Genomic DNA, 261,798 nt, shown 5'->3' with positions numbered 1-261,798 from the left:
ATTTTGGATATCCTTAAAATAACTAAAGTGACGTAATTATATTTTAGAGAATAAATTATAGTCATCAACACATCGTTATTGTTTTAAATAAAGGTTTTTAAGAATTTTATAATTTATAAGCGTTAATTTTTAACAACTTTGTACGTGTAGTAAATTATGAATTTATTGAAATTTTATATTTAACTCTTCTTTAGTTTTTTATTTATCAATAGATATAGTTATAATTTACTTTTTGTATTTTAATTATCTCATTTTATTTTATATAATAGAATAAAGAATAATAATGGATAGATAATGCATAATAGATTAATTACAGAGAGTATAAACTTGAACTCGTTGTTTAATAGCTGTAAAAAAAAAAAAAAAAACTTGAACCCGTATATTTTGTTTTCATGATTCCCATGATTCGTGGACACGTGATCTTGTGCCTGGTTTTCTTACTGGCATTTACTTCCATGGTTGTTTTAATAATGATAATTGCATGATGGGAATTATACTCTGGATAGTGATAGGAGTGATTGCATTAACTTTCTTCGTTGAGCCTCATTATACACCGAGTTCTCTCCCAACGTCTCAGAATACGAAGTTCACTCCCAGTGACAAGAACTCACATCGTGACTGCTAGAGGAAGGACTCAACTTTGTTTTGCCGCTGAAGCACATTTTTCTATTGCTAGAGGATCACATAACTGGATCCAACATGACTATGTTATATAGAAGAGTTTAAGAATGGGAAGTTAATTCAACCATTTGGACTGTGTTTATCAAAATTTCATTCGTCTTGCATTATCTCATGGTTACTCATGAAAGAATTACTTGTCCAATTTATCGTAGCCATTTCTCCTCAATTCCCTATCAATTAGATGTATGTTGAAAATAGATATAAATACCTAAATATCTGTAATTTGAATTTTGAATAATTTAGATTTGAGGTGTTTTTCTTATGTTTTAAAATTTAGGATATTGTTTAAATAAATAAAAAATATCATGCTTATTATTTAGATTTAGATGTACGAAGTTTGTAGTTTGATTTTAAGATTAAGATAATGTTACTGTTTGAATTTTCTGTTACACTTTTATTTTATCTATGAATAATATTTCTTTTATCTCTATTTATAAGATAGAGTTAACAAGTTTTTTTTCTATCATAAGATTTTATTTCATTTTTTTTGCATTAATTACTTTTTGAATAAAATATCTTAAATTATTATTTTTCTTTCCTAAAGAGATTAAAGAATATGAATAAATTTTTAATAAATCTAAAGATAAATTTGAAAAAATATTATAATTATAGATAAATTTAATGTTAATAACTAAACTAATTAATTAAATTTTTTTAATAAGTGTAAATTAGTTAACTATATTTTATAATTAGGAACCAAAAAATATATATTTATGAAGCTGCTTCACGTAATACATCACTTCGTTTAAAAAATATATTCTTTCATGTTTTTGTCATTCTTTAATGAATGAAAATGTCGATTGTGTGTAAAACATTTTATGCATTTATGTTATATATATATATATATATATTATGTTATATATATATATATATATATATATATAGGCTGGTTTATGCAAGATTGATTGAGAAGGAAAATCTAGGAATGTTACTATCCGGTTGTTACTTTGTAGTTGTCGTTAATTTGTAAAGGATTTAGGACTATTATTAGTAAATATGCAGAGTCAAAGATAATGATTGATGAATTCACTTTAGCAAAATCACAAGTTGTTCTAATTGCTTCCTTGTTGCTGCATGATCAGTGGATTGTTTGGAGAATTGAAGCAAATAAGTTCAGTCCTCGAAATGGTAGGAAGATCAGGAAAGAAGTCACTTTGAGTCGCACATGTCATGTATTCCATGTTTTTATACTTCCTGACCAATTATGACACTCGAATCTATGTAGGCCAGCCTTAGAAGAATTTGCCATGATTAAAAACACTTTCTGTTTGGTGAAATGATGCATGCATGCATTCAGTCTAAGAGGACATTTCAACAAGTTGCTCATTATAGAATAAGCAAGATTGAAGACTTATATAATTCAAATGCAATCAAACAATTATTAGAACAAATCTAGTTGTTTGTTTACTGTTTTGACAATTTGTTTTCTGTTTTCTAAAATTTATTCGTCCTTTGAGAACATTCAAAAGTGTTTGTTGTGTTGTTGGATCCTATTTATATTTTTTTTAAAAGTTTAATCCGTGAGCAGCACTTGTAGAAAACAAAAGAAAAAGATGAGAAAATATTTTTGAATTGTTTTTGTTTTTTTAAAACATTAGATTTGGAAACAATTTTCAAAACTCAGTATATTTTTATTGAAAGACGATTAATTGTTGAGTAGAGTGGAATTGTTTTAAAAAATAAATTTTAACACAAAAATAAATTTGAAAAACGCAATATATGACGGAATACCTAGACGTGTGATATCACACTATGCACCATCTGAAACAAAAACCTCGGAAGGTTTTATCCTTAGATCTTTATAGAATGCAACAGAAATTGCCTTCCTCAAGGCCTGCAATGTTTTTTTGTCAGGATATATATATATATATATATATATATATATATATATATATATATATATATATATATATATATATATATATGACATATATTATAGTCATCTACCATAACATAGGTAAAAGTAGATAAATTGCTAGACTCAATTTGAATAGCATATTGTACTTCCAGTGTTATTAATTTATTTTCTGTCCCAACTCACAGAATTCACCCCTCATTGCTTATTTTGGACATCAGATTTCATTTCATCATTGAAAAACAGAGACATGAATAAGGATTGGGGAGTTTGGAAACCTGCTGATGGAGATTCTTTAGTCTTCATCACTCTTCAGGTTCAAGATTCAGGTAGTGATTTATTTTTGCAAACATTAGGAATATGTGATGAGCATGCAATCTTTTTTTTAGGAGGATGTCTATGCAATCAATTAAGTTTTCTAAAATTTGAATATTTTTATTTTTTCGACATTCTAAATACTTCCATGTTGAAAAAATAGTACGTACGATGATGAAAAGAATCATGCAGTGATTTTTCTTCTTTGATTGTGGAGAGTAAATAAAGAGAAGAAAAAAATGGCAGCACTCAAGTAAAACCTTTTGTTTTCTTAGAGGAGAAGAAAGCCCAATAAACATAAAGTATTTCTTTTTCTCTATTTATTCTCATTCAAATAATAAGATATTAATATGTAAATATAAGTGATAAAGGGAGTTATGAGTAAAATTGTCTGTATGTTCATGGATATATATATATATATATATATATATATATATATATATATATATATATATATATATATATATATATATGTGCGTGTGTTTTGTTACACTTTATTAGTTTGGTTTGACCCGATTTAATAAAAAATATTTTATAATTTTTATAAATTTCAAACTATCTAATATTTAATTCAATTTTTTCTAAATGCTCTAGACTCACCCTTTCTCATGATGGGTCAAACGGATTCACGACAACGTACCCAAAAAAGATGTGGTCAAGACTAAAAAAAATCATATAGTAGGAAATCGTTTATAGATGAAAATAGAAAAGCAGTTCTTTTTTCTATTACTGGTTGAAAGCATACTGAGTCCTATTCTTAACCTCCAATTTGCTCTTCTTTCTGAGGAAGGATCAGAATAAATCAAAATCCTTATCAATGAAGGACTAGTTAAGTAACTTGCAGAAGCATATTTACAACCCAACACGTAAACGTGTTATAAATATAGAAAGCATGATGATGAATTGGTGATATTGGCTAAAAAAAAAAGCATGATGGTGACATGAACAATAACAATAACAATTACAATAAAGCAATATTTTCAGAAAAGGAAAAAAGTAAAGAAAAGATTAAAGAGAAAAGGGAAGACGTATAGTATATATAGTAAGCTGTTAACAACAATTTTAAATAAACCCTACAAAATGTTGGGCTCCGTTTTGGTTCACCATTATTTTTCTTTCTCACAATGGCATGCGAAAACAAGAAGAAGTGGAAGAGGAAGGGTTCTTCTATGTTCACCCAAACGGAGATTGAGGCGGCGAGGCAGCTCGTAGAACTTAGCAATAGCACCACATGCACACACTTGCACCAAGTAGAGGATGTATTGGCAGAAGTAGAAGAAGATGAACGCTTAAGGAGAAGAAACAACAGGTACCGCTACATTCAAGATTTATATAACGTTACACAGCCTTTAAGGAGCCACATTAAATATTGAAGGGTCAAGTTTATGGACCAACATTAACATACATCTTTACTTGTCTTAGAAGCTGACTTCAATCAGAATTCAGAAGTAGAGTATGTAATCTTCGATACTTTTACCATGCTCCCGAGTTTTCTTGGACAATAAGAAAGTTCCACAAATTTGTATGGGTTATCAGAAGTACTATTGTATTTGAACCTTATGTTTTATAAAAGCCAATTTTCGATATCGGTTTAGGTAATTCTTCTTGTAAGCATTAATCAGTGGGTGAATCAATTTTTTTAAAAAAACAAAAAATCAGCAGTAGGTGAATTAGTTTATATCACCGTAACAAATCATGTGCGGTAAATAATTTTAATGTTTCCACAGTCCCGGTGAGTGACAAATTGAGAATGGAAGAGGAAATTAATTTAGAACATTTAATTTTTTACTCGATTTCTTGTTATTTTTTTAATTGTGATTTTCCAGAATACAATTTTATAATACTGAAAATATAAGATTAATTGGGTGATTAAAAAAAGAAGAAAAAAAGAAAAATGTCAAAAGTTTAACCTTCTTACTAACAAATTAATGTTAGCGTTACATTTGTCAAATTAAAAAAAAACGATTTTATGAGCTCTACGTTAGAAACCCAACTCATGAAGGTACATGCGCTTCAAGTGGGTCAAAATACATTTTATTGGTCTGACACTACACGCTTGTCGACGACCATTAACGTACAAGTAATCCCCACCATCGCCATCGCCATGGATTCCCACGGTAACCGCAAGTTTGCAGTTTATTGCTAGGCATGGCAACAAAAACATTGATTGGTTCATTAGCGACTTTACCGAATCATTTTTTCTGTTCTAACAAACATGGGCATTAAAAGCAACACATTTAATTCAAGAAAGTCAGAGTCCATAACATTTTAAGACAGCTTCCATTTCCATATTGTTACACTAGGAAGTAGGAATCCAAAATTATAATCTAGTTAATTAAAAAATTATTAGTGTTAAAACTCAAATGTGTTTTGTAAATTAAATTATAATCCAAACAAGGAAAATAATTTCTTACGATAAACAATTCTGAAGATTATGATAATTGATAAATAGTAAACAGATTCATTTTCAGTTAACTTTCGTATGTCGATTTTATCTTTAACAATTAATTTCAATAAAAAAAATTAATGATTCTATACAATTTTTCTTGAAAACTAATTAATTTAGACAATCTAAACAAAATAGATCATCTTAAAACAACTTTTCACTTAACGTGTCTAAACATAAAATTTATTTCACACAATCTATTATAACAATAATCAATTGTATCTTGTGGTTTCTCCCCAAAAGAAGTGTAATACGCAAATTTGTAACTGTTTCGATGTCATATAAGAGACACAGAGAGAGGTACGTTGAATAACTACCAAGTGAGATGCAAATTTCACCAATCAGTGCTAAAGTTCAAAAACATACAGGTCAGCAACAAAATTATCAACAGGATATATGTACTTTCACGCATCTTCAAGAACATAGAACATATGATTGATCAATTTGAGAAGATTTTAGAAAATAAAACTTCTAATTCCTTCATAATTAAGAGGTTCAATGCTCAAGATGGAAGACATATTCTGTCAATCGCTGCAATTTACTAGGATCAAGTTTCTGCTCTGTCACAACAGGTTGCTTCTTCACAATAAGCATCCGAGAGGCAGGGTCCACAGTCCAGCCTTGCTGCAGTAAATCTAAATTGTACAACCAAAAATGTCAATAATAATAACAGAGGGGGAGGAGACAAACTATTCATAGAATTTAATCCTTAGCCGGACAGAACAAAGACTACGCCAATGGAAGATACAATTTTATAGATAGGTCATTGTTTGTTGTTAAATATACTGATTTATTATTTACGATATGCAATTTGTCGTGATCAAGCTTAGGACCCAAATTCACCATCAAGAATCATGATCATCTTTGGGCTTCAAGTATAAAATAGATTAGTTTCCATATCTCCCAATCCAACAACAAAATGTAATCAATATCCAATTTCTAAGGCTTCTAGGATAGGAAAAAATTACTTACAATTTGTAGCATCATCCTCATTCATTCCCAGAAATAAAGCAGTGTCTTTAATGCTTATCGTAGAATATGCAGAGAGAAGCAGCTGAAACATCTCCTTTGTGTAAAGTTCTGGAAACAGTTTATTGGTATTAACATTTTTGCTGAACTAAACATCTTTGAATAAAATAAAGGTGCACAAGAAAGCTAATTGGAAAAGCAATCAAAAACCAAGAATCATATTTAATGAAACAATTGCATAAGTTACCATGGAAATAGTACGTTACTAGTAAACTACTTTTAGTTTTATGCAATATCTATGGAACCTTTATCTTCAGTACATGTTGATCCAAGAAATTACAGCATTCATCTATATCTTTTCATGTTTATATAATAGGGAAAGGGAAGTCCAATAGAAAACAGATTTTTAATCACCAGTCTTTCAAGTTTAAACTATAATACATTTTTCTCAACAAACTAATTCTAAGGTGCAATTGCTTTCAAGCATAGCGAAAATAACATTATATATATAGCACTATATAAAACCAATAAAACTTGATACAGATTCATTGATCCTTTCGTCCAAGCTTTACCAATTAACCCACACAGAAATTACTGAGTTAGTTTCGGTATAGCATATAGTCTATGATCAACATTCAACAAAGGTAACATGTAACGGGTTATGATAAAAGTAAGGGAAAAATTTTAATAGAGCAAGAGTCAACGATAGCAACTTCGATATCAGAAATTCAACAGAATTAAAGTTAGACGGTTAAGATATTCAAATTCAAAGTGAATAGAATCATGCCTTAATTATAGTGAAAATACAAGAGAACTAACTTATGTCAGCAAAAAAAAAAAAAACAGAAGAAAAATGATGAAGTCTTGCCTGCAAATGAAGCAACTAGGGCTTGGAGTTCCTGAGTCCAATCAAAGGCACGGATTGCCTCATGCACTCCAGCATAGTCACGTAACCAGAGCTTCTGACCAATTTTCCAAACCGCGGTGACTTCAGGCTGGCTCTCTTTGATTGAGGAAGGTATTGACTTCCAAAGAAAGCGCGCACTATTGCTGCAAAATCACAGCAGCACTTCCAAATTAAAATATATATATATATATATATATATATATATATATATATATATATATATATATATATATATATAGATAGATAAATGATCAATCAATTGCAAAACAGGAATTATTTATTTCAATGCAGAAATGTGAGTAAAGTAATATTATTCATTTGATTGACAAATGTAAAGCGGGAAAAGTGAAGAGAGATACATGTCGTGAACATAAATGTGAGAGAGGAGGTGAACTGCGTAGGGCCAATCGTCCTGATAAGCAATGCCGTCAGCTGCAACCTGAGCGATGAATCAGAAACCCTAAGGAAAAAGGGAAAATGAATCAAATAGATTGTAGATAGATAGGTAGGTACCTACCTGAAGCATCAAGTTGTCGCACACATCTGCAACCTTGTCGTACGACTTCGAATCCAACGCAGCTCTCACCGAAGAGAAATCCATCACTCTCCTCTTCGATCAAATCCCTATCCCCTATAGCAGAAAAACCATCGAAATTCAAATAAAAAAAAAAGCCACTCAACAGTTGTTTTACGCAACCAAACACGGCACTAGCGTAGCCATACCTCAATTCGATGCGAAGAGTAAAAAACCAGCTTCTGCTCCTCCAGCCAAGAAGCAAGATATAGTATATGTCAACGACGTCGTTCTTACTTGTGTCTATGACAGTGAGAAAAAACAGTGCGCTCTTTTTCATGGGTCCAGCCCAATGAGGCCAAGTGCTGGGTTACCGTTATGATCAGTTATTTTTTGTTTTTGTTTTTGTGTGAAGTATGATCAGTGTGACGACAATAACTGACTAAATGGCCCTTCAGTACAAATAAATAAATAAATTAGAAATGGACGGGTAGTAAAGGTTACCGTATAGTTGCTGAAAAATTGTAAAAAATAAAAATTTATTTATTAATTATTTATAGAAATCTTATTTTTGTTCCATATTTTAATTTGAAAACTATTGTCGTGCTTAATTATGTTTTCACTTATATTCCTATTTAATAATTGTAATTTATTACAAGAATGGGATTAAGTAAAAGCATTTTAACTCCAAGATAATAATTACTTACAAGGATGTTCAAATTTAAACCGATCTAAAACAAAAATCATTAAAAAAAATCAAAAATCAAATTAAACTGAAGCATAATACTTATACTAATTCGATTGATTGAGTTTGTGTATTTTAAACCAAATTAAACCGTAATACTTATACTAACATTTATATTACTTTAGTGTCATGCATTTTATATATGTATCATTTGAGTTTTAAAATTTGTTGTAATGTTATATATATATATATATATATATATATATATATATATATATATATATATAATATATCACTTTTTTTTTTCAGATGACTTTTTAAATATAAGTTTGGTTTGATTCAAATTTTATTTTATATGAAAATTCAGTCATATATGTTATTAAATACTTTTTATCCAAACACTCCTAAGATAAAAGATTAATAGAACGACAAACATTCCTAATGGGAAATACCCAAGTCCCACATTGACTGTCCTTGGAGTACATTATATATCTGTTGTTGGGCAACTTCACTTAAAAGTCAATTGATTTTAAGATGAAATCTAACATAGTATCACAGCAGGTTCTAATCATGCTTCCACTAGCCCTCACTTGTTTTGCATCAATTATATTTATTCATCACAATAACCGTACTTGCAATTTAAAATCCTGTTTATACCAAACAGAAATTCCCTGACTACAATGAAAATTTTGATGAAAGGACTTATCTCGATCAGAATTTTGTTCAATGATTAATCAAAATTTAATCAAATACTTTATTTTGCATAGAGTAATATATGTATATTTTGTATGGAACTCAGTAGTTTGTACTTTCTGCCTTAGCTTCAATATAAGAATTGTTATAGTGGTAAACACATCTGTTTATAACTATATTATATCGATTATCTCATAAATTTAACCAAAATCGAAAGTAGCGTTTATACTTTATAGGCTGATGCATTCTCTTATAATACCCCCAACTACCCAAGAATAGATCCGCGAATGGAAAACATCAAAAATTATTTTCTTTCCTCAAAAGGGCTCTTCGTGTTTACTTTAAATTTTAGAGCCTCAAAACAATTAGAAATAATTCCAAGATAACAGATCTTCTTACATGAAAATGAAATGAAATTTCAATAATGAAATGAGCTAAACGTCTGATGCACTTTTCAAAAGCAAAAAAAGCTGACGGAGAAAAAGGTTGAAAAGGGAGAGAACGAGCAAAATTAAGAAAAGCTCATCAGGATACCTAACCCACTCATTGGATGTATTTTACAGTTTACACGTTGTTCCGCAGATTTTTTGTCTTCCAAGTGAAGTAACCTATTCAAAAAATTTCTGCAAAATTCTTTGAGAAAAATGTTGAATGTCCCTAATTTGATATCTATTCCAAAACCTTTTTCCTCAACTTTGCAGTTTAACAATTTGTCGTGACTCCTCCAATAACCATTCTAAATTCCCTCTAACACCCCAAATTTTCTCTCACTCCTTTCCCTCCTCATTTCTTCCTTAAATTAGTCGAAGAAACAAGGGTCAAGTGAGAAATCGAGTGGAAGATAAGGACATTGATACTGCCAACAAGAATGATATCATCAAACAGTCAATCCATCGAACCCACACTGCTTGTAAGTCAGAGATTGCTTTCTTGGACTGATCACAATAGCACAATCCACCGAGACCTGTGTAATTGAGTTCTTGTCGTTAATCTATTGGTAAAAAGTAAAACAAGTAAATGTATTACTATATATATAATACTATAACGAAGAGCCACAAACAAAATAACTATATATAACTATAACTAGTTTTAATTATGTACAAAATAAGAAGTTGGAGTAATTATATGAGCACCACAACACAACACAAAAGATGGGGAGGGAGTTAAAGTGTGAACACCCAGTAGCTAGTAGAATGATCTCACTCCCACCCCATGTGCCGCACAAAAGGATAGTCACATGGTAGAAAGAAAAATAATATGGCAGTGGCGTTTGACAATTCTATGCTTCGATTTTGGTCTATTGCAACTTTGAATTGTAAAGTTAGATGAGAGCATAACAAAACTTGCACAGTTAGTTAATCTGACATGTAATGGCATCACCCTAGATGGACATGAACCCCCTAAAAAAAAAGTGGAAAAAAAAGGGGGCATTAAGGACAAACACTATAATGATCATTATTGAGCTTTAGCTGGTGTTGACACCGTCGTGTAGTAGTTGGTACCCTGGATTGGACTACGAATCCAGTGACCTGATTCAACTCTGGTGGGACCTAGCAATTTTATCATTTTCTTTGCACTTTCTAATCATTCGTTAGTAGCTAAAGTCGAGTTCTAACCCCCCAAATTTACAGTTTTTATATTCCTAATCCCCGTCACACCCCTATTTAATGAAAGTAGTAGTACAATTTTTTAAAACAAAATAAGAGCCCTCGAAATTAAGGATTTCTCTACTGTTATGCCCCATAAAATAAAACAGATAAAGTGCACTAATCAAGGTGAGTAAAATTCTACAGTACTAGCACACAACAAAGAGTCACTGAGGCTACTGGAATGTTTAGCCATGCTCTTCAGACAAATGCATAAAAGAGCGTGAAAATAAATAAAGCACTTAACAGAAACCTACAATTAAGGGCAAGATAAAAAAATAAAAATAAAAAGCGATGCCCCGAATTCGATTTCACGGACTACTAGTTCTTAGTTATTGACTTATAGTAGTAACACGGATTTTAACACATTAGAGTATAATTTTTTAATTATAAAATTATAATAAATATTTTCTTTTTCTAATATAAAGCTATCGCTTTTAAACATTTAAAATCAATCTAAAGAGTCAAATGTTAGTAAAACCGTAATTATAATATTCAACATAGAAAAGCAATAAATATATATGTAACATGACTGGTATAAATGAAAGGCTATAAAAAGAAAAAACGAGGCACACATAGAAAAGAAGTGGTTTGACAAAGAGAGGAGGAAGGAAGCGAAACACAAATGTGGAAAGGAACAGGGCGAAACTGTGAATGTCAAGGGCGGAAGAAATACGAGTTGATGTCTTAGAGTATTAATATTAGTATATCCTTCTTTAAAAACAAAATAGCTTTCGGCGCAGACAATGGGGGGAAAGAAGAGAAGTGAAGAAAAAGCAGAGTGAGACAGAGGATAGTGGAATTCGCAGGAGCCAAGCCACACTCACAATTCCATAGCAAAAACAAAAAACCAAGTTTAAGAAGATGTATGTTTAACTAATTTGTAAGCTAGCTTAAATTGGGAAAGTTCTTCTGGTACAACAATGCGGAAATTGACATGAAAATGTGAATCTCGTTTCATTTTTTACGCAAGAGGAAGGGAATTGAAGAAAGAGTGTTAATTATACCTGAACACCTGGAGAATCGAAGTTGATGACGCGGATCTTGGCAGCAACGTCGCCCAAGACTCTGAGGTCGACTCGGTCGCTGAGGGAGGCGTCTCGGATCAAATCGGCGGCGTCGGCCTGAAGCAAATTGACGCGATCGACGGCGATGGTGGCGATGACCTGTCGGGTGCTGTGAGGCTGTTGGAAGAAGCCGGGGACGGTGGCTTTTCCCAATGGGATGCCGCGGTACATGACGGTGAAGCTGGACTGGCCGTACCTGATCCCGACCTTGTTGGGGTTGGTGGCGGCGAAGAGGAGGCGAATGGTGAGGGAGAGGGAAGCGGTGGAGGGGGGATTGGGTGTGATGCCCATGTACTGCACCCCCACTTGCTCCAGATCGAACTGTGGCTTCTTCGGCTTCACCGCTAGGATTATTACCAGCACCACCGCTAGCACCAGCAGCGCCAGGAACGAGAATAGAAGGAAGAGGCAGCAACAGCACCCTTTGAACGATGCCGACGACGACGACGAACGACCCGGCGTTCTTGGGTGGTACTGTCGGTACCCATTGTAAGAATGTCCGCCTGCTGCTGTTGCTGTTGCTGTCGCTGTCTCTGCCGCTTCCGGAGCCGCTGGCGCTGCCGCTGCTGGATGTGCCGGTGGCCATTGTCTTCTTCGCTCACCGTTAGGCTGCGGGTGGTGGTTTCCTCTTGGGGTGGTCATTCTCTCTTCTCTGAGTGCGTTTGCTTGGGTTGGGTTTCTTCTTCTATTGTGTCTGTCACTGTATTTCTATCTATAGCTATTACAAGTTCAGAACCCAAAGAGAGAGAATGAGGATGGCTTTTGACGACGAGGGTGACCTCTTCTTGTTGCTTTCCTAAGTAAGTAAATCAAAAGGATTAATAAAATATTACTATTAAATAAATTGTAACACAACATCAAAGTGTTCCTATATTTGTTTTATTTTTATGTTCTGTATTACTATTATTAATAAGAATCAAATTACTGTTTGTGGCAAAACAAAAAATCAATTATTCTCGCACTGTGAAATGTAGTTTGACACCAATAATAGGAAATTACCATTATAACCTGATTTTTCATTTGGAAAATTACGTTCTCGCACAAAGTATATTCTCGAGATTAGAACTAATCCTCTCCTCTGCTTTATAGTCAATTATTATTAGTATATTATCTGAAGCATAACTTATGTTCATATCTACTAAAAAAAAAAACTCATGTTCATATTATTATTTCAAGTATATGTAAAATCTTGCAAACAAATTTTAAAGTGCGTGCCTACATAATAAATTGTGAAAATATTAGATGTGTAAAGCAACAATTGACGTTAGATTGCGAAGTGAAATGCTGATGAAAGACAAGTTGAGACGACCTGCAAACAAAAGGGGGCTCTTCAAGTTCTTTCCCTTTGACTCCTCAACCACTAACCTCCATGTTTGTGCGGAACATGTTCTTTCCTTCTTAGTTTTCTTCTTCTTTTTTTTGGTCTGTGCGGGGAGGATTTTCAAGCCCGCTTCACAGCACAAGAACAAGTTGGGCTACAATGTTACAGTGGGGTTTATCTCATATTCGACCTGCTATGCTTTCTTAACAAAAACGAAGTTTGATGAAGAAATTAAGAATTTTTTGTATTTTGACCATTCCATTCAATTTTAGTAGTTCTTAATATGATCTCTCAAACTTCAAATTTCTAACTTTAACATTGCTCCATTCTTTTGAGCGTAACAGTGCTAACCTTAATATCGCTAGAAAAAAAGACATTCATTCATCGTTGGCGTGCAAACTCCATCTTTGTCCCCCAGCTTTTGCAATACCTTACATGGTTACATTAGTTATTGCGATAATATTAAGGCTTTTCGATTTCTTAATTTCTGCAATAAATATCTAGATTAATGCTACTAGAAGAGAATTAATTTCTTTTCACCCTAAAGGGTTACTATTCTTTGACTGTATGATTACTCTCTAACTTGCAGAGATGATAGGATTGAAAAATGACACGCTGTGTTGTGCTAGTTTTTAAAGAAATATAAATAAGTAGGACTTCAAAAAATACACTCATGACTATTGTATATATTCAATAAAAAAAGTCAGGTTTTTTAATTATATTGAGATTAATAAAATTCTTATTCTAGTAAGAATCTAAATTCAGTAGTTGATTTTTAAAAAAAATTATAGTCATACTATTTGTTTACAATTTATGCGTTACTGTATGATTTAATATTAATTTTGTGTTTTATATAATTTATGTATATAAATAATTGTTTTTTTAAAATATTATTAGAAAATTTTGACACTAAAATTTATTTCACTAAATTAGTTTATGTAATATTGACTTTTGTTGGCTTTGTTATATCCATGGACCAAACTTAAGATGCCACCTCTCGTTTATCACTAAAATATTAGGGAGAATACATCAAGTGAGATTCCATCCCAATAGTTGGTATTATATTGAAACATAAAAAAATTTAGATACCTAATTGATAAAAAGTGAATTTTAGGTAATAACTTGAAAATGATAAATTTTTCAGGTATCAAAAACATATGTAAGTCTTTAAAATATGATTGCTTTTAAAATAAACTCATTTTAAAAGTCTCATATATTAAAATTAATTTAAGAATATTTTTATATAGAGTGATGATAATGGCGATGATGGTGGTATCAACATAAATAATAATAGAAATATCAATGGTGGTTGCGATGACGACAGTGACACTAGAAATAATAGCAATGTCAATAGTATTGTTCACAATGGTGATGATGTTGGCCATAAGTTTTTGAAGCAACAAATAATTATTTTTGTGGTAAATTCATTACGATTTTATCTGTTTGTTGTTTTAGAAAGTTATGATAAGTTTAACTTACCAGCAATTCAAAACGTTAAAGCATGCTCACATCCATTTATAAATGGGTCATTTTGGCCTTTGCCATAACAGCATTCATTTATTTATGGAATAGCGATAAATTATCAAACAATAATTTGTAGAGCATAGAATTGATGTTGCAAGAGGGCTTTCTGAGAAAGTCTGTTTTGTTTCCCCCCCCATTATTTTGAAGAGATCATGTGTGGATTGTGGTACAAATTATTTCCAGTCTGAACTGTACTATTTCGACGGTAATTATTTGGTGTGCTGCCTGAAATGAGAAAAAAACAATTCTCTTCAATTCAAGAGATCTAATAGGTGCCTTCTTCGTATGAAATGGCTTCTTTATCTGTGTGCGCGCCTAAGATTTATCGGTTTGTGTGAGGGGATTGATTTATGGAAAATGAATTATTTAATTCTTTATCTTATTTGATTTAGTTTAATGTTTTATTTTTTAAAAAGTTTAATTTGATTTTTTTCAATTTAGTTAGTTTTTTTTATTTTAGTTCTTTAATTTATTTAAGATTGACGATTTTTTTTGTTAAAAATAAAGTGGAGGAAAAAAGAAGAAAAATGAAAAAGAAAAACATATTTTTTAATCATTAATGATGTCAATCTTAAATAAATTGAAAAATTAAATTAAAAAAAATCAAATTAAATAAGAAAATAAAATAAAAGAGTAAAATGAATAAAAAGAATATGATAAAAAAATTAAATTGAAATTTTTAAAACATAAAAATCCAAAATAAACTAAAAAAAAGATAAATAGATCATTTAACCTAAATATTTTTAATAAGAATGTCATTTAGAAAAATCACATAAACGATCAAATTAATACAGTAATTCTTTTATAATCTCGAGGGACTATTTGGATTGAGGCATAACATGATTAAAGTACTTGGTTAGCTTGGTTATTTCAACATCAAATTGATAATTATGTTTCTCAAACATCTTCCTATCTCAAAGTTATTCCAAATCGATCACATGACACCTTCCTATCTCACTAAGAAAAACCTAGAACTTGAAGAGATTCATTCTTTACCAATTTTCCTACCTCGTCTGGTGTTCAAAGAAATTAGCACTCTTGTTAATGATTGGAAGAGGAATGTTTATACTTTATATTATGATGATGACCCACAGAGTGTTGAAGTTAGATCATTCATATGATAATTAATTCTGTTAATTAAGTAGTTAGTTGGTTAAAGTTTGTTATAACCAACAAACCTTATAAATAAGAGGCATGTGCATTGTTAAGTGTAAGCTTTTGATACCTTGTGTCTGAAAAATTAATACAAACTATTATTCTCTCTCTCTCATCACCCCATCATCATTAGTTCATAGCTTTTGTTACACTGAGTGAGTGTATGCGTGAGGTTTGTCTTGCTGCTCTAACACAGAGTGAGGATAGACAAGTGAATAAAAATATGATTTGGTATTCGAATTTGTTTAAAGATGATTAAAACTAAGAAGAGGCAAGCAAAAAGAACTCAATTTATAGCTAGAAATGGAAACAATAAGTGTGCTTTTAATTTCCTCTTTAACTAATGTTCGGCTAATGCATTTTTTTTTTCTTTCAAACTTTGTCTCTCACAAATTCACAATGCGTACGTGTAACGGAGTTTTAACAGGTATTCAAACATATCCTAAAATGTTAAAAGTCAAACAAAAAATGTGGCAACTTTTAAGCAAAAGCTTTTATGCTGTTCTTTCTCATCTCACAAAAATAAAAGAAGGATGGATCCATATCGATCCTACTAGCTAGGTTGGTTCATGCATTTGCACTAACCAGAAGCTAAAGGCTGGTTTCCCACGAGGGTGAAAATAATAAGTCTATTAAGTGCAACCCAAAAGGGTATGATTAAAGATTGGTTCCAGCAGTGTATGATGAAGAGTTTAGAAGCAAATAAAAAAGGCTGATAACTAATGGAACTAATTCCCGAAAGGTAGACATTCTAAACTCCAAAAGGAAGGAGCCAATTGGTATATTGACATGATAAACACAATGATAGGACATAATATAGCAGAAAACAACACCAATTAAACGACAAGTTACAAGCTTATTTGAAACCAGATGGTTGGAAAAGAACTCAGTCGGAATCTTTTTTCTCCATGTTTGTTCGTTGGAAAGTTTTCTTTTTCTCTCTCTGTTTTGAAAAGCAATGCTGCTCGACGCTTTCTCGGAAACTAAACAAATAATGTTTCTGCATTTCTACTTGATTTTGTATCATTGACTTCGAAACGGAAAGATACTGTATGCTAACCTAATAATGAATGCCTTCTTTCTTAAGGCAATGCTTTACATCATCAAAAATTGTATAAAAAAGTTATACAGATTTTTTCATAGTAAGACAGAAATGGAAAAAGAGGATACGTGAATTATCTTCTTCGCTCATAGTTAAGCAGAAAATGAAAGATAAATTAATTAATAAAATATAGAGAGATATAAAAATTGTTATAATATATATATTATTATAAAAATGTTATAAAATCCTTGCTTTCGATAGAGTTACTTCATAGTAAAAAAAATAAAATACAAAAGTGACAAAAAATATTAATTAAAATTAGAACATCTTAATTTAAAAAAATCTAAAGATCCATTAAATTATAGTTATAAACTATAAAAATAATAGTTATTAAATTCAGTATATACATATAGAGAGAGGAAGATTAAATTAAAGTAACATACTTTTTCTATTACCGTGTATATTGATTTTTATTAATTCCATCTATAGAATACGTTAAGTATATAATTTTTAATAAACTTTAGAGCTAGTTGATTGTCAGGTATCGTAAATTGTGAAATATACAAATTTTAACTGCTGGTATGAAACTAATTAAAGTAATATAGCATTATGAAACTTGCACAGGTATTGTAGTGATCATGCCTACATCTTGCTGGTATGAAACTAATTAACGTATCATAGCACTATGATGAAACTATTCAGTTATTATATTATTCTTCATGTCTATATCCATACCAGCAAATGTGCAGATACTTATAGAGGGGAATACCCAAATTCATTTTATGGAAAAAAATAATCTATTAAAAATGATTTTTCTCATCGCAAACTTTATTTTGTGGCTCCCAGGAAAATTGAATGCCAGATGAAAACTCGTGCAAATTGAAATGAAATAAATGCATGCTAAGTTTGCTCGTTGGGGGCACAAACCCAACAAACATACTGTGCATTAATCTGATTCTCTAAAGTCAGCAATACAAAGAAAATAAGTGAAGAAAATTCATTTGCATACAGAAAATACAAAGGCTATAAATCCAAATACGTAAAAGTTAGAATACCAAGGAATAAACTACAAAAACATAAATAACTCAAAACTATTGAAAATTGTGTCCTTGCGGGTGATCACTTCCCTCCCGCATTATCAGCATCAGCTGCAGGATCTGAACTGGCACTACCTGCTTCCGTCTTGGTTGTTTCATCAATCCTCCTACTAGAATCATCGTCTAATTCATCATCCATCATGTCATCCTCTCCCACATTTATATCTTCCACATCATCATCGTCGTCATTATTGTTTTCGTCAGGGATCTTTCTTTTCTTGGGACCATGCTCCAGCCTATGAGTATCCAACTCTTTGTCCATTGTCTCCTGTAAATTCTGGTCATTGTTAACTTTCCTTGCGTTCCTTGCATTCTGCCATCTCTCCAATTCCTTCTCAACATTGGCAAGATACTGCTCCCCAATCTGTTTCTGATACTCGGACACTTCCTCTCTTCTTGCATTCTTCCATTCTAGAAAAGCCTGCAAAATGAAAAGATATGGATATTAAACAAAAAATAAGATACATTTTAAATGGCCATAATCCTGAATCTGGTGTGATGGTGAGTTTGCACCCATAAACATCCATGTAACAACAAAAAAAAGCATCAATATTTGCGGAGATTTAACGGGTCAATCCTGGATGGCTGTCCATTGTGATCAAAATGATGCTCTATAAGATGAAGACCAAAAGAAATCAAAAGTCTAAGTTTGACAACCTCTTCTTTGCTCTTCTCAAGTAATGTAGGATCTTCATCCAAGGGCTTGTTAGGCAAATAGTAGATTGGAGGTTCTGCTTTAGTCCTGCAAAATTACATGCCACATTCAATCAAAGAAGGTACCAAAAAGTTTAAAGAAAAACTTTCATATGTCTACCTAAAATCCTGCAATTAGCAGGAAACATCCAGTCATCAAGTTGCTTCGACACTACAATTCACATGAACAGAAACTTATCTTCGTCTGAATAAAATGTGAATATGGACACTTTTGGACCAAAATTAAAAATAACCTGCAGAGCAGAGCATTATTTGATATCAGATATAATAGATTTCCAGTTCTTGAAGGGACTAGCTATAGACTCATGCCCATTATTAGTTTACAGTTGAAAAGGGCAAACCTTGTAAAATTGCTTAGTCTTTTATGATGCTCAGTCCACTGAAGAAACAGCAGCTCCAATTTCTTTTCTTCTGTCTTAGCAGCCACACGAGCCCTAAGAGTCTGATAGGAATAGGGGGGGAAAAGAATATAATTGTTAATGAGAATCAAAATGGAACGTTGTGTCATTGTCTATTATGAATAGCAAAGAATAGTTATCATTGAAAACAAACCAAGTCTCTCCTTCGTTTTTCAGCAATCTGTTCACGCTCTTCTTTCCTGAGCCTTTCACTTTCTTCACGTGCCCTTTGCTCAGCCTAGGAAATAATTTCAAAGTGTTTGAGATGGCAAGAAAAATTCATATAGCACTGAAAAACCCAAGTCCAAATTTAAAATGGCACATTGCACCCTAATCTAGTAACTGACTCACTAGTGTTAACTTCCACCTTGTCCAACCAAATTGGCAATGAAGTTATTCTATAACAACCTTGGCTACCTTTCAGGGGTATAGATATCACAGTCACACAAATGTACATCAGTACATGTTTGCCACTAAAAGAACAAGTAACAGCATTTTTGGGACTTTGGACCATATAAAGCTTGTACATTCATTTGATTATCATTTACAATCCCAACCATCAGTCATCTAAATATCATAGATATAGTAATTAATTGCTAACTTTGATAGCCAATTTGGATAGGCTGGGTGAAATTTGATATAATGTCAATAGTAGAGTGGAAACTGCAATTGGGCCAATAATCTTGGGGTGGCCAAGGAAAGTATCCGTAGACATTAATTTCATGCATATGACATGACAGAAATAAAGAGAATGATGAATAGAATGCATTGTTTAAAATTGATTTACATATGATCACACTTATATATGCTGTTGCTATCAATGCAAGGGGCTGATTAATAAAAGATTGAAATGTATTATATGGCTTATAATAACAAGTCCCAGTAGATGTTGCATAATAAACTCTACATATTAGGAACAAGTCAAATTAGTATTTCTGTAAAACCAAAAGATATAAAAAAATAATGCATTCATCAAAATGTTTCAGTAAGCCTTTATAAAAGATATCTTATCAGATTCATATTAATAAAGATAATGCCAAAGTATAGTTCACAATCTACATAACCTTATAAATATGGTGGATTGACGGAAAATTTTTAAGGACACATATTATAATTAAAGTCACAAGTGGCAATAGTAATAGACAAGAACTTACTCTTTGCAAGGAACTAGATCTTCGCATATATGCCTCTGTTCCTGAGAGTTGCTTGTCTTCCTTTCTGAATTTCTGGAACAGTTCAGAATAAGACATAAAAATATAGAAATAATGATAGAAACAAATAGCACTGATGATTAAATCAGAGACATCTGCTTACATAGAGGATAAGCACTTATAAGAACATTGAAAGTGAAACTGAAAACGGTCTCAGGAAGAAGATTCAACATGGAAAGCAATTATCTAGAGAAAGAGATAGATAGAGATATGTCTAAAACCAAGTAAGTAATCAAAGATATACCTCGAGAGTTCCCAAAAGCTGGCCCAACATTCTTTTGTTCCTATTAACCAAACTTGGATCCTCGTTCTTTGGCAATACCCTTGGAACATGTTCCGTAGTAGGAATGTCAGAAGCCTGACATGGACAACAGGCTAAACTGTTAGATATACAACTTTAAACCAGCAATCAACAAGGTAATACAATTTTTGTTTAGCACCTTTGAAGTTCTTTGATTGTTATCTCTCTTAGACCATACAGTTTGGTGAGAATTGAAAGGGTTGCTATCATTTTGGACCACTGCAGCAGTCCCATTGTCAGCTTCGTTAGCTGAATCCTTTGTCTTCCCATCCTGTCCTGCACCAGCATCTTCAGGCAACTCCCCATCATCCACCTTCATTCCCAAACACAGATTAAGATAAAAACACACTCCTACATTTCCCTTTGTCGGATAGGGTAAACAGATATTGTAAATACACTACATTCGTTCGAATTTTGAAGCACCACCCCCACTTATCATCAATTATGAACAATGAGGAGTCAGATGACAAATCAAAGTGAGCAACCAAGACATTAAATAATTAAGATACCTTAACGACAGCAGATGAAAGTCGACGTTTAGCAGGAGGTTGATCTTCAGAATCATTCCTGTCTCCCTGAATAATAAATATATGAATACATTGAATTGGGAGTGAACCCTAAAGAGAGAGAGAGAGAGGGAATACTAACAGTAACAGGACGAATAAAGGGTCGTTGGCGAGCACCGTTAGAGGGGAGAGCAGGACCCGCCAAGGAACCTCTGCGAAGACCTCGAGGATCTCGAAGCCTCTCCGTAATCTACAAAAACTAACAAACATAAGAAACAATTCCAACACACACAGATATGAATATGCAGAGAGAGAGAGAGAGGACCTCGCGCTGTTGGCGAAGAAGCTCATCGATCTCGTTGCGGAGTTCTTCCTCCGTCTTCTCCACCGCCGTGCTCCCCATTGGTATCACTGCTTTTGCCTTGCAAAAACCAAAACCCTCGCTCGCTCCCACGGCTCAAATACCTAAAAACCCTTTTTCCTAATCCAACAACCTTATTCACACTTCACAGGGAGGAGAACTACTTTATTGTTCGTATTTATTTACTATTTGTTACTCCCTCATTTGTTCACATTATTTTTTAGTTTTCTAATGATAATGATAAACCAGGGGTCTAGCTATCAGAGTCAGTAATTATTATAAATTCATTCATTTTTTATTCTTAAATACTATCTTTAATTCATGCAGATAAAAAAATTAATGTTTTAATATATTATAATACATAATATAAATATTTTTATATGATTAAATTTATAAGAAAATAAAGTTAAATATTCATAATGTAAAATAATTTTATCTAATTATTTAATCATAAATAATTATATATGGTAAATTTATTAATTTTTATAATAATTATTTTAAAAATTATACCATCAATAACTTTTGAGTTTTAATTGATTGATGATGTAAAAGAATTTCACTTGCAATGCATAAGTATTAACTCAATTTATTCCTTAAAAAAACACAATTTATAATACGGGAATTCATATTCTGACAAAGTCTTTAGTCTTATTTACTCAATTGGTCGTTAAGTGTGTAGTTTGGATCACGTTTGGGCTTTGGGGTATTCGAAAATCCAAACCAAATAAATAACACTGGGTTTAGTGGATTGTGGCGCTTAATTTTTTAAGGCAATTGCTGTTTATGCCTCAGTTTTATTAATACACCTTCCTTTCAAGGCTTTTATATATGTTTTTTCCAAAAATGTCCCTCTTCCAAAAACTAAATTCTAAAAGTATTACTAATAGACTTAAATACAACTTTGGTCTTCTTATTCTATTCATTCTATGATTTTGGTCTCCCTTGTTTTAAATTAAAGATATTTAGTTTTCCAATTTTTAAAAATCAATCATTTTGAACCAATTTTCAATTTTGCATATTTTTATTTCTTATTTTTTATCCAATTTAATCATAGCCCTAACATATTTATTTAGGTGTTATCAATAAATTATTTAATTAAATAAAATATAGGAGAAAGAATGCACCTAAAACTAAAGACTATATCAAAATTGTAGATTTGCATAACCCGAAAGACTGAATTTTTCTATTTTAAAATAAACAAAAAAAACTAAAATTGCAAATTGAAAAAATTAACCACACGAAATTAAAAAACTAAAAATACAAACTAAATTAGTAACCACATCACTTAACCATTGCGTCGTCAGTGTCCAGTCCTTAACCGCTATACTATTGCGTCATCTCAATCCTTCACTGTTGTATGTTAATTTGACACATTTTAGCTCCCAGGTTTCATTAAACTTACAAATTTCACCTTTCATTGTTGAGCTAACATAGCATGCTGAAATACTTGTCCTTTTTGTCTTCATTTTTTTTTTGGGGGCAAATTTTGCTTTTAACTTTTTGTTACTTTCTCATAAATTTTATCTCCAACTTTTTATTTTTTAACAAATTTGTACTCTGAACGTTTATTTAAAAAACTTACATCGCTAGGCCTCCTCATACCCAAAGGAAAAGAAAAAACTTAAACTAGTAGTTAGGTTTTAAGGTAGGTTTTGTATATATAGTCTTCTAAAGGCAACCTAATACTTGAAGATGATTTTGTTCTATCTTATTAGTCTTATTTCTGTAAATGCTATAAAATTTCTCGAATTAAGGGTTTGAAAGTTTGATTTTAAATAATAAAAAAAAACATATGTGTTCACTTTTAATGTTGCAAGCATCTTAGTGTTTAAAATAACAAGTTGGTATAACATTCAGAATTATGGGTATGATATCATGCATACGAACCATTCAATTCAAAGGCAGCGCGGGCTTCGCATTCAAGCTTAATATATCTTTTTACAAGAGAGAGCTATTCAAACTTGTGTTTTGATCACCGTCAAACAAACAAAAAAAACTTGTGTTCTGATCGCCATAAAAAAACTGTGTTTTGATGATCACGGTCTGATTATTTTAGCATTTAGCTTTGTTTCAATGGATTGTGTGATGGACAAAATGAAATTTTTTTTCTTTCTGCTGAACATATTTTTGGTGAATTGCGGTCGAGAAGATATAAAATAATAGGTTATTAAAAAAGGCATTGAATATTATTATTTAATTAATCATCTATCTGAACAGAGTAATATGTATTTTTCATGTTCTCTACGTGCAATAAAATTTGACAAAGTGTGCCGAACAAATTGATTACTGTTTTGTCGAAATCATCCGAGTGATTTTATGAGTTCGCCGCCACAAAAACAATAGTCAAATATTTTGTTATAGAAGATATTTAGGTGGGTGTTAGTGTGTAACAGCCACCAGACTCATAATAATAGTTGAAGTTGCAAGTTTGACAAGTAATACTATTTAATTTAATTATACTATAAAAAGTAAGAAGAGTTCACATTAATTGTTCAACAATTAAATATTAAATTTAGATGGCATTCGGAGAATACATTCATTAATTCAATCAAATATATTATTGTTGACATTTAAAGTAAAAGAAGGGTTAACCAACCAACAAAAAAAGAGCTAACTGCATTTTCTTATAATTTTGTCATATTTAATGTGTGATTATAATATTTTTTTTATCATTGCTGTAATCTTTTATGCATTTTTTCTTAAATTTAATCTCTCAAAATTTTAATTATAGCAATCAAATTTTTGGATGAATATATTTAGACACTCACAGATTTTAAATATTCCAATAACAGTTTCCATTTTTTTTTCTCTTTTTATTACATTCCATCGTCAATTACTTTCATAAGATTTTTTATCTCACTCAAGATGTCCGATAGGGTGTCCAACAAATATTTTCTTTTAAAATTTTTTATTCACCAGATAAAGTTTTTTTAGTCTATCTAAAAATTTTGATGCTAAGTTTTCTCTCTCTCTCTCTCTCGTGAATTGAATTAATTAAACTATTTCAGATCATCTTCCACATAAAAACTCAATAATTAAATTTTTATATTTTTTCTAAAATTGAAATATTATTTTTTCCATTTTGAAACCTTAATCTCGTAATTATAATTTTTTCTATCGTTTATTTAATTTTTTAGTGTTACATCTTTTAAATCTAATTTTATCTCTAATTTTTTTAAGAGTTTAATTATTTTATAAAAAATGAAAAAATTAATGTAATAAAAATTAAAAAACAATTGTAATAATTAAAAATTAAGAAATTAAATTTGGAAAAGTATTGAAGTATTAAACTTATACATTTATCCCAACGAAGGGAGAAAAATCAACAAAGAATTTATTTATAAAAACATTTGATATTTTATTATATATATATATATATATATATACATATTAAAAATATATCTACACGTATATTATAAATTATAAATTATGATATAAAACTTCGAAAAAGAAATATATTTTCAACATTATGCCTTTTTTTTATATTTAGATGTGTATTTCATACGTCACTCTCATAATCATCCAAATAATTTATTTTTCAATCATCTCAAATTATAATTCTTCTATTTTTATATCTATACTTGATTTTCTTAATTGTCTATTCCCATCATTTTATATATATTTTTAAATTTAATCTTTTAAATTAATTTCAATGATTTAAAAAATTTACTAATAGTTAAAAATAATCTTATGTTATAACTTAAATTTTACATACAAAAATTTATTATATACTCAAAAGTATTTATTTATTATAAAATTTAATTATAATATAAATTATATATTTAAAAATTATTATAAACTTTAACGATATAAATATGAAGATGTTAAAATAATTATATACTTAAAACCAATTTTAAAAAAGTATAGCAAGAATATAAAAAGGAATGTTACCGGAAACATTATTAAAAATGAAAAAAAAATAATTTGTTTGTTAAATTGTATAATCAAATACATTACGAATTACAACAAAAATATATCAATAATATTTATTTATTTCTTAAAAAGGATAGATTGACATAAAAAAATTCAAAGACATTCTCACTCGAATGACAAGAAGAAAGTGCTAGGTTTCAGTTTGACGCACACGCGCAGAGAAAAAGAAGAAAGTACAGTAGTGGATGTCTTGAATTGCGCGCCTAGTGCCACGTGGCATTAAGAGGTAGTGTTTCCTGTTATCTTTGGTAACATAAGTAGAATGATTGGGGTATTTAAAATAAGAAATAGAAATGAATGTGATGTTGTTGTGTGCAGTGCCGTCTCTGCCTAATATGTTTTGGAAGAAAGAAGAAAGAGTCAGTGCGTTGCGCGTGTAATGGAAGCTGAGCGGAAGCGCTTGAAGCCACGCCTTGAGCGTCGGAACGCTATGAAGAACATCGACTACCAATTGAAGGACGAGGACGCAGACGCAGACGCAGACGCAGCTTATTTGAATCAACGGAGTTTCCGAGTCAAAGGAATCGACGGCGAATTCGACCGCATCCTTCGCAGCCTGGGCCTCTCTGGGCCCGAGGACTTTGCCATCCCTGCTGCAGCCTGGGAAGAAGCCCGGGCCCATAAAGCCCGCAGCAGCGTCCAACCGAGAGAGGGGGGAATAAAGGGTGTTCGGCCTCCCGTTTTGGAACCGCCGTTGGTCACCTCTGCTTGGACCTCCCAACAACAAACGGAGAGGGTTCCACCTTCTGATTCTGTGTCACGTGATGACGATGTTGCTGTCGAAGCTCAAACTGAAGAGGTTTCTGGTTTTGCTGATGACCACGGGTCGTTTGATATTCATAATCTGTCCCCAAATGGAAGTGGGTATTTCCGGTCGTGGCAAAAGGGCGATATCCTAGGAAAAGGCTCCTTTGGAACCGTCTATGAAGGTTTCACCGAGTCAGTATTCCTTCTCTTTCGCCACATACTGTGTTAGATGCAAATAGACCATTTAGTTAGTCATCCATTTCCATGTGCTTTTGTTTTCACAGTACATTCCCTTTTCCTGCAGTGATGGGAATTTTTTTGCTGTAAAGGAGGTGTCTTTGCTGGATGATGGAAGCCAGGGCAAACAGAGCCTTTTCCAACTTCAGCAGGTGAGAGGATTTAGTCTTCCCATCAAACTTCATGCCATCATTTTTTTTTCTCTTGTCGAACCTTACTATACAACATATTCTTTATCTATCTGTTCCATCTTATGCATAAGCATTTGATAATATGAATATTTTTTGTCTTCCATTCAGGAAATATCTCTTTTGAGTCAGTTCCGACACGACAACATAGTCCGATATCTTGGCACTGACAAGGTATGCTGCTTTCTAGTTGGCAAGTTTATTAGAATTTGTGTGACTCATGTTCAAGAGTGTGCACTTTCAACTTAAGTGGCTTGTTTATCCAAAAATACCAGAACACTTTAGATTCAACAAAGTCTTTTTATTTTCCCCACAATATGACTGTGTTGTTTGGAGAAAAATAATTTCACTTTCAGGAATGAGGCAATAATAAGCATTTTGTAAATTACCAAGCATTTATTTGGCTGAAATTTCTTAGTTCATTGAGCATCTTGAACATTGTGGCAACTGGCAAGTCTACTGAAGTATAAAGTAATTTTTAATTACTGTGATGGATATGGCATGGTGTGGAACAATATAGCTTTATTTTATTAGTGGAAGGGAATGAGATACCATGGGGCTGAGTTGAAATATTTATTTGTGTACTGTGTAAGTCCATAAAGTGTTTTTGTTTTGAGACCCTTGAAGTTTTATGAGCTATCTGTTTTGAGTTAAGAAATGCAAATGCACATTAAAGTTGCTCCCAACTTTTTCCTTCTTACTCAGTCCTATATGCTTAACAACAACTAGCAAATATGAAAGACATTCTCTGCAGTTTTATAGAGCCAATACTGTTCCTGTAAGACTTCATATGTTTAAATGATGTAACAGAATGTTCATTGGACAATATATATGAATTCCTTCTGAAATTTGATGATGATTTACTGGCTATCCCGTGCATCATTACATCCCTGATCCCTGGATCCCATGTCCTTTGTTCTGGACATGGCTTGTTAGAAATGTTTCATTGTTTAGCAACTGCTCCTTGAATTATTTTTCGTTTGATTATGTTACTTAGTAGTAATTGCATTTCAAGTGTTTTCTCCTCTCCTTTTCTTTGTTATTTGTATTTACATTTTATTATTTCTCAGGATGATGATAAGCTGTATATCTTCCTCGAGCTTGTAACAAAAGGATCATTGGCAAGTCTCTATCAAAAGTACCGTTTAAGGGACTCTCAAGTTTCTGCATACACACGACAGATTTTAAGTGGCTTGAAGTATCTTCATGATCGTAATGTGGTTCACAGGTAACACGAGTAGACTTTCTTTTTTTGATGCAATGCAATAATTATATACCTATAATAACTGCAGTCTTATTTAGGCATATTGGATTTTGATTTCTTCTTTTGTATCCCGAAGATTCTATTTTAAGCTGATATCCACTTTCTATGATTATGAAAATCACTTAATAGTCAAAGTTGGACGCAGTGGTTGGAAATTGATGACTGAAATATCTCGAATTTACATGGACTTGCTACATTCTAATTTTTAATTCATCGAAAATTTTTAATTTCAAGGGACATCAAGTGTGCCAATATATTGGTTGATGCCAATGGGTCCGTCAAGCTTGCAGATTTTGGATTGGCAAAGGTACATTTCTTTAGCAAAACCAACTTTCTCTAGTCAGCATCTTATCATAGCAAATTCCAAATGCTAACCGCTTGCAATTATATTGTTGGTTCTTTTTCCTTTGCAGGCAACCAAGTTGAATGATGTTAAATCAAGTAAAGGCTCCCCGTACTGGATGGCCCCTGAGGTTTGTGTCTCTGCCTGTAGCATATGTTTTACATAATTCCTTTAATTGGATGGATGAATCATATGGCTATCTAATTCAGTTTAGCACACATAGCAAATGTTCTCACTTGCTTCAACATTAACAAATTATTCTATAGATGGATATGCTTCTACTGAATTTCTTATATCGGACTGCCCAATCACTGTTTTCAATCATTTGTAATTTCATAATGTGCCAAGTTTAACTTTGAATTGTTGGATCCTAGGTTGTTAACTTGAGGAACCGTGGATATGGACTAGCAGCTGATATATGGAGCTTGGGATGTACAGTTTTAGAGATGTTGACACGGCAACCTCCTTACTCTCACTTGGAAGGAGTATGTAAACATCTCTGACTATCATATTTTCTTTACCTTCATTTTTATATTTTCCTAGTTTTCCTAGATTCTGTTATTACTGAGACTGAATTTTTCCATTAGTATTGCTTGTCCAATCCTTTAAATTATCTCATACATTTTAATTCAGGATTTTTGGTTTACTTGGCTTCTCACCTCACAAACAATCAAGTAAACACAGACTGCTTTTACCTTTGAAATTTGATAACTGCTCTTACCATTTGTTTCATTAATTTGTAACAACAGATGCAAGCGTTATTTCGGATTGGCAGGGGTCAACCTCCACCTGTTCCAGAATCTTTGTCCACTGATGCCCGAGATTTCATTCTTAAATGCTTACAAGTTAACCCAAACAAACGGCCAACTGCTGCCCGGCTATTGGACCATCCATTTGTAAAGAGACCACTTCTATCTCCCATAAGTCCTGTTTCTCCAAGTATTAATCTTTTAATGTCGTAAGAGCTCTCAGTCACCTCTAACATTGGCACGGGGAAAGGTCGGATCCATCAACTATTTTTGATTGTTTATTCTAACAGATCGAGTGATAAAGACCTCAGGTTTAGACTGGTGAAATATACAGGAAAAGGTCAGTAGTTTTGCAGATATATCTGGAGTTGGACCATACAATCTAAAGCTGATTTGGTTATAATCACTTACATTAGATTAGACCACCATGCCGGTCCCTGATGACGGGTCTTGTGACTAGATATGTGAAATGGAGAATAAGAAGACGGGCTTCTGCATTTCCACCAGGAGAGAGCTAAGGTCATATACTTAGAGCTGAGCTGTTCGTTCTTTTTGTCAAGCAATAGTTATTAGAGCAACGGTTTCGAGTATTTATAGTCACAGGCACTCTCCCTTGACATGTGTAAATAGAGCTAGCCAAGAAAGGGAAGTGTGCACCTAACAAAGGAAGCAGCCTTTATTGTATTAATTGCTTGCACTTTCTCTTCAATTAGAGCAACAATGAACATTCACGTTTGATCAATTGGAGCATTTTCGTAGTTTATAATTATGCTGATTCAGGAAAGAAAAAGTATATACTTTACGTTGGATTATTTCCTATTACTAAGCTTGGTGGTAGTTAGTTTGGCTTGATGGCCCTAGAAATAGAATCAGCTCGAACAGCTACACATACGCCATTTGCATTTATTTGATACTTCTACCACTTCTACATATGCTTAGCTGTTGCCTATTTACATAATCAAATTGTATTATAAAAAGTTAAAAACGGTTCAGCTATTGTCACATATCGGCTAGACAATTTTTTCGAGTTATTTTGTTTTATTCTCTATTCCTCTTTTTCTTTTTTTTAAAAAAAAAACGCGCAAAGCATGAGTTCCACTGCTAGTTAAAATGAAATTTATATATATTTAATAAGGTTTGAGTGTGTGTGTGTGTTTTCCTTCCAGTTTACCTAATTGAATGCCAAATATGCCTAAGCTTAATCTCAAAAAGTCAAAAGGGACATACTGATCTAGTGTAGTGATCTTCATAACCACACGCACTTCCACAAAGACCTCAAACACAAACTAAGCAAAACACAACACAGAAGTAGCTAGTAAAGGAGTATAGCAACTATTATACAGTCAAAATACGCGCAAACATGCACTGATTTGTGCACTGTATAAATAAGAACAAAAGGAGAAAAGAAGATAAAAATCCTTAGTTTCCTCGAATTGTTGCAGCAATTGATTAGTAAACACATGCTTTGTTATCCATAGAAATCCCTTTGTAATTTCCATCAGCATCACTTTTTAATAATACTTGGACGTTATTAAATTCCGTCTAAATAACTCTAAAAAAAAGTTTCTGTCTAAATAACTAGTTTTTTTTTCTTTTGAAAAGAAAAATTATTGAAAAATTAAATAAAAGTTTTTAAACATTTCATATTTTATAATTAATATTTTTTTTTCAATTTGTATTGTATATAATAAACTATTTACAAATCATAATTAAAATAAATTTTCAATTTTTCTTGTTAATCATGATATTGATACAAAATGATTTTTGTTAGAAGCAGAATTCAAATCTTAGATCATTTAGTTAAAGAACACAAGTTGCTATCACTTGTATCGAACATTCTTATTATAAATTTTGAAATTTCTAAAAAACAAAAGTTTTAAACATATTTAAATTTATATTTTTATGTCTTTTTTATCATTAAAATGATTTTATGTCAATTAAATTAATTTTTTACAATACATTTTGTATAAATATTAAGCGAGATGATTAATTTTAAATAAAATTATTTTTTTAAGAAAATTGATCAAATTTTTATTAGTATTAATTTAAAAGAAACTTTTAAGCTAAAATAATAAAAAGATGATCAAATAACTTTTATTCTATTTTTAAAATTTGAACTTAAAAAAAGAAGAAGTGAAGGAGAGGAATGGTTGACTAGACTTGACAGGCACGTTGGGTCCAACCGGCCGGTAAGCTAAGGTGAACCTTCTGTTTCCTTTTCTGGAACCTTCTCAATTGACTTATATATCGTTATGTGTCCTAAGTCCTCTGTGAGGGAGCAAATGAAATGGGTAATAAAATTGGTAGGGCGATAAAGAGTAGGAGAGGGTCAAATTTGGGAGAATCCGATGTCCATGTCCATGGTTTTGGTTCGGTGGTGGACAGTGCCATAAGGACAGCGTCAAATGCAGGAACAGATGTCTATAGTTTTTCTGAGACAGTGGACAATCCGATGAGGAGTAGCGGTGCGCCAAATAACCTTCATGTCCATGTCCATGGTTTTGGTTCGGTGGTGGACAGTGCCATAAGGACAGCGTCAAATGCAGGAACAGCTGTCTATAGTTTTGCTGAGGCAGTGGACAATGCAATGAGGAGTAGTGGAATTGATGAGTCTGTCCATGGTTTTGCTTCGGCAGTGGACAATGGCATCATGAGTAGTAACTTAGAGGTTTCTGCTTCTGCTTTAGTTGATGTTCACAATCTGTCGCCAAATGGAAGTGGGTGGCAAAAGGGCGATTTCTTAGGAAATGGCTCCTTTGGGACCGTCTATGAAGGCTTCACCGAGTCAGTATACTATTACCATACCATCCCTTCTTATACTTTCAAACTTAATTCTGCTTCTGTATTTTCATATTTACCAATTTAGTCTTCTTTTCACTTTCTGACCGTCAAAACCCACCACTAAATATTAAGTTTAAACCTATTCTTTTCACAAGTTGAATGATTAAATTCATCCATTTGTAATAATAGAAATCAAAATTAAGTTTGATTGAAAGTATAAAGATTTTAAAAAATATATATTTTCTTCTTTTTATTCTATAATTAGATAGATGATTGAGATGGCTTTTGAAAAATTTTGTCCCTCTAGAGGACCAAACAAGTGGCAAATCTGAATAGGAAAATAATTTTTCAACATCCAATATGCTATATAACATATAGTGGTCAAACATAAAATAGAAGAAAATGTAAATATTGCATATGACATGAAAAAAGAGATAAAAAAATGATAAGTGTTAGTTAGGTGTTTTAAAAAATTAAATGTTTAAAAATTATTGCTCTTGTAAATATATTCTAATTTTAATGTGGAAACTAATATGAAAAATAAGATAAAATATAAACTTAAATATGTTTTAAGTTGATGTAAGTATTTTTTTATGACAACTATTAATTATTAGTTTTATTAGGAGAAGAGATTGAATCTACCATTTTTTTAAGCATTCAATTCATCTTATATTTCCTTAATTTCATAAAAGTATATGAACTTTGACTGATTTTCATTTTTGTAAAACTTTATTTTTTACCCATCCTTTTTCATTTTCATGTATGCTATTTGTTTCCTCTCTATCAAAAAGTGCCTTAGATTCTCACATTTTCTTAATGTTCTTGTTTGTCTGTCATTAACTCTGTTAGTTTAGTATTGACATGACTAACAAAATAAAGAATATCAACTAAAATGAATAATATTTGAAATAAAAAAATTAAATTATTTTTAAGTACAAAACTCAATTAAGTAATATATTTATTATATTTTATATAAATAAAGTAATTACATATAATTTACTTTTATAATATGTTTTTTAATTTTTAAAATATTATGAACAGTGATTTGTATTGTTAATTTGTTCTTATTTTTCAATTTAATAATTTAATTTTAACATTGTACTGTTAAAAAAATATATAATTTACGTAAAAAGCTTATAGTTTACTTTTAATATATTACTTTTGATATTATTTTTATATTTCAATTCACTAATTTTGACTGATTGTAATATGATTTATTTTTTAATATATCACAAGACCAAATAATTTTGTTTCCAATAACAAATTTAATATATTAAAAGTAACTTATAAGCATGTAAGTAATTTTTTTAAAGTACAATACTAAAGGTAAATTAGTGAAATGAAAAGTAAAAAAAAAATATTAAAAGCAATAAAGATCATTGTTCATAATTTATTAAAACCTAAAAAAAATTATAATTTCCATATTTGTATAAAATAAGAAATACATTACTTAATTGAATTACGTACCTAAAAATAATCCAATTATCTTAATTTAAAATATTCAGCATTAAGTTAATTATCTTAATTAATACTTTTCATTTTGTTAGCCATATCAGTATTAACTTAACTAGATTTAATAGTAAAGACTAAAAAAGGACACTCAAAAAAAATTATTTATCAAAAAAGTTTTATAAAAATTAAAATCAGACAAAGTCATATTTGGTGGGACTTAAAACATATTTATGCCTAAAAAATAATGTAATTAATCTGTTATTAAGTTGCTATAGAAGTTTTTTGTACTAAAGGTATCGAAATTCTTTCACTTCTAAGTAGCCTTAGAAATACCGATTTGTGCTATTTAACATGTTTGCAAAGCCATTAGACCAAAACATGGTAGGTTAAAAAATAAATTAAAAGCTAAAGTCATGTGACTTTTTAAAGTGATCATGATTAAATTGTTTTTAATTTTAATCATTCATATATATATATATATATATATATATATATATATATAATTGTATGGTCCAAATGTACTACTACTCTCTTCACCTTTCCTATAAACACTCTTCTCGCTTAATCTCCTATATACATGTATATGTCCAGAATTTAGAATACTAGAATCATAATATCCAAAGAATGTGTGTACTCGTTTGATAATAATATGAATATCCTATCATTTATAGAATGTTTCTCATACACACAATTGAAAGTTAGTTTATTGGGTTAGTGGAATCTTGCTGCTAATATAGAAGCACTATTAGTTAGCTGTGATTCTGGGGATTTCATCTGTGGCAGATTTAGTTATGAAATTCTTCTTCACCCACACCACAACTGATAAAACAGAGGAGCCCAATTAATTTTATATCACACCACTGCGTAAGTTGCACATAGACGATTTAGTTAGTCATCCATTTTCATATTTTTTTTTTCCCATAGAGATAATACATACATTTTCTTTTTCCACAGTGATGGAAGCTTCTTTGCTGTAAAGGAGGTGTCTTTGCTGGATGACAGAAGCCAGGGCAAACAGAGCATTTTCCAACTTCAGCAGGTGAGAGGACTTAGTCTTCCCATCAAAATTCATTATATAGTTTATTTTATACCTGTTTGTTCCATCTTATACAGAAGCATTTTTTTGGTCTTCCATTCAGGAAATATCTCTTTTGAGTCAGCTCCGACATGACAACATAGTTCGATATCTAGGCACAGAACAGGTATGTTTCTAGCTGGCAAGTCTATTAGATTTATGCGAGGGTCATGTTCCAAAGTGTGGACTTTCAGCTTGTTTAGTCTGTTTATCCAAACAGTCTTTTTTTGTTTCCCTAGAATATGATCACCATATCTGGGGAAGAACAATTACACTTTTAAGAATGAGGCAAATTAAATAATCATTTTGTAAATTACCAAGCATTTATTTGGCTAAATTTTTTTGGTTCATTAAGCATCTTGAACATTTTGGCAAGTCTACAGAAGTATATGCTAATTTTAATTTACAATGATTGATATTTCTCGACTGTGGAACAATATAACTTTATTTTATAAATAAACATTAGGGAATGAGATACCATGGGGATGGACTGAAGTATTTTCTGTTTATTCATGTACTGAGTAAGTTCATAAAATGTGTTTTTGTTTTGAGAACCTTGAAGTTGTATGAGCTATCTGTTTGAGTTTAGAACTGCAAAATGCACATTAAAATTGTGCATAATTTTTTTTTCCTTTTGGAGTGCAAAGCTTTTTCCTTCTAGAAAGTATGAAAGACAATCGCTGCAGTTTTACAGAGCCAATACTATTCCTGCAGTATTTTCATATGTTTAAATGATTTAACTGATTGTTCATTGGACTACATAAATGAATTCCTTCTGAAATATGATGCATGATTACTTGTCCTTTCTTCTAGACATGACTTGTTTCTGTCTCGTTGTTTAGGTGGTGCTCTTCTGAACTGTTATTTGTCTGATTATGTTACTTAGGAGTAATTGCATTTCAACAGTTTTCTCTTCTCTTCGTTATTGTTATTTGTATTTACTATTTACATGATTACATCTCATTATTTCTCAGGATAATTATAAGCTGTATATCTTCCTTGAGCTTGTAACAAAAGGATCATTAAGAAGTCTCTATCATAAGTATCGTTTAACGGACTCTCAAGCTTCTGCATACACAAGGCAGATTTTGAGTGGCTTGAAGTATCTTCACGATCGTAATGTGATTCACAGGTAACAGGAGTGAACTTTCTATCCTGATGCAACGCAACAATTATACCTATAATAATTATTTAGGCAAGGAAGTTTGATGGCTCGGTTAATGATGTTACATTGTTTTATGGAAAAGGTTCAAGAAAATGAAATCATGAGTAAAAATGCATGGCTTCAAATCATTGCTAATTATAGAGTCCATTTGGAATTTAGGTAAGGAAGTTTGTAGGCTCGGTTAATGATGATGTTACATTGTTTTATGGAAAATGGTTAAGGAAAATGAAACCCTAATACCTTTGAGGAGTTAGGCCCGTAAGCTCATTAGTATAGGTTGTCTATATATAATTATTCTTGTACTCTTTTTTCATTTTAGAAAATACATTCTTAGTTATCTACAGTTCTCTAGCGTAAAAAATGCTTGCTTCGAATATTGCTAAACACAAAGTCCATTTTAGATTTTGATTTCTTCTTTTGTATCATGAAGATTCTATTTTAAGCTGGTATCCACTTTCTAAGCTTACGGAAGTCAGTTCATAGTCAAAGTTGGATGCAATGGTTGGAAATTGCTGGCTGAAATATTTTGAACTTACATGGACTTGCTACATTCTAATTTTTAATGCATCTAAAATTTTAAATTTTAAGGGACATCAAGTGTGCCAATATATTGGTTGATGCAAATGGTTCCGTCAAGCTTGCAGATTTTGGTTTGGCAAAGGTACCTTTAGCAAAACCCACTTTCGCACGTCAACATCTATCTTATCATAACAAATTCTAAGTGCATTCTTTTTCCTTTCTAGGCAACCAAGTCGAATGATGTTAAATCAATTGGAGGCTCCCCGTACTGGATGGCCCCTGAGGTTTGTCTCTTCCTGTCGCATATATGTTTGACATAATTGGATGAACTAGAATGAGATGCATCTTATGGTTGTCTAATTCAGTTTAGCACATATACCAAATGTTCTCACTAAAATCAATGACATATAGGCATTTCAAACTCAAAAAGAGAATTCACAGTTGAACAAAAGATGATGCTGTGCAATAATGACGCATTTTGTCGTTTCTTTAGGGTGTGTTTGGTTGTGAGGAGAAAAGAGAAAATAAGAGAAATATGTAAAAAAAATATGATAGAAATTACAAAGAGAAATAGATGAAAATATTTTGAATTAAAGGAGATTGGTAGGTAATAAAAAAATTTTAAAAAATCCAAATGACCATTTTAACCTTATTATTAATTTTTATTTTGCACAAATCCTGTTGAAAAATGCACGCGCATAAGTACATTGCAATTTTCTCAAGCAAAAGAAGACGCACTTACAAGTATTTGCTTTGTAAAAGTATATTATATTAAAATCATACATACGATGTATTCCAGCCAAAAACGAAACATCATCAAGCCTTGACCAATAGCTTTCATTCAATGCATGTTCCACCATGTACAAGTAGAGGACATGATAGTAAAAACAATTGTTGGATAGATAGTAGATTATTGATAACTTTGAATTGTTGGATCCTAGGTTGTCAAGTTAAGGAAACATGGATATGGACTAGCAGCTGATATATGGAGCTTAGGATGTACAGTTTTAGAGATGTTGACGTGCCAACCTCCTTACTCTCATTTGGGCAAAGTATGTCTATGTTCATTTTTATATTTTCCTAGTTACCATCTCTTGTCCACTCCTTTAAATTATCTCATTCTGATTTTAGTTTACTTGCCTTCTCACCTCGCATACAAACTCTCTTTACTTGTTTCTTATTTGTTACAACAGATGGAAGCGCTATCTCTGATTGGCAAGGGTCATCCTCCACCTCTTCCGGAATCTTTGTCAACAGATGCCCGAGATTTCATTCTTAAATGCTTACAAGTTAACCCAAACAAACGCCCAACTGCTGCTCAACTATTGGACCATCCATTTCTAAAGAGAATTTCGTAACCAGTACCAAAAACTCAAAACAAAAACAAGTTTTGAAAATAAAAAGGTAGACACCATTAATATTTATTTCTTTATTGGAACATATTAGAAAACCCATTAAATTTAAACCCAAAATTTGGGATTGAGAAAGTATTTAGCAATTTATAACATCCGTCCTAATTACCTCCCATTACTCAAACAAATTATTAGTAATTTTTAAAATATATATTTCCCCCTAAAACATAATTGAGAATTAATTACAACAAAAATGAGAATTTTTATTTATTTTCATTTCATTTTAATTTAATTATATTTTTAGTTTTTATTTGGTGTATGATTCCTCTAAAGTCTAATCTAAAATACACTAGTTTTTTTTGTGCATTGCCAGCATACAGGCCATAAAGAGAGCGGGCTTTTGGTTTCATTTAACACACGTAAGAAAGGCAGAGAAATTTTGGTATATAACTCGTCAACATATCAATATGTTAATAGTTCCATCATCTCAACATAAAAATAATGGATTATGAACATGTATTTTGAATTTTGCAAAATCCTGCGTTCAATTTACTTCCATTTCCAATTGAAGGTAAAATCCCGATGTTAACAACTTTGGTATTATTCAGTATGAGTCTCAGACTAATTCCATTTCAAACTATACATCCAAAATTCCCTACAGTAAGACAGTAACTTTAATCAACAGAAAATTTATATTCGAAACCATTTGCAAGCAAAGCATGCACGCTACATATATAATGAGAGCAAAACTATATCAAGTATCAACGAAAATGGAACCAGAATTTTGGTGCCGGTGGGGCTTGTTAACTTTCTCACTTTTCAACTTTCAAAATAAATGCAAGAGTAAACCAAAAGAAAAAAGTATAAATTCATGGAAAATGTGGCAGAGCACATAACATGTACTCTGCATGATCTGTATGCCTGTGGATGCTTTTGGCTTTTTCCATTTCTGTGTATGTTTTCCTTAATGATCCACATAACAGTTTTCTTCTTGAGTCTGGTTGCAAGTGTACTTGTCCATGAGCTGCGTCCGTTCATTCTCTAACTCCTTCTCAAGTTCAACCTGCTCTTGCCAATGCTTCTTCTTCAGAGCCAACCTTTTCTCTTCATGAATTTTTATGATTTTCTCTCTCTCTGCCTCAAACTGCTTCATCTCCTTGTCTTGGGGCTTCAGGAAACAAGAGATATTTTCTACCCTGTTGATAGAGGATGGATTAGAAAATGCCAAACGCCACTGAGAATTTCGCTTCAGAAGGAAGATAGATTAGAATATTGCTTGCTAATCACTTAGTTGAGTATTATCTAAATGGCAAAAGAAAGTTAAGATATATGTAGTAAAAGAATGATAATATGAAACACGCTCGGAAATTGGAATAATGCACAATTAGGGAATATTAGATGTACTTGTCCTCTTTCTCAGAAGATTCTCCGCAGGACTCTTTCACTTTTTCTTGCATTGCCTGCTGTAATTTCACAAACTTATCTTCCTTTGCAGCTATGGCTTGTTGAATGTCTAGGATTTGGCTCTGGAAATTTTTTTCTAGTGCATCCATCTAGAAAAAACAAAAACAGTATATCAAAATGATCAGTTGTAGAAAGACTTTTTACATAATTCAGAAAGCTACTACCAGAATCAAGAAAGACAAATTTGCAAATTTGTAAAAATCCTTCCCAGAAAAGATCACACTAAAAAAATTATACGTCAATATATGCTTGAGCAGACACCAAAAAAATGGAAGTGAGAAATACAGAACAAATAAATCAAGTTGTAAGAATAAGTAAAATAGCTTTAACTTATCGGTTTGGTTTCTCATAGATATCATATTGTTTCATAAAGACAGCCACCATTCACCAGCATATATGATTACCCTCAAAATATAAAGCATTGTAACCAATTTTATGCATAAAAGTTTTCAATTATATGATAACAATCAGAGCTTCTTGCAAAACCCAATGAGCACAACAACAATAATATTAATTGAATTTCAGCCACATAACCTTACCTCCTTATTTTGTTGATCAACACGGTTTTCTTCGGTTGTCAAGCTTAACTTCTCACTTAATCTCAATAAAGAGTCTGCACCTACTTGTGATTTGATTTGTTCTTTGGCTACCATGCTCTTATAATAGTCAAGCTTCCGACTATCATCATTAATATGTTTTATCTTGCTCTCAACCATCTCTTGATATGATCTCATTTCAAACTTCAATTTTGTCTTTCCTAGAGAATATAGATGTATCAGAACTTTCATTTAAAATAGTAAATGATTGCCAAAGAGAAGAAACGCAAAAATAACACCAGTTTCCCTCTCTTTTCCTAAAGAGAATAGACGATTGCCAACTAAGAATTACTAAACTACCAAACTCTAAGGAAAGTAGAGCTGCCATATTCAAGTTGATCACCAATTATCTCAATAAGAAAAAAACTGTATAGGAAAACTGATTAAGAGAAGAAAAAAAAATTACCTCTAGAGTGCTTGTTGAAAATATCTAAATCTTCTTTAGAAGCCAAGTAACCATAAAGTTGGCGCTTCCCACCTGGGAGAAATGGATTCCGATAGCAATCCCAAGCCTCCCTATCTCTTCCTTGCTCTTTAAAATGCTTGTGGAGCCGCACGGCTTCTAGATAACCTGCCGTGGATTCCTCAAAAATTAAGGCACTCATCCCTCGGTGCCCTTGTGGACCATACGAGTGTCGAGCCTTCAACGCTGCATAGTCACAGAAGCAATCAAGGAGTTCTTGGTTCCCCATTCCATTCCACTACAATTGAATTCAATGAGGTGAAATTACACATGCGTGTAAAGAAATAAAAGAAATTCAGCAAGTAGCTTCATACTTGATTTAACACATGCACACACCCACAAAGAGAACTTCAGCGAGTAGCTGATTATTTGATTAAGTGCATACATCCAAACAAGAAATTAAGACAACATCATTTACCTTGTTACTTTCGTCCTGCTCGTATCTTGTATTCATGATGATAACCATTGGGGGCCAAACTATTTCATGATCCTTGACTTTCTTACCAAGACCCTCCCATATATCATGGACGTCACTGACTGTTGTTAATGGAGCTCTTCTCCTGAAACACTCTTCCTCCAAAGTTTCAGCAAACATCCGGTGCAGTCTTGCCCTCTTTGTTTGTATTGTTCTGGAATGATCCAAAAGGGGATGCAGCCCTTTGTACCAATCAATAGCACCAGAACCCCCTTGGCATGCTGGGCAATGCCACTGCCTGTCTAATGAACTTATCTCCTCATTGGTGAGTGCATTTAATTTATCAAAGAAATTCCTGAGCCACTTGCTCTTTTTGCACTGTTCATGGCTTCTCTCTCCAGTATCTGAGTCAATGTCATCTAAAAAACAATCATCATCACTATCAAAAACAATATCAGATCCATTGTCAACAATCTGATCATTGTTGTTTTCACATTGGGGTTCTGGGATTCTCTTATCCTTGTCCTTGCATTCAACATTTTCACAATCCTTGGATGTAGTTGTAACGACTCCAACAGATGAATTTAACCCTGTCCCTCTCTCTGTCTCTGATGTTGGAGATATTACTGACTCAGGAGGCAACTTGTCGTTCAAAATTCCACTTCCCGTCAAAGCCAATCCGTCATTACCCCGCTTTGCCGGCCTCAGCTTCTGAATCACACTTGGAACTTCCCATGCATTTGGTCTAAAATTTTGAGAAAACCAGGGTCTTGGAGCACTGCCATCAGAAATGCTCTGTAACTGCCTTGAGTTGTTTACACTGGAGTCAACAGTTTGCTGAGAATTGGCTACATTCCAGCCCAGCTGACTGTTTTTGGAACCAGATACTCTATACACACTTGTCAACACTGGAAATGGATCAGCACCATCATCAGCCATAATTCAATTTTCACCACCTATCACAGGGAGTTGATATTGTTATTTCGAAGAATATACAAAGGCAACAAAACAGCTTCCAGTGATCAAAATAATGAAGCCTCAGGAGTCATGCAAACAATAAACAAGGAGATGGATGGCTTAACTAAAAAAATAAAATCAAATGCATCTAGCATCAGAAGTTCCCGAGCAAATGGTTTCCCAAGCTAATTTAAATTCAAAGTGTGAAAATTGTCATAAGAAAAAGTTCAAAAGTTCAAATTCATGTCAATGAAACCAATTTAATGAATTCTTAAACCGAGAGGCAAAACATTGGATCAATTCAATGATAAAGTGAAAACCTTTCCAGCAACTAACATTGGATGTAATTCCAGATGGAAATAGCACACAGAGTCAAGAACAAGTTTGATTGATTACCTATCCCTTAATTCTCAAACACCCCACAAACAATTCTATAAAAAAAAATGGATCCTTTTTTACATGAGGGACAAAGAATTCATTTTTTTTTCTCATCTGCTTGATTAACTACACACACAATCTCTTTTTTCACCCCCAACAAAGGACCAATCCAGGAACAGAGTTATCAGAGAAATAGCAAATCCCAGGTACATGCATTGAGAATTCATGAAAACAATCTACCTACCCTGTCAACAAAAGAACACGACAGATGGAGCAACAAGAACAAAGCATCTATTTATAACATAGCAGTAACGCATTCATAAGGAGGAATAAAAGTAACGGCAATTGTACTCGAAGAGTTTGGCATGTGAAAGAAGCAATAAGAATTTAAAAAAGCAAAAATGCATGGAATTGGAGAGAGAATGCAGTAGCAGCAATACAGTCTAGTGTATCACACAGTCACAGGCGTGACTGCGTCCTCTCTAACAATTTACTTTTAAACGATCAGAGTGTTATTATTCTTTAACAGATAGTAACGTTTTAAAGATTTTTATTTATTATGTAAAGATGATGATTTTTTAAAAATAAATCATTATTAATTATATTTATTTATCTTCCTAATTTTTGCAATTAGAATAAATTCGTGTTTTTTTACTGAAAAAGAAATTTAAAGATTTAATACGACATTTATTTCAAATTAAATAAATTTTAAATAAAATATTATTATTTTTCATTTTTATTAATATATAAATTACATTTTTAATCTTTTAAACAATATCTTTAGAAACAATTAAATTAGATAATAAAATAACATAAATTATATTCAAAAACATAAATATTTTTAAAAATATAATAGCATTATTAAAATATTTGATAGAAACATCTAAGTAATATTTCATTCATTTTTACTTTATATGTTTAATTAATTTTATATTTTTACTTTACGTGTAATTTTTTTATTATATTTAAATAATTTAGTATTTTTATGACATATTTTTTATTTATTTATATTTTCTATTAAAAAAATAATTATAAATAAACTCTTGTCTTACACCGAATCTATTAAAAAAAATTATATTTACTAAAGTATTAGTTGGGTCACTGCAGCAATACAACAACAAGTATTTGTTTTATCAGTTTAATGTAAAATAATTTTATATTATCATCTAATTATTAATCATCGTTTAAATTAATTTAAAATAATTATTTTAAAAATAAAAAAAATTATCATACATAATAAATTGTTATTAGAGAATCGTGTAAAACTTTTTATAAATACATAATCAATTTTCTTTTATTATTGAGTTTAATGTCTATGTCAATGTAAAACAATTTTCTCTTATTTATTGTCATCAATGCTAATTTTAAGTTTAAGAAACTAGAGTTAAACTGAATTATGCTATACCCTAGTGCATACATTATAATTAACTTGGTGACACTTTTTATTTGGATTGAAATAAAAGAATACAAAAAGAAAAATATATTAATTTTTAATTGTAACTATACTTAGAATATCGACAAGACATATAGTAGTGAAATTAGACAAGAGTCCCATAAAACTGAAAGAGAGACAATTTATTTTTTTAGAAAATGAAAATAAATATTGTTATGAGCTAAAAACATTGTTTGGACTATTATTTTATTTAATATATTGGTTTTGTGAACAATGAATTATTCTTTTGTTAATGATGAATTGATAAACTACTTTGAAATGCTAGTGATGTAGTTATATTTTTTATTGTCAAGATTTTATTGGAAATATTTTAGAAAATGTTTCTATTTCTATGTCTTTCTTATTTTTTATATTATTTTTTTATTATCACCATTTTTTATCACGTAACATGTCAACTCACTTTCTTTGGTGTTTAGCGGGCAAAGCCGTCACTAAACAAAATGGGTTAGGAATGTCAATCCTTCTTATTGATGTGGATCAACTCATACACTTTTGGTAGTCCAATGATGGATAATTGCTAAACAAATGCCCTTTATTTCTAAGTATAACTCCTCTTTCCAGCAGCGAATCCATAATTTTTTCCAGTCGAGCAACAAAAATAGTCTATAATATTTTTTACAAAAAAATAATAATGATTTTACAAAATACAAAATTGCATAATAAGAAATCCAATTTATTTTATCTTTTACGTCTTGTAACTTTCTACATTCATTTAAAAAAATGTCTTATGGGGACAATAGTTATTTTTCTATGGTGGCAAGCAAATTATTTAACATGTTTTAAATGAATAAAAAAATTTCTCTTCTCTCTATTATTTAAACTTTTACTTTATCTTATATTACTAAACATTTAATTCCTTTAGGATTATATGGTTGTGTGAAAGAGAAAAGAATAAAAAAAAAATATTTGAACTAAAATAGAAAGAAAAAAGTGTGACATACACTACTTTTTGAAAATTTCTTATTGAATAATAGTTTTCTCTCTTGAAGCAAACAGTGTCTTAGATATTGGCTATGGGTAAAGGGTGATGACGTGGATGCTCCGCGCGTGAAGCTAACGCCGAGTCCCGTTCCTCCTTGGGAGAGTGACGTTGCAACGATTTCACACACACCGACTCACATGTCTCCTTCTCTTCTCTCTCTCTTTCACTCTGCGCATTCTTTTCGCCGATCCAATCTGAGTGAGAGTGTTTATTGGCATGGATTCAGCATTTGCGAGAACGAGATCCATGTTCTTCGCAGCTTCACTCCTCCTCTACATATTCGCAGTCACCACCACCACCTTCGCATCCATCCACATCTACGATCATGAACCTTTCAGAGAACTCGGCAATTCCTACCTCCTCGCTGGCGGCAGCGAAGGCATCGTCACTTCCCAACCCTATTCCGTCCACGATGATGGCCGTTCCTACATCCGGTAACCTCTCTCTCTCTCTCTCTCTCTTGATTCCAGCTGCGAGAGTGTTCGACTCGTCGTCAAACTCTTTACATTGCTCCATTTTTACTGAATGTTGGACCTAAAATGCAAAATCCGTGGATTACTCATGCCTGATTTAGGTGGATTCGTGAACTCCTATGAATTAGGAGGGAAAATATGGACTCAGTGGTTTAAAAAATGAGACGGCGAGAAACTACACCAATTGATCGCCTTTTTTTCTGTAGGAAACTACTCTAATTGATGGACCAGAGCTAAATAGAGAGCTTGGCGAAATTAGTTTTACTCATCGTTTTATATAGCTTGGACTAATTAATTAATCTGTTTATGGATGACTCTGCCAAGATAAGATATGAACTCTTGGTTAAGTTAAATTTCCTCATTAGTTTCCTCAAACAATGATTCTAAGTCCTCCTACAAAACCTTCCTCCTAATAGATTAAGAAAGTAGAGAAATGTTAGCAATTCACTATCTAACACAATCTTTATTATTAGTTGAAATTTATTGGAAATAAAAAAAAATTGTGAGTTCCACTTCTTATTTATTGGGCTTTACTTATATTTTGTAGTTTTCAATAAATTTTAACAATGATAGAGTGTGTTGTTAGTACTAGTCATGAAAGTATTGAATGTATTTTAAGTTTCCAAGACATGAAATGTATTTATTTTTTCATTAACATTTTCTTCATAAAGTATTAGGAGGATTTATAGGAGGATATAGCATTATTCTTTCTCAAAATTCTGTTGTGATCTATATAAATTAATAGGCCGGGTAGATATGCATCTATGAGGAAACCCCAATATTGAAGCATGGAAAATATGTGTCTTGAGTATTGTTCTTTGAAATTTTAGAATTTGCATATGAATTTAATAATTTATATCTCTTGCATCATCTTTGAGTTATGTGTCAAATATACCGCACAACTCTTAACTATTTTTTTGGGGGGGATAGATTTGAGAATATAACCTTCCGGAGAACCAAAGCTTCAGCCAAGGCACACGGTTCTGTGCCAGTACACATCATAATTTTTGAGGCTGCTGATCGTAATGATATAGGTGGTTCTGCTTATGGTGGACAACGGGCAATCTGTTGCACTCCTGATTTAGCTAAGATGGGAGTTTGTAAGCAAGGAGAGATTATTAGGAGACCTTCTGCAACAGACATTAATTGGCCAGTCATTTTAGATGTACAATTCAAAGGCAGATCCAAAACTGCAAGTCTAGATTCTCAGAAAGTTTTTATCACAAAGACTGGAATGTATAATTTGTTTTTTGTAGCTTGTGAACCCAAGCTCAAGGACATGGTAATGAGTGGAAAGACAGTATGGAAAAACCCTGATGGGTATTTACCTGGTAGGATGGCCCCATTAAAGAAGTTCTATGTATTTATGACACTGGCTTATGTTTGCCTTAGCATCATTTGGTTTTTTCAGTATGTGAGATTTTGGGATGATGTACTGCAACTTCAGCACTGTATCACAGCTGTCATTGCTCTTGGATTGTTTGAGATGATTCTCTGGTATTTTGAGTATGTCAATTTCAACAATACTGGAATGAGACCTATTGTGCTCACAATATGGGTCGTCACTGTTGGGGCTATAAGAAAATCAATATCACGACTTCTCATTCTCTCTGTCTCAATGGGTTATGGTGTTGTGCGACCCACTCTGGGTGGTCTTACATCAAAGGTTCTTTTACTTGGAATAACTTACTTTCTAGCATCGGAGTTACTGAATATTACTGAATATGTGGGGACCATCAATGATGTGTCAGGAAGGGCAAGGCTTCTTCTAGTTCTTCCTGATGCTTTCTTAGATGCATTTTTGATATTATGGATTTTTACATCTCTTTCAAGAACACTGGAGCAGTTACAGGTATCTTTTCCTCAAATCCCTATTACTTTGCAGCATACCTATAAATTCTCTGTTTTGAATCTCTTACTATCTTGTTTTTTCAATATTTTTTATTTTGTGTGTGTGGTTCTCAGGCAAAACGAAGTTCTGTCAAGTTGGATATATATAGGAAGTTCTCAAATGCATTAGCAGTAACTGTGATCTCCTCAGTTGCTTGGATTGGATATGAGGTAAGGCTTATATTTAGTTTATTTTATCTTGCACAAAAAGTAGCATGTACTTCTTGTAATGAATAACTGAAATTGATGTTTTATCCACCAAAAAAAACTGATTCATATTTCACTGTTTGGACACTGCACTGTTGCAAAACCAGTGAAGAAAAAGAAAAATTCCTGGTTTTAATTGTGTTTGGCACTTTGGCTTCCATTTAGTTGTTGTAGAAATTTTTTAACACTATTTAACTATAAATTGTTACGAAATGTTGTTTTCTCATGGAAATTTACTGTCATATTGCTTTCATCTTTCAATTTGTTATCTGGGTTGCAATCACTGCTAATTTTTATTTTACAGGTATACTTCAAGGCTACAGATCCTTTCAATGAGCGCTGGCAAAGTGCTTGGATCATCACTGCATTCTGGGACATTCTAGCATTTGCATTACTCTGTGTTATATGCTATCTCTGGGCCCCATCCCAAAGCTCTCAAAGGTGAATTGTATTACCTAGTGAGATAAGGCTTTTGTTGTTGTTGTAACATGACATTTCATTCCCAACATTTATCATTGGTTATATTTCTATTTTAAAGTGATTCATTAAATGAATCTCAAAAACAATTAGGCTACAAGCTTTTGAAATTTATGGCTCCTCTGATGAGATTGCCTTGTCATGAGAGAAAACCTTTATTTCTGGCTACCAGTTGAACTTTGTGCTAGCTTCATTTATTTATATTTATGTCATGCTAATGTTGCTGTTATGTTGTTTGGCTACTGGCTAGTTGTAGTGGTGAGAAAACAGAATTATCACATCATTTCATGTTTCAAATGGTTTAGGGATGAGTCTCACTTCTTATGTTTGATTTGCCTCTGCAATCGATGTATAGGTATGCATATTCGGAGGAAGTGGGAGAAGATTCTGATGACGAAGAAGCTCAATCTCTCACTAAGGGAAAGCAGGAAGGTCAGGGTGAACTAAGTTTAGTTCGGCAAGAGAAGAATGGTGGAACTGATGGATCCTTTGATCAAGAAGACGAGTCAGAAGAGGAAGATAAAAGAGAATGAGCGCTTAACAGCTTTAATTAACCGCACTTGCTCTGTTTTTATAGCTGTGTTTCTAAGTCTTGTATCACAACCCTTCACGAGAAGTGTTGTAAAATTTTGTTCATTTGTAGCAGAGTAGTTAGAATACGTTTTATTGTGTATGGAATTAATGTATAACAAGTATTGCACATGCCGATGATCAATTTGCTATCCAATTTTTTCCCTCACGCTTGTGGACTTCGAAATCTCTTCGATTGTCGGATTAGTATGTGTGTATAATTAAAAGAACAGACAAGTCTCTAATGTGTCATGAGTTACGAACTTAATTACTTCCATTTTTACCAATGATTTTATGTTTTTGGTATTAAGTTTATCTACTATTTACTATTTATAATTCCATTGCTTACTGTTTAGATTTTTGCCAATTTCCACTTCTACCTATGTTTTGATACTAATAAATACTACATTATTATTGACATTAAAATATTACTATTGATGTACCTTCCTGGTATTTTATTATACTACTAGTAAACCATTTGATTTCTGCTTTTGTGTGTTTATGCATGTTTTAGTAGAAGTACTGAAACTAAGAACTTCCTTCAGAAAAAAAAAAAAACTGAGAACTTGTATGATATATAAATGTGTGGCAGTACAATATATTATGTGATTTGGGTAAACTCGAGTTTTCTCTTGTGCGCAGTGTGCTAACAATTATATGTGAGAACTAATATAAATTTAAGCACAATAAAGTTTTTATGTAATCATTAGGAGTTTCACATGATTAATCCAAGTAAATATATTTAAAGGAATATTCATGTTTCTTTTATTCATGTGCATATTAAAGAATTCGGTCCAAAGATTCCAAACCAGTTAATCTACCAAAGATTTTCTCTCCACCCTATTTTTTCCATGCATTTCATATCTTTTTTACAATGAAGAAAAATTAAAATTTTCAATTACTGATGTAGCAGATAGTAAGCTTAAAAGGGATCGAATTCCCTTTTAAGGGATACTTAGTCTTAGACTCTACTCTTCCGAATTGATAGAAATTATATATCAGCAGCAAAAAAATCTAAGCCAATCAAAATTGTATCTCAGTAATTTGAATTTTTCATTAAGTTACAGCTCGGCCTAGTTGACAGAAATCTCTCGCATTCCCACAAATTAACTCTTCTAAGAATTCATAATCCAAAAAACGCTACAGTATATATCACTGTAGATGTAAATTACATATGCGATATCTTGTAATATTTTTTCTTTTTGGAGGAGGGCGCTCCATAATCTTCTACATTTTAAAAGAGGTCCTACGAGCATTCAATATCTGATTCATCAGGCCCATCAATGTAAAGTTCAAACTCATCGGGACTCCATCTGCAAATTAAGTTAAGTCGAAATGTAGCCATCTTGATTCCCATTAAACGCTGTAATTAAGAACAGTCACTTTGTTAGCCTTGAAGCTTCACTATCTTATAGAACACTAATGTAGATGCCATCACTATATTCTCAGTTAACAACAATTTACACTTATAGCGGTTGTTAAATTGACACAAGGAGGTACGATATAACTAACCCAAGCTACTGATTACTGCGGCCAAAAAATTGCTAAGGAATATTGGGAATTTAAAGAGGAAACTAAACCACAAACAACAATTTCTTCAACGCAACATTTCGTTGAAAAAAAAAAAACAAAATCATATGCATCCTTACTCACCACACAAAAATGACATGAGGTGGGAATATAGTTGTTGGCACTTGGCAATTAAAAAAAAAGTCATCCCCTCCAATTGTAATAATGCTACAACAATTCAGGTAACAATAAAAAATAACTAACCAGTATACGAGCAGCCTCTGGTGACAAAGGCTTTCCTTCGTCGCAAACAACAAAATCCGAAACAAGCTCCACAACTCCTGTAAATATTGGAAGCACCAATGATGCTTGTCCGCTTTTGGCAGGTGAGTTTAAACTAGTGTTATAAAACAATGCAATAGAGTACCTTTATTTAACCGAACAGGCATGCCTTGCTTCCTGAGAAAGGGTTCCATCTCATGAGTGAATTGCTCTAAAGGACCCTCTTTGAGATCCACCTATAACACTCATATCATGAAAGTGTGAGTTTCATTTATAGATTAAAATAGAATTGAGGATCTAATGGATATGACAGGCAAATGATTCCTATTGATGTGGAAGAGAAATATGGTTTTATAAACAAACCAGGCATCAATATAAATGAAAAAAATCAAAATTAGAGATCAGAAGTTTCTATGGCTGTTTTGCAGCTCCCCCCAGAGGCCCAAACCATCCCATGTTGTATGAAAAAATCATAATCATAAGAACTAACTCCAATTACCTTTTCAGTGGCAATGCTTCCTGTTCTTGCAAAGTCATATTCCTCAAATTCTTTAAACAGCCTGCAAATGGCATCAACAAAAAAATCAAGTCAGAGTGAGACAGAAACCCGAACACCTAAGAATGAACGACAGAGTAGGAAAATGCTAACAGTAACAATCAACGGCTCATTTCAAAGGGGGGAGTTAAACATACCAAGTGAACGAATTTACATGGAACAGTGATATATACACAGAACACAACAACATGACGAACACACCACTAATAAATTTGCCGATCACTATGCATAACTAGACTTTTACTCCATTGCACAACCAAAAATGAACAGATATATATATATATATATATATATATATAATAAATTAAAAAATATAATAGTATAGCTTGTTTATTTAAAGTTTTGCCAAGGTTACCTTTCAACTTCTTCCTTAGACAAATTGGTGAAAAACATCCCAGAATCTCCACGCAATAGCTACAAAAAAAAGGAGAATATAATAAGAAAATAAAATAGAAAATGTTGAATGGTAGTTGGTAAAAGGGAGGGAGGGATTGATATGCAACCTTTGAAACCTTGTGAAGGCCAGGTCTGATCTCATCTGAAGCGGAGCGACCTAAAGCAACTTGCATTACTTTGTTAGAACCCAGAAAGAACCTGCTACTCGATTTCAACTGTTCCCTGAACTCCTTGAATTTCTGATTCCTCATATTCTCGAAGGAGAACACGTACACGCACCCGTACTTTTCTACCGCATCTTTTATTCCGTTCACTATCGTCTCTTTGTGGTCTCTTCCCTTTTTCTTCGTCTTTGACAGCGTAACTGCGTTTTTTTCAGATATGTCAACAAAATCGTCGCCTTCGCTTCAAATTTTGATTACACGCAACAACAGCAACAAAGGAATAACTAGAGAAACGAAACGCAAACCTTGTCTATTTCTCTTTGACTTTGGCATTGTGAACTTGTTCTGTTCGCAGTTGCAACTTCTCTGGCTCCCTGCCTGTAGGGTTTTAGGTTTCTGATTAGAGACTCCGTTTATTTACCTCCTCTATTCGGGTTGGGCTCTGCGTATTTAAGATGGGTTTTTTGCCAATTTTCTTGGCTCTTGCTATTTACACTCCCTTTTTCTAAGTATACACCCATTATACCTTCTTTCCAGATGTGTATTTCTGGAATTACATATGCTTATTCCAGACATGTATCTCTGTAACTCTGGTTCATAGTTCTATAGATATACTTCCAAAATAGGTATATATTTATCAATAAAATATCACTTAAGAAAAAAAAGATGATAAATGATTATCTTATACACATGTTTGTTAATTTTATGTTCATCCTATCATTAATATTCTTTAAATATTATCTAAAATCTTATTTTTAAACCCCAATTTTAATTTATCTTTATCATATATTCATTATATAATACTGCATTTTTATCATTATTATGCATTTTCCTTCATGTGGCAATGCATTTCAATATAGGTTTACCACTAACTTCACGTGATACTGAACCACGGATGTAGACACGAATTAGAAAATGATTGAACACACTTAAAAGGAAAAAAACTATCATAAAAAATTTTGCTTTGTAATTATGGTGTATAATATATGAAGTCAGTAATAAACATACCTTAAAACACAATGTCATACAAGAAAACACAAAATATTATGTAATAATGATGAAAATGCAGTAGTATATAATGACTATATATGGTGAAAATAGTTTAAAATTAGGATTTGAAGAATGATAAAGATAAGATAAAAAAATTAAATAGGATTTAAAAAATACTAATGATGAGATAAAAATAAGACTAATTAACATGGATATAAGATAAATATTTATCATTTTTTCTTAATCTTTCGTCAAACATCTTAATTCTTATTATTATGTTTGTTCTAACTTAAGCTTGTTTTCCTTTTTTTAGTGGTTATTGTAATGTTTATGCTTACAATGATTAAAAAATATAAGAAGATGAAGATTAAATTACATTTTGGGTAAATAATCATTTTTGTCTCTGAATGTGTAAAGTGCTGACAAATTCGTCCCTGAATGTGTCACATAAACTATTTCATTAGTGGTAGCGAATGAAAGTTAACATATGGATGAATTTGTGTCACTTTATTTTTTATTTTTAGGAACTAAAATTTGAATTTTCATCTTTGGGGAATAAATTTATCAGTGTTTTACATATTTTAAAGAGAAAAATAATTATTTATCATAAAATGAATGCTGCTTCCTTACACCTATTGCCCGTTAGCCACTCTCTTAAGTCTCATGCTACTATTTGTACGTGTAGTAGCTAGCATGTACCTGCAACTACTTTTTCTTTAACTATAATTCACTTGCAATAACTTGGGGAACAATGGTGGCATGTGCATATTATATGGGCATGTGTTCTAAGGATGACAAAGTGCTACGGAATTCTATGGATATTTGCGAAAATGTTTACATGTGAAAAGGGTAATTATTCATATATTGGGGTTAGGTATAGAGAGGAGTATTTACCTGCAAAAATATGCGGTGCGGATACATGTACTAAATGATTTTATGTGAAAAAATAATTATGCATTTTTCTTTTGATTTTGTGACTAATACTCTAATAGTTATAGAGACATGGAGTGTTGGAGTGGAATCCTAAATCTAATTCCTTGGTTTGTGATTAATCTTCTATTTGTGGTTTTAATTATTGTTTTTGATAGTCCAATCCTTAGCCTTATTATTATGTTATAGTTTCTATTGGTATTAGTTCACAAAAACAATATATAGACTTAAGAGATAAGCGTCTACAAAAATATGAAAAAATTGATTATGATGATTAGGTCAAATATTTTATCTATTTGTGTTTTTTATACTTTATAATATATAATTATAATCTCATTAGTTTTAATTTTTTTTACAAGTCTTAAAGATATTGTCACAGTAAGATGTTAAAGTTTAATGAGAAATTTTGTTAAATGATTAAACATTATAAACTCTAAGAATGATAATTTATAAGTTTGATGATTATCTTTGTAATATTGTTTATTTACATATTGAGCTTGGACGAATCAATGCTATATTTGTTTGATTTTAATATTATGCGTGAATGTTTTTAAAGTTATATTTTCTAAATTTAAAAATGCATTTCTAATTTAATTGTAGTAATTTTTTTAATTAAATTATTTTTATTGATTTATTAACTTTATATAAAAGTAAAGCGTGGATCATGGATACAAATATAGACATATAGCTATCTCAAATATAGGAATGAGAAAGTTGTTACATACACATACATAAATTTAAATATAAATATTTTTAAAAAAATGTGAACATGTGAATGAATATTATACAACATACTCATTTTCATCTCTAATATGTTCATGACAATTAGTGATTGCCTCACTTAATATAATTTTCAATTAAGTATAGAAAAAGATACTTTTTAATTAGATGAAAATATAACGATCTTTATAAATTTTATCACGCTGAAAAAAAACATTATACTTAAATATGCATGAATAATGAAATATATATTTTTTTTCTGCCAATAATGAACAATGAATATATTATATTTTTTTCCTCTCAGAGAAAAATTCTCATATAATTTTTATTTGAAAAAAAAGAAAATAAACGACCGTTATAATGCTCGGCTCGGCTCCGTTCGATTGGAAAAGTTTGAAATGAAAGTGGATTGTTGGCGCCCTTGAAATTAACATTAAGGCCTCACTGCTTCTTCGATCCATTGAACTTGGAAAGATGGCTTCTCCCTCGGAATCCTCCCTCATCTCCAAGCTTCAGTCCTCCGATTCCCCCGGCATCCACGCCCTGGTCTTCGATTACCTCCGTCCCCTGTCAGATCTCAAGCCAACCAAAAAATCCAACCCTGACCAAACCCTAATTCGCTCACTCGCCAAGCGTTTTCTCTCTTTCCTCAACGCCTCCTTATCCATCCTCCCAAAACGGCTCCCCGAGGTCTCCAAGTCTAACAATGCCGTCTCCCTCCTCGAGTTGCTCCGCGTTTACAGGCTCTGCCTCGATTGCTTGGATGCCGTCGCTTCTCAGTTGGCTTCCAAGCCCTTCTCCGTCGAGTTCCAGCGACTTCGCCTGATTCACTGCCTCGAGTCATGTGGCCTGTTTGACGAAGCCCAACTTGAGGGTTTAGGGGTTTTGGAGAAGCTTCCACCCGCCAAGAGGAAGGGTAAGCTTCTCCCTGAAATAGACAAGGGCAGTGGAGAGGGTAAAGAATTCTGCTCTTTGGTCGTTGATATTGTTGTGAGCCTCCTGAGGTGTGCAGCCGCGGGTTTGGCTAAAGAGGATGCCCATTTCAGGAAGGTGCTTCAGTTGGTGGAGGAAGTAAACCCTTGGCTTAGGTCAGTCTATGCTTGCTTATTGTTGCTGCCTCTAATTTATGTGTTTTGCTTCTCTTTGTTTGTGTGTGTGTGTGTCCCTGGTACTGCAGCTTAGCCTGTGAGAACACTGTATTGCACCTGTACCCCTTTCCAGTTAGCTAGGAGTTAGGCAGTGTCCAATTTAGTAATTAGTTTTGCTAGCTGTCCAGTGAAAATGGTCTGGCATATCTCTAAACTCTATGAATATAGAGGTCCTAAATCCTACATGTTTAACATTTTGGAAATTAAAAAGAATGGTTCTGTCAGATTCTCTCATTGTACTTTCTCATTTTATTTCATGCTATGTTTCTCTCTCTTGTGATTTTCAATAGTGTGCCCAAAGATGATCTCAATTATGCACAGGAGGATGATCCCTTACATGAAGAAGCTACTGCCTGTCTCTAGCTTTGTTTTGTCCCTCAGTTGTCTTAAATTCTCACTTGTATTTTATTTTCAATTTTCAAATGCTCTCTAAGAGAGTTTTTGTTTGGGTTTTAGTCTTGTTTTTGTCTCAATTAACTTTTTATATCATCTGGACTGAAGTGAGCTATTAAATTGCATTTTTATACAACTTATTGTTTCAGGAGATTGGATTCCAATTCATATGAGAAGTTGCACAAGATGTTAGTAACTCATTTGGGCAAGTGCACTTTAAATTTATTGGGGAGGACGCCATTTCCGGATAGAGACTTGGTGACCTTGTTTTGGTGTACAACGTTGACTGAATATGTGAAATCTCCCATCAAAGATCAAGTCTACAAGGTAATAATGCAGGACTCTAAACTAATCTTTTGGATATATTCATCAATAAAATTTTCACTAGCGATCTTGATAAAATGTTAAATGCAGATTGCCCTCAGGGTATGCTCATCATTGTTTGCACTGAGGGATAATAACTCCTTGTATATCATGGATATACTGGACTCCATAGTTCGCGAGTGCAAGGTGTTAATTATTCTATCATTTGTATTTACTAGCTTTTTTATTGGTAGGACCATATTTTTTAGTTACTAGTTTGTTTTCCATCTAAATAATAAGTTTGGTTTTTTCTTTTTGGAGCACTTGATTCCTATTTTCATCAATCTTTCAGGTTGAGGAGGGAAACACAGGAACTGACTTTGTTGAACTTGTATATTACTGTGCAAATAAATGTCAAACTGCAAATGCAAGTTTTTGTAGTACATTTGCAGCATATTTGAACAAAATAGCAGAACATTTCAAACAGGTATTTTTCTATTAAAGTTTTCTAGTGTATGCTTTTCATTTATGCTGCTATTCTCCACATTTTGTATTCCACTTTGATTGAAGTAACTGGGCAGGTTATGACACCCATAAATTCAATACTGAGGCTTTATGCTGCTGGATTGCTCCTTGTTAGTTGTAATTTGAGGTCCAGAACTGGAGATCTAGCATCCTCTGGCAGTGCAAAATTTGAGTGTTTGCTTGGAACTTTACTAGAAAACGAGAAAATACTACAGAATTCACCACCATTGCTTGGTTCCTTGCATATTTGCAGCAAAAGTAATTGTATGTCGTCCAGCGTAGAAGACCAATGTTTTGCTGGTCACCCATGTGCATTATCAGGTTTCGATGGCGAGGCTTCTATGACTTACCTGTCAGGTTACTTAGAGGCATTGAAATATCTATGCCAACCACTTGCTAAATCAATTAATTCAGAAAGGAAAGAGTTAGTTACCAAAGTGGACGATGCTTCTGCTATGACTATGATGTCCACTGTCCAAGATGCATTCCATATCCTTTGTCATCTTATTCTTTCTAGTACAAGGTATATCCAGTGAATCTGTTTTCTTCTAAATTAATATTGAAGAGTAGTTTCTAAGAGCTTATTTTTGTTATTTGGTTTATATATAAGATGGGATATCTCAACAAGTTTGAAAGATGAATCCTTCTATTTATTTCATATTGTGTTGTTTTCTATGATAATATCTGAATTTCACTTCTTCCTGGCTGCAGCTCTATGCCTAAAAACAATGGAGGTGGATTTGATGAAAAGAGTAAAACAGTGCTTAATTTAGTTGTAGCAGCCTTCACCCTTTCCATCAGAACCAATCTTAAAGTCCAGGTTTTATTGGTTACCATGAAATGCTCATATTTCTACTATAATGGTTTTCCCACTAAGCAATAAATTATTGAATTTCCGAACTCTTAGCAGAATACAATTGCAGAATGTTATTAGGTATTGTTTTTTTAAATGCTAATAATTAGGTTTTTGTCCCTGTTTCAGGAGAGCAAACAATTAATTAATCAGATCATTGCTAGCAAATGGATTGAAGCAGAAGGATTAAAATACATAATTGCTTGTCTCTACAATATTGCTGTAGTTTTATACAGAAACAGGCTACTGAAAAAGGTATTCCATTCCTTTTTTTATGGTTGAAACTTGAAATGTTCCATTTAATGATAATATCTCACAGAAACATATATTTGCTTCTTGAGATGTTTCCACATGCACTTCATGTGCTCTTGGTCATGGATTTGGAAAACCAATATTGTAAAAGAGATATTGTCCCAAAAGCTTTATCACTTGATGGAAGCTTTTACCTGTCAGTTAGTGGATTGGAATATAGATATAACCATTCCTTGAATCTTAGTTGATACTTGATACATACTGTTAAACGATTATTTTAGCCTAAAAGCTTCAGATATTTAGTACGGGTCCATGGGTTGGATTTTTTCAACTCTACCTTGCCTGCTGTAAAAGGCCACTTGGGTTGTCTGAGGGTCCACGGATTGGATTTTTTCAACTCTACCTTGCCTGCGGTAAAAGGCCACTTGGGTTGAAATGAGGCAGACAACTTACTTGTACTAAAGGTGCACTTTACTTCGAGCTGAATCATAGAACTACTTGCTAGGACACAATCGTTTTCAATCTTTCATAGGTTCCAAAGAATAAAAAAGCAGCAATTAGTAATGAATGAATGGTTGAGAAGTGTTACATCTATAAGGAAACACACATAAACCAAGTAAAAGAACTTGTAGTCTTGTAGGATTTATATTTTCTTACCAAGTTACCATTGATTTTGACTGCAAAATTAAGGAAATGCAAACATTTAGGTTGTGAATGAAGAATGATAATCTGAGTTGTACCTGAAAGTAAATAATATGAAGTCATATTTTTTGTTTCAGTGATTTACTTTTATTTCTGTCTGACATATCACTGCAGGCTTCAAAGGTGCTAAACTTGTGTTGTAAAGCTTCATGGCTCTGTATTAAATATCATTCTGCTAATCTGTCAGAAGGTGCTTTGAAAGAGTTTGTAATGGAGGCTTGCACCAGAAGTGCTCTCCTTTTAGATATTATCCATGATGTCAACAATCTAAAGATAAACAAAAAAATGATTGACATCCTGAAAAACTGGTTCACTGCTAATGATTTGTTTGAGGGGCTTCCAGCACCTATACCTGTAGTAAAGCAGTGGGTAAAGGTAACATTTTGAAGCATTTACTTTTAAGTATTCGGCACTTTTCTCGTTTCTGTTTAAGTTTGCTTCTTCACTTGCATTGATTGTTGTATGTTATGGTAACGGTATGCAGATAGAATGTAAACGTGCTACGCAGGTGGATGAGAGAATTGATTCTCTTACCTTGTATAGCCTGCTGTCATCTTCTTTGGAATTGTCAAAGAGGAACATTGCCATGATCTTGGAGCAGGTTCAGCCTCTTTTGTGGATATTTCCTTTGCATAGAAATTTCATGATATTTTTGCTGCCATTTGTTTAAATTTATGTGTATTGGTTCTGTTAGTCAATTGTGTTTTTTTTTCTTCTTTTTCTTAATGTCTGTTTAGGAGCTTACTGCATATGAGGAAATGGGTTTTAAATACCCAGAATTTTGCCAGAAAATGCAAATGAAAATAACAGACATTCTCCTGCAAGATATATATATCACTCTAGATAGTCGTTTTCAGAAGGCACAAACTCTAGTGAGAAAGGGAAAAGCAATTAGGGTTAGGGGCATAGGTGGTCTCAGGGACTGCATTCAGTGTCTGTCAGAAGCAATAACTATTATGGTAAGCTGTTTGGTCTTCTTGGTTTTCCCTCAAATATCTAACCTCTATTATCTGTATATGTTGGGATGTATATGCCATTAATATGATGTAATTCCTCTACTACAGAATGAAATTTTTGGTGAGATATGTACTGATAATAATCCCATTCATCATCAATTGTGTGTGACATATTGCTTGCGTGCAATATGTACACAGGAAGCAGAAGCTAATTCGAAGGTACCAAAAATATGTTAATAATTTTCACTGTCATTAAATTATTTCTATTTCTTTGTGATGGATAGTTGTCATTGATGATGTCATCATCATTTTATGATGTTAAATTCAACAGTTTACTTGTGAAGGCCTAGCTTAGTTTCCCTTATGGGTATGCTGAGGGATTGGACAGCTTTGCTCCATAAAATTCTTTACCCTCTTTTGTTTATATTTTCTTCTTATTGTAAAGGGGATTTCTTAACCTCCTAACTCTTGGTAATCGTATTTTCCTTTTTTCTTAATAAATTTCTTCTTTAATTGAAAAATGCTTATATTGGTTTGTACACTAAGCAGCAAATCTTTGAAGATGTCAAGGCTGCTTTGGATCTATGGTTGAGCATTTCTCATCTTAATCGCTTTGAAGAGGGAGATTCTTCTGCATTATCTGACAATATAATGATTCTACTCTATAATGTAGTTGATTTATTACAATTGAAGGTCCGTTTTCCTTTAATCATTTTTGTTTCTGTAGTTTTTGTGTAAGATTTATAGTAACGGTTTCTTAGTTTCAATGGCATATCTTCAGGGTTTCATGGAACTGTTCAATGATGCATATCAATTGTTGATTAAAATGTTTAAACGGAAGAATGTCCCAATTGAGAAGTGGTTGCCCCTAATGTGGGAAAGTAGAAGTCTAAGTCACGCCCTTTGTGTTTCACCTGTTAACGAGGAATTCATCATGAATTCACTGGATGAGTTTAGTGAACTTTCAAATATTGATTTCTGGATACGTTATCTTCAGGGAAATCAATCATCATTGATAGGGTTTCAGCAGAATTTTTCTTTCTTGTTTGCTAGCTCTCATAGGAATTCTTGCAGTCATGGGAGCTCTTTTCAAACGGACATCACAATTGATGAAGTTCAAAAAGCAGCACTTGATCTGATTTCAAATGTAAGGCTATTTTGAGACAGAAATTCTCATAATCTCTTTTTATCCAAAATCATCACTTTGATCTCTATTAATCTTCCCCTAGGTTCCTGTCCCAAGTCATTCTACATTTCTTGCTGGGTGTCTTTTTTATGATTTGTGCCCAAGACTTGTTGCAAATGGACAGTTAATAGAGGTAAGTAGCATTGGTTCTGATTTAAATTCTTATATTACCGATTGTCAGTTTCTTAATTTCTAAACTAAAGACAAGTCTTATTTGAAGCAAATTTCATGTTTTTGTCTCAAGTGCTAGTGCTACTGTTTGTTAAATGTTAATAGATTGCAATACTGGTGAATTGATAATTTTCAACTCATGTGGTTTTCATATTTCTAAATAAAAATGGCTTGGACTTTTAGATGTGTAGGTAAATAATGAAGAGGTATTTAGACAAGGTAAAGTAGAGATGAAAATAAGAATGTAAAAAATATGATGTCCATGAATTTGATTATGTTCAAATGCTTTTTTAATTTCCTCCTCCCCGTTTTATATCTATGCAACCAAGCAGACCTTAATTCTTTAAAAGCAAAGCATAACAATTTTGGTTCAAACCCTACCAATGAAACACATATTTTGGTATTGTTTTTTTAACTATACCTTTTTGATCTTACATTGTTTCCCATATTATAAGTATCTTCTTTTCTTTTCAAACCTATTAGGCTCTTTCATCTGCAAAAGAAGCTCATAGATTACATGCCAAACTCTTCCAAAGGAAGTTTACACATAATGTTCAGCAGCAGAATGAAGAGAAAAATGTAATGGTTGATTCCTCAAAGAATCTTATGGATGGTGTTGAAAATATTGGACTGAACTTATCAGTTGCCAGGGAAGTTTTGCTATTTGATTCTATATCATGGGACTTGAAAGACAGTTATCTTAGTGCATGGAAAGTTATGCAATGCTATCTTGAGAGCACTCTTCAGGTTTGATTTCTATCTCATAATCCCTCTCATATAAAAAAAATAAATATGTTCAGATGAAGCCTATTATGCACCATATTTCACTTTCATTTACACTTGCAGCTAGGAATCATCCATGAAATGATTGGAGATGGAGCTGAGGCTGAAACCTATCTCAAGTGGGGCAAAGCCATATCCTGTTCACTAAAGCTCCCCTTCTTTATAATTATTTTTTCTTCCTCTTTAGGTATAAAATTTAGTTTTAGCCTTTTCTCCCTGTTTGATTGATAATTTTTCATTCTCTGATTGGTATGATATTGACTTGCCAATTTTATGGTGTGTTTTACTAGGAAAACTTTATCTTAAGAAAAGACTTTGGGATTTAGCAGAAAAGGAACTACTGAGTGCTGAACAGATTTTAAAGGAAAGCAACACACCCTTTTGTTGCTCAAAGTGTAAATTGAAGCTCGAAGTTACTCTGTATGAGTATCTTGGAGATTTGTGTCAGAGTAAATTTGACACTTGTGATGGGGTTATGTCTGAAGAAACTGCAAAAAATTGGTATACATCAGCTCTGGATAAACTAAATCTTTCTGAGTGGAAAAATCCTCTTAGCTGTCCAGAAGATGGCAGTGATGGAACTGCAACAGACATAAAATGTCCTGCTGGTAAGACTTGTACTTGCTTTATAATGAATGAAGTAGGTGAAAGTGTAAAGAAATCCATGAAAGCGGGGCGAGAAACTGAGATTGGGGCAAAACAAAATAGAAAGACCAAAAATGCAGCAAAGGTTTTACCAAAGGAACCAAACTTAGTGGTTGAGAATAAATCAAGGTTAACTCGTTCTAGATATCGATCTTCACAGAACCAATACACAAGCATTCACGGGAAGTTAGAAGTCCATGAAAGTCTGGAGGGGAATCATGTTTCTGATTCATCTGATATGCTTAGTCAGAATGGGTCAGTTTTGAGCAACATAGGTTGCACTTTTGCTTCAAGGTGTGCAATAACCTGTGTTTTCTCGAAAATGAAGTGTTGGTACTGTCTTCCATCTGAAGTTGTAAAATCTGGATTACTAAATGATTTTATTAATCTTAAATGGGAGTTTGTCCGGAGGCAACATTCGATGAAGCTACTCAGTCGAGTAGGTATGAGCACCCTTTCATATTTTCTGCTCTTTATTCTGTTGTTGAGTAAATGCAAGTGTTATTCAGTAGACATCTACAGCTGTTTTTTCAAGCTATTTTGCATTTACACAGCATTATTTTTTGAGTAAGGTAAACTTCTTGAGAGTTGCCTTTCCCAAATTTTGACAATCCATTTTTATTTTTATTTTTTTAATTTTTTTCAACTTACCAGTTCAAAAAGTATATGTTTGCATCCTTTGGAAATGAAATGAAATTAATTGTTTGTTGTGTTTATGGTTGCTTTTGTGGACTTTCTTAAATAATTGTTGGGTTAGGCTGCTCACAGTCAAGCATGTAAGACCATATATTTATTTATTGATGGACAATTTTTTTGAGATAAAGTTTAATTCAAAGGCACTTACATTGCTTCCTTTGTGTTTGACACATAGCTTGCAGCAGTGCATTGGGTTAACCACTAAGTCTATCAGTGTTTATAGGGTTTAGAATTCTTTGTAAAGAAGGTACAGATGATTGAGTATGAATTATCATGTGCTGAACGATAACAGGCAGGAGTAATTTTTTTAGCATAGACCTTAACTTTACTTGATTAGAGATTGATTCAATAACTAGCTTGCTACTAAATTTGTGGGTATTGTGGCATGGACTTTGCAGTCAAAAGTTGGCTAGTAACTTGCTTTATATTATATGACTCTTTCTTTCTTGCTTGCATGTTCTGGCTAGGTCTTGTATTTATTTATGAGATAAAGTTGCTTGTTTTAATTTTCAAATATGTTTCTTTACAGTGAAATGCTTTGCATATCCTGGTCAAATTGATGAAGCACGTAAAATTCTTCTAAGAAGTATATCAGTTCTGGTCAGCAGAAACCCATTCTACCCCATGCCTTCATCTATTCCTCTAGATTATTTTCATCATTTGGTTGCGAGGGAGATCCCGGGAGATGTATTTACTATTGAACGTGCAGAAATAGTTCATGACATATGCTGGTATTCTTTGAAGAGCTATCATTCCAAGTTTGCGAGGTATTTGTACCAACTAGTTTGTTTCATACATTTCTTATTTTTTCAGGAAAAAACTAATTTATATGTATAGATTCATCTCCAAAATGTGCTTTATCATTAACTTCCGGGATAAGTAATGTAGTCGTGACTGACTAATTGACAGTTATCACATATTTTATGATGCACTTTCTTAAAATGTCTGGGTTGTTCACATGACATTTTGGTTGTATATTTGTAATCAGATATTTTATGATGCGCTTTCTTAAAATGTCTGGGTTGTTCACATCACATTTTGGTTGTATATTTGTAATCAGAATCAACATGCCTGCTTAAAAGAGTACCCTCTAGATTAATTAGGAAATTTTAATTATAAGCTTCCTTTTGTTGACCACTAATGGTCTCTGACATTTTACTTGTGCATATTGTGCTGTGAAAAAGATCCTGTATGTAAAATGCGGAGTTGATGATTGTTAATGGAAGATACATGAATCACATTTTGATTAATAACAAGCACCTGAATATTGTGTTAAAAAATGTTGATTCTTGAGAATCCACTTCCTTAGTTTTCCGATCAGCCAGGTCCTTCTGCTCTTAAGGAAATATTTATTGAATTGTCATTGTTTGGTATTTTGCTATATTGAGGTGGGCACCTAAAGTGTCTTGCGAAGGGCTATATTTATAACTTTTGACATTTTGTTTTTGGCTTACAGGAACATTTTCTGTAATCTGTCCTCCATCAAGTTTGAAGACCTGGCTTCTTGGCTGATGGTAGCTTTTGTACTCTCTCGTGAGGTTCCTGTAATTTTTCAAAAGGTAACATCTTTATTTTCATGTTATTATTATGTGACAATTTTCACTTAATTATTTAATAATTTGATTGGGTACAGTTTCATGATTGCGAAAACTTGATCATAAATTTGAAATAGCATATCATGATAAACTTTATCTGTAAAACACTTGCAGTGTTTTATGGAGTGCAATTGCCTGTAGAGTTGCTTAATCCTGACTCTTAGCCTTTTTATTTCTTCCTTTGTTACTTTCCTACCACCAATTGAGCAGGTTATGACCTTAGTGTGCTGATGATACTGCAACAGGTGTCGAAATTACTTGCTGTGATGTGTGTAGTTTCTTCCTTGAGCGAGCAATTTTCTCTGTCATCTTTTAGCAAAGCTTTGGGCGAAAATTATTGGTCTTCATATTTCCACCAAGCTTCAATTGGAACTCATCTTACTTATCAATTTCTTTCACATCTAACTGGGAGATGCAAGGTACAACCCCTTATTGATGTTGTAGATATATCTTCATCTTTATCAATGTATGGAATTTTATCTACGGCTTCTATTATAAACATTGAGGGCGAGCCCTGGTGCAGCGGTAAAGTTGTGCCTTGGTGACTTGTTGGTCATGGGTTCGAATCTGGAAACAGCCTCTTTGCATATGCAAGGGTAAGGCTGTGTACAACATCCCTCCCCCATACCTTCGAATAGCGAAGAGCCTCCGGGCAATGGGGTACGAAAGTTTTTTTTCTATTATAAACATTGACTTCTGAATAGAAGCACTGATTGTTGGTTTGGCAATTGGGAAATCCTGAATTTTGAACTCATTATTAGGCATATTTTTCTGTTCAGTAGTAGCTATTTAATTTTCTTTTTTATTTCATTGTCTAATAGCCTGCTTGGTTACTTGTTGCATGACTTGCATAAAAAAACACTCATGATGTCTATTACCCATGTCAATGGAGAATCTATATGAACAAGCTTTGATTTTTACTTTTTTGATCCACGTTTTGGGGTATTGAAGCAGAACCAAACAAATTAATTAGCCTATGACTTTGATATTATAGGATGAATTAGATGGTTAATTAATGGTCTAGCCTAGATGGCAAAAGAATTCTCTTTCATGTTTGGGAAATTTGAGCTGTTAGTGATCCTAAGGAGTGATTTCTATTGGTCAACATTGCTTATGCTTTTTGTAGGAGCTACTGCAATCCTTTTTGACACCCTTCAATTTGTGCTTAGCAGAAACTGAAGTAGTATTTAGGTTTAGGATTGTTTGACAACATTGTAATTCCAAATCAGTCTTTCACAAGTAAATATCATTTTAAAGTTCTTTCAAGGTGGATGCTGCTAAGCTCATGTCTGGCCAAAATTTAAAATGAACAGCTGGACTCCAGCAACAAGTCAAAGTACAACAGGTCTGAAGAGTGAAGACAACTGGGCTGATGCAAGAACCCACTAAGATTGTTTGAAAAACATTACACTGACACTTCTTATACATTACATTAATCACCTTTAATTGTTTGAAAACCATTACATCGTGTACCCATATAAGGGAGGTTGTTGTAAACGTTAAAAAAGCAGGAGTATCATGTGGAATCTAAAAAAACCTTGGGGTGTCAATGTATTTATTCTTTTATGTCTGAAAACATGCACTTGACCCTACAATCATGTATTTCAGATCCATGCACACTTCACACATGAATACTGATTGTCAATAAGATTTGTGTATAAGATTTCTTGTTTCTTGTTCAATGTTGTATTCTGCTTCTTCAGTATGTGGCAAGTAGTCAAGCACGGTCCATTAAATGTTATTAAAATGAGTTCAATTGCAGGGTTCATATGTTACTGGATCTTCTAGCATCAAAGAGTGCACATCTGACTTACTCAGGTAGCTGTTGTTCTTTTTGCATTATAAAGCAAGCAAAGAATTGATTGACATACAACCTGAAGCAATGCTCTCAATGTCTTGTTCCTTCCTCTTGCAGGCTTGTGCCTGATACCACTGTAGATCTTGCAGAGTATGTGAAGAAGTTTTTGGCTGGTCTTCCATCAACGACTATAATCAGTATAAGTTTGCTTGGACGTGATTATACTAGTTTACTACAGGAATTGTTGTCTTATCCTACATGTGTTCAAGCATGGATGCTGGTGTCAAGACTGAGCTTTAAGAACGAACCTGTTGTAATGTTACTGCCACTTGATTCTATTTTACAAGGTATTTAGCTCCTGTAAGCAAATATGTACAACATCTGATATTAGTGTTAAGCTTAAACTTATGAATTTAACAAGGTAATTTATAACTTTTCATTACCAGCTTCATGTGAGGGTGATCTGAGTACTGGTTCGGGAACTTCTCCCAAGTGTGAGGAGCATAGTGAAAAATGGCATTGCCCATGGGGTTTTACAGTTGTTGATGATGTGGCTCCGACATTCAAAACAATTTTAGAAGAAAACTACTTGTCAACAAAATCTCCTCTTGAAGATACAACACAAAATAGGATGTTATGGTGGAAGCGGAGAAAGAACCTTGATCACTGTCTTGATAAATTACTGAGGTTTGCTACCTCTTTGTGATTTCATAAGTCGATTTGCATTAATTTTGATTTCAGAATGTACCTGATATGCATCACCAAACCACAACTGAATCAATCTCTATAGTTGCCGAGTCACCATATGGCACATGACATTCTAGAATATTTCTATTTTGTTAGGATACAGCCAATTTCCATTTTGTTGTTACATTCCCTTTTCATTCTGTTATGCACCAAACAATGTGATTTAGCCAGTTGGCTCATGACCAACATGTTCCCTGTTGTTATAAATAGTACTGTTAGTAGTGAAAGATGGAAGAGAAGAATTAATTCAGTTTTATTTTTCTTTCATTCCTTCCTCATTTTCTTTGGTGCTTTTCCTTGCTTGAAAACGGTTTGTAAAAGTACTCCGCATATTCTGCAACCTTTTCCATAGTTGAACAGCATCTACTTAAGGCAACACTTTGTCCATTCTTTATTTAGGAACTCTAAAACTTTAGAATAGCACTACACACAATGACATCATTGACTTGGGTAGTTTTAAATTTTTAAGAAACTAATTGTGATCTCCTTGTACTATTGTCATATCTTACCAGGAACCTTGAAGAGTCGTGGTTTGGTTCATGGAAATGCTTGCTTCTTGGAGAATGGTTGAACTGCAAAAATTTTGACTTGGTGCTTAAGAATCTTGTGAATGATTTAAGATCTAAATGCAAATTGGATGTAAATGAGGGTCTTCTTAAAATTATTCTCGGAGGCTCCAAATATGTTTGTGATGGGAAAACATTGGTTTCACAACTATGCTCAAAGAAAGACTGCTACATTGCTAAAGTAGGCTATTGTGATGAAGCGAGGAGGGGGATATTAAATTCCGCCAATGGAATTGGAGTATCATCTGAGGTTGCTTTTGAACTGTTAAGTGAGGCATTAAATGTGCTGGAAGTGGATGACTCTGTGAATAGAGAACCTATAATTCTTGTGTTGGATTATGAGGTGCAGGTTAGTGAATTGTTTCCGACTCTGTTACTATGTAGTTATGAAATAAGTTTAAGCATTGAGTTCTGTTGTTTGGATGCTATATGGTACAGTAAATTAATAAAATACTTCTATGTTTTTAAATTCAACCTTATATGAAAAAATGAGTATTGGTTTTATTTCTTCCAGATTTTTTAACTGACATGTATGTGCTCTGTAACTGACATTCGAAGCAGCAATATTTTCAACATATATAATCAAATTGTTTATTTCCAATTCTGCAATTTCTTGATTGATAGTCCTTTTAACAAATTTGCTAAGCTAAATTTGTGTCTCTCGCCTTTAAGGAAATTGATAGCCTGAAGGAAATTTTGTTTTAGCTAATGTTTTCAAAACTGAGCTATGAATGTATTCTTGCTTTAATCCATCACCTATGAGTTTTTTAATGTTGACTTCTATAACAAGCTCTATTACTGCAACAGATGCTTCCTTGGGAAAACTTGCCCATTCTAAGGAACCAGGAGGTTTATCGCATGCCTTCCGTGAGCTGCATTTCTGCTGTTCTTCATAAAGGCAGCAACCATAAGGAGCAAGTGGGAAGGAATTTAGGGCCTTTTCCTTTGATAGATCCACTGGATGCTTTTTATTTATTAAATCCAGATGGAGATCTTGGTGGCACTCAGATTGAATTTGAGAATTATTTTAGAGATCAAAACCTGGAGGTATTTAAACAGTTTGAATTTGTTAAGAATACAAGGAAATATTACAGATTTTTGTATCCCTGCTAATTGTTTTTCTAAAAGTCTGTAGAATAATCATGCTTTCTTTTCTCCTCTTGTTACTTCACAGGGAAAGGCTGGTTTGAGACCCACCATCAAAGAATTGGCTTCAGCATTGGAAAGTCACGACCTTTTCATATATTTTGGACATGGAAGTGGTAAAATGTTTTAAATAGTACATATTACATATTTGTCATCCCCTGTGGCTGCTATATTTATATGGGTGACTAAATGTGTTTTTACAGGAGGACAGTACATTCCCAGGCATGAGATTCAGAAACTAGACAAATGTGCTGCTACGCTTCTAATGGGTTGCAGTAGTGGTTCATTGACCTTACCTGGTCAATATGCGCCACAAGGTATTCCCCTGTCATATCTGCTGGCTGGTTCTCCAGCCATTGTCGGCAATCTGTGGGAAGTGACAGACAAGGATATAGATCGATTTGGCAAGGCAATGCTTGATGCATGGTTGAAAGAAAGATCAGATATGCCAACAGAATGCTTGCAATGCAATTTATTGTCTGAAGAATTTGAGGCCATGAACTTGAAGGGCTGCAAGGGTAGAGCAAAGAGGAAGGCTCCACGAAAGAAATTACTAGAGTTGGCTGAGAGTGAGTCACCTAAGAACTGTGGTCACAGACGCAAAATTGGAGCTTTCATGGGTCAGGCACGGGAGGTTTGCACTCTTCCTTTCTTGACAGGTGCATCACCAGTATGTTATGGTGTTCCTACTGGAATTTGGAGGAAAAGGAATGTGTAGCCTAACCAACCCAACCCAACCCAACCCAAGAGTCGCTTCCACAACCACTGTTGGTAGAGTCAGGACAAGAGCCTTACAATAGTAACTTCAATTTTCTAACCTTTCATTTAATTTATTTTTTCTTGCCCCTGCATAGGGGGCATGTAAACTGTGACTTCATTCAACCCCAAGGGAGTTTGAATCTTGCAGCACACCATGATTACTAATTGACCCTATCATGCGCTGTCCATTATTTGATGAAATAGTAAGCTTTCTTGTACGGATCATGGCAGTTGGAATCACGACAGTTCCACGCAAGGGAAAGACAACCCTTGTCATGAAAACGGTATAGGAGAAAAACAGCTCAGTGGGTGTTCAATTTGTATATATGTACGAGGTGCGTGATAAATTGATATTGTATACTTAATATACTCATGATATCTCATTCAAAATTTTACTTGTTACCATTCAATTTGTATTTTTACTCTGAATTTAATATATATATATATATATATATATATATATATATATATTTTTTTTTTTTTTTTGGTCGACGAATTCAAAATATATTTAAATTATAGTACCTATAAAATATTGCCATACTGGCACAATTGCATTGCAATGCAATCCATGAAATTTGAATAGTAACTAGTAATGGTTTAATATTTCACTAGTTCAACTTTTCTGTTTATAACCTCGTAATATCAGTTTATATATATATATATATATATATATATATATATATGTATTATAACCCCTTCATCTTTTATATTTGTTAATTTTATTTATTTATTGGATATTATTGAAAAAATAATCAAATTATGTCGACAACATTATAGCTATGTTTTGTTCCACATGAATATATATAAAAATAATATTAATTTTTAGTTTATTTTAACTTTTACGATCTTATCAAATTCATATATGATCCATGAAGGAAGTTAACTTAAATAATTTCTAACTTTTATTTGAAAAAATTAAATAAAAAAGAAGTCTAAAATAATAACTTAAAATGATTTGTAACTTTTAATTTAAAAAGTAAATAAAAAAGTTGAAAAATAAAATTGTAGCAGCACCACACCAATAGAAATAAAATTATAATTTGTAAATAATTTGATCCTTATAATTATGCAAGTTTAGAAATTTTGGCCGATGGAGAGCGGGAAACCCCCAGATATCCATAGCATAATATAATACTCACTTAACAGTCGGCACTACTCACACAAATTCAAAATTGGAATCGAATCATCCATTGTGCGAAGATGAGACCCACCGCGCGTCGGCAAGCGAAGGACTCCTTCATTCCCCCGGCGCCGCCCACTCCGCTGGACTTCCACCACCGCCAGTACTCCTCCCGCGACTCCGACGTCAGCAGCCGCCCCTCCTCCGTCGGCATCGGCAGACGCCCCACCCTAGACCTCTACAATGAGCCTTCCTACAAGCAAACGGTGGTTTCCACCATCAACTCCTTCCTCTCCTCCCACAACTTCCCAATCACCTTCAAAACGACGCTCCCCTCTGCCAAAGACATCCACGAAACCCTAAAATTTCTCCTCTCTCTCCTCGACTTCCCTTTCTCCAAACTCGAAGAGGATCTCCCTCCCCTCCTCAAACGCCTCAATTATCCTTTTAAACTCAACAAATCCATTCTCCGTTCCCCAGCCGCGCCTCACCAATGGCCTACCTTCCTCGCTCTCATCCACTGGCTCGTCCAGATCGCCAAATTCCACCTCCACCTCTCTTCTTCCCCCAAACAGCACAACTCCCTCTACCAATACACCGTCAACAGCTACATGCACTTCATCCACAACGAGGACGACGCCGTTGAGGACCTCGACCGCAGCATCAAGGATAAGCTCCACCACGAGAAGGCCGCCGCCGAGGAACGCCTCCAGGCCACGCGCCGCAGCGCCGCCGAGCTCGAGGCGGAGCTCGAGCGGCTCCGGTCCGCGCCCTCACTGAAGGAGGCGCTGGAGAAGGAGAAAGCAATGCTGGAGGACGACGTGAAGAAGTTCCACAAGATGATCGAGGAGTTATCCCTGCGGATCGAGCAGGCGGAGAGGGTTCTGGCGGAGAAAGAGAAGCAGGTGGAGGCGAAGCAAGCGGAGAACGAGAAGATCTGCGAGGAGAATGAGGAGCTGAAGCGTCGCGTGGAGGCGCAGAGCTTCAACGCGAGGGACGTGGAGAGGATGAAGAGGGAGTTGCAGGCGGTGGAGAGGGACACTGCGGAGGCTGAACTTGCAAGGAATGCGTTGGAGGAGCAGGCGTGGGATCTCGACACCACTCTCTCACACAAAATCAAAGACCTCGAGGCTCTCGGCATGGAGTGCAACCAAGCCCTTAAGAGGTCACTCTCTTATCACCAATTCATTGTTGACTGTCACGTTATAATTGTGATTGATTGATGCTATCAGATAATGTGGTGTCTTTTGAGTTCATTCTGATTCTGATGCCAATGGTACTGATTGAGTGATTGTAGGTTGAAGATTGGTAATGGAATTCAATATCTGCTGAATGCCAAGGGTACTACTCCTGCTGAGATAATGGGAATCGATCACAAACTTGTGCTGAAGCCTGCACTTAGATCCTTTTCTGATGAAATCAAGAAAAGTTCTATGGAAAAACTGGAGGAGTCCATTTCTTATCAGCAGAAGTCTGGTGAAAATGCTGTTAGGCTTGAGGGGAAAAGAAATCAGCTTGCGGCAGTGCAATCACGTATTGATGAAGTAAGTGCATCGCCGTGTTTGGCTATTTATACACTGGTGTTAATAATGTTTCTTTGTCTGTACTCTGTATCAATGCCTACTATACAGATAGCTAGTCTTGATTTCAATTTTTTTTTGTATGAATGCATAGTGGATGATGGATTTGATTTGGGTAGATGATTGGCTGGGCGAAGATAATAATAATAATAATAATAATAATAATAATAATAATAATAATAACAACAAACATAATGTTTGGAGAGTAACACTTGTAGAAAGTTAAAATATTAACTATTGTCGATGCCTGTGAGTGGAGCCAGAGGTGATGCTGGCATGTTGAAGCTGGTGCAGAGGCAGTGATGTTGCATTGATGCCTTCATTTTGTAAGTTGTAATTTGTACTGGCCAATATACGTTTTATCCTGTTTTGGGCAGTAATCAGTTACAATGCTTTTTTTTATTGTTCTTATTTTTTATTTTTAAATTCAAAGCTCTTATCATACTTGCGTTGCAGTATGACCTATGACTTAATTATGACTGGTCAGTGTAAAATTTTTGGTTTAGATAACAAAAGTCTTTCTGTTGAGAAAATTATAGTACATGACAACAAAATACAGATCAAATTCTACTCAGTTTCTGTTATAAAATTTTGTTACACTATGTTGGAATTAGATGGGTATTGGAAAGAGGAATAATGTTGCCTGTGAGGACTTCTGTTTCACATTCCTTTCTGCTGCTTATCGATTTATCTACCAGATGGAAGCTCAACTGAACAGGATAAAGAAGGAAACACATGAATACACAAGTAGAGCTTCTGCTGAAGCTAAGAAAATGTTGGAGGATGTCCAGCTGGCAGATCATGAAATTGACATTATGGAAAGAGAGGCAGCTGAGGTTCTCAAGGTAATTCCTTTGTTGTGATTCATTTGCTTAATAGTCTATTGAATTTGAAATGCTTAGTATTCTTCAAGATATGGAGAATGTGTTTACTGGCTGCTGTTCTCTTTTATGTCTCAATGAATTTGGAGAGGCAAGCAAATTTCACTATCCACATTGATAATCCTATTTCAGTGTTTTCCTATAGGTTAAATTTTGAATTAATTCTTATCTAACATGCCATCTAATTCTCATGTTGTATTGTTGTGTTTCATTCTTCTTCTCTTTGGATTCTTATTCATACGGTGCAAAAATCAGTGCTTGTGTGCTAGTATTTTGATTGCATAATAGTTGCTATATTCTTTTTCTGGCTACTTCTGTGTTGTGCTTTGCTTAGTTCGTGTTCATGGTCTTTTCTAAAATGCTTATGGTTAGAGGGCAAGTATGTTCTTAGCTTGCAGACGACAGTATTGAATCTAATAATCTATTCCTTTTGAGACTGAGCTCTGGCATTAGTGTGTAGTTGTTCTAGATGATTCTAGGGGCATTAAGCCAAACTAACTTCTGCCATGCTTAGTAACTAATAGAATACAATACAACGTAAAATATGTACTTTTGTTTGCTGAATCAGCATGATTATAAAGTAAACACATTTTGAATGAAGACATATTTTTGTTTTTCCTTTCCTTAGTGACCGTGTTTGGATAAAATGCCTCTTGGTTAAAATTAAACTGATTTATGTGATAATATTGTATCTAATGAACTTCATTTTTGTCAAGACATCCGAATTGAAGTTGCAGGAAGTGATTAAACAAAGTGAAGAAGAAATTCAAATGCATGCCAGGGAACTCTTTCAGCTGGTTGATTCCGTCTCAAAATTCAAAGAACATGTGGGTTCCAAAATTTCAGAGATTGGGAGGGATCTATCTGAAACTGCCGCTGCTGTCTCAGATACATATAGGGGAGCTTGTGTAGATATAGATATTGAGAGGAAAAAAATGAGAGAGAGAAAATAATTTAATATATTTACTTCGCTTTAGAGTTATGTAGTTTAGGTTGGTGAATTTATTAAAGGAGAACCTTACAATTGTAACTTCCATTTTCTAACCTTTAATCTATAGTGTTGTTACTCTATGTTAATTCGTTACACATATGGAACTATTATTAATATAGAAAGTATTCAATCGCCGTCACATGTCACTATTTGGTGCATTGTAGGCCCATCAACCTCTGGAGAGAAGAAATTGAGCAAGGTTGATAGTTGCTGTCAAAGAGTGATGACGAGAGCCCGAACTGTCGCAAATCGTTGTTTGCCGTTCAAATTGTGCACAATCTATCTTTCAGGAACCGTTGTTGAAGGATACAGTGGTTGAGGAGGGTGCTGGGGGCTCTGACGAGACGCTGACGTCGATAAGGATCAACGTTACTATAGTATCCCTAAAAAAAGTTTATTAGAATAGAAGAGTAATGATATTCATTCATGGACTTTTCTATTCTAATTTTCATACTTTTATTTATTTATTCATTTATCGAACAAAATAAATGAATAAATAAATAAAAATATGAAAAATAATTATTTTAAAATCAATTTGAACTGATTTTGGATTTGAATCAAGTCGAATTTGAATAAGAAAATAAGAGTTTACATCTAATCCAAATTAAATTATGAGTCAATAAGTTTCTTATCAAATCAAATGAAACTAAATTAAATCGATTGAATTCGATTCATTATGTCCTAGGTCTACCCTTCAACTACATCATCCACGAAAATCCACACACGACACACTTGGAGAAGAAGACCCTCCCTCTCACAACATCTTCTCTTTGGGAGGTCCAATACCGTAAAAAATAGATTTAATATTATTTTTGATTTATTAAATTTTAAACGTTTAGTTTTAATTATTTATATTTTCAAAAATTTTATTTTAATCCTATTTCTAGATTTCCGCTAACAATATTAGTATTCACTCCATATTTCAAAATTTAATATAATTAATTTAATACAGTGACTACTAAGAACACTCAGATCTGAAAAAAAGGAAAGCATGCTATACGAGTTATATAGGAACAAGGGTCAAGGTTTCTATTTTGCTTAATAAATTTTTGTAGTTGTTTCTTATCTTTTGTTATCCATGTTATTCTCGTTGCAGTCGCACAATTACTTCCCTGCTTATTGCTTTAGGAATATAATTTTGTACATCCTTCATCTTCCGCATTGCCTCCACCTTCTTCCCACCCTCCTCCTTCAGTGCCACCACCGTAACCGCCCCTAACACCCTTTTAAAGGAAATTTGGCGCCATTTGCACCTTCGTGCTGTCAGATCTACCTTTGTGCTCGTCCCGCGGAATCGGTCTTGAAATCTCGCTCCACGTCGCAGATCTACACCTCCAACTCCCGCTCCACTCAGTCGTGGCGCAAATCTACCTTTGCAGTGAACGCGCGCGGCGTCTTTGCGTGCGCCACGGAGGCCGCGAATCGCCTCAAGCGCAGCGGCGGAGGGCGGATCATTCTGCTCACGACGTTGTAGGTGGTGGTTCTGAGGCCGGGCTTCAGTGCGTACACGACGTCGAAGGCCGCGGTGAGAGAGGGGGAGGCTCCTCCGAAAGTTCATTTGGGTTTGAACCTGAAAGCATATCTGGAATGTTTGTTGTGCATTATTTTGGTTTGGGTTTGAATCTGAAGAAGGAGGTGAACAAGATCGAAATAAGGATAGTGGCAGTTTTTAACCACCACTATCTTACATTAAGTTTTTAACGGAATGTTATCATAAATTCAAGAAAACGATAAAAATAAACTTTTAAAAATATAAAGTGAAAAAATAATCAAATTTAATGTATCAAAATAAAAAGTGAAAAATTTAATAGATCAAAAATAAAATTAAGTCTAAAAATAAATAAGTTATGTTTGACTTGTAAATTGTAAATTGTAATAGCCAAATTAAAGCAATTTCTACTTTATAAATTTTTAATTAAAAGTTATTTATAATTTCAATTTTTAACATGTTCATGGTTTTCGATTATTAATATTTATATTTGCTCTTGACAACGTGTTCTTAAAACCAAAGACCATAGCTAATAATGATAAAATGTAATAATAAATTAATAATCAACCGCATTCGTTTTAAGTTTCTTTTAAAGTAAATTGTTGGATGGTTAGCACTACCAGAAAAACTTAGTTTAGAAAAAAAAATGAAAGCTTAATGCTATAAAGCAATGCTCCTCTTTTCTCCCGTCGGATCTGATTAAGTCATGCATTATGAAAACTAATCAAACGTGTCTTTCTAAATTATTGAATTTTACATTCCTTCAATTTTTTTTTATTGAACTTTGTGTGTGTATATATATATATATATATTTAAAAAAAACTACTTGAAAAACGAAATTATCAAAATTAATAATGTTTTTGAAATACTTAAACCGAATCTTACTTTAATACTTAAGAGTTGATTTTGACGATTTCGGTCTTTCTGATTTTCATCGTTTCTTTTACACTAGAATAACAGTGTTGGCAAGGTGAGGTTTGTTTCGAAGTATAATTTTGTACTTCTAAGAATGATATTTTAAAGAATACTACAGTCAGAAATGCTATTTCTGAGTAAATTTAAAAATATATTTAGTTAGATTTTAATATTTCTAAAATATTTATTTTAAATTCAAAACTTACTGAAATTATCAACACTCCAATGAAATAATTTTTTCCAAGCAACTCTTTTCTTCAAAAAGTAACTTAAAAAATTGAGAAATTTCAGCTGTCCTATACAAAAACAAAATTATTTTTGTAGAATAAAATAATTGAAAATTTCAATAGAAGGAACCTAGGAAGTGGGAAGTGCGGTATCATTTGGAACAGAGGAAAATGGAGAGAAGGAATCTGGAATCCGAAAGCTGTGTTCGTGGCCTTCGGCACTAAAGGCGATGTCTACCCTCTCTTGCAGTCAGTTTTTCTCCTTTTTTCTTAGGATAACGAGCACAAATGTTGAGATTATTATTATTTTTTTTATCGACAATTGTTAATTGTTAGTTTTTTTTTAGCGGGGAATTGAACCCACGATCTTTTGCTTGTGAGTTGAGATTGCTAGTTGCCCTTACTTTTCTTTATAGTTAGGCTTTAAAAGTTTTGTTTTCTAAAGTTTGCATTGCACTGTTGTTGATTGCAGGCTATTGCTGCAGCTTTTGCTTGTGACCAGAAACAGTGTGATGTGATGCTAATAACTCACTCAGCACACGTGGTTTGCATTTTAAACATTTACCCTATTAAGTCTAAAAGAGCATTACATTAGTTTTTGGATCATTCTGGATACCTTTCGTTGCAATCCTCTTACATTGGCAGTCATGATGGTTTGCTTAACTGTTTGCCAGTAAGTCACCCATAAAAATTTCAATAGAAAGAAATGGCTTTTTATTGCTGCTACAATGATGTTAAAAATTAAAATTATGTATTTCTTAAAACATGAAATGTGCTTTCCTTACTGTTAATATCTGACTTAAACAAAATATTTCCTTTTAGAGCTTGAGTACTCACTTGGCTGAAAAACATGTTCAATATTACCCAGTTTCATCGCCCCCAGTTCTTTGAGCTGATCAGTGTAATGATACTGAAGGTTTGAACTATTAATTTGGTTCTAATTATGAAAAGTGGAATGCTATTGTGAGGGAGAAGATTTATTTCTAATGGGTATTCTAATATCAGGGAAAGCAGAGTCATCTTTTTTCTTGCAGAAAAAGAAAGTTGCAATAGCTCATAGGCAAGAATGCTATGCTTTAATTGAAAGGATATTTGGAGATGGCCCAAGCTTGGACGGTGATCTTATCGTGATAAACTTTTTTGCTTTGGTATTCTAAGTTGAAAACTGTATCAAGATAAACCTTTTTGAATTTTGCCAAGTTTCTGACATAATTGGGGGACAGGTTTAATTGAGCTAGGACTTGTTAATGGCAATTGATTTATAAAAAATGTTCTTATTTCTCATTGCTTGGGAATGAGAAATAATGTATATAAAACTGTTAGTGTTCAAGGAGACAATGAGACATTTAATGCTACTAGAATAGAAAGTAGAATCAACTGACATTTTCTAAAGGTGATCTGGTAATTGAGGAGATTTTCATGATGGTTCAGGAAGGATGGAGCCTTGCAGAAAGTTTTTGTGTCCGATGCATTGTAGCTGCTCCTTATGTTGTTCCATACAGGTACTTAAGAAGTTCATCCCCATCATGTATGATATCCCCATTATTTAGTTTTTTATTTTAAATTTTTTCAAATGATTATTTATAAAATATATTTTTCCATTTTTAGTTTCCTTTTTTCTCTCATTTGTTTATTTTAAATATTATTATGACTTTTCATTTGGTCCTTCCAAATGAGACATTTATGATATTTAAAAGAACCAACATCTGAAATTCAAGATATTTACAGAGATTAAAATAAAAGCTTATAATATTTAAAAAGATTAAATGAGAAACGAAAATTATAAAAGAACATGCATGGTGATCATAATTTTCCAATGAACGGATCAATTCATTGAGATGCAGGAACAAGAACATCAATCATATATATATAAGGATGGAACAAAAACAACCTTCTCTTCTAATATTTTTCGGCCATTTTCATTCATTTTATTACTATATCATTGTTTAAGCATGCCAATTTGTTCTGCTCATGGAGAATAGACAAAATATTTATTTCAATATATAATAAATAATTTTTAAAAATAAGTATTTTTTTAAAATAAAATAAGTAATTTTATGTTTTTTTAAGAATCTCTTGCTATTGAAGAGGTGTCAGGTGTGAGAAAATAAAAGCTTTGGATGTGTCATTGCCTTATGCCTAGGAGGAGGGTCGTTGCACAGATAAACCAAATGTGGATGTAGAGACATGTACAAATTCAGGAGGCAGGAAGAAGAGCAAAGCTCAAGTAATTAACCACGCACTTAAATCAAATTTTAATTTGATATAATACTTTTTATATGTAAAACACAATGCATGCAAGGACTGAAAAATAATTATAAACTTTCACAACGTATAATAACAGGTAAATTAATATGCAGTATACTGTACAATTACAATCCATTACTGTTGTGTAATATTCATACTAAGGATGCACCTGTCATTTCAACACACTTAATCTAGATCTGTTTAAATGCTGTTAAAATGAATATTGTCCGTGTGTTCACCTAAAAATTTCTGTAGTTCTAAATTATAATGCTTGTAGTTGTAGGAGTTAGGAATCCAATGCTTCAACCGCTGCCCTCAAAGCCAACGGACGTTAAACAAGTGGAGGCACAGACATATGCAATCATCCATATTCCCTTAAAGTTTGAAAATGTATATAAAAGGTACAACTTCGCCATCATAACAAGCCAAGATAAAAGTTTATGCCCTGTAACAAAAAAGAGAAAAGTAAGAGATAACTAGTACATATTCCACTTTTCATGTTCGAGTTTGGTGGTTGACTTGCACCAACCAAAAACAATACAATACAATAAAAACCTAGTAATCTAAAGAGAACTGGAGCATGATGAAAATAAGTTGCGTGTACAAGTTTCTCAAACATCTTGACTTCCACCCCGGCCAGATCGCTAGCTCCGTTTGAATGAAAAACGAAAACCAATTAATTAAGTACCTTCAAATCATGATATGTCTAATCAGCCAAAAGAGAAAATTGTTGCTTCTCCAATATAGTGTTTTCATCAAAGAAAGGAGCGATAAGCATGGTGTTTCAGATTAATATGAAGCTGTAAAAAGATATAAAAAAAAAAAAGAAAAAGAAGACGCATTAGATATCCAAATGTCTAAGCAATTGTTTTGGAACCAGAAAGTGGCATTCTGATGCTTAATTTGATATATAACTCAAGTGCAAGATCTGGAAGAAGATGCTACAATGTATAATTTAAATTACAAGGTTGAGCCCTCAAAGAAGGTTTCTCAGAGGCAGATACACAGAGCCCGTTTGGCATACTGGCCACCTCCAAATGGCCATCATCACCAATGGAGGTGGACAGAATGCCAAAATGTCTATGGAACAAGGCCTCTGGGAAACCCTAGAGAGCAAAAGAAAATTAAGCAGAAGGAAGTTGTAGCTTATGTTTACTGAAGAAGGGGTAGCTAGCTAGGTTGTAATATAAGAAAAATGAGGAAGATACAACAAAGTTTTCTATAATTGCATTTTGAATTTAAGAACGGCTTTTTGTAGAAAGAAGGTGCATCAGCGTGCATGGAGTTGTACGATCTGTGGGGATATTATGTTGCAATAAAGATAAAAGACTTTCAATGAGACCTTGGTTTTGTCTGCACAAGTTTACATGTAATGTATATTTGTGTAAGACTTATGCTTAATTTGCATTGAAAATTCAGGCGAAACTATATGGAAACTTAGCTTTGTAGTGTATTATTATTATATTTATGTAGCACCTGGCAATTGCAGAAATGTGGTTTTCTTTTCCCTTGACTATATGATTAGCATGCGCTTTCACTATGCTTTTTTTGACTTGCTGCAAAAGGAGGATGCAAAATGGGCTGTCCTTGTCTCCCACTCAGTTTATAGTTACTTTGTCAACTAACTGTTTATCAATTCAAACTTTTTGTTTCAATACATATAGTACTAAAAGTCCTTTTTCTGTACCAGTGCAATAGAAGAGACTATATATATATATATATGCAGCATCATTTATAATAATTAAAGAGCGTGGTATAATGTGTGGGAACTGGCCGGAAACTTGAATAATTCCTGTCTAGGCATAGCAAACAAATTTAATCTGCCAATGTTGGTATATAAAGTAACCAATTAGCCATGAGATGATTTTCTTAAACATGGTTATTTACGGCATGCGCTTGCTGTACCATGTTTTGCCAATGTTATTGACGTTTTTGTACAAATTCAGTCAATGTTAACGGGCGAGCTTACGTCTAGTCGATTGAACGTATAGAAAATTAAATGGAGCATTTTGAACTATTACAAAGTACAGTAAGACCTAATTAAAACTTGGTGTTAACGTACGTGGACTTCGATAAGATCTAATTAGACTTGTAATAGTTTAGAAATTTTTTGTTAATTTATTAGGAATTTTGGGTTTGTAATATTTAGGATTGTTTTATTATTTGATTTGGATTTTTTAGGATAGTTTCAATATCTTGAGTAATAGAAATTACATCCAATTGTATTGAGTGACTTTCTCTCCTCGGTTGGTGTCCTCGGTTTCTTTTCTTTTCAAAAGGGGGACAACTCTCTCCTCTAATGAGTTGAAAAATGTACCTATAAGGTATCAAGAGTTATAAACATTCTTACAAAATTTCTTTAGTAAAATTCTCATTCAGTATAAGTTTATAGGTTTTGGCTTATAAATGAGCACACACTCCCAGTACAAATCAAGTTTTAATCCCACATTTGTTTTCACATGTGTATATCTCTATCTCTGGCTGTGTTTATCTTGTTTTTTCCATACCATTTTTCCTTAAAAAGAAAAATACATCAATATAAATTATTTTTAAAACTATAAATGGAGAAACAAAAAAAGAACTTTTAAATAGGTTAGGTAAGAAGATTTTAATTTTCTATTCTCTATTCCAAATCCACATATGCAAGTAACAATATCAAATTCTAAACTAATTTTTAATTTAAACTTCAAAATAACTTTTAAGATTTAAAAAAACCAGGTGAAACTCTCTACCTTTAATAACACAAAAACATCACATTCGAGAAACTAAATTACCATAACTTTGTCATGCACAGGGAAACTAGCAATAAATTCTATTTATGATTCACTATAAATTTCCAACAACATGAACCTTCTGGCTAGTAAATTTTAAATATATTACCTCTCAACTATTTTCTTTCTTTCCTTTCCTCTAATTCTATTGCAATGTACAATAAATATGAATAAACGAGATTAATTATGGACTTCTCCCCGTGAATTTTTCCTAATTTGATGCTCCATTTCAAGGAAACATCGTTGATTCAATGGTCTGTAGTTTCCTCATGCATCTTCAATCTGCATAATGAACTATCTTTACGTAGTTCATTATATCATCAATCTATGTCGCACTGCTACTTCCAAACGCAGGACTATCATCTTGAACTATTACTTCAACTGGGTTTTCCTTTGCCCAGACAGAAGCATCTAGATATCCAAGCTCAAAGAATCGGTCAAGAATTGCATCTTCGGCTGGTTCAAGTGCCCAGTTGAAAAGCTGCAATGATTTCATGCAGAATATTCATCTACTTACCCTTAAGAAAATTATTATGTTTTAACAGAATGCAGGGTTACCTGTCGTGGGCTACACACGTTTTCAGGATTGCAGTCTGGACTAATTCCTATCCCTTGCAATCCCAATCGACTTGCTGGAAAAGCACAAACACGAACCTGTGAAAGAGGTAAATACTCACCGAGGTTGAAACGCGACAATATATAAACATGATAAATCAAATCTGTTTAGTCACATCTGAATTGAAACATAATAGAGTGCATAATTATTTTTTATCATGTCATCCACTCAAACTGGCCTAGGTTCACTAAGTTCACCTATTCAGAATGCTCTTTTAACTTTTTGTATCTTCTCAGATGATCAGAGAAAGTCAGAATCATTTTCTTAGCCAACATGTTATCTTAAATCCTAAAATTAGTTACTATATTGAGTAGAGATCATGGGGTTTCAAGTATTTGCAGCTCATTCAAACAGATAATAGACAGAGGAAAATGCCTAAGGTTCATTCTGAAACTGGAAAGTACCGTAAAAAATGAATAGCCTAAAATGACATTGCCCACCCTGAAGTTTACCCTTAATCACTTATTGGCAGATTATGTTATTAAGTCATCATTTGGAACGATAAAAGTGTTGAACATAGAAAAACTGAAGACTTAAAATGCCCTCCTCAGTGCAACTTCGCTCTTTTGGAATGGGAAAAAAATATGTGGAACTCACATTAAAATATTTTCTACCCTGGACAAGTGAGAAAATTGGTTGTGAAGAGAAAAGTTGATGAAATGACAAATATACCGCTTTCTCAATTATATTGTTACATTGTAAAGATTTAAATGTCATTTAACATGATCATTTTTCTCTCACTTTTTTCTTCTTTCTCTCCATCGAAAATTAACCTTTTTTTTTTCATTTTCTCTTCTCTTCATTTTCTTTCCTCTTATTTTCTCTTTGCATCCAAACAAAAATGTTTTATGGGAATATTACTCAATAACCATCCCAATCTTTGTATGACACCTCACAAGAAGTGACCATGCGAGTATCATCTTTTCCTTGCAAACCAGAATGATTTCTGAGTTTGACCTGGATAAATGTTTTCACTGGAAAATAAAAATGTCTTCCCAGGAAAAAAATTCCCTCAGAGAATGCTAATGCACTCACACTCATTTTTTAGTATGAGTGCATTAACAACCAACACCACAATATTTTGACAAAAAAACCAATCAAGTCTTTTGGTTTACTAAATTTATTTTAAGGGTATTATAGTAAATCACTTCTTTATTTAAAAATAAATAAAAGTTAATTTCTCTCTCGAACAGTTTTTCTCTCCCCTCTCATCTGTAAAAAATTCTCTCATTTTTTTCTGATTTTCTTGTAATCATGTGATGCGAGGAGGAGGAGGGCACTAGTGGTGGTCTCACATGTCGGAACACGGCAGAGAGAAATCTTGTACCGATGGAGGGTGGCTTGACAGTGACGCACACAGCTAGAGCTTTGTTCGCTGCTTTTTTTTTTTCTCTCCTTCCTCCCCTTCCTGTTGTAATTGGTGTTGTTCGTCGCTCAAAACAGAAAGAAAATTATCATTTTCTATTATTGTGTTTTTTCGATGTCCATCCCTTAGTAAAAGAGGGGAAATCAGCCACATTAAAATTACCTTCTGAGGAAGTCCGTTTGATATCCAAAAATTGCTCGGCAATAGTCGGACAAGGAAGGGGTTTAATCCTTTAATTCGCTGGTACATGAGCTTGTGATATGAAGTGTTTTGATGGGAGAAAGAAAGATGCACACCATTTATAATTCACTGGTGGGTTTAATTGGTTTGATTGCAAATGGTTTGAAAGTTGAAATTTTGGAATCGGAATGCCTTGGACTCTAAACACCAAAGATGGACCTGGGTTTGAGAAAGAAGTTACGATGACATAAATCTGGAGAAGATGAGTGCACGAGATAGGAAAGAGAAATTTTAAGCAGAGAAAAATTATTTTTTATTTTTTTAAAAAAATGAAGAAGTAATTTACTGTAATATCCTTAAAGTAAATTTACTAAACCAAAAGAGTTGATTGGGTTTTTTGTCCAGAGATTCCCCATATATATATATATATATAAACTTCCCAGTGCACTTAAATGGAGGTTTCAACAAATAGTCAATAGTCAAATTAATAAATAACAAAAATACCGTTTGTGCAGCAGATGTCGGTGGCATAAACAATGTCAAACCCCCATCAATGCATAGTCGATTCCGAAACATCGTTGCTGGCCTTGGTGCAAGATATCTGGAGTATAAGTTAGTTTTAAATTTATTTAAAAATTTATAACAAGTAAAAAATCGCATGCAACCAATGAAATATATTATACTAACAAATCACCCTGGAATAAAGGAAGAGGTAAAAACTGCATTGATGAGATCTTCCTTGGAATCAAACTGATCTACCAACAAACCTCGGGGTCTCCAAAGAAGCTGTGTCACAGCAACTGCGACAGAAGGTACATAGTTGAGGCACAGCAAGACTGAAAATTTTCACTACTAATAAAGGGAACTCTTAGGTCATTTTCCAACTTTACTTTTTGGCCCAAAAGTTTTAAAAAAATTATCCTTACTTTCTTCCTTTTTTCCAATCATATAATAAACTAGAGTTATAAATGTAATTTAATGATTTAATTGATAATTATAAATTGTTGTAGACAACTGCACACTATATTTTTTCTAGTTTAGCATGTGTTATTTCTACTAGTCCTAGAGAAATAAGAGAAGAATTTCCAGTTTTGTTCTTTGCACAAAACAGTTCTATGACAAAAATAACTGAGGCGCTGAACATCCAGTATTACCTCGAACTCTCCCATTAGATCTTATATGAACATCATCTGGCAAAAACTTGTCAAGAATATCACGTAGAACAGCCTGTGCAGAGCAAAAAATTGAACCAAAAAAAGGTTAGATTTGAACTTTATAAAAGGTCTTGTAAGCATAATATAACTAAAAGAAAATCACAGCTTTCCATCAAAGATAATTATTTTGTTACATCTTCATAGGTCATTGGCGGCACATCTCGCAATCTCTAATTTCTATTTTAAAAAATCTTATGTCAATTTAAAAAAAGTCTCATTAACAGATATATCCCAAAAAAAAATATATCTGGTAAAAATGCTGAAGGCAAAATGTATCCAAAATGAATCGGGGTCATCATTCATTGTAACCTAGTACCAGCCAAATCCTGACTATCAGATTTTCTTTTGGTCTCCAAATTCACAGCAGTATTATTTCATTTGTCACTTATTTTCCTCCATGGTTCTTGTTAGAGATATAGCATTCTCGTGTTTTATCTAATAGCTTAAGCTTTTGGGTTAGTTGACTTGGAATCAGAGAACTTGTGCATGGTCCATGCTTCTAGCCTGAGCCCAAAGGACTCCTGCCGGGGGATTATGTTAGAAATGTAATATAAAACCATTCTATGCCTTCCACCAATAACTCAAACTTTGCAATAGTTGGTTCATGAAAGCTCTAATTGTTATCATATTACAGGGTAAAATTCACACCTTATCCAAAATGAGACTACATATGTCTATAACAGACCAAGCCAACAACTAATTAAAAAGTTTTTATCTAGCACACTTGTAGTTATAGACAGCACTGTCTTAGATTAAAAGGCATGAGTACCAAGGTTCTGTGTTTGCAACCTATAACTGGAACATTATCAGCTAAGCATGATCTGAATTCTGGACTACTTTGATGGATGATGCTAAGAGAATTAATATTTAACCTTATGCAACAATAAACACTATTAGAAGGAGAGCAGGGAAAATACAAAGCATAGGAAAAAAGGAAACCCTCTTAAACAGTTATTAAATGCTGAACACATTTGAGAGACCATATACAGTTATACACAATGCTATTCAATAATAATTAGATGTGAACCAAATGCACCAACGATATGCAAAGATTGTACATTCTCACATGAGCTTTTCTTTCTTTTTGGCAAACCTTCAAACCTAGACAGCAGAAATTGTTCCCAAGTGAACGGGAACAGCTACTGCTGCTCACCAAGCATCTCAAACAAACTATTTCATATAGAGGAGGATACCTTACAGTGCAAGACAAGTGTTGAGTTGTTCTCAAACTAGAGAAGCACATAATACACGTATCAAGAGAAAGATCGGTGTAAGGCTTATAAGCTTGCAACAATTATTGGTAACTGAGACAGAGAATCAGAGACTAGTTTGAGAAAAGAGGCATACCCCAAGCCGGAATGCAGTCCCCCGATTGCGGCAATCTTCAGCCAATATTTTAGTAGCATTCAAGGCTTCTTCCATACTAGCTCCGGAAGCAATCACAGCACAAACTATAGCTCCAGCTGAGGAACCGGCTAACGGTGTTGTTTCCTGCACACGCACGTCACTCTCATTAGTATATAAAGCCAGTAATAATAAGTGATTAAAAAGAAAATAGAAAAAGACCTTAATGTAACCATTTTGAATGAGAAATTGAGCGACACCAAGATGGTAAGGGAAGAGAAGTCCAGCGGCAGAGAAACTAAAGCCAGGGCTGGTGACGAGGCGGCTATACCTATTGCGCTCCGCCTCCACGTCTTTCACTCTTTGCTCCCAAACCACGTCGGGATCAATCTCGTCCTCCACCACCGCTCCGATTCTCTCCTCAGAATTATTCTCAAACATGCCCACCGAACCCGAATCTTCTGCGAGGCTGCTGCTTCCCTTGTTTCGGCTCTTAATCAGGCGCGTCGCCAGCCCTAGAAACAGCTCGCCGGTCGCCACGGCAAACGATTTCTTGGCAGTGGCCTCCTCGTCTTGAGGTGGAGAAGAATTCGAGGCGAAGCTGATGAATTGTGCGCGTCGACGGAGAATAGAAGAATTAGGGTTTAGATTTGCTGCATAGGGGAGACGCTGAGCATGGGAGGAGCAGATACAGGGACCCATCCCTGACCTGACCACGCAACTCACACTCCTCTTTCTTCTGAATCTGTTTATCGGTAATTTTGTTTAAATTTTTTTAAAATAACTTTTAAAGAAGTAAACGTAATTTACTAGTAGAAAATTATTTTTCTTAAACAAATTTATTAAAAAACAAATAACAATTTATTTTAATAAAATAAATAGTGGCACCATGACCTTGTTATGTTATGTTTAACGTTTTTGTCATTTCATTATTATTTCGATTTCATAGTATAGTATTAGTAGGTTGCTTTGGAAACATACGACAAGGATTTGGGCACTGTATGAAAACATTAAAAGGATAATTGTGCCCTGCAAGCATTCCTTCTAGAAAACATGCCTCTCGTTAATTGCAATAATCATGTATCCTCTGCTGACTCCAAAGCGTATATTTTTTATCTTTTACAAAATACAAACCAATACATCAACATATGCATACTCTGTCCAAGCATACGGAACCTAACTCAAAATAAAATAATATGTATGAATTCTTTTTTCTAATTCTTAATTCTTTGTCATACATACCTAGTTTTTCATACCAAATCCCTAGTAGCTCTATGCACATGTGTAAATTGTATTCTTGTCGTCTCTCTTTTTTTCTTTGATTTTAGTTAGTGACAATTATTTCATCGCATATTATCATGGACAGTAAACTTACTGATTTTAATAATAAAATGCTGTGAAAATTATACTTAAAATTGACAGTTTTTACATTGACGTGAAAATTAAATTGTTTTTTCAGGTAGGAAATTATACATTGTTTACTGTGATATGGAAATCTCACCCAGTTAGATATTCTACGAGTACTTCAAAAGTTTTTATTTTAATTTAGAAAATTACTATTTTATAAATTTTCTTAGAAAAAATACACGTCAAAGAAGTTGTGTTAATTAAATTTATGTAAATGGTTGTAACTGAAAAAAAATATACAATGATACAACAGAAAGAAAGCATAAACTGGCGGAAATTTTAGACAGACAAACTGGAGCATTTATGCCAAAAAGTGAAAATTGAAGCCACCGGCCACTACTGATTCTTGGAGAATCCACGTCAAAGAGGGACTCTATAGGATGGATCCACCATTTTCAAGATGAACAAATTACCTCTATTTCCTCTTGATATTCTGTCAGGTTCAGTTCAGGCATAAGAAAGAAATTCAGTTAACATGGAATTATTAACCCCTGCCTTGTATATGCATGAAGAATTATTATTTTGATTTAGATGTAGTGGTTGGCGAACCAATTATTTGACCATATCCCATTAATTTAAAAGTACAATTAATGTTGAATTCCACAATGAAATGGAACGCGAGCATGTGAAACAGGGACAGTAAAATCTGTAATCACTGACTTACCGTAGATCTTCATCCAAATAAGTAATTTCCAATTGACCACGACCACTCCCAGGTGATTTAATAGGTATCTGTACTTGCCATAATAGACTCATTTGTCAGGAAAAAAAGTTAAAAGAGTATCTTGCTACTGTACTAGTGCAACAATAAACATTTACTTGCTTCTTTTAACAGGAACATAGAAGTCGTTAACTTGGCCATCAATTAGCTAGAGCTTCATGACATGCAAAGAAGCACATGAAGAAATTTTGTTGAAACGTTATTCTATGGTTTTTTTTTGTCTAATTAGATTATAGAATAACTATGCTGGAGTTTTCGGCCTGAATGATCACCCACCGTTACTCTAACTGGTGGGGAACTGGCACAAACTCTTAATAATACATATTTTCAGGTATAACAAGAAATATAAGACTCCACCTATGCTTGTGTCTGAGACTTTTGAGTTTTAAATTTACAAATGCGCTTCAGCATGAATAAGAAATTGGAGCTGACTGCAGAGTTTCCACAATTTATTAGTCCGTAAGATACTTTCTTAATAATGACAGATACACAAAATATGAAAAGTAATAACAAGCAGTGCATCACTTACCAGACTAGCAATCTTGAAGAAGTCAAACTTGACAGCCACCCTTTTTGAGTTAAGAGGCACTAAATTGGCAGTGGCCTGCAGTAATAGTGGCAACATGTAGGCTCCAAACCAAATCATTGTGAATTTAATAGCGTTAAACAGACAAAATTTAATAGTTTATTTTTTTGGAAGGCTAGCTTCTATAACTCGTACTTTTGGCACCAAGGATTTGTTTATCAAAGGCTTTGTAAATGGTTGCTAAAATAACATATTACAACAAGGCATAACACAACCCATGCAACAGATATGACACATTCATACTTGAAAGAGTTCAGATAAAATGTTAAGCTCTGAACTGAATGGACCAAACTAGTATTTAAAACCATTTTATTGAAACTCCCACTTAAATGTAGGCTCAAGTGTCCAACTGAAAAAGTAGTATTTATATCCATTGGCTGGCATGTAGTGTCAAAGGACAAAGCAAAACTGGAACTGCTACTTGTAACAGTCCTAGAGTGGTAAAAAAATGGATCAAGTATGCTTACCTATTTATCTCAAATGCTCATATTCATCTCCAACAGAATCATATTAGAATAAGTTTCTCCGTGAAACCCACCAAGGTTTCTCAAATTCTTCTAGTGAAATGAGAAGTGTCAACAACTCAGGTGTTGGCCATATTTTGATTCCATTTTAACTAGATTGATTTGCACAAAGTTCACAATAACCACTGAACTGAGGTTAAGTCTTGTTCCATATTAAGTTTCTCTTCAACTTGTATGAGTAGTTGATTTACTTTACGAACTTGGTTACATAAATAATAGCGGAATATAGCACAGAATTAGCATTGTCTATGCTTTCAAACCATATAAATAAATACTAATAAAAGTAGTTAGAAGTTAGAACTGTAGTACCTGGTTGTAGAACGGCCAAGTTTCTATATTTTGAGCTCTCAAGGTATCCACATTAATTGCCTGATAGATCTTTCCATTTGGTCGCAAGAGTTTCGGTCTCTGGGATAGTTAATACAACAATTTCACTTTACTAAGGTAAATGAATAAACTCGAATACAAATCAAAACCCTAGAGACAGACCAAACCTGTGTTTGCAGAATTGATTGAGATGTTGTATAGAAAAGCTCCCATTTCCCATTGAGCAAACCAGACTTGAGAGGCTCCTTAACAGGATTCACAGCCTCAAGTTTACGAGCAATCTGGATAGATATGGCCCACTACTTATAATCACAATTCACAAACAAGGAAACCAAGAAAAGAAAGACAGTGAAACAAATTAAGTCAATTAAATTATGCACGGAATATTTGACATGTTAATTGTTACTGTAGTTTTCACTTTAACCTGGTCCACACGTTGTTGGTCCTCAGGAGTAGCCTCGGCACCTCGGTCAAGGGGTGCAATTGCTTCATAGAGCTCCACCTTGAGCTTCTGAACATCGCTACCTTTAGTTAGAAAACCTGGGAAAAATGAAACCATGTTCCTCCACTTGCCAGAATCAGCTACTGGTACTTGTAATATGAGGTTGAGGTGGGGGGTGGTGTTCAATTTTTTTGGTGAGAATGAGAATAGAGAATTTGGCTTTGAAGAGTGGGAATCAATTATACATTTGAATGGCAGAGTAGCAGTGGCAGTGGGAACGCAAAGAGCCATCAGAGATGGGTTATGTTATGCTAATGCACTGCCAACCATTATATAATAGGTTCTAAAGTGAGAACATGTCTTGGAACACAAATGTAACTATAATAACAATAATCATTGTTACTGTTACCCAACGAATATTATGCCCAAAACATAAAAGATGATTTCAACTTCAGTGTGCTCAAATCTTCATTTTACCAAAAAAAATAAAATAATATATATATTTCACCATAGAACATTCGTGAATTCAGTTAATTAAACTTTATGACTTAAAGAAACTTTAAGATATACAAGAATTAATAAATATTACACATGTGGAACTGTAATGGCCCAAATCATTGACATCTCTAGGAATCTAATCCACCGAAACTGATAGCCCAAATCATTCGCATGTAGGCCATTGTTAAAGGCACCCTCTTTTCTGGTAACTACACCATTTTGCTTTAGTTTTTATTACGAAATTACCCTTCACAAAATCGTGTTTCTATTATTTTACAACAAAACGGAAACATATTTCTGATTTCTGAGGGTGTTTGTCCCAATATAAAAACAAAAACATATTTCTTTTATTTTCATGATACAAAACAAAAACATGTTTCACTTTGTATAAGTTAATTTTTTTAAACTAATCATATTAACGGTGATATAAATTATTATTATTTTAATTAAAATTAAATTAATTATGATAAAATTTTCTCTTTTTTAATATTTTTTGAATTAAGTATTATATAAATTATGTTTTTTAATTTATTTTTATAAATTACGAGAAAATTTATCATTTATAATAAAAAAATCAAATTAATTTTTATAGAATAATTTTTTTAACAGTAATTAAATTAATGACAACACAAGTTACACTTTTCTAATAGTAATTAAATTAATTATAATATAATTTTTATCATAATTATAAATTGAGAGTGTAAAGAATTTTTATACTCTCATTTAATTATAAATTGACACACACATATATAATAAATTTATTAACTTTTATTGTAATTACATTAAAAAAAACATACTTATTATGATTTCTTATTAGTTTGCAATGTAAAAAATTGCATAAAAATTAAATTCAAGATTTATATATGAGTTCTTCTATCTTCATCTTTTTATTCTACTCTTAAAATTAATTCTGAATTAATTTGAAACTAAATTGCCAATAAAACATTGTAAATCTAATAGATTTAGATCCATGGGAGACTTTGACGGGAGCCCCGGTTAGCAAGTGTATGAGCTATGGCATTAGCTTCCCTAATTACATAAAGAATAGTAACAGACCAATCAACTCCAAAACAAGTTCTAGACTGTTCTTTGAATCAAGTACTTTTCATTTTTCTCTTGGATGAAATAAATAACAACGCACCAATATAACTGTTTCTTCCTTGTGTCACTTGTAGAAATTTTTTTAATTGACAAATACTACTATATACTGATTCCATGTAACTATTGTATTAATTGTAAGACAATTATTTGTGTAAATGACTAAATGTATATGAATATGAACGCCTTCATTTGGAAATTCACCGTGACTATTATTAAAAAAACCACACACACAAAAGAGAATACTGTTCTTCAGAACATAGAGGTTCATTTAATAAATGTTTAGGAAATGTGTGTGTTATCTCAGCTGGAGTTACTAGCTTGTTAGGAGAAATGACAAGCATATGTCAACAATCCAACCACCAAGAAAGTTGCTATGTATTATCAAATTCTTGGTGGGGTTGGATTGGATGCTTCTTAAATTTTGTTTTTCTCACACCAAACGCTGGTTTCACAGAAACCACACGCTTCCAAGTTCAAACGCTCTTTTCCCGTTTCCCCCAACTTTTTATTATCCTTAACTAGTTATATTAATAGCAATATAAATAAGAAAATACCAATGTCTAAACAATAGTAATTTGAGATTATTTTATCCCTATATGTTAAATAAATAAAAAATTAAGTGGACGAGGGGTTGATTAATCTATTGATATACTCTCTCCTTTAGAAAGAAAAAAAAAGAAGATACTATAATTCTATTTTTTTTATAATAGGTATTTGTATTTTATTTTATTTTATACATGAAATAAGAATTAGAATGTTAAAAAATTGTTGTCTCCATACTCTTCTTTGTAATCTATAATTTTCATAATTTAATATTTGATCAAAATGCAAGAATATTTAAATCAAGAGTCCATAAAAATTTGATTGATTTTTTCCTCAATTTAAACACTTTTTTCATCAGTTTAAACACATAGAATATTTATGAAAAATATTGTTGAAAAAATTTAATCTCTTGAATAAATTTATGTACTTGGAGTCAGTAGTTCCTAACTTTCTGTCAAATATATCCTAATTTTTTTTTTTTTAAAAAAAGCATTGAACCAAGTCCTCAAAATAAAAACACTTTTTTATTAGCGAGACTTTCTTCGGATTTTATGATAAATCTAGCTATGCCTCTTTTTCTTTCTTATTTTTCTGATCGACATATGGCGCTGTGGCCCTCAATTCTCTGTAGTTCTTATCAAAATAAATATTATATTATTCATGGTTTATTCAATACAACTGACCAATCGGTATATCCGTTGTTCTGTACCTAATATTTGTTACGTTGTTGCCTCTTTTTCATCTTAAAATCCTTTATTTTTTACTTACTTTGTCTAACTAATTGCTTTTTTAAAATGAGGTTTCGCTGAAAATGGTTCGTTTTTGTGCGTGTAAAGAAATTTAAAATACTACCTCTTGAGTCTTGATTAAATTCAAAAATTTCAGACGAAAAAAAAAATAAAAAAATCAACAGTTTCTTTTAAATGTAGTATCGAATCGGTTTCTTTTCAATCATCAAGGCCATTTAAACATGCAACTCTCTTGACCAACTCGCTTGACCAACGAAAGATATTTAAGTAGCAAATGGTAAAATACATGTGTGGATAACATGATTCTAGAATGATATTATTGACATCTAATATGTCTATTTATATTTTCTATTTTTCTAACTTATTTTATTTTCCAAACTTCTTTTTTAAGTTGTGTCCTAAAAATTTTAACATATATGGGCATTTGAGAAAATCTCATATTATTAGGCAGGTTTTTTAAAATTTGCCTCTTCCTAATAGGATTAAGTACAATATGAATGTGACGACTAAAGACAGTCACAGTTTAACTAATTGTGGAAGTTTATTCATGAGTAGTAACAAAGTTTGTTTGGGTTGTTTTGCTTATAATATTGGCATTAAATTCACCCTCTATGTTGAGCTGTTAGCAGTGATTATATCCATTGAAAAATCTTTTCAAAAAATCTAGTTAAACCTTTGGATTGAATGTGATTCAGTTCTCGCGGTTCAAGCAACATCAAATGGTTACATGGAAAATTAGAAACAAATAAATATACAATACAAAGTTAGCTTCCTTGATGACTTTTAAAATTAATATAATACATGTACAAATATATTAGTTTTTCATGATGTATAGGTGTTACTTGGTGGGATTCCAACTCTTATTATGATGCATTAGTATGTCTTTCTTTTTACTTAAAAAAAAAATAGATTGAGTAACAAACTATCAAGAAATTTTAGGTCAACAGACTAAGTAATACGTTTAAATTATTATGCACATTTTTTTTTAATGGGTTGGGTAAAAGCCCAAAACCTAAAAATTGTTATAAACTCTAGTACTAGATCAAGTAACAACTACATTGTTCATTTTAAAATAAAAATAAAAAAACACACTTGTTATATTTAACCACTTAACATTTTTGTCATTTGTTTTATTGACGTGTGTTTCTTCGTATGCATAAAGTAAATGAGTTTCTTGTTCTAAAACTGGATTGGTTTACTCTGTTGGCAAGAAAAAGTTTATTATTGGACGAAAAAGTTTGTTCGCTAAATTTTTTTATTTCTCAATTAATGTAGTCGTCGTTACTTTAATTTAAGAAAGAAAAGGTACCAACCATATCCTTATGGAATGTGAGTTATGCTACACTTTTTTGCTTATCTTTCTACTTGCTAATTGTAAGATTCCAGATTACCACGATATCTCATTCATTGGGTTTGTTCTTATCTCTAAATTAGTAGACAGAAGATTTTTATTAGTTTTTAAGTTGGTAATTATCTTGTTGATTTACCAAAAGCCATGGTAATTGTAAAACTAAATGAGAGGAGCAAGTTTATATCGGTGAAGACAGCAGTAATCACCATGGTATAGTTGAACCTTTTCACGGGGTGGAAGAATTATCTCCAATAATGTATAATTTTAACGATAGGATGGTTTTAGATTGTTTGAGAGTATTCGATACCTCTTCGAGGGATAGAAGAATTATCTCTCAAACAATTTTAAATTATCATATCATTAAAATTATTTATTAGTGTAATTATTATTATAAAAATATATTTAAAATACTATTTAACTAGTTGATAGTTGAATTTTTTACTGTTAGTATACTGAATTTAAACCTAAAAGCATAAAAAAAACATTTTTAAACAATAATACTGAAAATTGTCAATAATATTTTTTTTACTGCAGTTGTCAATAATATTTATACTAAATATTTCTAATTATTTCAAAAGGAAAATATTAAATCATGAAATAATTTTTATTAGTAAATTAAGAAATATATGTCTTAATAAATATAAGGAAACCTATTAATTGGAAAATAAATTAACAAAACACTAGTGAATAGGACTGCTTGGTAAAAATAGAAAAAATAAACTATATAAACAATTTAAATTTATATATAATTGTACCTCCTATCTCCATTAGATTGAAGCCAATGGTTTATGAACTTTATACTTTAAATTGTTGAACATGAATAATTATTTTTTTCTGTCTCTTCTGGGTGAAGTCTCATGGACTAGGTTATTGGTTAAGTCCAAGAAACTTATGGCATATGGTCTAATAAGTTTTGGACTACTTTTTAAGATGTGACATGTAAAAATAAGTTATGATCATATATAATGTAATTAGAAAATTTTATATAAATTATATCTAATCCAAGGTAAAATACACTTTTATGCTCTAGAGTATAAGATCTTTAATCTTTGGATAAACCCTATTGGAACAAAAATATTTCATTGATTTATATAAATATTAACATAATATATTTTAATATAAATATTTTTTTATGATTTAATACAAATAATTAAGACAATATATAATTATAATTTAAAATTTTAATTGATAAAAATCATATTTATATGAAAATTAGTATATAATATAAATTTACATCATAAATTAATCATTTATCCTTAAGAATATAGATATCTTTAGTAATTGATACCTAACATTTAACCATGTGTTCCTCTCTAAAAAAAACCCGTGTGTTCTGGTTTTAATATTTTAAGTAAGTGCGGTCTGCAAGCAAGTATTAGTCACCAATCACTAAAGGCATCCTAATAAAAAGAAATCATACCAAAACAGCTTTAATAAAATAAAACTATGCACTATTGCACTAAATGATAAATTTAGTGAAACATATGGTGGTGAATCACCCCACGGTTAATTAGTGAAATTAAATAAATTTATTAAAATACTGTATGGATAGGTTGTTTTTAAACACTCCTAATTTTGTACATAACGCGTTTTCCCATCCATCCGTCCATGAATTTTGAAGCTCCAATCCAAAAAATATGCATCATGGCATCCAAGTGGAAGACGCTGGCCAATCCTGCTGCTGTGCAATCTTTGCCTCTGACAATTACAACCTGCACATATCATTAGTCTCATTGGTTTACAGACCAATAAAATTATTCTCCACTTCTAAATGCCCCACGTGCCTCCTCTTCATTAGTCTATTTCTTAGCTTCTTCTACACAAAAGCACCCCCGAGACAAAGGATCCATTTTGTAGTAAAATATTATTCTTAATTACACACGTCTGTAAAAGATGAAACCACTAATTGATTTTATGAAAACTTTGTACTATATGTCATTTGTCAATGTTAATGCAAATTTGCAAATCATAAGCAAATAGTAGAAGTGTAACATAATTAGTAAATATTAACTTTGTCTCTTATACATGTGATTAAAGAATTGATTATAATTTTGTGTATAATTTTTTTTAATTAAAAGAGGTTAATTTTTTAAATAATTTTTCATTATTTCAAGAGATTAATATTTTTTTTGCATCAAGAGATTAATCTTGACTCTTGATCAAGAGATATTCTAAATTTAAATAAAAAAACAGTGGATATTAAAATAAGTTAATACTATTACTAACAACTAACTAGCATGTTAAAGGAGGCCAATCACATGCCGATTTGCATTCTCTGTTTGACTCGTATAATAATACAGCTGTTTTTTTATTATAAATAATTGCCTAATGGATTTGAAGTTTATTTAACAAAAACCATAGTTTAATCAATTATATTTTTGTCACATATATTAAAGTATTCTAAAAACGTAAGTTAGTTCCTTATTTTTTTTATAAATATTATGTAGGATGATAATGGTAAGGATAATAATATGCTGATAACATAATATTCCCTTGGCTTTATGCTCATATACTCTTTTTTTTTATTTCTCTTTCACCTTTGCTTCTCCTCAACGTTCGGTAGCCTAAAAGTTAGCCCTAACAAAATAAAAATTAAAAAAAGAAAAAGAAAATAAAAGAGAGAGAGAGAGTTTACATTTACAAGTATAGGTAGATTACAGTTAAAGAGCGGAAAGTGGGTTTAATGGTTTTTTTCTAGAGAGAGAGAGAGGCATGATGGCCACCAATCCCATGAACATAGCTTTGGCCTCTTATTCTTATTCTCAGTGTTGAGAGAGAGAGGGTGTGGTAGTGATTCCAGATGCTTTGGAAATGGGGAAAAATGAACAACAACAACAACATGTGCAGGAAGAAGGGCAGGTTGAGGCTCCACCCTGTTGTTGGGTCCTTCTTCGACCATTCAGTTTCAAGTGTCTGTTCCTTCTCCTACTCAGTTTGTCGGCTCTGCTTTCTGCACTCTTTTGGGTTCTTCCTAGACACACCATCACATATAGTTTTGATGCAAAAGATGTAATTAAGCAAAGTGGTCAGTCTCACTCACCTTCTCAACTCAACTCAACTCATCAATTCCCTTCCGATGCCATATGGGAAATTTTCTAAATTTTACATTTTGCTTCTCTGATTGTCATATTTTAAATATTATAGTAATTCAGTGATTGAAGATTTTATCTTTTTGATCGTGTATTTGTATCAGTCCTCTGTTTAGGTGGGGGGGCGGGATACTGATTGGTTATCTCGAATTTGGGTTTTGGTTATGATGTTTCTCAAAATTTGATTTTGTGATTTTTGAGTGAATAGTCTGACTCTGATTCTCGTGTTTTTGATCAGTTTTCTCTGATGTTTTGGAGATGCAATTTTTGCGTTTTTTTTTGGATAAATTTTGAGGAAAAGTTCTGTGAACAAAAAATTAATTGATGATACTACATGCCAAGAGTAGCCGCGTGGATACCTGTCAAACTATCATTAATGTTCTGTCTAATTAAAGCATTGAATTTTTTAGAGGTGCAATGATTTGATGGCATCTGGCATGCATATCCGGTTTTGTCTGTTTGATTGTGTGTGTCAATACTGTCTGGATTTCATTTCCTAGTGTGTTAATGTGATATGCTTAACCCATGAATTGTGGTGAAAGTTTGCATATGTATCACTTGTATTGGCTCCGGAATTTAAAATGCTGATTGCTATGAGTAACTGTATTATATGTAAAAATCTAAAAATATGGATGCAATACTACTTTATATGGAAATATACATTAATGTTATGTACAATTGGAAATGTAGTATTTTAATGAAGTTTTAAATTATAGATAATTATTTGTGTTACTTGAATAAGTTGTAGTCAGCTGCTCACTGCTATAAAATAGCGTAACAAGGCTTCATCACCGAGTATTAACTTTTAGTTACCTGAAACTTCTATAACATAGGTTGGAGAATATTAGGATATTCAGTAGGAATCCTGGAATACTGTGTGTTCCAAAGATTTGAACAACAACAAAAGCCTTATCTCACTAAGACTTGAACATGGATGAAAATATATTCCATTCAAGTGCAAGAACAATGCATTGATGGCTTAGCATTGTGAGACTACCTTTAACATGAGTGAATTATTTTTAGGTTGCAATCCTGTACTGGTGTAACCAAAGTCATTTTGTTGTTCACATCCTTTGTTTTGTGCAATATGTGTGATCTGTGAAACTGTCTGTCATAAGTTTGTATATTGCTTTCTTTTTCTATTATTTTTCTATGATTAATCTTCTGCATTATAAACTGTATCACCATTTAAATTTGTATCCAAGTGACATTACTTAATTTATTGATGATTTATTTCCCTTGAATATATTTCCAGCTTCTGTTCAGACATCCTTCAGACTGGAAAAACCGGTTTCACAGCTTATTCCATATATTGAAACATTACAACATGATATACGTGACGAAATAGCTCTACCAAATACAGAGGTTTCGTTTTGCCCTTGCTTCTGTTTTATATTTTTCATTTTTCCTTAGACTGTTTAGGCATAGAAAGTGGCTTATAAGCTACTTAACCTTAACAGGTGGCTCTCCTGTCCATGCACCAAAGTATTACACCTAACTGTACTGACGTGGTGTTTGGTGTTCTCTCTGATCCAATGAATGCTTCAATAAATCCAGTGTCCTTGAGTGTGCTGAAGTCATCTTTAATTGAACTGTTTCTCAAGCAAATCAATCTGACTTTGACATCATCAATATTTGGGAATGCATCAATATTTGAGATCTTGAAGTTTCCTGGAGGGTTAACTGTAATACCAGTGCAGTCTGCTTATATTTGGCAGATGCCTGAGATTTTGTTTAATTTTACTCTTAACAATTCGATATCTGAAGTATTGGAAAGTTTTGATGACTTCAAGGATGAATTAAAGTTTGGATTGCATCTAAACTCTGACGAGGTACAGTCCCATAACCTGATTCACTTGTTATTTTGAGGGTTTCAGTTTTGATTTTATAAATGCCACTTAAAACACTGAAGCACTAATCTGTCTCTGATTTCTCAGACTCAGCTTGCATTTAATCACCCCCCAAAAAAAATAATCTTGTTATCACTTTTTTCTTTTCTTTTTTACTTATTTGCAAGTTTGGTCCCTCTATTATGGCTGATGTGTAATTTTCGTCCATCAATAATTTTTTGCTTGAATTTAGTCTCCCTATTACTTTAATTGTTAAAAATTCACAATCAAGTCCTTTTGTCAATTTTTCTCTTCCATAAGCTCCCATATTCTCATTTTCTTCTCAAAGTTTCTGTGAATTGAACTATTTAAAATATTTAAACTTCTTCCACTTCAAAGCACCATATTTTACCCAAAATTAGAAAATCCCACATTTGCCTTCTCTTCAAAAACCGTAGTCTTACATCATACAAAATCCTTCAAATTTCATCAAATTTTTTACTTGTGAAGTATGAACCTTTCAAATCATTTCATATAATAAATTATCCTACATCCTCAATTATTTGAGTAGAAAATAAGAGTTCTAAGGTTTTATTTAGAGAGAAATTGACGAGAGGACTTAATTTAACTTATTGGGAGACCAAAATCACACATCTGCCATTGTAGAGGGACCAAAAATGTAATTAAGCCTTTTTTCTTGTGCACATTTTACTCAAATATTCATGGAAGGAAGGAGAAAGCAAACATCTAATTTTTAATGTAGAGAACAAAGGCAGAAGAAATTTAGTCCATAAGAAATATTCAAAATTATTCTCTTTTTCTTTTTTGCAATTTTTGGTCAAAGATAATAAATTCTCTATAAGCTACTGGGAGGGGAACATTGTGGCAGGTCTCTATGACCCCGTTGGTGATAAATGAAATTTTAAAACTACCGGTTTTAGTGGGTGGAAAACAATGTATTTTTGGATTCAGAAACGTCCAGATACATTGTCATTTTTAACATTTTTTTCATCTAGATTTTATTGATGTCAAATTTATACTTTTTAATTCTTTGCCTAATCAAACAAGCATAGCCTAAATCTTGAATCAAATAAGAATGATAGTTTGTATTGTTTAGTATCTTGAGGTATTGAAATTTCACTGATGATGTACAAGAGTCAATTCATCAAATCTCCCTTATCCTAAAACCTATTTGCTTCAGGAAATTATTAGAAGTTGGGTTTGAGTCCATTCAGATTGCTAAAATAAGCTTCTACTCAAATTGTTAGTATTGCACTGATATCTAATACGTCTTGACTTTTTGAGCAGAATGTGTATGTGCAAATAACAAATGCAAATGGCTCAACGATAACTCCTCCAGTAGTAGTGCAGGCTTCAGTCATGGCAGGCTTTGGGAGCCTCTTGCCTCAAAGATTAAAGCAATTAGCTCAAACAATAACAGGTTCCGCTGGCAAAAATCTTGGCCTTGATAACTCAGTTTTTGGCAGAGTTAAAGAAGTCAGATTATCTTCTTTCTTGAAGAATACACTACATGCTTCCTCACCTTCTCCTTCTCCTGCTCCCGCTCCATCTCCACAGTTAATTGATCACTCTGAGCCATCAACTTCACCACATCATGCTAATCCTTACTCTCCAATATCACCAGCAGCTTCCGAGCAACCTCCTTGTTTTGAATGTGAAGTATCCTCACCTGCACCTTCTATGGTGCCTGCGCATCCTCCAGATCCCTGTCCATATAGTGACTTCCTTCATCATCCAATCCCATCGCCAAAATCTTATTCTAAACCATCCTTTCCCCCTGATTATTCCCCTGCTGCTGCCCCTACCTCAAATTCTGCCAGCCACACTAGTGAGGAAGCTTCTGATCTGTCACGTGTAGCCGAGGTGTCCCATGGATCCAAGCTTCCGCAGGGTGAAGAGACATCTAATAAATTGGTGTCTCAGCTACTTGCTCCATCCTCTTTATGTAAGTTTATCTGGTCAAATAGACTCTTTCATTTCTCATGTTTGGCTATAGTTGGAACTGATGATTAGATTTATATAATGCTGACAACATATTATTTAAGCATCCTCTTAAAAATATTTTTATACACTTCAGTAAGATTTCTTATTTGCAGAATGTTAATGTTTTGGGAGTTTTTTTTTTTTGTTAGAATTTTGGGAGATATCTTGTGTATGACGGAATGGTTCTTAAACCCAGGCCTGGGTTCTTTTGATTCTGATACACTTGATGGATTTAGAGTAGGGTATCATGATCCAGATTAGCTTCCTCATATGAAAATGAGTATGACAGATGAAAATCTAATAAGAATATCTAGATACTAGATTGATTTTGCACGATATTGACAAGGGAAGTGAGGTTTAATTGGTGGGATTTTAAACATAATTTGATAAGATCCAAGGCTAAATATTTATGCATCAAACATTGTATTTCAGTGAAGCACAATTGTTGCAAAGTTGTGACACCATACATGTATGTCAATTACTTTTAAAGAAGTTAAAGGCAGGAGTAGTTGCTATTTACTTTTAGGAGCATCATTTGCTGTATCAGACGACTCATTCTTTTCTAAACATAAATTCATTGCATTCTTGTTTCCTGACTTGTGTTTTCTTAAATTTTTCTTTTTCCCGTTCCTTTATTCTGTGCAGCTTCAGCGGGTGGTCATTTCTGTGGGGAAATCTTGCTAATGGGATTTTGTATGCTATTAATTTCATTTGTTTTTCTCAATCATACCATGTTTTGATGATATGGAGATGTTGCCTGATGAAGGATCCTGGAGACATGCAAGGACTACTACAGCCTAATGATGCTATGCAAGTTTTGTTCAGACAATAGAAGGAAGAAGCTTCCGTCCAATTTTAATTTGCCTTAATTTTACTTCAAGTATGCAACCACCATGTAAAGTTCCGGAGGGTAAAGGGTCAAAGCCAGAAAGTTGGCAGGCCTCTCATCTAGTACTACATATTTCTATGAAGCATGAAATTGATCCCAAAGGGGTCAACTAACAAACATCATGATCAAGAGCAAAATTGGCTTTCAGATGTCAGAAGAACCATCCCTTGTATTCGATCAAGTGTATGATATGATATGCAAAGAAATGTGGGTTCTTTGAGCATCTGAATCTATAAAACAACTACACTAATATCTAGCAAAGAGATAAATTAGGCACACTTGTATAGCTCTATGCTTCCCCTTTCTCCCTACTTTTTAAAGAAAATAAGAATTCAAATTCGTCCGTGAAGAAACACCCGTGCTTTGTAGTCTAGACAGATCCTTTACTCTGGAAAAAAGTGGTCAAAGGAAAATATAGAGAAAAGTGAAAGTTGAAGTGAATGTTAACGTGTTCTTCTGAAAGGGTTATTGGGACTAGGAAGTGTCAAGATAAAGAAAAAGAGTTTAGAAAAATTAATTTTATTCGAATGATACAATTCAATTACTTTTGAAACGCAAAACAAATGATAATTTTATAAGTTTCATATCTAGTCATTTCTTATAAAGTGAACAAGTGAAAACTTCAACTTCTCTCAAGATCAATTTTATCATTATCAAAAGAATAAGAAATCTATCCATTATAGAATTAATTTTGGTAATTTAAAAAGCTACCAAATAATTTAAGTTTTCGCAAGAGTTGATTGTTTTTTCGGCCTCATTTCATGTTAACCAAATAGGCTATAATTAAGAGGCAGGCTATGGTTTTACTGGTTAACTCAATCATCAGGGCTGATATAATAGTAAGCATACCGGTAGCAAAGAATGATAGTACTTTTCTATATAGTTAAGTAATATTAAAATAACTTCTCCATTCTACTAAATTTTCAAAAAACGAAGGGCATGAAACGTGATGTGGAATGAAAGGCTGACCACATTCCCCTCACACTCGAAAGCATTTAGCAAAATATACGTGAAGTTAGCCGATTGTGACTTGTAATGGGACTAGGTGAAGAACAATGCCTTAATGATGTCCTAAATAATATGCAGATAACACTATTTTCAATGCAAATTAAATGTAATTTAAAAATAAAGACAAAAACATATATCTATTTGTATGATGTAATCAAAACATGTTCTGTATTTTTTTCTCATTAGTTGTGTGTAAATGTGAAAGAATTGGACGGCATAGAAGTTCATTAAATTTAATCGATATTTTTCCCATCTACTTTTTACTGTGCTACTTTTCCACCAAGAGAGAGAGTCAGATTAATAAGATGATATTCAGCAATTCCAATCCCACTCCCCAGTTACACATTCATCCCTTTAATTAAAGAAAATCAATGCTTCCCTGCATACACATGCGAACTCTCTAGTTTACTAAACTAACTGGATCATTCTATTTCCTTAATAATTACATGAACACAATTAGGAGTTCATTATCAATTTAGACGACAGAAGTAGTATCTAAGTAATCTGGCTTCTCACAAAAGAAAAAATATCTTGGTTCTCACTCTTTTGGGAAATCTAGAATTACTTACAAAAGCTAGATACCCAACTCTTGCCCGTTAACTACTGCTTGATTATAACTCCTTCAAAAATGCCATCAGGCCTGAAGTTAGGTGCGAAGAGTCTAGGATCAACAGGTCCCGGAAGACTGAATGAAAGTGTAAATGGTCCAGGAGAGCATAACTGCCTAATTTTCATCTTAAAAACACGTGATTGTTTAGTTATAGTACTTCCACCAGTTAGCACCCCTCTGATCTGAACCCTCCCATCAGATTCAATATCACAACTGAACTGACCTGCTACAAAGTATGATGATAACTCATTAAAAAACAACTAAGAAAGAATCTTTATGAAAAGCATGTGTACAGATTAGGGGAGTTATGAATTTATCCTTAGATAAAGATTGATGGATTTTCTAAAACAAGAACCAGACAAAGAGGATGAGTTGAGGCAGATACTAGTTTAAGGACCTCGAAGACACATGCATTTGAAAATGGTCACAGTTAGACCACACCACTATCTATAGTATAATGCATAAAGGGGCCATTTCCATTTCTGATAAATTGAATAAGAACCCTTCCAACTGATAATCGAAGACAATAAAAAGACTAGAATAAGAAACCTGAGCAAATAAAAAGAGGAGAAACATACTGCAATCTTTCTTGACCCCTGGTAAGGAAATTCGAAATAGATATGCCACTTTACTAATACCAATGTCTACAACGCCAACAGATGGACCAAATGGCCCTCTTCTGGCTGCCCCTGTTAAAATAAGAGAAGAATCTCGATTGCAGTCATCAACATCAGGAATAGGGAGAAGAGGCATGAATGTTGGCCCATCAGATTTGCACTTTTTCCTGGAAGGTTCTACCTTGGCATTATGTTCTGTAGGGAGGACATCTGGAAATTCCAGCATTAGCGATGTGTCATCAGTATACTTCCTCTTGCGCTCTTGTTGGAATTTCTCTGATTGGCATCCCCCGTTTGGAAAAGTCTCTGGCATTTTGTTCATGCAACTACCATCAGCTTCCTTGCTTGACCGACGATCAAGTTGAAAACATTGACATTCACTTATATTTAACTTGAAAGTTCTGACACCAGTTAAAGACCTGAATCTATTTAAATCCTTCTCTTTGATGCATGACGTAGAAGGATCATCAATTAAAACAGCCCCTTTAACAACTCTGAAGCTATCAGGGTACCGTATCTGTTGATGCAGATCCAAAGGGAAAAAGCTGGTGAACTGCTGACTATCCCGGGTAAAGTCAGAAGTGGGCAAAACTAATTTTCCCTTTAGATACATATGGAACATATTGATATCCAAGACAAGGTCAGGAGAAGCATCTCTGAGGAGATAATAGTACAATCTCTCCAAGAAAGAAACGCTAACATATGAAGGTCCCAAATCACTCAAGATATAGAGTGGGGATCCGGCAATTAGTCTTTGAATAACAGAACATCTTGGATTATGAGACTTGACATCAGGTCCCAAATAAGTAGTGACGATGAAGTCAATGAGAAACTTCCTATCACTATCACTACTCACCGGTTTCACAGTGAGAGCCCTTCTCTTGCAATTAAGATTTCCTCTAAAATCCATGAGTGGTGTGGATTCACATCCACCTGAAACAGCACAACAGAGCATTTACTAACATGCAATTTAGGAATATATTTATAATTTGTAATTTCCAAATAAAAAGTCTTGAGAAGGAGAAACAAGTTAAGCCATCATTTTTTTAGCTTTTTTCCTTCCCAACCGTAAGATATTTTCTAAACATGGAAGTTGGAAGGGTTTTAAATGTATGATCACAATGGGCGTTGGGGATGGGAACAAGTGTGCATTCATCTATCGCCGTGGAAAGTAGAACTAGGTAGATGCAATATGAAATCAAAACTGATAGATACCTTGAAGAGGGTTGCAACAAATACAGGAAGGAAAGAGAGAAATTGCAAAGGGTGAGTGAGAAGAGAAGAGAAGAATAACTCAAAGTGACGGCGGTGGGCGGTGAGAAGAGGAGGAACTGGAACCATGCGCCGTCGCTGAAGAGTTATAATTATCCTCCACAACCTCCTTGCTAGTTACTGAGCACTTTCTACGCATAAATAAGAATAAACTATCAATTTTATTTTTAAATTCCTAAATAATTTCTGAAGTAAAAAAATTTTCATAGAAGAAATCATTCAAATATTAAAAATCATATTTAATAGACTCAAATATTGAAAAACGCCTTCAAATTAGTAAAATATATTAATGTAAAAACTAAATAAATATTTAATACTTTAAGAAATACTTATTCTAAGAACTATTTAAAAGAGTGAAAGTAATACTTGAATAACCAAACTAACAGTTTACTCAATAAAAAAAAACTGGTTGTAACTTCGAGTTGTCATATAAGCCATCATTTAAATTGATAAAAACTCTTTAGATTTATAATAGTAAACTAGCGACATGAAAAAATAAAATTAAGAATTTTCACTTGGCACACTATTATGAAATGGGGTAATATGGGGGTTTAATTTTGTTCGAAAAAAAAACGTACATCAAGATAAGACATTAACAATAAGGTATTAAAAATGTTATAGCTGTAAAAAAATGTTATAATTAACCAATAACCGGAAGAAGAAAAAAAACAACGACTTTGTCAGCATGACAACATCATGATCGATGTGCCATTTCTTAGGCCAGTAACGAGGAAGAGCCTCCCAAGTTCCAATTAAGGGTGAAGCAGTTGAAATGGATACAACGTAAACCACAATTTAAGAGGGAAAGTGAAGGATACCAAACACAATTACAATTTACAAATACAATGTCCCAGTGTGAAGGTTATTGAAGTATACAAAATAATTCAGACGTGTCAGGTACTAGTAATACTACAACCCCACAATCTAAGTATTTTAAGAGAAGCTCACAGCAGTGAATCATTTTACCTATAAACAACGTGCAATGATTTGTTATATTTAATTATGAGTTTCATTCCATAAATAATGAAATGTTTCTATTTCCATTGCTTAGGTACTCTTTTAATCTTGAAGAGTTTATACATTGGTGCAGTGTCAATGAAAAGTCTTCTTCCATCCCTTGATGTGGATTCATGTTTCCATGCCGGTCCAATAAACCATGATGCAGCAACGCCACCAACCAACCCTCCTAACTGAAATATAATATGTTAAAGGAAGCGCTAGCAATAGAAAAGAAAGTAGACACAGGTTAAGATGATTTAGTTATTGAAATTCAACTACTTGCGAAAATAAGATAGTTATACACGCAATATAATAATAAAACAGATGAACATATTCAGTTATGAACCGAAATTTAGAACCATCAGTGGTCATGCCAGGTTTTCGAAAGTGAATGGAGTATATTCCTACGTTTGTATGTCCAATAACTGTTGCCAAACAAAGCAACTAAGCACATGAAATCTGAGGGCATTAAGAAAATTAACTACCGATACACTCGTTAACTTGCAAAAGATTGTTTCTTACGTCTTAATTGAAGAAAGAATTACAAAATGTGGGATATAAAGCAATATTATACTTACATGTCCCCAGTTGTCAATCCCAGTGGATAATAGCCCAATAACCTGCACGAGAAATGCTTGTCATCATTAGAACACAGAAAAGAGAAAAGTAGGCCACAGCAACACTATTCCCCAACAGACATTGCCTACTTTAGCATATAACACATCAATATACAAGCAGATTAGTACAAAAAATTCTCGCAAAAACTCTTCCTTCCTGGCTAATTAAGAAGAAATGTAAAAGCAACAATTTAGCAGAATCAGAAGTGATCAGAGAACCTTAACTAAGGGAACCCTAGTGATAACTCAATCCAAAGGGCATTAGAAGAAATGACATCATTCACCTAAGAACTGTCTAAACCTCCTATTGTTTGGACTCTAAAAAGCTTTCAGTTCTGCTAACACAAGGAATGAAGACACTTACCATATTGAGGGCAATTACTTGTGCTATGTGCTGTAAATCTTTTTTACCACCTCCCACAAGGTCTTTGTGCCTCAATACAAATACGGCAACTGATCCAACCTGAATCATTGTAGCTCATCCGAAATAAAAGACAATAAAGAAAAAAGTGACATGCCAGTTTTCTACCTTCCCTATATGGCCATTTTCAAACCAAGATAAGCATTTGGAGAGATGGGTATTGTGAAAAAAAAAGAAAAAAGAAAAAAGGGTTCTGGGGAAGGAGAATAAAGGGCTAGAAGGCCAGAAGGGTGCTCCCTTCAGCTTCTTCAACAATCATCCCATTGTGTCAAGTTGTCAACTATATTATTTTACCCTAACCTTTTAAGGTGGAGATAGAGTGAAGGTTCTTGGAAATAAAGAGGGAGATACCATGAAAGCGATATCAAGTTTTGGAACTAAGCATGTAAATTCAGTCAAAGCTACAAATTGGACTGCCTACCTTTTAGTTTCAATTTAGGTCATATATGTATACATAAGTATAGCAATAAGCATACCCATAAGGCAGATGGTAGGGCAAATCTGTGACGACTAAAAAAATGAAATAACTTACTAGTCCAAAAATTGCTCCTGATGCACCTTCTGAAGGCATTCTGCAGAACCAATAACTCATAGCAGAACCTGATTTTCTAAAAATTATGGAATTACAATACTTGGAGGTAAGCAATATCGTTGGCTATGGTAGAGAGAATATGAGCAGTTACTTGTAAATTGCAGAGATAAAGTAAACTGCAAGAAATCTTCGAGGACCACTGAAGCTCTCCACAGTGGGACCAACTGAATTTAAGGAATAACAATTTACCTGCAGAGAATTTGTAGTAATTTAAGATCTAAGCAAACCAGGAATAATAAAACAAACTTCAAACAATTAACTAGAATCCAACCAAAAGGTGCCCGGTGTTGGCATGCAAAAAGGAAGACATGGCAAGTCTCCAAAGTTGTCCTTTTTCAATTAGACTATTTATCTGTTAACATACAGAGCACACAAGTAAAGACTCCACAACGTTTCGGACATGTATTCAGATTGTTAATTGCAAAGTTACCTTTGCTCCCCACAATAATAGCTTGCCTTGGGTTGCAAGTTGTGCAATATAAAATTTGTGCAAATAATCAGTAAACAATAAGCAATCTTACCAAGTTGTATGTAAATTTGCAACAACAATAAGATCAGCTAGTAAAACAGAAACAGCAACATACAGAACCAAAAACGATCGTACAAACTGCTTGAATTTACAGGCTTACAGAAAAATGCACACATTGAAGTCATAAACTTGATTGACTATTCAAGGGAATATGCTAATACTTACAAAACATTGGCAGCAAGGAGAATTTCTGTCCATTTCCTTCCATTAAATGGATCTTTACCAGACATCTTGGAGTTGGAAATCCCAGCCTTTCCAAAGCGGCCTCCATCTCCTCCCCCATTAAAGAAGGAGAAACTAGTTGAACATGAGGAAGTCAAATCGCCAGTTGATAGTTGAAGATAGTTCAACCCATTGAGTTGAAGGCATCTCTGACACCACTAATCCTTCAATCTAAACACATGAGTTAAAGGAGCGAGTTTCTGATCAGCAAAGGGGACAACAGAGTCAGGGAACACTACCACAACATCAAAAGAACACCAATGCTCAAATTCATACAACACAACAACCTTATTCTACTAGGTGAAGTTGACTACATGAATTACACGATGTCATTAGGCTCGGTTAAAAACCAAATTCTGATGGACATCCAAATTCATATAAACCAAAATATACAAAAAGAAGATTGAGAAGCCACAAGAGAAAGCCTCATCAACCAGAATGGAGAAAGTTCAAACAAGTGATAACAAATCGAGTACACATCTCAAACACCATAGCCTATTTCATATTCCCATCATCAATCAGCATTCAAAGCAGCAATGAATCCAGTAACAGGAAGATCAACTACGCCACATGATCATAATAAGCGAAATTCTACAAAATAATAAACCTTCTTAAACGACATGATACTTGTGACCTCCATTTCAATCGGTTCCCATAAGATAACTGAGGAAAAGAAAAATAATTTGAAAATTTGAATCAAACCCAAGTCCCAAAATTTGCAATTAAATGGAATGGATAAATGAAAAGGGACCTTGAAACAGGAGTGAAGAAGAACCCCAAGGCGGGGATGGTGGGTGGCGCGGCGGCGGAGAAGGTGGCCGAAGTGGAGGCACGCGGCGGTGGCTATGAGATCAAGTGGGTAAGGTGCCGTCTTGCAAATCGGTGACAAAAATGGCTGAGACACATTCAATCCTACCATTCGCTTCTCTTCACACAACAACTTTTCCACAGAGAACAGACTAGTCACCACTACTCAATTATGTTGCTTCCTCTCTCTCTTTTCTGTCTTAAGAATTTAATAAAGGTTTACTTACAATAAACTGAATAAAGATTGCTTACATTTTTTGTGAGAATTTTCAAATAAAATAAATAAACTTTACTAGCTAATAATATCCGTAAGAAAAAAAAAAAGAGAACCTAAAAAATGTGTAGATATATGCACTATATGCATGAATGATCTCATCATATCATTTCACACAACATAGAAAGCAGTCTAATAATTATTATTTTTATCATATGTGCAGTGTAGTTTTTTTATACGTATACAGACAAATTATATAATCGATTTTTTCTCAATTAATTTATATCAAATGGCTTTTTCTTGCTAGGCTACATTCTTTTTGCCTTCTTATTTTAGCTTCATAATTTTAATGAAATCATAATAATTTGCATATATAAAATGCCCCAAAGAAATATGTGGCATCCTCACATTAGCAAAGGAATTACCGCAAACATTCACATTCAAGAGATTTATGGGCAAAGAAAGTAAAAGCTATGTATTTATATAGACAAGAGAGGGACAGTAAAGAATAAATAAAATTAGGACACAAGTGAAGATCTCATTTTGAAATGTAGTTCTTCACCAATAAATAATGTTTTTTTCAGTCATAACTTGTGGGCACATGCACCAGAAGTAGCCTATGAGAACTTCTGTATCAATTCCATCCGTGTTCTTGAAATGAGTTGCTGTCCACCTTTTACCTGCTTAATATTAATCAAGTGGAATAATTCTAATATGATAAGCCAGGTTTCATGAGTACGAGAGATCTCACAGATGAAGCTATATAACAAACAATGCTCGCCACCAAGAGCTACCTGCTGGTTCATGACACCTTTGTCAGCCTTTAAACTTGCAACTAAGGTACGTAACAACAAATTATTATATGGTCTGAGATTTTGTAGCCCCTGACCAATCATCTATATAATATATATTAATCCTTTTACTTAAATTAAAACATATGATTACGCGCCACCTGTTGAAATTTACTGGAATCACCTGATCTCGGAAATGTAATAAATTTTCGTACCGTTCGTTAACTCTCATTTTGCTCAATGATGATTAAATTATTTTACATAATCATGTGGTAAAAAATACAAAGACACCGAAAATTAAGATTATAAGTGAAACATTGACATTGTTTTAGCCTTTAGATTTTGACATTACCTCTACGACCACGAACATGATCTTCTTGGAAATTAAAGTAGGACCGTGTCCAATCTAGAACAGAACGGATAGGCCTAAACGAAGTCAATTGGTTCCAAACCCAGACCAAGCTGCTTGCAGCATCCTCAAACCCAAACCTCATGTCATTCTCATCATTTTGTAAACGGTAGTAATTAGCATTACCACTAGTACTAACACCTTGTAGCTCATAGCGGCACACAGGGCAAGTGTTGTGCATGCGCAGCCAAGGGATGATGCAGTCAGAATGGTAGAAATGCTTGCATGGCAACTCTCTGGCTTCCATATCAAGCTCGAACTCATCTTTGCAAATTGGGCAATTGGGGTCACTTGCCAAATGGGTTTGTGTCAATTTCACCATCGGCAATGCTGCAATGGCTGAAGATGTTGCTGGAGGTGGCCCCGGTCTATTATTGTTCTGAATCACCCCATCAATGAAGTCATCTAATATTGTGTTCTCAAAAAGGGTGTCATGATCAGTGTCATTGGTCTGGGGAACCAAATTTTGTGGTGGGGAAATAGGCCTAGGAGGACGAGTTGGCCTTGGAAATCGGAGTGTAATCCAAGCCTGAGGATTTAAACCATCTTCATTTTCAGTTTCCCAATGTGGGGTTGTGTTCAAATGGTTGTTGTTTTGCCTCCTAAGAGGTGGATCAAGAATGAGAGCCAAGTTATGCATTAGTTGAGTGGCTTGTGAAGGCTCCAAGTTATTTGGCACGTTCATGAGAAGCCTTGGCCTTGAGATATCAAGCTCATAACGCAGTTGGTGGAAGCAATAGGGGCACGTAGAACCATCATTGTTTGTAAAGGGTAACCTCACGGTTCTCTGGCAATATAGGCACCAGAAATAGTGAAAAGTTCTCGTTCTTCGAACCCCGTTAACAACAATACGAGGACGGCCTGTCAGAGACATATGGATTGAGATACGTCTGTGTTGGGATGAAAAGGTTGTTGTGTTTTGAGAAAGAAGGAATTAAGATAGAACGTGGAACTATTTATATGTGGTTGTTTTCATGAAGGAGGAAAAAAAAAGGGGTGCGTTAGAGGGATATGATGGCCTTGGATTGGAGCCACAAGAAAGGGATTCCTTTGCCTCTGTTGCTATATATTGATCTCTGCTTTTGGTTAATCATCTAATGGCATGCTTTCTTGCTTTTCTTCGTAAACTGTTTCTCCTCTTCACAAGGCAAAAAGGATGCTTGAATGATAATGGCAAGTTACACAGCACTTTTGGTTTCCTTGAGGGTTTTGTATGTGATACAATACCATATTCATGGTTAACACCCAGCTTTTCTTGATGGATGTAATTATAGCAGGCCTAGATGCAAAGTAAGGAAGTATTTGATTCAACTTGTTTTAGTTTTTTTAATATTTTTTATAGAAAGATTTTTTAGAAGGAGTTTTTAATGTTTTTTCTTCACTCTAAAGATGTAAGACTATATACTCGCAATAATTATTTTTTACATATACAACTATAAATTAAATCTTAATTGATATTTTTAAGAGACTTACGTATTTGATAATTATATGCCCTATGGAGTGTAGTCATGGAGAATGAGAAAGGAAGAAAGAGGATAGGGGATGAAAGAAGGGAATAAAAAAAGAAAATGTTTTTAATTATATGTCCTACGTCTTTTTGGAATAAAAATAACTATTTTATCCTTCTTAATAATTAAAGTCTTTTAGTTTATAAAATAATTTTGATTGAAAATATAAAATAATATCACAAAAAGACATAATATAATTAACTCATGATAATTAAAATAGTTTTGAATTGATTTGGGAAAAAGGGAAAGTATTCAGTTTTTTCAATAATAAGTACTCATGGTTTTGTTTTCTGAAAATAAATCAATTCAAAATATATTTAAAAAGAATTATATTTTCATCGTCACAAATAAGAATATGTTTTATCAATTAAAATGAAGCTAACTATTCTAAACTCGCATTAAAATATGAACTAGTTTTTTTTTTTTTTTTTACAACTAAAACACTTGTGTAAAATGAAGTTATTTGAAAAATTGCATGTGTAAGAAATTTGTGGACAATGATTAATTAAGGGAGGGTGAAGGCGGCCGAGTGAACTCAGTGGGTTTTGGATTGGGTTGTGGTTCGTTTATCTACTCTCCTCTTGTTCGTTTCATCTCTCTCGCACTACAATCAAAGAAAGCCATGAGAGCATTTTGTTGATAGAATAATTTGGTCTTTCTATTGGATTAGGGTTTGTTTTTCCATCGCTCTCCATTCAAAGATGATTCCCGCACTGTCTCAATTCAAGGTTAACCATGTGGGTGTGGGGTTCAATTCGCCGTCCCCTAACCCCATTCCCATGCTTCCCACGCTCAGTCACAGACGCTGTGTTCTCCGTGTCAGCGTGCGATCGTATTCCTCCGACGACTTCAACACTCTCAAAATCACCGCCCACGTCGAAACTGACTCCACCGTTCACTTGGAGCGTTGCTTTAACGCGCCCGTCTCTTCCCATCTTCCCTCCATCTCTATGAAGGGCGGCCAGTACGGTGCCTTCGGTGCCGTTACCTTGGAGAAATCCAAACTCGATTTATCCCAAAAGCAAACAAGCTTTAGCCCCGAGGTAACATTAACATTTCCTCTCTCCTTCTTTTCTTAGGGTTTGCTTCACAACTTATGAATGCATATAATTATGATATTTAGTTTAATCTTAATGTTTGGTTTGAATTCTGTATCTAAATTTCAGTATTCTTTGCATGAGACCTATGTATTTACTGGGTGGGTGGTGGCGGCTTTGATTAGCAAATTAGTATCTGGAAATTCGATAATGTTCCTGAAAATTTCAATGACATCGTGTAGTCCTTGTAGCTGACTTCACTTAGTGAAATAAAGATTCATTTGTTGTTAGTATTTGGAAATCCATTTTCATGCTTTTAATTTGCAGCTAGACATTGGGGGAGGTGGAGGAGACATTGGAAAGAAAATCAATCATGGTGGTGGTGATGGAGGTGATGATGATGGGGATGATGACGATTACTTTGATGACTTCGATGATGGTGATGAGGGAGATGAGGGTGGCTTGTTTAGGAGACGGATACTTTTTGAAGAGGTTAGAATTACTATTATTTTTTTTATATATAAGAATAGGTTTTTTTACCCCTTTATGAAACGTACAACTTTTAATTGCTTTAATTTGATGTTTCCTAAAGAAATGAAATTCATTATGTCTTTGTTGAAGCTATTTGACCGAAAATTTGTGGATGCTGTGTTAAATGAGTGGCAAAAGACTATGATGGATTTGCCTGCTGGGCTTCGGCAAGCTTATGAAATGGTACCATATTTTTCAGGTTATTTTACTTGTTTAGGCTGTTAAGCATAGGGTACTGACTGATTTTTGCTTTTAGGGCTTGGTTAGCTCAGCTCAAATGGTAAAATTTCTTGCAATCAATGCCAGGCCAACCACCAGTAGGTTTATTTCCCGAACTCTGCCTCAAGCACTATCAAGGTCTTTCATTGGCAGGTAATTTCAATTATGGCCCGGTTGTCTTAAATTATTTTATTCTAATATAAGAAAATTTGGAATCTAATGCCGCCTCACATTTAACCTCATATTTTTTCTTCTGAATCATTAGGATTTTAATTTTGTTTGTGTCTTTTAGGGATTTTATTTTATTAATTCAGGTAATTAGGTAGATTTCAATTTGGGTTGGGGTTTGTTGGTCTATACATAGACAGTCATTTTGAACCTTATGCAGTTTTGCCCCTGATTAATAATAATTTTATTTTAGAGAGACTTTGAGTTGAGTTGGACGAGTACTTTTGCACCTAGAAGAGTGCTCTATTGTTTTTTTATTTCCTTCCCCCCTCATGCCCCATCAAATCTACTGAACTTTTTAACTTTCTTTTTGGAGTGTATTTGTATATACTATTATCTCATATATACTTCTTTTATTGTGCAGGTTGCTTGCAGATCCTGCATTCTTGTATAGGTTTCTATTGGAGGAGGCTGCAACAGTAGGTTGCTCTTTGTGGTGGGAGATAAAAAATCGGAAAGATAGGTGTGTTGTGTATTTAAAATGATTTGGAAGTTTGTCTTGTGTTATTATTGATGAATTACAGTAATAATTGTTAACTTCAATTTGACTCTAGGATAAAGCAGGAGTGGGATCTTGCATTAATGAACGTGATGACAGCAGCAGCATGCAATGCACTAGTTGTTTGGTCCCTTGCTCCTTGTCGATCATATGGGAACACTTTTCGGTTTGATTTACAAAATACATTGCAGAAGCTTCCAAACAACATATTTGAAAAGAGCTATCCACTTAGGGAATTTGACATGCAAAAGAGAATTCAATGCTTTCTGTTCAAGGCTGCTGAGTTGTGCATGGTTGGTTTGAGTGCTGGTGCAGTACAGGGTGCGTTGTCAAACTCTCTGGCTAGTAAAAAGGAGGGAAGGTAAGCAGGGTTGAAACCCAACCTTACGTTCAATGACATTCAATTCATTTAATTGTTTAATCCTAGAGTTTTACCCATGGTTGGTCAAATGATGAGTGCTATATTAATTTTATCTTTGCATATGTTGTGCCTGAATTGTCTGCAGATTATCTGTGACAGTCCCAAGTGTGAGCAGTAATGCGCTTGGTTATGGTGCCTTTCTCGGAATTTATGCCAACCTGAGATATCAACTGTTATGTGGGTTTGATAGAGCAATGATGACCCATTTTGATGTTATTGGAGTTGCCTTGTTCTTCAGCACAACATTCAGGTAATAATTTATATGGTTGAGGAAGAAAGCATTTTGGAAGCTGTTTTATGAGTGCGTTTATTCTGAATTTGAATTTTGTGCAGGATCTTGAACGTTCAATTGGGAGAGACTTCTAAGCGTGCCTGGCTTGGAGTTGAGGCAGATCCCCTGGCTCAGTCGGATGACCTCTTGAAAGTGTATAACAGGACTTCTGAGAATGTAGAAAAGTCATCCTCAAAATGGTTTATATCAAAAAATGCAGTTGTTTCTGGGCTTGGGCTCTTGGGCATCAAACAAAGGAATACAGACGGGTCTGGTGCAGAATCTTCAGCTCCTAAAACTCGCCGAAAAAGGATTGTTCGGAAGAAGGTTGCGGCGGGTTCTGCTTAGTATCTTCTGATGTAAAACGTGGTCATAGTCCAATTTTGCTGTTTTCTTCTTCTGGAGGGTCATTTGTGGTTTACTGGCTGCTTCACCAAGTCCGGGGGGCAATTAGTGGACCAAGATTTTTCATCACATTTAACTCAAATTTGAGGAGGGTTTTGCTTTTAAATTTTGTTAGGAACTCTTGTATTGATCCTTTCTGTTTTCTATCTGATTCTGTACTAGTATATATTTTGAATCTTTTAAATAAAAGTAGAGCAAGTTATTTTTTTTTCTTTTACCTCTTGGTCGAAAATCCTACGTCCATGTAAACCTTAATTGAGACTCAAAAATATAGTTCTTATACACTTTTATCTTGTCCATTACACCGGTGTTTATGGTTCAACTCTATTCATGATCCAACAAGTCTATTCACGATCCAACGCGATTCAATTAGGTTGGTTTTTTAAATATTTGGGTTAAATTTGATTTAATCTAATTAAGATTTAATCACAAATAGATTGGTTAACGAGATTTAATCTGATCCATTCATATCATACGATTAAATTTTTTATTATATATAAATTAATTATTAAATATAAAACACATTAACTATCAAGTTTTAAATCATAATTTATTAAATTATTAAATTAAGTCACTCATAATTTTTTCTTTTTTAAGTTATTATTTTTTATCTCAATCTTAATTTATTTATATTTTTTTTGTTAATATAATGTTTTATTTTTATCTAAAATAAAACATCATATTAACATCAAAATTATTAATTTTATTAGTCAAATATTATCACAATTTAATCTTTTTTAAATGCATTTAATCATTACATACTTACAAAATTTTAGATAAAAATAAATTATTATTCTAATTATTTATTTTTTACAAAATAAAGAATTTTTTTAATATTTAGATTCGATTAATCCAACTTGTTTATAATTAGGTTAGATTGGGTCAAATTTGTAAAAAATTACACAAATTTAATCCAACTTGTAAATTTTTTATCAGGTTGAGTGATGAATTTAGTCAAATCCAACTCAACCCATTAACAATTCATACTCAAGAAACAAGTAAAAAATATAATGATAAATACATTAAAAAAAGTTTGATATCTATATATTTATTAACGGTGTAAGTTTTATACTGTCATCTAGCTTATGTGAGTTATAACTTTTGGTAAAACTTTTGCATGTAAAGACAAGTCAAACGAGAAATGAAATGAGGGAAAACATTTGGAAAGATAGAATCAGACACCTTTTTAAGTTTTAACATATATTCCGACGATTTTAATTTATTTAATATTTTTAACGATTCCTTATCCTAATATTGAAAAGCAGTTAAAAGTGAAAGTGAAAAAGGGGTAAGGTGAGAGGAAGTGACGGAGGCGGTTGAGTTAAATATCCATCCTGAACTTGTCGTACTTCAATTAATGCTCTTTTTAATGTCTCTCTTTCTTGATTTTCATCTCAAGAGTTATCCTAATAGGAAGAAACGCATTATCTTCTGTAAGACACAATAAAATTATTCATTGGAATTCAATGACCTTGTTAAACGATTATCATTACAAGATACTAGTAAGGCCTGTTCATGCCATGTTTCATTTTCTTTCCCTTTTCCTTACAATTCAAGGGATGCAACTTTTAATCACTTTAATAAGGAAAGCGTGTGTTTTTGGATCGATTTTAAAATCACAGTTTAGTGTGGTGGGTATGTTTGTTTATGGTAGTTGGATTTCTCGCCGCAAAGAGACTTTTTTATCCAAATCCTATTAGAACTTTCTCCTTAATCATTATTGGGTGTGCACTGGAGTGATTATTTGTTTATGCTTAGTACAGAATGTTTATTTGTTTAAGCAAAGAATGTGGCTGTCTTAGAAGGGAACCTTTTTTGTAATGCTTAGTAATTTGATGTGTTGGGTGGCAGCACCTGAAGCTGTGGAAGCAATCAAGCAATAAAACTTGAACTGTAGTAAATTACTGCAAGGAGACAATAAAAGCTGATTTTTATGATGTTTGTTGGCCTTGTAGATGGGTTCAACTTGCCTGTAACAATAAAAGCTGTTAATGGCACCGGCAACTCTAGCACTGCTGGCTGTGATGGAGATTTGAGGAAGAATTCTCCGTCTCAGCTAGCTTCAAAGAATGGTGACAAAGTTATTGCTGGCCGAAGTGCCTGTGATGTCTTTAACACTGATGAGTATTGCTTGCTGCAGAGGCACTTATGGAAACCCTGCAGCCACATGTTTGTCTTCAAACGATTCAAGCATTTTTGAGCGTGTCCAACAGCATATAATTTTGCACATTATGACCCGAGTATAATAACTTGGTCGGGAGCATACTACATAATTACTTTAGTCACAATATTTTTCACGCGTTCATAATAGGGTGCATTAGAGATTTGTATGATGTATTCTTATATTTTTATCATACTAATTCTATATGCTCATAATTAGTCCTCATCTTAACTATAACATAATTCTTGTTAATATTCTTTTTGAATGCAAGAATCAAACAGTATGCTCCTATCATGGCAAGACGGTTGCATGCAATGAATCCAAAACTTATAAAGCCATTCATGTTCCCATTGGTATACATGTTTACATCATGGATCACGTTCTAGCAAATTATGTATGTTGAAGGTCTTCTTAATGTTACACTTGACTGGTTCCTATTTTTTGTAATTTTCTTTTTTTGGCTTTTGTTGCTTCATTGACTTCTATTGAGTGAAACATAAATTTATTCGAGGATGTCTAAAAAGCCTCTACAAAACTATTAATGTAAATTAGGAATTCTCTGTTGTAATTAATCTACATTTTTTTTTCAATGAGAACCAACATTGAGGACGGTTTCAACATTAGAGAGAAAAGTTAAAAATGAAAACTACCCAACTCAAGCATTCCGTATAACAAATCCAAAGGGAGAAAAGATAGCTAATACACAAGCTTCCCATTTTCCTTTACAAAAAAATGAAACAAAATTTACATAATTACAATATCTGTAAGTAACACTGAAAATGGTATCACTAACTATCTGGACTTTACACTGCTCTGATTTCCTTGTGTTTTTGATTGGTCCTCAATTTCCTTTAAGTAAATTTCTGATCTGTCTTCATTTTCAAATGGTAAAATTGACACGGGGACAGCAGGAACCGTATGCCACCTCTCCCTTAGAAAACTTCTGAACTTTTTAACCATTTCTCTCCGAAACTCAAGCTCCCTTGTGAACATATCAAAGAGAAGAAAGGAAAAAATGTACTTGAACGGGATAATGAGGAGAATGGTTGCAGAAGATATCAGCACCAGTGCAACCTCAGTAGTTATCTGATAAAGATAATCATTAAACATCCTCTAAGACAGGAGTAAAGATCAAAATAATATAAAACACTCTCCCAAAAGCTGATAAAGTGTCAGATCATACTAAATATCCCCAAGACAGGAGCAAGATCAAAATAATATCAAATAACATCCCAAAACACCTAAAGAACAAGGTTGAATATTCATACCTGTGGATGGCCAGAAAGTAAAATGGAACGCATTTTGAGGAGGAAGACATTCACTTGCTGCATAAAATTCTCAACATCACGCATGGCATCTTTTACAGCAATAATCTTTTGTATAGTATTGGATGGTGGCTGGTCACGTATTGTGACTTCACCAAAAGATCGTCCAAGGCGGCCTTGCTCTTTAAGGGCCCTGATTGTCAGCATGCCAACTGCCAAAATCATCAGCATCATGGGAAACATATATGACAGCAGGTTTCTGGAAAGGCAAATTAAAACATCAGCTCAAAAAACAATAACAGCATGGAGGAAAAGGTGCCCAGAAACAATTAGCTGGATCATCGATTAGTTTGTAATAAACATAAGCTATAAATGCGTAGTCCAAAGAATGGTCCTCTAAGGAAGCCATATATCACCAACCAAAAGAATTTAAACCCCAAGAATGTAATCAATGAAACAGTTTCTGTGAGTATAATGTCATAAATTTTTCCATGATAATCATTCATTTTTCCTCAATATCCATACCACTGGAAATATTATATATCCCCATAAAATTATCCATTCCTACTACTCACAAAGACTTGGAAACAAATTAGCAAAACTTCAGAAAAAAGGAAAAAAAAAAAAAAAAGAAGCTAGCTACCAAATGATCATCATGCTGACTTGTGAGTGGGAAGACAACAACCATCAATAGCATAATTAAAAAAAAATGAGGTGAATACATGCACCTATAAATTATTGTATAGGCGAGTCCAAGAAATGCAATGGTCAAGTGTGGCTCCTCCCAGTGTCTAAGCTTTTCAAAGTTTTTGACAATCAAGGTGAAAGGAAACATTAGTTCCTGCACAGGAACAAGATCACTGTCTAAGAACTTGCGATTTATGGAACCCATTCAAACAAAACAACAAAAAGATTAAAAGAAGCAATCAAATATGATGGCCTAAAGCAAAATTGCTAATAAAGACTCGTGCCATGAACTGATCAAGATTCAAGAATGAGTTAATACAGGTAACATCAGCAATACAATATATTAAGTTCAATTCAATGCTTGAAAAATGGAAAAGAGAAAAGGGCAATATATCTTTTACCAACCACTATGCTAATCATAAAAATTTAGAATGAGGACAAAATTAAATCTCTACTCAGGTAGAGGGGAGTGTTGCTATACAGGGACTATCGTAACCCTCTCCTCCCACCAAATTTTTCTGAAGTAAACTTTTTTGCATGTAAATTTTTTAAAAATTGTTTAACTTGCCCCACTAAAAAAACTATTATTATTCTTTTGCCCCATCATTGGAAACACTTTAGCTCTACCCATGTCTCTGCTTCACTATAAGTAGCAATGGATGGCCAAAAAGTTTTAAATTGTGTTTGCAAGCAGCCATTGCAGACCAACCTCAGCCATTGTGGTCTGCAATCATAGCTTGATGTGGCTGTGGTGGTTGCAGCCACAATTCAAAACCTCATGGGTCATATAAAGTAAGATTTTTTGGGTCAATTGCTCTCCCCTATGAGAGATGCTTAAATTACACTTCCCTCCCCTATTATTTTAAAATATACACTCCCCCCCCAACCCTCTCACTCTGTCGATAAATATAAGTTACACTTTTATTCCCTTTCAATATAAACAAACATCTTAATAGTATTGAATAATATGAATGCGACCCAATATTATTTTTATCTTTTTCTACAACTTCTAGTGTCACCATTAACTAATTTTAAACATCTTATTATTGATTTTAGTATTTTAGAAAGTATAATGAAGTAGATTAAAACAAGTTGTTAATCACATCAAGAATCAATGAGAAAAAAATCTCCCAAAAATCCATTTACATTAAAATGGACTCAAATATATAACACATTCATCTTTCAAGAACAGAGAATGTATATTTAAGATAAGAGGGGGAGAGTGTATTATAAGCATTTCTCAGGTGAGGGAGGGGGGACTTTGCTCTACTTTATTTATTTTTTCTTTTTTTCTATAGAAGGCTACAATTGTGTGTGGTACCATGTAGGCTGAACAGGATGACATCATTTAACCGCACACTGACAAAATGATCCCAACATAATCTAGTAATTACTAGTTACTTAAATTTATCAAAGGTGATGAGCAAGTTAAGCATCCCAACCTTGAAAAGATCAATGTTGCTGGGTATGCCTTGTAGAGTTGCAGCATCAATGGTGGCTTGAGTCTTCTCCACAACGTGGTACTTTTGTTTGCATGTTTTTGCTGTTCTTTCTGTGAGTGATAAATCAGCCACAACAAGATTCTTACTTAATATTAAACCTTTTACTGAAGTGTTCTTCCAAAAATTAGTGGAAGTACTAGACCCCCAAGATGGAGATTTCATCCACTTCTGCAAGTAGACACTTCCATCTATGTCAAACACATGGCTGCGGCTATCAGATATTTCATCAGAAGGGCGAATTTCTGGCTGATTGCGGGTATTTATAAATCCTGAAACTAGTGGACCTCCCCAATAATTAACAGCTAAAGTTTGGAGGACAATATCACCGTGTGGTGCATTCTGTAAATATGAGAACTGCACAAGCTTGGTGGGATCATCAAGCAACTTTCGCAAATGTTGAAGGGCTTGGAGTCTAGCAATACCATTAATGGCAGTGGTTGTTGCTCTATCCTTTCCTTTGCGAGCTCCATATACTTTAAACAATGACTCATCAGAATCATCAGGTCCATACTCGCGTATGAACCTGTGTAAAGCAATGACTTCACTTATAAATGCGTGCCAAACATCCCGCCTCATCTCGCCTCCTAAGTCGATGAATTCCAGCACCCACCGATTCAACCTAAGTATGAATATAAATAGAAAAAGAAACATAACTTATTTTAAAAGGATAATGAAAAATGCAGCAAAGCACTAAAGACAGAAGTGGAGGACAAAATTGTGGGTTCTGGTGCACATTTGCTAATGAACTATTTTATTAATACATCAAAATCTCCTACATCTCCTTATAAACCTTCCTCTTTGGGGCTGCCTTAATTGCAGCCTCTAGTGGTAATTTAGTCCCACATTCACTAAAAATATGGCTAAAATAGAGCTTATAAAGCCTAGGCAGTCCTCACCTAACAAGCCAATTATGTGAGGTTGAGTTAGGCCCTAAACCCAATTTCTAAGAAAACAATTATATTAACAAATTCCCTATGAAGAATGAATAGGAGAGGCAAAGAATAGGATAAAGAAAAACTTTGTACCAAAGGGCATCTAGGTAGAACCTACCACAAGATGTAGGCAACCTAAAGGGGACCCCAAGAAGGTACTGCCTTTCTTCGGAAACTGGGAAATCTATTTTGTTTAAAATGGGCATGCAAGTCAATTAATATTTTATATAGAAGAGAATTAATCAAATGAAAATATATATACATTATCGGATAGTTAGAATTTATAAAGAATTACATGTATTGGAACTAAGGATCTCACAATAAATAGTTTAATAATTAATTAATTATAAGCCCTAATCTCACTCTAATTGATCTACATTAATATGGTAAGAAGATACATGATAATCAGTAGTTTATTAATTATACACCCTAATCATATTACAATAAGAACAACATAAGACATGCCAGATCATCAAATTTTGTTACACTATAAACCATAAATCCAAGACTCAATATAACTAATAAAAAATGCTTGAAGAACTCACTCTGAGCCAGAAGAAACAGAAACAGCAGAGTCAAAAAGTGCAGACCCGAAAGGCCCAACCTTTGCCTTCTCTACCTGTAATCCATCATGTATAAGATCCAATCTCATGGCTCTCTTCTTTCCCAGTATGCCAACTGCCTGGAACATAGATTTGAAAAGGACATTAAAAAAAGATGGTGATTACTTTTCTTTTTATAGAAACTCTTTTAATTTATAATCTATCACCAGTTCACTTTTACACACATTAGCAAGCAACCAACCAACCAGTCAGTGCCATGCATAATCAATCCTATTTTATTATTATTTACAGTGAATAGTCTCTAATGGATAACTATGTTAATAAGTTCTCATAGATTAATTACTAACAAGTAACAACTAAATGGCATCTCCTCAAACTTAAAATCCCTTGCCCACACTGTTTTCTCGAGTTTAAGGGAGTTCCATTGGACCAATCTTTTCTAGCAATCCACTAGATCTTGTGAATTGGGGTTTGTACGAGACTATGACAGCCTTTCTGTAATTATATTTTGTTATGAAACAAATATAATCCTTCTAGGTTAAGATGGTGCCAACCTTTGACAGCTGTAACATGCAGCCATTATTATGCCAAGTCTAGGCCTGCAGAGCCTCAATTCCATGAGTCTTGGCTGTGACCTGGAAGCCAGCCCTCGAGCCTTATAGAAACCGATCAAATTGGTTGTCTTTGTTCCTAAACCAGTTTGAAACTGGCAGGATCATGGAGTTTTTTGAAGCCCTATTCTTAAAACATTCAACTCTTCATATGCATAACTAGAAACTAATTCTACTTGAATTTGATTCTTTTGATGCTGTACAAGGAGAACTTCAATTTCTTTTATCAAAAGGGGGGCAGAGGGACTAAGATGTGACAAGTCAAGGAGATTTCATAACAAGAGATTACATGACAAGACAGTGATTGGAAATTATGGGCCAAGAGCTGCAACAAGTCAAATGTATTTTTTGGTTGTTATAGGCTTAAGCATTCACCTATATTCCAGTAATAGTAAATTTAATCTTATGTATCATAACACCAAGAAACAACATAAAAATCAGATATACTAATTTTTTTAATTGCATCACCTCAATCATAAAATATGCTTACACATATTAAATACAATATAAGCAATATATATAAATTATAAAGAGTGGTAATTGTGCTTTGTACAGAGAAATCTACAGGTCTTTTTGTATTGCTATAGGGAAAATCCCAAAGCTTATGAAATAGTATATTATATAACCACACATAGAATCATAAAATACCTCAAAATAGATTGCCTTATCAGTAAGAGTAAGTTTGCCAGGCCATGCCATATTATTCTCCCATTTCAGAACAGGTCGCTTACTGTTGGAACCAATGCATAAAATCCTCTCCTCAGAAAGTTGAGGAAACTCTGGAATTTGATATGATATCTGTTTTTGACGCACTCTGCAGTAATATCAGTACCAGTTCAGCACAAAAGTTGTCATACCAGAGAATGTTTTGAAGTTCTGAGAGCATTCCAGCACTATCAAGCAATGAGCATGCTGTAGAACAAACATAAAAGGAAAGATGGAACTAACAAATTATATCATTTATTTATGCTGCAATACTCAACTGAGGCAACTGTACCATATGAAAAGTCTATAAAATACAAAGATTTTTACCATATAATTGAAGCATCAAAACTAAATGTGAACCTTCAATGTAACAGATTCGAGAATTGAAGGGCAAATGAGGAGTCTAAAGCAGAAGCATTATAAAGAGGAAGTTAAAAAATGTGAACAAAAGATGGAAGAACTAAGCATCAATCATACATTTTATTATGGAATTAAGACAATTCCCCCTTATCATGAAAAAATAAATTCCATTCTTTCTGTCTATTCTTTCATGCACTAATTATCCAGATAAAATGAGAATACCTAGTGCACTAGAGCAGTTGAGATTAGCAAATCATTACAGATCATTTATATTCCAACAACTTAGGGGTCAGAAACACATGTTGCTTGGATGTCTTCTCCTAAGATCATCATATCATTAACAGAAAGATGAACAAAAACTCACTTGACAAATTCATTAATGTAATTCAGCCACGAGCTCATAGAAATGCCCTCTTGATCACCAGCAAGTGCCTTAAAAAGATTGTGCACTGTGGGTCGGTCAACCACACCAGAGATTGCAGGAGCAATACGAACAAAAGCCTCCTCAGTGACAAGTTTATTCTGCAAAGTCCACAAAAATTACATATATGAAGTGATCTCTCAAAATCATAAAGAAAAAAGAACCAAATGAAGTAATATAATTACGATGAAAAAAAATAACTGGAAATCCTTAAACCAAAATATCTCCCACCTTCAATGTTCTATCATGATATCATTGACCGATTTCAGAAGATTGAAATGAAATAACTTTTCCTAGATAATCATTAACAAGAGGGAGGACACTATTTTTGGGGTGCAACAGAGAGGATAGTTTAAATTTATAAGTGAACTACTTTCCAGTTAGTCACCTTTAAAATTTGTGTTACAGTTCAATGGACAAACTAGAGAGAGAATTCAAAGGAAAAATGTTATCTCTCTTCTCATATCTCCCATATGCAATCGGCAGCATATTCAATGCTTGAAGGGAAGGTGAAGTACACTAACTAAAGGAAAGAAGTGAACCTGTAAAGAAGCCTTCTCTGCATTGCTGGAAAGGTCATTAGTGTAAGGATTTTCCCAGGCAAGCATGGTTATGAATATCAGCCTCTGGAATGCAGGGTCCTATAGACATGTCCAAAAGCAATGAGCACTGCATTTCTTTTATGGAAATATAATAATAATGTTTATTCAGTATTACAGTATTTGATAATTAAATGGACAAGTGAAACAAAGAGCTCCAGTGAGTTAGGATTCATCTGTCATTGCTGCTTTTTTGGCTATTCAAATTTCACAAAAACCAATTATTGTTTTTCACGATATTTTCTCATAAAATTATTTCACAGTATATGTGTGTTTCCTTCTTTTGGAGGAGGTTGCACAATTCTTTACCACAAGATAGGTCGGATAAAGAACTGAATGACATTTGTGAAACTGAAGACCAGTGACTCCAAAACAACACCATATTGAATTGTTGGAAGGAAATAAAATAAAAATTAATCAAATCTTCATTGTAAAGGTTATAAAATATGTGAAGAGATCATCAAACAAGAGTGGGGCTTAGGTATGGACAACTGTAGGAAAGAGTGGGGGTACACAAGGAGAAGTGGTGTTGGTCAGATGAAAAATAAAATGCATTAGGAAATAAGAAATAGTATTTTTTTTTCTTTAGAAAATTGTGTTCAGTAAATCAACATTTCAAACAAAAAACAAAAAAAATATCACATGAATGTTTGATGAGACCATGATGAACTTAGATAAAACAGAACAGAAAATGAACATCAGACATGGTTTCTAACAAATCATCCAAAGAACAGTTCTTCAATACCTGGAGGGAAGGATGAATATCAGAACCATCCCTTGACAAAAATCTAAAGCAGCAATATTCAACCAAATTACGGGCATTATTATATACAGATTCAGGCACAAGTGCTTCAAAAATTTTCTGCATTTTCTTCCCAGTCAATCCATTCATCCTGCATATCTTATTTTAAAAAGGTCAAATAATAATTTCTTTATCAGTTTGATAGGCATGAAGCAAGCAAGCAATACAAAAAAGACAAGACCCTCATTAACGGTGCTTCCCAGGATTCAATTTTCCATTGACATTAAATTAACAAAGCAACACATGCCAACTAATTGATAACTCATGGCAAATTCCCTGGCCTCTAAGACCACCAGAGGAGGGGGTGCTTGATGTTGTAAGTCCATTCCCTCCCCCCTCCTCCTTCTCAGGCTCGTGGGCGTTGGGACCTTGTTGTACTCAAGAAATAAACATGCTCAGTTCTGAATAAAGATATAAATATTTGGCTTTTAAGCTAGATTTGAGTACAAACACAGGGTTTCCCCTATAAAAGAGTTTCCTCCTTCAAAACACAAGGAATAACAGTCAAACATCTTATTTCCCTTTTACTCTGCAACACTACTTATATATCACTATAACTATTACATCATAATTTATAACTGCCTAATACAAAATTAATATGAAAATAGCTGCCTAATGACTTCCTAATACATAATTATAATAAATCAGGTTTTTCCCTATAAGACCTCCTAAGTAAACCAAAAAATAAAAAATAAAAGTAATGTGTCCTAATAGGAAAGCTGCTTACACACATGTTTAGTATGATAGATTGAAAATTATATTCTTGTGTATCTCAGTCATAACTCAACTCATAGCTAGCAAGAACCACCCTATATTTTTGGATTGAAGAAAGCAGTTTAAGAAAAGAAACTAAAGAAATTATCAGAACCATTTAGTATATTAGTTTATAGTAAACATTTTAAGGCAAAAGAAGAAAATAAACATTATTTAGTGCTTTCTCTTATTACACTGTCTTTTTCAGTAATTTTGGGATAACAAACAAATAATTTTACTGTGCATTTCAAGTGCAAAAGTAAAAACATGTATCATATAGCACTTCAATTATATACTTTAGTCTTGAATCTGTTAATATATATTCCATTTGATGAATGCACTGGTCCAAGGACCAATATAAAAGAATTTACATCCAAAATAGAAAGATTCACGCGTATTCACCTGCTGAATTGTTCAATACAAATCACAGCAGCTAGAGAAAGAACCCCACATGGTGTTCTGCGGTCAATTGTCTTCTCTATCATTAAAATGTCTTCCATAACTTGAAATCCACAATCATTTTCAGGATCAGGCTTCCTAGTTTGACCAGGTTTTGCAAGTGGAAAGGTAACTTCATTCCAAAAATTTTGGGTCCTCGACATCAATACATTCCATCTTTCTTGGATAGAACCTTTGAAAAATAAATGGAAATTTAATTATTAAAATAAACAGCCAGAATGAGAGAGAGATAAAGGAAAATAATACACTATAATTTGGAGAAATGTTATTTTCTTTTAACCTCAAAGACAAGATTGTGACTAAAACAAGAAGGCAGAAGCTTAAAAAGTGTGGTACCACTGGTAGCATTAGAAGTAACAAGAGAAGGAACGTACTAGTACTTATGTCATTTAGCTTCCATTTATCCCCTAAGGACTGCGCCACGAACTTGAACGGGAACTTTTGCTCTGAGAATATTCTTCTGGAATACTTGTAGTTGTATGCACTGTGGGGATAAATCACATATCTGGGCGATATCCCCAACTGGGTCATCGGAAACTTTGACCCCATGATTTCTTCTTTTTTTATTATTTTGTTGTTGTTCGGTATTCAAGATTCAAACTTGAGAAGAAGCATCAATGAAATGATTATAACAGAAGAAGAGGATGAGACTTGAGAGAGAAAATGATTAGAAGAGATCATCAATTCATACTTTTGCACTTCTGCCTGCTCTGCTCTGTCTTTTTGTGAGGGCTACCGACCGAAGCGTTTGTGGTCTTTTTTTATTTTTGCTATAAAAAAAACATTATATTACTCGTGTTTTTAGACATGGCACCGTAGATTCGAACCATCCACATTTAAATTTTTATTTATAGAAGTTAATTTTTCCTTTTATTAGATATTTTGAAACAAGTTATTTTTAAGAAGAAAATATATATATATATATATATATTAATTAAAATTTGTTGAAAATTATAAAATTAGAAGAAAGTTTCGTTAAATAAAGAGTAAAATCTTTGAAAATTTATAAATTTTAGTAAATAATAATAAAAGTATTTGAAAATGTGTTAAAGTTGCTAAATTGTCTTCGGGTGGAGGGTATCTTTTATTGATGGTGTGAAGTGTTGACAAATTTCCACGCAATATGTTATTTTTATGATAGGAAAGGCAATATGTTATGAGTTGTATGAGTTGTGGCTAATAAAGAAGAAGGGCATAACTAACATAAGGCATGGCCTTATCCTCTCCCTTCCTCATTTCAGCTGTGAACGCCACATGTTCAGTACCCCATTTCCATTTCCATTTCCATGCACAGCCACTTTCACTTTCTTCTTCTCACTTCCCAATTAATATTAGACCCTCCACCCATCATCACGTTCATGTCTCTCACAATCACAAATGGAGAGCAAAAGTTTCATTTTTCACTTCCTTCTTGAAGAAAGGCAAAGATGCTAAGATCATCAAGGAAGAAATGCTTGAGGCCATTGCACCGCTTGATCGAGGGGCTGATGCCACTCCCCAAGACCAGCAAACAATTGATCAGGTCAGCTCAATTGCATGTCTACAATGAATGAAAGCTAATTAGTGTTAATTACTTTGTCAGGGGTCTAACTCAATTGGTTCAGCAGAATGCTAGAGTTATTGTGAATCCTTAACATTATCTTTGATTCCTACCATAAAAAAAGAAGAAAGAAGCTCTACACTAGTCTAGTTTGTGAAACTCCAATTTTGAACAATATTGGTTGTCTTCTATCCATTCTCAAAGATCTACTCAATATATGTTGTCTTGCATGCTAATTTCTTCCAACAAAAATTTCTCAACTTCATTTGCATTTTTATTCTTGATTCGTGGAACTCATTTCTTAATAGATTGCGCGGGAACTTGAGGCAGTTACTCCAATAAAGGAGCCCCTCAAAACTAACCTACTCGATGGAAAATGGGAGCTTATATACACTACCTCGCAGTCAATCTTGCAAACCAAGGTAAACAATTCTTTTCCCCTTACTGTAGTTCATCACATTTATATTTTATATTCAGCTAATAAACCATCCAAGGACTAAGATATGTTTAGTTAGATATTATGATTTGATGCATCTAATGTTTGCAAGCATGTTGCAGCAGGTTCTTTCCTTCTATTCTGTGTTTACATGCTTTTTTCTTGCAAAAATTCATTTCCACCGAATGCACATTGAATTCCGTTAATAGAATAAGCTCTAACTCTTAGGTAGAATTTTCAAGAAGTTGCCATTATAGCTCCCCGCCTCAAGTAACAATGTTACCTGATCTTTCACTTTGTCTAGAGTTTAGATCATAGAATTGTCATCCGTGTGCAAATCTTTGCAGAAAAGGAAAATATAAAATCAATACGATTACATGTATTCAGTCATTTACTAGTTATCTAGCACATTAGTATCAAAACTAGCTTCGCTTTTGTTTTACTCATAATGAAATCCACAGTACTATTTCTTGTGCGATACATGACCCATATTTTAACAAGCTTTCACTAAATTCCAAAATATCTATTTTGCTTCTGTTGTTCCCTTTTCATTTTGCAAGATTAAATGATTCTCTAATAGATTAAAAAAACAACTCTTCTCCACCTTGCCATCTACCATTTTTTGCCTGCTAACTTTTTCAATAATGCAATGACAGAGACCAAAGTTGTTGAGATCAGTTGCAAATTATCAAGCAATCAATGTCGATACTCTAAGGGCCCAAAATATGGAATCTTGGCCATTCTTCAACCAGGTAATACTAGTGAAATTGAGACAACTTTTCACCATTAATTCATTCTCACTCAAACATTTGCTTATGTAAACAAAAATCAATATTGTGTAGGTGACAGCAGATTTAACACCTTTAAATCCAAGGAAAGTGGCTGTAAAATTTGATACTTTCAAAATTGGAGGCATTGTAAGTATTCGGAGTCTCAATAGCTATCATTGCAATTCTATTTTGTAATGTGCTAGCTGACATTGGCTTAAGAACCTTTAGAAGTGAAAAAAGTATTTGCAAATTCTGTAGAGATTTCTTTCAAATTCTAATGATCTAACAGGCTCCAACAAACTAGTCCATACACATTACATTAGTCATAGTCACTATCCTATACCTGCAATTTGGAACTGCTTAAGAACTAATGAGCAATGCGTAAGTATGTCTCTGCACTTGTTGAATAATAGCTTGTGAGCATGATCTATTCCATCATAATGTACACATGCAGATACCTATTAAAGCCCCTGGAAGAGCTCGTGGGGAACTGGAAATAACATATTTGGACGAAGAACTGCGGTGAGTTACCAGCCAGATTACATGTAGAGAGCATTCTAGTTAGATTCATGTTTATTCTTTTTGGAGAAAGATGTTTATGGACTCATTGGACCTTGCATACCTTATCTCTCCATCGTAATCGTTTTCCCATCATCTGGTATAGATATCAAATACTCGTTGTCATTCTTTGTTGTAATAATCTAACAGGGTATCAAGAGGTGATAAAGGAAACTTGTTCATCCTGAAAATGGTGGATCCATCTTACAGAGTTCCTGAATGATGACATTGTCAGCATTGCAATGCAGTACTTGTTTTCTTCCTCTAAAGGGATTCAAACTACCGTCTTAGCTTACTGAAAATACATGTTGGAGCTTATACTAGCACTGCACCTCTATTCAAGCTGACTTTAAGCATTTTGGAACTGTTCTTCCAGTACAATAGATAAACTGAAATAGTATAGTCTTAAGCTCTGTAATGAGTTCTACTCCCCCACCCCCCGAAATCTGTAATTAAATTTATCTCCTCTAAAAAAGTTAGGTCATTAAAATAAAAAATCAACCATCAATATTAATATTTCAATACATTTATGAGTTTGTTATATATATATATGTACCTAATATTGACTGTAAATTTCTTTATCAATAACTGAGAGTACTTATTCACTTAATTGAATTAGATCCAATATTTATAGAGAAATGATACTTGTATAATAAATTGTTATCACAATTTTTTTTTAAAGCAAAGTGTACAACCAAGAGAAAGAAACATAAAAAAGAGAGAGGAATTTGAATTCGAAATGTAATATTAAATAATAAGATTGTGACGAGAGATAGAGACAAAAAAAAATATATTGTGTAAATTGTTGTATATGTATGATATCTCATATTATATATTATAGTTTATTATTCTTTTCAAAGAGGAGAAAGATTATGTAAGTCTTATCATATTTTTTCCCCTACTTATTTTTCTGTCCAATCAAATAAGAGAAAATATCTCTTTTCATTTTTTTAGGCACTCAACTTCTCCCTTTTCATTTTCCAGTTTGCACACCCCTAGATGCTTAATATTTGAGTTCAAGTATTTCCCTAAATTAATCACATTATTTATGTCACTTGCTAGCCTAGTCATTATTTTGTGTGTGTGTGGAAATGATTTAGAAGAGAGATTACTCTGAAGTGCACCCGTGAGATGTCACCTCGCAATTCAAACTTTAAAAAATTTCAAGAGAGAACAAATTGATTTTATGATCAAGAGAGAACAAGTTGGAGTATATATTTTTTAAATCATTTATATATCCAAAAACCTTCCACTCGTGTAAAATCTAAGGAAAAGCCTTGCAAAATCATGATTTTTTTTTTAAAAAACTCCATAGAAACTTAAAAAACAAAATTTGGTATAACAAAAAAAACATTTTTTAAAATGTAGTAAATTTCAAATTTTTACTTGAAAATAATGTTATATTTAATCATAACTCAAACAAAATTCTCTCTCAAAAAGGATAGGCGAGGAAAAAAAAACCTATGTATCATGAAAGGACAAATCATGTGAGCTTTCAGGAAAAATTAACCAGCAGGAGCTATTTAATTATTAGGTATTTAACTATTTATTTATTTATATGTTTATTAATTATGCCCTGGCATAGTCGCGTGGAATCTGTTTGAACTTTGAACGGTCAAAAAATTTGAAAAACCTAAAAGAAAAGGCGGGCTAATTTTCATTCCACCCTCCTTCCCCAAAAATTTTAAATTATAAGACAAATACATACATTTCCCATATAAATTCTCAAACCCAACACACCAAAACCCTCAAATCAAATCTCTCTGTCTCTATCTCTCTCTCGACCAATCCCTAGAGAGATCCGGCATCCAAGCCCCCAACCTCAGATCTTCATTCTATTCTGATTTCATACTCTGTAAGCTCTCTCTCACCCTTTTTTTTTTGCTTCTGTCTTGCTGGATGGATTTAATAAAGAAAAAAATAAAGCATTTATATCCCATGTTTTATTTTTCTGGGTTTGATGCGTGACTAGGTTCTAGCCTTGTACATATGAATGAGTTTTTCCATCCAATTTTACAAGATTTGGTTTTGTTCCTGTCTGAAATTTTGATCCAATGTGTTGCCATAGAAGCAGAATTTTCCACCTTTGCCCTTCTGGGTTTTCTCCTTATGCATCCCACTGTACCACACTGAGTTTTTGAATATGTTGTCTCCCTGTGTGCATAGCTAGTGTTCAATTTTGTTGTTAACAGCCAAGTAAGCAGTTTAACAATTTACTTTTTAAGTTTTCAAAGAATTGGGATTTCTGAGCTAGCTCAAAGGAGTTGTGATAGAAATGATAGTTCTGAGGATGAAAATGCTTCAATCAGATTCTGAGATTAAAATAACTTGAGTTGTATATATTCTTCTAATACTTGTGCTTGAGTTTTACGTAGTCTTTATCATGTTCTGTATGATTTCATCTCTCCATTCATATTGCTTGATGAGAATGATGATCTTTACTCTTGAATCTGTCTACATACTGACAGTTATCTATTTTGATTTTTGTCCTCAGAAATGGATCCTCTCCCTGATGCCATTCTTCAATACATCTTGTCCCGTATCAATAACGCTCGCGATGTGGCAGCTTGCAATTGTGTTTCTAAGCGATGGAAGGACTCAATGGCTTACATCAGAACTCTCTACTTCCCTCGCAACTCGTTTGATAACCCTTCTCTCCGTGAAAGTCCGGACGACATAGTGAAAAGAATGGTATCAATGGTTGTGCGATTAGAAGAGCTAGTTGTATACGGCCCCTTCTCCCCTTCCGGCCTTGCTTCGTGGCTATCACTTGTTGGTATGTCTCTTTCTCAGCTTGAGCTTCGAATGGACAATCTTGCTGACAACCAAGCCTCCCATGAAAGCCCTTCAAAATTGGATTGCATTGGTGCAGCAAGGAATTTGGAATCTCTAAAACTATGGGGTGTCTTAATGATGCATTCCCCAAAATGGGATGTCTTCCAAAATCTTAGAACCCTTGAAATAGTTGGTGCAAGATTGGAAGAACCTGTATTGACTGTGGTGTTTCAGTCATGTCCATATCTGAGAAGGTTGAAACTGCTTGGATGTGAAGGGGTAGGATCAATCTCAATTGACCTTCCCTATTTAGAGCAGTGTAAGCTGGATTTTTATGGTCTGGGGAACTGTTCACTTACGCTATCCTCCCCGAAAATTGAATCCCTTGAGGTACAAGGCTGTAGTTGGATTAGGGTTCCTGAAACCCAGCATTTGAGGAATCTTTCAATATCCAATAGCGCAGGTAATTAAATTTTAAAGTCATTCTTGAACTTGTTATTATTCATTGGCCTTTTTTTTTGTTCCCAAGTACTCTACAATGTAATTTTCTTTTTGGTTTAGTGAGCCTAATTTTCTCTCCTTTCATGTTAATTGCTTCCAGGGAGAGTATATATGGTGGATTTCGGAAACCTTCCAGCTCTGGAGTTCCTGACTATGAGGGGGGTCCAGTGGTGCTGGGATGCAATATGCAAAATGCTGAAAATGGCAAGTGAGGTGAAGCATATTTATATGAAGGTGGAATTCACTGGGGACTATGAGGCTCTTCAACCCTTTCCAGAGATTGATTTTGTTGATTTTTTCAACAACCATCCCAAACTGCGCAAGTTTGACATTCATGGAGCCATGTTTGCAGCACTTTGCCAGAGGAACAGCCTGAAACATGTAAATTCACAATAACATTTTTATGTTATAAATCTGATTTAGGTTGTTCTATGAAATCTTATCTAATGATGATGTTCATTTGCAGGTGGATCCAGGATTTTTAATTCCATGTTTGGAGGAGGTTGTGATCACAGTGAGATCACCACTAAATGCCGAACAAAAAATGAGTACTCTTGAATCCTTGTTGAAGTATGGCAAAAATCTAAGGACTATGGTTATCAAGATTCTTCAGATGAAGAGCTCCCATAGCAGCGCTGATGATTTTTTTGATGAGATTTGCCGGTTGAGATACATGAACCATGGAATAGTTCGAATAGAATAAAGCTTAGAAAAGGCGATTATTCATTGATACAGGACTGCTGAGTTGATCGTGTCTCAATTTTGAGGAGCTAATTTCTTGTTTTCAATGTAATTTAAAAATTGATAATGTCCCTTTTAGCCAATAATGGTTTGCCAATGTCTATAACTTTTCCTTTAAGATAAGTTGAATTTAAATTTGATGCAATGAATTTGTACACCAAAAAAAGTTGATGTAATTTAATTGATATTATGATTATTTTTTTAGCTTTAATCTTCTAATTCATTAGAAGAAAAAAATCTGATTAATTTAAAATTTATTTGAAAAATAAGTAAAATTTAATCAATAATTATTTCTGTTAAGAATTTAATTTAAATATTATTCAATGATTTAATTTTAATTTCAGTATATTAATTATTTATGTTGAATAATTGCATCATTAAAAGATTTACATAATTGCTATGATAATTAAATTCTTAATGATTTAGTAAAACGTCATTCAACAATAATGATGTACAGTGTTTTTTTTTTTATCAATGTAATGATGTATATATATATTACGCACGAAGGGAATCAGAATTAAATCATTTTAATTTATGAAAGCAAAAAGGGCATTTAACCAATGGTGTAAACGCTGACACGACGCCAAATTTATGAGGAAAGAGACAGTGGTTTTGTTCTCATTGCTTATATGGATTATAGTATCAATATCAATTAATAAGGCTATCGCCATAAGGATACTTGTTCAATTCAAAATTTTGTCTGGTTCAGATTCAAACTTTAATAATGTTCAAGGCGTTCGTTTGTTTTTGGATCAAGTTGAAGGCAAAATCTAGGATGAAAGATCAATTCCTTAAAATGTTGACTACGGTCAACGAATGCTTTGGAATAAAATTATCTTTATGAATCCAAATATAATTCCTTACTAAGAACGCAAAGCTCATAAAAATGCCTAAGTTATAAAATTCCTACTTTAAAATTAAATCAACACTAGCACCATCTAGATAAGCTTTTTCTTGTGGAAGTATCGCTTCAAATGCCACAACTGCAGAACTGAAACTGCAATGCACACACCCAAGGACATAAAACTAGACCACACCACTCTGGCATTGGTTGATTCACTCACGTTCCTTACCACTGCTTCCCTGAGTAAATATCCCAAAAACACACAAAAAACAAAATAATACATCAGAATTGTAACAAATTTTATTTCGGGGAAGAGGGTGCTGACATGATAAAAATTACCTGCCCCTCAGATAGATCAAATTCTCGTGGACAGCCTCAACTGATCCTTCTAGCTTTCTCAACTGAAGCTCTACTCCCTAGCCATCAATCATATGTGGAGGAAGATGTCAGCAAAATTGAGGATTATAAAGTTAATGAAAGAAGAGAGGTAGACTTCAATTCAAGGAAGTACTAAATTACAAATCATGGAATTCTTTATAAAAACAGCACTGAGACTCATTCTATAATAATCAATAGGTCTTTCAAGTATCTGTTATAGTATACAGCTTTTGTGAGGTAGAACTAAAAAAATTCTAGATGAAAACATCAGGCATATCAATAGATTAATAATACCGACGAAATGTTTAATTACCTCAATCTTTTCTTTTTTAGCAACTGAATCCCAATCCTTGGCTGCAATTCCAGTTTTCCAATCAAGGTTCACACTAACGTCTCCACCAGCTCGTTCACTATGACCCACCCAGAAGCATGCTAGGTAGTTTCCACTCTCTCGAGTTGTGAAGGCGAAATTACCAATTGATATGTTCTCCATATGATGAAGATTGTTTCCGTACGGTGATGTGACCTGATGAAAACAGATTACTATAGGGGAAAAAAATCCTTGGACAACCAACGGGATACCCGAGATGAGAAAAGAATAGTGACAAGTAATTGATATGATTGGTTAGGCAATGTGATCATAAGAGAAAGATAAAGAAAAATGAGATAGAATATTTGCACTATTTGGATGTAAGAAAATCAGGTATCACTACTACTACATGAGTATGAATAATAATACATGAACATCTGCAAAGTATGTATGCCTAATTGACACTCTTAATTTTTTTTTCTCTATCCTTTTTCTTATCGGATCATGTTTCTATCTCTCTAAAAGTGTAAAAATAGGATGACATAGTTGTCATGCACCATTTTCCTTCTAAGAATGTGTCAAGGTTTTTGCTCAATCCACATTAAAGAATAATGATATATATGTAGATACTACACCTTATATTACTTGTTACATGTATATTTCTCTTGGTTATCTGTCTCTTCCTCTCTAATCTTGACGTACGTAGATTAACACAAGGTGAGCATGAATGAATCATATATAAAATTGAGATCATGATGCACCAGCATCTCACGCAGACTTATTTATTTAGTAAAGCAATTAAATTAGATTACATTCATGATATCATAAAAGCATGCATGCATGCATTCAGGCCGAAACAATAATGAATGGATATGAATGTGTTGAATTTGAAGAGAGATCCGAGGAGGCAGGAAAGGAAACGAAACCTTGACGGAAATGGTGGAGTTGTTGGAATGATCATTCCCAGTGTCGACGACAGCGTAATCGCCCAAAACGACGACGTTGTTGTGGATTTCTTCGGAAACGCACTTGGTGCTGAAAGGTGGTACGGTGACCCAGAGAGCCCCAGAGGTTGAGAAGAAGAACAAGAACAAGCAGCAGAGGAAGACAATTGACATTGACATAACTCTCTTCTCCATACACGCACGCACACACACACACTGTTTGTTAAATCAATCTCTCTCTCTCGTTCTATCGATTTGAGGTTCTTCTGATGTGGCAAACAACGTAGTAACATTTAATAGCTTTTTCTTTTTTTACTTTTCCATTTCGTTTTATCCTTCTTTCAGTTATCGCAATAACATAATACTTTGTATTTTTCTTAGATGTAAAGATATTAACAAAAAAAATTATGCATTTTTAATTTAAATAACTTTTGATATATAGAGACGAAGAAAAAGAACAAGTATAATTAGGTACTTGAAAAAATGGGATGCTAAAATATCATTGCTCTTACACTTATATACGAGAGAGAAGAAAATCGAGTAGTCGTTCTTTATTTTGAGGGATCAATATCATGCAACTTAGTACTCTCTCCATTTCAAAACTTTGATTATTTAATTGAGAAATATTTAATTAATTTATACTAGTACAAAATTACCCTCATTTATTATTATTTTTTATATTATTTTCAACTACTTCATTTATATTTATATGAAAAAAATTCTATACTATTATTTCTACTAAGAAAAAGCATTAATAATGCTTCACAATAAATACCTTGTAAAAATTAAAAGTCATTAATACTTCATTAAAAAACAGTTTTAAATAGTTAACTACTACATATAATAATATATAGTACATGAACTAGATTAGAATTATTCTCAACGAGTCTATAAGATGTGATTTCATTTTTTTCATCAGGTCCGGATAGAGATCAAAGATCTTGAGCGATCGATCCAGCAGAACAACTCAAAAGATAAAAAAGTATCATTAATTTCTTCATACTCGTTCCAAATTCGAAGTACCATTTGTACAAATAAGAATTCCTCGGTCACATGATTTCTTCTTCATATAGATAGATATAGGATCTATGGAGCAATTACTTAGAAGTACATTTTTTGAAACAGTCCTCCTATCCGACAAAAAAGGATTTCATGATCTGAACCGATCTTACCTGAGATTGGAAATCCTAATTCTAAAACAACCAAAGTTTTAAAATAAAAATACATAAATTTTGAAACGGATCGGAGGTAGCTTTGAAGTTGATAGTTGCAATTGGATGCATGATTTAGCGACCAGCTGTAGTAGTAGCAGCAGCAGTAGGAGTGAGTTGGTGTAGAAGGCCCAGATGGGGGAATTGCTCCCCTAGGCAACATCCCAAAGCCGATTGTTGATTCAAATAATAAACTTTGCAACTGCAAACCAGCGGCACTAGGTTCTTCCATTGCCTGTTGCTGAAAAGCATGTAGGTTTCTGGCCTCTGCAGAAAACATCATGAAACTCAAAGTTATTAGCACAAACGCACAGATCAACTGTTGCATCTCCTTCCCCATGTTTTAATTTATTTACTATTTTTGTGAATGAAATATATTAAGACAACTAAAAACCTCTGAAGAAAAGCAACATCGAAGACCCCAAGACCACTATTAATAGTGATGTTAGCAAATGGAATCAACTAGAACTTCATTAGCCTTAATTAAGAGTAACGCCATGCTTTAATTATCGTGTCTTAAATAAGAGTTATGAAACCACTTTTTTCTTCCCCAATAAATGATATGAATTGTATCATAAATACTTTTTTTCTTTTGGTACATAAAAGTTTAAGTGAGTAAAATATATATATATATACTATCACCAAAAATTTTATGATGGCATAATTTTCACCAAAAATCATTTGAAAATTATGTCATAATCATTTTCATATAAACCTATTATATATTTTTATCTAATCATCAATAATTAATTTTAAATATTAACTGATTCATTTCTATGAATACTCTCTCGCTCCCAAAACATTTTCTTTCTTAAATTAGGACACCATTTTCTTTTCCCCAATTTTTTTGTTGCCAAGAATTCATATACATATTTTTATGGTGAACTGTACACTTATTTTCAATACAAGTATGGAATACTTATTAGACTAGAGGTTCGCTGAAATTTATTTCTAAGACTAACTATTATTACGACACAATATTCTTTTTCATCTTCTTTAAAATAATATTTCTAACATTATAATCTTTTCAGATCTTTTTGATGAAGAATTTTGTTTTTAAGATATATATATATATATATATATATATATATATATATATATATATATATATATAAGATAAAACAGGTATAGATTGAAGCATTTATTGCAACCTAAAATCTCTATTTTCTGATTTTGAAGAATTTTGGGTTTCTTTGAGTATTTTCATCTTCTGCTTCAAAATTAGTTACACCAAATTAATTAAGAGGAGAAAAGGGGTTTTCGAATGACAATTCTACAACTAAAATTTTGACAAACTAATCGATGCACAGGAAAAACAACAATAACAACAAACTGACACATGAAGATGTAGTTGATACTTAAAAAAAAAACAGTATGTCAAATACCATTTATCACTTGAGACCATTTTTTCTAAGAGGGATACTCATAATTAGGGATCATAATTTTATCCAAACCCGACGGGTACTCACAAAAAAATATCCATAACAAGTAGGGTAAATATCTATATAAATGAGGATGGATGAAATGGAGAATTATATGTAAAAATTAATGGATATAGGTGCGAGTATAAATATTATAGTATTTGGTTATCTACAAAAAAATATTCACGCTTTGTTTTTTTTTTTCATGTAGATTAACAATATAATATAAGAATATGTTTGAATGAGTCAAGAGTGAGTTTTTCAATTTAGTTGTAGATTTTTTTTTTAACCAAATGGTCTTTTATATTAAATTGTTGACTTTACACACATAGGTAAGATATGAGTAGTAGGTGTAGATATGAGTATGCGAATCAGGATTGAAATTACTATCCACACAAGTATGGCTGTATGAGCTAATTTAAAATATTTTTCACTCTAAAAATGTCATATAAAATGAAATAGATGGAGTAATAAATATAAAATGAGACTAGTTTGAAACAGTTGAAAAATAAATTTTATTAGTTACTGTATAGTGCTTGAGGAGAATGAGCATGTCGCTTTTTAAATTATGTATTTTAATTATATTTGAGTTATATATTTTAATTCAATAGTTATCAGATGTGACAATATTAATTACAAAAATATTACATATTAATCATGTGAATGTCACATTACTATTATGTTATTCATTTCACACAAATTATCATGTAACTTTCGTATTACATGAAATGTCATGTAATTATTATAACATTTAAGATTATCTATGTTATTTGTGTATATTTTATTAGACACGTTAATAGTTAACTTAATAAAATTAACACTAGAGATCAAATTTTATATATTTCATAATTGCAAGGATGAAAGCTAGAGATTTTAAAAGTCAATGACTAAAACCAATTTAGGAAATAATGTATTAGAAAAGTGTGTCAGAAATCACAAGTTAACAATAAGTTTTACACATGAAAAATGATTTTTTAGCACCTAAAATGCTAATTAACACCTGGTAAAAGAGAAAAAAGAGGGAAACAAATATAAGTATATTATAGTAATTAATATGATCTGATAAAAAGTAAAAACAGAGATAGAGAGAAAAATTACGAGTATTATTTAAATGTTTAGAAAAATACTATATTTTGAGGGGATAGTATTATGCAACTGCAACCTAAAATTCTCTCCATTTTAAAAATTTGATTATTTACGGATTTTATATACAAATTAAAAAATATTTAATTGGTACAAATTTAGATTAAATTATCCACGTTATTGTTTTAAAATTTTCTATACTATTTCTCATTACTTCATTTATACAATATCTCATTACTATTTCCACTGAGAAATAGCATTAGTACTCCACTAAAAATGATCTTAATAATCAACAACGTATAAAAGTATAATTGATTTTTTTTATAAAAATACATAATAAAAATTCTAAAACAACTAAAGTTTTTTAAAAAAAAAGCCAAAAAAACAAAAAATTTTGAAATGAAAAAGGATTAATTATGTTTTTAATATCTCAAAATAAATGGTTTATCTTTTAGTCTCCAAATAAAAATTTATATTTTTTAGTCTTTCAAATTTAAAATAATTCTTTTCAATCCTCTCCTCAAATTAAAAAAATATTTTTTTAATTCTTCAAATTCTGAAGCAAGGATCAAGAAGAATATTTTTTAAATTTGAGAGATTAAAAAATGCATTTTTATATTTAGAGAACTAAAAATATATACCGTCTAATTTAAAAGGAGTAAAAACATAATTAATGCAATGCATAAAGTAGCTTTGAACTTCATAGTTGCCAAGCATGCAGTAGCAGAGGTGAGTCTCGTGTTGATTGGTGTAGAAGGCCCAGATGGAGGAACCAGTCCCCTAGGCAACATTCCAAAGTAGATTGTTGTTTGAAATGAACTTTGCGATTGCAAACCAGCAGCACCATATTCCACTGCCTGCTGCTGAAAAGCATCTAAAGGAAAAATGAAACTCAAAGTTATCATTAGAATAAACACAAAGATCAACAGCTGCATCTCCTTCGCCATGCTTTAATTTATTGCTTCTCTTATCTTATCGTTGTTGTCTTAAATAAGAGTTATGAAATCACTTGTCTTCCCAATAAATGATTTTTCTTAAATATTTTCTTCTTTCTCTTTTTAAGGTCGTCGGTTATTTACTTTGGAAAAAAAAAGAAAGATTTTACCTTCTGGATTATACCAAACTTTATTTTCGTATAAAACTATTATATTTTATCAAATACCATTTGTCACTTTAGACCATTTTTGCTAAGAGGCATCATAATCGACCGTAGCTTCCACACTTAAATTATATTTTAGCATCATAAAGGGAATTATTTTACCGTAAGGATCAGAAATTTTGAGAAATGAGAACACATCAAAATTTCAAAGTGACGGTCCCACTCTCCCACTATGATTAAGATTCCCCAACTAGGGGTAGATAGGAAAAGGCATCCTCCAAACCTTATCTGAGTCATAGAGAAAGAAAGTAGGGCGATTAATCCTTACCTTTTTTGTAGATAAGATAGAAAAAAAAGGAACTTCAACGGTTCATTTCCAAGTCCTTTTTCACAGCAAAATTAATGACGTCCACTTCATGTAACGTTTAGCTGATCAAATAAAATAGAGGATTTCTGTTTTGTGCTTTTCATTCACAAGTTTGATGAACCCATAAATCCAATATTGTAATAAAACTATACAATTCCTTGTCATTTCTTTAGGAGGTATCATATTTGAACACCTAATATTTTTAAATACTTTTCTAACATCATTTTTTTTATTTTTCTTCCTATCATGTTATATCACTTATAATACCTATTTTTTTTCTTTTATCACTCTCTCTTGTGTCAATTAACAGGTTAGATGTTCAAGTATTTTTTTCCTCCTAGATCCTCATCCTTCCCACCTATTTAAAAAAAAAATTAAAATAATTAAACCCTACACCCCATTATTGTTAGAATGAATGGATGAGTGAAAAGAAGAGAGGTAGAAAAAAAAGATAAAAAAGAAAGATTGAGACGGTCTGATATAAGTTTAGAAGTTAAGGTATCTTCGGCCAAAAATACATGATAGGTTTCTTAGAATAAGGAACGATTCTTTGTTTTTCTTTTTGTCATTGGAGCAAAACCAGTTAACACGATAAGTTTCTTAAGTTTTGTCTTAAATATCTTAATTTTTATCTTATATAGGTATAGCATCTCCAAAGTTTCTCAAGAATAAAAATAATTTTTAAGCCCAAATTCCAAGAGAAAAGAGAAAAACATAAATAAATAAAAAAATGAATTGTTTAGTATTTTTTATCATTAAAATAAAACTGTATATATGAGTGTCTTAAATATAATGTAATATTATGAGAACCACCTAAATTAATTTAATATGTTTTAAGACAAACAAAATAACTTATATTAAGTTTTGGCTATTGTACATGCCCTTGGAAGCATGTGACCTTGTGGAAAATTCTGGCCCTAGAAATTCTAACTTTTAAAGGCTAGATACCATGGTTTTATATGCTATATTCCCCACCCACTTTTTTCTTGCACTAAAAACACACACGCGGTTAGATCTGCTTCTTCACTCCAGAAAGAAAAATGGAAGCTCTGCTCTCCCAATTCACCTTCCTCTCAGACCAGGCCCTACAAGACAAGAACTTCGATCCTTCGACAATCGAAGATCTAATGAAGCTGTTCGAGATCGAGTCCTACAAGGCATGGGCAGCAGCTGAGCTTGAGCAAGAGAAAGAGGTGGAAGAAGCAGAGGCTGGCATGGAAGAAGCTGAGGAGTACCTTGACTCAGTGATGGAGAGTGCCATGGATGAGTTTAGACGCTTTGAAGAGGAGCTAGAGAGGATGTCAAAGAATGAAATGGAAGGCTTGGTTCAAACTGCTGAGAGAGCCAGAAAAATGGGAAATTTGATGGAAAAAGGTGCCTCTATTGCTTCCAAGAAGTATATTGAGGCTGCTCTTAATTCAGCCACTGCTTCCATGAAATCAGCTTGGAAAGGACTCTCTTCTGGAAAGGTTCATCCTTCTTAATATATGATATGTATTCAGTTCAGGTTAAACCTGCTGCCAATAAAATATACTTCTCCTTTACTCTTTATTGTTATTTTCACTTCTTAGTTACATTTCTGCTTGGAAGGTAGGAAATTAATTAGATCACAATTGTACTACCAAAATTGAGATGCTGGAGAATATTCAGCCAAAAGTGGAAAGAAAAAACAGATTCACTGTTATTGATACATGGAAATCCTCGATGTTTTGGGTGGATCCATACAAGGCTTATGATTCAACCAGCCTAATTAATGTTGAACATTATTCAGTAATGTATTTATGAATTCACATGTTTGTTGACAGTAGGTATTGCTTCTTTGATCCTGATTCCTGGACTAATAGAGCTGAGGAGACAAAAATTTCCAATTTCCTCACTTCTTTTGGGCGTTTCCTGCAGATTAAATTGTGTTTCCCCCCCATGAATCTTCAAGATTTCAATTGTGTTCTAAAGCATGAAAATGAATCGTTTTTTGTTTTCAGATGTGTCCCTAGACCCTAATCCCATTTCCACTTATCTCAATGAAATGTTGAGTCTTGATTTACTTTAGTGTGTGCATAGATTTAAGCAGTAGTGTTATGTGACCGAGTAATGAGATGTTAGCACATCATTTTTTGTAATCCTCACCAATCCCAGAGTTCCATGTTCTTACTGGCACTGCAATGAGTCAATGACTTTTGCTACTGGTCCACGAACCTATCTCCTCCAAAGATGCAGAATTGTTACTTGTTAGCAGCATAGAGCTAGTGGACTTGCCACAGTCATACTCAGCTTCATGTTAAGAAAATGTGTATCCAGCTAGATGATTGATATTTTATATATATGCCTTCTGAGTTCTGACACTGAAGATTTAAGTTCCTTTGCACTCAGCCAGCTTTCTTGTGCAATCCATGCGCCTGGCCCTGAATGGCACAACTTACAATAACATTCACCTCCATATTCTTAATTCAGGAATCTAATAAATAAAACTATCCTATTCTGAATTTTAATATTATTAATTTCCTCCATCAATTGCTGTAAGATTCATTTTATTTTCTAAACTTTTAAGATGTCTACGCGCATTAACTTGGTAAATTCTTATTAGAAGATTCGGTGGTATATATTCAAATTCAATCTTTGGTTTGGAAGCAGTGTGGCTTATCCCTCAACTCAAGGGATTTTCTTGTTGGGAAGTACCTCGATACAATAGCTTTACCCATTCGTTCTTCCTCTTGTTTATCAACTCTTGTAATCAACCATGAACAAGAACAAAGGTCATTGAAACATATTTATCAGGGGAACTTATAATTGTTGATTATTAATTTGGATAACTTAGGTAAAAATAGGATAAAATAACGACGAATTTGGTTATTAATTTCATGCCTCCTTGGCTACGCAACAACCAAACATCCCATGTGCCTTTGTAAAAGTATAGATATGGTTGATGATGTCGCCACTCATATCACATACAGGAAGCATTATTTTCAGAACGTTAAACAAGTCTTCTTCCGTAGAATAAAAGGAATTTTATCTGGATTTTGTATATTGGAAAACTAGGGTTTAAAAACACCGATCGAATAATTTTTAATGTACAATAAAAAATTAATCTCCGTGGCGGAGGATGGAATTAAGTTGGGTTATTTGGTAAGTGGAAAAAAGAATAGAAATAATCTTAAAAATGGTAGGGCTCATTCTATTTTTTCTTGGTGAAAAACTCATTCTATTTTAATCGTTTGATAAGAAGAAAAGAGAATAAAAATAATCCTACTTATTTTACTCATTTTTTTTATCTCTCATTGTCTTTTTTTTTTCTTCAATCAAACTTGTTTCCACTTTATTTTTCATTTATTTTCATTCACTTTGTTATTTTAATCCTTTATATTCTCTCATCTCTACTATATCAGTCATAAGACTTCATACATACCACTCACTCTCTTGTCACTCAGCCAATTTTAATGGGTTAATCAAACAGTTTTAAGAATAAATAATATATGCACATAGTTTTGTATTGATTGATTATTCATAAGAAATGGTATAGTTAATCATTTAGAATTTTTTTGCCAAAAATTTCCCATTTTCCAATTATTTTTTAATATTTTTATTATTGAAAAATTGACTCACGTTTACATTTAGTGAAATTTAATATTGAAATGTCATCTTTTTAAATAAAACATTAAAAAAATGCATATGGTAGAATTGAATTATTTAATTTAAATAAAAAAATAAAATATAAGAATTTTAAATTATTTCATTTAAAAAGTATTTTAAAATGAAATAAGTTTAATTAAAGTAATTAAATTACCTTTCATTTAAATTTTAAAACTCTATATAAATACTACCTAAAGAACTTATTTAAATAAATTGGATTACTAAATTAATTTCTTAAATTGATTTATCTTACTAATTCTTTTGGAATTGTTGATAAGTATTGTAATTTTTCTAACAATCTAGATTAACTTTAAATTGATCCGGAGAGAAATAGAGAAAGTTGAGCATTAATGCTTTGTTTCCTAGGGTAGAAATGTGGGGGAAAGAAGGAAGGGAGAAAAGAAATAAGTGAGAAATAAATAAAAAATGAAATTGTTTGATTGTGTGAAAATATATATAATAGAGTAGTACCCTATCTATCTCTGGTATGCATGAAAAACAGTTGAGAAGATACATCTCTCGCATTTTGACCGCTAGAGTTATGCATTAAATGATTTTTTCCACGTTTATTAATAATTTAAAATTGTCATAAAAAATAAAAGGTCATGTTAGTCTTCAACATCTTTTTTATTGAACAAATATATCACTCATCCTTTATTTAGAAATGTAAAACTTAAAGGACAGATATGTAATTGTATTTTTAAATAAACAAATAAACCAAAAGTATTTTTTCTCCTTCCAACGTCTTTGTTCTTGCGTAGGGATAGCTGGGTTTTTCCACGAACCAGTACATAAGTCAAGGATTGTATTTTTAAGATTCCAAATTAATCCTCAATCTCAAGTTTTTTATAATTACGGTAGTATTAATTAGTAAAAGGTGCAAAACAAAACTTCAATTTTATGCTATCAAAAATAATTGCTTAGAAAAAGTCACCATCAATAAAGAGGAGATCGGTGGGGCTTCGAACACCGTAGAATTGTTGTCGGTGGAGTCTTTGGTTAAGATTTGTCACTTGTAGGTCTCGTTGATGGAGATAGTAACGAAATCATGGTGTGGCGATGAAAATGTGGGAGAGGTCAAATGAATGGATTTTTGGGTTATTTGATATTTTTTTAAAAGAACAGAATTACAAAATTAACCTTTAATTTATATATTTCTAAATAAAGGAAGTCTGATATTTTTGTCCAATAAAAAAAATATTTAATGCTAACATAGACCTTCTATATTTTAAGTGATGAACAATTTTCATAAACAACTGATTTTCACACATTATAACCGATTGCTTGTTGCAAAAATCAATTCACAATGATTTATTTTATTCTTTTTCTATTTCTATTAAACTTAACATCTATATTTTTACTTTATTTCTCTTCTTTCTAAAAAAAATAATAAAAGAAATATGTTTTTATGTATTGGTGTTGGGCTCATAATTCGATAATCTAATAGAACCCAAAGACTACAATACAACGGCCCCCCCTTTTTTTTTAAGCCGAAAACTATTTTTTGGGTCTTTTTGGTAGAACGAATGTCGCGTTTAGAGTTGGAAAAAAAAAGAAAAAATGGAAAATAGAAAATAGAAAAAAGTATTTTGGTCCACCTTCCGTCTTCTATCGCCGTTGTCTTCCTCCATCGTGTTAGGGTTTCCACTTTGCAGAGTTTCAATTTACTCTCATTATCACATCGCAATTCCTCCGTGTTTCTGTTTTGATAACTCGCAAATATTCTACTTAATAGCCCGACATCTCGTTCCCTGAATACTGATTTTGAGCTTTCCCCTGATTTTTTTAGGTGAAACCTTGTTCTTAGTTTTTTTTTTTTTTTTTTAATTTTAAATTCATGCCGCTTTAAGAATTGAGTTGGTATACGAGTGACCCATGGAGCGGTAGCCTCTGTGGCTTTTATTTTTATGCATTTCAAATTTCATCACTCATTTTTGTTTTGATGATCATTTAATAACTTCATAATCAGTGTGATGCACTTTTAAGTAATTCTTATCTTAACTGGTCGATTTATATTGATATGTTCCTTGCAGGGAAACAAATTATTGCCCCTTCCTTTTTTCCAATCATCTCCAGTGAAAAAAAAAAAAAAAACTATATCTGAAGTTTATTGGGGATCGGGTATTGGGAAATGCCTCGAGACTTGTCACGATCCCGATCGCCTCCCTATAGGCGGAGGCATTCACCATCTCCTGTGGGACACAGGTATAGCAGGAGGAGCAGAAGAGACAGAAGCAGATCTCCTTATTCGTCCTACTCTTACAGCAGGTGACCCCGTTTATATGTTTATTTGTTTGATATATTTTGTAAATTATTTGCTATGTAACTTAAACATTTTATTTATCTATATTTTGTTGCTGTTCTTTTTTATAATGTAATTGTAAACTGTACTCGTTGGACATACCGAGGACATTAAACAGTTATAATATTTGATATCTACAAAATTGGAAATCTGAATTAGACTTGAACTTGAGATCATGGTGAGGGTTATGTTATTGACTTGAGAATAATAATGTATAAAACAATGTGTTTTGGCTTCCTTTTCCCTCCTATCCATTATGTTAATGCTGTATTTAAATGTCAATTTAAAAATAAAATGATTTTCCTTGGTCGTGTATTTTTCAAGAACTGACTATTTTTTTGTTTGAAGAAATGAACATGGCATTTCCAGGATTACAGAGCTATGGTATTTTAATGACCAAAGCACGTAGGTCAAAGTTGAATCCCATGGTTGATAATGCTTGTTATTTAAATTCAATATCTACTTGATATTTGCTTATGATTCACCTTCTCTTTTGTATATGCTCAAGTGAACAAGAATGGACAGTTAGATTTCTTTTATTATGCCATTTGTCTTCTTCTGTTGAGCTCCTTGAGCCAATCAACGGGATACATACTGTTTTTGCTGGATGATTGATATTGATGATTTTCAAGTATTTGATGACCTTGCCATTAGTATCTGGTGATGGTGTTGCTGACTTTGTAAGACTTTGTATTGAGTTTCTTTCTTTTGTGGGATTTCCTACTTATATGTGGAGGCAGAAACTCATCAAAATAACACATATAGAGCATAATTTAGAGAACAAGATAGGATATATGCTATTTGTAACAATAAAAAAGATCAGTTTCTTCCCATAACATGGGAAGTGAGGGATATGAACAGGTGGTGGGTGCTGATAGGGTGTTTTTTCATTGCTCGATTGTGACATTTGCTTCTTCATGTGATAAAAGATGGAGCACACAATGGTTAATCTTAGCAATTTCTGAGGTAACTGTACATGTTTTTGTATTTAGTGTGCTAGATGGTGGGAAGCATTTATATTCTCTAAAGATAGCTGTTTAGTTGCTGAGGTTCATTGCTTATGATCATTTGTCATCATACAGGCGAAAAAGTCGTTCTATTTCACCAAGAGGTCACAGAAGTCCTTCTACAACTCCAAGACGTGGTAGAAGCCGATCTCCATCTGCTAAACGATACAGAAGACATAGAAGTAGGAGTTCCTCATTGTCTCCTACTCGTAAATCTTCCAGTCCAAGTCTTGTGTCAGTAGAGCACAAAAGTGCCACTGAAAAACAAAAGAAAGAAGAAGAGAAGAAAAGGTAGATTAAATGGTTATAATTTTTTTCTTTAACTCTAACTTTTCTTTGCTTTTCCTTGAGTTATGCTTTAAGATGGAAATCATGGATAGGTTCTTCTGGTTTATGATGAGAACTTCTGGCTTTTATGCGTAACTTATAATGTATTGCTAGAACTTTGGAACACTGGTGCTATTAATGGGCATATCTCCCATATGAAAAAGGTGCATATTATCTTTAAGACACAGACTGCCTGGAAAATTAGGGAAGGAAGGTTATATTGGTAAAATTTTGTAATTCTTTTTTCTAATTTTTTGGTGAAAAAGTTCTAGTCTCAAATGTCCCATCTACATATGTCTATTTCAAATATAGGTATACTGTATATACCAGTGTTTTAATAATGTTCTGATGTCTATTGGTTTATATTATGATTAATTTCATGTTGCATAGAACATGTTAGATATATTACAAGACAGTTTTAATAATGTTCTGATATCTATTGGTTTATGTAATGCTTATTTTCATGTTGCATAGCTATATTGTTTGATTTATGCATTTCTTTTATCACTTTCAGTGTCAAATTACTAAGTTATTCTGTTTATTAGTCCATAAAAGTTTTTACATCATTGGTCCATTTTTGGCATGTTGCCACTTCTATGCTGCTTATTGGTTGAGGGCTTGAGGGTTAGAATATTTACTCACATATACTACAATTTCAATCTTATGAACCCTCCTTTCTCTGTCTTTACTTTTGATGCATCAATTAACTGACTGGATGTCCTAGTATTCATTATACTGGCATGTTTGGCTCACTTCTGATTCAACTGGATGTCCTAATGCTTTATGCTTTCTTTCTTCAACTGACTAATATCTCCTTTGAGGCATATGATAATATGAATAGTTGAGTCGAGAAGAAGATTTTTCTTCTTTTTTTGGGAGAATAAGAAAAACTGTTAAAAATATTTTCCATAAAAGAAAAAAAAACACTTGAAGTGGTTATTTTGTGCATAAATATGATAGTTTAACAATCACTTGACTCATTGTTGTTTATTTTGGTAAATACTTTTTTTAAGTTTTACTTTTTTGTTCCCATTTGGTGGGGTGGATTGGAGCCTTGCAGGGAAGTAGGAGGATACATGGTTATGGACTTGGTTTTTATAGCACACACTCTCAGAAAAGATTGACCTGATCCTGACTCACCTCCAAGGGGGTCTAGTCATCAGGTTTATGAACTAGATTGCCTTCAAATTTTTGTTAGGCTGATTCTTTAGATGCAAAGTCCATCCCTTGTTGTATTTCAGTTATAATTTTGACCTGACATTTATTAGTTTAAATCTCTTGCTCTACACAATAAATATTATTTTTAATAGGATGAACATATGGATTGATTTAATTGTTTTGATTCTTCTGGCACGTAACTAACAAAATAACTTGACGCTTCTTCAAAACTAACATGTCAAAGATGTTTAGTGTAAAAAATTTTAGGTTTTCCATGACTAGTTTTAAAACTGCAGCATGTTACTTGAATTTCTTCTTCACAGGCTTGTCTGAAGAAAGGTACTGCTATAATTGGACTTGTTATGTTTGATGATCAAATTGGCTGCCTCATTTATCTACTGTTCACCAGTTTTGAAACTCATTTGTTTGGATCAGGATTCAATAGAGGTATGCCTTAAAAGCATAACCATTTATTAGTGCCATTGTCATCATGGAGGTTAGTTTGCCGTTGATTGTGGTTTTCTATCAAGTAGTTTAGGAAAGGGTAAACAGAAAAAAGGGAGAAAAAAATGCAGAAGACATGTCTCATGTCTATTGTCCAGTTTATATGTTATCTGCCTACTATGAAAAACATCCACTTATGTGGCATTTCCCCCCGGTTCAAGAGGCCATTTTTCTTGCTTAACAATTTGTATGTTTTCACAGGCGTCAACTAGAAGCAGAGTTGAAATTAATAGAAGAAGAGACTGCAAAGAGAGTTGAAGAAGCAATACGTAAGAGAGTTGAAGAAAGCTTGAAATCTGAGGAGGTTCAGGTGGAGATTGAAAGGCGGTTGGAAGAGGGACGGAAGAGACTTAATGATGAAGTTGCAGCTCAACTTGAAAAAGAAAAAGAAGCTGCCCTTATTGAGGCTAAACAGAAGGAGGTATTTGTTTTAAATCACTTCATCCTCCAACTCATTCTTTTTTGTTGTGACAAGCATATGAATATCGCGATGGGTTGCTTATTAATTTGTCTTACGTTCTCTACAGAACAAGACCAAGATAAGTGCCATTTTAGGGTGTGGTTTAATATTTTAATTCTTTTGATATTCTGCCAGAATCGTCAATTTGTTTTTACCTTGTTTGATTTCCATTTAACGACAAAACGAAAAGGAGCTAGTTTTAGTCAGACTATTATGTATTTCTTCTTCCAGTTGCTGGTTCTGCAGTGAACTTCTAGCTTTCATGTTTTCTTATTTTCATTGGACTATGCCGGAAACCATTGGTAAGCCTTGTGATTGTGTTTATGTTGATCTGCAGGAGCAAGCCCGTAAAGAGAAAGAAGATCTTGAAAGGATGCTTGAGGAGAACCGGAGGAAGGTTGAAGAAGCTCAGAGAAGGGAAGCTTTAGAGCAGCAAAGAAGGGAGGAAGAACGATATAAAGAGCTGGAAGAGATGCAAAGACAGAAGGAAGAAGCCATGCGAAAAAAGAAACAGGAGGAGGAGCAAGAACGTCTAAACCAAATAAAGTTGTTGGGTAAAAACAAATCCCGACCAAAATTGTCATTTGCTTTTGGATCCAAATGACCATTGGCTTGGGCAACCTGTGTCTATTTATTTAGTCTAAAGTGTGTTTGGGCTTAATTCCCTATTTGTGTCTGTAATTTGAGGAAAATCAGGAAATTATACACAGCCTCCTCAACTATAATGTGACAGCGTTGTTACCGTTTTCAGTTTGCATTGGATTTCATTGTTTATCATTGCCACATAATTCTCCATTCATCTTTTTTTTCCGATGTTGTGAGATTGAGAGGAGAGACCTGGGCCTAAGATGAGAGAAAGACTAGGGCAAATTTGTCATACCTGAGTTAATTGGGCTTGATATTGAAAATTGCATTACGGACAGTAACAGACGGGCCTGTTTGGGTAAGCTTAATTGGGATAGCAACATTCCTGAAGCCATCATCGTTTGGAACGGGAACCATGAAGGAAAAAAAAAAAAAAGGGTGTTGCTAGGTGCACCAGCACTTAAGGTAAAATGACGAAAATACCCTTGATCCGTAAGCCATTTAAGCTGATCCATAGAAACCTTACGTATCAACATAAGACTTTTACGGATCATGTTGATCCGTATTGTTCCGTAAAAGGCTTACGGATCAAGTTGATCCGTATCAATCTTACGGATCAACTTGATCCGTACGATTTACAGATCATCCTCACACACATCCATCATAAATGCGAAAAAAATGCAGGGACAGTTTTGGTATTTTAATTAAATGCTGGGTGCACCAGAAACAATAAAAAAAAACTAAATGAAACACCCACCCACATCCACATACATAATTGCTTATAATAATGTATTTTTATTTAATATTAATTTATCATTTTTTATTTTCATTCTTATCAAACAACTCAATTCAAATGTTTTTTTTCTTCACTTTATTTCTCTTTGACCAAAGAACTTTTATTTTCACTTTATTTATCATATATTTCTCTTATTTTCTTTTTTCATCTAGTTCAGTTTCTTTCCTCTTTTTTTTCACAACCAAACAAAGTGTAAACAAATAATTTTGTTAACACAAAATCTTAAAATATTGTTGTAAAAATATTTAATATATTAAAAATGTAAAAGCCTAATGAAAACTTTTTAATAAACAACTTCTGTTTCCAATATCTTTGTGGTATCTAAACTGGGGCCGAAAATCTAGTTAGAAATTGAAATTGGGTGAAAGTGTTGGTTTGAGGAGTGAAGAGTGGTAGTCAGAATGAGGAGAAAAGTTATGGTGTCCCACATCCACATGTATCATCATTAACGTATAATTGCCGTGGCCAGTTTAGCCAGACTCGTAAAACCAATGGAAAGACGCCAAGTGACGAGACAATGTACGTGGAATATGGTTTGGTCCCCGGGCCCCGCCCCCCCAATGCAAATGCTGCAATGCATTCAATTCAAGGTCGTGCTGCCCAATGCTGTCGTCTCACGTGGATCAGTCCGGTCCTTTCAATGTCGTTGACTCCATTTGTCCCATTGCTCTGCCTCATCTACTACATTTATTATCCTATCCTCACATCACCGCCACAAATGCTAACCTCAAAAGTTTAGTATTGCTTAAATAAATATTTTTATTAGATGAAAAATTATGTTTTTTTATGATTTATATAATAAATATTTTTTAATTATGTAATCAATGCCTACAGATATTAGTTATTAATTATTTTCATTGAGACATTTGTTAATAAACAAAAAAAAATTATTGAAAGGTATAAAATTATGTTATTTATAATTTTTTTACTTCTTTTATGATTTTTATAATAAATTTTTTTAATTTCTTAATTAATATCCTAAGAACATTGATTAGTCTCGAACTCATCTTATTTTCCCACAAATTAATTATACTCTTCTTTATTCGAAAATTTAAGATTATTAGTACATTGGATTTTCTTTAATTTATAAATTATTAGGAGAAATCTATACTAAGAATGATATTTTATAATGAGTCCGATTGTGATGCTTTATATTTGGATGATGAATACGATGAAAGAAAGAAAACAGTAGTATTATATTTTTAATTTTTTTTTCAATACTTATTTTATTATCATATTATTGGATAAAGTTCACACGAGACTCATTATTACATTAAAACTTCCATCCTCAGATCTTCTTTAGTGTGTTATTAATATTTATCTTATTTTTTAATCAATTTTTTATATACTAGGTGGATAATTTAATGAACAAAAATAAAAAAGTCTCTATTTAAATTTTTTTTATCATATCATAAAAACATAAATTACTTTTTTAAACTATTCCTCAATTCCTTTTGTTTATCATCTACGCTTTTTGTTTCAAGAGAAAAATAGGAAAAGAAAAATTAAGTCGAGCAAAAGAAAATAAAATATACAATTTTTCTTGTTTAGTTGTGGAAGAAAAAGAAATGTGATACACACATAACAATTTATATAATATTATCTTTTATGTCTATGGTCATTTCATCTTATTGTACATTATATTTCAAATTTAAATTTATCACTTTTTTCTCTCTTTTGTTTGTATAATACTATTGTGACAAACTAACAAAATGTTGATATTGTGACAAACTAATGGAGCATTAGGTTATCACTTAATGAATCTTCACTATATGTCACACAATTAAAATTGGTTATTTTACATATATATATATAATGTTATCTTTATTAAAACACTTAATTATACATTTTATTATCCAACTGTTTTATTTGTATATTGTCATCAAATTGTATATATTTTTTTTCACTCCATTTGTTGATATTCTAATAAAATTAATTGAATGTTGATGTGTATTAATGATATGACATTACATGATGATATGACAATATTAAGTGATAATTAATATTATATTGATATGCTATTTTTTTCTAAATAAACCAATTTTTATATGGCATTGTGGTAAGGAAATTAAGTTACATATTTTACTATCATTTTTTAAATTTTTTCATATTTTATCAATCAACTGTTTCACACATTCTATCATTTAATTTTTTTTCCACTCATTTTATCATTCAACTTTTAAATTTATGCACATTTTGTATCTTACATTATAATTGAACACTTTTATCTTGAATGCATATAGTATTTGATTTTTTATGCATATAAGCATCAAACATTAAATATTCTACTAAAAAAAACGGTGATTTTATTTTTTTATAAAGCGGGGAAATCTAATATAGTATTATTCGCTTCTATATTCATATAAATATAGTAACAAATTCAACTATGACTACTTTTAGAATATTTTAAAAATACAATTTATTTTGCATGTAATAATTAAAAATATCAAATATTAATTATGTTCTTTTTAGAAAAATATTAATTAACAATAAATAAATATTATTCAATTTTTTTAAGATTTGTAAGAATATATGAGTATAGCTAATAAAATTTATGAATATTATACTGTGATATATTGCACACAAAATAAAATTAGTTTCTTACATTCATGTACTTTGAAATGTATCATATACAGTCCCTTTAGTTGATTATTTTTAGAATTTTATAATTTTCACCTTGAAATATATTTTATTTGGCATATAATAATTAACAATATCAAATATTAATCATGTTCTTTTTAGACAATTATTAATTAATAATAAATAAACACTATTCATATCTTTTTTAAGATTTGAAAGAATACATGAGTAAAGCTAATATAATTTATGAATATTATACAGTAATAAAAATTATATTAATTATACTGTAACATATTGTACACAAAATAAATTTAATTTCTACATTCATGTACTTTGAAATGCATAATACAGTCCCTTTAGTTGAATTCAACAATTGGATCTCCTACAACGTATAATGTATTTTGTTTTTTTTAATTTTTTTCTTCCTTTCCTCTTTTCCTCTTCTTTATAACATGTAAGGCTTATTGTTTTTTTTAGATAATTACATAGTACACGCATCAAATTAAAAATTCTAAAAACAGGCCAAAAAAAAAAACTTTGCATTTATGTATTTTAATTCTAAAAACAGGCAAAAAAAAAACTTTGCATTTATGTATTTTTTTAAGAGAATTGCATTTATGTATTAAACACCTATAACAATATGTATATATACCTTTTGAAATTATGGTATAGAATACATAAATTACTTTGAAAAGGGAAAAGAGAAAGTCTGGCACTCAAGTTTTAATGACAAGATCGAAATTTTAAATATCTGAGATTCGGTGATATAGTATTATGCGATCCTAAATAAGTAGGGATGTAATTTGATAAATATTTTCTCATGTAGTCATGACACAATCATGAAAATATAAGGAGTAAAGTTTATCTCTAGTATTCTTTCACATTAACTTTGGCTGTATATTCTCACAGAATATTTATAAAAGATGCGAAAGTAATTAATTAAAGAGTGAGAGATGACCGTCAAGAAAGAGAGCGTTGATCACACGAGCCAATAGAGGCAACGTGAGCCCTTAATCACGCCTCCTTAATTAACAACAATTAATTGTTAATCTTTCCTTCGCCCGCTGCATATCACTGATGCCAACTGGATGCATGCATATGGATGGGTTAGGTTTTGTATAAAAATATAATATGATATGATGATTTCACATTTCTTATGGCTTATGGATGCAGGGGATGTGTTATGTTATGTGATGAAAATAATTAGAAGAGAGAGACATTAATTGGGTTATAAAAATAAAAATAAAAAGGTTAGGTTTTATATATATGGGTGAGAGTCTCCTGTGCTTTTGCTGTCTCTTTCTCTTTCTCTATCACTGCTTGCTTTAGCTTACGTTCTGTATCCATTTTCCTCTCTCTCTCTCTCTCAAACTCGGGTTTGTGCTGAGAGAACCAAGGGTTTCTTCCCTTGCAGAGAAGAAAATTTGGTTCAGATCGAAAGTTATACATGCATGGTTTTATATATTGTTCTTTCATCTTTCTCAGATATGGTTCGAAATGAGAGATTGGGGTTGATGGGAATGTTGTTTGGCTCGAGGTAACTATGCATGGTCTTAATTTTGTTCATCTTTGAAGCTTTAATTTATGGGTTTCGATCTCTTTGATCCCTTGAAACAAAGAAAGCTTTAAAGGTTGGATTTTGAGGCTTTCTCGGACCAGGCTTCATTCCCGTAAACCTTATCTCTCTCTCTCTCTCTAGAGATCTTCTCCCATGGATGGCTTATGGTGGTAATTAATTAAGGTGATGCCAAAACAAGACTCTTGTGATAGTGCCTACTTGTCAATGATGAAGTTAACATTCCTCTTGTTTGTGTTTGTAAATTCAGACATTGCATGGGACAAAACTTGAAACATTTGTCAAAAACTCTGTTGAACAAGATGCCTTTGACCTTGTAGTTGGTGCTTTGTTTGTCATCTTTCTTATGGCTCCATTATACTTATATATCTTCATTTCTTTCAACACCTCTCTCGTGAGTTAATTTAACGGTTGAGACTTGAGATTTGTGCTAAAAGGATCAGGCTCCAAAATCTTTATATTTTTCTTGGATTATGATTAGTGAGTGATTGATATTAGTTTTTTTTAAGTTAAATAATATGCGTTGAGAAACCCAAGGAACTTTGAAATTTTGTATTTTGTCAGTATATAGGTTTCCCAGCTGTAGCATCTTTAGGGTTTGAGATTCGTAACCATCTTTACTTCCTGTCAAGTTTCAGTCCAAGTAGCTGGCTTCATTTTTTTCAGGTAATAACATATATTTCCTTTCTCTATACAATACTTCTTCACATACATCTTTTCATAATTATTAATTTGTAGTATTATTTTAGTTTGTGACCAGAGAAAAGTGCTGAGAAGATGCATGAAGTTAAGATCAATGGATCTAAATTAAAACATAACAAAATGGGCGACATAATATATACATTTCCTTTCATTTGTTGGTTAATTATCCCCTCATCGTTTTTCTTGCTTGTTTCTTTCAATAAGAGGCAAAAGAGGGAGGGTGGTGGTGGTGGTGGTTGGGCTTGGAAAATTGTTATTTCTACCAACATTTTAAAAAATGTCAGTAACATCAATTTCAATCACAATATCAAGCCTTGTTGGCGATTGCATCTTGTGGTGACATCATCGGTCATATTTATCCACAATGTCAAGAATCACAACCACACTTTAAAACCTTTATACAAATTTCCTAAACATGATTCAGTTTTTGTTTGTTGTTGAATTTTTTATTTTTTATTTTTCTGTCTCACATATTGATTTTTTTTATTATGGATCTTATTATCTCCAAAACCTAGGTAGCCAAAATTTATATAAATTTATTTGCCTTATTGCCTATGTGGTTTACCAATCTTTTATTGGCTTCGTTGCTCTTTCAAAGCTTGAATATGGGGGATATGTACTACGTAGGAAAATCTCGACTATAATGACCAACAATATATATTGAACCTTCATAATGATCATAATGACCAATTAATCCATCCTTCAACAAAATTAAGTTAATCACGTGAGACCATCAGACCAACATATATTCTGCCAATTAATTAGCATCTTATATTGACTGAACTTCAAGCCTTCAATTAATTACGCCATTAACATGCATGCCTGGACTATAAAGATAGATTATTCATTCATCAGTATCTCAAACTAGACTAACGTGTGTTTAAAATAGATTCATGATTAGAAAAAATCAATCGATTTTTCATTTTTCATAATGAAAGTTAAGTAACAAATAATCACTTTTACTTTTTTATGGATTTCGTTATAATTTTGTAAGATAAAATCACATTATAAGTAAAGCGGCTATAAACTTACATTCATTGTAGTTCACTTAAACAGTGAGTCTTGTGTGAACTTGTGTCTCATCCCAAAAATAACCAAATTAATTAATATGTTTGGAAAGTTAAATTTAACCATTAAAAATGGAATAATATCATATCATAATGTGATGTTGCACATGGAATTCTTTGTTTCAAGTCCATGAGCATGAGCCGCGAGGTACATCATCGATCACAAGGATGTTGTTACCTTGCAGAAGATGCAGGTACTTTTTTATTCCTCTCTGAATGCAGGTTCAGAAAGCAGGCCTTTTAGGTGGAAAAAGTTGTGGAAAAGAAAAGAAAGATCAATTTACTTCTTGCTTTTTTTTTTTTAATCTTATACGGTGATGAAAACTGTGAATGTGATTCTTTTCGAAATGAATGCATGTATTTATCACCATGGTCTTCCAATTTTTTCAATGTTTATAGAATTCAAACCAAAGAAGTGAAGTATATATACACATTTTACATTTTTGTTTCACTTTATTTTAGCTTTGACGTACGGATTACCTGAGCTATACATATGCCTATTCGTGCTTCCAATAAATAGAGGAAGCTGAGACATACCACGTGATAATTGTGTAATCATTTCTTATTAATTACTGTATCTGATTCTTTTTTTCAGGCCATTTCTAATCTAAAAATTCAAATGTTTGGATCTTTTTGCACAAACAATAATATATATGCAATTGTGGCCTTAGCCTTTCTTTTTCTTTTCTTTTTTAAAAAGAATTGGAGAAGGATAGTATTACATAGATCACTACAATCTTTCAAAAGAAGTTCTAGTTTCATAGAATTGCCGAATGCTATCAAATCATTTCACCCAATTATTGACACGAATTCATCAAATGCAGGGTTTGGTTTCACATTAAATTCTCTTGAATCATAATTAATGTGATTTTAATTAGGTAAATCTTTCCATATTTAGTATCACGGAATTGATTTTTGATTTACAATTTTGAACTAACTTTAAATAACTTTTACGTCCAATTAAAAAAAATTACATTTTTACTAACTAACTTCCTTTTATAATAAAAATATCTACATATAAATTACATCATTTTAAATTTAATTTTAAACAAAATTAATTTGATTTTAATTTTAATCAAAATTAATTTGATTAGCCTTCATCCTAATACATCATAAATTTCATATGTTGGTCAATGATAAACTATAAACTCAATTTTGTTAACGTTAATTTAAATACACTTTAGTGTTATAATTAAAGAGTTGTATTTTAAAGGAAAAAATATGTCATTTTGTTTTCCAAACTAACTTCCTTCATAGTAAGTTCAGGATACCATATGAGAAATAATACTTATTCAATAAATTTACAAAACTTATTTTACAATAAAGAAAAACTAAGAATAAAAAGAAAAATGTGAGATAAAATAATTAATGAGATGAGACAAATAGAAAATATTTTATTATAAGAAACATTATATAAATAATCTATCTCTTAATGTTGGGTCTCCCTAAACCCCGAGATTGCTCCTTGGATTGCCAATATTATATTACGGTTGGGCTGTAAGTATATAAAACTAGTCCAGAAAGCGTTTCATTTGCAAGTTTTCTTATTCAAATGGTTGTATGATTTAATTTCTTTCGGTGCCTTTATTACTAATTTTGAATTCTGCATCGAGATGCGTTTCATATGTATTCGATAGTTTATATATTATTGGTAACGAGCTTTGCAGAAAGGGGTACTACATATTTAAGAATAATGTTTGTTCTCAGCTCTACGGTGGGTGTGAAATTAGTAGAGACAAGAGAGGAATAAAAAAGAAAGTGAGAAAATGTGTGAGATGAGATAAATGATGCTATAATGGAAAAATAAAGAGAATTACAAAGAAAAAAAATGTGTTAAAAATTAAAATTCATATTTAGATCAATTTTGTGAACTTTTACGTAAATTTGAATTATATCGATCATATGATTTTATGGAGTTTGCTACAGAACAGACACATATATCACATGCTAAATGGTTTGGGCCCCTTCTTCCACTGAAATAATATCACATGCACACAAATAGAAAATGCGTTTAATTTAAAATTATTTTTTATATTAACTGCACCTTACCATTTTAATTTTAGATTGCGAAAAATCCTAGTCACAAGCTTCTTTAAGTGGGAATTCTTGATTTTGCATCTTAAATGTAACAACGCAGAGTTTTAATACTTCCCATTTTCATTATATTAACTCAAATCACTACTAAAATTCCTACCCGATTTAATCTAAATTAATTAAATGCTCAATGTAGTATCCAAACATCGATGGTCTTAGGAAAAAAAAAACTAAGAATACTGTTATACAAAATTTAGAAGCAGTTTGAGAAATTGTTTAATATTCATTGGTGATATGCATTCCTTTTACAGATTCTCTTGTGTAAATATACTAAACTGGCATTTGAGTAAACAACTTAATTAAACATTTATTAAATAAGTGTTTATCATAGAAACACTTATAATAAGATATAAGTTACTTTTAAATATAAGTTATCATATAAAGCTTATTAAAACAAGTTGAAAACAATTAATCAACATATCATATGTTATTCTCATAAGCTCTTTAAAACATTTACACATGTTAATGTTATAAGATAAATAAATTCTTGTAGAGAATTACTAGGAATACATTTTCTAACTTACTCTTATTAATACACATTTTATTTATTAATTAAAATATATTAAAAATTATAAAAAAAATTGAGTCTCACGTCATATCTAGTAAATCTCTCACGAGTGTGTATTTGAGTGTGTTTCTATCCTTTCTCAATTCATTCTAAGATGGATGTGCTCAAAATTTTGAACCAAATTTGGTTCCCTTGTCCAAAAAAGAAAAAAAAAACTAAGCATATATAGACTAAAAGTCTAAAAATAAATGTTAAATAAGATGTCAATATGCCGAGAAGAAACAAGTAAATAACAATCGATCAATATATGAATAGTCTGATTATGAAGTCACACTCTTTTCATGAAATTTGTAGCTCTGAAAACTGTCATTGCCAACGAGAACTTGTGAAAAAAGGGGGAGGGAGAATATTTTTTTCAAAGTCAAGATTATTGTAGTTTTCCTATGACAATTAATTATTTTTATTTTTAGTTATGTTATCCAGTTTGATTTTTTTTTTATCTTGAGTGTGTCATTCATTAAAAAGAATTCAGGGATTGTAATTAGAAATTATTGTAGTAGATTAATTTTTTGTGTAATAACACAATAAAAATGTGTCATGCCTGTGTTTCCCCTGGTTGGAATTATGGGAGAATTATGTGGAAAGAAACTATGTAGTGCATGGGATGAGACTGAGGGTGTAAAAAAAACAATCTTCCTTTGATTTGAAACAAATAATTACATAGAAGGATTAAGCCAAGAAGTGACGTACGGGAGAAAAATAAAATCAGGGGGTCTTGGGGAAAACTTTTTCCTCTAAAAATTTGATGAAACGTTCATCATAAATCTTGGGTTCAACTACTGATATTGTCATAGGGTCAAATTGCAGCGATTTGTATGCATGCTCAATTTTCTTTCTCAGATTATAGTTCTGCAATATATCAATTACGCCCATGTAGAGGACAACATCATATACCTCAAAAAGCTCTACTTCTTTTGCCTCCACCTTATCCTTATCCTCCTGAAGCCTGCGAGTAGCTTGAGCTGGCATGTTTACTCCAAGCTGCACCCGCAACCTGAGTGACAAAATAGTAACGAGCACTTACACGGTCACACATATGACTAAAATCCAAAACAAAATGACAAACAGCTAGCCTATGGCATGCATGTCCAACTTGTCCTGAATTAAGCTCGTGGATGTCATAGCATTTCTTTTTTGGTTTAACCCAAGGGTATTCTCGACTTAAGATATTGAGGTTCACCTAAGGGACCAATCTCTCCCAATAGATTTTTTTTTTTATACAAACAAACCTAGGGATCAAATTCCTAACCACATGCTTGAGTTGAGTGACAAGGCTATCTGTCAACCATGTCACACCATGTTGGTGGTCATAACATTTGTTATTGATACTATTACCTCTCGTTAATTAGCTGGAATATACGTAAGTAATTTTTTTAGTTCTAGTACTTGGGAAGTATAGCATATTAAATATGAGGATCTGAATTACATACTATGATGGAAGAAAATCCATGTAAAGGGGCAGGTTTAAGATTCCCTTGAAATAGAAACAACCATAATATGTAAGTCTATTCACTTCTGCACAAGAGAAACCGGTTTGACAGAATCATAGAAACTAACCTTGCAATACCGGGAAGTAGAAGATCAACTTCATTATCACCCATGGAGTATGCTCTCAATGTGTTCCCTCTAATGTGGGGTCCAGGAGCCGTGTTGACTATACTCGGTTCATGGGAAACTAACAGCAAGCCTTTAGGAAGAATCAAGAGCTGCCCTTCTTTGAGTACATAGTGGAAGCAAAGCAAGATGAAAAATACTTAATAGTGAGACATCTATTAAAAAAAGAAAGAAACTGAGGTCCAAATGTAGAAATAAAAGAATGAGAATCAATTTATAGTGAGCTTTATACAGTAAAAGATACAAGATTACCTATAAGTGAGTACTCACGATCGAGCAGAGATATCAGACAAGGTAAGAAAAAAAATGCACACTAAAGATGCTTAGCACATAGACAAGCACCTCAATAGTCATTAATTCATTGATAAATAATATTCGGGAACATGGAGAAGTAGTTATTCCTTCTTTTCATTGTGTAATTTCTTTAATATGCTCCACAAATGATAAAGAGCATATTAAGGTCAATTTTATGCTGCTGGGGGTATCCTAAACCTTTTATTCACATCTTAGTCAACACTAGAGAAAACAAAAGATATGGAGTGCAAGATCTAATAAAGTGCATCTGCACTGATGTAAAATCAAAGGTTGAAAGCAAGGAATTCTAATACGAATGGATTGAATGAGGCTGGAGTAATCAATATATTGTTTGAAACCAACCTTTATTTCAAACATTTTTAAGAGATATAAAACCATTCCTAGACCTTCTCCGATCTTTAACTTTTTAAGAGATAATTGGTCCTTCACATAAATAAATTCTCAATTAATGATCACGTACTCAGGCAAGAGGTGGCTGCAAATACAAAGTACATGCACAATCAATAAACACAATTGTTTTGGTTTCCTTTCCAAACAGGGCATTCAACAAAAAGAAACAACCTTTATTCGATAGACAACTAAGTTCACAATTAGGAAGGCAATAGAAAGTTCAGTTGGTCAATTCTTTTCTAGTGATTTGAGTCCACCTATACCACAGAGGGGGATAAGTTGAGAAATAAAGGTTATAACTGCTGTTGTGTAAACAATTGTGTGGGATGCTAGGTGTCTTATTTAATTCATGAAAAAAACAATATTTAAAATATAAGTCTCAAGTTAATGTCCATGCCTAATCTTATACTGATTTGGCATTAGAACAACATTTTTGTACATTGCAGAATATTCCAGACAATCTCAATGTCATATTTACATTCTATAGAATTATAACTAAATAAAAAGTTTATGCGTGTAAGATGTCAATTTACCAAGATTTATACCAAAATATAGCTCGCTCTTTAATTCATAAAAAATTGCATATCATATTTTAAACAACTTGCATCAGTGGAGGTATTTACCATCTCCAGAAGGTAAACTCTCCTGACGCTGCACTGATTCATGATGTTCCACGAAGGCCTTCATATTCTCTGGAGCTCGGAAATGTAATCCCAACAGAAGGCTGTAATCAATTATATGCTGAGACTCCAAGAACTTGCAATCTAGGGAAATTTGCCTTCACCAGAAAATCAATTTCTGGTTATGATTAGAAGGTCAATTTACCAACTATGCAGTTAATGGGATGTTGAATGCAATTGTCAATTTGCCATGATACATTTTTTACAGCACATACACCATTACACCCAAGCTAAGTAATAACAACTCAGTACCAACACATGCCAAGATCCATGTTAGTATTTGATTTTGAGAGACGTGAACTAGTTATTGATATCCATATAAGGTAGAATTAATTAGTAATTATTCAATATGAATTGGAAATTTCACCATGCAATAGATTCTCCACTGACAAATTAAATAGAGTTCACTGAAAAAAGTGGCACCTTTGGATAATTTTTCCATGCTAAATTCTAATGCATCACCTCTTTTAATCACACAGAGAAGTTTGCCAATCTTACACAAACTTCTGTTTTCTTTGACTGGTTACAATTTGAAACATATGAAGTGACTAGAAGATTATGTTACTTCAGAAATACTTCTATCAACCAGACAAATGAAATCCCTATATGTTACATTAGTGACATCATATTCTAGATATTTGTGGACTCTAACTGATGAACAATGAAGGAGCATGATAAATTCTGAATTGTAATACTAATAGTTCAATCTTACAATATTGTGACCAGTATTATTGATTCACTAAGGCTAAAGATTTACTAGTATTGCTTAGTAGATTCCTTAGATAAAAACACTTAAGAATAACTTGGTTATGAATTTCCAATAGGAAAGAACAAATTAACATAAACCATGCTATGCTATGAGGCAATATATGGATAATTCAATCTAGAAGAACATTGAAGTAATACCCATGAAATTTATCAACAAATATTCACCAATTATACAAACTAAAGCATTGCATGCTTGTCACTAATGTAAGTGGTTTAGGGTTAGGAGCAACTTACTTGAGTAGGGATTCTCGCAATTTTTTATCCATGTGAAACTCATATTTTAGATCAAGATCTTTCAATGTTGTGTTGCAATTGATTTTATCATTGTTTGTATATCTTCCTTGTTTAGACCCTTTCAGATCATATCGGCGGTGGATTTGTAGTTCTGTGCAAAACACATTCCCCATGACCACAAAACGCACCTGGTAAACAAAATAAGGAAATATATATTCATTTCAATTTGAAAGAAAAGAGAAAGAAGCTCAAGAAACATAACAGGTGATACCTTTTTTCCACCTCTTAATGTTATCCGATGGAGCCCGAAGAATTTTGTTATAAGAGTATTTTCATGATCTCCTACATGACGGTAATATTTAGGAAGCATACTGAGCAGAACCTACAAGAAAAGAAGCATATGTATATAACAATGTGTGACATCCTTCTTTGTTATTATTTTTTAATAGGTACAAAACTTTAATCAATCGAAGCTGGCTGATACTAATTACTAACAAGACCAATACATGTAAAAGGCAAGAGGGAAAGCTTTTAATGTGTTTTAGAAACTAATCCATGTTCATAAGTATAATAATGAAGGGACTACAAACCTTTAGTTCAGATTTATTCACAGTCTTTATCACAAATCTATCATCTTTAGAAAGATAGAAAATGCTGCCACTTTTTCCGGGAGAAGACAAGTCCCTTAGACCACTATCTCCACAAATGGACATCATGTACTCTGCAGCATCTAACTTGAACATCTCTCTCAAATTCCTGGAAATATATGGTTGTGTAATTACTAATTATGCAAAGAAAGAAGAAAAGACCAAGGTATCTGCAAAGCTGCATGTGCATTACTGGAGGGGGCATGAATTAGTCACGTGCATGAGACCTTTAAAGTTGGATTCTACTAATGCATGGATCAGAAAAAGCCCTCTGCTTCTAAGCATCATCCTGGCTAGGTTTTCCTATTTTGGCACAACATGGATGCCACTATAATCATAACTCATTATCCAGCATAACTTGTTGACATTCTGTATCACCATGGTTACTTAAAAGTATTTTTCTCTAAATTTCTTAGTTATAAAAGCATGGTATACATTAAGTTAATAAATACCTGAAGACCATAGGGCAATAATCTTTCCAGTAGAAGTTTATTGAACTATGCGGAGGAGTAAGCTTTGAACCAGCCCTTGGGAAGTACATCCTTATTCTTGCTCGATCCCCAAAATCAGATGATCGAACTTCGCGTGCAGGCACTGGTGTAATTTTGCCAACGGTATACCTGAGGATTTATCTAAATTAATTCAACCCAAAACACCATATGGCACACAATGCCAAACACAACAAGACACAATCCTTATGTTAGTTTAGCTTCTATAGACCACATTAGCATTCAAAATATGACGTGAATATATGCATACTATAATACGTGTGCTAAAATACTTGAGCCATATCACAAACTAAATTTAAACTTTCCTGGAGTGATTTTTTTTCCAACCTCATCAGAGATCTCAACAAATAGAAATATTTCTATAACACAAATACTGGTTTACAGAGAAGAGGATGCCAACATTTCTTCAGTTAGCAGTAAGTTTTTCAATATAATGACCGAAACAACTGTGAAAACAGACAATCAGTTAGCTGTATTATCTTTATGAATGCCTGTACTTTAACCTACTTACATCTTCTATCCATCCCTAAATATCAAACAGAACTGTGAACAACAAACAGCAAGTATTCCTTTATATTTAATTTATGAATCAAACAGCAAGTAGGTAGGTATCATTGAACTTTTCTCAGCTGAGACTTTGATCCGTCTAAATCATGAGCCAAGTAACTTTCTACAAACTGCAGCAGTGGCCATGATTCCAAAACAATAAGGTACTTGAAAGTATGGTAATATCGACAACTATTAATGTTAACATAACTATCAATTTTTCCAAAAATAATTTAGAAGGGGTCACTGTAAACATTTAGTAAATTATTTTACCTGATGCCAAGCTGCAAATTAAGCTTAAGATAATAGCTTCGCCGGCCTTCAAAAATGTCCAAACATGAACTCTTCTTTACTTGCTTCACACTAAACTTATTTTGCTGTTTCTTTTCACGTGATGACTCAGAGCACTCACAAATTCTCTCCATAATTAGAACTCCTTGTACATATTCCCTTTCATAAACCAAAGTACTTTCACCCGATGCCTCAGATTGATCTCCATCCAACGCATTGGATAATGTAAGAGAAGAATCATGACATACACAATCTTGAGCAGAATCACTACGGATCAAATTTATTTTCAATGATGAAGTCCTGTGAGATATTTGACGGAAACTTTTGAATCTACTAATGACCGGCATGTTTTCAGAAAGGCTACGCTTAACTCTGGCTTTTGGAGCCTCTTGTTTTTCTACATTCAACAAGAAACCGTTATGATCACTATCACGAGGGCTATGCAACTTTTTTAAGGATGGATGTTTACTACCTGCAGGATAGAATACTCCTTTTCCATCCTTTAAGCCTTTATTCCATGTCCCAATATAAAGGCCCCCATCTCCAAATCTATAAACTCCTGTTCCATGCATAAGCCCATTTAACCATAAACCATCAAAAGTATCACCATTAACCCACTTCATAACCCCTCGACCATATATTTTCCCGTTTTTCCAATTCCCAACATACATATTTCCATTATTCCAAGTATACCTGCCACTCCCTTCAGGAACTCCTTCTTTCCATAAACCCTCAAAAACATCAGAATTGGAATACTGCTTCCGTCCAATCCCATGCTGAGCATTCATCCTCCATCCTCCTCTATAAATGCACCCAGCAGATGTTGTAAGTGTTCCATAACCATGTAGGTAACCTCCAGAGATTTCACCCTCATATTGTGCTCCTGATGACCACACAATCAGTCCCTTTCCTGTCATTTTCTCGCCTTCCCAATCGCCCTCATATACCGTTCCATCTGACCATGTGTACTTTCCCTTGTCATGAGGCACTATGCCCTTGATCATACCTATGTAGACATCCCCATTTGAAAAGGACTTCTCATCAAACCTACAATTTACAACAAACAGTAAAATCATAGTACAAGCTTACAGTAAAGTAACACTCAAAAGATTATTAAATACAGAATACAAGAAATTGAATGCTGCAGAGAATGAGTTTGCATGAATTTTACCTTCCACTATCTTCCATGAACTGCAGCCTTTCTCTGATCTAGATCACTTTTTTATTTAAAGGTTAAACATGTCACTCAGTTCTGTGATAAGGAAATCCATCTCCCCTTTCACCAGCCTTACAACGTTATTGCCAATGATGAACTCTGGGGCATACGCAAACATCATAGTGAATCTCAACGCTAGGGAAGAAAAAGTTGTAGTAAGAGGACTTGTTAAAAGGGAGAATTAAGTAGCTTTCCTTTTACTGAAAATGCTTTCTGAAGTCTTCCTACAAATTACCAAAAAAAACTTCTCCTCTAGTACAAATTGTTAATTTCATATTCAAATGAAATCAAGGAAAACATGGACTTCCAAGAGGAAGTTTGTGAGGCTAGTGATGTGCCTGTACAGTACAGACTTGAAAATTCTGTCTGGTAAATTAAAGAAGAGGATCATGAAGTATGAATTTGTTTCAATTAGTAGAAAAGTAAAGTTTCACATGCTAATTACAAAATCTGAGTTTTCTTTTCAACAGCCTTTACAGAAAATCGCTTTAAGATAATAGAGGGAAATGCTTTTATCAGCGAGAGAAATCTTACATAATCTGGGTCTTCTATTCTCTCATATCTTTAGATTCTGATCCTCTAGAGTTTTAAAATAGCTGCAAGATGGTACAGTTGTACATCTAATGCTTTATATTTGTTGCATTATATTTATAATTTTCATTTTCATATAAAATGAAACGTTTTCTGTGGCTAAGATTTCATGCAGTTTGAATAAAAACTTCAGAGAATCTCAATTACATAACATTGTATAATGTTTTCTTTGTTTCTTCTTTATGGATTATAGATTTTTCATATATACTTCATCTCAGGTGGAATGACAGAGCTTGCTCTGCTCACAGTTTTATTGAATTTAAACCCCACCCTAATTATAGTAACAAGTACTCAAGAAATTTCTGGACTCCTAACCGAAATCTCAATATCAAGGTTTCTCACAACTAGATTCTAGTTCTACAGCAAAAAAGGTTCAAGGTGAATTGATTTCGTCGAAAGTAGGCAAGCATATATTTATCATGTCACCTTCTTGATTAGAGCAACTAGCTTTTTCTTTTTCTTTCTTCTTTTTATACATTGGTGGCACTAAAATTTTAATCTGTTAACTTATAAAAACTACTACTTAAGCCCCTCACCACAATTACAACAACTAGCTTGATGATATAAATGAATGCTACATTTAAAATCCCACGCATCCAGCATATCATTATCAACAGCATATAACAATGTACAATCTATAAACTTTCCTATCTTCAACGCATTACATCTGTAGATGATGTTTATTTGTAAATTAGAACGAATATCCGGTTAACCCATTTACTATCACTGCATCAATGAAAGCCCTTAAACCCATGGATTTTTTCTGTATATGGTATCAGAAGAGTAAAATTACTAAACAAAAATGAAAAAAAAAAAGAGTCTAAATTCTTTCATTCATCAATTTCATAATAAATATGAATCAAGTGAAAGAAAAGAAAAGACAAACCATACATGAATGTTGGTTAGAAACTAAAAACATGTATGTATTAAGTTTGTGTTACAATCGTATATGAATAAACCACTTGGAGTTCAACTGATAGAGAAAAAATTAAATATAATCAGATCCAGTCCAGAAACACTAAATCAGAAGTAAAAAAAATCCAATCTTCTCCTTAAAGAAAAGGATAATGTAGAATTTAAATAAACCCACTTGCATTTCCTATTTGCACAAAATGAGTAAACCAATATTCAACCAGAAATGCCAACTGGGTTAGCTCAATAATCCAATAAAAGAATCAATTATTGATTGATGTGATGAATCCTTATATGTAATGCATAACAATGATACACCACATTAAATTTAACAGGAATGACTTAACTGACCTTGGAAGGAAGGAGTGAAGATCAGTATTTTATATATCTGTCCAAAGTACAACTCTGTCTCAAACTCAGAAGAACCACCCATGAATCAAAACCTCTGGCAAACAAAAATCAAAACCTTCTACAAGAGCTCCCTGATCCTTGTCAGATATGCTTTTATCCATTCTCAAGCCGACAACTACCCTGCCATGTGCCACCATAAAAATTTAATCAAGCAAAGTTTCAGGATTCCTCATATATCGAATATCACGTAGCTAGATTCTTTTTCAAAGAGTTTTTTGGTCGTCAAACACATTTAATTAGTAAAGTTTCAGATATTTAGCATAAATAAATTTCCACTAGTATATATGCATGTATGTAAATAAATATACTGCCCCTCCTTGTATTTGTACCAATTATATATGGCTAGAGTGAACAACCTGAAATGGAGACACCTCAACCATCACACACTCAGACACAGTGTGTTGTGTTGTGTAATGATCTTGTCTGCTTGCCATGTCTTATTCTTATTTTCGTCGTTTATCAAATAATTATATTAGTTGTCACTAAGTCACTTTCAAATATAATTAAACCCACTACCCTTTAAAGTTTAAATAAATTCTCTTTTCTTTTCAATAAAGTTAAATTAATGTATAAAATGAAATCTCATGCAATGCAAAGACTAAGGAGTGGCACCAAAGTGATAAGCGCGATCACCAAAGGACAAAAGGCCACCGCAGAACTTGATTCTGATTCTGTTCTGTGGACGCCAACATGCGTCCTTCCTTTTATCGTATTCCTTTTATATTAGGTAAATCTTACCTCTACTGTACCTAACCGGTAAATAAATAATGCACTATGTATAATTCACGTAACATCAAACACTATATGGGCATTTTACAATGTCTTAATTTGATTGGGTACTTTAATTGGATCAATTTTTATACTCCATTTTGATATAAATTATGGTTTCATTAATAACCAGGCGGATGATCAATCTAATTTCTATTATTTAAATAGTATGAATAAACTTCTAAAAATAAAAGTAAAGGTATTTTACAATAGTAACTTAGATTAATATAAAATATCATTATTTTAATTTAATAATTTATGATTTATTACTGATTTTAAAGTATAAAATTTAAAAATATTATATATGATTGGGATGACCCAAAACTAATTTTTAAAACTACAATTGTTGGCTTATTGGGCCATGCCCAATGATCATTTGAAGACAAAATTTAGATAGTTGAAATTTAAGATACCAAGTTTATTTAATATATAGTGTATCTGTAAAAAGTTGTTTACAATAAGATAGGATATATAATATATCTTAGCCGTCGAACAGGCCTTTAGGAAGTAGGGGAGTAACATTGCATTTTACTAGATGAATCTTAGTTGAATGGATGCATTGAAAGTTGTTTTTATTTCAACTTCTAAGAAAACTTATTTATTATAGTTGGTGACCATCCTCATTATAAATAGAGAAAAAATTTAATGGAGAAACGAGGGTGTGTGTAAGAAGAGAAATTGTGAAACAAAGTCTCTTTGTTGAGAGAAAATTGTCTTTGTATGAGAGTGTTATCATTTCTTGTAACCATTAAGTAAAATACTCGGATTTGTTGAGTGATATACTATTTGGAGTTGGTTACATTCTTGTAATCATTTTTATGATAGTGAAATCTGTTGAGACAGTTCCGTAGACATAGGCAAGAGGTGTCGGACCACGTTAAATTCTTGTGTTTGTCATTATTTTTCTTACGATGTAATCTTTGTGTGTGTTCTCGCAATCCTAATCCTCTATGAGTGTGAGTAATTTTGTTTGTGAAAGCATGGATTACCTAACACAAGCTTCATCAGGTGCTTGGTAGTATAACAATTCGAATAATGTTTTTAGAATGACATTTAATTCATGGCTTGTTTTCTTTATTTATTTTTTTTCTTTTCAATAATCACATCCAACCTAAAGAACTTCTAAAACAAAAGATCATGCCATTACAATGCAAAAATCCTAAATTAAACTTTATTACTTTTTGACGGTTTGAATAAACTAGAATAACTGATTTAATTTGTGAACAACTAGGTCGAAAAGTTCTAAGATTTTCAGAAATTCTTGAGCTTGGTTTGAGTTTTTTTTACTCCAAAATTAATCATATTCTTTCGGGGGAGGGTTTCTTTCTCTTGACAGGATTTATTTGCGATGGCTGTGTCACGCTATTTAGATCAGCCTGAAAAGAAGGACTTGCTTCTACACTTACTACAATGGATGACAGGCCAAGGTTACGCTGTTGATTCATCAACAAGGAATTTCATCCTCAAGAATGCACACTTATTTGGTCGTCAGCTCATTGCTGAGGTTTTGTCCAAGCAACAAGTAAAGTTAAAACACAAAAATCTCACTGGTTAAAGCATGCAAAACTCTACAATTGAGGAGATAATGCTAGATGACCTTTCTTGATGCCCCTTAGTCCCTCCCTAGCTCAATGGTACATTGCATCTCTTAATTTTTTTTCCCCTTAAAATTTTTCGATTGTGATAAATAGCCTATCCACATCCAAGTTCTTGTGGTGTGGATTGATGAGTGTATTATAACAGATGTAAATATATCGCGTCGAGTAGTAATTATTTGATCCTTTAATTTTTTAATTTAAGTTCTGGTCAATATAACTTGTCTTGTTTTGCAAATTGTTGCAACCTCGTCGAAATACTTATGGCCGTTAACCATCGTTTCCTAATTTTCCCTCGCATTAACAAGTAGTAAACCTTTTATCCTCCAACCCCACCCAAAAAAAAAATTTTAAAAATGTTAATTGGCAATATCTGGTTGCCGGTGGTATCTCTATCACAAACGGCAATTCATACTTTCCTTGCAAGTATTAAATGTTTCAAATTTTCAAGACATTAAATATTTGTATTTTTTATTTAATAATTTTATATCATTTTATTCTTTAACAGGTACCATAAAGAACACACATTAACAAGATTTACACTTAAAATCAAATAAATAAAGCAGACGTATAATCGGTTGGGGTACCCTTGTACCCTTTATGTAATATAATCTTTATTTTGCTTTTTTTTTTTTTACAAAAAAAACAGATGGTTAAAAGTTTGTAATTTACCTTGCACATTCGTATGGAATTAGCAAGTTATTTTACAGGGGGAAACAGAAAGTGAGTGGTAATATTCAATGACTTTTTTTTTACTGTGGACCTGCTAATGCTTCTTAAACCTACTAGTACAACTTCAACAGTCAAACACAGGTATCTCAACTGGATACAAATGGATTCTATCTGACCATGCATTCCTTACATTAGGATCAATATCAGAGAGGCACTTCCAGACTGCACTGTTACACTTGAATCCACTTCCAAAGGCAATTTGCCAGACCCTGTCTCCTTTCTTTACTCTTCCTTTTGCCTCCAAATAGCAGAGCTCATACCACACAGAAGAAGATGAAGTATTGCCAAATCTGTATAATGCCATCCTTGAGGCTTCACCGTCTTTCTTGTGCAGCTTCAGACTCTCCTCTATGGCATCTACGACTGACTTACCACCAGCATGTATGCAGAAATGCTCAAAAGCCTTCCTGAAATTTGGAACATACATTTCCTTGTTCCCCCTTGCCCACATTTTCCTGGAAATCACTGACCATCCATAGCGCAGCTGCTCGGAATAGGGCAAGACAAGAGGGCCTAAGTCTGTTATATTGGTCCTCAAAGCTGAAGCAGCTACACTTAGAAGTGACCGTGAGAGGGAAACACCCACAATCTCATCTTCATCAGGTTCCTGATAAACAGACTGATATGCTTTGTCATTTGATCCCATGTGGGTTCTCACAAGATGCTCAAGCTTGTACTTGGCCACCGGCTTGTGTTGTTTTTTGTTAGATAGTAAAATGGCTGCTCCCCCCATCCGAAACAATACATTGGCAATAAGCTTGGACTTGGTATTACCTCTGTAGCCATTTGGAGCCACAGCCTCCATGCTAAGAACTAAAGCCAATGAGTTTTTGTGAACTCTCAGCAGATCTTTGGCCAAGTTTATTGACAGCAATCCAGCACTGCAACCCATTCCACTCAGGTTGACACTCTTTACGTTGCTCCGGAATCCGAACTTGTTAATGATCATTGATGTAATGGATGGTGTAGGACAGAATAGGCTACAGTTTGACACAAGGATATCAATGCTTTTAGGATGCACTTTGTGTTTTGAAAGGAGGTCTTTGACAATTCTGAATAGAACCGATTCAACTTCTGCCTGTGCACGCTTCATGGAATCATCCGGAGGGAGCTCATGAACTGATTCTGGCACACAAGCCTCCACGCCAATACCGGATCTTTCCAATACTTTCAATTCAAAGCCTATGAGTTCAGGGTCAAAATTGCACAATTCAAAGTGTTCTACAATATGAGAGTAAGGAAGGCGCAGATTATCAGGAGGCATATAACAAACATAGTCAAGAAGGTAGATACTTGAAGATCTGAAACAGAAGCAAAGTAATATGAGAATTGATGCTATGACTGCTAAGGATTCTGTGGCAGAGATTGAGCCTTCAGATAGGTTATAGAAAGGAAAGTATTTGGATAGAAGAGCTTCCATTGTCATAAGCTTAAACTGAACCATTTGAACTTTGGATTTGATACATTATCAGCTCATTTTGGTGCCAAGTAGGAAAGTTTTTCAAAATGCAACTGCGCTCTCTCTCATGCGTTGTTGTTCTCCCCTTTTCCCTCTAAATAGAGGCATTCCACTAGGAAATGCAACCTAATCCGTTGTTATCACAAAGTTTGTGTGATGAACAAACAACTAAGAAATTTGCAACCTAGTTAATTTACATTACAAAAGAGTCGTGTTAAAAGAATTTATATAAAAAAAAAATTGAGTTTGGTTTGGTATTCTAACCTTAAATTATGTAACTAAAAAGACATTTAAAAAGAATAAAGTGCATTTGACACCTCAAAAATAGTGTATATACACGCAAAAAATAAAGCAATTGAATAAATAAATAATAATTGACTAATTATAATATACATTTCTTTCATATTTTTTTGCCTTATTTTTCTTTTTAGCTCTCTTTTATCTTTTTTCATAACACTCATCACATTTTTACTTTTTCTCTTCATTTTTTCATTTCTATTTTTCTCTTCCCTACGTCTATAGAGTGGACATTTGACTTTTCCAAATTAATTATGAACATTGAAGAGCAATCCGACATTAATACAGCAAACCACCATTTTAATAAGTTCTTGTTGCTCTAACTTTTAGTGAGCCCCACTATTTAAAATCATTTTTAACTACTATCTTCTCTTTTAAAAAAAGTGAGTTAGGGTCAATTGAGTTGTTTATAAAATAATTTTTAGCAATTCATCAGTTACTTGAATGGAATTGAGGTAAGTTAAAACAATGAGAAGTGCAGACGTTGTTATTTTTTTAACCGTACTTCCTACTAGTCAAATTTGAATTCTTTTTGTTGTAAGTAAAACGTAAAATTGATGTCATAACTAATGTTGATTGTAACCGAAGCCTATTAAGGAGAACTTCCCTAGTTAAATAGATTCATGCAACTCAAACTTTTGTTTTTATTTTATTAGTCGGAAATAATGTAGCTCAACTCAAGTGGTGCACAAAGGTAATTTCTGAAGAATAAGATTCCACCAAAAAAAACAAGTTGCTTGTATTTTTTTCAAAATATTACTTAAGTTCTTTAAAATAAAAAACTTAGAGTCCATTCCTAAGTAGAGTTGATTTTGGAAATGTAAATCAAACACATAAAAATATTGTTGCTGCCGAGATTCTGCATTCAGCAGAATTATAACGCAACAGCTGATTACTTGTATCTTTTGAGTAAACTAACGACCCTTATGTAAACTAGTAGTGAAGTGTTGCTTTGTAATTACAACTAACTAGGAGTGGTATTTAAACTGAGTAAAACCGGAAAGCTAAGCGCCACAACACGTTTCCCATATTTTTTATTTCCAAATGGTATATACACAAGGAAAAACGCATTGCAAATTCAACTCTGCATCCAACATGTGCCATCACTATAATTGATATTCTAGTGACTAGTAACACTGTTTTAAAAAAAAAGAAGCAATCTTATGATAGATAAACTGAACCATAAATTATAAACAATCGCCAAAAATTATATCCTGTTGCAGGAAACGTGTACATCTCATACAAAAGCAAATACTTCAGCGGATTGTTTGGTTGGAGAGAAGAGAAAATAATGAAGGAGAAAAAAGAAGAAATATTTAAATTAAAGTAAAAATATAAAGGTGCGAGACCCACACAAAAATTTAAAAATTTCTTTTTCTTTCCTTCTTATTTGATCTCAACCAAACAACCTCCGAATACTTGATGCTAACATAAATGATTTCTTTCCCCCATTGGTATGTTGTCACCTGCTAAAATAAAAAAGCGAATGCCATGCTGCTCATGTTGCTTTAAAGCCCTCTGACAAGTGCTGATAGTACTGCTTTTGCTGCTCCAAAATTCGAAATAAATTTCATTGTAAATTTCTAAAACTAATTTATTCACCACAAGGCATCATATTTCATGTGAAAGAGATATAGCAGAATAAGCCATATCCTGTCTGATACAGACGGAGAGACTATACTCAGTGCTACCTCAAAATGGTGTCTCTTGATTGGACTCTTGATGGTCAATGTATCACAAGTTGTCTCAATTGAGTCCAAATTCTCAACAAGAGCAGCCATTGCTGCTTCATTCATCTGTATAGTCCATAAAATCAGTATCTCTCTCAAACTGACTACCACTTTTTCTATAGTCCAACCTTTGTAGTTGTAGTACTTTGTACCCGCCCAGAATCAAACAACCATACACATACATGCACAACATGCAACAATGGTAAAGGGATGAAACAGACAACATCAATAAAGAGCAGAGACAAACCAATGCAGCAAGATCAGCGCCACTTAGGTTTTCACAAGCTTCCATTTTGGCTATGTCACTCAAATCCACAGAGGCATCAACAGCCTCCTTCCTTGCAAGAGCCTTTAATATCAAAACTCGTTCATCTGGGCTTGGAAGTGGAACATAAAGAAGTTTACCAAACCTACCAGGCCGTAGTAGTACAGCACGATCCATCACCTGAGGCCTGCAAAATGAGAAACTGACTTGAATACAGTGTGATGTGAAGTTAAATAACTAATTAGAGAATACATATGATGAACAAAATGTACCTATTTGTAGCACCAACCACAAAAACATCTCTTCGTTCCTCTGCGCCATCTAACCCAACAAGCAACTGCAATTTCATATAACTGTCATTTTTCCATGTTGTTATCAGCTAAAATGGCTATGTATTTGACCTGGTTCAATAGTCGTTCAATAACCCAACCACCTTCTTTACCACGTTTGGTTGTCAAAGTGTCAATCTGAAAATGGCATAAAAGTAAATTTAACACTCATTGTATTGTAAATACTATACACTGATATAACATTCTAAAACAAATTGAGTGCTAAGAACTTGTTTGAGCCATTCATAGATCAAGGAAATTAGTAACAGTTACCAAAATAGGTCTTGCACATAACTTGTTCACTGACTAAGCACCAAACACACAATGATCACTGCACTAATGTGTGAGAATGAAAGAGATTGATTTACTTAACAATGAAATAAGGAACACAACATAAACAGTAATGGTGGTGCAGGATAGTTCCTTCAAAGAAAAAAAATTTCAGACAATAATATTTTATTTATATAGTTCACAAATTTTAAATCAAATTGCCATGTCATGGTAACATATTCAAGTTAACCAACATTATTAAGAAGAGAACCACAAACCTCAGAAAAAAAAAGTATGCAAGGTGCACATGTCCTTGCACGGCTAAACATTTTACAAACTTGAAGCTCACTTTCTCCAACATATTTATTTAAAAGTTCAGGTCCCTAAAAATCCAACAAAAGCAGTTTAATTGTTTAAAAGTGATTTATTCAAAACAAGACAATACCAAAACTAATGAGAAAAGGGTGGAGTATTAGACTGACCTTAATATGAATAAAATTAGCCCCTGCCTCATTGACAACAGCTTTGGCAATCAGTGTTTTACCACAACCAGGAGGTCCATAAAGCAAAAATCCTGTCTCAAGATTCACCCCAAACTTCTGAAATAAACGAATCCAAGAACGTGATCAGCCTGTGATTTACAACTTACTATATTTTTCTTGAAACGGAAAAGACAAAAATCAATTGATCAACTTTAAGAAATAGAACATGAAACTTATCAAGAGAATTTAAATATATAGCTACCAAATTATTGAATACTGATCAGAGAATTTTCAATACTTACAAAGATAAGGAAGGGCATCTAATTGTAAGGTTGATCTAGAATAGTAACTCTTGAACTTGAGGGAAAAAAATATATATTGATAATTCTGACCAATCACCTGACTTTGTATCAAGAGGATCTGATATATGATAGAAAGGAAGACCAGTCTCATTTGCTATAGCATGAGCAAGTTTAGTCTTCCCACAGCCAGGTGGTCCATGCAACAAAATGCCAGCCATTGGCCTCACTCCCAACTGCCTAGGCAATTGGGGATGGAACAAAGGCACAATCACTTCATTCTTCGGTTCCTCCAAAACCTCCTTCATCCCACCCAAATCCTTAAACCTCGGTCCATCCTTCCCATTCGAAACCGAACCCCAACACGAACCCTTCACTTCTTTCCATTCTTCGTTCACAAGAGTACTAGTTCCTTTACTGCTATTCCCCATTTCCTCATTCACAAGAGTGTCCTTACTGCTATTCCCCACCTCCAATTCAACGTTCTTTTCCTCCGTGGCAACCTTCTTCGGCGTATACGACTTTCGCAGCGTTGTCTTCATCAAATCAAACTCGGGCTCCACCTTCTCCCCGTAAATTGTGTCCTCCGAAGTCGACACGGTTCCCTCTTCATCTTCATCGTCGCACTCCGAAGCAGAGGACGATGAGGAAGATCCCTGCACCTTCCTTCGGACGTGCAACGCTTCCATCCTCTGCAATGTCTCCTCACTCCTATCGATTTTCTTCCGCCGCTTTCGAGACGCGCTTTGAGCCTTTCCTTCGTCGTCGTCATCGTCGTTTTTGCAGTGCTTGGGTGTGCGAGCGTGATTAAGCTTTGCGGTGGAATTAAGAGCTTCCTGAACAAAACGAATTAGGGTTTAGTGCTTGGTTCGGTGGTAATGGGGGTAAGTAGAACGGAGATAGTTGGCATATTCTTCGGCGGTGGAGTATTTGGATTTGCAGGACTCAAGTTGGAGCCGGAGTGTTTCTTGAAGGGACCTACGACCGTTACTTCTTCCCATCTTCCCAAACCCTTTGGTTCTGTTATCTTCTTCTCCTCGTAAACCCTAACCAAAATCCTTGAAATTACTAGTAATTCTCAATTATTTTACTAGATAAGATTTAATCTTTTTTCATTTTGAAAAACTTCTTTTTTAACATAATAATTGTTATAAATACATCTTTTTTGTGTAATTTAATATTTTTAATATTATTCTCAATATTTTCAATTAATTCTAAATGAATCAACACAACATTAGAATATTTATTAAATCTTATCTAGTATCAATAATGTCAAGATAAATTGAATGAATTTGCAGCTTAATTTTTTTAAAAAAAATTAATATAAATTCAATTCTTTAATATTTTTTCTTCTAAATCCTAAAATTCTTAGACATGTTTCATGAAAAAGATAAACAACTCAATCTATTGATATAAAGAAGAAAAAAAAGCAGCAACTCAGTCTCTATTTCTCATTTACTGCTATTTTGTTTCAATAAAAATGTTGAATTGTTGCATCTATTACATTACTCAATTGTCCCCTGTAACCCTTGAAATTTGTTTTGTTACTAAAGACTGACTGGATTTATTTTTTTTTAAACAAGTCCTATCTCGCATGAAACATGTGTATGCCATATGTCAAGTGTATCATACCAACATAGTGTGGCATTTGGGATATTTTGATTCATACCAAAAAAAAATTCCAACTGTACACTCTTCAATTTTAAATATAAATGTTTTGGGTATTGATTTTAAATATAAGTAAATAGTAATTAATTTTATTTTAATCAATAATTTTATCTTTAAAGTACTCTTCATCTAATAATAGTTTTAATTTTAATAAGTCTGTATTTTTAATATCAAATTCTAATAAATGATAATTTAAAAAATAAATTATTTTTTAATTAAAATTAATGTAATTAAATGTTATCAACCAATTTTCTTAATTAACATAAAATAAATTTTGTTCTTATATTTAAAACCAAAGAAAGTATTAAATAATTTGGATTTTCGTATTAAAATCATTAATTGATGAGAGAATGTGTATGCATGTATGCTCGCCAGCAAGCATGTATGCACACATAAGATAAGGGATCTTTGAATATATTGTAACAGGCCACTTTCGATGTCAAATGTTTTCTATTTGATCAACTTATTTATTGTATTGAGACTTTTGAACAATATTTATAGTATGAAACCATATGTTTTTTTTATTTGAATCCTAAAAAAATAAAATTTATACAAGGATGGATTGAAAAATATTTTTATTAATGTTGATTTTTTAAGATTTAATAAATATTTTGATGTTGATGTTGTTGATTTATTTTTAGAATTCAAAATATCGAGAAAAATATTAAGAAATTCAATTAACACTAAAGGAAAGTATAAAAAAATATTTTTTAAATATATACATTGTTTATAGAATATTATTGATAATATTTGTAACAATGGTAACTGTAAAAAGAAGTTTTTAAAAATTATAAATGATTAAACCTTATCAAAGATTATTATTTTCATGAGGAAGATATATGATTGATTTAATAGTTAGGAAATGGTGAAAAGAAAAGGAAGGAGGAATAAATTAAATGTTTTTGTAGGTTAAAAAATAAAGATTTGATTAATATAAAAAACAATTAATATTACATTTAATTTCTTAAAAAATCCTTTTAAGTCCCGAATTCTTATTAATTATGGTAAAATCCTTTTAATTAATAATATTCTACTAAAAACTAGAAAATCAAATCGAACCGAATTATAAAATATTGATTGATTTGATTTGGTTATGATGTTATTCTAAATAAAAATAGAACTATATATATTTTTTAGGTTTGTTTCGGATAATTTTTTGATTAAAAAATTAAATCAAATTGAGTTGGAAATATTCTTAGTTTTCTATGATGAATCAAAAGGTTAAAAAAAAAAAGTGTTAGCCAGCACACTCCAAAGAGTTTTTACTTTTTCCCAATTTTTTTAAACGAAAGTTTTTGTCAATCCTATCTAGCAGAAAAGATGTACATGCCGTAAGTTAGGCACATTACATGCTTAGTTGTTAAAAAACTATTGAACCACATTCATTTAATTTGTAACTGTCAATATTTTTACAATAAAACAATAAGAACCATGATCAAAACAAGATGCATCCTGAGTGAGGATTGTGCAATGACATCGCTTCTTTCATTATAAAATGATAAGCAGTGACATAGTCAGTCACATTCACATACACACTCTCTTGCTTTCGATTATCTCAGATCGGTGGTATACATCTACATCATTTGAAGATGACAAACTAAATTCGCATTGTTCTTTCCTTCCTTGAGTTTCCCTCAACCGGTTTGTCCAATGTCCCTGTTCATTTTAATTTCTAAATGTGATGTAGTTATACATCTTAACTTTTGTGTGGTAGTATATATATAGCTATTTGATTATCCAGTGCTTGCATGGTCAAATCTTGTTTGATACCATGTGAATTAACTAGATCGTGTTTTTTCTTAAAAAAGAAATTGCACATGAAGTATTAAAATCCCTTATTCCCAAATAATTCAAGTTCCGTGGTTAGGTTTTATGATATCTTTGGGAACTTCTTTTTTATTTTATGGATAATAGTGTTTTTTTACATCAAACACTGTGTCTATTTATTAGAAATCAAAGTCTGTACATCAACTAAAATAACAGATTCAATCCGATGGGGATAGTCCTCCACCCAATATCACTTTGAACAAAAAAGCGAAACTACATAACTTATCAGCTACAGTATTATCGGCTCTCTTGGTAAAATTCAACTCAAATCTAGAAAAGAGAGGTCTTTGATCTCTACAATCTTCAATTAAGCTTTGGAAGTAGGTTCTTGGAGTTATCTCATCCTTAAGTTGCCAAGCACTATATATTTAAAGATTATTATCCGTTTCAAAAATGATCATCTTGAAACACATCTGTGGTCCACCTAGTATTTTTTGGTGCATCCATGATATTTTAACTTTTTTTTTGTTCTTTTTAATATTGAACAAAAAGCTAACACGTGTATTAATATTGAGCAATTGTAACAAGGATTAAAGGAAATTATAGTGAGTATTGCAAGTATTTGTAGGATAAAGGAAACGATTGTATTAAAATTTCGATGACACGGGTTAAATAGTTATAATTCAGAAGTTCCTTAGTTGTTACAAACAAGCCACTCAGAATAAAATATATTAATATAAATTGTTGGTCTAAGTGTTATTAAATTTAATTTTTTTAAATAAAGTCTATTTTAAATTTTGTAAATGAAAAAAATATGATTAAAAAGAAAATTTTTACAGAAAGTAAAAAAATTTAAGTGACAGTTTCAAAAGTAATGTTTGATGCATATAACAATATTATTTTTTCATACCACAGAGGCAAACAATTTACGCTGGAAAGTGTATATAATAATTGTTAGAAAACAGCCCTACATGGGTAGGAATTTAATTTAAATGGGATAATAAAAATATAGCTATAAATCACTAAGTGGAAGTACCCAAAAAAAATTACTACTAGTAAGTGGTAAAGACATTGATATACTATGTCATAAATTCACCATCCAAAAAGTGGATGTATTTATAATTTATAATAACATGTTTCAATTGATATAAAAATTATAACATATTTAATTAACAAGTGTTGTTTTTAAATAAAACTTTAAACATTACTAAACAATTAAACATACACTTTAAGATGCACTTAAGTCAAGAATACGTATTTTTGTTATATGCTCAGGCGAACAAAACAATTTAAAGCAGAAAAAAAAATTGAACTTCTGTTGCATGTGTTGAATTGAAATGCACAATAGGTGATTCTTTCATTGTGCATTCTTTTTCTTTTTTCTTTTTGGTCCTTTCTAATATAAACTTCAGGTCAACTTCAATTTCGTGAGATGAGCATTGCAACATACCAGGAATATCCTAAATTCCTAATTAATATCAGTTAGTATGATTTCTCATGACAAGCACTACAAGGGTTTGAACTTTGAAGGCGTGCAGATTATAACCATGCTGAACGAAAAATAGACATTAGACAACACATACAGAATCACAGATCTAAATGGTCCTCTCTATGTGATAAAGATCGGGAACTATACAAAGTTAATTACAGATAATATTATTGTGTGAAAGTTAACTTGCTATGTCTTGTTTTACCTAGTCCACAGTCAAGTGTAACAATATTCCGTAATCCAGGATAAGCCTTTATTATTTTTTGTTCTATGGGAAAGTAACACATCACTGGGGCTCCACAGCCTGCACATTTGTGTAAGAGTAAGAGTAGCTCTCAATGTTGGAGTTGCCCTCTCTGAACTTCGTCCAGGAAACCCTCCACGTTTTAAGCAAACTTTGCCTGCATGCAGATCACAGCAATCAGATGACATCAAGATAGTAGTCAAACTGATGTTGCAATTGTAAATTAGTTTCCGATAAACAACAGAAAATGAAGTAAAGAACTACAAGTTCTCCACTAATGCTACAATGGTGGGTGAATATCTAAGTTAACAAGAAAGTAAAAGTTTAATTTGATCCAAATGCAATAAAAGAACTACAAGAAAGTGTTCATAATCAAAATATATATCACACAGTCAGAGAGACAAACAGAAAAAATCATCAACGACTGGGTTCCTTTTCTTAAAGTTTATTAATGTTTCTTTTCTTTTTCCAAGCTCCATGTACATCCCAATAGACAAGGCTGAGACATTTCAATAGAGCACCTAGGACCTAAGCCTAATGTGAATTCATTGTCCACAAAGTACATCTTGCATTCCCACAATTAGAGAATGTTTTCTTGTACACAGTTCAAATTCAGAAATATTTAAATCCATTGATTATATGCAGTTTTAATGTTGCAGTCTTGCAGACATGCATATACCTCTCAGGTTCAACACTCCTCTTAGCAAGCATGAATGTTAAGAAGACAGGAACCATTGCTGCAACCAGATGCTTAAGTGTGTGACCACTGACAATATGTTGCGCCCATTCATAGATCACATCATCAGTAGCCTCTAGCACCTTAGCTAGAAGATAAGACCCTGGAAATAAATTATTTAAAATCTAAGCATGGCTGGTGTTTATAATGAATATTGAGAGGGAATTATACCCTAATATAAAATCCAAACCTGCAGCCCAGAGCCAATATGTTGAATGTGTGTACATTGGAGGCAACAAAATAGCCATTAGAGGAATGACAATGCATGGCACAAATTGGACTAGAGCATATGGACGCAGGTCATCAAAGAATCTGGGGGCAAATGGAAGACAAGAGCAATTATTTCAATAGTTTACAGTTCAGGTAACTAACTCAACTGAATGGTTGTGTACTCAACAATTAACCTCAAATGGAAATCACATAAAGGAATAATAACATTGAAAATGACTAATCTAACTTTTGGCAATCTGAACTATTCCATGATTCTGTTATCCCTCACAGTGAATCATGTAACTATATATGGTAAATATATTTGCAGAATTCACAAGTAGTTCTTTGTTATTATCCATAAAAAATGGAATTCCGTTGAAGAAAAATGCAAAACGAAAGAAACAGTGGGCTTGCCTCCAATACACAATGCTTATTATACCCGCCAAAACTAGAGGTATAATAGAAACCGTTCCCTTCCTCTCATCAATCCGCTCAATGATGAATATTGCCATGATTGATGTAAAAGCGACGGTCATCTGCAGCGAATAATCAGTTTTGGAAACTAAAATGAGGCTGAAAAAAAGGGGGAAAAGGGAAACGATTTGTACAAGGGTCTTGCTAAAAGGATAAAGTATTTAATATGAAAATCAGAGGAGAACATAAAATAAAAAAAATCATGAACAGCGTAATTTTATGTAAACCAATAAAAATCTTTCTCCTTTTATTTTCTTAACCAATGGTCTTGGGGCATTGGAAGGGCATTGGTTAGCATTTGCCTTATAATAAAATTGAAGTTAGCTTGAACTCACGGGCAAGCGATCCCACACAAGGCGAGCATCGTCTGGCTTGAGATGATAGTATGAAGATCCAACTGCAACTGCAGCCACGCCAACATAGAAGCATGTCCAGCCCCATAGTTCACCTTGCAAGCTTTATATTAACAAAAAATAAATAAAAAATAGGATCATGGTTTTTGCAAGCAGTGAGTACAGTACCTGAGCCTAAAGTAATTTCCATGATGACAGAGTACAAGTCCAACGAGGCCAATAACCAGAAAAGGGAAATTGGATATCACGTTAAGTGCATTGGGAATACCTGAAAATTAAGAATAAATAAATCTTCATCCTCAAAAATTATTTAGGTAAGCCAATTGAAAAGAAATGAAAGAAAGGGTAAATAAGCATAGAAGTGCATAGAAGAGTAATAATAACCGAGGAAGGTGCGGTGGTCGGCGAAATCATGGTATTCTTGTGACTGGGGAATGGCTGGGGTGACGATCATGAGTAGGAGGAAGCAAACAAGTGCTACTAGCCATGCGTAAATGCTGCGTTTTCTCATCTTTTGGGCACGGAAAGTCTTGGAGGCGATGGCGGTTTAGTTATGAAGCTGTGCAGTGGGTGTTGTGTTCAATATTCCCCCCGACCCCCTTCTCATTTTCATTTTCACTCTTCCTCTCTTTCCCTTTGCGTTTCTTTTACTCTTTCTGAATTTATATATATAATAAAAAAGGAGTACTAAATTGCACCTTAGGTGGTATAATTTTCAATTTTTAATTGGCAAAATTATAAAATTGGTTCCCACTTTATCTCCAGCTACAGATTTGATCTTCCTATAATTTAATTTACAAATTTGATATCCCAATTTATAAAGGGATTTATAAAACTAGGAAACCAAATGTGCGAATTAAATTATAAGGGGACCAAAATCAAAATTAGAGTAAAACTGGGGGACCAAAAGTACAATTTTACCTAAAAAAATGAAGCTTTTACAGGGAACCAGATGTTGATACGTGGCATTGACATGAGACAGTCACACGTGATATTGACACGTGGTAGTCAATGTCTAAGGTTAACGATCAATGTCCAAATCGGGCTTCCACGATCAATTTTGCAGGGAATTATAAAACTGAGAGACTAAATTTGTGAATTAAATTATAGAGGGACCAAATCCGAAATTAGAGATAAACTAGGGGACCAAAAAAATACAATTTTGCCTTTTTAATTATACAATTTTAGTCTATTAGTTTTGTAAAATTTGTAATTTTACTGAGAATGTCATCACATTAAGCAAATAACGTGACAATTAATATTTAATTCATAATAGTATTTAGATTAAATTATATTTTTTCATCAATAATATCTAATTATGATTTTGATCCCATTTTTAATTACACTTATCCTCCCCTTATTGATAAGAAATTTAAACTCATGACTTTTTATAATAATAATTGGGAAAAAATGAGTTTTTTTTAGTAACCACTATAATTAGGTCTTTTGATTTTTTGATATGATCTCAAATATATTTATAAATTTTGATCCTTTAAAATGATTATAAAATTAATTCTTGATTTAAAATTTAATTATATTTAAAATTTATCGTCCCTTCTTACTGATATGTTATGTGAGAATCATAAATTAATGATCTTTCCTACCAACTACATGTATGGATAAAGTTACACTCATTAAGTAGACAATTATATCTTTATTTAAACAAAACTCTTATAATTAATTTTTTTTTGTAAAAATATGAGTGAGATATTTTCACATTTCGAAAACCAACAATTTAATATTTTTAACTCTAAAATCCATGGATCGTATGATGAATTAAATGAAATCATGTGTCGTAGAAATGCAACTCATTACCATCAAAGTGACTTAACACATAGACACTACATGAAAACTCTAAATGAGCGTAATCACAATCACATGTTACAATGCAAGGGTAAATTCACAAATACACACATAAATATAGTTTAAGACTAAATTAATAACAAATATCTAAAATTTATCATCTTTAAAACATCTTATATGAAATCATGTGTTGGCAACATTCAATTAACTCGAGAGAACATCACATGTACCACCATGCAATTATAGAAGTGGTCGGATGTAATGAAATACAAGATGCACTCCATGAAAATTTTCCTGTCTAAGTGATCAAAATGGATCCGAAAGCGGCTAGCCTTTTCAACCATTTGGGAAAGTCCGTAATTAAATACTTGCCAACTTGTACAACTACACCTATGCAACTAAACATATATGCTCGTCAAATCACCACCTTAGGATAATCCTGTCACAACACATTCAACTTATCAGCACATCATAGGATATATATCCACACATGACATTTTAGCCTCATCTTGCAACCACTAAGAACTAAAAGTCTCAATCGTAGACTCCCTTGTCCATATATACATATATCAACAACCCATCAATGCATTTTCAGTAATTAATTATAAATGTTTTAAAATACTTAAAATTTCAAATTCTGAAGATATTCTAAGAACATTTTGTTCAATGAATCCTAAATTCACCAATGCAATAAGCACTCCAAGTCCCGTCTGTATATTATTAACGATGCTAATTTAAAATGAATGAAAGGATAAATTTAAATTAGTTTTAAAAGATAAAGAATTACCACAATTTTTTTAAAGATAAAGGATCCAAATGGGAAAAAAAAGATAAAAGACTAAAAATGACATATAGTCGAAATATAAAAATAAAAAATTGAGTTAAAAAAATAATTTTTTATATTTGACCTTTACTTTGAAATGGCTTGAAATTAAATCACATCTTTATTTATCATCCAATCATCTAATGTCATCCGGCTTATATCATTACTTTGGACAATTCATTTAATCAAATTTAATAAATATTATTTAATTAGTTTTGTATTCATCAAGTAAAATATTATATAATCAATTATAATTAAATATTATATCTAATAAGTTGATATAGTAATTATCTTTTATCCAACATTAGAATAAATGTATATTTTATTGAAATTTGAATAAGTATATCTAATAAAATTTTTGAAATACATATTTATTTTATCTTTATTTTGTTTTTCTTTATAATAAAGAAGTTAGTAAGAAAAATATTATGCATTTGATATAAAAATTTAAATATTTACTTTCTATTTGTTAGTTCATAAAATCATTTAAATATAACTAAGATAATTAGGACAAGTATATCTATATACTTTTAATTATCATTTTTAGAAATATTTAGTATCGCATTAAATATAATTACATTAAAATTGTGTAAAAATATTAATTACATATTAATTATATTAAATATAATTATATTAGTTTTTTTAATCAGATATACTTGTTCTAAAGTTGGATAAAACATAATTACAAGATTAATATATTAGATATAATTAAATAAATTTAAAATTTATTAGATAATATTTAATTATCATTGATTCTATTAAAATTGATTAAATGAATTATAGAATATAAAACACCTGCACAATACATATTTAAATAATATATAGGTGATTTTAAGTCACACTGAAATAATGATGTTAATATTTATCACATGTTTAATATAGCTGCTGCTAATAATTTACCAAAACCCTGCTAAGTTGTGTTGTGTGTGTTAAGTTGCGGCAGGGCAGACATAAATATAAAAGCTTCCCTTTCCTTCCGACCTGAAGGCGAGAGGAAAACCCTGACTCGCGGCAGAGGAAGATCAGATGGCGCAGTCTCTGGAGCTGTTGCTGATTCAGTTCCTGATGCCCGACAACGACGCTCGCCGTCAGGCCGAGGACCAAATTAAGCGCCTCGCCAAGGACCCCCAGGTGGTTCCCGCCCTGGTTCAGCACATGCGCACCGCCAAAACCCCCAACGTCCGCCAGCTCGCCGCCGTCCTCCTCCGCAAGAAGATCACCGGCCACTGGGCCAAGCTCTCTCCCCAACTCAAACAGCTCGTTAAGCAGTCCCTCATTGAAACCATCACCATGGAGCACAGGTTCCTCTTCCTACCTATTTCTTTCGTAATCACTTTACTTCTTATTATTATCTCATTATTATTGAATCGTGTGCTTTGCAGTCCCCCTGTTAGGAAAGCCAGTGCCAACGTTGTCAGTATCGTTGCCAAGTACGCCGTTCCCTCCGGCGAGTGGCCCGATTTGTTGCCCTTTCTCTTCCAATGCAGTCAGAGTTCGCAGGATGACCATCGCGAAGTTAGTGCCTTCATCACCCTTATTTGTATTTTAGCATCTTCTAAACCATGACTTGTTACTTACTTTAGAATTTGAGAATGACTTAGAGAAGATGAATGAATGATGCTTTCGTTTTTACTAACTTCGTATTTCAATGCCTTTAATACCATCTCCTTTGTTTTTGCATTCTTGTTTGATGAACTTAGCATCTAACTGATTGTTGCTTTTTGGGATGTAAGGTGGCATTAATTCTCTTCAGTTCTTTAACCGAAACAATTGGGAATGCTTTCCGGCCGTATTTTGCAAATCTGCAAGCTCTTCTGCTCAAGTGCTTGCAGGATGAGACCAGCAACCGGGTTAGAGTTGCTGCCCTCAAGTGAGTTTATATGCTTTCATGGTGTAATTTTGTGCGCAATAAGCAATTGTTTTAGTATCATATTGTGTTGTTTATTGAGAATTATACCTGTTCTGTCAGGGCCGTGGGATCTTTTCTGGAATTCACTCATGACGAGGATGAAGTGGTGCGTCAGTGCTGTTTCTGTAGTTAAATAAAAGGCAAAAAAAAGTAGTATTGGTATTCATTTTCATTTTTTTAGTGTTAGCAAACCATGTTAGTTTCATCACTAGTTAGTGAAAGATTTCCATATTGGCTGCAATAAGTTCATAACCCAGAAATTTTAATGCGTAGCATATCAATGAGAATTAATCTACTGCAATCAACTCCCCGATTAGAACCTTCAGAGAGAGGGCCAAAGAAAGACATATGCAATAACAATTTCAACTGTACCACGCAACGAATTCACATTTACTTTAAAATATCAATGCTATTTAATGCTTCTTATTCTAAGGCCTTTTAAAGCTCTGTTTTTGTTGTACTCATGCTAGCTGTTGAACTATCACAGGGTGCCAAGAAACTTACTGGCACAATAATTATAGGGTTTTTTTTTCTCTATTATGAGTGGTTTATGGGATAATCCGCAAGTTTTTGGAATGAGTTACTTCATTGGTACCAATACATAGTCTCAGTGATTGAATGTCATGCATGGTATTTTGCACTTGTGTTAGCTGTAGTGATCTTTGCAAACACAATACTTGTGTTGTTAATGAAGCTATTCATCACGAGAAGTAATCATCTTAGTTTTTGAATTTTGATGTTCGTTGCATTCATTTGGTGCATCTATAATGAAGGCAATAGCTAGCTTATGCTTTGTGTGCAATTTTCAGTTTTGCAAGCTGCTTCTAAAATTATGTTACATTCAGCTGGAGCTGTATATTGTGTATTTTCTCCTAGTTTTTTTTTTCCTTGATTCATATATTATCATGTGTACAGATTAAGTTTCGTGAGTTCATTCCAAGCATCTTGAATGTATCGCGGCAGTGCCTTGCCTCAGGAGAAGAAGATGTTGCCATACTTGCTTTTGAAATTTTTGATGAGCTGATAGAATCTCCTGCACCTCTTCTTGGAGATTCAGTGAAATCTATAGTGCAGTTCTCCCTTGAGGTTTGCTCAAGTCAAAATTTAGAGTCTAACACACGTCATCAGGTTGGTTAGGATCATAGAGTATATTGCTATGACTTTTTATACTTTTGCTGTTATGGTTGTTTCATTCACTTGGTTGATGTTATTTGCTCCATCTAACAGGCAATTCAAATCATTTCATGGCTGGCAAAGTACAAGTCCAGCACTTTGAAAAAGCATAAGTTGATCATACCTATTCTACAAGTTTTATGCCCTTTGCTTGCCGAATCAACTAATGAAACTGAAGATGATGATCTTGCACCGGATCGGGCAGCTGCAGAAGTTATTGATACCATGGCTTTGAACATCCCAAAGCATGTTTTCCAACCAGTTTTTGAATTTGCTTCTGTAAGCTGTCAAAATGCAAACCCGAAGTTTCGGGAAGCATCTGTTACTGCTTTGGGTGTCATTTCAGAAGGTTGTTTGGAACTCATGAAAAGTAAGCTAGAACCTGTTCTCCATATTGTCCTGGGAGCTCTGAGGGACCCAGAACAAATGGTCAGAGGGGCAGCTTCCTTTGCTTTGGGTCAATTTGCTGAGCACTTACAGCCTGAAATTGTATCCCATTATGAGAGTGTTCTTCCCTGCATTTTAAATGCTCTTGAGGATGTATATGATGAAGTAAAGGTACACACTGGAGAAGAGAAAGGCTTGTCAATACAAAAAGAATATTACCTTAGAGCTACTACCAAAACTAAAAATTAAATAGATTGTCTGCATGTTGTCTAAGCATTAGATTTATATTCATGCAGGAGAAGTCATACTATGCGTTGGCTGCTTTTTGCGAGAACATGGGTGAAGACATCCTTCCTTTCTTAGATCCTTTGATGGGAAGACTGTTGACAGCTCTCCAAAATAGTTCCCAAGTCTTGCAGGAAACATGCATGGTATGGGGAAGATTTTGTATGGTGTAAAGATTGTCACAATTGCAATGTATCAGCTATTGGTTTGTTATTTTTCTATTTAAATTTATATTGTCCTCTGGATGTCCTTGCAGTCTGCCATTGGTTCTATAGCTTCTGCTGCAGAGCAAGCATTCATTCCTTATGCCGAAAGGGTTTTAGAGTTGATGAAAAGTTTCATGGTGTTAACTAATGACGAGGATCTTCGTTCCCGTGCAAGAGCAACTGAACTAGTTGGAATTGTTGCAATGTCTGTAGGGATAGCGAGAATGGAACCAATATTTCCTCCTTACATAGAAGCTGCAATTTCTGTAATTGCCTTGTCACTTAACTCTGTCACTGACTGTGCTATATGCCTTGGTCCCGGAATAATTTGAATTTTCTTCTGTTATTTTCAGGGATTTGGGCTGGAGTTTAGTGAGCTTCGGGAGTACACCCATGGATTCTTCAGCAATGTTGCTGAGATTTTGGATGCCAGTTTTGCAAAGGTATGCATAGATTTCACTATTCATTATTCCTATATGTTGCTTACTCTTACAGTTAAAATTTGGTATTGGTAAACAGTATCTTCCTCGTGTTGTGCCTCTTGCATTTTCTTCCTGCAATCTTGATGATGGCTCTGCGGTTGACATTGATGAGTGCGACGATGAAATCGCTAATGGATTTGGAGGAGTTTCATCAGATGATGAAGCTCACGATGAACCAAGAGTTCGAAATATAAGTATTAGAACTGGTGTGTTGGATGAAAAGGCAGCTGCAACCCAGGCCCTTGGCCTGTTTGCACAGCACACAAAGACTTTTTATGCACCGTATCCTTTAACTGAATTGTTTTTTTTTTTTAATAGTCTGGTTCTGGTTACTCCTTTAACAACAAAAACAACAAAATAACACTATTAGTTATGTTTGAATCCTTTAATCATTTTAAGCTACTTGGACGAGACACTAAGAATCTTGGTTAAACACTCCAGTTATTTTCATGAAGATGTTAGACTTCAGGCTATCATTTCTTTAAAACGTAAGTGGAAACTATTTTCAGAATGTTGTTCTGTTTTTAAAATTATGCTTGTTTGTTTTACCTATTCTCATTTTCTGCAGTTTCTCTCATTTATGCATGGCAGGAACCTTGTACTTTTTTTAAATAATTGTTTCTGGTTGTTTCAGTGCAAAATGAATTGTACCATGTAGAATATTAATCTGAATGATGCTGAATAACATACCATAGAGTTCCATGATGATATATGAACCTATCAATCAAACCATATATTCATACAAAAGCAATGAGGAAAAGATGGAAAAATATAATTCAGTGGAAGTAAACTGTCTTTATTGTCTGAGTATGATATTGTACATGTTTTGTCCTGCAAATTTGTATACATGTCCTTCTACCTTATTTGAGTTCTCAAATAAATACGGAAGTTTTTTTTTTCCATAGATTATGTGTGTGTGTATTGCCATTGATTGCTGATGTGTTTTTGATTTTAACCGCAGATACTTTAACTGCGGCCAATGCAATCTTCCAAAGTCAAAATGTAAGTTTGACCAATACCTCCTTGTTTTAACTTTGCATTCTTACTTTATCATAGAAGGACTTATTTTTATTTAATCATTTTGTTTCTTGGTCCCATTCCCATCTTTTGTTTGATTTTAACACCACAATTGACACTGCCTTTGTTTTTAAGGAAGGGGCTGCTAAAGCAAAAGAACTTCTCGGTGAGAACATCTACTGTTTGATTTTATTTTTTTATGGTAATGATAAGCCAGTTCATTTTGTCTGTATAACCTTTTGGGGCTGTTTGATTCATCAGATACTGTGATGAATATTTACATCAAGACTATGGTTGAAGATGATGACAAGGAAGTGGTTGCTCAAGCTTGCACTAGTGTGGCTGACATCATTAGAGATTATGGTTATGCAACTCTTGAGCCTTGTAAGCATACAATTTTGATCTATCATTTAAAGTCATTTTGCTGAGCTGATGCTAATGTGAGATTTACTCTACTATCAGACTTGTCCCAGCTTGTTGATGCAACTTCATTGTTGCTTCGGGAGCAATCTGCCTGTCAGCAGATAGAGTCAGACAGTGAAATTGATGATGTTGACAGTGCACATGATGAAGTGCTTATGGATGCAGTTTCAGATCTTCTCCCTGCATTTGCAAAGTCCATGGGTGCTCAATTTGCTCCCATTTTTGCACAGCTATTTGAACCTCTAATGAAATTTGCTGTGAGTTCGCAACCAATAACTTTTACTGTTAGGAATAAATCACAAATTAATATCCTCATTTTGAAATGCAGAAATCTTCTCGTCCTCCTCAAGATAGGACTATGGTAGTTGCCTGCCTAGCTGAAGTTGCTCAGAACATGGGTTCTCCTATTGCAAGCTATGTTGATGTAATTTTGTTACTCTTTTTCTTAATCTCTCTTACTTTTTCCTTTTGTGATTCCATTTTTCAATTAAAGTCGGAATTTTGACAATTGTAATTGATTTGTAATATGTGATATTATCTTTCTCAGAGGGTGATGCCCTTGGTACTTAAAGAACTAGCATCATCTGAGGCAACTAATAGAAGGAATGCTGCATTTTGTGTGGGAGAGTTGTGCAAAAATGGTCATGAACAAGCTTTGAAGTATCCTTTTTTTTCATGCCACCCACTTAATAGTTGTACGCCTATCTTTCTCTGTTTTGGGTTAGTTTATGGGAGTATATGATGATTCATGTCAATCGATATATATATATATATATATATATATATATATATATATATATATATGCTTTTTCGGGGGTAAGGTTCTTTTCCCGTATGCTTTACATTTTCTTTAATCCAATATCAGATACTATGACAATATATTACGTGGACTTCATCCCTTGTTTGGTGAGTCTGAGCCTGATGATGCAGTGAGAGATAATGCCGCTGGTGCCGTGGCAAGGATGATCATGGTACACCCTGAATCTATCCCATTAAACCAGGTAATGTCTGCTTTATTTATATGGATCATGCTTTCTCAATGAGAACTGTCATGAATACTTAAACTGATAGACATCACTCTAATTTCTTCAATTATAATATTGTTGTGTATACTTGATAGCCAATTGTTGGTATTCAATGTCTTTGATGCATTTTACAGGTTCTTCCTGTTTTCTTGAGAGTTCTTCCATTAAAAGAAGACCACGAGGAGTCTATGGCTGTCTATAGTTGTGTCTTCTCTCTTGTATTCTCATCCAATCCCCAGGTAAAAATTCTTTCCTTGTTTTCTTGTTTCCTCAAGGATAATATTGTCTTACCTAATTCAGTTTGTCCTTTTCTAAATGTAACACAGATCCTCTCCCTAGTCCCTGAATTAGTTAATCTTTTTGCTCAAGTGGTGGTATCACCTGTGGAGACGCCTGAAGTTAAAGCTGTAGTAGGCAGAGCTTTTTCTCATCTAATTTCATTATATGGGCAACAAATGCAACCTCTTCTGAGCAATCTCCCACCTGCACATGCAAACGCATTATCTGCATTTGCTCAACGGAGTTGATCGTGCAAACAATGAGCAAATCGATAATTTTATGCAATTTTTTACTTGTTTTACTTATCAAGTATGTTTTTGAAGAAATGTCTTGTTACACAGTTTTAAGTGGAGCTGTTCGGGTCGGGCAGAAGTTCATTGCCTTTACCAGGTATGCTACTTTTGGAAAATGTTACCAATTGGTTGACATGATATGATATTCCAATGTAGGAACAGATTTGCTAGGTAGAGTTTTCCTTGCAAGACATTTTCCCTGTAGTTTGCCTAACAACCTTGTCTAAATTATGGCCTTATGATTGCATTTTCCTTTTAATCAAATGTAATTCAAGTTCAATCCACTGCTTACTTTTGATTCTTTTCTTTCTGCAGGATGCTGATGCTTCTCAGAGCCTTCTCGTTTTTTTTTGGGAGACACGTTTCCCCCCATTTTTTAATTAATTATTTCTTGTGTTATTCTTTAGTTTTTAAAGTATATTAATTTTCCTTTCTTCCATATTATGAAATTTTGTTTGGTGTGTTTTCACACTGGGATGGAGGGGTGAGAGTTGTGTCGTGTTGAGGTTTATGTACTGAGAATCTATAGGTTCTTCAAAAGTTATTTGTCATATATTCTACAGTTCTGTGAAATGCTAGTTGTTTTTATTTTCAAACATCATCCACTGTAATTGACTGGTTTTTGGGTCAAACACCATAACTTATTGAATAGTATTGGATCTTCCGAAAGCCCTCGAACTTGAGGGGAGGTTGCTTTATCCGTTAATTGCACCACCTCTCTTTTTTTCTTTTGTGATTTCAAAATTATCCTTGTCTGAACAAGAAAGATGAGTGTTTCTTTTTGGAATTTTAATTTTGGATTTTTTTTTTCGAAATTTAATTCTGGAAGTGATCAAGGAAGTGTTGGAAATAAAATTTTAGTAGATTTTTAGACACATAATTTATTTTAGTTTCATAATGTAAATCTCGTGGAATTTTGGAATGTATTAGACAATTTACCGGATTAAATTTCTGAAAGTGATTTCTTCCAGTTCAGATATGGGTAATTATAGTAATTTATTGCAGAGAGAGCTAAATACCAGGTTTCCGAATTAAATTTACACACGAGAATAAATTTGGTGGAATATATTAAGGTTTTGTTAGACTATCTTGAAAAGTGATTGCATGATGTAATTGATACTTTTTTTAATCTTTTCAAAAGTATAGTAAAACACTTATTTTGAGCTCTCTTTAATAATCTATTTTATTAAAAAAAACACTATAAACAGACATTTTAAATAAGTTTTCATTCTTTTAATACTTATAAAGCTTGTTAACATATTGTATACATTTTTGTTATTTTTGAACAAATAATAATTTATTTTAGAAATATTGAGATTCAATTTGTAAATAAAGATGAAAATAATAGATTAAAACTTAAAAGACACAAGTTAAGAAAAATTCTTATAAATGAAAAAAATAATTTAAAATGCTTTCATTGAAAAATAACTCAAATATGCTCTTGTTTTTCTAATTTATATATGAGCGATTGAAAATATAAAATTTTATATTATCATTCAATCATAAATTATTATCGATATAATTTTTAAGATAATTATTATAAAAATTAATAAATTCATCATATATAATATTTTACTTTTTTAACACATAATTTATTAAGGATTCTTCTTCTCTCATTTAAATATGTATTTTACAAATGCAAAACTAATTGAGAAATTTCTTCTTTCAACCATTTCAAATTTTCATCCTTTTTTCATATTTTATGTACTTGATTTTTTTAATATCTATTTCAATTTATCCTCTTTTATTCCTGTTTGTAAATTGTATTTTAATATTTCTTTTAAAAAAACGGTCAATGATTAAAAGAAAATGTATTTCTAAATTGTACATTAAACATTTCTTAAAAAAAGAGTAAAGGTGGAGAGAGATGAAGCAGGACGCAAAGACGGACGGGATAATATTATTCTCGATCTGACTGATTGCGCTGGGCTAGAATAGATTATAGATATTATCTCATTCCTTTCACCAAACAGAACACGCACGACAACAGATAATAAAATATTGATTTTGACTGTACTTTATCTTGGTACTAATCCAATTCCTCGAGGGAAACGTGAAGATGATCATCCACAACCACAGCATCATTTCCAAACAAAACCAAATTTGATTTCCCGTTTCATTGGTATTGATGGATCCGGAGCAGACTTTCATACGCGTGCAGGAGAGGTTTTCTCAGATGCTGACGCCCAAAGTCAGAGTTGCTTTGGAGTATCTCTACCTGTTCATCGCCATAACCTTATTCTGCATTCTCGTTGTTATGCACGCTAATTACGTTCAACAGGTCTTCTTCTCTTTTATTTTATTTTTATTTACGGCTTTTCCATTTTAAATACGTCCCTGCTGTTTATGCGTAAAACTCCCTGGAATTAGAATTGATATTTATAGAAGAAATGCAACAACGCATGCTCAGACACATCGTTCTACTCTTCAACACTTGAAATCCATTTTTGGGAAATGCAAACCTACTTTTCATGCATTCAAAATCTAAAACAACTCTAATTCTACCACCATTTTCATGAGTGCACAGTAGACTCCAGCCCTAATCATGAGATTACAAAACTTATTTGTTCCTATCCTATGTGAGGATTTTAGTGTTTTGTTTGGTAACCCAAGAATCCAGTTTACTTCATAGTTCGTAATTATTCATGGTTTGCTGCTTGGGTTAGAATCAACTTCATTTTAAAAAAAATAAAAAATCTTTGGTTTCTTATATATTTTTCTTCTCTGTGTGAAGCCTGGGTGTTCAAGTGAGCTATCCGGAGTAGTGACATCAGAAGCCCAACTTATTCAGATTAAGGTATATATTGCCTTCCATTTTTTAAATGCACATTCTAAATACGTGCTTTTAGAAGTTTTTCTTTCGTCTTTCATTTTGGTAGCAATAACATACTTTAAGGTTTAACTATTTGGGAGATCATTTTTCTATGTTCCTTTAGTTGTTTTGCTGCATACATGACACATTTGAATTCCTTGTAGATAACCAGTGCCGGCCTGTGGTCTCATAATGATTCTGAATCAAACAGAATAGATCCCCCTGAAACAGAAATTGTAAAAGACAAAATGGAGATTTCTGATGTCAGTGGAGATAAATTGCCATTTTTGGCTTCCAAGCTTTGGTGGAACTGGATTGGTTCAGGTGCTAGGAGAGGAAAATTGGTATTCAAGTTTTGGAAAACTGACACTGAGTTTCTTGAACATCAAGCTGAAACCTCTACAAGTAATCAAAACACCAGGCCAGTGGGTGAAGATGCTGTCATCAAAATTGATAAAGAGGACCCACCAAAAAGTTTTACTTTATCAGCCAAAGAGACATTAAAAGCAGCAATTATACATTTTGGTAAAAAGTGGTATAGGCGCATCTCATTCATTTGGAGGCACACCATGCAGATCATCGGAAGTTTTCAGAAGCTATGGGTAAGTAGAATTATATTATTTCTTGGAGCTAGATTAGACCATATATGTTATGCTGATGAATTCTGGTTGTTTCTAGCCAGAATTTATAAATTTAAGATCAATTTGACTAAAAAAATCTGCTAAGCTTTGAATTTTCAAGTGTAGAATATTGCTGGTGTACACTTAAATCTTGATATTCCCAAATGGATGCATATCCTTCGTTTGGACAGGCTTAACACCAATGCAGGTAATGAAAATATTTTCCTCTTAAGTTTAAATTATAATGTTCCTTTGCAATTTGTGTTCCTCACTTGGTAAATTTTACATGCTGATAATTTTGCTAGTGTAAAAATGGGTTCTATACGTATTCTTGGATTTTTATGTTTTATTGTCTTTTAATTAGAAATTTATGAAGTATAGGATATTGGAAATAATTAATTTCTGAGCCTTTGCAATGTGCATTATGAATTTGTCTTAAATGAATGTGTATAATTTTTATCTGACTCACTCCTCTCTCTTTGTTTCTCACATTCTATTGTGTTTGTGTTATTGTTCAATAAGTTTTGTTTTCAATTTCAGTGCAATGGCTTAACAAGAAAGGAAAGTTATTTGAACCCACATATCTTTATACTATGGAAAAGGTGTGTTATTTTTCTTCTGTATTCAATTTTTAAGTTGATTAAGACTGAACTGTCTGAAACATAGTACGTACTTGTATTTCTGAAGTAGATTCTGTCAGTTTGTTGAAGCTACTTTTGATGTTGATCTGTAATTTATTTGAGACTTCTCTTCTCTATTGTTGATTGTGTAATCTTATTCTGCAGGGGTATTTCTTGTTACCTGAAAGTGCTAAATCTCATCATAATATACGTACTGTGAATGTTAGCATATCAGCTTGGCACTCCTGCTTTGGAAACAGGTAAGAATAAGTATTAGCATGATTATATTGTTTCTATCTAGAAAGTGATAAGTTATCTCCATTGAGAGCTACTTTTACATAGTTTTAATGACGAAAGGTGTAAATTGAATTAAATTGTTTTGCTCATAGGAAAAAATTTCTCAGGATTTCATTGATATTATGTAGTAATGTTTAATATTTTATTAAGATTTTATCCTGTATTTTTCAATTGAATATATTTTTCATTTTTAGGTGGCAGCAACTACTCATAAACAGATTTGTCGGATATGATACGATTTTAATCAATAGTTTATTGAGTTCTCCTGGTCAAGGTAACTGCCTGTTATCTGGATAAACTAATTTATGTAATTGTCCTAACAACTGCTTTGAACATTGTCATTCACATACTTTGAACTTTCACAATTTAATTATGGCTCAAATTCTTTCGGGACTTCATGGCAGGTTATCTTTATAACTATCAAACAAAGGAATTCTATAACCTTAGTTATGCACAAGAAGTTCCGGAAGGCCCAGCTAGGTTTGGAGGTTTGTTGATTTATCCTTCTATCTGCCTGAGCACCCCATATTTGAAGAGATTGTTTTCATGATCTCAACTTTAATATGAGTTTCTCCTGTTTGCCCAATAATTCAGAACTTCTACTGTTGGCTTGTAACAATTAACATGTATCATTTTGCCTGTGCAGACTATCTTGTAACAAAGTGTGGCGTGCTTATGATGTCCTTGTTTGTATTTTTTACTACCACAATGTCAGTATCATTTACATTAAGAGAAACACAGACTCGCATGCTGAAGTTCACGGGTAGGAATTGTTTGTTCATTATACAGAGGTTTCATCATGTGAAAACTGATTTGGTGATTCCTGCTCGCTTGCATCTATCCTGTTATTTTGTCCATTGCCCCATGTGATAATTGCTTGCCTTTAAATTCACCTAAAATAGTTTAGAGGCAATCATTAAGTGAGGGTTGTCCAGAGGTGCTATCACTTTGTGATCAATTCATCATAGACGCGAGCTGTTTCGCGATCTACAACGGTGCATTATAAGATGTTGCCATCGAAGACAAATGAATAGAGGTGGGCACTTATTGAAGTGAATAAGCTAATGTAGGGTTGGGATAAAAATCCAAATGCATTAGGGTTCAAACCCTGCTCTTGATACCATGATAGAATTCAGAGAGAGAATGATTCATGTAACTGAAAATAAACTGTATTATTGATTCTGTAAATGACAGTTACCATGATAGAAATCATCTATTTATAGATGACAGACACTGACTATGGGTCATCTGATAAGCTGGGCCCATACTTCTAACCAAAGCCCAATCAGAGAAAGAAAAAGAAAAGTACAGTGCAAGCATGAGAATTGATCTCTAATACTATTCTCTAATAGTGATTGGAAGGTTTATTCTAAAGGTCATTCGTCCACAAAGTCTTGTGGATTAAGTGTGCTAACTCTAAAATAAAGCCATTTGCCACTATCAAATATGCCAAATTCTGTTCATGGTTTTGCCATACTTTTCTGCAAATGGGATGGGATTAGTTTTTCACCTCTGCTAGTCTTTACAGTGCAGCTTCAACACCATGCACGGCATCGCCTTCCAACATTTCAGCTGATCTTTGTACATGTGATTGAATCACTAGTTTTTGTTCCTGTAAGCACTCATTTTAATTTATTTACTTTTGTCAAAAGTTTCTATTTAAATTGTCTCGTATTTGTGCTATTTCTTATTCTATTAGCTTTGCTGATGAATTGCTTATTGATTTCTGCAGATTATGATTGGCATTCTGTTTTTTCTCTTTGAGTTTTATGATGATCAGCTACTTGCCTTCATGGTCTTGATTCTTGTCTGGTTGTGTGAACTTTTTACTCTCATCAGGTCTCTCTCTCTCTCTCTCTCTCTCTCTCTCTCTCTATGTATGTATATATATTATGTGAGTAATCAAGTATGTTATTAAGATAGCATGTCTGATGAACTTGTTGCTTAAAAATAATTTTTGGTTTTATAACCAGTTGGGGCTTGGTTGTGTACTGGAGTCAACGCAAGTGGGTCATTAAGTTGCATATTTATCCAATTCAATTAGCCTGTATTTTAGTTTTTGTTGCCAAAAGTATTGTGAGCTATAGTCATTTATTGCATCGTAAGTTTACTATTTCTTTTTAGCTTTTGGCCATTGGACTACTATTCCATTCAGAGGGCAAGTCCAAATGTACTTTTCCCAATTTTGGATTGGTTAAAAGTGAATACAACTATAGCAAAACTACTTTTTTATTTTTCATCCATAACCAAAAAGATGCCTTTACTGGAGTTTATATGCCAATTTATTAATTGATTATTGTGATGACTGTACTTAATTAACAAATGATTAATCTGGCAACATTGTTAGCACTTGATCCCTAACCAGGAAGATTTAGAAAAGAAATAAGGATGAGCCCAGAAATGAACTGGGCCAACCCCTGTTAGTTACTTAGTTAAGCTTGTAATCTGTTTGAATAGTTAATTAGTTAGGCTGTTATAAAAAGAGACAGAGGAGGTAGAGAGATGGTGTTAATCATTTCTTTTGGTATTCCTTAGGAAGAAAGTTCTGTAATCACTCTCTTCCTAACCCCAGTTCCTTGATCCTTGGATAAAGGGGATCACATTAATCAAGTTTCTACATATTTTGTTTGTTCTTTTAATATCTGGACCAGTATCTGTTACACATTTTCATGCACATTTGTGGGGTTGTGGTCCAGCGTATGATAATGAGTGTGTTCATTGTAACTTGCAGTGTCCGAACACCAATATCAATGAAGTTCTTTCCTCGCTTCTTTTTGCTGTATTTCCTGGTCTTCCACATATATTTCTTCTCTTATGCTTACGGTATGGTCATACTGTTTTTCTATTTGTTGGTTTAAGTTAATTTCATTTGGAAATAATGAGTTTTAAATTTTCAGGTTTTTCGTATTTGGCTCTTTCTACAACCGCGGCTTTTATGCAACACCTTATCCTGTACTTTTGGAATCGGTTTGAGGTGATGAGTGATGACATTGGCCTATTACAAATCCCAATATTTTTCTTTTCATTTGGGCTTTTTAATAATTTTTTTGTCTTAAGAGAGACTTTTGGAATCGGTTTGAGGTAAAGTGTGATGTATGAGGTTTGAAAAAACATGCTAACGTATTCATTCTAGAATTAGGAAAAGGAATGTGATTTCCTGTTTAATTCTAGTTTATATTTAAAATGTCTATTATTGTAATCATGTTTCTTTTAGAAGCTTTATATATGTTAACTATAAATTTGCTCGGGTTTACTTTACTGAAATCTAACAACAATGTTATTAGGTACCGGCACTGCAAAGGTACATGCAAAATCGACGGTCACAACTTCAGCAACACCCAGACTTCCACATTACCTCTTCCACCATTCTTGCATCAACGTTACACATCACAAGATTGAACACAAGAAACCAGGGATTAAATAACGTTGACTTGGCTACTGGAGCAGGGTTGAGACCTGGTTTTGATCAATCAATGCCCCAAAATGGACCAGGAGTTGCCGATCCTCAAGATCGGTCAGAAAATAATCGAGACAGGGTTGCGAACCCTGCCCAGATTCCTGGGCAAGCTGACATTCGACAAGCAGAAAGGGGTCCGAACCCTGGATCCATGAATTCATTCAGTTCTTTGTTATTATGGATCTTAGGAGGTGCTTCGTCTGAGGGCCTAAACTCGTTTTTTTCAATGTTCAGAGACGTGAGAGAGCAAGGACAAGTTTTTAATGAAACACCTGGGGCTGGGGCTGGTGATGAAAGCCGTGAGAATCAGGATAATATTGACAGATAGCGGTGAAGAGGTGGAGAGCTTGTTAATATAGGAAGGAACAACGTACGTATGTCATATAGGGGACTGCTTTCTGCTCGGTCCAAATTAAAAAAGCTCAACAAAATGTTTGTACAATAATATTCTTTATAGCTTTTGCTTTATAAATGCTGAAAATTTATGCTAGTTCTGTCCTGAAAGAAAGTTTTACCGAATTTATTTTATCTTACAAAATAAAATTATATTTTTTTTAACATATTCCCATTATTTTTACGGTTAAACCTATAAATAAATTATTATTTTTAATAACTTATTGAATAAGTATATAATTTTTTAAATGAAAGCCAAAATATAAATTCCATTCAACAGATCAAATTAACATTTTAATCAAAATACTTGGGTACGGTTCAGAAAATTCTCAGTATGCTCCGTCCTAAAATAGTACTTGTGTTACATGTTAGTGCAATTTCTGCAAATTTTTTTTACCGTGAATGCAACATAATTCAAAAGCACCAACAACATCCAGCACGATGGGTAGATAATTGAGTTTTTAAAACATATATATGTTTACAAAAGTTTGATTTCTAAACGGTGTGTATGAAAATATTTTATTGTGAGAAATAAAATTCATTTTAATGATCTTTACATTTTGACTTCCGACTGAGATACCTTGTTTTCAGGAAGAAAAAAAACATAATTCAAAAGGCTAATATAAAGAACCTGAAATAGAAGTACTCTTTATTTGAATATTTGATTACTTGACTTCTCAGGAAGACCTGCTTCCTGATGGAATGGAGCTGCACGTCTATTGAGCTCGGTTTCTCTAAACAAGGAAGGGCATTTGTTCTTTTGTCATTGCCCTTCTGCATGAAATAATTAATCTGATTCTGATCTTCTAAGCTCTTGCGAGGGGAAAGATATAAATGTAGGCTTAGTTATAACACCACAGACTAGCATAGTTTAATGTGACTTCACATGCAACCTTGAAGCATATTATTACAGCCGATATAAAAAGGTTGCTAATTGCTATTACTTCCACTTTAATTTTTCTCGTTCTCTTGTCTTGTTTGGTTGAAAAGAGGAAAATGGATATTTGCTCATAGTAGTTTATAGCAGAAGCTGAAGTAACAGAGACCTGGTGAAAAGTTGTTACATTTGATGACTATTGTTATAGATAGATACATAAATTATATCTTTGGAGACACTGATCTCAAATATTTGGTCAAGTAACAGTTATGTACTCCTACGAGTCGGTAACCTAGTGATAATAATGTAGATGTTGCATTCTGTATCCCGGCTTTGGCCTTGAATGGTGCAAACTGTGCTTGTAGCTAGGCAAGTTGACAAGATACATATTCGGTCTGGAAGAAAGCAATCCAAAGATCTTCCATTTGTCAAAGACAACATCAAGGGAGCACTGATGGAAGTTCCCTTTCTTTTTCAACAGCCCTGACCTCCCCCATATGGAAGCTCAAGTGCACGAAATCCATTCTCGCGGCACGAAATGCATCCATTATTGTTGTGCTTCAGTACTATTGGTGATGTTGGGCTGGATAGGACTGACTATGCATGCATGATATCAAATTTTTTTTTAACTGATAATAAAATACCTCTTTGTCCTCTGTCTTGGCAAATTTGTGCATCTGCATACAACTATGGTCATTAGCAACAATCTTGCAGGATACTAGCAGCTTCTTTCCGTTGTTCTTCACTTAATTCTGTGGGGAATTCAATGAAGAATTTGACATGAAGATCACCTCTTATCCCGTTATTTTTGGGGTTTGGCATTCCTTGACCTTTGATAACCTTCTCATATCCTGGGTATATGACATTATTCTCGAATGACAAACCCATATTCTCCCCTCCTAATAGAGGGATTGATATGAAGCAGCCTGTTAGTGCATCTACTAGAGGAATCTCAACACATATTTCCAAATCATTGCCTTCTCTCCTAAACAAAGGGTGCTTTTTTTCATCAATCAAGAATACTATATCAGAAGGGAGGTATCCAGGTTTCTCATCACCTACTCCTTCAAATGTAATCTTTGTTCCTTTTCTCCATCCCGGCTTCACCTCAATTTTCAAAATCTCCTCTTCTTGGATAATTACCCTGTTGAAAAATTTTAAGTTAGTAATGCTCTTCTAAGCAGATAGCACTTCAAAGAACATTGAATTTCTACGCCCTATGTACACTAGCATGCTACAGAGCAACACAAAATATTCATCTATAAGATCACTTGACAGAAACATACCCGGGATATTTGATGACATCTCTAGTAACTTTAATCTTTTTTATGCATCCAAAGCATAAATTCTCGAGCGTGCAATGCAGCTTTCTCTCAACTTCTGGGGGTTTCCTTCTAGCTGTTGTCTGTGAAAATATGATAGGTGTTGTTAACCTACAACTCAGATTGCTTGACAGAGAGACTGCAGGGATGTATTCAGGCTTTCGGGTGGTCTTTAAGCATGCATCTGCATCTTTTGTTGGAGACGCTACATGGTTGGTTAACTTAGGTTCAGAGATGTTCAACTTACTTGACAAAGAAGCCGGGGAACCCCTTCTGCTCATAATCCTTTTGAGAGATGATGCAGCAATTTCGGTGGCACTCCTTCGACCAGAACTAGAAGAACTTCTTGATAGAGAGGTTGGTGTTGTGCATCGCCTGCTTCCATGCCTTGACATAGGCCTTGATTTTAGTGTTGGTGTTTTAGATCTTCTACTTGCAGCCCTTGACAAAAATTTAGGACTCCAAATGTCTTCATCCACTCTTTTATTATCATTTTCCTCAAACCTTGGGGGTGTTATTGGCTCCTGCATGCATAAAAGATCATGAGAATAATATCTCATAACATCACGCATATTGTAACTTTATATGAATGCATATGATTTATTTTCCTTTAATTTGTCTGATGGTGAGTTTCATTAACTCAAAACTATATATATAGCAATGTTATGTGTTGTTTGATTGACAAAATTAAGTTGAGGAGCTAGCATGCATGCACATTGCAAAGATTTAAGATTACCTCGGGGTTTTTCTTGTCATGGTGGTGTCTTTTGGATACAAGCGATTTGTAAGCCTTGCTAACGTCTTTCAAGGATTTATTTTTAATCTTAAAGAGGTGGTGCAAATCCAATGGTTGAGAACGTGGGTGATCTCCCATTGGATTTGAGCTAGCTAGGGGAAGAGGGGTTTGGAGGAGCAGAAAGGGAGGAAAATTAAACAAGATATATTATTGTAAGAGGGATGAAGAAAAGACAAGAAGAAGAAAGGTTACACAATATCCAGAGGAAGACAAGAGCTTGGTGGAAGGAAACAAAGGTGAAGAAACGTTTGATTGTGTTATTGTTTCATGTTACGTGGACTTTACCCTATATTTAGTGTGGTGAGACGTGATAATCTCTATTCAGAACACAACTTGTGCTAAACGAACTTGTAATTAGAATTCTTGTTATGGTTGTTATCAACAAACCAATCATTTTAGCCTTATATTCATTTGGCCGATTTAGAAATTTTAGATGGTGGGTAAAATAATATATGCAATATAAATTTGTTCAAAAAATAGAGAAATTGCATACAAGTTTTTCCTTTTATTTGCTTAAACATTCAAGGTTATATACTATCTACTCCTTTTTATAAGAAATAAGTTATAGAGTAATATACACTATAACTTATTTCTTATAAAATACACTATAGGTAGTATTAATTATTCCAAGATTAGTCTCCAAGTATTGTCATATATTGTAATGTTGTTAAGCAAAAAAGAAAATATAAGTAATTGAAAAACCACCATATATAATGTCATGGGGATATGATTATCATCCCGAAATGTGATACTTCTATTGAAAAGCAAAATACGGGTGGGCTTTGATTGCTGGTAGTCCTAGCATATAATTGGCGTTTGCCCATATTAAAAGTGCCTTACTTTTATCCATAAAAAAAAAAATCCCAAAATGCTAGAGAAACACTCAGATAGGCGAACTATGTAATTCAAAATATGGAGAAATGGCCATGAAGTACAAAAGGTGGAGCAGCACATTGGCCCTTCATTTAGAGATTTGAATCCCTTTCCACGGTTTCAGCTGGGACAGAAGCATCACCTTCATCTGAAACTGCCGCAGGGAGGCCACTGCCTGTACCCTTCACCATCTTAAGGTATTGAAGGCCACAAGCATTGCACAAAGTCTGTAGAAAAAAAATAATATTAAAACAAACTCATTGGACTTCAACTAACCATGCATGCTCATTCAGATACTGAATGAGCTTTAAAATTGTATTTGTACCCAATAGCACATGCATGTATGAATATCATAAAATATCATTTAAAAAAGTGTAATTTTCTTATATTGTCATTTGCATTCTCAATTAATCTAGTAAACAACAATTTTAATCCTTAAAAGTATATAAAAAAATGTAATCCATCAACCCTCTATGACATCAGTCCAAAATTTTTAAAAAAAAGTGTGATGTACATTATAATATTAGCATGTGTTTAGGGATCAAAATGATATTAAACACTTGAGATTAGGGACTTGTATAAAATAACTGGAAATTTTAGGGTTTTTTTTTTTTTTACTTTTCTTTACTTTAGAGATTAATGTGATAAAGTTATATTTCTAGTAACTAAAATGGTAGTTTACTCGTAATTAATCATCTTAAATATAACCTTAAAGGAGTTATTATAAAAGTAAACTACATGTCTATGTAATTAGATGACTGAGTCAATTCTCATTCAATTATATATATATATACATAACAGATAAGAAACCGGGTTTGGTCATAGATACATACATGTAGGATGTTACATATATAGGTGATAGGTGCATATGTGTTTTAAGTTGTTCACTATTTACCTTTGGTCCCAGAGGTCCCTTGCGCCACATGGGAGTTTTTCTTGTTTTACAATAAAAATTAGTGCAGAGTTTATCTGGATCAGTACTCTGCTTAGATTCTGCACCTCGATAGTGGCGGCGACGACGAAGGTATTGAGAGATTCTTGCTGGTGTAAAGGAGACAGAGGCAATATACTTGGGTTCAACTTGCCTCGTATCTTCAGAGGTAGCTCCCTTAGCAGCAGAATTTGCTTGAATAGTTGTGTCCCGGTTATTTGCAATTGCATCCTCTATGTTCATGTTCTGTTCACAACCATACTTTGGCTTATTGTCAATAATGTTATTTTGTACACGATTCTTAGTTTGTTACGCTACCATTTGGTAACGGTATTGTGATGGAGATTGGAGAATAATGGAAGCTATCTTGACATTTTTACATCAATTAATTTTATTAAAGAAATTTGTTACTTGGATTCATGATAAACCTAGCTACATATATAATCAATGCTAGGACTTACTTCAATGCTATTTTTACAAGCCTGCTGAGTAGTATTCACGAGAATGGGCGATGAAAACTCGTTTTCAGCATTCACATGATCAAATTCCTCCACATATGCAATGTTCAAGTCGAAGTCATGAACCAGCTTTGAATTGGATGCTTCATTAGTCTTTCCAGAATCCATACTCTTGATGACTCCTATAACTGATGATAAGGAAAGGGCAATTTTTCAACACATAAGCTATTGGTAACATATATAAGAGTTTTAACAAGAAATGAATAATTAAGAAGTTTTGTAAGAACTTTAATAGATAACGAATCTTTATTTTTAGATTGAAGAAAAAGGATATGGAATCAAATAATAATATGCTAAGTTAATTACATTGTTTGAGTTGTTTCAAATAGAATGAAATTGAACAAAACTTTTCATGTAAAATTTATTTCATTCTATTTTAACTAATTTTCTTTTTTTTCCTCCTTAAAATACAAGAAAAAATGGAAAATGATCATCTAAAATACATAGATAGACACCTTGAAATGATCGTAAATGGATATTATTATATATTCCCAAAGATTCACTTGTTTTGTCTCACTAACTCTGTTTAATAACATTTTCAAGGACATTAAGTTTCATCAATCTATCTACTAAATCGATTTTTTAAAAAAGAAATAGAAAATTTCTATTAAAAATATCAAGTTTATAAATTTTCATTTAAAAATTAGATAATACTTTATCACACAGCTATGTTTTATTATAAATATATTTTGAATGTCTAATCAAGATACATTAATAATATTATATAGTTCAACAATTAGATTTATTAAATTCATAAACGCAATAAGTGTCTAATATGCAATAGCTTTTCTACACAATTTATACTAGTACTACAAAATCTCACTTATCTAAAGTGTGGGGTGTATTTTAAAAGGTTAAAAAGTGTGAGTTATAACCGTGGATTGGAAGACAAAAAATAATTTTGAGATTGAGATCAAACACATACACATGTATCTCCAAATATGAAATTACTAGATATCAATAGTTAATTTTTCAGTGACATTTATAATTCTGTATTTTATCATGTGAACTGTACCCCTCACTTTCAAGTTGGCAATTCTCTACTACAAATCTTAATACAGGCATGACCTCACCTAAAGTTAAATAAAGCTATGCTGACATCAAAGTTGTGGAGAAATGAAAAACAAAATTATTTTATAAAAAGAGATATTGATGGATACATAATAAAGAAACGAAGTCTAGATCATATTCAAAATCTAAATAATTGATGAGATCATTACAAATAGTCAAATACAATATCAAATCAGCAATACATATACATCATGAATTTGATATATTTCTTCATACAATAACATATATATATATATAATATTTTACAAATCGATCATATTATCTTACAAAAGATATTAAATAAAAATAAAGACATGTCTTAAAAATATAAAATATATTCAATAGTTATCAAGCAAAATGATATTATAGAAAGATTTAAAATTATTCATACAAAAAAGTATTTACAAAAATCTCCCAATAATCGGAATAAAATAGTGGGAGTGACTTCTCCTAAGCTGATTATAACATGCAATCAATAACTTGTAACCGTTGAATTAATAAAGATCAAACTACAAAGTTAAATTAAATTTGAAACACAAAGTTTGATTTTCACTCAACGATTGCAAAATATTGAGTGTGTGCATACAAGTTTCGACTACATCGAATCTATTTCCATCCTAAACCTAGTGGAAGAATCAAGGATGAAGGACTATGATCAAAAACTCAAACAAACACTGATTGTACTGAATGTGTAAAGATCAAGATTAAAGAGAAACTTACAATAGATTAGATTGTAAAGTCATACCTTTTTCTCGGCAAGAATATGAAAATGAGATTGATATTGATAATGAAAGATTTTTTTTATTGAATGGAGCTAATGAATGTCTTTTATTTATAATCAGAATTTATGTAAGGTAATAAACTATGGATATATGGAAAATATAGCCAATGTCCTATATATTACATGGATATTAAATAATATAGATAAAATATAAAGTAAAAATTAAAAATAATATTAATTATTTAATTTGACAAAAGTATTATTTTATTAATAATTTATAAGAGTGTTCAAAATTGAACGATACCATTTTAAATCGCTAAATCAAATAAATAAAAAATAATGTAATTTGTTTTTCCCCAATTTTCAATCGGTTCCTATTGAAAATCCAATTAAATCAGCTCACATATAATATTTACGAACCACTTTTATTTCTGAAAGTATAATTCGTTGACAAATGTGTCCCTGAAAAATCTAAATGCAAAATTTAGTCCTCGAAAGTATTAAAAGTGTGACAAAAATATCTTGTCATCAACTTCCGTCAATCACCGTTAAAAAAGTTGCTTACGTGACACAAAGGGACAATTTTATCGATAAAAAATTAAGTACAAACGGTGGGGACATATTTATCATATGGAAATGTAGTGACTTTTGATTTTCCTTGAATGTGGGAAAAATGATTTTTTGACATTTGTTGATTTTCTTCATTCTCAAAAGGATATTTTTTACACAATCCAAAATTGACTCTTCATTCCCAAAAAGTATGTTCTTGATTTTTCTTCATCTCCCACACTTCCAGAACCTTCTAAAAGAGAAGTTCTTCATCTCCCACACTTCCACAACCTCATTACGCTGGCAAATCTCCCAACCACAGTGATGCACAACAATGCACGGCGACGCACAACGATGCACACCCATACAATCGTTCTCGTCGACGGTGACCACAATGACGCACACCCAGGTTTGGACTTTATCATATGCTGTGTTGTCTTTGTATGCTTTTTTTTTAAAAAAAATTTCTACGGATATGACTTTTATTGGTTGGCCGTAATGGCATCGTCATCGGCTAGTGTCTTCGTCATTGACAAATGGTTGTTTTGGGGTTTCAACAATGACCGTAACGACATTGTCGCCATCACATTTTTCGTGGTGGTCATCGTCCATCTAACCTCTGTCGTCAAACCTCTTCTTTTGTGTTATCTTTATTTTTGAACTTCTTCTCTTCTTTGTTATCAAACTTGTCTTTCTTCTGTATTCTGAAACTTTTTGTGTTCTCTATTTGTGAATATACAATTAATGTTTATTATGTTTCTCTGTAATGTCTAATGAAATCAGTCTTATTTTGCACCACAATGGTAAATTCATACAAAATGCAAATGGGGCACTGAAGTAAGTGGGTGGCGAATTTTGTGTCTGGGAAAAAGTTGAAACAGATTTGGTTAATGTCTGGACACCCCAAGAATTGTGCAAAGCCTGTCGCAACTATGTGAATTTTGTTTCAGTATGTTATTTGGTGCCTGGTATTGGTTTACAAAGGTTGGAGAATGATCGTGATGTGTTGTATATGTGCCAAATTGGGCTTGTTGATCCAGAAAAAGAAGTGCATGTAAACTTAGAAAATTCTGATCTAGAGGGGGGTCCTGTTAGTGACATTGGGCCAGTGATTGAAGTACATGCAATGCCTATAAATTGCAATGCAGAAAATGTGGTTGAGGCTGTTGCTGAATAATGTACTCAGAATGGTATTGAAGATATGGATGTTGATGGTGCTAAAGGTGGTTCAGATGATGAAAATGAAGTACTTGGAACTACTGTACAAGATGCAGAAATTGAAGTTGTTGAAACAATAGTTGAAACAGAACTTAAAAGTGAACAATGATGCAGATGATGATGAAGTTAAAGAACATGATGTGGGTGTTGAGTTTTCTGATCATTCTGAAAGTGACTCAGACTATGTATATGTGTCTTCAGATGATGGACAATCAAGGGATACATTGGCAAGATAGTTACCAGTTTGAAGAATTTCAATCCCTTCCTAATAGTAATGATCAAGGTGACTCTAATTCTAAAATCATGTATCCTCGATACAATCCTACGACTGAAAATGCTTCAACTCAAAATGTTCCAACTCCAAGTCATGTGAATGATTTTTACATTTTATTAATTAGTTATTGTTAAATTATGTTATGCATAACTAATCAGTATTTATTACTGCTGTAGGAAACAATCTTCATACCTCCACCGATGTCAACTGCATTTAGACCACCTCCACTTAGACCTCCAACACCAATTCGAATTATAATGCTAGATGGAGTATCTCATAACAAGAACCAATCAAATTACATGAGATTCATACCCATGAACTTCATACCTAATGTCCAACCGCCAAGATTCAAAGAACTAAAATATATGATAGATTAATCTTTTATTTATAGTAGATAGTGATTAATTATTATAATTTGGATAAATTCGTAATGATTGATATACTAATATAATGTTTATTTTGGTATTTTAGTACAATATTCATTTTGGATAATTTATGTTGTGACATAAAAATTATTATTCATAATCAATATTATTGATATTATGTTTGTTATAAATTATTTTTTAAGTGATTATTGTAATGTTATGCTTGTAACGATAAAAAAATATCGAAAATCTATTATAAAATTATATTTTACCCATAAAAAAATGAAATTACTAACATTGTCGTCCAAAATTGGTGACTATTTTCATCCAAATGACCAAAATATATTACAAAATTGACATTTTGTTTCAAAAGAAGGTACTGACATTGAAGTCTAAATAAAATTATTGACAAATTCCTCCAACAAAAAATTACTGACAATTTGATCCATAAAAATTTTACTGACATTTACGTTCAAAAATGATTTTTTTACTGACTTTTTCGTTCAATCTAATCAGCATGGCCACGTTGACAATCAATTTTGTGACAAATTTGTCACTCTGTGTCACGTATGCAACTTTTTTAACGTAACGAAAGAAAGGTGACGATAGAATATTTTTGTCGCACTTTTAATACTTTCGAGGACTAAATTTTGCATTTAGATTTTTTAGGAACACATTTGTCAGCGAATTACACTTTCAGGAATAAAAGTGACTATTTACCCTATATTTACAAAAGGATTTTTCTTTTATACTCTCATATAAAATCCCATAATCTTAAATTATGAGATTAATATTTTAACAGTGCATGACTAGTTGTGTTTAAATGATTTTCATTGTAATTCATTTTGTCTCAAATATAAGAAAAAAATGATTCATTTTTATTAAGAAAATTAATTAATCATATTTAATCACACCAATTTTAATTAAAAATTAAGTTTTTTTTTCTAACTTATCCTTCATTCAAACTTGATTTTAGGAATAAAAAAAGAGTCATTAAAATTAAAACCTTAATTAAATGAAGGATATTTTTTTTCTTATATTTGAGACCAGAGAGGATTTCTTCTTATAAAAGATTCACAATATAATTATTATCATGAGTACTTTTTTTATTATGTTTGATAAAATTAATTAAAAAGTAGTCTCGAAGTTAAAAGTTGAAATTTAGTAGTTCAAAATTAAAAAATAATTTATTAAATTATAAATGTTTAATAAAACTAATTATTAAAGTACCTGAAAAATATAAAATAGCAAAAATAATAAGATTATGATTTATTTTAAAAAGATAATAAAAAATTGATTAATATATTAAAGATAAAAAAATATAAAAAAACTAAGAGTTAGCTGCTAATATTTTAAAAAATATTATTTCAAGTAGTATTTTAAAAAAATACAAAAACTACTTAAAACATTTTTTGACTAATAAAAAAAATTAAAAACTAAATAAAATATGTTGTGAAACATGACTTTTCTTCTTATTTTAACGAGTACTTCTTTTGTTTGTTGCTTTACTATTTATATTATGTAGATTTCAGTTTTAAGGCTTGTAATGATTCGATTAGTAAGTAGTTTTTATATTGTGTTAATTTTTTTGTTAGTTGTTAAGTTACTTTTTAAAATGATAAAAAAATAATCAAAAGATTAAAAATAAAAAAATCCATTCGAATCAGATTGTAAAAGATCAATTTAGTCTAATTCGATTTTAATATTGCATTCAAATTAATCTAAATTAAACAACATTTTTATATTTGGTTCGAATAAAAAAAATTAAGAAAAAAAATCACACCAAACCGAACACCTTTGGTGATTTAAAATATTTCAATATATTTTACAAATCGATCATACTATCTTATAAAAGATATTAAATAAAAATAAAGACATCTATTGTCTTAAAAATATAGAATACATTCAATAGTTATAACACAAAATAAGTAAAATGATATTGTAGAAAGATTTAAAATTATTCATGTAAAAAGTTGTTTACAAAAATCTTTCAATAATCGGAATAAAATAGTGACAATGACTTCTCTTAAGTTGGCTATAACATGCAATTAGTAACTTGTAACCCTTGAATTAATGAAGATCAAACTACAAAATTAAATCAAATTTGAAACACACACTTAAAGTTTTACTTAACAATTGCAAAACATTGACTGTGTTAATAAAGTTTAGACTACATTGAATCTATTTTCATCCTAAACCTAGTGGAAGAATCAAAGGTGAAGGATTATGATCACTATCATAAATGCAAACAAATACTGGTTATATTGAATGTATAAAGATCAAGATTAAAGAATGGAGCCCGTGAATGTCTTTTATTTATAATAAGAATTCATGGAAGGTAACTAAACCATGGATATATGGAAAACATAGCGAATATCCTATATATTGCATGGATATTAAATAATATAGATAAAATATAAAATAAAAATTGAAAATAATATTAATTATTTAATTTGACAAAAGCATTATTTTATTAATAATTTATAAGGGTGTTCAAAATTAAATCATACCATTTTAAATCGCTAAATCAAATAAATAAAAAATCAATGTAATTTTTTTTTGTTTTCTCCCAAATTCCAATCGATTCCTATTGAAAATTCAACTGAATCAATTCACATATTATATTTACAAATAAATTTTTCTTTTATACTCTCGTATAAAATCCCATAATCTTAAATTATGAGATTATAATATTTTAACGGTGCACGACTAGTTGTGTTTAAATGATTTTTAATATAATTCATTGTCTCAAATATAAGAAAAAAAAAACAATTCATCTTAATTAAGAAAGTTAATTAATCATATTTAATTACATCAATTTCAATTAAAAATTAAGTTTTTTTTAATTTATCCTTCATTAGAACTTGATTTAGGAATAAAAAAAGAGTCAATGAAATTAAAATCTCAATTATATAAAGGATATTTTAGAGATAATAGCATCAAATGAAATAAAGTTAGTTAATTTTTTTTATATTTGAGATCAAAAAATGATATTTTTTTCTTATATTTGAAACTAGAGATAATATTTATTTTTATAAGAGATTTACAATATAATTATTATCATTCTTACTTTTTGATTCATTATGTTAGATAAAATTAACTAAAGAGTTTGTTGAAAGTTAAAAGTTAAAAATTGGTAGTTAAAAAATAACTGTTTGATAAAACTAGTTATTAAAGTAACTAAAAAAATATAAAATAACAAAAAATTATAAAATTATGATTTATTTAAAAAGGATAATAAAAAATTTTGATTAATATATTAAGGATAAAAAAAATAAAAATATATAAAAAATTAAAAATTAACTGCTAAAATTTTAAAAATATTATTTTAAGTAATATTTAAAAAATATAAAAACTAATTAAAATATTTTTTTACTTATAAAAAAACTAACTAAAATATTTCGTGAAACATAACTTTTCTTCTTATTTTAATTAGTACTTTTTTTGTTACTTTACTGTTTATATTATGTAGATGTCAGTTTTAAGGCTTGTAATGATTCGATTAGTTAGTAGCTTTTATATTGTGTTAATATCTTTGTTAGTTGTTGTGTTATTTTTTAAAATTATAAAAAATAATCAAAAGATTAAATATCACAAAATTCATTCGAATCAAACAGTAACAGATCAATTTAGTAAAGATCACATCAAACAGAACACCTCTGGTGATTTAAAATATTTCATTATATTTTATCTAATTCTGTAGTAGGAATTTGATTATTGATTAAAAAATAAAAGAAAATAAGAATTATAGTGATTAAATAAACAATTAAAAATATTTTGATTTGATATGAAAACTTATATAACGTATACGATAAAGATATATAACTATGCAAAAACGAAAATGTGAACAAAGATTAGATGTTTCACTTTTAAGATTATGAATTAAAATTTGTTAGGTAAGGATGAATAAAAAAATGAAGATTTATAATGGAATAGTATGCATGCTTTATATTGATTAGAAATCAAATCATTTCTCTGGCTTCTTTTTTTCCCCCTTCTGACCAAGTAAAAAAAAAAAAGCTCAATCAAATTGAAGAATTTAAATCCAAAAAAACTGAACTCAAATGGGTTTAAAGGTTTGACTACAACGCCTTAATTAAGACATGCCTTCTTGGATTTTCTTCTTTTTATATTTTTAGGTACGGGTCTTCTAGGAATTTATTGTATTATCATTATGCTTTTTCCACTTTATATCCTATATAATTAATGATCACTCTAATGAATTTATGTCCTCACTTTTTCTCCTTTAATGATACATACCCTTTAAATTTTAATATCGAATCAAATTAGTTCTTTTCTTTAATCAATTATTTATTAAAAGAAAAATATGAATATATCTATACCTAGAAGGGCGATCCAAATTCACCAAAAAAAAAAAAATCCATCATTTAGGATCCGTTTGAAAAGAGTTAAAGTGAAAGGAAAACAAATTGAAAGGAAAAAAAAACATACTTAACAATATTTTTTCCTTTGTTTGGTTGAAGAAAAATGAAAAAAAAATCAAGAAATAATTTTTTTTTCTTTTACTTTTCTTCCAGTTTAAATTTCAATTTTTTTTCTTTTTTTTTCCCTCTCTACCAAACATAGGACTAAAGTTGCCAAAGAAAAAAAAAAGACATTCGCAAAAGATCTACGCAAATCCTTGCAAATTGCTTAAGGTATTGCATAAAGTTTTTGAATTGCGACTAAAAGTAACGAATACATTTTTGTACAACTACTTAGTTTAATATTAGTGTGACTTCTGAGAAAAAACAAAAATATGTATCTATCACTACTCACTAGCTACCAAATCAGATAATATGCATTACATATATTATTTACAACTAAATAATTGATATATCAGAAAAAATAAGTCAACTTAATAATCCTTCTAGAATCAATTTTTTAATCTTGTTTTAGTGGGAATGGTTTTTGGAATGATTGCCCTATTTTATTTTTCTCTCAGTTTTAAAAATTATGTAGTCTAATCCTTCACATTTGGATGAGACGGACAATATATAAATCTCTAGCATATTTCTCTTTTGTATATCTCTTATATTGTTTTATTCATCTAACTCAATAGAGTTGTTTGTCCGGACTCCAAACATTCTTCTTATAGTTTTAGCTTAAAAAGAGTTTTCAACAAGAAGTTTTTGCAACTCGGGAGTATTCATGTGTCATATGTCAGTTGTTAAGTTTGTTTTTAAAGATGGAAAATGTTGTTTGGTACAATTAATTTTTTCGTCAAAACAGTACGAATAAATATTACGTCTTTTTAAGTTTTTAATGATTTTTTTTTTATTCCAACTATATCAATCAAAACATGATGGTTTATGAATACCATATGAATCAATTTTTCAGCAATCAATAAAAATAATTTTAAAAAATGGTTTCACTCGTTAAGTTGTTTACTGTTTTTCATAATTAATCATTGTGAAAAGACTTTAAAGTAACTTATTTTGAAAAGAAAGAGTAATATTCACTTTATAGAACTACAATATTTAAAACACTAGCTACCTTTCTACCTTTCGTGCAAGACCTTCTAGATCTATAAACTTTTTTATTCAACATATCAATCTATTTAAAAAAAAAAAAGTTACATGAACACTCAATGTGTTATTTTGTCACCTGGATAGAAAAAAAGAGACAAAAATATAAGTAATAAACTTTATGATATGATAGTAAAAAAGAGATAAAAGTAAATAAGAAATATTAAAATAATGTTTCAAATAATGAAATGCATTACTCGAAAAAAGATATTTTTAGTAGGAATCTAACATTGTTGACTAATCCTTTTATTTGATTATAAGACACGTACATGGTACACACACTAAAGCTCAGCATTTTTTTTTTCATAACAAAGAACCAAACGATTACATACAGATCTAGCTCTAGGGTGGTGAGTCACCCCTGCAAAATCTTCCCACAAAAGGGACATATATACAAGCAGCAGGTGGCAAGGAGAACAAACGTAAGGATTCAGGAACTTGATGCGACCAATGAGCAAACCAGCATCGTCTGTAGGCTAACTAGTGCAAATATATATAGGGAGACAATCCAATTCATCCTTATTCTTTTAGGACAATTCATCAAGTAGCTAGAACAAAGACATTGTCGATGTTGAAGCAAATATTAATCTTATGCATATTCAATCATCCAGCCAAAGATTGTGAGGAAAATTTATGATGATACAAAAAGAAAGTGTTTATTACCAGAAACATCATAAACAAAATATTGGACATTAGTGCAAATTGAAAGATTTTTAAAGAAAATAAATACCATTTTACATTAAAAAAATCATTTTTTTTAATTATTCTATTCAAAGAGACCAAACAAAGTAGTTTGAGACTATAGGGTAGTTCAAAGTTTTTGAAATATGGAATGAAAAGTACATCCCTAAAAACAATGCTAATCAAAAGTAGATAAATTACAACCCAAGCACAAATACATACCATAAACAAGAAAAACTTCAACAGAATAGACATTGACATTAATTGCTAAGCTTTAAGCACAAGATGGCAACACATAAAGACTTTTTTAAGTGAGGGGACGAAAGGATATTTTTTTATAACTTTAATGTAAGAAAAAAAAGAAAAGGATAAAAATTAAATTGTATTAAAATATATATTAAGAATAAATATAGTAAAAAGCAATAAGTTATTGACTACAAGCTAGCTAACTGAAGAAGTTTATAGTGTATTAGTTGTAGGATAGTTAAGAAGTTAATTTATCAAACTTTTAAACAAGGTTATAAACTAGTTAATTAAACTATAGACTAGAATAAATGTCATACTAAACACACTAAAAAAATAAATGCATTAAATTAGTCCTTAAAATTACAAACAAAAATTTAGTTTTTGAGGTTAAAAATATAATTTTTATTCTTGAAATAAGATTAATTTAGTCTTTAAATGATTAAATGGCATTTGTTTTAGTCTTCAGAATTATAATAAGAAAGAGTAAAATGTCCAGCACAAATCACATTTATTAAAAAACATAATGTACTCTAAAGAATTTTTCTTTAACTACTTTTTAATATAATTAATGAGTTTTGGTAGTATTAATAGATGCTAAAATTTTATGTATTACTAGTATTTATAAAAGAATCTTATTAATTAGTATCGTAAGACATTCGTTAGGAAATTTTTAAAAAATTATTAAAATATATAAAATTATGTTATTTGCGATTTTTTTTACATTCACTTAAAATTTTGTTAAATATTTTTTAATTATTTAATCATGTCATATAAAAAATATGATGATTAATTATGAAGTTCGAACACCGGATTAATATGAGCGAATAACCGTTCTCACTCAGCATCACCAGTTAGCACCACTAGTGCAGTTCTGCAGAGTATATAGGAAAAGTCAAAGAACATGTATTATGTAAAAAAGAAAAAAACACACCATCTGGCATCTGCATCCCAACAATTACTCTCCCCAATGGTCCATGTCGGCAAACACAACACTTGCCAGCCACTAATCTGTTCCAACATTGAAATTCTGGCTTCCATAGTCCTACTTACTCATTGACTACAACTGATATTGTCACCCTCAGTCAGTCTTACTCAAATAAAAAGAAAACATTAACTACAGTACAATCACATCAGCTCCTATGTATTATTTATGTGACAGACATTGACACGTGTGAAAAGTTGAAATAAATATCCCCATTCACATATATCAATCATAGTGAGTATAGTATTAATATTCCTTCATTCGTTCGTTGTCACTATTGGTAATCCACGTCGACGCATTGTGCAATGCAAAGTGGCAAAGTCAGAGCACCTTATTTGCTTTTATACAATGCAAGTAGCAACAAATACAGCCGCCTCAGCCACCGCCACGAGAAGAGCGCGTGCATCAACGCTCTTCCATTCTTTATTAATCAACTATTCTTGCTTTGGACTCACGTCGCGCGTAGCTTACACTCTCCTTTCTAGAAATGAAAGGAGACCAGCAGATAGATACACATACACCTAACGCAGCCAGAAACAAGAGATTTGGAGTTTTTGGCCATTCCTCATGTTGATCATTGATTCATCTCCCTTAATAGCAATTTCACAAAATCAGCATCATCTTTTGTCTCACTCATCTCAAATCCCAAAACAAAACCACTCCCAGATTCATAAATAGAAACAAAAACATCAAACTCCGTGTGGCATAGCATAGGTTGCGTTATATATTGTACTAATTAGCACAACACCATGAGGATGAAGATTGTTGTGATGCTATTGCTACCTTTGATGTTTGCACTGTTTTCATGCACGAGTTCTGCAAATACAACTACATGCCCCATGGACTTGAATTATGTGCTGAGAATCCCATGGAACACTTCTGCTTGCCACAACTTCCAACAAACTTTGGCGGCTAAAAATGGAACCGATGCAAACACTTGTTGCATATCTCTCTTGTCCCTCTTCGGCATAGGACTTGCACAGCATCTCAAGGAGACTTCTCAGTTCCAACTCCCAAACCTTGCCACCTCCCTTTCGTGCATCCAAGACTTCCAATTAAAGCTCTCTTCCCTCTCTCTCCCCAGCAACCTCGCTGACACCTGCTTTGACCCACTTCAGTTTGTGATCTCCCCAAACATCTGTGCTGGAATTCAAACCATCCCTGATTGGACCAAAAAGCTTGGTCAGTCCACACCACTCAACACTGCTTGCAAATCAGATCTGACTGATATCTCTCTCTGTGATGTGTGTCTGCAAGCTGGCTTACAGGCCAAGCAGGTGCTTATTTCTATTGATGGTAATGCTTCACATTCCATTGACTGTTTTTACTTTGCCATTCTCTATGCTGCTGGGGTTGTCAATGAGTTTGGACCTGAAAGCAATGGTGCTGTCAGTTGCATTTTTAGCATATCGGTTTATTCACAAGGGGGCTCTGGGGGAAAGGGTCACCAGGCTCTTGTGTTTGGTTTGACAGGTGCCGGGATTGCTTTGTTGGTCATGTCTTCCTTTTTGGGGATTTATGCATGGTATGACAGGAAGCATAGGAGAAAAAAGCTTGAGACTTTTCAGTTTGATTTTGACCCTGAGGAACAAGGCTCTAGGCCTAGATTGAGACCCAATACCGGGTCAATTTGGTTCAAAATTGAGGAACTTGAGAAGGCTACTGATAACTTTTCATCTAAGAACTTCATTGGCCGAGGTGGGTTTGGGATGGTCTTCAAGGGAACCTTGTCTGATGGAACTGTGGTGGGGGTTAAAAGGATCTTGGAATCTGATTTTCAAGGGGATGCTGAGTTTTGTAATGAGGTGGAGATCATTAGCAACCTCAAGCACCGGAATCTGGTGCCCCTTAGGGGCTGTTGTGTGGCTGAGGAGAATGAGAATTATGATGAAAGGGGAAGCCAAAGGTATCTTGTGTATGATTACATGCCAAATGGGAACCTGGAGGACCATCTCTTTTTATCAACGGACTCTCAGAAAGCAAAAGGGTCATTGACTTGGCCTCAGAGGAAAAGCATAATCTTGGATGTGGCAAAGGGGTTGGCCTATTTGCACTATGGAGTTAAACCTGCTATTTTTCACAGAGATATCAAGGCCACCAATATACTACTTGATGCAGATATGAGGGCAAGAGTTGCTGATTTTGGACTTGCCAAACAAAGTAGGGAGGGCCAGTCTCATCTCACAACTAGAGTGGCTGGAACTCATGGATATCTAGCACCAGAATATGCACTCTATGGTCAACTCACTGAGAAGAGTGATGTGTATAGTTTTGGTGTGGTTGCTTTGGAGATAATGTGTGGGAGGAAGGCTCTTGACTTGTCTTCATCAGGATCACCAAGGGCATTCTTGATCACAGATTGGGCTTGGTCATTGGTGAAGGCTGGGAAGATAGAAGAGGCTCTTGATGCTTTCCTGGTGAAGGATGAGAACTTTCCTAGTTCAAATCCAAAGAGCATAATGGAGAGGTTTTTGCTGGTGGGAATTCTGTGCTCCCATGTGATGGTTGCTTTGAGGCCAACAATTGCTGATGCTTTGAAGATGTTGGAAGGTGACATTGAGGTTCCACAAATCCCTGATCGCCCTATGCCACTTGGCCATCCTTCGTTTTATAATAATAATAATAATGATGGCAGTACTTTTAGCATATCCCCAGCATTAAGCGGCCCCAAATTGCAAACTGGAGACATGCTCAGGTAATGAAGAATTTATCTTATATTGCTTAAAAATGTAGAAGAAAAAGTGGAAGCTATTTCTATTCTAAAGTTTGACAAGGATTCATTCAAATCATGTTTGGTAAGACCACTTCATTTGAGGTTAATAAACTGATGAGTGTCATGGTACAAATAAATTCTCAAGATCGAAGCTAGCAATGACTGTGGGACAGGTCTTGTTTGCCTCAACAAATTCTATGAATGGCCAACCATGAAGAAACTTAGCAATTAGCAGGGCATGATTATAACCAGCTACCAAGGAAGCTAGGGTCATTTAAATAGCTGAGGATAGGTATATTATAGTTATAGGAATTTAGGACATAATAGGACGAATGTCTTGTAAAAAGAAGGTTGCATTTTCCACTTTCATTTGTTTTCTTCTCAATTTTCTTGTGAAACGAATAAAGGCTCATGTATATAAAGGAAAATGTTAAGTTGGCCGGAACCTTAAAGTGACGTTGGGTTGTATTCTCAATTTCTTTCTCCTGAGTGAAGTCTCCCCTGTTTTATATTATTTGTTAAGTTTCCTATGTTATCTTAAGCTAGATTCACATAAATTATTTACTATTGCAAATTTTCTATTTTTATTTTTTAATTTTATGTCTTGACACTTTTTTTCCTAAATAATTCTTATTCTTTCTAATTTAAAACCTAGTCTTCCCTTCCCTTCGTATTATTCTTTCTCACCTTGTCAATTAGAAGAACACTCATTCCAACATCATCAAGCAAAAGAGTACTTTTTGTGCGTTGCTTCTTGCATCGTATATAATGCCTCCTACCTCCATTGTATGCATATAATTATTATATGCTTTATCATAAATCTAGAGGTTGGAGGCATTATATGCATTGTGTAAGATGAAGATTCTTATCTCTTTCATCTTTCAAAAAAACTTGAGATTTTGTTTGACAAGGTCTCTTTTGCTTGACAACGGTCGATGGCCAAATAGAAGGCACAACGTAAGAAACGGCGTGCGGAAAGTACTCTTTTACTTGATGACGGTTGGTTTAGTGTTCTTGTGATCAACGAAGCGGGAAAGAGTGATACACAGGAAAGGAAAGATTAGGTTTAGAATTAGGAAGAATAAGAATTGCTTAGGGATAAAAATGTCTTTTAATAAAACATATAATAAAAATAAAAATAAAAAATTTACAAAAAGGTCTTTGAACTTTAATTACAAAAACTAAAAATTGAACTGAATGATCTAACGGAACAATATACGCCACGTGACATTGCATAATTGATTAACATATAAGTCATATTGATTTTTCAAGTGACACCAAAATAATAATCTTAATAGACTTCATTTTATGTGTATATTTTAATCCAAACATAACCAAAGTCATTTAGTTAAATATTCTATAGTTGATACATTATATTTACTTTGCTGCATATTATGTCCCGTTTGTCAATTTAGTTAATCTCCAATATTTTGAGGACTAAAAATCAAGTAGGCTTTTAAAGTGATCACGTGCGCACACCTACTTCAAGTACTACTCTTTTTGTGTGTGTTGCGGTCTTGTTAGTATCCAGCAAATTTTCCTTGATGAGCAAATCAATTCTGCCTTCCATCTTATTCTTAGTTTAAAAGCGATTTAAGGAGCACATGGAATAAGATTTGAGTGTCTTAATACAAACAAAGAGACAAATCAAAGAAATTCTACAGCGGTAAAAAAAGAAATAGGGAAGCTCAAATATGCAATATAGATAGATGGTCAGGATGTATATGCTAAAGAGAAGCAAACAGGATTCAGGATGTATATGCTAAAGAGAAGCAAACAGGATTATGTCTTCAGATTATAGCACAAACACTCCTTTCAATGCCATCACCACTCCTTCATTCTTCACCAACACTATGTCTTGGATTCTAGGCCAGGAGGCCCACCAATAATATATATAGTCAATAAGTTTTACAATTTTTAATTAATTTGCTTATCCAAACTTGCAGCCTTCTTGGACGCTCTCACTACATGGTGCTAAATTGAATAAATTCTAACCACAAAAGTGCATAGCCATTTGCTGCATCATTATTGTTTGTACGTTTATGTGGTCCGGATTCACAGGATCGGTTTGTACAGAAATATAATAGCGATGTTTGATTGATGTAGAATGCCTTTAGTAACAAAAGAAGGTTGCCTAGTTTTGTTGTTGCTGCTGCATGTGGTCTGGATTCCAATACCTTGCATTTGTACTATATAAGCGCTAGCATTCACAAAGTTGTTCTATGAAAGTTAAAATATGCTTGAAATGACATGCTTGATAAATTGATTTCACAATACGAAGCTTCATACTTTGTGAAGAAAATATATGTATTTTTCTTCCTCTTTTTACCTAAGAATCATTTAGTGACAAAATCAGATGAGAATGCTTCTATAAGCGACTCATGAATTCTCATTAAAATAAGGTAATAATTGTCCAAATTAAGATAAAATGTTTTAAAAGGTACTTCACTAACTAGTCAAGATAGTAAGGGATTACCAAGTGAGAGAACACAATTTGATAAGCAATTTGTTAGGCTTTTGGATGAGAAATATTCTCAAAATGTTTTGAACCATGAAATGGGAGTCACCAAAGAGAAGCAAACATGATTTGAGTTGGTGTTTGTGATAAACCAAATTATTTTCTTTAGCAAGACATAAGGCCAACCAACAAAAAACCCATCATTAGCCTTGTCAAGAGGGGCATGAGATTTTATCTGAATCATGGCCGTTCCATTCGTTCAACGTCAAGCCACATGAATTACAGCCACCTCTCTTTCACTTTCACATACACCACGAGCTTACGAATCTATCAATCTTCAAACTAACTATAATTTCTCTATTTATATACCAAAACAATGGCACATCATGTCATTTGGATGGACAAGTTATAAATGCAAGAGATCCCCTCTAAGTGCAAGTAATTTTTTAGAACACTCCTTAGTGTTCAAAAATCATCTAACTTCATAAACTTACCCATAGATTAAATAAATAGATTTTTTTCTCACTTACTAACGAGGTGGGGATGAGAAACTAGTTACTCGTGCCCCTGCACTGTCTATCAACACATCTTTCCAGCATGCTTTGTTTGCACATAAGAAGGCGATTATAGGATATTAGGATGGTATAATCCCATAAAAATAATGAGCATTCAAAAGATCGAATGATTATATAAACAAATCCTGAAGTACGATTCATGATTCACTGATCATTGTATTGAAACTTTTAACACTGACAAGCCACTATCAGTTTTGTAGAGTATAACTAAACCTAAAAAGGAAAATTGTGGAGCATAACAGAAAGAAATTGTGGTAGTGTACGGAGTTAGTTCTTAACTCACAACTGCTACGTCGAACAAACAAATGCTGATCAGAACAGAGAAGAATGAATGTCTCAGCCTGAACCCAAAGGTGTTTACTAATCTGGGATGAGCACCACCTGCAGTAAAGAGCTAGTTGCAATCCAGATAATGACTGTGCCTGACAAAACTATAATCAATCAATTGGCATGCAATATAAAAGGATAGCAAATTCATTAAATGAAAAAAATTAAAGGAAGAATTATAATTTAGAATATGGCAGCTAATATATTTCAAATCTAAGATGATTAACCAAAAGAATGGTGAATAGTTCATATGTTGACTTAATTAACTATTCTTCCAGTTAATTCATCCTAAACTGATAGCTAGTTCACTAAAATATCCTAAGTTGCAGCTCTACCAAAATTAAGAATGGGAGGTTAAATAGAAAGAAAGGTGGCTACCAAACACACTGATTTAGCACCATCAACCTAGATTTTAAGTGCCCCCCCCCCCCCCTTAGGCACTAATATTACAAGACTCCATAGAGAGAAAAGAATATAGGCGCAGGGGGTGGGTGTCTTGGTAGCATACCTCAAAAGTTGTTATAATTCTTTGTCACTTTCAAGTGCTTTTGCTGCTGCCTTTTCAGCTTCTTCCAAAACAAAGGTTTTCATTGATTCAACATCTCTTGTACCTGACCAATTGCACCACATGCAAAAAAAAAAATATTAGATTTATGATCTACCAAATCTCACCTTAGCTTTGGTTGGGATAAGGGAAGTAGCTGTTACAAGTGTCCTCTAAATAAATTATATAAAAGAATAAGTAATAAAATAATCTATGATAAAAAGATCACAATTTTCTCATTAAAGAAAATCTTTCTTCCTTCAGGGATGATTAAATAAAAAGGAAACAGATCATAAAAAGCTTAAATCCACTGCTAACAGGTAGTTTGCAGAAGTATGTCCCTTCAAGTACCTGTGACTTGAATAACTGCTAACTGTGATGGGAAAATCTTACTATAAAAAAGCTTTGAAACACTGAATTTATTGGTAGGATATGAGGATACACATGATACCCTATATAGAGGCATAAACCACAATCTCTGATAGATAACTAGAAAACTCATTTGATATTCATCATTATTTAGCACAAGTGAAAGGTGCCCCCTTGCACCTTCATTCATAAGCCGAAAGTATGTGTGAAGGTTAGAGGTTAGAGCCATCAAAATGACAATGGCTGAGAAAGATTGATTGTATAGATGCAATGACTGAGTTGATCCCTTGTTTGGTTTTTCCAAACTTGACAGGTAAGAACCCCAAAAGAATGCTAATATTTTTTTCCTAATCCAAGGCAAGTTATAAGAAATCAAGATATATAAACAAACATGAAACATCAACTAGTCATAAATCATAATTGGTTACTGATGGGTCATTAATAGTGAAAGCTTAAGCTTGAGCACATGATTTAAAAGTCCACCATTCGGCAAAGGGAAAGAAATAGTAATTACCTTGGTATCTGGCTACTTCCTCGCCATCATAGAAAACCTTAAAGGTAGGATATGAATGAATATCAACTTTGGAACACACTGCTTTGTCCATGCCGCAATCGACTTCTCCAACCTCTATTTCATCTTCTCCTTCCATTGCCTTCCCCAAATCATCCCACAAAGAACCCAGGTTCTTACTGGTAACCATCATCATTATTTCACAAGTTAGAAAACAATAAAAGCAGGTTCAGCATCAATCAAGTGTAGACTATTGCAGTGTATAAAAGAGTTAATCACCAATGCTTGCACCAGGGAACGCAGAATTTCACAAACCATGCAGTGTCTTTCTCCTTGATCTAGATAAAAGTAATTGATAAATGAGATCATGTACATTTCTATAACAGCTTTTATGTACAAAATAAATAAATATATAAAATTCTCCCATAAGCTCATGTACGCATAGACACAAACCCCTAATTAAACAACTTACAAACCTATTTGCATCTGTAGAGGCAAAATTCGATAGAATAATATTATTATTGGGATTTAAAGAGTAAATTGGGGCATGAAAAAGGGGGAAAGAAGAAGAAGAAGAAGAAGAAAAGGCGGAATCTGGATAGAGAGAAGAAGTAACCTACCTTATCATTAAACGTATCAGAGGATAACGTTATAACCTCGGATTGGGTTCGGAGAAATAAGGAGAGAAGAATGAGAGAGATAATTGTGTGAGTTCTCATGGCTGAAGCCTGCGTGATCTACCCTAACCTTTCTTTCTTCTCTACCGCGTCCAAATGTTGTCTGCACTGCAGATCTTTCATCCACGTGCTATGCGCGTGATTCATATATATATTTTCCCGCTTCGCCTATTGTAATTTTTTTTTTATATTATTTTATTGTTTTTCTTGTAAATTGTTATTAATTCAATATGAATAAAAAGTAATCCTCACATTTATGACTTCATTATATAACTTATAATTGTATAATAGACATTTATATGACTATTTTATCAATTCATTTTATTTATAATTTCATTGTTTCAATTATATCTTATTAAGATGATTTTATAATAAATGAGATAATTGATGCTTAAAATTAATCTTTGGAGTTTAATTTTATTATCAATGTAATGATTTTTACATTGTTAACTAGTTAAAAAAATATTTATATACTGTAATTTAAGTACATTTATAATAATGCCAGTGTATTCTATTTAAATTCTAAATCTTCGTTATGATTACTAATATTTTTAAATTTATTCTCACACTAAATGAATGTTTAAAGACAAAGGATAAATATTGAATGCAAATCAATCCAAATTGACCTATAATTTATAGTTTATTATCGTACTTTCTCAGTAAAAAAAAAGGACTTAATTAAAATCAAATCATAAACACTCTTTATTAAAACCAACATAGTATAAATAATTAATAAATATGTGGTTAGGAATTTGATCTACTTATTTCGTATGATAGGAGAGCATTTGTTAAAAAAGATTATTTTCATAAATAAATCTTAATAGTTAATACTCTAAATTCACCTAAAACACACTTTATTAAAATAGAAAATTAATTAGGGCCTAAGTAAGAATAGAAAGTTTGGTGTAATATTTAGGTTTAAATATCTTCTTGTTGTTGTAAGTTAGTGTTTTTTTTTTAATTTCTGTGAGTTCATTTTTTTTTAATTTTAGTTCTTATAAGTTCTTTTTTTTAATTTTATTTTTGTTAAGATATTTTATTTATTTTTAATTATGTAAGTTTGTGTTTTTCTAATGTTAATCTCTGAAAGATTTTAATTTTTTTATTTATAGTGTCACGAGTTCGCGTTTGTGGCAAATATGATAAAAAATAAAATAAAAAAGCAGGGTAGGGTGCTTTTCAAATAAATTATGTATTGCAATTAGGAACAAAGCTGAAATTAGCGAATATTTTAAAGGGATGCAGGTTTTGATACATAATAAGTGGAATCGTATTTGCTAGTTTCGGGGGAGATGCTAATCCTGTTAAAGGGCCAACGTGAAGCTTATACTTGCTCAGAAATTTTGTGGAAGTAGTCTTTTGTGACAGTTGTTTTATGTTTCGTTGGGTTGGGGGTGCTGTATTTTTTCCAGCAAATGTCTCATGTTCGTGAGTAATGTTAAATCTTCCTATTATATCTTTTTACAAATTTTTCTACTACATTTTATTTTTAAGTATTGAATAAAAAAAATATTTATTATCTTAAAGGTATAAAACACATTTAAAACTTACTATAAGGAGGATTTATAAGAAAATATAATAAGAGGATTAAGAATTATTCCTTATATGCATATATATTGTTTTTAGTGGTCACTTCTTGTGGCCATTCTATTTTTTTTATTTTTTTTTATGTTTAATGAAATGTTTGGCCTTATTTAGATAGTTCAAATGGATCATAATTTTAAATCGTTAGATTAATTTTATTCATTTACACTAGATTATCCCTCCCACAAATCTCTCAGTATTCGCATAGATCCACACCCCAAACCTTCCCTTTTCTATTTGCACAAATATATCTCCCCCCTCCCTCGTTTCCGGAGATCTTTCTAACACTGACGACCATGATCTGCATGTCTCTGGAATCCACTGGTTTAGAGCATGCCACACCAGATCCACAACCTCATCAACTTTACCAAAGTCACACCAGATCCTCGTTAGCACTAACTTCGTCACCATCACAATTTGAACAAGCATCGTGACGGGTCCGCGTCCAACGCTCTAGAATTCTCAAGCTCATGGTACGCTCGTACTAGATCTACAATGACACCAAGTTTGTCAAAGCCCATATGCACGACACCAAATTCCTCCATATATATCCACATTCGTTTCAGTTCCTTATTATTTCTCTTTATTTGTTTATGTATTTATTTACCCCACTCGCTCATTGGTGGAACTTCGTGTTTGTGTTGTTTATTTGATGTTGTTGCATTTGTTGATTTCAAGCACTAAGTTATGGATTGCAAAGTTTTTATTGACAATATATAGTTTTTGAGTGTTGAGGGGTTTCTATTCAGCCTTGGAGGATCCTTGTGATATATTTTTTTGGATTATTAGTGTTCACAGAGTTTAACAGGTTTGGGGGTTGGAGAATGCTATGAATTTCAATGTGGAAACGTTTGTCTCCATCGTTTTGGAGTTGGTGAACAGATCTGGGGTAGGGAGAGGGGGAGAAGAGAAGGGAAAAAAAGAGCATTGTCGCCAGAAATTGTGTCCGACGGCGGTTCTGGGAAGAAAACATGAATTAGATAGGAAAGATGTATGATAGAAATAAGCGATGAATCTTATGATAAAAAATTGTGGTCCATTTTGAATCACATATGAAGATAGTTCACCTTAAAAAGAACCAACAGCCTAACAAAAAAGGCAAGATAAACTGAATTGAGAGTGTGTTCCAACTAACAAATTAAAGCAGAAACCAATATGAAGGTGATTGAATTGAAATGAAACCAGTTGACTTTATTCACTAATCAGCACAACTCGTGAATAATGATCTAAATTCTCAACTCTTAACCAAAAGGAAAACAAAACTCGAAATATTAAGCTTATTCTTAAGTACTCTTAACCATTTATAAAAAATCAAAAGCCCATAACCATCTCATTCTTTGTAAGCTTTTGAACCCTATCCACCACCACTTTGTGATCATGTGCATGTGCAGTCCATGGAGTTGGTAGAATCACAGCTTCATGTTGTGCCCTAGCCATGCGCCTCATGGTCTCCTCGCTCACACCAAATGCAGCAGCAAGCTCGGGTCCCACCATGGTCCTCATGAGTGACGTGGCACCGACCAGAAATTGTGGCCTGTTCTTCTGAGCCGAGGTGGTGAAGCCAAAGAACTCAAGTGGTTCGTTCTTTGATGCTATTTGGCAGAAAGCAAAGTACCTTGGAATGAAGAACACGTCCCCTTCTTTGATGTGGGCATCCATATATATTGCGTTACTTCCGTTTGGAAACACTATTTGGATTCTGCCTGACCCTTTCAGCCCTATGCCATACTCTTTTGCCCTTGGATTCACATGGGGTGCCATCCTTGATGCCAGACATACATAGTCAATTCATGCACAAAAATAATTACTAAAACTTTGCAAGAATTTCATAATCAAACATTGTGGAATGTTTCTTATAAGTTTTTTTGTGTTGTTTTTGGATAAGAACTAAAATTTCATTTGGGTAATCAATTTGGCTTGAGAAATATGAGTTTTGTAGATAAAAAATGACTAAAAGAAAATATTTCACTAAAGATAGTCAATCAGATTTTTGATAGAGATTAATCATCTCTTAAATACTTCTCACCAATATTATAATGATAAATATATATATATGGTGAATTTTAGAATAATCAAATAGAAATATTGAATTTGCTTGCATATTTACCGCCGAGAGATTGACATGATAAATGCCGACGCCAGAACTTTTGAGTGGAGAATACTCAGAGCCATCTTGATCAACGCTCCAACCATAGCAGTTCTTGAAATCTGGCTTTCTGTCATAGAGGTTGCAAGAGAGAGGGGATGTTTTAGTAACCTTCTCCCTTGTGTTCTTGATCTCATCCTCAAATACAGATTCCAAGATCTTCCTCCAGGACCAACTTGTCTGTTGCTCTTCTTCATCAACAAATTCCTCTTCTTCCTTTCCTTCTTCTTGTTGCACTATCTCCCTCAGGTGATACAGTTTGTCTTCCTCCTTAAGTTGAAGGAACTTGGTCCATATGCTTGTGGCATGTGAACCCCCACGTACACAATTGGGCCCTCGTGTTGCCCAGTGAAGATTTTTCGCAACTCTTCTCCTGATGCCTGCAGGGTGCATGTCTTTTTAGGGTTGTGTATGCATGTTTGGTGACATGATTCTCCAAAATGTTATCTACTAAGTTATTAGCTTACGTACGTTAAAAGCAGTTTCAAGGATTTCAGACTCGAATCCAGAAAGTAATGAGGCTGGATGGGCTCCTCCTTCAATATAGAAGGACTGCAACACATAGCACAGGAAAAAAAATATTGGAAATTACTATCCAGACGGATTAATCATAGTCAAATGAGTCACATATTTTTTTTTCTTCAAAATTATATATAGCTAGAGAGTTTTTAATTATTATGGATGCATGCATGTACCTGGAAAACATCAACTCCCAAGCTCTCAGAGGGGTCAATGCTGCAGATAATGTGAAGCTTTTGAGCCTCCTCTACGTTCACTAGATAGAATATGCAGAACCAGCTGGAATTTGGTATACATCTCCCATCTTCAAATGCCTTTCCGCCAGCTTGGCTTTATATATGAATCCCAACTTTGCTTCCCCTGAAACCAATGTCCAAGTAATTAACTCCCAAATTCTCAAATTCCCAACATATATACTTCTATTGGAACCAAAATAGACATGTTAGAAAGAAAATGGGTCATAAAAAATGGACACTATTGTTTGTTGCATTTTTAAAATAGCAGAGAATAAGACATGAAAAGTGGTACATTAACATAACAGTTTCATTCCTTTTAATTGGATTTCAACTCCATAAAAAAAGAAATGTATTATTATTATTTTCATTGACGAATCAAAATATGACACGTGACAGACATCATCTAATAAAAACGTGACACGTGACCGTCAGCATCACTTCTTAACGGTCAACTTCTAATTGTGACCTGGGGATCAACATTATACGATTTTACAAAATAGGAGGATCAAATTCGTGAATTAAATTAATGGAGGATCAAATCCAAAACTAGAGATAAATCGGGGGACCAAAAATACAATTTTACTTTGATTTTTTTTATAAAAAATACAAAATTTGGTAAGTCATATTTTTTATTTATTTTACGAGCTTCACTCATAATTTTTAAAATTTTTAATAAATTCTAACAAATAAGAGAGAATGCTAAAAAAATATATGTTACATAATATTACCTTGGATGTTATATATAACTGGCATTATTAGTTACATTTAACACGGAACGGGATTTTTCCTTTTTTCCCCTATATATAACTGGCATTATTAGTTACATTTAACACGGAACGGGATTTTTCCTTTTTTCCCCTACTAAAATAAACAATGTCCTGTCCCTGCCTTGATAATATGTTGGACTATTGTAGAAGTTTTGAAAAAGATATCTTTATTTTTATACATGTAAAAGTAGAAGTGAGAGTTAGGGGGAGGAATCGGTCAAGTAAGGCTAGATTTTAAAAGGCCTAAGTCTAATCTACGATAAATTTTTGAGGTTTGAGTCTGGCTTATGGTCTATCAAAAACTTTTATTTTGACTCCACCTGACCTTTTTAAAAACCTAGTATGATCTGATAGTCTTTTTAAAAGTGTTCTTCACATTAAATCTTTAATATTCCTTCTCTAGAGTAGGAACCTAATAGGAAAAAGTTAAAATAAAAGGAAACGAAAACCAATAAAAACAATGAGGAATATAAAGGGATACATGATTCATACTTAAATTATAATTAAAGTCTTAGTTGCTTATAGGAATGAAAGTTATGGAGAAGTAATGTGTAACCAAAGTCTGTTAGTTTAAAAAAAATTAATTGTAACAAAAAAATAATATAAATATACATTGGTACCAAAAAAATAATATAAATATATATACATATATATAGAGCGGCCTATCATGCTTATAAGGCTTTTTAATAAGCCTAAGCCTAGTCTATTTAATTTAATAGGCTTCTAAAAAAGCCTAAGCCTGACCTTTTAATTAAATAGGTCAGTTCAGGTCAGGCTTTATGTAGGTCAGGTCGCAGGTTCCTGTAAACCGATTTGGCCTATTCTCATCCCTAGTGAGAGTATTTTGTAATTTTAGTTTTCCCCTCATTTTGAGGTTAAAATAGTAATTTAATTGACATTTTTCCGCTCACAAATTTAACACATAATTGTAATTTTAATTTTTTTGCTTAGTTTTAGAATAAAAGAGTAAATGTAAATGTAACATATATAAATTTAATTTTGGAAATTCTCCCATAAGTGCCAATCTATGCTAATTAATATTTATTATTATTGCTTGAATAAATCAAAATCAAAATATCATTAAAATTCTAATTTCGTTAAAGAATTATTTAAATATAGTACTGAAAAAAATTGATTTAGGTTTTGTAGTATTATCTTTATGTAATATTTTAATTTTGAATAATATGATTAAATTTTAGTTTTAAATGGAATTATCTTTATGGTCTATTCTTTCTAAGAAAATGGTTGTACTTTATTTTAATTTATCACATAATAAATTATATAAAAATCAAGTTATTAATTAGATATGATTAACAAATAAATATAAAAAATTCTAATTAAGTTTAAAGATCATTTTTTTATCTAATTTTTTTAAAAAAATACACATCACGATTCATAGCATTCAAAGTCATGCTGCCAATCTTGCTAATGAAAAGATTTTATAACTAATTATTTTATTCAGATAATTTTATCAACAATTTAATTTCAAGCTTTCTAAAGAGTAATATTTTTTATAAAAATTATAATTGTAAGAGTAAATATAAGACAAGTATCTTTAAATACACTCTTTATCGATACAACATTTCAATTATGCTCATAAAAAAATGTGATAACTTTATAACATATGAGATTTTGCTTCCAATCATATAAATTTGGGCATTTATACATAAAAAAAATCTATGGTTAAATAAGAAAAATAAAAGCAAAAATATTTTTTTCATTTTCATAAATGTTAAAACATTCAAAATTTATTTTTGTATACTCAATATATTTTTTATCATCACAAAATTAAAATATATGTCATTTTTTTTTTATCACAAGCAAGGTTGAGGGACGTGTGAATTACTTCTTTACACTAGTTATATACATAATCAATATAAAAAATATCACATGTACATTAATTATATATTATCAATGTGATCTTTATTGTAGATTTATATTATTGTAGATTTGTATTAAGCAGAATATATTTTTAAGTTAAAAAATAATACATTTAAATTTTGTAAGAATAGAAAATGTATTGAAAATTTTGTAAGAAGAATTTCAAATATTTTTATATTTATAAGGATAAAATACATATTTTAGTAAAAAATAAAATTCAAATAAAATACTCAAATTTTTTTGTTTATACGGTGCGATCCCCGGATAAAAAAATAGTTATTTTTAAAGTAGATTTAAAATATCCGGATTAAACTTAATTGTTTGAATATAAAATTTAATATTTTCTAAAATTATGAAAAATACGTGAGGATTATTATTTTAAATGATAGCTAAAATGAAAAAAGAAAATAGAAATTCCACTTTTCATTCACAGTATTATACTATTATATTACTGTGAACTACTACTCTTTCATTTTGAAGTTGTGGTGCATGTTTTCTTTCATTTCTTTTATGCACTTCTCTTTCTTTCTGTTCTACCACTTTTTTCTGCAGCTATTTCTTCTCTCCATCAATCATCTATCTCTTTCGTACTTTTCTTTATCTCTGTCCACTAGCAAATATATTTTCTTGGTGAAGAGATATAAGTTTACACTTTTATTAATAATAAAAAAAAATATCAATTTATTTGTTTGTTAAACAGTATTTTCTAGATATTAATTAGGTTGAAATTAGAATACCAAGAACCTAATATCTAGTTTGAAGTTATTAATTATATGTGAAAATAGTATAATTAATATATTTTTGGAAAAATTTCTAATTTTCAAACAAATTTTTTAATTGAATTACTTGATCCAAATAAAAAGTTTGAAACACAAGAATTGCTTTATCTAAATAAAATATTTTGAAAGTAAAAGGAATTTAACTAAAGCAATTGAGTTTCCATGTTCAAATTCGATAGAATTTTAAAATCATCTATCCAAAAATTGCCTAATTGAATAAGAAAAGTTTCTTTTTTTTGGCTTTTTAAATTAGTGACAACCCTTTACCAGATAGCTGTTAATTTAAAACAGGTTTTAAAACTAAAAAAATAAAAAAAGTCAAATAATATGTTTTTTATTTTAAAATTCTTATTTTAAGTTTTAATTTTAAATGATTTTTAAGTTAGAAAAAAAGTAGACCAAACATAACATAACCTAAGACGTATATACACGACTAGTGTGACCTTGAGCCAACATTATTTATGGTGGATATTATTATAAATTTATAATAAACTAATAGATATGCATTCATGCGTGTATGACTTGTAAAAAAAGCCAGGCATACATGAAATTATCGCAAAAAAGTGGGTGGTAGATGTATAAACCCGCGGCAAAAACTAAAGGCATTGGACCATTTGCAAGAAGAATATGGATGAAAAAAAAAAAGGCTAACTGCTACGACGAGACAAGAACCAAAGAAACTAGCAGAGAAAAATGAATAAAAGACATTATCTGTTTGCCTTTTTCCTCGAGTCTTCGTTCCCACTTGGACAACCAAATCTTGGGTATGAATATCATTAAGATTGGTTTCTGGTACAAACCTAGATAATATGTTGTCATGTTGCATGCAATGTATAGAAATAGAAGTTTACCGATTTCGATTTCTTTCATTGATCGGATTCGTGTGTGAACAAAATACTTCTAGAATTTCGTCGTCTAGTCGATTTCAAACTTTGCGTTTCTAACATTCATATAGATAGGTGGACGATCATTCAGACCGAACCTAATGCCACTACTCATGTGGATTAATATGAACCCACCACAGTACATGGCTACTTGTTCTAAATTCTTCAATTCTTCGTAGTTTTTTTAACAATACTCAGCTGGAAAGAAATGGTATAGAAAGCGCCCCATATATATAAAGATAACTTAGATAACTTTGTGTTCAGTGATCTTAATACAAAATCAAATTTTGTATAAGGTAGCCATCACTATACGGTATAAACAGCTAAGTATATATACATATCAGAACATCAATGATTCTTTCCCTGCAATTTAATTAAAGCATTACTTTTTCTGATATTTTTTTTTATAGAACTATCTTCATAAATTTATATATTTGTTTCTAATATTAATCATTCAGTTAATAGAGCTTGCTGGAATACGTATATAGAGATATTAAGTTGGCAAATATATACTACTAGCTACTAGCTAGCCTACTACTATATATGGGCATCAACTAGTGGCTCTCTTATGTGTGATTAGTTGCATAGCTAGTGCAGGGTAGAAGCTATCTTTATATTTTTAGAATATGGTATGTGATTCATGTTCCAGTAGTCGAAGAAGAAACCACGCTTACTATCAATGTCTCGAAGACAATGCATGAACAGCAGTTAATCTTTGCACACATTAATAGAGTATATATTCAACATTTTAACTCTAGAATTCGAACACATTAATGATATTTTCTAACTTTCCCTCCACAGATTTTCCAGCGTCATGAAAACAAAAAGCATAAAATTGAGGAAGTAGTAAAGTTAAGGATATAACTTATTTCAGTAGGTACAATAACTTATATATGTATATGACTGAATTGAAAGAGAAGCTGTTTTATATATATGGTTTCTGGACTATTTATAATTTTATATTGGAACGTGCCTGGAATAACGCGTACTATGTTGAATTTATATAGCTATAGCTGGAATTTGAGGGTTCTACAATGGAAGACAAGATTGGACGACTAAAAAAAGATTTTGATGATATATATATATACACGAAAGAATGACAAAAATCAATAAAATATAAAAAAATGATTTCAATTTATATACAATTTGTGTAATATTTCCACAAATTAATATCTAATGAGGATTTATATATCTTATTCTCATATAATATTAATGAATAAAATAATGTGATAAAGTATTCCAAATTTTATTGGTTGTGTAAGGATATTTTTAACTATAGTGTATATAGATTAAATTCTAAAAAATACTAGTATCACATCTTTTAACAATAAAAAATATTATTATATAGCCCTAGACCATCACATGTTCTGATGTCTATCATCATAGCCAATCTTCATGTCACATGCACATAATTGAGTTTTTCAAATTATAAGAAAGAGTTGATAAAATTAAGGTATGTGTCAAGTGGAGATTGTTCAAAACCATGAGCATGTGGTGATCATATAATACATCATACACTATTTTCTTTTTTAATATATTCTTTTGAGCATATTTTTTTATTCATTAAAATTTATTAGAAATTATAAATTATTATGGATTGTGGATTAAAAAAATACATATGAATAAAAAAAAACTATTCTGGATTCCACTTTCTATTTAATTAACAGCCAAAGAAATGGTGGAAAACGTAATTTTGCATGTTTTTCAACCAAAACCCGGTCATATTCTTTCTTAATTACAGTATTTTTCTTCAAATGGAAACATCCCATGCCTCCCAATTCCATACATGCATTGACGTATACCATACTTTTTGGAATTTTATGTGTATAGTATTATCTTTATACATTATTTATTCTTCACTATCTTTATCAAGACATGACTTTTTGAAAAATAATTTTTAAGCCAACTATTCAAAATTGACTAATTAATTTATTATAATTCCTCTTCACTCGTATATAAGTAAAATATGATCTTATTCATTTAATTATATATTTTTATTTTTAATTATTATTTTTTATTTATGATAATAAATTCAAATGAAAAACATTTTAAAAATAATTTAAATTTTTATTTAAAATTAATTTTTTTTATTATATATGAGTACAAAGGAGGAAGTACTATATAAGTGGCGATTAAGATGTAACATACGCTGTGTAAAGTGTAATACACTTTGAGTCAATAAAAAGCAAATGTGTTTCCTTTCTTCACATTCTAAAAATAATGACATGTTGGTGAGAAAAAAGGAGTTATTGTCCACGATCACAAGAATGACGGACATCAATAAGTTGCCGACAGGTGACAATATCGTATGGTTGGGTTGCTTTATATATGTCTGCTCACTTGGGCAACACATGATATGATTTGAATTACAGCCTCCGAAAACGCGTTTAAGGGAGAGGGTAATTCATATGCCATCATAACCACACAGGTTTTTTGATTATAGTTCCACACCGTCACTTTCCCTGCCTCGGTGTTCATATGCTCTCTACATTAATGGTTTCTCTCGATCAAAGAGAGTCCAATTATCAAAGTATATCTAAAAGATTTTACTCATCAAGAGCACACTTAAAAAAAATTGAAAACTTAATATATTATGTATATATAAGAGTACCAAAATAAGTTAAACCAATTTGACTTTTAAAATTGAGTTTGAGTTGAACTTATTTTGTTATTGAATTGTAAATCTCAACCTAATTCAATTTGTCAACAAATCTCAACTGAATTGAATCTGAACCTAGTGGATTGCGAGTAAATTTAGGTTTGTTTGTAAAAAAAATATAAAACAGGGTTACTCATGACATGAGAACACCAAATGAATGAAAAATATATAAATTATAAAAGAATAAATATAATGTCACAATTGTAAATATGTATCCAACTAAGTTGCCTTGGAACAAATATTCTCTAGAAGCTATTATTATGAGTTAAATAAATATAGTGCAAACCAAAAAAAATTAAATTTATAATAATTCTCAAAACTTCAGTTTTAGAAAAGAATATTTAACCAAATATGAAATACCCAACAAAACATTTAAAAAAAAAATCTAAACTCGTATGTGAATCTAACCTAACCTAATCCGTTTTTGACCGGTTGAGTTAATGGGTTGTGTGGACAAGATTATGCATATGAAAAGGTTAAATCTCATAACTTAACCAGTCCATTTTAACATATTGAAAGGATTGACCAATCAACCCATTTTAACATCTCAAATTTCATACTTTACCCCTTCTAAAATTTGACGAATTCAAAGATATGAATAGTAAGTTTATTCAAATAAGAGAGTCAGTCAATTTGATGTTAAAAGAAATTGCAAATAGCTCTTTTAGTTAACATAATAATTGTCTTTATGCGTTATGACTAATTTATATTGAAACCTAATTAGCTATACATCCTTGGTTGCCGTTGTTTATGTAAAAAATAAATATAAAAAATCTTGGTTGTTGTTCGGTCTTCCATCTTGATCTTGCCTAGATTTGTGTTTTGATTGACATTATATCTACAAACGAAAATTTTGGTCCTGGTAGAACCATAACGAATCCAAAGTCACAAGGTCAAAAGTTACTTTGACAAGGAATTAAGCATATATTCATGAGAGATGAATCTTTTGAATGATTATAGTAGGTGACCAAAAAGGTGTTTTAGATTGAAAATATCAGTTCTTACAAACACACGAAAACATAACATTTCCCCTGGTTTCTTCAATATTGCAACGATATGCTTCAAAAGACCGTCTAACATTTAAATGATCCAGAATAACATTATTTTCTCCAAAATCTTCCTCATGGAGAGGGAGTTAACTTAATTAACTACATCGTGAGTTCTAGCTACCAAAGTTACTTTTATAATTTATTATTAGTTCTACAATTGATGATTAATCCTTCAACTTCTCCTTAGGAGAATGTCATGGGAACAGTACTTATGAATTGCCTTGTATAATTCTGGTTCTCCATCATGTCCAAAGAGGCTCCCACAAAGAGTTTAGGTTATTGGTGTTCTCCTCAAAGAAATTGAGATTGTTTTGATAGCCACTGCTGTGGGAAGTGCTTGAAATGAAGTTGTCCACAGATTGTTGTGGTGAATATTCCTGTGGAGTTTGTGTTTGTGCCATTTCCATGCAAATTAGAGCCACCAGATTGGCTTGTTGGAGTTGCATGTTTACAACCTCAGCTTGTGCCTTTGCTAACTGTGCTTGAAGTTCATTGACTTGCTTTTGAAGCTGGCAAATTGCACCTGCACATCCATATACTGGGTCTCTTATTCTTGCACCAGCCTCATAAACCATGCTGGCCACTGCATCAGCTCTTTGAGACTCTGGAAGTTCCTGGAAAATGAAGCAAAAAAATAATATCATTAATTAAGTACTTTAATATTTTAATGTATTTTCATTGGTCATAGTAAAAACCCATAAGAGGATATATAAAATATGTAAAGAAGAAGCAAATTCGCAAAGAGTATCTCATTGTACCAAAAAAAAACAAAATCACATAGAGTAAAACAATTAATTTGATAACTTGATCATGAAAATTAATTTTTATAAAATTATTTGCTTACGAAATATTTGTATGCGTCAACTGTGTTGTCTAATAATATTAATCGATTTCATGTTAGAATTAAGGAGGTCCACCACTAGGTTTCGTTAAAATTAGGTCGTTGAAAATGCATTTAATTGAAGCATTAATATGCTATGACCAAGAGTATGACACTGCAGACTGCATTGGTCCTGCTGGGAAAGAGTGGGGCCGATTCAATCCACCAAATAAATAGAGGGACTTCGTACCGTACTATTGTTAGTGCATTTGTGAAAATAAAAATTGGGCGAAAATATTTAAGGATGTAAAATATATAACTGACAGGTCTAAAATAAATTATATCATGTTCGAAATATGCAATTATTTCTTTTAACATACAATTTATATGGATCAAAGGCTGAGTAATAAGTCAAAGGTAAAAAATTTCCACCAATGAAAATAAAATAAGTATATGCTATTAGAGTTATTCTCTAGTTCCTGTACATTTTGTTGTCTCTGTTGAAGTTTCACGGAATCGTGTAAAATTAGGTACTCCATACATTGGAGACTAGTCTTATCATCTATTTCTCAACAATATGCATATAGAAGGATGTTGGTGAGGTCTTCTGACGGGTGGAACAGTTATTTTTACCACTCAATGATGTATCGTTTGTTACCACATCACTGTTTGTGTAATTGTGTCTGAAATCATCATTGACTCAAAAAGGAAAAATCACGTGGAAAATTTTTTTAAGTTAGAATATAAAGAATGTGATGCAGAGTGTTTGATAACATTATGCAGAAATCATGATGTCATTAAAATATATCATGTCACATATGTCATGAAAATGTGCATAATTTGGTCTCTCTAATTGCCAAGATAGGTAATTAGTCTTAAAAAATTGAGTTGAGAAAACATGAAAGTGAAATAAGTTTTGTAGGCCACCATAGGTACTGTAACTAGCTAGCTACCTGCAAGAACTTGATGATGTTGCTGGCACCGAAGACTCGGTGTGCAGTGGTAAACTTGGAAGGTTCAGTGAGAGGGAAATAAGGTGCCAAGACACATTTCTCAGCACATCTTCGCCTCAGAATCTTGCAAGCAGCACAAGGGCTCATGACAACTTGAACTTGGGGAGGGGAAGAAAGGGTATTAGAGGAGTGAGAAAATGTGGTGTTTGTGTCACTCTCCTTAATATTACTTTGTTGTTTTGTGTTTGGCTTCTAATTTGTGTAGTTTTGGGACACAAAAGAGGGACGAAGAAGGAGTGAGGTGAGTGTGGGGTTGTTTGGAAGCCAAAACTAGGGGTTTTATAATGAAAAGATGAGATAGCAAGAGGGTATGAAATTCGTTAATAACTGGCTGCGCGCTGTCTTCTTTTACCATTAGGTGTTGTGATTATGATGCTTCTTTTGGCTTATTGTATGAAAACTCTTCCCAACTTTGACAAAACCGTTTTCTATATTCTGCTTGTTCCTTCCTTCCTTCCTTCTTTTTTTTTTTTAACTTTAATTACTAATGATAATAATCACTGCAAGTTAGACCCTTCTATATGGATGCAATTTAAGTATATATTTTCCAAGGAAAAAACATTATGGCATGCCTAACTGCCTAGGCCTAGTAAAGTGGCTTTTCCTAGTGAGTAAAAGAAAAAGAAACAGGTGAGAACATGTCCTATTCACCCTCTAGCTTTTTTGTACCCTAGTCATAGTACTAGTACTACTTCTTATTCCAACCCAAAAAAGTCATGCTCCAATTAAAATGCTTAAGCACACACTAATTGCTTATTAATACTTACAAAACAAATAGGACAGATGAAACATTAAGGCATTAATTACACATCTCTTTCTAATGCCTTAATGTTAGATTTACCCTATTTATTTTACAATAACTAATATGAAAAATTATTATTATTCTTATTGTAGTAATTTGTTTTGTAACTATTAATGCCTTAATCAAACACAAACTTTGTCTAATTTTCATTATCCTTAAAGTCGTAGTAATTTGTTTGTGTTTGATTTAAGAATAACGATAATTAGTACGAAAAATGATCATACAAATCTGCATAAATTCTAAAGATTCTAAAATTTATTGTTGATAGTTTTTATTCACTCTTTACCCTGAATGCATGGTAATACAATTTCTTTGATTGGTTGTTTTTAAATTTATATCAATTTGTGATAGCAATATTTGTATTAATTAGCACTACTCTTGATTTAATATTCAACTCAATGTAGGTATAGCACCATAGAGGGATAAAGAAAAGTAAAAATATTCTCTCATTCACACAAATAATTGGTTTACTGGTCAGGTAATAAATTTTTAATGAGACAAATTGAAATAAATGATTGAAAGAAAATAAGATTGATTGAGTGGTTAAAAAAGAAAAAAAAATATAAGTTTAATCTAATATACTAACTAATAACTTGTTAATAAAAACTAATAAACTAACTATTAATATTTTTTAATAAAAAAATAGAAACGATTGAATAGAACTTAACATTTTACCTAGTTACTTTCATTGACGCATTGAATGACGAAACAGAAATGGTGTAATCACATTCTGTCAAGTGTGTGCGCACTCGCATGTGTGGGTGAGTACTACTTACGGGTGCAGTCTTTTTAAGTTCTAGACTTCTACAGTATTCTGAACTTCTGGTTAATGCAAATCAGGACAACATTAAAATGGTCCACACCATAGTTACCAAATTACTATTTTTAATTTTGCATACCGAATACTAAATGCACTTTAAGTTTGGTACGTAATAATGATGTAAGAAATACGAATTGCGTTCCCATATAAATGTATCGCATTATTGTGTAAGCATGGTCTACGCGGAACATCTTGTTGCCTTGTGCTGGGGCCAAGTTGCCAAGGTTTTTGGACGTTAACTGTTGGGAAAAACGGTTTGTTTCGAGTGAGTTATTGGGGTTGCTGCCACCAATGAGACCATGTTATCTACATATCCTTAACTAACACCTAATGACCATGCATAATATATTTATAATCTATTCACAAAGAATTGCAATATAACTAATTAAGTGTCTCTTTTGCAGAAAATTATATGTATGCATGTCTGTGTGATCTGCATGTTCGTGCCAGATCTAATAATAGGTGGGGCAAAGTTGGTGGAGCTCGTTGAACACACAGGAAAAGATAAACTTGTTATAATCGAAGTCTTTTTCCATTAACTTGCAACTTTTCAAATCATTGAATATTATCCGGTTGATGCCTATTGTTATAGAATTTCTAATGGACTTGTTAGATTAATATCCATCATTAAGTTTTAAGTATATATATATAATATTTAGATGATGATGATGATTATAAGAGATGGAAAAAATAGATTTACAAAAAAAAAAAGGAATAAACTTGAAGAGTGAGAAAAAAAAGAGAGACAAAATTAAGAGCTAATATGAAAAGGAAAAAAAAAAGAGCTAATTTAATAGGATATCATGAGAAAGCCAAGTTAGGTAGAAAAAAAGTGGCAAAAGGAGGAGAGAGGTACCCTAATTTCTTCCGTACTATCTATAAAAAAAGTCACACAATAAAAGACTCTTAATTATAAGGTTTGGTAACCCTTCTCTTCTTTGTAAAATACTTTCCTGAAAATATTATAATTTTAATGTGCACTATTCCCACAAAACACATACTATGGGGCTTAAATTTGCTTCGAACGGTAATTTAGTCACCCATTTCATATTATAAGCTTGACAATATGTTCAAGAAAATGGTTGTATTTTTCGTTTAATGATATAAACCAATAGTCCAACACAATCAAATTTAAAGAAAATACTAGATTAAATAAGTAATTAATCATTTTTAAAATGAAATGACGTAGGGTGGAAATGTCTTATCCAGTCCTAAATTATCCACTGAACTTTAATTTTTGAAAAGCAACTTTATTTCAGACATCTAATCACACTATTTTAGCTTTAATTAGTTGAAAAAGGTCATTTATGATGAATCTAGTTTTTTAAATTTTAATTGCTGCTGGTGGGACCAATACCATACATTATAAAATACTGAAAATTAGTTCTAATTACTAATATTTTTAGGATGGTATTTCTAACTTATCTCCAAGTGATCAACTTTTCCACGCGTTCGGGAAAAAAATTAAGTTGAGCTTTCAACTTTGCGGTGGAAGTAGTAGACTTTTGTAATTTGTAAAAAATTTCTTTCCCATTCGCTCTTGCTAGCCCGGTCTTATGGAGCGTGTGGACCTTGATAAAAGAAAAACATTAGCCAACTTCACTTTAGTTCAAGTCCACTATAGCCTGTGCTTTTTCGGATATTAAGTTCTATTCTATATCTGTAAGTGGTTCGGTATACTTTGTCTAATCATTAAGGATTGTATAATGTTTTAATGTAATTAAACTTGAATGTTATCAAATTCGAGAGTTTACATAAATTTGTGAGAGTTTCATGAATTCAACTCGTAGATTCGTAAAAATCCATTTTATATAAAAATAATAACAAAATATCTATGAATAATATAATAATTAAAAAATTTAACAATATAATAAAACAAAATAGTAAATCATAAATTTTACAATACTTAAATAACTAAGTCTAGTAATGCATCACTACTAGATAATACAGATGTTATAATAGTGATAGATCATTTTGATTGAGGATTTGATGTTACCAGAGAACAAGAGTTTGATGTTATTAAAACTGAGAATTTTTGTATTTAAGAATAACATGCAAAAAATAACTCAAAATGACTTATATTTTGGTCTAATTTTTTTTAACTTGCTAACTCGTTAACTCAGTGATAAACTCAAGAATTTATCGAGTTTGCTTAAAGTTTATCTGAAATCTACTAAAAAAAGTTTACTCAAAAGTTAACTCACATAGGTAAGTGAAATCATAAACTCGTAAGAATTAGCGAGTTAACTCGAGAGTTTAATAATCATACGCCCAAATACGATAGACTAATATCTTACTTGAACTTGAGTCATCCTTTGATCCACCTATCAACTACTAAAAAATAATTATAAAATTATAGGGCTCTTGTAAATTACTAGTGTCCAACCCATGAATGCACGAAATATTATTTTATATAATTCGGTATTTGGTTGCAATATGATGTAATGCTCAATCATGAAAATGGTAACTCTATCCGATTCCTTATTAATATACTGTATTTGAATAAGTAGTTGACGAGTTTGACTTGTTTTTATTTTATAACCCAAAAAAGATATATTAAATGAGATTACAGAACATCAAAAGAGTAATATTTAACATTTTTATTTTTTTATCTCTTGTTTTCTATCAAATCAAATTACATATTATATTTATACTTCTCTTTTTTTTTTCCTCTGAAGGCTTTAATTATCATAGGAATGCCTAAGCAACTTTAGCCTGTCAAAAAAACAGAATTCAGCTGCTGCTATTACCTCATCACATGTTTAGATTTACACATGTAGTATCTCTACTATATTCTTACAGTTACTAGCCTGTAATCCCTTCAAGTATTCTCAGGGATTAATTCTCGATTCATGCAAAGAAAGGCAGAAATTATTCAGATAGATATAAATTCATTTTTAAGACTTTTTAATTAATTAAATTGTGTGTTAAGAATTAAGCGGAAAATTTCAAACTGCTTGAAATTCTCAATTCTTGATGAAAGGAGGGGTACTTAGCCCGTTAGCCGGCATTCGTCATTATCACTTATCCTGCCCTGCAGGGAATATATATAGTGCTCCATAGAAATCAAACATCATCAGTTGCTCTACTGATTATAGCATTCGTTCTTGGAAATTTATGACTGCATTTATTATCATTCATCCTCTCATCCCTCTCTTTCTCTGTTAAATTAGCAGTTTGAATCTTTTCTGGCAGCTCTTAGTTTGTGGCCAAAAAGATGATGAAGAAATTAAAATCTATTATTGAAATAAATACAAATAAAAATCAGCTAATGTCCCAAGCAAGGTGAAGTGTATGAGTCCTTTTTATTTATATGTTATGTATAACTTATTTATTTCTAGCAAGTATGAGATTTTCAGTCTGATTGTTACTTCACTCTCAAGCATCAATCTCTCACGTGATATCCTTTCCAACATAATGTGAAATGATGTTGTTACACTGGTTAGTTAGAGTTAGAGACATTTATTTCAAAATTAGGTAGAAATTTACTTTAATACAATTAATTTTAAACTCTCATAGTTGAAATGTGAGTGTAAATTATTTTAATTATTAATTTCATATTCAAATTCCTTTTAAAAAAATCATATTCAAATACGTATGATGTTCAAGAAATTAATTCTTCGGTAAATCAAACAATTTTAAAGCTTATGCCTCCACCAATTCTTAGTGTTCTAGTTCTAGAAGCATTAGCTTGGGCCCATACGATTAAAGCTATAAGGACTAGCTGCTCCAAATTCCTACAAATTGCGCACTTAGACCGCTAATATTTCTAATGACTGAGAAGCTGACAAATTGCTTGTGGAAGCCACTTATATTAGCTTAGCTCATAAGCTCAATTTTTCCTATACGATTAATTAACTTTCCTGGCCCTTGAACACGTTTTCACTTTTCAGGTGTCAATTTCTCCCCTCGTTTTTCAAATGAACACATTAAATTCAATTGAGTTTGGAAGGCTCGGCTACATGAGAAGTGAGAACCAACAGTATAAAAATACTATAAAGAGAAAAAAAAATTCCATTAAATCTAGAATTTATAATATTCAAAATATTGACTTTTTTTCATTTATCCCTTATGGCCCCCTTATCTATATCTATTAGAGTTCCACCCAGTCTTGACAAAAGAAAACAAACTTGCTGAAGTTTAACGAACGTTCGAAGGTTCTTCAATTTGAAGTCCAATAACCCAGTTAGTATTCGTCCAGAAACAATGTATTCTTCAATTTCAGGAATTAGCTGAACGAACACGGGAGGTTTTAAGCTTTAATGGGTTAAAAATCTTACAAAAAAACAAACTAACATCATTTAAATATATATATGATTGTATAAATTCAGTTTTTTTTTCTTTACAGTATTTTCTAAATTGAAAATAATTTATTTTAATATCAAGGATTTATGGAATTATTTTGCATTTATACTTATTCTTGTCTACTTACTTATAGGGCTAAAAATTAAAATTTCAGCTCAAGATAATTTTATAAAATTATGGAAAAATGACTAGAAGTTTAAAATGGTTGCAGTAGCTTAACATGAGTATATATGATTGTATAGAATATATTTAGTCCCCTCACAGTGTGATACATGTAAACCAGCGTGTTGAATTATTATTTTTTTGACTAATTTTTTTAACAGCTTTATGAGAGGACAAAAATTAAAATCATTTACAAACCCATCCCCCGGAAAAGGAAAAAAAAAAAACACATTATATTTCGACGGCATGATGCTATTTTATTTTTATGATCGTTTAATTTTGAAGTTGAAGCATCATTGATAGCTGGATAATAATGGTTGTAGTATCATTCTATTTCTATCATATTAATAAAGGTTGATGAAAGTGTAAGCCATATAAATGGAATGGCTAAGCAGCAGCAGCTGCAAGTGCATGTTGTAAGATTTTAAAAATGAGTTTAATTATTAAGCAGTAGATATCCAAATACTACAAAACCGTTTACACAAAAACACAAATGCTATATATCAGGAGTCAGGACACAGACTACATGACCTTTACATATCTCATCTGGAAACTTTACAAATGAAAGCATCCCATAGCAATTCATCTGCCACTCCCAAATCTAGCAACTTGTACAATCTCACGGTAAGCTGCAATAGCCCAAGTTTAAGCACAGTCAATATACAAAACCAAAGATGTTAACAAAACGGATATAAGCCTAGTGAAGGAGAGCAATCCAAAATGATTCAAAATATGCGGCACATCCCAAATACCATCTAATAATATATCTCAAATAAAAAGATGAAAGAATGGGGTTTTGTAGGCAAAAAAGACTTGAAAGAGCATAAATTAGTAGTACCAAATACACAGAAAACACAGGTGCTTACTGGTGTCTATCGCCTTAACCAATTCAGAAAGAAAGTGGTTGTCTGCAAAAAACTTTCTCACTCATTAAATTCACCATCAATGAAGTCCTGAAGTGCGATCATTTTGATAGAGTTGGCCTTCAAGCTGTTTATAGCTTCAGCAGTTGCCAGAGCTCCATTAACTGTTGTCACGATAGGAACCTTGTAATCCAAAGCCATCCTTCTCAGGGCCAGACCATCTATCCGATCAAGTGCATCATCTGAACTGGTTACCACCATCAGCTGAATGTCCCCATTGGCAATCATGTCACCAGCATGAGGCCTCCCTTCATGCAACTTCAGCACTCGCTCCGCTGGAATTTTAGCTAAGTTAAGAACATGAGCTGTTCCACTGGTAGCAGCAATCTTGAAACCATTCTCAACAAAAGCCTTTGCTATCTTCTCAAGATGTGGCTTTGTTAAGTCATTCAAACTAAGGAACACGGTACCAGAAAGTGGTAACTTCTGGCCAGCAGCAATTTGTGCCTTAGCAAATGCAATATTATAAGAAGGGTCAATACCCATGACCTCACCAGTACTTCGCATCTCAGGACTTAAAAACACGTCACAGCCTGGGAACTTTGAAAAAGGAAGAACAGCTTCCTTGACTGACACATATTTAGGGATAACTTCTTTTGTAAACTGTAAATCATAGAGGGTCTTTCCAGACATGACAAGGGAAGCATATTTAGCCAAGGGATGGCCAATTGCTTTTGATACAAATGGAACTGTACGAGAAGCTCGAGGGTTGGCCTCTAGCAAAAATACATCCCCTGATGGAGTTATTGCATACTGACAATTCATGAGCCCACAAACATTCAATTGTTTAGCCAAGTTTACTGTCCACGACCTGATTGTCTCCAAGCAAGAAGCAGGAACAGTTCTGGTGGGAATAGAGCAGGCAGAGTCACCAGAATGTATCCCAGCCTGTTCAATGTGCTCCATTATCCCACCAATGACTACATTACCTTGTGAGTCAGCCAGTGCATCAACATCAATCTCACAGGCATCAGATAAATACTTGTCAATTAATACAGGGCGTTCTGGATCCACCTCAACAGCATTTTCAAGGTAAGTCACCAGTTTATTATCGCTATATACAATCTCCATTGCTCGACCACCCAAAACATAAGAAGGACGAACAACAACTGGGTATCCAATATCTGCTGCAATGGCAAGTGCATCAGTTTCACTCCTAGCAATTCCTCCTTTTGGGTGTTCAATCTTTAGTTCATGAAGCATCACGTTGAACCTCTCTCGGTCCTCAGCAATATCTATGGAATCAGGAGATGTTCCCCAAATGCGTACATGACCAACCCCACTAGCACATGCTGGCTTGTGTTCATCTAGGTATTGTTGTAAGGGGAGAGATAACTTCAATGGTGTTTGACCACCAAATTGTACAATGATACCATCAGGCCTTTCCAAATCAATAATGTTCAAAACATCTTCAACGGTCAAGGGTTCAAAGTATAGACGGTCACTAGTGTCATAATCTGTGGAAACTGTCTCGGGGTTTGAGTTCACCATGATTGTCTCATATCCTGCATCCTGCAAATGCAATAGACAAGGGTTACATATAGTAAGAATAGCAACTGCACAAAACTCAACATAACCATCTAGCAGGTCAAATCTTAAGGTAAGTCAGAATCAGTGCCTATTAATGCTTAATATCAGAATTGGTAAGATATCATGCAGGGACAATTTAATCACTTAAAAAATGATGATAGACAGGGGACACAAAATTTAAACTTAACACTTCATTAATGCTTAATATCAGAATTGGACAATATCATGCAGCATCAGCACCGTTTGCACCCCAGTTAAAACCTAAAATCTAGTCTAATTAATACAAAAGAGAACAAAACAAACCTGAAGAGCAAAGGATGCATGACAACAACAGTAGTCAAACTCAATCCCTTGACCAATTCTATTTGGTCCTCCACCCAAAATCAAGACCTTCTTTCTAGTAGTGGGAGCCGATTCACACTCAAAATCATAAGAAGAATACATATAAGGCGTATTAGCTTCAAATTCCGCTGCACAGGTATCTACTCGCTTATATGCTGGAGTGACACCTAGAGACAACCGCCTATTGCGAACTTCTTTCTCAGTGGATTTAGTTGCAAATGCTATCTGTTTATCACTGAACCCTCTTCTCTTCACCTCATAGAAATCAATATTTGTCAAATCAGACAAATTGTGAGACAGCAAGAAACTTTCCACATCAACCAGCTCCTTTAGCTGCGTGAGAAACCATTTGTCAATGTAACTCAGCTCAAAGATTTCATCAATCTGCATCCCTCTTTTCATTGCAGCATAGATGGCATGAATGCGCTCCGGGTTAGGAACTCGGAGGCTATACTTCAATTGCTCCAAGTCATAGTTCAACTCCTTCACTTGTGAACATCCCCATCCAGGGTATCCATACTCTAGAGAGCGTACTGCTTTTTGAAATGACTCTTGGAAGGTTCGCCCTACAGCCATCGCCTCACCAACTGATTTCATCTGTGTCGTCAATATTGGCTTAGAACCAGGAAACTTCTCAAAAGCAAACCGTGGAATCTGCACCACAAAAGCACATGAGAAAAGTAAATCCAATATTTTGCTGACAAAAAGTAGCATTGTGACAGATTTCACATAATTTGATTCATAACAAAAATCAGCAATGTTAGTTTAGTTAGTTCATCAGATTATAAACTCAATAACTTGGAATTACATAAACAGTGACTTATTACCTATACAAAATTTACAATTTAAAAGTAAAAACATCCTACCAAGTCACATTGGTATATGATGGCAATATCAGCAACAACTAAGCTCCTTACCTTAGTAACCACATAATCAATTGAGGGCTCAAAACTAGCCGGTGTCTTCTTCGTTATATCGTTTGGTATCTGATCCAAAGAATACCCCACAGACAACTTTGCCGCCATCTTTGCAATGGGAAACCCAGTAGCCTTCGACGCCAGAGCCGAAGACCTGGAAACTCTGGGGTTCATCTCGATGACCATGACCTCACCATTATCGGGATTAACCGCAAACTGCACATTAGACCCTCCACACTCCACACCAATCTCTCTAATTATAGCAATCGAATAATCCCTCAGCCTCTGGTACTCCTTATCCGTCAGAGTCTGCGCCGGTGCAACAGTAATCGAATCCCCGGTATGCACCCCCATAGGATCAATATTCTCAATAGAGCAAATGATAACAACATTGTCAGCCAAGTCCCTCATAACCTCAAGCTCATACTCCTTCCACCCCAACAGAGACTTCTCAATCAAAACCTGATTAGTCAAGCTAGCAGCAATCCCAGCCTTGCAAATTTCCAGCAAATCTTCTCTGTTATACGCAATTCCGCCGCCGGTACCCCCAAGCGTGAACGCCGGCCGCACAATTAACGGATATGCCCCGATATCATTGGCAATGCTGAGACACTCATCAAGAGTGGTGCCAATGCCGGAGGGAGGGGTCTTAATCCCGATATTCTTCATGGCCTGTTTGAAGAGTTCCCTGTCCTCAGCCTTCTTGATTGCGTCGAGCTTTGCTCCGATGAGTTCCACGCCATATTTTTCGAGGGCGCCGCTCTCGGAGAGGGCGACAGCGAGGTTGAGGGCGGTCTGGCCGCCCATGGTGGGGAGGAGCGCGTCGGGACGCTCCGATTCGAGGACGCGCTCCACGAGGTCCGGCGTCATGGGGGTGATATAGGTGCGGTCGGCGGTTTCGGGATCAGTCATGATGGTGGCGGGGTTGGAGTTGATGAGGACAACCTCGTACCCTTCCTCACGGAGGGCCTTGCACGCTTGGGTGCCGGAGTAGTCGAACTCGCACGCTTGGCCGATGACGATGGGGCCCGCACCGAGGATCAGGATCTTCTTTATGTCGGTCCGCTTGCCGAGTTTGGGGGCAGGAGGTTCGGCGACGGCGACGGCGGAGCATCGGACGCGCGCGGGGTTGAGGCGCGGGGTGGGAGGAGGACATGCACGGAGAAGGGTGGGGGGAACGGCGTGGTTTAGTGAAGGGAGGGTTTTAGAGGAACGGGAATGAGGGAGAGAAGGGAGGAGTGGGAGTTTGGGGAGCTGGGAGATGCAATAGGCCATTGCCATTGTGGGTTTAGGGTTAGTGGAGTCGAGGCGCGAACGGAATGTTGCTTGTAATAATTGGTGGTGTACTTATCAAAATCTGAAATTGATTCATGTCAAAGGAGATAATCTGAATGGAATAGGAGTAGGATGGAACAAGAGTTTCTGAATGGAGAGTATGCTAGTTGTAGATAATTATTAGGTTATAGATAATTGATTATTTGGATAAATAATTATTTTTGTCATTTAATATATAATTGATTAACATTTTTAAAAGATGTAAATATAAAATTTAATCTCGAAGGTGTAAAAATTACAATAAATATATTTTACCGTTAACTTTTATCTGTCACTTGTTAATAAAATAGTTTATATCACTAAGATATCATTTCTTGACATAATTTTTTGTTTGACGAAAAATATCTATTTTTTATTAAAAGAAAATATCTATAATTTGTTTTGAACCTAAATGTCAATCAATTCTTATAAAACACAATTTTCTATTTATTTTAAGAAGTAAATTTCTATCTATTTATCTTCTTATAAAAAGTGTTTTTAAAAAAAACAAAATAAAAAAACTGATAATATGTTACCATAATTTTAATATGAAAAATATATAACTGTAAAAAAATAATCATATATTAATATTATTAATATAAGATGTACATTTTAGAATTTTTTATAATAAAATGTATCTAAATAATAAATAATATTAGAGTTTAATTGTTTTCTTGTTCTTATTATCGATAAGTTTGTTTAAATTTAATATATTTATCTAAATTAATTTTGTTTAAAAACATAATTTCCTCTTTATTTTAAGAATTATTCCGATGTTTTCTTCCTTTTTTCAGTTTTTACATTTAATAATAAATTTTTAAAAATTCTCATTTTGTTCTTAATTAAGTGTTATGTCAATAATATAGAATGTCTTAAAAGAGATGTTAAAAGAGACTAAAAAATTGTAAAGATTTTGGTAATATTTTTTTAAACTGATAAAATTGTCATGTCATATATTTTCTTATTGATTGATTTTTAAAAAAATTAAGATTAATTTAAAATTTTGATTAAATATAAAGTTAAATGATTGTTACGCTTAAGAAAAATATTTTGTATTAGGGTTCATAATTTTAAACTAATCAAAGTAACCTATGCATACAGATGGATGACTCTATTATTTTTTTTGTTTAAAATACTAAAAAAATTTATTAATAAAAGGACTTGAATCGTCTTCATTTCTACTACAAAGGTCAAAGTCATTATTATATTATTAATTCAATCACAGTTTCTTCAAGTAATAATAAGAATAATAAATCAGGAAAAAAAGATAGAGAAAAAAAAAATTGAGCACTACCCTCGTTTCCCATTTTATGTTTTCTTAACACAACACCTAGTTTGTCTCCCAAGCGGCACCCCAACCAAAGCTTATTTGAAATTAAAAGTAATTTTTACTAAGATTTCATATAATAATGAGACAAAATAATTGAAAAATAAAACCCAGATAATAAAATCCAAAAATCAACATTTGGATATTTAGCTTAATTGAGCTAATGGATTTGTATAGCACTAATTTGTTTATCTTAGACCAAACCAAGAAACTTTAAATCTTTACTACTGAAATATAATAATTACAAAACATTTAAAAAATAATTATATTTTTAATTACAAAACACACAAAAAAAATAAAGGCAAAAATGTATTTTCGATGGACTATAAGGTTGAGATGTCATACACAAATTCTAAGAGCATAGGAGAAACATGGTGTAAAAAAAATAATCCTATGTTAATATTATTAATATAAGATATACATTTTTGACTTTTCAATGATAAAATGTATGGAAATAATAAATAATATTATAGTTTAATTGTTTTTTTCTTATTATCGATAAATTTTTTTAAATTTAATGTATTGATCTAAACTACTTTTGTTTAAAAACATAATTTTCTATTTATTTTAAGAAGTAAATTTTATCTTCTTATAAAAAGTGTTTTTTTTTTGTTAAAAACAAAATAAAAACACTGATGATAATATATGTTACCATAATTTTAATATAAAAAATATTGTTGTGCAAACAGAATTTATTACTGAAATATAGTAATTACAAAACATAAAAAAATTAGGACAAAAGTATATTTTAGATGGACTATAAGGTTGAGATGTCATATACAAATTTTAAAAGCAAAGAAGATAGGGTGTAAAAAAACAATCTTATATTAATATTATCAATATAAAATATACATTTTAGACTTTTCGACAATAAAATATATATAAATAATAAATACTATCATAATTTAATTGTTTTTTTTCTTCTTATTATCATTCAATTTGTTTAAATTTTTTGTATTGTTCTAAATTATTTTTGTTTTAAAAAAAATTCTATTTATTTTAAGAAGTAAATTTTATCTTCTTATAAAAATTGTTTTTTTTTTGTTAAAAAAAATAAAAACACTGATAATATATGTTACCAAAATTTTAATATAAAAAATATTACTGTACAAAAAGAATCATATATTAATAATATTAATATAGGAGGTATATTTTGGACTTTTCAATAATAAAATGTATATAAATAATAAATAATACTATAGTTTAATTATTTTTTTCTTCTTATTATTGATCAATATATTTAAATTTAATATATTTATCTAAATTACTTCTGTTTAAAAACACAATTTCCTATTTATTTTAAGAAGTAAATTTTATCTTCTTATAAAAAGTGGCTTTTATTAAAAAAAAAAACAAAATAAAAACACTGATAATATATGTTTTCATAATTTTAATATAAAAAATATTATAATTTATTTATTAATAAGGAAAAATGATTTGAACTGGAAAATGTATCACATTATCATATGGTGGGTTTTTTTTTTTGTGTAACTTCTTTGTCTGAAGCTTCTTTGTTTTTTTTTTTTCTTTTTCTTTTCCCGCAGTTGCCTTTATCGCGCTTGAAGTTTACTGCTTTAATATTTAACTACTCCACAGTAGAGAAGTACAAAACATCCCACACGTTCTCCATCTTTAGCAACAAAGTTTATCCTTGAAAAGACCAAAAAACCAAAAAAATGACACAACCAAAGAGGGTAGAAATGTAATTTTGATGGACTATTCATTTATATAATAATACTTGTGGACTTATAGATCATATTGACTTATAGATTCATTTGATATTGCGTTATCTCTGACTCTCTCATAAATAGTACACTGACCTCGTTTTTATTGGATGCACTTTCCTTTTGAGCAAGAAAACTGAAATTGTACTACTGATGCAACTAAAAGTGATAATATAACAAATGCATACAAGAGCAACATAGGAATAAGAGGGTACGTATAAAATCATGAGATAGGTGAACTAATGACACAGCCTATGATCTGCTACTTAGGTTGTGCCTTTGTGATCCTTGTTTCACCACATGGTTCGCAGCATATGCAATATATGATGTAAATTAACAAGCCTTGCATGAGTCACACTCCTTCTCCTGGGCTCCACGTCGTCTCCTTCTCATACATATACCCACACTCTTTTGGGGACTACAATTACACACATAAAAGACCAACGAGTTTAACGGTCATGGAGTGTCGTTAATATGATTATTAAGATAATTTTGTAAAAAATAACAAATTTATCATAAATTCTTTTTCTAATGTAATTATTTAATTAATCACATGTCATGCTATATATTTGAATTATTTTAATTAATTATACATCAATGTTAAAAAGAAATATTGTCAAAAGATTTATTTGACATTTCATCACCGGTTCACCCATTGCGTCTCATTTTGTTGTTGTTCTTTCTCTTAGCAGGTATTTGTAAAAAATGTTATGGTCCGCAATCAAAAGTGAGGAGATTTTTTTATTTTTTATTGATTTAGTTAGTAGCCCAATCCATTGGACATAGATTATAACATGTGCGGAACAAGCAATAGCCGAAGGGCCAAAATATTGTCAATGTCTTAATCTACTAATTAAAGAAAAACAATTGAGATGATAAGATGGCGAAAATTGTCCCTCAATATAAATTTTTTAAACTAATTCACGCATATTTTAAAAAATAACTGATTTAGTTAATAATATTCATTTTTTAACTAAAATTATATTTTAATAATTTACACAATAAAAATATACACTATTTTTAGTGCAACAGCCTCAAGATTTTCCCCATAAGTATGCAACGATATAGCAGGTATCAAAGCATTCTTGACTGGAAGATTGAGATGAAGCACTCTTTGTGGGAAGGAAATTTCTGTGCGAATTTTTGTTTGGCTAAGTTGAGTCGGAGTTGCTTTTTCTTAAATTTGATCATCCACCAACAGTGTTGAAGGATTTGATTGGGAGTTTGGTTTCAGAGAGCTTAGTTTTAAAATAAAAAAACTGTTTATTTTATTTAAAGAAACATTTTAAAAAATAAGATAAACTCATCTCATTTAATCCTATAATGTATTAATTAATTAATACAATTATTTTTGTTTTAAAATGTTTATTTCCGTTACCTCATATACTTGTTTTCTAAATTTAACTTTAGTGTTTGTTTGATTTGTAATTTTGATCTTCTTCTTTTAAAATAAACTCATTCTATTTTTTTAAAAATTAATTTTAATTTAATTCTCAATTTTGTCTATATTTATTTATTTTATTTCTTAACTTTTAATTAATTAAATTGTTTTTTTATATTATCTTAAATGAATATGTTAAGTTTAGGATTTAATTATATCAAAATAAATAAAAAAAATATATACAGAATTGAAGATTGGATCATAAATAATGTTTTTTTGAAATTGTGAAACTAATTGTCTGTATTTTAAAATGAAATGATCAAAATTGATAGGAGAATCAAAATTGAGTTTAAGTTTATTTTTAAATAAAATAAAATTTATATTTTCAAAATGAAATAAATAACATTGTAATTTAATTTTTTTGAGAAATTATATAATTTAGTATAAAAATTAGCTTTTATAATAATTATCGTCCAAAACAAACTAATTGAATTATAAGGTGAGATATAATAATTGCACTTTTTTTAGGAATTAAAACTTTCGAATATATCAATCATTTTTATATAATAAAATGAAATTACTCTTAATTTCAATAAAGCATTTCTTTGTTTAACCGAATTTTTTCAAAATGTCAATATTGTCAGATGGAAGTTTTTATTCTATATATCCAATATACGAATGGGCTAAATATTTTTTATTTATGGTATTATTTTGATCACAAATGATTGATAAATTATTGAATGTAATTAAAAATAATATTTATATAACTTTTTTTATTCTTACATGTATTCTTTTGGAAGAAATAATCTTACTGAAGGCATGTACGTAGACTCACGCATCAAATGCAAGATTTAACTCTTTTTAAATAAATAACGAGAAACGCTCGGTAATATCCTTAGAATATTAGTTTAAGGAAGTAAGAAAATAAATATTTTTTATAGAATGCGTAAAATTGTGTTGTTGATGAATTCTTTTATGTTTTTCTATAAGAATACTGATTAACGATACATATAAATAATTACCGTTAGCATTAGCTGATAAATTACAGTTGAAATTTTAACAAATTCACATTTATTACATGTATGTGTCAATCATTGATTTCTGTTTCAATCAATTCACCAAAGCAAAAAATATACTTCTTCCGTTGTAAATTATATGTTTTTGAAAAAAAAAATATTTCAGTATGTCATTTTATAAAATTAATATTGCATTAAATATTTTTTTCAAAATTATCCTTTGATTAATACTAATTAGTGGGAGTAATGTAAAAAAAGGAATAAGTGAGTCACTAATTAAAGAGATGAAAAATGTATGGCTTTAAAATTCAACAAATTAAGTAGATTATTTAATATTTATGACAGCCTATTATAATATGAGACGGTGGAGTATGTTAAAATAACAACCGTAAATATTTACTTTTCAAAACGTACTCTTATTTAAAGGAGTTTTTTTTTTTGTTTTTTTATAAGTATTTTGAGGAGTTAGATTATTAAATGTAAACATCTCTTCGATCATATTAATAAATTTAAACTATAGTACCGCTTTAAACAACTTATTGTTTATGCATATAGATCTTAAAAAAATATTTAATAAAAGAAAATGGAAAGAAATAAATATGAAAATTGCAATAGTAATTAGTGTGATGATAAAATATATTCTATCTTTTTATTATCTATATTTCATTTTAATGTTAGAAAGACAAATATATATATAGCTCTTGGAAAGCAAACGAGTCAGGATATATGACAAAGATCAAAGGTCGTAATAATTTTTTTTATAATAATAAACATAGATGTTGAGTTCCTAGTTTCTCTTGTATATATATTGCAAAATTCACACATACAAGAGCACCGATCCAATAAAGTTCTCAAAAGTGCAAACTAGTTTATCACTAAGAGAACCAATTAATGGAGAAAATGAGAGTGGTACTAATTACTCTATTGTTGTTTATAGGTGCAGCAGTTGCAGAAAAAGCTGGTAATGGCAAAGCTGCCAATAATCCTGCAGAAGATGCTAGTGATGGCGAAGCCATTAATCTTGTAGAAGAAGCTGGTGGTATTGGTGATGCCATTACTCCTGCAGAAGGCAAAGCCACTAATCTTTAAGCGTATGAGTCAGCTAGATTCAAAAAGTTTGTGACACATTGCAGCTCACATGTTGCTCAAACATGCAGTGGAAATGATCCATTGCATCATCAGGAAGGTGGCCATGGAATAAACGTTCCACTTGGGTTGTCATTTTGCCTTTTTGATTCTATGGAGAAATGCTTGGGAGACCATGAAGCCAAACTTATAGATCCCAACCCAGGTCCCATGTCGGCTATTCCTAATTCAATCCAATCTCAGCAACTCCTCATTGAGACTGTAAAATTCAGAACTGTCTTGAAAACCTGTACTCATGTTAGTGCACAATCTTGTTTAACTGCTCCTAACGTTGATACATCGGTTTTACCGGCATGTCTCGGGCCATCTCTCAATCAATGTGTTTATCCTGCAGCTGGTATGTCTTGCTTTCCAATTACTACTA

The 261,798-nt window shown here is 32.5% G+C and overlaps 33 protein-coding genes, 2 long non-coding RNA genes and 3 pseudogenes across 61 annotated transcripts in view; 17 read left to right on the top strand and 21 right to left on the bottom strand.

Moving 5' to 3' along the window:
• Nucleotides 1–5,516: 5,516 nt before the first annotated feature.
• LOC114387051 (COP9 signalosome complex subunit 8-like) lies at nt 5,517–8,055 on the bottom strand. The gene is made up of 6 exons (XM_028347155.1): nt 7,897–8,055; nt 7,691–7,804; nt 7,533–7,612; nt 7,135–7,316; nt 6,270–6,377; nt 5,517–5,932 (listed from the first exon to the last, which is right to left on the bottom strand). Exons 2-6 carry the CDS (start codon nt 7,772–7,774, stop codon nt 5,793–5,795), a joined length of 594 nt encoding a protein of 197 aa, XP_028202956.1. The 5' UTR covers nt 7,775–7,804; nt 7,897–8,055; the 3' UTR covers nt 5,517–5,792.
• A 1,521-nt stretch (nt 8,056–9,576) lies between these two features.
• Nucleotides 9,577–12,564, bottom strand: LOC114387220. The gene is made up of 2 exons (XM_028347363.1): nt 11,719–12,564; nt 9,577–10,029 (listed from the first exon to the last, which is right to left on the bottom strand). Exons 1-2 carry the CDS (start codon nt 12,418–12,420, stop codon nt 9,943–9,945), a joined length of 789 nt encoding a protein of 262 aa, XP_028203164.1. The 5' UTR covers nt 12,421–12,564; the 3' UTR covers nt 9,577–9,942.
• Nucleotides 12,565–17,699: 5,135 nt separating this feature from the next.
• LOC114388318 (pinin-like) lies at nt 17,700–21,565 on the bottom strand. Its single transcript, XM_028348735.1, has 10 exons — nt 21,373–21,565; nt 21,190–21,297; nt 21,051–21,116; nt 20,681–20,854; nt 20,485–20,598; nt 20,184–20,255; nt 19,184–19,267; nt 18,973–19,073; nt 18,575–18,659; nt 17,700–18,338 (listed from the first exon to the last, which is right to left on the bottom strand). The coding sequence occupies exons 1-10, from the start codon at nt 21,448–21,450 to the stop codon at nt 17,940–17,942; spliced, it is 1,281 nt and encodes a 426-aa protein (XP_028204536.1). The 5' UTR covers nt 21,451–21,565; the 3' UTR covers nt 17,700–17,939.
• A 3,920-nt stretch (nt 21,566–25,485) lies between these two features.
• Nucleotides 25,486–29,799, top strand: LOC114387865 (mitogen-activated protein kinase kinase kinase 1-like). 3 transcript variants are annotated; one of them, XM_028348088.1, is made up of 9 exons: nt 25,486–25,567; nt 25,660–26,280; nt 26,393–26,477; nt 26,625–26,687; nt 27,584–27,741; nt 28,012–28,084; nt 28,191–28,250; nt 28,495–28,605; nt 28,870–29,799. In XM_028348088.1, the coding sequence occupies exons 2-9, from the start codon at nt 25,721–25,723 to the stop codon at nt 29,080–29,082; spliced, it is 1,323 nt and encodes a 440-aa protein (XP_028203889.1). In that variant the 5' UTR covers nt 25,486–25,567; nt 25,660–25,720; the 3' UTR covers nt 29,083–29,799. The 3 variants fall into 3 exon arrangements, with proteins under 3 accessions (XP_028203889.1, XP_028203890.1, XP_028203888.1); XM_028348089.1 differs by lacking the exon at nt 25,486–25,567 and adding an exon at nt 28,754–28,794 and having other exon boundaries at nt 25,625–26,280; nt 28,870–29,635; XM_028348087.1 differs by lacking the exon at nt 25,486–25,567 and having other exon boundaries at nt 25,626–26,280.
• Nucleotides 29,800–31,101: 1,302 nt separating this feature from the next.
• Nucleotides 31,102–37,348, top strand: LOC114387866 (mitogen-activated protein kinase kinase kinase 1-like). Its single transcript, XM_028348091.1, has 8 exons — nt 31,102–31,653; nt 34,057–34,141; nt 34,242–34,304; nt 35,152–35,309; nt 35,931–36,003; nt 36,086–36,145; nt 36,803–36,913; nt 37,055–37,348. Exons 1-8 carry the CDS (start codon nt 31,157–31,159, stop codon nt 37,217–37,219), a joined length of 1,212 nt encoding a protein of 403 aa, XP_028203892.1. The 5' UTR covers nt 31,102–31,156; the 3' UTR covers nt 37,220–37,348.
• Nucleotides 37,349–37,886: 538 nt separating this feature from the next.
• Nucleotides 37,887–41,972, bottom strand: LOC114387864 (protein SUPPRESSOR OF GENE SILENCING 3-like). The gene is made up of 6 exons (XM_028348086.1): nt 41,731–41,972; nt 40,155–41,107; nt 39,680–39,974; nt 39,217–39,434; nt 38,618–38,766; nt 37,887–38,409 (listed from the first exon to the last, which is right to left on the bottom strand). Exons 2-6 carry the CDS (start codon nt 41,088–41,090, stop codon nt 38,178–38,180), a joined length of 1,830 nt encoding a protein of 609 aa, XP_028203887.1. The 5' UTR covers nt 41,091–41,107; nt 41,731–41,972; the 3' UTR covers nt 37,887–38,177.
• Nucleotides 41,973–43,982: 2,010 nt separating this feature from the next.
• On the top strand, nt 43,983–47,768 carry LOC114388366 (transmembrane protein 87B-like). The gene is made up of 5 exons (XM_028348802.1): nt 43,983–44,355; nt 45,325–46,246; nt 46,360–46,455; nt 46,796–46,932; nt 47,324–47,768. Exons 1-5 carry the CDS (start codon nt 44,138–44,140, stop codon nt 47,499–47,501), a joined length of 1,551 nt encoding a protein of 516 aa, XP_028204603.1. The 5' UTR covers nt 43,983–44,137; the 3' UTR covers nt 47,502–47,768.
• Nucleotides 47,769–48,512: 744 nt separating this feature from the next.
• Nucleotides 48,513–50,871, bottom strand: LOC114386831 (mRNA turnover protein 4 homolog). Its single transcript, XM_028346887.1, has 7 exons — nt 50,751–50,871; nt 50,389–50,645; nt 50,241–50,299; nt 49,829–49,889; nt 49,475–49,565; nt 49,312–49,388; nt 48,513–48,901 (listed from the first exon to the last, which is right to left on the bottom strand). Exons 1-7 carry the CDS (start codon nt 50,776–50,778, stop codon nt 48,785–48,787), a joined length of 690 nt encoding a protein of 229 aa, XP_028202688.1. The 5' UTR covers nt 50,779–50,871; the 3' UTR covers nt 48,513–48,784.
• A 2,617-nt stretch (nt 50,872–53,488) lies between these two features.
• On the top strand, nt 53,489–68,719 carry LOC114385811 (separase-like). The gene is made up of 27 exons (XM_028345880.1): nt 53,489–54,173; nt 54,776–54,953; nt 55,041–55,136; nt 55,282–55,416; nt 55,511–55,977; nt 56,166–56,274; nt 56,437–56,562; nt 57,376–57,636; nt 57,746–57,862; nt 57,999–58,220; nt 58,326–58,436; nt 58,767–58,910; nt 58,999–59,364; nt 59,447–59,536; nt 60,058–60,321; nt 60,421–60,544; nt 60,648–61,445; nt 62,228–62,465; nt 63,155–63,257; nt 63,539–63,712; nt 65,056–65,111; nt 65,209–65,438; nt 65,538–65,778; nt 66,351–66,753; nt 67,212–67,451; nt 67,579–67,666; nt 67,754–68,719. Exons 1-27 carry the CDS (start codon nt 53,560–53,562, stop codon nt 68,266–68,268), a joined length of 6,510 nt encoding a protein of 2,169 aa, XP_028201681.1. The 5' UTR covers nt 53,489–53,559; the 3' UTR covers nt 68,269–68,719.
• Nucleotides 68,720–69,411: 692 nt separating this feature from the next.
• On the top strand, nt 69,412–73,015 carry LOC114388372 (kinetochore protein NDC80 homolog). Its single transcript, XM_028348813.1, has 4 exons — nt 69,412–70,594; nt 70,727–70,973; nt 71,708–71,854; nt 72,607–73,015. Exons 1-4 carry the CDS (start codon nt 69,510–69,512, stop codon nt 72,841–72,843), a joined length of 1,716 nt encoding a protein of 571 aa, XP_028204614.1. The 5' UTR covers nt 69,412–69,509; the 3' UTR covers nt 72,844–73,015.
• A 2,628-nt stretch (nt 73,016–75,643) lies between these two features.
• On the top strand, nt 75,644–79,283 carry LOC114387714. Its single transcript, XR_003661389.1, has 5 exons — nt 75,644–75,761; nt 75,985–76,185; nt 76,944–77,014; nt 77,601–77,739; nt 78,037–79,283. It is a non-coding gene; the product is annotated as an uncharacterized LOC114387714 (long non-coding RNA).
• Nucleotides 79,284–80,515: 1,232 nt separating this feature from the next.
• On the bottom strand, nt 80,516–86,101 carry LOC114387519 (patatin-like phospholipase domain-containing protein 2). 2 transcript variants are annotated; one of them, XR_003661333.1, is made up of 8 exons: nt 85,473–86,101; nt 85,254–85,397; nt 83,847–83,919; nt 83,387–83,492; nt 83,197–83,293; nt 82,675–82,911; nt 81,089–81,184; nt 80,516–81,011 (listed from the first exon to the last, which is right to left on the bottom strand). XR_003661333.1 is itself a non-coding variant. In XM_028347721.1 (7 exons), exons 1-7 carry the CDS (start codon nt 85,950–85,952, stop codon nt 80,856–80,858), a joined length of 1,152 nt encoding a protein of 383 aa, XP_028203522.1. In that variant the 5' UTR covers nt 85,953–86,089; the 3' UTR covers nt 80,516–80,855. The 2 variants fall into 2 exon arrangements, 1 of the variants encoding a protein (XP_028203522.1); XM_028347721.1 differs by lacking the exon at nt 82,675–82,911 and having other exon boundaries at nt 85,473–86,089.
• A 732-nt stretch (nt 86,102–86,833) lies between these two features.
• On the bottom strand, nt 86,834–89,606 carry LOC114387520 (probable plastid-lipid-associated protein 4, chloroplastic). Of its 2 annotated transcripts, none has more exons than XM_028347722.1 (6): nt 89,240–89,606; nt 88,983–89,114; nt 88,798–88,896; nt 87,908–87,982; nt 87,322–87,389; nt 86,834–87,090 (listed from the first exon to the last, which is right to left on the bottom strand). In XM_028347722.1, the coding sequence occupies exons 1-6, from the start codon at nt 89,546–89,548 to the stop codon at nt 87,018–87,020; spliced, it is 756 nt and encodes a 251-aa protein (XP_028203523.1). In that variant the 5' UTR covers nt 89,549–89,606; the 3' UTR covers nt 86,834–87,017. The 2 variants fall into 2 exon arrangements, with proteins under 2 accessions (XP_028203523.1, XP_028203524.1); XM_028347723.1 differs by having other exon boundaries at nt 88,983–89,096; nt 89,240–89,598.
• A 6,379-nt stretch (nt 89,607–95,985) lies between these two features.
• LOC114388276 lies at nt 95,986–101,663 on the top strand. 2 transcript variants are annotated; one of them, XM_028348689.1, is made up of 5 exons: nt 95,986–96,524; nt 97,844–97,953; nt 98,049–98,420; nt 99,726–100,383; nt 101,188–101,663. In XM_028348689.1, coding segments are annotated over exons 1-5 (1,356 nt in total). In that variant the 5' UTR covers nt 95,986–96,310; the 3' UTR covers nt 101,190–101,663. The 2 variants fall into 2 exon arrangements, with proteins under 2 accessions (XP_028204490.1, XP_028204489.1); XM_028348688.1 differs by having other exon boundaries at nt 101,067–101,663.
• A 947-nt stretch (nt 101,664–102,610) lies between these two features.
• On the bottom strand, nt 102,611–104,951 carry LOC114387007 (increased DNA methylation 3-like). 3 transcript variants are annotated; one of them, XM_028347100.1, is made up of 3 exons: nt 104,761–104,951; nt 103,507–104,478; nt 102,611–103,154 (listed from the first exon to the last, which is right to left on the bottom strand). In XM_028347100.1, exons 2-3 carry the CDS (start codon nt 104,453–104,455, stop codon nt 102,919–102,921), a joined length of 1,185 nt encoding a protein of 394 aa, XP_028202901.1. In that variant the 5' UTR covers nt 104,456–104,478; nt 104,761–104,951; the 3' UTR covers nt 102,611–102,918. The 3 variants fall into 3 exon arrangements, with proteins under 3 accessions (XP_028202901.1, XP_028202904.1, XP_028202903.1); XM_028347103.1 differs by having other exon boundaries at nt 102,611–103,151; nt 104,761–104,950; XM_028347102.1 differs by having other exon boundaries at nt 104,840–104,929.
• Nucleotides 104,952–105,569: 618 nt separating this feature from the next.
• On the bottom strand, nt 105,570–111,438 carry LOC114388583 (RHOMBOID-like protein 10, chloroplastic). 7 transcript variants are annotated; one of them, XM_028349146.1, is made up of 8 exons: nt 108,949–109,300; nt 108,141–108,368; nt 107,877–107,931; nt 107,718–107,798; nt 107,538–107,635; nt 107,387–107,462; nt 106,395–106,436; nt 105,570–106,007 (listed from the first exon to the last, which is right to left on the bottom strand). In XM_028349146.1, the coding sequence occupies exons 2-8, from the start codon at nt 108,203–108,205 to the stop codon at nt 105,852–105,854; spliced, it is 573 nt and encodes a 190-aa protein (XP_028204947.1). In that variant the 5' UTR covers nt 108,206–108,368; nt 108,949–109,300; the 3' UTR covers nt 105,570–105,851. The 7 variants fall into 7 exon arrangements, 4 of the variants coding, with proteins under 4 accessions (XP_028204947.1, XP_028204946.1, XP_028204948.1 ...); XM_028349145.1 differs by lacking the exon at nt 107,877–107,931 and adding an exon at nt 106,798–106,896 and having other exon boundaries at nt 108,949–109,288; XM_028349147.1 differs by adding an exon at nt 106,798–106,896 and having other exon boundaries at nt 107,877–108,368; nt 108,949–109,286.
• Nucleotides 111,439–112,419: 981 nt separating this feature from the next.
• LOC114388196 (protein RETICULATA-RELATED 1, chloroplastic-like) lies at nt 112,420–115,839 on the top strand. The gene is made up of 8 exons (XM_028348548.1): nt 112,420–112,969; nt 113,291–113,455; nt 113,585–113,677; nt 113,751–113,866; nt 114,306–114,404; nt 114,496–114,801; nt 114,947–115,111; nt 115,195–115,839. The coding sequence occupies exons 1-8, from the start codon at nt 112,628–112,630 to the stop codon at nt 115,478–115,480; spliced, it is 1,572 nt and encodes a 523-aa protein (XP_028204349.1). The 5' UTR covers nt 112,420–112,627; the 3' UTR covers nt 115,481–115,839.
• A 2,424-nt stretch (nt 115,840–118,263) lies between these two features.
• On the bottom strand, nt 118,264–128,103 carry LOC114388004. Of its 3 annotated transcripts, XM_028348325.1 has the most exons (11): nt 127,732–128,100; nt 127,301–127,529; nt 126,089–126,236; nt 125,287–125,385; nt 124,688–124,845; nt 123,907–124,072; nt 122,630–122,766; nt 121,093–121,771; nt 119,692–119,804; nt 118,967–119,222; nt 118,264–118,784 (listed from the first exon to the last, which is right to left on the bottom strand). In XM_028348325.1, the coding sequence occupies exons 1-11, from the start codon at nt 127,904–127,906 to the stop codon at nt 118,491–118,493; spliced, it is 2,454 nt and encodes an 817-aa protein (XP_028204126.1). In that variant the 5' UTR covers nt 127,907–128,100; the 3' UTR covers nt 118,264–118,490. The 3 variants fall into 3 exon arrangements, with proteins under 3 accessions (XP_028204126.1, XP_028204128.1, XP_028204129.1); XM_028348327.1 differs by lacking the exon at nt 127,732–128,100 and having other exon boundaries at nt 118,368–118,784; nt 126,089–126,244; nt 127,301–127,420; XM_028348328.1 differs by lacking the exon at nt 118,264–118,784 and having other exon boundaries at nt 119,116–119,222; nt 119,690–119,804; nt 127,732–128,103.
• Nucleotides 128,104–128,516: 413 nt separating this feature from the next.
• On the top strand, nt 128,517–131,271 carry LOC114386788 (probable plastid-lipid-associated protein 4, chloroplastic). Its single transcript, XM_028346833.1, has 6 exons — nt 128,517–128,879; nt 129,206–129,319; nt 129,990–130,085; nt 130,176–130,250; nt 130,558–130,625; nt 130,812–131,271. Exons 1-6 carry the CDS (start codon nt 128,568–128,570, stop codon nt 130,882–130,884), a joined length of 738 nt encoding a protein of 245 aa, XP_028202634.1. The 5' UTR covers nt 128,517–128,567; the 3' UTR covers nt 130,885–131,271.
• Nucleotides 131,272–132,313: 1,042 nt separating this feature from the next.
• LOC114387266 (F-box protein At1g10780-like) lies at nt 132,314–134,874 on the top strand. The gene is made up of 4 exons (XM_028347417.1): nt 132,314–132,516; nt 133,156–133,899; nt 134,038–134,318; nt 134,404–134,874. The coding sequence occupies exons 2-4, from the start codon at nt 133,158–133,160 to the stop codon at nt 134,638–134,640; spliced, it is 1,260 nt and encodes a 419-aa protein (XP_028203218.1). The 5' UTR covers nt 132,314–132,516; nt 133,156–133,157; the 3' UTR covers nt 134,641–134,874.
• Nucleotides 134,875–135,489: 615 nt separating this feature from the next.
• LOC114386557 (transmembrane emp24 domain-containing protein p24delta3-like) lies at nt 135,490–137,386 on the bottom strand. Its single transcript, XM_028346584.1, has 4 exons — nt 137,137–137,386; nt 136,214–136,426; nt 135,862–135,938; nt 135,490–135,761 (listed from the first exon to the last, which is right to left on the bottom strand). The coding sequence occupies exons 1-4, from the start codon at nt 137,347–137,349 to the stop codon at nt 135,617–135,619; spliced, it is 648 nt and encodes a 215-aa protein (XP_028202385.1). The 5' UTR covers nt 137,350–137,386; the 3' UTR covers nt 135,490–135,616.
• A 5,910-nt stretch (nt 137,387–143,296) lies between these two features.
• Nucleotides 143,297–144,142, top strand: LOC114388677. The gene has a single exon (XM_028349294.1). It carries the CDS (start codon nt 143,376–143,378, stop codon nt 143,817–143,819), a length of 444 nt encoding a protein of 147 aa, XP_028205095.1. The 5' UTR covers nt 143,297–143,375; the 3' UTR covers nt 143,820–144,142.
• A 3,327-nt stretch (nt 144,143–147,469) lies between these two features.
• Nucleotides 147,470–152,503, top strand: LOC114388655 (uncharacterized protein At1g10890-like). Of its 4 annotated transcripts, none has more exons than XR_003661516.1 (5): nt 147,471–147,751; nt 147,996–149,230; nt 149,347–149,562; nt 151,462–151,681; nt 152,058–152,503. XR_003661516.1 is itself a non-coding variant. In XM_028349259.1 (5 exons), the coding sequence occupies exons 2-5, from the start codon at nt 148,094–148,096 to the stop codon at nt 152,322–152,324; spliced, it is 840 nt and encodes a 279-aa protein (XP_028205060.1). In that variant the 5' UTR covers nt 147,491–147,751; nt 147,996–148,093; the 3' UTR covers nt 152,325–152,503. The 4 variants fall into 4 exon arrangements, 1 of the variants encoding a protein (XP_028205060.1); XR_003661515.1 differs by having other exon boundaries at nt 151,080–151,681; XM_028349259.1 differs by having other exon boundaries at nt 147,491–147,751; nt 147,996–148,230.
• A 4,371-nt stretch (nt 152,504–156,874) lies between these two features.
• LOC114387316 lies at nt 156,875–158,387 on the top strand. Its single transcript, XR_003661292.1, has 2 exons — nt 156,875–157,422; nt 157,508–158,387. It is a non-coding gene; the product is annotated as an uncharacterized LOC114387316 (long non-coding RNA).
• Nucleotides 158,388–162,305: 3,918 nt separating this feature from the next.
• Nucleotides 162,306–171,240, bottom strand: LOC114388191 (phosphatidylinositol 4-phosphate 5-kinase 7-like). Of its 5 annotated transcripts, none has more exons than XM_028348533.1 (11): nt 171,169–171,240; nt 170,753–170,932; nt 168,854–168,997; nt 167,665–168,729; nt 166,789–166,956; nt 166,280–166,445; nt 165,961–166,071; nt 165,690–165,877; nt 164,631–164,785; nt 163,246–163,402; nt 162,306–162,682 (listed from the first exon to the last, which is right to left on the bottom strand). In XM_028348533.1, the coding sequence occupies exons 3-11, from the start codon at nt 168,868–168,870 to the stop codon at nt 162,394–162,396; spliced, it is 2,316 nt and encodes a 771-aa protein (XP_028204334.1). In that variant the 5' UTR covers nt 168,871–168,997; nt 170,753–170,932; nt 171,169–171,240; the 3' UTR covers nt 162,306–162,393. The 5 variants fall into 5 exon arrangements, with proteins under 5 accessions (XP_028204334.1, XP_028204336.1, XP_028204335.1 ...); XM_028348535.1 differs by lacking the exon at nt 171,169–171,240 and adding an exon at nt 169,433–169,494 and having other exon boundaries at nt 168,854–169,033; nt 170,753–171,115; XM_028348534.1 differs by lacking the exon at nt 171,169–171,240 and adding an exon at nt 169,433–169,494 and having other exon boundaries at nt 170,753–171,115.
• Nucleotides 171,241–173,776: 2,536 nt separating this feature from the next.
• Nucleotides 173,777–175,514, bottom strand: LOC114387756 (3-ketoacyl-CoA synthase 7-like). Its single transcript, XM_028347959.1, has one exon. It carries the CDS (start codon nt 175,349–175,351, stop codon nt 173,972–173,974), a length of 1,380 nt encoding a protein of 459 aa, XP_028203760.1. The 5' UTR covers nt 175,352–175,514; the 3' UTR covers nt 173,777–173,971.
• Nucleotides 175,515–176,748: 1,234 nt separating this feature from the next.
• Nucleotides 176,749–180,099, bottom strand: LOC114388072 (annotated as a pseudogene). Its single transcript, XR_003661450.1, has 6 exons — nt 179,086–180,099; nt 178,740–178,856; nt 178,536–178,640; nt 178,060–178,125; nt 177,931–177,995; nt 176,749–177,845 (listed from the first exon to the last, which is right to left on the bottom strand). The product of XR_003661450.1 is annotated as a cell division control protein 48 homolog C-like (transcript).
• A 3,954-nt stretch (nt 180,100–184,053) lies between these two features.
• On the bottom strand, nt 184,054–186,620 carry LOC114386501. The gene is made up of 7 exons (XM_028346516.1): nt 186,364–186,620; nt 186,148–186,247; nt 185,962–186,082; nt 185,567–185,688; nt 185,133–185,254; nt 184,886–185,045; nt 184,054–184,363 (listed from the first exon to the last, which is right to left on the bottom strand). The coding sequence occupies exons 1-7, from the start codon at nt 186,488–186,490 to the stop codon at nt 184,249–184,251; spliced, it is 867 nt and encodes a 288-aa protein (XP_028202317.1). The 5' UTR covers nt 186,491–186,620; the 3' UTR covers nt 184,054–184,248.
• A 2,911-nt stretch (nt 186,621–189,531) lies between these two features.
• On the top strand, nt 189,532–196,790 carry LOC114387862 (importin-4-like). The gene is made up of 21 exons (XM_028348085.1): nt 189,532–189,906; nt 189,988–190,120; nt 190,339–190,475; nt 190,575–190,620; nt 191,430–191,642; nt 191,742–192,245; nt 192,371–192,505; nt 192,616–192,831; nt 192,919–193,008; nt 193,085–193,329; nt 193,447–193,535; nt 194,009–194,049; nt 194,200–194,230; nt 194,326–194,448; nt 194,527–194,744; nt 194,816–194,911; nt 195,035–195,147; nt 195,353–195,488; nt 195,647–195,751; nt 195,839–196,181; nt 196,400–196,790. Exons 1-20 carry the CDS (start codon nt 189,632–189,634, stop codon nt 196,037–196,039), a joined length of 3,147 nt encoding a protein of 1,048 aa, XP_028203886.1. The 5' UTR covers nt 189,532–189,631; the 3' UTR covers nt 196,040–196,181; nt 196,400–196,790.
• Nucleotides 196,791–197,977: 1,187 nt separating this feature from the next.
• LOC114387896 (membralin-like protein At1g60995) lies at nt 197,978–204,394 on the top strand. 2 transcript variants are annotated; one of them, XM_028348143.1, is made up of 15 exons: nt 197,978–198,365; nt 198,819–198,881; nt 199,061–199,498; nt 199,643–199,724; nt 200,057–200,118; nt 200,302–200,396; nt 200,628–200,707; nt 200,838–200,921; nt 201,080–201,196; nt 201,962–202,047; nt 202,166–202,272; nt 203,165–203,256; nt 203,331–203,407; nt 203,718–204,024; nt 204,125–204,394. In XM_028348143.1, exons 1-15 carry the CDS (start codon nt 198,213–198,215, stop codon nt 204,130–204,132), a joined length of 1,851 nt encoding a protein of 616 aa, XP_028203944.1. In that variant the 5' UTR covers nt 197,978–198,212; the 3' UTR covers nt 204,133–204,394. The 2 variants fall into 2 exon arrangements, with proteins under 2 accessions (XP_028203944.1, XP_028203942.1); XM_028348141.1 differs by having other exon boundaries at nt 197,979–198,365; nt 203,718–204,394.
• Nucleotides 204,395–205,302: 908 nt separating this feature from the next.
• On the bottom strand, nt 205,303–207,488 carry LOC114386398 (chaperone protein DnaJ-like). Its single transcript, XM_028346398.1, has 3 exons — nt 207,219–207,488; nt 206,447–207,006; nt 205,303–206,304 (listed from the first exon to the last, which is right to left on the bottom strand). The coding sequence occupies exons 1-3, from the start codon at nt 207,354–207,356 to the stop codon at nt 205,857–205,859; spliced, it is 1,146 nt and encodes a 381-aa protein (XP_028202199.1). The 5' UTR covers nt 207,357–207,488; the 3' UTR covers nt 205,303–205,856.
• A 755-nt stretch (nt 207,489–208,243) lies between these two features.
• On the bottom strand, nt 208,244–209,776 carry LOC114388071. The gene is made up of 3 exons (XM_028348405.1): nt 209,544–209,776; nt 208,951–209,328; nt 208,244–208,378 (listed from the first exon to the last, which is right to left on the bottom strand). Exons 1-3 carry the CDS (start codon nt 209,706–209,708, stop codon nt 208,244–208,246), a joined length of 678 nt encoding a protein of 225 aa, XP_028204206.1. The 5' UTR covers nt 209,709–209,776.
• Nucleotides 209,777–221,705: 11,929 nt separating this feature from the next.
• On the top strand, nt 221,706–224,441 carry LOC114388409 (probable receptor-like protein kinase At1g11050). Its single transcript, XM_028348889.1, has one exon. The coding sequence runs from the start codon at nt 221,964–221,966 to the stop codon at nt 223,911–223,913; it is 1,950 nt and encodes a 649-aa protein (XP_028204690.1). The 5' UTR covers nt 221,706–221,963; the 3' UTR covers nt 223,914–224,441.
• A 2,606-nt stretch (nt 224,442–227,047) lies between these two features.
• LOC114386919 (protein disulfide-isomerase 5-1-like) lies at nt 227,048–229,513 on the bottom strand. Of its 2 annotated transcripts, none has more exons than XM_028346988.1 (5): nt 229,332–229,513; nt 228,991–229,049; nt 228,715–228,890; nt 227,796–227,898; nt 227,048–227,391 (listed from the first exon to the last, which is right to left on the bottom strand). In XM_028346988.1, the coding sequence occupies exons 1-4, from the start codon at nt 229,428–229,430 to the stop codon at nt 227,807–227,809; spliced, it is 426 nt and encodes a 141-aa protein (XP_028202789.1). In that variant the 5' UTR covers nt 229,431–229,513; the 3' UTR covers nt 227,048–227,391; nt 227,796–227,806. The 2 variants fall into 2 exon arrangements, with proteins under 2 accessions (XP_028202789.1, XP_028202788.1); XM_028346987.1 differs by having other exon boundaries at nt 227,048–227,382.
• Nucleotides 229,514–232,194: 2,681 nt separating this feature from the next.
• On the bottom strand, nt 232,195–234,626 carry LOC114388068 (annotated as a pseudogene).
• A 7,291-nt stretch (nt 234,627–241,917) lies between these two features.
• Nucleotides 241,918–243,966, bottom strand: LOC114387679 (LOB domain-containing protein 11-like). Its single transcript, XM_028347888.1, has 2 exons — nt 243,666–243,966; nt 241,918–242,506 (listed from the first exon to the last, which is right to left on the bottom strand). The coding sequence occupies exons 1-2, from the start codon at nt 243,810–243,812 to the stop codon at nt 242,135–242,137; spliced, it is 519 nt and encodes a 172-aa protein (XP_028203689.1). The 5' UTR covers nt 243,813–243,966; the 3' UTR covers nt 241,918–242,134.
• A 6,236-nt stretch (nt 243,967–250,202) lies between these two features.
• LOC114385766 (carbamoyl-phosphate synthase large chain, chloroplastic-like) lies at nt 250,203–254,946 on the bottom strand. Its single transcript, XM_028345830.1, has 4 exons — nt 253,527–254,946; nt 252,571–253,263; nt 250,681–252,249; nt 250,203–250,443 (listed from the first exon to the last, which is right to left on the bottom strand). Exons 1-3 carry the CDS (start codon nt 254,805–254,807, stop codon nt 250,738–250,740), a joined length of 3,486 nt encoding a protein of 1,161 aa, XP_028201631.1. The 5' UTR covers nt 254,808–254,946; the 3' UTR covers nt 250,203–250,443; nt 250,681–250,737.
• Nucleotides 254,947–261,107: 6,161 nt separating this feature from the next.
• Nucleotides 261,108–261,798, top strand: part of LOC114388651 — a 1,450-nt pseudogene continuing 759 nt past the window's right edge. The window contains exon 1 of the transcript XR_003661513.1: nt 261,108–261,771. The product of XR_003661513.1 is annotated as a nodulin-22-like (transcript). The remainder of the gene's footprint in view (nt 261,772–261,798) is intronic.

Source organism: Glycine soja, chromosome 15 (assembly GCF_004193775.1).
Source record: "Glycine soja cultivar W05 chromosome 15, ASM419377v2, whole genome shotgun sequence".
Lineage (NCBI taxonomy): Eukaryota > Viridiplantae > Streptophyta > Magnoliopsida > Fabales > Fabaceae > Glycine > Glycine soja.
The sequence above is the reverse complement of the archived record's forward strand: the minus strand, read 5'-3'. Positions and strand labels throughout refer to the sequence as shown.

Excerpts from the sequence above, each read along its gene's own strand:
- LOC114385811 (XM_028345880.1), top strand. The coding sequence starts at position 53,560 with ATGGCTTCTCCCTCGGAATCCTCCCTCATCTCCAAGCTTCAGTCCTCC. Across the intron at positions 55,417-55,510 it reads TAGCAGAACATTTCAAACAG|GTTATGACACCCATAAATTC; the intron begins GTATTTTTCTAT and ends GTAACTGGGCAG. Across the intron at positions 58,437-58,766 it reads AAGCAGAAGCTAATTCGAAG|CAAATCTTTGAAGATGTCAA; the intron begins GTACCAAAAATA and ends TACACTAAGCAG.
- LOC114387051 (XM_028347155.1), bottom strand. The coding sequence starts at position 7,774 with ATGGATTTCTCTTCGGTGAGAGCTGCGTTGGATTCGAAGTCGTACGAC. Across the intron at positions 7,613-7,690 it reads GCGACAACTTGATGCTTCAG|GTTGCAGCTGACGGCATTGC; the intron begins GTAGGTACCTAC and ends TTCATCGCTCAG. Across the intron at positions 6,378-7,134 it reads CCTAGTTGCTTCATTTGCAG|AACTTTACACAAAGGAGATG; the intron begins GCAAGACTTCAT and ends AACTGTTTCCAG.
- LOC114388409 (XM_028348889.1), top strand. The coding sequence starts at position 221,964 with ATGAGGATGAAGATTGTTGTGATGCTATTGCTACCTTTGATGTTTGCA.
- LOC114385766 (XM_028345830.1), bottom strand. The coding sequence starts at position 254,807 with ATGGCAATGGCCTATTGCATCTCCCAGCTCCCCAAACTCCCACTCCTC. Across the intron at positions 253,264-253,526 it reads TTGATTATGTGGTTACTAAG|ATTCCACGGTTTGCTTTTGA; the intron begins GTAAGGAGCTTA and ends TTTGTGGTGCAG. Across the intron at positions 252,250-252,570 it reads ATGCATCCTTTGCTCTTCAG|GATGCAGGATATGAGACAAT; the intron begins GTTTGTTTTGTT and ends TTGCATTTGCAG.
- LOC114386788 (XM_028346833.1), top strand. The coding sequence starts at position 128,568 with ATGGCCTTATCCTCTCCCTTCCTCATTTCAGCTGTGAACGCCACATGT. Across the intron at positions 129,320-129,989 it reads AGTCAATCTTGCAAACCAAG|AGACCAAAGTTGTTGAGATC; the intron begins GTAAACAATTCT and ends ATGCAATGACAG. Across the intron at positions 130,251-130,557 it reads CTTTCAAAATTGGAGGCATT|ATACCTATTAAAGCCCCTGG; the intron begins GTAAGTATTCGG and ends GTACACATGCAG.
- LOC114388196 (XM_028348548.1), top strand. The coding sequence starts at position 112,628 with ATGATTCCCGCACTGTCTCAATTCAAGGTTAACCATGTGGGTGTGGGG. Across the intron at positions 112,970-113,290 it reads AAACAAGCTTTAGCCCCGAG|CTAGACATTGGGGGAGGTGG; the intron begins GTAACATTAACA and ends TTTAATTTGCAG. Across the intron at positions 115,112-115,194 it reads TTCTTCAGCACAACATTCAG|GATCTTGAACGTTCAATTGG; the intron begins GTAATAATTTAT and ends AATTTTGTGCAG.
- LOC114386557 (XM_028346584.1), bottom strand. The coding sequence starts at position 137,349 with ATGGAGAAGAGAGTTATGTCAATGTCAATTGTCTTCCTCTGCTGCTTG. Across the intron at positions 136,427-137,136 it reads ACTCCACCATTTCCGTCAAG|GTCACATCACCGTACGGAAA; the intron begins GTTTCGTTTCCT and ends TGTTTTCATCAG. Across the intron at positions 135,939-136,213 it reads CTAAAAAAGAAAAGATTGAG|GGAGTAGAGCTTCAGTTGAG; the intron begins GTAATTAAACAT and ends ATTGATGGCTAG.
- LOC114387679 (XM_028347888.1), bottom strand. The coding sequence starts at position 243,812 with ATGAGCCCTTGTGCTGCTTGCAAGATTCTGAGGCGAAGATGTGCTGAG. Across the intron at positions 242,507-243,665 it reads ACATCATCAAGTTCTTGCAG|GAACTTCCAGAGTCTCAAAG; the intron begins GTAGCTAGCTAG and ends TTCATTTTCCAG.
- LOC114388372 (XM_028348813.1), top strand. The coding sequence starts at position 69,510 with ATGAGACCCACCGCGCGTCGGCAAGCGAAGGACTCCTTCATTCCCCCG. Across the intron at positions 70,595-70,726 it reads TGCAACCAAGCCCTTAAGAG|GTTGAAGATTGGTAATGGAA; the intron begins GTCACTCTCTTA and ends GAGTGATTGTAG. Across the intron at positions 70,974-71,707 it reads TGCAATCACGTATTGATGAA|ATGGAAGCTCAACTGAACAG; the intron begins GTAAGTGCATCG and ends TTTATCTACCAG.
- LOC114388583 (XM_028349145.1), bottom strand. The coding sequence starts at position 108,173 with ATGGACAGAAATTCTCCTTGCTGCCAATGTTTT. Across the intron at positions 107,636-107,717 it reads CCAACACCGGGCACCTTTTG|GTAAATTGTTATTCCTTAAA; the intron begins GTTGGATTCTAG and ends AATTCTCTGCAG. Across the intron at positions 106,437-106,797 it reads AAGTAATTGCCCTCAATATG|GTTATTGGGCTATTATCCAC; the intron begins GTAAGTGTCTTC and ends TTTCTCGTGCAG.
- LOC114386831 (XM_028346887.1), bottom strand. The coding sequence starts at position 50,778 with ATGCCAAAGTCAAAGAGAAATAGACAAG. Across the intron at positions 49,890-50,240 it reads TCTAAGGAAGAAGTTGAAAG|GCTGTTTAAAGAATTTGAGG; the intron begins GTAACCTTGGCA and ends TGCCATTTGCAG. Across the intron at positions 49,389-49,474 it reads GCCTGTTCGGTTAAATAAAG|GAGTTGTGGAGCTTGTTTCG; the intron begins GTACTCTATTGC and ends CAATATTTACAG.
- LOC114388655 (XM_028349259.1), top strand. The coding sequence starts at position 148,094 with ATGCCTCGAGACTTGTCACGATCCCGATCGCCTCCCTATAGGCGGAGG. Across the intron at positions 148,231-149,346 it reads TCGTCCTACTCTTACAGCAG|GCGAAAAAGTCGTTCTATTT; the intron begins GTGACCCCGTTT and ends GTCATCATACAG. Across the intron at positions 151,682-152,057 it reads TTGAGGCTAAACAGAAGGAG|GAGCAAGCCCGTAAAGAGAA; the intron begins GTATTTGTTTTA and ends GTTGATCTGCAG.
- LOC114386919 (XM_028346988.1), bottom strand. The coding sequence starts at position 229,430 with ATGAGAACTCACACAATTATCTCTCTCATTCTTCTCTCCTTATTTCTC. Across the intron at positions 228,891-228,990 it reads GTTCCCTGGTGCAAGCATTG|TAAGAACCTGGGTTCTTTGT; the intron begins GTGATTAACTCT and ends GATGGTTACCAG. Across the intron at positions 227,899-228,714 it reads GGAAGTAGCCAGATACCAAG|GTACAAGAGATGTTGAATCA; the intron begins GTAATTACTATT and ends GCAATTGGTCAG.
- LOC114387865 (XM_028348088.1), top strand. The coding sequence starts at position 25,721 with ATGGAAGCTGAGCGGAAGCGCTTGAAGCCACGCCTTGAGCGTCGGAAC. Across the intron at positions 26,281-26,392 it reads GTCTATGAAGGTTTCACCGA|TGATGGGAATTTTTTTGCTG; the intron begins GTCAGTATTCCT and ends CTTTTCCTGCAG. Across the intron at positions 26,478-26,624 it reads GCCTTTTCCAACTTCAGCAG|GAAATATCTCTTTTGAGTCA; the intron begins GTGAGAGGATTT and ends TCTTCCATTCAG.
- LOC114388191 (XM_028348533.1), bottom strand. Across the intron at positions 166,957-167,664 it reads AATTTGCAGCTTGGCATCAG|GTATACCGTTGGCAAAATTA; the intron begins GTAAAATAATTT and ends ATAAATCCTCAG. Across the intron at positions 164,786-165,689 it reads TTGCGAGAATCCCTACTCAA|GCAAATTTCCCTAGATTGCA; the intron begins GTAAGTTGCTCC and ends TTTCTGGTGAAG.
- LOC114386398 (XM_028346398.1), bottom strand. The coding sequence starts at position 207,356 with ATGGGAGATCACCCACGTTCTCAACCATTGGATTTGCACCACCTCTTT. Across the intron at positions 207,007-207,218 it reads ATGACAAGAAAAACCCCGAG|GAGCCAATAACACCCCCAAG; the intron begins GTAATCTTAAAT and ends TTATGCATGCAG. Across the intron at positions 206,305-206,446 it reads GATGTCATCAAATATCCCGG|GGTAATTATCCAAGAAGAGG; the intron begins GTATGTTTCTGT and ends ATTTTTCAACAG.
- LOC114388276 (XM_028348688.1), top strand. The coding sequence starts at position 96,311 with ATGGGGAAAAATGAACAACAACAACAACATGTGCAGGAAGAAGGGCAG. Across the intron at positions 96,525-97,843 it reads AGATGTAATTAAGCAAAGTG|CTTCTGTTCAGACATCCTTC; the intron begins GTCAGTCTCACT and ends ATATATTTCCAG. Across the intron at positions 97,954-98,048 it reads TAGCTCTACCAAATACAGAG|GTGGCTCTCCTGTCCATGCA; the intron begins GTTTCGTTTTGC and ends TAACCTTAACAG.
- LOC114387756 (XM_028347959.1), bottom strand. The coding sequence starts at position 175,351 with ATGGTTCAGTTTAAGCTTATGACAATGGAAGCTCTTCTATCCAAATAC.
- LOC114388318 (XM_028348735.1), bottom strand. The coding sequence starts at position 21,450 with ATGGGGAGCACGGCGGTGGAGAAGACGGAGGAAGAACTCCGCAACGAG. Across the intron at positions 20,256-20,484 it reads AGCTTTTGGGAACTCTCGAG|AAATTCAGAAAGGAAGACAA; the intron begins GTATATCTTTGA and ends GAACTGTTCCAG. Across the intron at positions 19,268-20,183 it reads GATCTAGTTCCTTGCAAAGA|GCTGAGCAAAGGGCACGTGA; the intron begins GTAAGTTCTTGT and ends ATTATTTCCTAG.
- LOC114388071 (XM_028348405.1), bottom strand. The coding sequence starts at position 209,708 with ATGGATTCTGGAAAGACTAATGAAGCATCCAATTCAAAGCTGGTTCAT. Across the intron at positions 209,329-209,543 it reads CTTGTAAAAATAGCATTGAA|AACATGAACATAGAGGATGC; the intron begins GTAAGTCCTAGC and ends GGTTGTGAACAG. Across the intron at positions 208,379-208,950 it reads CCAAACCCGGTTTCTTATCT|ACTTTGTGCAATGCTTGTGG; the intron begins GTTATGTATATA and ends TTTTTTCTACAG.
- LOC114387864 (XM_028348086.1), bottom strand. The coding sequence starts at position 41,090 with ATGGCTGATGATGGTGCTGATCCATTTCCAGTGTTGACAAGTGTGTAT. Across the intron at positions 38,767-39,216 it reads TTGATCAACAAAATAAGGAG|ATGGATGCACTAGAAAAAAA; the intron begins GTAAGGTTATGT and ends TGTTTTTTCTAG. Across the intron at positions 38,410-38,617 it reads TCTTCTGAGAAAGAGGACAA|GGTAGAAAATATCTCTTGTT; the intron begins GTACATCTAATA and ends CTCTATCAACAG.
- LOC114388366 (XM_028348802.1), top strand. The coding sequence starts at position 44,138 with ATGGATTCAGCATTTGCGAGAACGAGATCCATGTTCTTCGCAGCTTCA. Across the intron at positions 44,356-45,324 it reads GATGGCCGTTCCTACATCCG|ATTTGAGAATATAACCTTCC; the intron begins GTAACCTCTCTC and ends TGGGGGGGATAG. Across the intron at positions 46,456-46,795 it reads TTGCTTGGATTGGATATGAG|GTATACTTCAAGGCTACAGA; the intron begins GTAAGGCTTATA and ends TTTATTTTACAG.
- LOC114387896 (XM_028348141.1), top strand. The coding sequence starts at position 198,213 with ATGGATCCGGAGCAGACTTTCATACGCGTGCAGGAGAGGTTTTCTCAG. Across the intron at positions 202,273-203,164 it reads GAACTTTTTACTCTCATCAG|TGTCCGAACACCAATATCAA; the intron begins GTCTCTCTCTCT and ends TGTAACTTGCAG. Across the intron at positions 203,257-203,330 it reads TTTCTTCTCTTATGCTTACG|GTTTTTCGTATTTGGCTCTT; the intron begins GTATGGTCATAC and ends TTAAATTTTCAG.
- LOC114388677 (XM_028349294.1), top strand. The coding sequence starts at position 143,376 with ATGGAAGCTCTGCTCTCCCAATTCACCTTCCTCTCAGACCAGGCCCTA.
- LOC114387519 (XM_028347721.1), bottom strand. The coding sequence starts at position 85,952 with ATGGGTCCCTGTATCTGCTCCTCCCATGCTCAGCGTCTCCCCTATGCA. Across the intron at positions 85,398-85,472 it reads TTCAAAATGGTTACATTAAG|GAAACAACACCGTTAGCCGG; the intron begins GTCTTTTTCTAT and ends GTGCGTGTGCAG. Across the intron at positions 83,294-83,386 it reads ACCTCTTCCTTTATTCCAGG|ATATCTTGCACCAAGGCCAG; the intron begins GTGATTTGTTAG and ends CTTATACTCCAG.
- LOC114387866 (XM_028348091.1), top strand. The coding sequence starts at position 31,157 with ATGGGTAATAAAATTGGTAGGGCGATAAAGAGTAGGAGAGGGTCAAAT. Across the intron at positions 34,305-35,151 it reads GATATCTAGGCACAGAACAG|GATAATTATAAGCTGTATAT; the intron begins GTATGTTTCTAG and ends ATTATTTCTCAG. Across the intron at positions 35,310-35,930 it reads GATCGTAATGTGATTCACAG|GGACATCAAGTGTGCCAATA; the intron begins GTAACAGGAGTG and ends TTAAATTTTAAG.
- LOC114387007 (XM_028347100.1), bottom strand. The coding sequence starts at position 104,455 with ATGGATTTTAGAGGAAATCTTAATTGCAAGAGAAGGGCTCTCACTGTG. Across the intron at positions 103,155-103,506 it reads AGGGGTCAAGAAAGATTGCA|CAGGTCAGTTCAGTTGTGAT; the intron begins GTATGTTTCTCC and ends CATACTTTGTAG.
- LOC114387220 (XM_028347363.1), bottom strand. The coding sequence starts at position 12,420 with ATGACCACCCCAAGAGGAAACCACCACCCGCAGCCTAACGGTGAGCGA. Across the intron at positions 10,030-11,718 it reads TCGATTCTCCAGGTGTTCAG|GTCTCGGTGGATTGTGCTAT; the intron begins GTATAATTAACA and ends TCAATTACACAG.
- LOC114387862 (XM_028348085.1), top strand. The coding sequence starts at position 189,632 with ATGGCGCAGTCTCTGGAGCTGTTGCTGATTCAGTTCCTGATGCCCGAC. Across the intron at positions 190,121-190,338 it reads CGCAGGATGACCATCGCGAA|GTGGCATTAATTCTCTTCAG; the intron begins GTTAGTGCCTTC and ends TTGGGATGTAAG. Across the intron at positions 194,745-194,815 it reads AACCTCTAATGAAATTTGCT|AAATCTTCTCGTCCTCCTCA; the intron begins GTGAGTTCGCAA and ends TTTGAAATGCAG.
- LOC114387520 (XM_028347722.1), bottom strand. The coding sequence starts at position 89,548 with ATGGCTCTTTGCGTTCCCACTGCCACTGCTACTCTGCCATTCAAATGT. Across the intron at positions 87,983-88,797 it reads CTTGGCCGTTCTACAACCAG|GCCACTGCCAATTTAGTGCC; the intron begins GTACTACAGTTC and ends CTATTACTGCAG. Across the intron at positions 87,390-87,907 it reads TCTTCAAGATTGCTAGTCTG|ATACCTATTAAATCACCTGG; the intron begins GTAAGTGATGCA and ends TGGCAAGTACAG.
- LOC114387266 (XM_028347417.1), top strand. The coding sequence starts at position 133,158 with ATGGATCCTCTCCCTGATGCCATTCTTCAATACATCTTGTCCCGTATC. Across the intron at positions 133,900-134,037 it reads TTCAATATCCAATAGCGCAG|GGAGAGTATATATGGTGGAT; the intron begins GTAATTAAATTT and ends AATTGCTTCCAG. Across the intron at positions 134,319-134,403 it reads AGAGGAACAGCCTGAAACAT|GTGGATCCAGGATTTTTAAT; the intron begins GTAAATTCACAA and ends GTTCATTTGCAG.
- LOC114388004 (XM_028348325.1), bottom strand. The coding sequence starts at position 127,906 with ATGGGGTCAAAGTTTCCGATGACCCAGTTGGGGATATCGCCCAGATAT. Across the intron at positions 126,237-127,300 it reads TGTATTGAACAATTCAGCAG|GATGAATGGATTGACTGGGA; the intron begins GTGAATACGCGT and ends TAAGATATGCAG. Across the intron at positions 119,805-121,092 it reads GCAACATTGATCTTTTCAAG|GAACTAATGTTTCCTTTCAC; the intron begins GTTGGGATGCTT and ends GTTCCTGTGCAG.
- LOC114386501 (XM_028346516.1), bottom strand. The coding sequence starts at position 186,490 with ATGAGAAAACGCAGCATTTACGCATGGCTAGTAGCACTTGTTTGCTTC. Across the intron at positions 185,689-185,961 it reads TTGTGTGGGATCGCTTGCCC|ATGACCGTCGCTTTTACATC; the intron begins GTGAGTTCAAGC and ends TATTCGCTGCAG. Across the intron at positions 185,255-185,566 it reads ATAAGCATTGTGTATTGGAG|ATTCTTTGATGACCTGCGTC; the intron begins GCAAGCCCACTG and ends ATTTGCCCCCAG.